Source organism: Mauremys reevesii, linkage group 4 (genome assembly GCF_016161935.1).
Source record: "Mauremys reevesii isolate NIE-2019 linkage group 4, ASM1616193v1, whole genome shotgun sequence".
NCBI lineage: Eukaryota > Metazoa > Chordata > Testudines > Geoemydidae > Mauremys > Mauremys reevesii.
In genome coordinates this window covers 113,631,781-113,920,138 of record NC_052626.1, presented here as the reverse complement: position 1 = coordinate 113,920,138, position 288,358 = coordinate 113,631,781, and the positions used below count along the sequence as shown (strand labels likewise).

Here is a 288,358-nt window from a genome sequence, read left to right as displayed (position 1 = left end):
ATGCTATCTGTATGCATGTATTATTCTTGCATTTGAAGTTATGAATATTGGCTCTATACCTGGATTTCAAATGTTTGCTCCTGGGGTAACGCCCATAAGGTAGTTAGCCAGCACATCTTGGGGGGACTATTCAAAATAAGTGGCCCATCAAAAAGACATTTGACTCATAATGGACCCTGGGAGATAATGGACTTTCCTGCTGTGACAAAGCAAAATTTTGCATGGACATGTGACTTGCCCATGTGACTCCAAACTCCTATCTTTTACCTGTAATTTTCCATTAGCTGTGCTGAGGGCTTTGTTTGAAAGAATGGGTTTCCCTCCACATGGCAGAAGCTATAAAAGGCCCTGGAAATGCCTCTGTCTTGCTCCAGCCTCTTTCCTGCTCAAACCTCTGGACTTTGAACTTCTGCTAATTGGAGCATTCTGACCAATGGGCAGAGGACCTTCCAATGATTTGGAAGCAACCAGAGACTTATCAAGCCAGCAGTTTATTCCATCACTGCTACAAGCCTGAACCAAGAACTTTGCAATTATTGTATGTATTTGATTCCTTTAACCAATTTTAACTCACCTTTTTTCTTTCTTTCTTTTCTTTTTTTTATGAATAAATGTTTATCAGCTAGATTTTTGGGTAAGATTTAAGTTATATATTGACCTGAGTGTGTGGCTTGTCCTTTGGGATCAGAAGAACCTTTTATTTGAAGAGATTGGTTTTAAAGAACCACTCATCTCTAAGTCTAGTGTTTTCGGTGGTAATATAAGGACTGGAATGCCTAAGGAAACTGCTTTCTTGACTTCTTGTTAGCCAGTGTGGTGAAACAGAAGTTTACTTTTGTTGCTGGTTTGGTATATCCTATGAGGGATTAGCCACCAGTCTTGGAGTGTATCTGCCCAATTTCTCAGCACTTTTTCCTGAATTTGGCATTCTCAGTTGTGACCCACTGAGGCATGGTTACAACGTGTTAATCACATACCTCTGGGCGGGAAGGGGAGGGATCAGCTGTGGAGGGATCTGACAGGGTGCAGTCAGGTGCAGTAACCCAAACTGCCACCAGAGGGCGGGAAGAGAAGAGGAAGTGGCTCCCATCCCGGCTACAGCAGAGAGGTAAAGATCCTGATCCTGCCGTGCCCCATGGCCTCTTGCTCTGGGGACCACCCCATTCCCCCACTGTGCCCCATTGCCCCTGGCTGGCTCTTCAGTATGGTGACTGACCACCCCTTTGCCCTCAGCCAGACCTTTGCTCCAGGAACCACCCCAGCCTCACTGCCCTAGGAGGCCCTGGCAGTAAACTCTCTGGATTCGAATCCATTAAACGATCTGTAAGTAAAATCAGACTGTATCAGCCTACAATGTCTTGGAGGGCAAAAACAATCTAAAACTCTTCATAAGGCACTGCCCACCACTCCTGGAGTGGTATCAAATCCTTCAGTACAGAAGGATCTGAAGCCCCTACCTGTGTGGAGGATGCCATTTTGCTCTATGTACAGTGCATGGGAGGTCATGCTGTGTGGAGGACACCATACTGTAGAGCAAAATGGCACTCTCCACACAAGTAGGGTACCAAAATTGAGTTTTACAAGAGGCTCCCAATGGACAGATGCCACCACTGGTGACTGGGGTCACCAAAGCCCTCTTTTTGATAGTGTTGCCCTCAGAATATTTAGCGACACTGAGAGTGGGGGAGACCAGGAACTCGTGCAAGACAGCTCAAATGGGCACTGCTATGATTAAACGTTCCAATGTCAGAGCTGTACCATTGACATATCCCAAGAGTGGGAATGTGTAGAGTCCATCTTGAAGAACTCCAGTTACAAGGGAATAAACTTCATATTTTCAATAAAATAATTATCTGTTGAAAAAATGGAATGGAACATGGTAAATTGGAAAGTCTTGAGATTTTTTCTGACCTTCTAATCATGTCTGTAAAGTAGAGCTAAGTGGGAAACAGCTTTCCTATTTCCATGAAAAAAATTGAGATTTTGAAAATTTCCCTTCCACATCAGGATGACCCTGAGACCTTTTGATATTTTTCACAAAAAAATCAGAGAAAGATACCCCAGAATAACCAATAGTCCTTTGGCTATGGCGCCACTCTACGGTGCAGGAGACATGGTAGAACCAAATTCAAGTCCTTGTTCTGCCTGATTTGGAGGAGGGATGTGAACGCAGATCTCCCACATCCTGAGTGAATGCCTTATCCTGTGGGATACAGTCAGTCTGTCACTCTTACCTATTGGAGCTGTTCCACTTTAATTATTTATATAAATATTCATTGTGCTAGAAAGAGATAGTGTCCTAGGTAGGGGGAAGGATTTCTTCCCCCCAATATTCATCTCTGAAGTGACTGGCCCATGAATAACTCAGCTGCTCCTGCTGTGTTCTGGAGCCAGAATTTAAGTCTTAAACAGTTTACATATCTGTTTCAATCTGCCTCCCTGCAGTTCCAGAAAGGTAATACTTCAAAGGTTATCTTTAAGACCAGAAGGGCTAGAAATATGTTGTTTGTTTTTTAGTTAAAGGTTTTAATTCTGCATAAATTGGTTGGTAAGACCTATGGGGAATTTTATGCACTGTTAATAGATGGATGAGTGGATTTGTCAAGCCTGGGTAGTGTTAAAAGATGCATTATAATTGTTTTCAGATTTGAGTAAAAGCTTAATATATTCTCTTGTTTTATAATGTAAATGATGTAATGAATCTAAATAAATACTTTCTTTTTAATAACAGGCTTTAGCCATGGGGAAGGCTTACATCTTTCATCATTGGAATCAGTTTGAACTAGTAATCATAATAGTTGGACTCATAGATATCATGATTATTAATATCTTTAAGCCACTTCACCCAGCATATCATATGATTAAGACTATCAGGGTATTCCGAATCATTCACCTTATTAGAGTTCTGCGTCTTTTGAAGGTAAAGATAAAAAAATTTTATAACTTTTAACAAGGAACTATAAAAGCATGCAGCTTTGTGTTTTATTTTTAGGTTCAGTAAAATAAAATGTAAACCAAATTCTTAAATGTTATTGTTTTAAATCTGTGTGGCTCCTCCTTGATGTGACATCCCCTTATGTGTTTTGCTGGTGATATCTCACAGCATGCTGCACTGAGAGCATAGGAGTATGTGGAATGCTTATAGAGCTAAGATAAAACCATGTTTCTTTCTCATAAAACTGCCTCCCCACATCCACTCTTAAATTTTGCATGGTATATCACATGATCTGTGGAACAATTGAATGCACTGTACTTTAGGAGAGGGTCATAACAGTCTACATTGAGGGTTAGGGGTGCACAACCTACCTTTTCCTCTCAAATCCTGTTTATTCTGCTATTTAAGAAAAATCAGACAATCTGAGGGTTGCTGGCCAGACATTCTTCTTCTTGTGTTTTGTTTTTTAAATTCTAATTTATGAGGAAAGTTTTCTTCATCCTTTTCCCCCACTACTAAGTCCTTATATTAATGCATAGAATTAAAGTACTTTTCTAGTTTCTGTTGCTTTCAGCCACCATGGTTAAACATGTCAGAAAGTGTAGCTTCAGTACATATGCTTCATATGCTCACAAGCTCAGGCTTTGTTCAGGACTCTTATTGTGACTGCTGGAACTGGGATGAAAGAAAAAAAAACAACATTGTGGTTCTAACATTGTGGTGTACTTTCCCCATCTAAAATCCTAAGGCGGGGGGATCGCTCTCTTTTATGGATACCCAGCCAGCCAGTTAGCTATAAAATCCCTGTTAGTAGCTGTTCTCTACTTGCTCTACATGTAAAGGGTTAAAAAAAGTCCATAGGTAAAAGGAAGGGAGTAGGTACCTGACTAAAAGAGCCAATAGGAAGGCTAGAACTTCTTAAAATTGGGAAAAAAATTCCCCTTTGTCTTCTGTGTTGTTCTCCCAGAGAGCAGGGACAGGGCTGGAACTATGCTGTAAGAGCTTGCGCCAGATATGAAAAATGATCAAATCATACCTAGAAACTACTCATTTGAAATCCCAGATATGTAAGTAGATCAGGAAATGTCTAGGAAGACGCGATTAGGTTTATCTCATTTATTTCTTTATGGCTTGTGGACTCCTCTATGCTAACCCCAAATGCTTTTGCTTTTCTTGTAACCTTTAAGCTGGACTCCAAGAAGCTATCTTGATGCTTATGCCTTGTAAATGTGTTTTTTAAAACCTAGCAAAAAGCCTAAGTTCCAGATGTATTTTCTTTTTTTGTTTTTAATAAAATTTACCTTTTTTAAGAACAGGATTGAATTTTTGTGTCCTTAAGAGATTTGTCCATATGATGTTTAATTAGCTGGTGGCAACAGCTGATTTCCTTTGTTTTCTTTCTCAACTCTTCCACGGCAGGGGGAAGTGGAAGGGCTTGAGGGTACTCACAGGAAAGAATTCCCAAGTGCGCCTTCCTAGGTTCTAAAAGGGTTTTTTTGCACTTGGGTGGTAGCAGCATCTACCTATCCAAGGTCAGAGAAAAGCTGTAACCTTGGGAGTTTAATACAAGCCTGGAATGGCAGTATTAATTTTTAGAATCCTTGCAGGCCCCCACCTCCTGTACTCGAAGTGCCAGAGTGGGGAAATCATCCTTGACAGGGGTTCACTTTATTCAGCCCCTGTTCACCATCATTATAGGGAATTTTGCCTTGAAGCTAGATAACGTAAATTTGTTATAAGTCCAACATATTTAGCTAGCCTTATAATCAGGAGTCATATAGTGCAAGTGCTCATAGATATGTCAGCTGCAATGTATTACCTGAACTACTATCATGCCCAGAGTTGTAGCTACAAGAAATTTCTGGTTTTCCCACCTGAACAAATTTTCCTGATCACGTGATTCACTTGGGTAACTCTGCTCCACAAGTTGGATCTAAAGTGAGCAGACTTATTTGCAACCAGGATGGGGCCATGGTTTTTCAAGTCATCTGGATTGTTTTGTTGCATCTGGAGAAGGGGCTGAATGGGAATCTTAATGGATCATCCTTTGTATTCAGACCTATTATTTGGAGACAGGAGTTTATGTATCTGATAGTCTCAACATCCTTTCTACTAAGACAATATAATTTTTTGTTTTTAAATTTGTATAAAGTGATCGTCCAGGTGGCAGCAGTGCATGTTGCCTTATACATGTCAGTCTTTTAAGCACATTTTGCCTGTTCTTTGGAAACTTGTGTATCATCTCCAGTGTGAGGCCGTGCTGCCCTGCCGCAGCAAATTGGTGCTCTTGGTGCTGTGGGAGTGCTATTTGCATCAATGAAGATGTTATTACCTGGGAAACATGACCAATCAGCAAATTATTTCTGGTTTCAACACAGATGTCCACAAAAATTCTTTTTCGAATGCTTGCTCCATGTCGATTCCATTTTAGTTCATTCTAGGTGTGTGTGTGCCTACATACGCGGACGTCAGAGACTTTCGCCTTAGCAGTATCCATAGGGCTGGCTGTGGAGCCCTCTGGGGTGCCGCACTCAAGCCGTGGTATTTCAGGCACAGCGGGCCCTATGCCCTCTAAGTTCCTTCTTATCACCCGCGGTGGTCAGTCAGAACGCGTTTGTCCCTTGCTTTGCAAGTGGCCAGCTGTAATTTTTTTTTCTATCTCAGCCTTGTGCTTCTAGCTGTAAATAGTTTAACCATTGTTAGTTAGTTGTTAAGTAGCTGTTAGTGTTAGATCAGGGGTTGACAACCTACAACACAAGTGCCAAAGGTGGCATGCAAGCTGATTTTTGGTGGCGCGGGCTGAGTCACCCAGCCTGCTGCCACTCTGGGGTTCCTGCTGCTGGCCCCTTGCCAGCCGGGGTCCCATCACCGGTCCCACTCAGAGCCCACTGCTGGCCTGGGTGAAGGAACCCCAGGCTGGCAGTGGGCTGAGACCCCAGCTGGCAGGAGCCAGGGGCCAAAACCCCAGAGCTGGGGCAGGCTGAGCCCTACCAACTGCCAGCTCCACTCACCTCAGCTGCCAATCTGGGGTTCCAGCCGTTGACTTCCTGCCAGCCGGGGTCTGGATCTCCAGCCTGGAGTACCAGCAGGCCACCCTCGGCTCTGCTCCTAGCCTTGTCCGATCATTTCAGCCTGCTTGGACAGACGCATTTGGATTTATTGAAAAGAAGGACCATGCTATTTGTGCTTTCTGTTATGAAAGTGGTGTTTGTCGCACATCAAGTGTTCGACATTTTGAAATGAAGCACAAGAAAACCTTTCTTGACAAAGCAGACAAGACTGAATCACAAAGGCAGGAGCAGCCTCTGAGAAGCAAAGCAGTGTTTTTAAAAGCTTAAGTGTACTAAAAATCAAGCTACAGAAGGAAGTTACAAGATTGCACAGTGCATTGCAAAAAACAGAAAGCCGTTTACAGATGGGGAATACAGAAAAGAAGTTTCTCAGCAGTTCAGAGATTTTGTTCAATGATTTGCCAAATAAAGATACCATCATATCTAGAATAAAAGAACTGCCCATCTCTGCCAGAACAGTTGAGAGATGCATAAGTGAAATGGCAGAAAACATTAAGGAAAAGCAGACAATTGCATTGAAAGACAACATTTAGTGTTGCAGTTTGAGAACGTGGATATAAATGACATTCCACATTTGGAAGTTGTTACAAGATACTGTGCTTCTGATGAAATCCAATTGAAACTGTTGCCTCAAACCCCTGCATGGCACAACAAAGGGGGAAGATACACTGGAAAGTTTTGTAAACCATTTTGAAGAACGAGGAGTTGACATCAGAAAAATATTTTGTGTGACAACAGATGGTGTTCCTGCCATGGTTGGAAAACAGAAGGGATTTGTAAAGTTACGTGAAGATCAAATTGGCCGTCCAACAGTCAAATTTCACTGTATCATCCATCAAGAAAACCTGTGTGCTAAAATTTCTAATTCAGAGCTTAATAATGTGATGAATACAGTTGTGCGAATTGTGAATTTCCTTGTTGCTCAATCTGCTTTGACTCACAATTTCAAGCACTGCTAGAAGAGATGGACAGTGCTTATAATGACATCCCACTTCACAACAACATTCGGTGGCTAAGTCATGGCAAGGTTTTGGTGCGCTTTGTAAACGGTTTTGATGCAATCAAGGCCTTTTTAATCGGAAAAAGAACAAAACTACCCTGAACTGGATGATGCCAAATGGCTGTGTAAGCTCATGTTTCTAACTGATATCACCGCTCACCTAAACAAACTCAATGTCTGTCTCCAGGGTGCAGGGCAAACAGTTCTGGATCTTTATGAAACCTGGAAAGCATTTGTTGTGAAACCAGCAGTTTTTTCCAGGGATATTCAAACTTCTACTTTCTGCTACTTCCAACTCATAAAAGAGCTACTGACACATTGCACTGTCAATGTCGATGAGATTGGAAAGTACATGCAAGAACTGGAATCAGAATTTTCTGACAGATTTCAAGATTTACAGCAATTTGGCCCAATTAAACCTGAACAGTTCAATGAAAACTATTTGGATTTGTCTGTATTTCAGTGGATGGGTGTTGAAGATTTCGAAATGCAGCTCATTCAGTTAAAAAGCTCAGAATTGTAGACATCAAAGTTTGTGGATCTGCAGAGCGCACTTGAAGCTACCGAGAGAGATCATGGGGCCTCTATTCTGACCTGCTGGATGTCCCTGCCAGTTAAATTTAACTGTTTTAAGAAAATTGCATTTGCAATGCTTTCAGCATTTGGATCCACATACCTGTGTGAACAGGTATTTTCACACATGAAATCTGTCCTCTGTCCCTCAGAAGCCTATGTGCAGCTTAAAGTATCCAAATACATGCAAGACATTGGAAAACTCAGCAAGGAAAAGCAAGGGCAAGGATCACACTAAACTGATAAGATCTGCATTTTAATTTAATTTTAAATAAAGCTTCTGAAACATTTTGAAAACCTTGTTTACTTTACATAACAGTAGTTTGGTTATATATTATAGACTTTTAGAGAGACCTTCTAAAAAACGTTAATGTATTACTGGCATGTGAAGCCTTAAATTAGAGTGTATAAATGAAGGCTTGGCACACCACTTCTGAAAGGTTGCCGACCCCTGTGTTAGATAGTGTCCCAGTGGGGACATTGCCCCAGGTGGGGCATGCCCTGGTCCCTGGATTTTAAGCCATGCTCTATGTGTAACAGACCTATGCCTGTTAGTGACCCGCACAATAGTTGTCTAAGCTGTCTCAGGGAATCTCACAAAGAAGCGCTGTCACATCCGTAAAACTGTTGATCCTCAGACTCAGAGGGAGCACAACATACATCTCAGGGCCCTCCTGATGCAGGCTGCCCTGAGCCCAGCTTTGGAGCCAGAGTGGCCCGATGTGGTACCTAGCGCTTTTACTTCGGTGTGGAGTGCACACCCAGTACCAGGTTCCTCCCGGCACCAATCCCCCTTGCTAGTGCCGAAGAAGAAAGATGGCACCAAGCAAGCCCGACCAGGGGGCTCTGGGCAAAGGACCTTGTTTGGGCCTTACGCCCACTCCAGACCTGCAAAAGGGCTCAGCCCCAGGGAGCTCCTCCCCACAAAAGGACCCATCGCCGACTCCAGGGAACAGTAAAGGGCCCAAGCTGATGGCGCAGTTGACACTCTCCCAGCTTCTGGCACCGAGAGAGCAGAGAGCGCCCCCAGTGCAGATGGCACCATGTGGAGATATGGATCTGGCTATGGCTCCCCGAGAGGTCAAGGACTTGCACAAATCAAGTGAGCACCACCGGTCTCTGGAGCCAAGACAGAGCCCTCGGTCGCCACATTCTTGGTTTCTGTGTTGGCCCAGGGCTCCGGCTTGCTGCTACAAGTCATCGGCTCCGTACGCCAGATCCCCATCCTTGCGCCGGCATCATTCTTCGTCTTGGGTTGCTATAACTTTAACTTGTGGGACTCTCTCCTCAAATTCAAGGACTCCATGACCTAGGAGATGGCCCAGAAGTTCACAACTCTGGTGGAGGAGCGTACTGCGGCAGCTTGGTGCTCCCTCCAAATGGCCTGGGATGCAGCCAATTCAGCTGCCCTAGTGGTTGTCTCGGCAGTGGTCATGCAGCAAAGTTCCTGGCTCCAGACCACAGACCAGTCCCAGGAAATGCAGGCCTCTATTCAGGACCTCCCGTTTGACAGGGTCAGCCTTTTTTCCAACAAAATGGATGCTTGTCTGCACAGCCTGAAAGACATGAGGGCGACTCTCTGCTCTCAGAGGATGCATATTCCTCAGGCGTTGAGACAGCCATTCTGCCCTCCTCTGCACCTCGACAGAGGCAGCCTTGGCAGGCACCTGCAAGGAAAAGGGATGTACGGTTTAGTCACCGTTGCCCTTTGTCGTCCCGATCTGCTGCACAGCCTGGCCCGGTGAAGCACTGAGGGAGCCAGAAGTGCTCATTTTGGGGGTGTGCTCGGGAGCGATGCACCAGCCAACTGCCTGGATCCTTCCCTCCTTTTCCTCAGCTGCCTTTTTCCCTACCTCTCGGCCTGGTCACGGATTACATCAGACCATTGGTTCCTGGACACAGTAGCTCAGGGATATACCCTGCAAGTTTTGGCAACCCCTCCCTCTGCTCCCTCCCCCCCCACCTTCCCCATCCCTCTTCAGGGACCCTTCTCACAAGCAACTTCTCGTTCAGGAGGTCGAAAAATCTCCTGGTCTTGGGGGCTGTGGAGGAGGTTCCTCAAGATATGGAAGGAAGAAGATTCTACTCCCACTACTTCCTAATCCCAAAGGCAAAGGCGGGGTCTCAGACCCATTCTGGACCTGGGTGGCCTCAACAAGTCTCTCAAGAAGTTCAAGTTCTGCATGGTCTCCATCATCCCATCCCTGGATCTGGGGGACTGGTACACCACTCTCGACTTAAAGGACCCTTGCTTTCATGTCTCCATATTTCTGTGGCACAGGCATTTCCTGCATTTCATAGTGGTTGAGTGCCACTTCCATTTCACGTTGCTACCCTGTGGCCTGTCTTCGGCCCCTAGGGTGTTCACGAAATGCATGGCGCTGAGGGGTCCCAATCTTCCTGTATCTCAATGAGTGGCTCATCAAGGGCAGGTCTATGGGGAAGGTGCACAAGAGGCAGTCCACCGGCAGCAACCCGGGTCTATTAATAAACACAAAAAAGTCCATGTTAACACCATTTCAAAGGATAGAGTTTAATCAGACTCACGTGGGCCAGGGCCTTCCTTCCGGAAGCATATTTTCAGGCCATGTCAAGCTTAATCCCTCCTATAAAGATCCATCCACTCACCCTGGCCCACATGTGCCTGCGAATGATGGGCCACATGACCACGTACACATGTGGTTAGCTATGCCTATCTTCATCTGTGGCCTTGGCAAGTGTAGCTAGCCTCGGTCTACACCCCCAGCATGCACACCCTGGACCATGTGGTCACAGTGTTGAACCATGTCCTCCTGTCTCTGGATTGGTGTCGAGGTCCCAGGTCAGTGCTGCAGGGAGTCCTCTTTGCAATCTGGTCTCAGTCGATCATCCTGGTCTTGGATGTGTCAGATCTGGGTTGGGGAGCCCATCTGGGTGTGAGCTCAGCACCCAGGGCCGCTGGCTACACAATTATATCGTCCATCATATCAATGTCAGGGAGCTCAAAGCAGTTTGCCTCGCCTGCCAGGCCTTCTTGCCCCACCTGAAAGGTAAGGTGGTGCAGGTCCTCACAGAAAATACCGCTGTGATATTACATCAACAGGCAGGGTGGTGCCAGGTCTTCAGCCCTTTGTCACAAAGTGCTCAGCCTCTGGGATTCTTGTATGCGGTATGCCATTCATCTGGTAGCTATCCACCTGCCCGGAGCCAAGAACGTCCTGGCAGATCACCTCAGCAGGACCTTCTTGTCTCACCATTAATGGTCACTCCATCCGGAGGTGGTCAGCCTAATCTTCCATAGGTGGGGGACTCCCCAGGTTGACCTGTTTGCATCCAGACAGAACACAAAGTGCCACATGTTCTGTTCTCTGCAGGGCAGGGACAAGGGCTCCCTGTCAGACACCTTCCTGATTCTATGTTCAGGAGCTCTGATGTATGCCTTCCTGCTGGTGCCATTAATCCACAGAGTCCTGCTCAAGGTGAAGGAAGACGAAGCAACGATCATCCTCATAGTCCCAGCGTGGCCTCATCAACACTAGTTCAGCGTGCTGCTGAGTCTTTCGGCCGCCACCATGCTGCACCTACCTCTTCGGCAAGATCTGCTATCCCAGAGCCACAGCAATCTGCTGCATCCGAACCTGGTGGCACTGCACTTGACAGCCTGGCTACTGCGTGGCTGGGCGCCCCCTGGAGTGGCGCTGCTATACAGTGACGCGCGGCTTAGCTGACCTCCACTTCCCTAGCTACTTGTAGTTCTCTTGTTAATTCTTGTGTATATAGTTCAGATTTATATAGTTGTAGTTAACTTTATTCGTTTGTAGTATAGTTAGTGTATGTAGTTCAGAGAGGTTCGGGGATTATCCCCTTCCCAGCACCCGGTGCCGGTGCCTAGACCCAGTTCACCGGGTTTCAAACCGTGCTCGGCCTGCCACAAGCCGATGCCAACAGGAGATCCCCACGACTCCTGTCTTAAGTGCCTCGGGGAATCTCACCTAACAGATAAGTGCCGCATTTGTAAGGCCTTTAAGCTGAGAACAAAAAAGGAGCGGGACTTTCGTCTCAAGCAGCTCCTGATAGAGGCAGCTCTTACTTCTCTGCCCTCGGCACCGAGCGCTGGACAGTCTTCAAGAAGCGCTCCCTCGGCACCGGATTGCGCTGGTACCGCCAAGGCCTCTTGGCACCGGCCATCGCCGGCACCGACGTCCGCTCGGCACCGATCTCTCTCCCCGAGGGTGAAGAGGCACACGACTCCTGCTGCGTCCGAGCCGCCTGCTCCGCAGCCCGAGCGCTATACTAAGTCGGACCGAAGTTAACTTGATGGTTTTACCCCAATAGTGCTGCTAACATAGCAAATAATCACTTATTGATTCTAAAACAGGAAGCTCAAGAAGGAAGCTGTTTATTTAGTTGGCAGGCAACAATCAAAGAACTTTTACTCACAGCAATGAGAGTCTTTAATTGATTTAGTTGGTGTTTTCCTCCTTGGAATTCACTGTAACTATAGTGGCTAAACTATTTCCTTTCTCTACTCCTACTCCACCCCAGCATAAAAAAAATAAGTATAAGATTTACAAGACACTTCATAAAGAGGATTTTTCACTAAACAGAAAAACAAGGTTGCCATTGGAGAACTAACATAGGTTATATTAAATTGTACTGCTGAACTTCTAGGTTATTTTAAGAGCACATCGAGCATCTGGATCATGGGTAGGCAAACTTTTTGGCCTGAGGGCCATATTGGGGTTCCGAAACTGTATGGAGGACTAAGTAGGGAAGGCTGTGCCTCTCCAAACAGCCTGGCCCCTGCCCCCTCTCTGCCCCCTTCCACTTCCTGTCCCCCTCAGAATCCCTGGCCCGTCCAACCCCTGCTCTTTGTCCCCTGATTGCCCCCTCCCAGGACCCCCACCCTTAATTGCCCTTCCGGGACCCCACCCCCTATCCAACCTACCCTGCTCCCTGTCCCCTGACTGCCCAGACACCTATCCACACCCCCGCCCGCCTGACAGGCCCTCCCACACCTATCCCACCCCCTCCCCGTTCCCGGTCCACAGACTGCCCCTGACCCCCCTCCCCCAAGAACCTCTGCCCCATCCTACCGTCCCCTGCTCCCTGTCCCCTGACTGACCCTGGGACCTCTTGCCCCTTATCCAACCCCCCGCTCACTTACCATGCCACTCAGAGCAGCAGAACTGGCAGCTACGCCACCCGGCCAGAGCCAGCCACATTGCTGCGCTGTGCAGCAGGAGCTCACAGCCCCATCGCCCAGAGCGCTGGCAGCACGGCGAGCTGAAGCTTCAGGAGAGGAGGGACAGCAGGGGAGGGACCCGCTGGCCATAGTTTGCCCACCTCTGATCTGGACAGACACTCTGTTGTAGTATTTATATAAATCAAAGTTAAATGAAATATAAACATACAAATGAAGTGTATTTATCTGTATAAGAATTCCTATTAGAAAAGTTGACATTTTTATTAAATAATGTCTTTTGTTTGCAGATGTGACTTATTTCATTATTATTTATTTCAGCTTGTGATACCAAGACTGATAAACCTATTGGAAAAACAAATAAACAAACAGCTAACCGTTAGATATGATATTGCTAAGGGATATGTGCAAGGTGAAGAAGATACAAAATATTTAATTGAACAGATTTCTGGTCATGACAATTTCTAAGGTGAGGGAAAATAATAGAGAGTATAGGAAATGGTTTAAAATGTGTGCTTTTAAGATTTTAATTTATATTCTTTAAAAAAGTTAGATTTAAATTGATAACAGGAAGTTAAAATAGATAAAATAAAGATGTCAGAATGATTAAAAACAAATTCTAGCAGAGCAGATACATGACGAGCTTACTGCACCTTGTCAAAGGGTGATGGAGCTGCTGCTGCATCTGGCAGACTTCCAGTATTCTTAGTCAACCAGACCTCCTCTAAGTATTCCCACAGCAGCCTGGCCCTTCTACAACATGGGTTATGGCTTAATGTCATTCTAACCATAATTCACTCACTCACTGCTAACCCCCTATATTTAATGGACTTTTGCAATATTTGTACTAAAATGTATTTAAAATATGAACTCAAAGGTGTATGCATCTTTCCTAATAGAAATTGCATTTTCCTTTATCTTATAGGAAATAAATAAAATTATGGAAAAGAATAAACAAGATGGTATGAAAGAGCTAGGTATGTAAAATGGAGATAATCTTATAGTCAGTGTGCCACCTCATATGCAGGAGGTCACCAGACAAACCCTGAAAAAGTCACTAGATGTAGCTGTTTTAAGCAAGCAAAAGGAGTCAAATGTCACTAAACAAAATTTCCAGGGAATTTCATATAGATAAATAAACCTCTCTCATAGAGCTGGAAGGGACCTTGAAAGGTCATTGGGTCCAGTCCCCTGCCTTCACTAGCAAGACCAAGTACTGTCTTGGACAGATTTTTTTTGCCCTAGATCTGTAAATGGCCCCCTCAGGGATTGAACTCATAACCCTGGGTTTAGCAGGCCAATGCTCAAATCACTGAGCTTTCACCCACCGCTGCTGCTGGATTGGCAGGTAGTGATTGATCTATCAGGGATCGATTTATCGCGTGTAGTGTAGATGCGATAACTCGATCCCTGATCGCTCTCTTATCGACTGCTGAACTCCAGCTCGGTGAGAGGCGGAAGCAAAGTTGACGGGGGAGTGGTGGCCATCGATCCCGCGCCACAAGGACGCAAAGTAAGTGATTCTAAGTCAATCTAAGATACGTCGACATCAGCTACGCTATTCTCATAGTTTAAGTTGCGTATCTTACATCGATTCCCACCCCCCAGTGTAGACCAGGCCATAGGCAGGAGTTGTAGAACAAGCATCTCAGAAAGGTAATTAAGAAAAAACAGAAAACTTACAAGGAGTGGAAGATGGGAGGGAGGGATCAGCAAGGAGAGCTACCTTATTGAGGTCAGAAAATGTAGGGATAAAGTGAGAAAGGCCAAAAGCCATGTAGAGTTGGACCTTGCAAAGGGAATTAAAACCAATAGTGTAAGGTTCTATAGCCATATAAATAAGAAGAAAACAAAGAAAGAAATAGGACCGCTAAACGCTGAGGATGGAATGGAGGTTAAGGATAATTTAGGCATGGCCCAATATCTAAACAAATACTTTGCCTCTGTCTTTAATGAGGCGCTTAGGGATAATGGCAGGGTGACAAATAGGAATGGAGGTAGATATTACCACATCTGAGATAAAAGCCAAACTCGAACAGTTTAATGGGACTAAACTGGGGGGCCCAGATAATCTTCCTCCAAGAATATTAAAGGAAATGGCACATGAAATTGCAAGCCCATTAGCAAGATTTTGTAATGAATCAGTAAACTCAGGGGTTGTACTGTATGACTGGAGAATTGCTAACATAGTTCCTATTTTTAAGAAAGGGGGGAAAAAAGGTGATCTGGGTAACTACAGGCCTGTTAGTTTGACATCTGTAGTATGCAAGGTCTTGGAAAAAAAATTGATGTAGTTAAGGACATTGAAGTCCATGGTAATTTGGACAAAATACAACATGGTTTTACAAAAGGTAAATCGTACCAAACCAACCTGATCTCCTTCTTTGAGAAGGTAACAAATTTTTTAGACAAAGGAAACACAGTGGATCTAATTTACTTCAATTTCAGTAAGGCATTTGATACATGGGGGAAGGATAGCTCAGTGGTTTGAGCATTGGCCTGCTAAACCCAGGGTTATGAGTTCAATCCTTGAGGGGGCCACTTAGGGATCTGGGGCAAAAATTGGTCCAGCTAATGAAGGCAGGGGGCTGGATTTGATGTCCTTTCAAAGTCCCTTCCAGCTCTAGGAGATTTGTATATCTCCAATTATTACCTTCCACATGGGGAATTATTAGCTAAATTGGAAAAGGTAGGGATCAATATGAAAATTGAAAGGTGGATAAAGAACTAGCTAAAGGGGAGACTACAACAGGTTGTACTGAAAGGTGAACTGTCAGGCTGGAAGGAGGTTACTAGTGGAGTTCCTCAGGGATCAGTTTTGGGACCAATCTTATTTAATCTTTTTATTACTGACCTTGGCACAAAAAGTGGGAATGTGCTAATAAATTTTGCAGATGACACGAAGCTGGGAGGTATTGCCAATACAGAGAGGGACCAGGGTATCCTACAGGAAGATCTGGATGACCTTGTAAACTGGAATAATAGTAATAGGATGAAATTTAATAGTGAAAAGTGCAAAGTCATGCATTTAGGGATTAATAACAAGAATTTTTTATATAAACTGGGGACGCATCACTTGGAAGTAACCGAGGAGGAGAAGGACCTCGGAGTATTGGTTGATCATAGGATGACTATGAGCTGCCAATGTGATATGGCTGTGAAAAAAACTAATGCAGTCTTGGGATGCATCAGGTGAGGTATTGCCAGTAGCGATAAGGAGGTGTTAGTACCATTATACAAGGCACTGGTGAGATCTCATCTGGAATATTGTGTGCAGCTCTGGTCTCCCATGTTTAAGAAGGATGAATTCAAACTGGAACAGGTACAGAGAAGGGCTACTAGGATGATCCCGAGGAATGGAAAACCTGTCATACAAAAGGAGACTCAAAGAGCTTGGCTTGTTTAGCCTAACCAAAAGAAGGCTGAGGGAAGATATGATTGCTCTCTATAAATATATCAGAGGAATAAATACCAAGGAGGGAGAAGAATTATTTAAGTGCAGTACAAATGTGGACACAAGAACAAATGGATATAAACTGGTCATCAGGAAGTTTAGACTTGAAATTAGATGAAGGTTTGTAACCATCAGAGGAGTGAAGTTCTGGAATAGCCTTCCAAGGGGAGCAGTGGGGGCAAAAGACATATTCTTTCCTGGGTGCTGGCTGGGGAGTCTTGCCCACATGCTCAGGGTTTAACTGATTGCCATATTTGGGGTCGGGAAGGAATTTTCCTCCAGGGCAGATAGGCAAAAAAAAACCAGGGCCTCTGCCATCCTCTGCAGCATGGGCCATGGGTCACTTGCTGGAGGATTCTCTGCACCTTGAAGTCTTTAAACCACAAGTTGAGGACTTCAATAGCTCAGACATATGTCAGGGGTTTGTTACAGGAGTGGGTGGGTGAGATTCTGTGGCCTGTGTTGTGCAGGAGGTCAGACTAGCAGATCATAACGGTACCTTCTGACCTTAAAGTCTATGAGTATAGTCACAAAATTGTTCACAAGCAGCTCAATAGTGTTAATAAAATCCATTCCATGCTCCTCTTGCTACATTCTGTTGCACACCAGAAGCAACTACAACAGTACAATGTGTGACAAAGTTCCTCCTCTGCCTTGGTGGGTTCTGCGCTTATTGGCAGATTTGCTCGCCAGACCATCCTTACCCATACGCAAAGTACGCAGCTGCGTAGGACACCAGGAAATTTGGGGCACCAAATTTCCTGGTGCCCTGTGCAGCTACATGCTGCTCCAGCCCATACCCTGCTTCTTCCCCATGCTGCCCCCCAGCCCCACGCCCATTCCACCCCTTCCCCAAAGCCCCCACCCCACCTCTTCCCACCCCTGCTCCGCCTCAGCCCCACCCCCACTCCCCTGAGGAGTGCAGCAGGTTTGGACCTGCACTCACCGGCGGCGGGAAGTGCAGCAGCCCAGCCCCAACTGCACTTCCGGTGAGTGCTGAGGGGTGGTTCTCCCACCCTGTCCCCGAAGCCAGCCCTGCCCCCCACCCCCATGGAGCCCTGGGGCCAGCCCCCCCCCACACCAGGAGGCCTATCCCCCCTTCCCCGTGGAGGGGCTGCATAGGGCCCCAGAATAGCTAGAGACGGCCCTGTTGCTCGCCTCAGAGATTCATGGCAGCTCTCAGTTGGCCACTTTTGCCAGTGGCTCAAACCTGCCATTCACTCAGCTCACCTCAGCACTGGCCAACATGGGTAAAAGGAGGAGAACAATCTCCACAGTCTCTGCTGACCCACCTAGTGGGTCGGAGGACAGCCCAGAGACCTTCCCCTCTGGTGGGACCCTCAGTCCAGGTCAACTCCTCTTATATTCAATAGGGAGTTAGGGGGATGGGGGGAACCCAGGCCCACCCTCTACTCCGGGTTCCAGCCCAGGGCCCTGTGGATTGCAGCTGTCTACAGTATCTTCTGTAACAGCTGCATGACAGCTACAACTCCCTGGGCTACTTCCCCATGGCTTCCTCCAACACCTTCTTTATCCTCACCAAAGGACCATCCTCCTGATGTCTGATGATGCTTGTACTCCTTAGTCCTCCAGCAGTACGCCTTCTCACTCTCAGCTCCTTGCACACCTCTTGTTCCCACCTCCTCACATACACACCACAAACTGAAGTGAGGTTCTTTTTAAACTAGGTGCCCTGATTAGCCTGCCTGTCCAAACTGATTCTAGCAGCTTCTTAATTGGCTCCAGATGTCCTAATTAGCTTGCATGCCATAATTGGTTCCAGCAACTTCTTGGTTGTTCTGGAACAGCCCATTATCTTACTCAGGGAAAGGGGATCTGCTTAATCTGAAGCTAATATATCTACCTTCTATCACTCTCCTGTAGTCATTTGGCCTGACCCTATTACAACTGTTATCATCAGGAGGGTGCAAGCTGCTCATTGGGAAGGATGTTCTGTACACTGCAGCCCAGGTTGGCTGGGGTTGGTTAACTTCAGCTGAGCCTCCCTTTCTTGCCAGCCTGGGTTTGAGCCAACAGGTGAGTGAAAGGGAGAACCCAGAATCGGGGGAAGAGGGCATTCCCCTGACCTGAGCGCTGCACTGCAGGGAACCAAGAAAGTATATTTAAAAACAAAAATCCACTAGCTGGACCCCTTCCCCAGGTTTCCAGGGTTTCATTTCTGATAACAGCTGGGCATCTAAGCCCAAGCCAAGCCAGGTGAAGGGGAGTAAAGGGGAACCAAAATCAAGCTAGCTCCACCTTTGATATCTGTAGTAAGGGCTTCATCCCTGGAGGCCTGATGCCCCCTGCTATGGCCCTGTCTCATCCCACTCCACCTTCCATCCCTGCAGCTCTTCTTGCTAACTAACCTGCCTCCCAAGGGTACCAATTAGGTAGGGCAGGGGGACTACAGCTCCCTCTGAGTTTCATACAGGAGGTAGGCTCCCAGGTAGAGCTATTAACTGCTCAGCCTAAGTGCAGAATGTGAGTTCTGCAGAGAGGTGCTTCTCCCAGCTTGTGTCCCTGGGGCCAGGAATCAGTGTTTTGTTTACAAACAGGAGCAGGGTGATTAAGATAAGAAGAGGCTGGTAATTAAATTAAGGATAGAAGTTGTTAGATGAGCCTGTAAAACAGGAATCCCTTGAGAGGCGGTGACGGTTGAAGAGAGAACACAGGGGACTCAGAAGAAATATAGTCAAGACTTCTGAGCCAACATTACATTCAGAAAAGAGGAAGATGTGAGGGGCAAAAGAAGGGGCCAAAACCCAGGGAAGGGATAGCAGTAGTATAGAGAATTTCCCACTCTACCTGTGGTACTTATGTGGCCCCATCACTGTAGTATCTGAGTGCCTCACATCACAGCCCCTCGGTGAGGTAGAGCAGTGCTGTTATCCCCATTGTACAGATACGGCATTGAGGCACAGAGAGACTAACAACCAGCTTTTCAAAGGTATTTAGGCACCTACTGGGATTTTCAAAAGCTCCTAGAAGGTTAGGTGCTTTCTAAACCTCACTAGATGCCTAGCTGCATCTTTGGGTGCCTAAAAACATTTGAAACTCTGTCCCTAAGGCACTGACCTGAGGTCATACAGGAAGTCCATGAGGAGGAGAGAGTAGAACCCAGATCTCTCAGGGCTAGCTTCCTATCCACGGGACTAGTCTTTCTCTCTGCTGCATGCTGCAAAAGAGGCCTCTGATGGATGGGAGCAAAACATAGCAGGCCAGATGTCCTGGTTGACAGTATCAAAAGCAGCACAGAGGTTAGGAAGGATGAAGAAAGAAAGAGAATGAGAGTCAATGAGAGGAGAGCACTTAACCACCAATAGATGGCAGGTTCTGCCCCAGGCTGAGTTGTACAGCAATGTCTGCTGTGCAATTTTAGATTTTAACTGAAAACCATTTTGTTTTGTCATTTTTTGTTCTGAGCTTGAGAAAAGGAAGGAATGAGAGTGTCATATGAGTATCAGATGTGATTATGCAGCAAAGAATCCTGTGGCACCTTATAGACTAACAGACGTTTTGCAGCATGAGCTTTCGTGAGTGAATACCTCACTTCGTCGGATGCAAGTTAGTCTATAAGGTGCCACAGGATTCTTTGCTGCTTTTACAGATCCAGACTAACATGGCTACCCCTCTGATACTTGACAGATGTGATTATATATCAAATTCTTAGGGTTTCAGCTGTATTCAGACCAAGAACAGAAATTGCACCCACAGAGTCCATGAAGTCAACCGTTATTGTCATTATTTGTATTATTCAGTGGGCACAATCTCTGTGCCCAGCACTGTTCAGAATATGCCAGAAAATGTAGTCCCTGAGCCAATGCATATAAGATGTGTATCTCTGGATAAGATGGCTCAGATAGAAGTTTGAAGTGTATAGTTATTGACCACACATGTTATCACATGTTCACTGTGATGTTTATATCTATGAGTGGAAATACTGATGGCAATAGACGTTTTACTTGATTAAGGACTAGAAGATTTGACCTGCCAGCTTTCTTTCAAGAGGAAGAGCTGCCCAGAGGTCCTGTGCCTGTTTATTTTCATTTCCTGCCTGCAGTGGCCCTGGTATACCTTAGAAGTCTCAATTTTACCCAACTTTAAAATCTGGAATTTTCTTGGTGTTTGATTTAAAATATTCTCCTGTGAAAACCGCAACTCAGTCTCTGTAGTGTTGTGTTTAAGAGCCTTCTGGAAAGTAACTAGCCTTTAAACAGAAGTGAAAGCCGTGTTGCCAACTCTCATGATTTTGTCATGGTAATTATTGTTTTCCTTAAAACCCCAGCTCCTGGAATCAAGTGGATATGTGATGATTTCAGCCTTCATTCTTAAAGAAAAATGAAGTTTCTAGCCCTTGTGGCTGTGGAGAAAGCTTCAAAACGTGACCCCAGTGCACCTTAAAGGCTCAAAAAGCACAATGTAAATAAAAAAACAAATCTATTATTTTTACATAATCTCATTATTTTAAAGCCAATCTCATGATTTTTGGTGAGCCTGATTCTTAATTTTTGAACATTTGGGGTTGGCAATACTATGAAAGTGACTTGTAAGTGTCAGTTTCACTCCTGTTTAAAGTTATTTTCTAGTATAAACTCATGGGGCCTTGCCCTAATAGGATGTTTCTAGAAGTTAAATAATCTATTCCAAGCTTGTTGAACTTCAAAAAAGTGATAGAAAGTAATCTAGGTTTTTCTACAATTGTTTCAATTGTTGTGTTCAAGAGTTAGTAACAAAGTAAGAATATACATAAATTTTTTTAAGCCTAACCAGCGTCCCTTATGTGAATTGACACAAGATGTCAGAACAAATATTAGAGCTGAGTGGGGTCTGATATTTATTTAATTTTCTTTCTTTCTATAGGAATTAGAAATTATTATCTGACAGGAGCACTGTATCTAAGTTATTATCTGCAAAAAAATCAAGAGTTTTCAGGTGCCCAAGTAGCCTTTGGAATCACGGTTAAAGTTGCCCCACCTACCAAAATCTGAAATGGCACCCCTGCTGCCTCCCCCTCCCAGCCTGCTTCATTAGCCAATGTTCTCTGCATCACAGGGTGTGCTACCTACTACAGAGCAGCGAGAAAGAACACATTTGGGTAAAAATTAGCCCTGACTAATGTGCTGCTCTCTCCAAATTGTGCCTGGCTTTAGCAAAGTATTTAATTAGCCTCCACAAACTTCTTTTCCTTGCCTACCCATTATAATCATCAAAGCCCTGGAATGGGATTGATTCCGAGGACATGCTCAATTGAGACATAATGACATTGATTTGGTGTGCAAAAGAATGTAGTAAGAAGAGCATGGGATGGATTTTATTAACACTATTGAGCTGCTTGTGAATAATTTTGTGACTATATATGTTGATGACTTCTTTCTCTGAATGTCACTGTAATTGGCAGTGAAAGTCGCTAGATTTGTCACTGGTCACTTTGACACTTATTTTCTTGCTAGGGAAACCAAAAAGTCACTAAATCTAGTGACAAAGTAGCTAAATTGGCCATCACGTGCTCAGTTAACCTTGAAAAAGAAAAAAAGGGTTACGGTAACAACTTCAAGATGACTATCTGCATAGATCTACATGATTCATCCTCCATCCCCATTTCTTTGCAGTCTGTGTACTGTATCTTGAAATAGCTGAAAGAACAGAGGGAGTGGATTGGAGCCAAGGCTCCTTATGTACCTTAGGATATTGTGTGTGCAGACCCAACAGCCAAAGCTTTCTAAAGGATTTTGGTGAAGAGGTGAAACAGGTAGTTGTATCTTAAGCAAACTGGTTGAGAGAATGGATTTTTAAGCCCTCTTTGTTATCATGTATTCACATCTTAGATTGAATACCTTTCATTGAGAAGTAATAGTTTATCACAAAGGCCTTGTCTATATTAATGCTGCAAGACAATGTAAGTTACGCTAGTAAAGTTATGTAAGTTACATAACTTAAGTCAATGCACCTTACATTGACTTAAAGCAGTATCTCCACCACATTATGTCAACAGGAAATGCTCTCCCATCAACATAGCTTCTGCCTCTCATTGAAAAAAATTAATCATGATTAATTGCAGTTTTAATCACACTGTTAAACAATAGAATCCCAACTGAAATGTATTAAATATTTTTGGACATGTGCAAGCACTCAAAGAAGAAAAAAAACTTAGTAACCTTTCCATAACTGTTGTTCTTCAAGATAGTTGTACATGTCCATCCCACAACTCAACCTCCTACCTAGAGGCGTGTGCAGCACATTTCATTAGGGTGTGCACCCAGGGAGCCCTGCCCCAATCCACTCCCTCCCACTTCCTGCCCCCTGACTGCCCCCCCTCAGAACCCCCAACCCCCGCCCCGCTTCTTGTCCCCTGACTGCCCCCTCCTGGGACCCTGCCCCAAACTGCCCCCCAGGACTCCACTCCCTATCTAAGCCTCCGTGCTCCTTGTCTCCTGACTGTCCCCTCCTGAGACACCCCCAGCGGGACATTTGCCTCAAGCAGCTCCTAATGGAGGCAGCTCTCACTCCTCCTGCATCAGCACCGGCCACGGCACTGGGAATGAGTACCTCCTCCGCACTGGGGAGCACCGGCACCGCGAGGACCCCTAGCCAGCAGCCGACTCACACCTGGCACTGGTCACTCTCCCTGCATGGCAAGAAGCGCAAGGCTCCTACGGCACTCGCATCTGAGAAGCAGTCTGAGCACGCACCGAGGTCGGACCGCCCGGCACCCTCAACTGCCGCGGCACCGACACCTGCCGCACTGTCGATTCCGGCTTCACAGGGGCCATCGAGTCTGGTGCCCGTCAGCTCCCCGGCTCACGCCGTGGATGAGCTTATTGTGCCCTCTGCGCCGGAGACATTTTCAATGGCGAGGGACTTGATCGCCCTAACGGACCCCGGGCCGCCTCAGCCCCCGGCACCACCGGTGCGGGCTCCTCAATCATTAGACAAGCCAGCCATGATGAGGCCTCGCTCGCAGGGCACCGTCAAGCATCGCCGCTCCGGATCCAGATCCCGCAGACGGTTGAGGTCCAGTCATCGATCCCGATCCTGGCACCGTTCGCAGTCCCGGTACCGATATCCATCAAGGCACCGGTCGTACTCACGGCACCGATCACTATCTCGTTCGCCGACGCGGTACTCCTGGCGCCGGTCCCGGCACCGTGCCTCCCGTAGCAGGTCAAGACGCAGGGACTCGAGATGTCGGTCGACCTCCCGGCACCATGCTGGTAGTAGGTCCCGATCTCCGTCCCGGTACCAGTACGACTCCCGGCACCGGTCTCCGGTACCGCATGGGACACACGGGTCATCGGTCTACAGACACCCGCCCCATTCCAGCACAGCTCCTCCATGGCCGTATCAACACGCATCGGTCTCGTCTCATGCAGACTCTGCCTCCTATGGCGACTTGGACAATAACAGCAGAGTCACGCAGAGACCTCACGGCCCAGACCACGGACCGCAACAGTGGCCCTTTTGGACACCTTGGGCATACCATCAGGCCCAAGGCGAACCTGCTGTGACACCACGTCCTGTTGCTGCAGAGCACCGCGTGCCAGAGGCAACGATTAGCCGGCCTCCACCGGCTGGTATGGAGGACGCTCCAGCACCCGCACTGGACGTCCACGTTTCTCCAGCCCCCGATGTTGCCCAGGACCAGGAGCCGCTTCCGGAACCACTCGTTCCGGGGCTGTCTTCCTCCTCTTCTCCAGACGAGGCAGTAGCGGGCACATCCACATCGGGTCCACCTCCCATTGACCTTCGGTCACATCCGGACCTCCTCCGGCGGGTGGCACAGAACATCAACCTGACCGTAGAGAAAGTCCCGGAGGTGGAATACCCTGTCATAGATATTTTGTCAGTGGAGGCACCCACCCGGGTGGCCTTCCCTTTTATTCATTCAATCCAGGCCAGAGCAGATACTATCTGGCAATCTCCGGCATCCATCCAGCTGACTGCCAGAGGGGTTGAACAGAAATACATGGTGCCCTCCAAGGGCTACGAGTACTTGTATATACACCCCCCTCCCTCTTCATTAGTTGTGCAATCTGTTAATGAGAGGGAGCGCCATGGCCAACAAGCCCCTGCCCCAAAATCTAAGGAGGCTAGGCGCATGGACCTATTAGGCCGAAAGGTCTATTCCGCGGGGGGCCTCCAGCTAAGGGTAGCGAACCAGCAGGCCCTGTTGAGCAGGTACAATTATAACACCTGGCAGTCAGTAGGCAAGTTTTCTGAGCTGCTGCCTCAGGACTCCAGACAAGAGTTCTCAGCATTGTTGGAGGAAGGCAAAAAGGTAGCGCGTACCTCGCTCCAGGCCTCCCTGGACGCGGCAGATTCAGCAGCTCATACAGTCGCCTCTGGCATAGCGATGCGACGTATTTCGTGGCTTCAGGTGTCGGGCCTGCCACCTGAGCTTCAGTATACAATCCAGGACCTACCATTTGATGGCCAGGGCCTATTTTCACAGAAGACAGACCCCAGGCTACAGAGTCTGAAGGACAACCGGGTGATCATGCGTTCACTCGGAATGCATACCCCTCAGACCCAGAGACGGTCCTTCCGCTCCCTGCCTCAGTGCCCTTACCCCCCGCCCAGGCCAAGGCAGGACTTTCGCTAGGCGTCAAGGTCACCCTAATCGTAGACGGCAGTCTGTACCTCAAGGGGACAACAATAATTCTGGTTCCGCTAAACCATCTGCGGGACCCAAACCAAACTTTTGAGGGTGCGCCTGAGAGCAGCGTACCGATGACCTCCCAGGATCCCTTTTTGTTTTGCAACCGCCTTTCTTCCTTCCTCCCTGCATGCTCCCAACTCACCTCAGATCGTTGGGTCCTTCGCACGGTGGAGTCGGGATACCACCTGCAGTTTATTTCAACCCCGCCCTCCCACCCCCCACTCCTCGTCCCTCTTCAGGGACCCCTCTCACGAGCAACTCCTCTTACAAGAGGTACTCAAACTCCGTGCCATCGGAGCTATAGAGGAGGTACCGGAGCACTCAAGGGGCAAGGGCTTTTATTCCTGATACTTCCTAATCCCCAAGGCGAAGGGGGGCCTTCGACCTATCCTGGACCTGCGAGTACTGAACAAGTTCATGAGGAAGTTCAAGTTCCGCATGGTATCCCTAGGGACCATCATCCATTCCCTGGATCCCGGAGATTGGTATGCCGCTCTCGACATGAAGGACGCATATTTCCACATTTCCATCTACCCTCCGCACAGACGGTATTTACGGTTTCTGGTGGGCCGCCAGCACTTTCAGTTCACAGTCCTCCCCTTCGGCCTCTCCACGGCCCCGCGGGTGTTTACAAAGTGCATGGCTGTAGTTGCGGCCTCCCTCCGCCATCGTCGAATTCATGTTTTCCCATACCTCGATGACTGGCTGATTCGAGGGACTTCGGAGGCACAAGTCACCACGCACATGCACATCATCAAGAACCTGTTCATGCGTCTAGGCCTGCTACTCAATCTAGAGAAATCCACTCTAGTGCCTACGCAAAGAATAGAGTTCATCAGGACGATGCTAGACTCCACTCTCGCAACAGCCAGTTTGCCTTTGCCTCGATTTCAGACAATTGTCTCCCTCATACAAACGCTCCAAGACTTCCCGACAACCTCAGCTTGCACTTGCCTCTGCCTCCTCGGCCACTTGGCAGTGTGCACATTCATAACAAAGCACGCCAGACTGCGCATGAGGCCCCTTCAAACTTGACTTGCCTTGACAAAGCGCCCAGGCAGGGACACCATGGACATGATACTTACCATCCCATCGAACATCCTAGCCTCCCTCAACTGGTGAAGGTCGCAGTCCCTGGTGTGTGCGGGCCTCCCGTTCCATTCCCTGCAACCCTCCGTGCCCTTAACAACAGATGCATCATCCCTGGGATGGGGTGCTCATCTGGGGCGCCTTCGCACGCAAGCCCTCTAGTCCCCTCAAGAGTTGGCGTTACACATAAACATCCGGGAGTTGAGAGCAGTCCGCCTGGCGTGTCAGGCGTTCCAGAATCAGTTGCAGGGTCGTTGTGTCTCGGTCTTCACAGACAACACAACGGCCAGGTATTATATAAACAAGCAGGGGGGGAACACAATCCTCCCCCCTTTGTCGGGAGGCGATTCTACTATGGAACTTTTGCATAGCCCATCCAATAGACCTGGTAGCATCCTTTCTCCCAGGAGTCTGGAACACTTCGGTGGACCAATTGAGCAGATCCTTCCTCACTCACGAGTGGTCCATCCGCCCGGACGTTCTCTATTCTGTCTTCCAAAAGTGGGGATTTCCCCTCATAGACCCTTTTGCCTCCTGGCAGAACCGGAAGTGCCAGCAGTTCTGCTCCCTACAGGGTCGCTCCCCAGGCTCCCTCTCGGATGCGTTCCTGATCCCGTGGAACGAACACCTCCTTTATGCCTTCCCTCCGTTTCCGCTTGTCCACCGACTCCTCCTCAAGCTCCGCAGGGACAGGGCTTGCCTAATACTAATTGCTCCAGCGTGGCCGAGGCAACATTGGTACACCCAGTTGCTCGACCTCTCAGTGGCGGATCCGATCCCCTTGCCACTCTACCCAGACCTCATATCCCAGGACTTCGGCAAGCTTCACCACCCGGACCTGCAGTCCCTTCATCTGCTCTCTGGTTAAGCCAATCGGAGTTGCGCTGTTCGGATGCGGTGCAACAAGTCCTATTGGGGAGTAGAAAACCTTCCACGCAAACGACATATCTCGCCAAGTGGAAGCGCTTCTCCTGTTGGTGCGCTCAGCGAGGATTCCTTCCGAGTCAGGTGTCCATCCCCACTATCCTGGACTACTTATGGTCCCTTAAGGAGCAAGACCTGTCAGTCTCGTCTATACGGGTGCATCTTGGAGCCATTTCTGCCTTCCATCCGGGCGAGGCGGGCAGTACAGTTTTCTCTCACCACATGGTTTCCAGGTTTCATAGAGGTTTGGAACGACTGTACCCTCAAGTCAGGAGGCCGACCCCCTACCTGGGACCTAAACCTGGTGTTGGCTAAGCTCCTGGGTCCCCCCTTTGAGCCTTTGGCTACCTGCTCGTTGCTGTACCTCTCCTGGAAGACAGCCTTTCTCGTCGCTATTACATCGGCTAGACAAGTTTCGGAACTTCACGCTTTCACTGCAGATCCCCCTTACACAGTCTTCCATAAGGACAAGGTACAGCTTCGACCACACTCGGCATTCCTCCCTAAAGTGGTTTCTGCATTCCACGTCAATCAAGACGTTTTCCTCCCCGTTTTCTTCCCGAAACCGCACTCATCACATCGGGAACAACAACTACACACCTTGGATGTCCGTAGGTGTGTATATTGAGAGAACCAAGCCCTTCCGGCGGTCTCCTCAGCTCTTTGTAGCCATCACTGACTGAATGAAGGGCATGCCGGTCTCCTCCCAACGAATTTCTTCTTGGGTGACATCATGTATCCGGGCATGCTATGACTTGGCACATGTTCCCGCTGGACACCTCACTGCCCACTCTACTCGGGCTCAAGCCTCCTCTGCAGCCTTCCTGGCCCATGTTCCCATCCAGGAAATTTGTAGGGCGGCTACCTGGTCTTCCATCCACATCTTTGTGTCGCATTACGCATTGGTTCAGCAATCTAGAGACGATGCTGCCTTTGGCTCAGCGGTCTTGCACTCCGCGACATCTCACTCCGACCCCACCGCCTAGGTAAGGCTTGGGAATCACCTAATTGGAATCGATATGAGCAAGCACTCGAAGAAGAAAAGACGGTTACTCACCTTTGTAACTGTTGTTCTTCGAGATATGTTGCTCATATCCATTCCAAACCCGCCCTCCTTCCCCACTGTCGGAGTAGCCGGCAAGAAGGAACTGAGGGACGGATGGGTCGGCAGGGGTATATATTCGGCGCCACTCCAGGGGGCACCCAGCCGACCCACCGAGTGTTGCTAGGGTAAAAGTCTTCCGACGAACGTGCACGTGGCGCGCGCACATCTAATTGGAATGGATATGAGCAACACATCTCGAAGAACAACAGTTACAAAGGTGAGTAACTGTCTTTTCTTCTCTCCACCTGTGTCCCTTTTCCCATCTCTCTCTGCTCCCCACTTTTCTGGTGGCTCTGTTTAGCGCCTACTCCCACCCATGCACTCAAAGCAGCTCTGTCTCCCCCAAACCCCACCCCCTGCAGCCTGCCTGGAAACTACATGCCTTGACACAGAGAGAAGTTTAATTCAACAGCCCAGCATAGAAATGGCCCATTCATTCATTCTGCTGTGTTGCTCCAGCTCTTCCCAATCCCAGGGCTGCAGCCCACCCCTGCTTTGACTCCTTCACACACTCTACAACTTTTGTGGGAGGGGAGCCCCTGGTGGGACCATGGCCAAAGGTGGGGAAGTGGGGGCCAGTTGCTTCCTCCACCAGGCTGCAGCATCCCAGCACCCTGAAGCAAGAGGAGCTCAGGTGTCCCAAGGTGAAGCAGGACAGCACCTCCTGACTTGAAGCTGATACAGGGGGATGGATGCAAAGGAAGGAATTCCCTGGGAGCTGGGGTGGGAAGGGGGATCCAGGGGAAGGGAATCAATCCTTCCTTATGCTGGGAGGAGGGGATAAACTTCCTCTCCCAGGAAAAGTCCCTCAGGCAGGCTTGATCTGGGCATGGGGGAGGGGGAGACAGCTTTGAGCTGGGCAAGCATTACTTTCCCAGGCATGAGAGAACTGTAGGGGTTGGGAAGCTCCCAGAGCCTGTGTGGGAGGGGTCTGGGCAGCATCTGGGCTTGGGGAGGCTGCTCATTTGCAGCTGGGGCTGGGGCTGCAGTGAAGCCCCTCTGGACAGGTAAAGAAGGGGAAGGGGGCGAGCTGTGGGCCCCAGCCCAATTTTACTCATCAGACACAAGAGAGAACTTTTCTTAAAGGAGCCATGTCCTTTGGTTTGTCCCCCTGCCCAGCACTATGGGGGTCTGCAGCTGGTTTCTCCTGGCTGAAGGGGGAGCACAGGTCCTGAGGGAAACACCAGGGTGGGCTGAGATTGGCTGGCTCAGTCCTTGAGAAAGCCCCCAGCCCATACTCCCCCCAGCAGCTCCCTGGAGCCAGCTGAGAAGCTGCCCGCCCATCTCCCCCAAGCTCCCTGCCAAGAGGTTGCCCACCCCTCTGCAGCTAGCCCAGAAGCTGCCATGCCCTGGCTGTTGTTCCCCCCTAGCCCAACTCCCTCTACCCTGAAAATCAGAAAGACTCACCTCTGCCTGCAGTCTGGGCGCTTCAGCAGCTGCAGGGGAAATAGTGATAGGCAGGGATTTCACGCTAAACAGCTGATTGGCTGCAGCCAGCCAAAGAGCTGATGAGGGCTGCTGCGGTATGCTAAATAGCTGATTGGCAGTTGCCAACAACTGATCTCCCCAGGGGGTGCTAAGCAGCATCCTCCTCTTCCTCCTTCCCCCTCCGAGCCTCCAGCAGGGGAGGGGGAGGAGCAGCACACCCCATGCGCATGCCTATGCTCCTACTCCTCTGTCAGAGTTGGCCGGCAAGAAGGAACTGGGGGATTCTGTGTTGTCGGGTCTCTTGATACCGGTGCCATGAGCACACAGCACCAGAGGGTAGAACTGACCTGACAGGTACCACTGTAGAAAAATTTTCTGTCAATTGTGCTTGAGGCGCGTTCACATCTAATGTGGAAAGGACATGTGCAACACATCTCAAAGAACAACAGTTATGGAAAGGTTCGTAGGGTAGGGGTTGGGTTGTTTTTGGTTTGTTTTTTTTGATAGTTTCACTGTTTTAACATTGATGGACTCACTGGCTGACTATCGGTGGGTAGCGATCGATTTATCAGGGATCGATATATCATGTCTCGTCTAGACGCAATATATCGATCCCTGAACGTGCTCCCGTCGACTCCGGAACTCCACCAGGGTGAGCAGCGGTAGCGGAGTCGACAGGGGGAACCGCGGCCATCGATCTTGCGCCGTGAAGTTGGGAGGTAAGTCGAAATAAGATACGTCGACTTCATCTACACTATTCCTGTAGCTGAAGTTGCGTATCTTACATCGACCACCCCCCTTCCCTCCCCCTCCATGTAGACCAGGCCCAAGAGTTACTTGCTTGTAGATGTCAGATCTTAGATGTTTCATGTTGCTGAGTCAGGCCATAGACATCTCAACTATATGACAAAAATCCCAATGCAACAATAGTAAAAAATCACAAAGCTAGCACAAAGTTGGAATTGAAATCATGGGAGAACACCAGTTGTGCGTGCGTGCATGCATGCATGCATACATACATACAGTCATGTAACACAGAGGAACAGTTCCCCATTTTTCAACAGTTCCTGTTCTACAGGCATATGCTTATACTTCCCTTTTATATTTTGTTACTTAGAGCAAAAAGTATTTTTCTGCCAAAATTATAATTTTGGAGTTTGATTTTCATATATAAACTCATCTGCCTCAAACATAGATGGGGAGGGAGGATGTCATAGTCTGTTTTTTTGCATCCTTCTTCACGGTAAGAGCAGATTTATAACTTTTTAGGTGAAGGATTTTTTTCTATATAAGTAACTAGGAAATGACTATGACAAATGGAATTACACCAAGTAATTTTCCTTTTATTGATTTGTCAAGCATATTTAGTATTTCCCCTCAATGTGTTACCATTGAAAGCATATTTAAGTAGAAAACTTGGAACATTTCTTATTTATTTTAGGTTTAATGCAGCGTGATTATCCAGATATTGTTACTGCTGTGAAAACCAAACAGGTAGTCCAAACTGTGCTAAACACAGCTACAGAAACTCTTAAAGTATTGATATCAAGTGGAATTGTTGATAAAAATGAAGAAGCAAAATTACAAAAGGTAATAAAAGCATTTCAGAGTGTTCATGTATATATTAACTGCTGAATGTATGCCTTTCCATCATGCCACCATTGTAAGTGCATTGTCAGTAATTTGCCTGAGACCTCTACCTCCAAGGCTTTTAGTGTGACACCTCTCAGAAGCACAAAATTGGTCTGTTTGGGTGTTGTTTTTTGGTCTAAATAACATGTTTAAAAGAGCTTTTAATGTGGAAATGACAAATATCTAAACATAATCATCCAGCAGGATTCTTGCACTTGGGTCTCTGCCTCCTTGTCCGAGTCTGGTAGAACTCCCCACAGTTCAAAGAATATTTTATTCCTGACATCAGTATTGGTAGGGTAAATGTGAACCAGTGCTCCCTACTGGCCATTGCGTGTCATGCCACATAGAGTAGAAATAATTCCAGTAATTTCCTCCTTGGCCATGGTGAGGGAAGGAGCTCTTGAATTTCTGTGACTTTAACATTGTGTCAGCTCTTCATATATCCTTGCTTTATTTTTCCCCATTGTCTGGTTGGTTCTGTGGCTGTTTAAACAGTAAGCCCTCCGTCTTCAGTGCTTCAATACAATTTTTATTTCAGGTTACTGCATTGTATTTGTCCAGCACCCTCTGTCCAGAAAATTCTGACCTGAGCACCAGCCTGTCTTTGAAAGTTTTTTTTTTTTTTTTTTGGCACTGCTTGTTTTGCTGTTCACTAAGATCCAGGCCTTCTTCCCTAAATTAGTAGGGAGTTCCAGACACTTGCATGAGACTGCATGAGAATCTGAGCAAAGAAGGCTGCAACTAGAACTCAGAAAAATAAGAAGAAATATCTGCTGCTGAGGTACTCCAGGACAGGAACTCTGTAAGAGGCAACCCTATCTTCTTTGAGTGATGGTCCCTATGTTTATTCTACACGTGGGTACGCGTGCATGCCATGCACCTGAGTTCAGAAGTTTTTCCAAGCAGCATCTGTTGACCCACACATTCACAGTGTGTCTCCTCATGCTCCCAACCAAGTATATAAGGCGTGGTGCGGATTGATACCACTCCAGTTTTGTCTTACTGCTGCATGGTCTGAGTTGGAATCCCTATTCCTTCTTTTCCATCAGTGATGCACATCAATGGTGCCTCTTGGTGAAGAGCAGCATCTCCAAATCCTTCCCACCCAGAACTAGAGAGGCCCTTGAGCTCCAACTCTGCAAGTTCCTGATGGAAGAGGCAATGAGGCTCTGGAAGCACTCTGATCCTGGCCAGGGACAGTCCCGCTGTATAGTGGCCTCTTCCAACTGGTAGTGCCCTTCCCAGCACGAGCCATGGTGTGGAGATGCCCGTGTTACCCAGGGTTTTCAGAACCCAAAGCTGTGGTAACTTAACTGTTTCACTTCACGTGGTGTCAGGAATAAATCAATGGGGACACAATGCTTCTAGCTGATAAAAGATTGATAGAAATAAGCATGCTCTCATCCAAAATTACTCTTTATTAGAGTTAAGCACACACAAACATAAGCAATAGGTTTAGAACATCCAAAATAATTACCTAAAATCTGAGATGATATCGAGTAATTATCAGCAGGTCAGCAATTGCCCGTCTTTTCCCTGCTAGGGAGTATGCTGTCCGGAAAAAGTCACTCAGGATAGCTTCAGAGAACTGTTCCAAAGTATCCTCTATTATCTTGTCTTTTTATAACTAATTTTTACAAAACACATAGCTCATAGTGACCCCTACTGGGTCATCACGTCTCCTAACTTCAATAAGTTCAACATTAGCCATCTTAGCCATAATAAGCTTTTATATCAAAGGTGCCCAAACTCTAGGTCTCTATCCACTTATTTTCTTTTGGTTTCATAATTTGTTGACTCTTTTCTCCCCTTCTCCCATTCTGATTAGCAGAAACTGCAAGCCTGCTGCTAGTATTTGACCTTGCCTCCAAAAGCCCTGCTTGTCCAAATTATCCATTAACTATGTGATGATTTATTTTATTAATTAATAGTAGCTCAATGCACACAATATGGCTGCAATTAGCTTGATCAAATTTTGGGGTAACACTCCCCTCAATTCCGGGGTAACACTGGTACCAAAGCCCAAGGGCATGCCACACCACGAGAGTAAGAAACACTCTCATCAGCATAAGAGCAGATCTCCACAGCAGACTGCTTATAAGAGAGACTTTTCCTCTCTGAACCGTGCCATGTTAGATGAAATGTCATGCGTGGACCCTGGAGGGTAAGGCAAAGAAATAGTAGGATCCGTACTGCCAGTGACTTGATACCAGGACACTTGGAGTGCCTGGCTACAAGTGTGGCTCCAGGTGCTCCATCAGTGCTGCCTCACCGGTATGCTCTGACTGCTGAACCGGTATGCTCTGACTGCTGAACCGAGACCTTCTGGAGTCTCAATGGGCACCCCACAAGCCCCAGGATGTACATAGAAGTTCATAACACTGGAGGAGGTGTTCCTGCCGTACCTACATGTCTGCTCCTCTCGGGCCTGTCCATTCTTTGGGTCGTCCCTGTACCTGAGGATGAATCATTGCTCCTGCTGCAGCAGAGGGCCCTTCCCCATCCATCAGACCAGTGACCTCTGGTAGCAATGGTCCCACCATTTCCGATGAAACCATCATCTGACTCAGAGGAGTCCCAGGACATAGCCCCAGCAAATATTGCCACGCAGGAGCCCAGACTAGCAGCCGAGGCACCCTTATCTGCCCAGCTATGACCCCCCTGGTACCACTTTCCCTGGGTTCCATCCTCTACCTTGCATAGAAGCCTCAGGAACTATTCCAGGGATAGATGCATGGGAACGATGAGGTTCCCAGTAGTGTGGTTCCCTGTGGTGTGGTCTCAAGCTCTATACACCTCTGTGCCTGTGTGGCCTTATTGGGGACCTCGGTCATCGCAAAGGAGACAGGATTGCCCACACATGCCTAAAACTCCTTCAGCCATGGCTACAGCTACGCAGGTGGCAACTAAATGTCTACCAGCTCAGGTCTCCCCCAGTCATGAGGAAGAGGAAACAGCACTTCTCCGAGTAGCACCTGCAGGATCAGCCATCTTATCACTTTCAGATGAGGCGGTGGTGCCTCCCATGGCCCCACAATTGAATGTTTTAAAGGATTTTTAAGACCTCCTGAAAAAAATAGCAGCAACTTGTGGATTTTTGCAGTCTACTTCTCTTTGTAGGTAGCCTATCTAGAGTCTGCCTCCAGTCTACCTCTAGATAGGCTAAGCTTGCCTATAAGTGATGGATCTGTTCCAATTGCTATGAGAGACTCCAGTTACAAGTATATCCATGTCTAGAAAGGTGGGCAGAAAATACCAAGTTCCACCCAGAAGTGAGACAGAAGAGAACACCACCAAAAGAAAAGAAGCTGAAGAGATGAGATTTATTCTTCAGAAAACATTATTTTTCTGCAAGCCTCCAATTTCTGCTAGCTAATTAGCAACCTCCGATGGCAAGATGTAATTTCCATATCTTTGAATAACTCTTGGTCTTCAATGACAAGTTGCTGTCAGACTCCTGCGAGGAGTTCTCATCCTTGGGTTGCTGCAGGCATTTGTTAGCTAAAACTGGCCTGCAAGCTGAATTAGATTCAGCAGATACTGCCTCTTGTTCCCTGATCGTGGCTTTGGTGATGCGCAGGTTATCATGGCTACAAGGATCCAGCTTCTCCAGAGAAGTCCTCGTGAGTTAAGGCACCCTATGTAGGCCCAAGAGGAGTTCCAGGAACTGTCCTTACAACAAGGTGGATATCTCTGCCAGTTGTAGTGACAAACCTGCCTCTCAGCTTGCTCTTGGACTTCTGACCCATGGCTGTGGCTACTGGTTCCTGACTCAGGCTCTGATCTTCAGTGCTATTCCTGGCTTCTGACCATCACTCTCTGACCACTAGGCATGACAGTCACCGCTCCAACCAGTAGGTCTGACCACTCAAGCCCCGGTCATGACACCCAACATCCTGAGGTTCTCAGCTTCCTAACCCAGGGCTCTACCTCTGGTGACAGACCTATTATCATCTGTCAAGGAGAAGATCCTACACCCAGTCCTGAATTCCCTTCATCGCACAGCCTGGCTTTTGGATGGATGTTGAGTGTAAAATGACTCTGTTCCTCTCCTGTTCAAGACCACCTAGCTAACAGCATAGGCGCCAACTTCATGGGTGCTTCGGGGCTGGAGCACTCACGGGAAAAAATTGGTGGGTGCTCTGCACCCACTGGCAGCCAAGCTCCCCGCCCCACCCACCTCATCTCACCTCCGCCTCCTCCCCTGAGCACGCCGTGTCCCCATTTCTCCTCCCAGCACTTGCTGCTGCAAAAAACATGGTGTAACAAGCTCTGGGAGGGAAGGAGGGATGGGGGGGAGGAGTGGGAATGTGGCGCACTCCGGGGAGGAGGTGGGGAAGAGGCGGGCCCGGCGTAGGGATTTGGGGAAGGGGTTGGAATAGGGGCAGGGAGGGGGTGGAGTTGGGGCATGGACTCTGGGGAAGGGTTTGGAATGGGGGTGGGGCCGGGGGCAGAGGTCAGTTGAGCACCCACTGGCGCCCGCAGAAGTCGGCACCTACGGTTAATAGTGGGAAGGACTCTGAAACAACCTTACCAGGCAAAAGGGACAAGGTTTTCTCACTAATGTCATCAGAAATCCCTGAACCCTCAGGAAGTCTCAATACTGACAATTCTAGACTACTTGTTAGAACTGAAACACTCTATCCTATCACTGAGCTAAGTAAAAGTAAACATCACAGAAAACTCAGCACGTCAACTATGCATAGAGGGTCAATATCTTTTCTCACCCAACAGTCATAACATGTCTAAAGGGCCTAATAAGAGTGTTTCCGTTTATCAAGGACCCTATCCCTCCATGCAATCTCAACCTGGTTCTCTCAGTGCTCATGGGCCATAGCTTTGAACTGATGGCTAAGAATTCTTTTCCATACTTGTCACTGAAAACATCATTCTCGGTAGCAATTATCTTAGCAAGGAAGGTAAGAGAGATGTAAGCACTGATGGCTGATCCTCCCTGTACATTTTTCTACCCAGACGATATTGTTAAGAACATACCTCAAGTTTTTATCAAAGGTCAAGGAATTCCAGCTGAATCAGCAAATCCACTTACCCGTGTTCCTCCGTAGATCTCACTCTAATAAAACAGAGGCAGCTTTTCACACTTTGGATGTCAGAAGAACTCTGGCATTCTACCTCCAAAGAACAAAGCTCCAGATCTTCACCAAAACTCTTTGAGTGCATCTACATTGCATTGTAAACCCAGGTCTGCCAGACCCAAGCTTGTGGACTCAGTATTTCCAAGCCTGCATTTGAGCATCCACTCTATATTGTAAACCTAGGTTTACAGTTGCTGGACCTGGGTCTCAGCTGTATGCATACTGCATTACACAACTACCTGACTTGAGTATGCAGCTTCAGCTGTATCCACACTGAAAAATGATAAGGCTTTCACCTGAGTCAGAGAGGGATTAGGCTCTGATGCAGTCCCCTAACAGATTTGCTGACCCAAATCTGATGGGTTTTTGTGTGGATGGAAAGAGGGCTTGGGCTCAAACAGTGTAAACATATCGTTTGTGGCTATTGTAGAGAGGATGAAAGGCAAAGCCATATCCTCCCAACATTTATTGAATTGAATCAGACTGTGTGAAGACTTGCTATGAGACTACAAAGGACTCATCTACTGTCATGAAAGCTGATTCTATTGAGAGCTCAAGCAGCCTCCATAGCTGCACTAAATAATGTATCTATCCCAGTTATATGGAAGACAGTGACCTGGAGATCTATCCATACATCCACTAAGCACTGTGTGCTTACCAAAGCCTCCAGGTCAGATGCCACATTTGGCGAGGCTGTGCTCCGGTCATTAATTTTTAACTCCAAGCTCCCATCTCCAATGTACTGGTCAACTACTTAGGAGTCACCAACACTGGAATGTTCATATGGAGAATCATTCAAAGGAGAATGAGAAATTATGTACAGTAACTGTAATTCTTTGAGATGTGTTGTCCAAATGCACACTCCATGATCTGCCCTCCATCCCTTCTGCCTCAGAGTTCTCTGGGGAGGAAAACAAACAAACCTGGGATTCTGTGTTTGAGAGGAAATTGAAGACAGTTGGCTCACTCTCCTCTTTTATGCACTTGCTGAGGAGCACAAAAAGCTGCAGGGCCCATGCATACCAAACAGACATTTCTGGCCAAAAGACTCCAAACCTTTTCAGAACTGGTGCCCTACTTTGGCCTGGGTGGTTAACAAAAGACGGTTACTCACCTTTCAGAGTAGCAGCCGTGTTAGTCTGCATCCGCAAAAAGAACAGGAGTACTTGTGGCACCTTAGAGACTAACATGCTAAAATAAATTTGTTAGTCTCTAAGGTGCCACAAGTACTCCTGTTCTTTTTACTCACTTTTGTAACTGTTGTTCTTCGAGATGTGTTGCTCATATCCATTCCAAACCTGCCCTCCTTCCCTTCTGTCGGAGTAGCCGGCAAGAAGGAACTGAAGGGCCGTTGGGTCGGCAGGGGTATATATTCGGCGCCATGGCAGCGCCACTCTAGGGGGCGACCCAGCCGACCCACCGAGTGTTGCTAGGGTAAAAATCTTCCGACAAGCGTGCATGCAGCGCACGCACACCTAATTGGAATGGATATGAGCAACACATCTCGAAGAACAACAGTTACAAAGCTGAGTAACCGTCTTTTGTTAACCACCCAGGCCAAAGTAGGGCACCAGTTCTGAAAAGACATAATTCAGTGGGACTACTCATAGTGTGGAAAGTTAAGCATGTGTGGAAATCTTTCTAGTTTTGGGGTCTAAGTATTGGTATGATAATAAAAGCTATTTAAGAAAGGGCAGAATAACATGGAGGCTTATACGGGGGGAAAAATATTTCCAAATGAAGAGGTTCAGTAAAGAATAATCCACACTTAAAGAGTTTATCTTCAGAACAAAGAGAAATTAATGCATGTAGATTATGTGTGGGTTCTTTTTCCCCTGTTTAGATGATTCTGCAAAAAAAAAAAAAAACCCTTGGCACTCTTCCATCTACTATTGCACCACCTACTGCAGAGGAGCTTTTACACAGTATCAGTTGGTTAGAAAATGAAAAGAAGCAAATTGAGTTCATCCAGGTAATGTTTAGCTTGCTGACATGGTTCCAGATCCTTTATAATGTTCTGTTTTCAAAAGGCAAATATTATGGAGGTGCTTATATTGACTGTATAGTTATGGCTGTCTTGAGTTCGGTACTTAAAGAAGGGATTCAACCTCTGTTATGTACAAAGGATGCAGCATATCCTCCCCAAATTTATCACACTTATTCTTTGAATATTAAATTAATTATATGATAATTTACAAGTAAATCTCTTAATTAGTTTGATTTAAAACATAATTTTAAAGTGGGTCCTTTTAAGAAATTTAGCATTTGTGAGACCTTTCTTTGGGCCCAAATGATATTAATAATGGAATAAAACAGACTCTTTGAACTTTTCTTATATTTAATGCCATTGCAATGTCATGTATATCTAAAGAAATTAGGTTCTAATTAAGCTAAATTATTAATAATCAGTCTATTGAATTGTTATGATTATAGACAGGGCCAGCTCAATAGTTCAGCTCATTCTTACATGGAGACATTGGGACATCAGAGATAACCAATCATAGACTATCAGGCTTGGAAGGAACCTCAGGAGGTCATCTAGTCCAACCCCCTGCTCAAAGCAGGACCAATCCCCAACTAAATCATCCCAGCCAGGGCTTTGTCAAGCCTGACCTTAAAAACCTCTAAGGAAGGAGATTCCACCACCTCCCTAGGTAACCCATTCTAGTCCTTCACCACCCTCCCAGTGAAAAAGTTTTTCCTAATATCCAACCTAAACCTCCCCCACTGCAACTTGAGACCATTACTCCTTGTTCTGTCATCTGGTACCACTGAGAACAGTCTAGATCCATCCTCTTTGGAACCCCCTTTCAGGTAGTTGAAAGCAGTTATCAAATCCCCCCTCATTCTTCTCTTTTGCAGACTAAACAATCCCATTTCTCTCAGCCTCTCCTCATAAGTCCTGTGCTCCAGCCCCTTAATCATTTTTGTTGCTCTCCACTGGACTCTTTCCAATTTTTCCACATTCTTCTTGTAGTGTGGGGCCCAAACCTGGATACAGTACTCCAGATGAGGCCACACCAATGTCGAATAGAGGGGATTGATTATGTCCCTCGATCTGCTGGCAATGCCCCTACTTATACAGCCCAAAATGCCATTAGCCTTCTTGGCAACCAGGTTCCACTGTTGACTCATATCCAGCTTCTCATCCACTGCAATCCCTAGGTCTTTTTCTGCAGAACTGCTACCTAGCCATTAGATCCATAATCTGCAGCAGTGCATGGGATTCTTCTGTCCTAAGTGCAGGAATCTGCACTTGTCCTTGTTAAACCTCATCAGATTTCTTTTGGCCCAATCCTCTAATTTGTCTAGGTCCCTTTGAGGCCTCATAACACTCCCTCTTTGGCCAATTCGCATGCTGCAGTTCTATTGGTTGAAATGAATCAGTGGCATGAGAAGAACTATGTACTTGTGTCAGGAGATCTCACTAGTAGATGACGTAGCAACTAGATTGTCTCCTGCTGTCACTGTTCTTAAAAGTTCCATACTCAAATATTAGTTCCTTTGTTTTAGCCTCTGTTGGGAAAGTTGAACACCTTCCGTGGAACATGGGGACATCATATGGGGCATATGGATGGCTCCTCCCATGCCTAGCACATCACCACTTACCCCTCCAATTTGACATACATCCCTGCTGACCTTTCCCAGCCCCTTCACATCCCTTCTCATTGCCTCTTCAAAGATATGGCTGCTTCCTTTTTCCTTTGGCTCCACATGGTGCTCCTTTCTGGTACTGGTGGTGTCAAAGGCGGATGTTAGGGAAACTGGTGCTATGTAATAATATTAGGTGAAGGTTTGGCATAGGGAGAGCCAATATCTCTACTTTGTAAGGAGTGAACCTGCACTCCTGCCTCAGTTTGTGTAAAAAAAAATTACAAAAATGTTCTTTGAGTGTCTTCTGCATATTCCCACTCTTTGAACTTGCACTAACAAGTGCAGCAGCATACTTTAGAACTATCAGATCAAAGAGGCTTAACTGACAAGACCTCTTGTAATAGAAGGACATGAAGTCCATTTTGTCTCTTTTTGTGGGCCTGAGGTGTGAATTCTACAGGTAGCACAATGTGCCGGATATGACAGGTTCGGTCACAGAAACCCCGTTGGGACTGCTACCTGATGTGCTGAGACTACCTCTGGGTCCGTTTTCTTTGGCAGCTTGGGACTTCAGTACCCTGTCTTGTTGAGCCAGACATGCTAGCCTGCTACAAACACAGACCCAGGTCTGAACCACATCCCTCAAAAGCTGCAGACTTAACTGAAGACGGCCTGTCTCTAGCACCCAGATACCCAGTTCCCAATGAGATCCAAAACCCAAATAAATCAGTTTTTACTCTGTATAAAGCTTATACAGGGTAAACTCATAAATTGTTTGCCCTCTATAACACTGATAGAGAGATATGCACAGCTGTTTTCTCCCCCAGGTATTAATTACTTGTTCTGGGGTAATTAATAAGCAAAAAGTGATTTTATTAAATATAAAAAGTAAGATTTAAGTGGTTCCAAGTAATAACAGACAGAACAAAGTAAATTACGAAGCAAAATAAAACTAAAACACACAAGTCTAAACCTAATACAGTAGGAAACTAAATGCAGGTAAATCTCACCTTCAGAGATGATCCAATAAGCTTCTTTCACAGACTAGACTCCTTCCTAGTCTGGATCCAGCAGTCACTCACACGCCCGTAGTTACTATCCTTTGTTCCAGTTTCTTTCAAGCATCTCTTTGGTGTGGAGAGGCTATCGTTTGAGCCAGCTGGGCCTTTTATATTCTCTCTCAAGTGGGCGGAAACCCCTTTGTTCTCTTGTGAAAAATCACAACAACAAGATGGAGTCTGTAGCCACCTGGGCAAGTCACATGTCTATGGATGATTCAGCTTTTTGCAAGCCGATGCCATTGTTCACATGTTAGTTTGAACATTCCCAGGAAAGCTCAGATGTGGATTGGTGTCTCCCAAAGTCCATTGTCAGTTAAGTGTTTCTTGATTGGACACTTACTGAGAATAGGCTTTTCTCAAGAAGCTGACCAAATGCTTCACTGAGGCTACTTAGAATCAAACAAGTACATAGCCAATATTCATAACTTCAAATACAAAAATGATACACACATACAGACAGTATAATCATAACCAGCAAACTACAACCTTTCCATAGTCACCCCACTTGGCCTCCTCTGTACAAGAACTGGTGCAACCATAGGACCCTGGTTGCAATAATGATTTATACAGTCACTGTTTATGTCAATAACGACACACCGGAGATTGATTCCTCCCCTAAGCACTTCAGACAATTAATATATGCATCAGATGGCAGGAAGACTTCTAGGAGACCTGGAGAGGTTCATTTTCTTTCACTGCTGTGGTTGGAAGAAACTGAGGTGACAGTAGGCATCAAGCCCTTTTTACATCCACACTAACTCTCATTTGTCCTGCTTTGCTTCACCTTTTCTTGGGAAAATTTTTCAAACATGAATGCATGGAACTTGCACCACCAGTCTATTGTATTTGCACATATAAATGAGAACTAACTTTATAAAATAGGTAGTTGTATGTTCAACTGCCTGTTATTATGGCAATTATCCAGTCTATCCAAATTGCAGGAAATTGTGGTGCGCTTGCATTTTTCCAGGCACACTTACTGCATGTATGTTTCAAAATGTGATCTCTCAAATCAGTCTTGTAGGCAGGTATATTCAATACATTGTAATGAAGATTCAAACTGATGCTGTAGAAAAAGAAACTATTATAGCCTGCCCTCAGCGGTGCATAGGAGAAATAATTATTGTTCTTAGAGTGATTGGCCACATGGACTCCACTCTTGGTACTCATACACCCCCATCTGCAAAATCAGATTATTTTGGCCAGTAGTGTCCATTGGGGCTCCGATTGCATCCTAAGTGCCTTTGTAACCAAGGACATAAAGGGGAAAGCAAGCCCAGTTGTACTTCATTTCCTTCCTACCACCCATGGCAGCAAAACTGAACCTCAGCATTGTCCATCTGCATCTTTGTGTACCGTGTGCTACAATCAGAGTTAGTTAGTCATTAGAATAGCTAGTTAGTTGCTAGTTAGATAGTAATGTATATTAGTGTTTTTACCCATTGGCACGACTGTTTTCCCCCCCACACACACAAAAAATTATAGTCAGATATTTAGATTTACACTAGACCCTACACTTTCCTTCCCCATTCAGGGGCTTTAGCAAAATGGCAGAACTGAAATCCCCTGTAGTCAAAGCCTACTCTCTTGTGAAGCTTTAATAAATGTCACTTAATGACAGACACCCTGTTGGCCCCCCTTTTTTGTCTAGGAGAGGGATAAATTCCTGAGCAATATTCCATATATTGCTCCTTCTCTAAGTGAACTCAGAAAGCTAGAGAAGCCCACCTAAAATTATTCCTCCTGGAGCACTCAATGCAAGCTTCCTCAGACACTGGAAGGAAGGACACAGCTAAAGCTCAGGCTTCTGGTCAGTCCCTCTCCATGAGCGCCCTGGTGAGCTGACATTCCACCTGAGCTCTTGAGCTATACTCACCAAGAGGCCCCAGTCATCTGCCTTCATTTTGGCATCACTTACCTCTGATAGAGATAGAAAGGAGCACTGCTCCAGCTTTGAGCAGAGGCGTAGGACACCTCCTCTGGTACCTGCCAAGTCAAGACACAAATCATCAAACATCCGACTTATCTTGGACTCCACTATCAAAGCGCCAACAGCCTAGAAAGATTTCCTCTGGTGCCCAGTACCAACTATCAAGAGAGCACCAGTGGTGCCCACTAAGTCTGCTCACCACTTTCTCTCAGCACTAACTTCAGTACCCAGCACCTCTAAGAGAACTGATACAAGGTACCAAGTCCCTTCACCCAGTATCAGGGTCATAGCCATGGACCAGGAGAAGTTGAAGTGGCAGGAACCTCCCAAATCTACACCCACGGAGAAAGACCTGAATAATGCCTATCTTTTCAGGTGGAAATTATTTTCATTTGTCAGTCTCCAAATGCACATGGCTAACTACTACAACCTTCTTTCCAAACAGAACTACCTGAATTGGTATAAACTGTCTCAATTTGTGATAATCACTCAAAGAAGAAATAATGTTTACCTACCGTATAGTAAATGTGGCTCTTTGAAATGTGTTGGTCACATGGATTCCACAACCCATCCTCTTCCTCCCCCACTACTACAAAGTCCTTCTCTTCTGGTATCCTGTATTGTTGAAGGAACTGAGTGGGGCCCATTATGCCCTTGAGTATGGGGTGAAAAGACATCTAGCAGGCATGGCCCCAGCCCAATACTACTGGCCAAAAGAATCCAATCTTGCACACACAGAGTGCATGTACACCAAGAATGGAATTCACATGGGCAACACATCTTGAAGAACTACATTTACTGTAAGGTAAAGAACCATTTTTTGCTGAACACATGCACTGAAAATAAACAGCTCTAATTTTAACCCACAGAACACTGGCATTATGTTCTCGTCTAGTTCAGCAGGTCTTAAATTTGTTGGACGCCTGTGGGAAGCTGGCAAGTCACAAGTTAGTGCTTCTCATTTCCAGCTACTCCTACAAATGTCCACATATTGCATTAAAGACAGCTAAAATACCTAAATACTGTCTTACTTTAACTTTCCATATAAACAAATGCTTTAGTTGCCACGGGGGTTCTATATGATTGTGAACAAGTAGGAAATGTGTCCATGAGACAATCCTTCTATTAAGGTGTGTCCACATTGAAAATTTTCAGAACCCCTGTCCTAGAGTGATTCTCCTCCTATTGTGCCCTGTTTCCCACTTCTGCCTATGCCTCACCTCTTCCTTGTGTTGAGAACCAATACCCGGGAAAGACATAGGATCTGGAGAAACTGATATGGTACTCAGCATCCAGGAAGGTGACAATGAGATGTGTCAGCAGCATGGGGTGGCTGGCTTACTGGAAAGGGGGAAGGATTTTCCAGTGCTCATTGTAGAGTCAGGAGAGGATGAGGAAGTTAGAAGAGACATAGTAGGGAGAGAATAGGGAAGGAATGCTCTTGCTATTAAAGGAAGGGGATGGAAACTAGTTATATTTGAGTTCTCACAATTTAGAACCCTTTCAAGGATATGGCAGTTCCCAACTTAGAACTCTCAGGACAAGATACTGCTCATGGTTAAAATGGAAACTTTCACATGACAGTTTCTTTTGGTGCACATTTTTTTATTTTTACTTGTAAAGAGTGCAGATTACAGCAACTGCTTCTGAGCTGAGTATGCCAGAGAAGTGTCAAACAAAATGTCCCTTCCCCCCCTGCATACCAACAACACACATTCAGCATTCATACGGATTGTCTAAAAATGATAAACTCTGATGAAAATGTAAAAGATAGGGTGATCATACAACCTGAGTTAACCAGGACAGCCATGAAGCCCCAGTGTCCCAAGAATTTCTTTCAGGGCACCTGAAGTGTTCCAGTTTTTAATTTCATCAAGCAAACCATTTGTTTGTTTGTTTATAAGTTCCGAATGTTCAAATGTTATACCAAATACAATTTGTTCTGTGTTTACCAGGAACTTAGTTTAGTGGAATAATGTATGTTCAGTATAAAGAACAGGTTTTGGAATGAAAAGTTGAATGAATGTAGATGCTATCAAAGCTATTTTTTGTCAGTGACATTTGTTCAATGTTTCAGAATAAACTCATTCAGAACTCTAATTTGCTTGGAAAAAAATCCTCCACTCTGAAAAATATGCACAAGTTGCTATTGCATTGGAAACTGGCAATAACAACACCATCATGCATTTTAAACAAAAATGTACTTTTTACTTTAGTATGTGTATCCTGTGACCCTAAAAAATAACCATATAAAAGTAACTTGATTTTTTACTTTGAAAATAGGGTTCTCTTAATGAGAGATCTGTTACATTTCAAGTGTTCGCCTTATGCCTTACACAATCCCGTAGCAACATAAAAACATAATTAAAAAGATGTGTTGATTTTTTTGGTGGTTTCTATGTTTAAGTTAAAATTATTTTAGAATATAACTATCATCTTCCTTTAAATAATCACGATCAATATTTGTCATGTTTTGGCCTCTGTCATTACTTTCCTGAAGGGAAGTTGCAATTTAATGACAATAAATGTTAGTGCAGTATTGGCCAGCATTGTTTGTTTTGTGATTATTTGGGGGAAAAAACTCTACTCTGAAACATTCTAATAAAATCTAAAAATCCATCATTACTATTATATTTGTTGTTTTGTCATTGAATGCTCAGAAGTGTGATAGGTGCTATACTTTCTGTACTGTTTGGTTTAAACTTACAATGAATCTACTTGTGGTTTTTAGAAAAGAGCAAGGATCCTTTGTTATGACTATGGAGACATTATATGTGAGGAACATGAAATGCCAGAAGGAATCCACCTAATTATTTCTGGGATGACAAAGGTAAGTTTTATGTTTACTGCTCAAAATGTTTTGTTAAATTTCCAGTTGGTAGTCTCAAGGGAAATAAAATGCTGGAGATATCCTTTTAAACTCTATTTGAAAAATTTCAAAGTTCACCTTAATTAAATTGTCTTCCTAGATCTTGGAATTGTGTACCCGCCACGTGAACACTGGAATAATTAATAGCAGTTTTGTCTTGTTGAGGCTGTGCATTTCAATGCATGCTCAATGATGTGGAAAGGTTATAAAAACGCAATAGGTTCTACATGCTAAATTCTTATTTTTTCCGTCTGCCAACAAATCTTACACTTGCTGGTCTTGTTATTATTCCCTTTCAGAAGTCAGGTTTTTCTGCTTACTTAGAAGTTAGTACTAACCGTTCTTGGGTAAGGAGCACTCTTCCAAGGGGTATATAGTTTGTAGCACCTTTTCAGCTGAGGGTTGAGGAGCTCCCCTACTGCTGAGGTCTTCAAATCTGACCAAATGAGCAATCTTAAAATGCTCTCTAGAATTTCCTTAGCCTCTAAACAGTGTATGTAAAAATCATAATGTGTTTTTTTAATCAATTTATAACAGTGTGTCCTTAAAATTATAGAGAAGGGCTATATCCTTTAGTATGTCATTATGATATCCTGTCATCTCCACTTCCTTTTTCAGGGAAATCTTCTCATGAGAATTTACTGAGGCAGAAGTTGCCTTCACAAGGTTTTGCAAATAAAAGAACATGTTCCATCCTTTCATAAGATCAGGGAGTTTTGTCCTAGGTATTTTCTCATGCAAAGAAATGTTGGGGACTTTTGCAGATACTTGAACTAAGACAGGGGTGGGCAAACTATGGCCTGTGGGCCAGATCAGCCCCCCAGCCATTTTAATCTGGCCCTCGAGCTCCCACTGGGGAGTGGGGTCTGGGACTTGCCCCACTCTGGTGCTCCAGCCAGACAGCAGTGTCAGGGGCTGCTCTGCATGCCTCCTGGAAGCAGCGGCATCTTCTCCCTCTGGCTCCTATGCATAGGGGCAGCCAGGGGGCTCCAGTCTGCACGCTGCCCCCACCCCAAGTGCCACCCCCTCAGCTCCCATTGGCTGGGACTGACAGCCAATGGAAGCTGCATGGGCGGTGCCTGAGGATGGGGCAGCCCACAGAAGAGCCACCTGGCCGTGCCTCCATGTAGGAGCCAGAGGGGGGTCATGCCGCTGCTTCCAGGAGCTGCTTGAGATAAGCGCTGCCCCAAGCCTGCACCCCAGGCCACCCCCAACCCCTGCCCCAACCCTGATCCCCTCCCCTCCAAACCTTCTTGCATCCCAAATCCCTCATCACCAGCCCCACCCCCAAAGTCTGCACCCCCAGCCAGAGTCCTCACCCCACCATTCCCCCCAACCCCCTGCCCCAGCCCTGATCCCCCTCCTGCCCTCTGACCCCTGGGTCCCAGCCAAGAGCACCCTCCTACACCCCAGAGTCTGCACCTCCAGCCGGAGACCTCACCCCTACCCTGCACTCTACCCCCTAACCCAGAGCATCCTCCTGCACCCTGAACTCATTTCTGGCCCCACCTCAGAACCCGCACTCCCAACTAGAACCCTGCCCCCTCCCACACCCCAACCCCAGTTTTGTGAGCATTCATGGCTCGCCATATAATTTCTATACCGAGATGTGGCCCTCGCGCCAAAAAGTTTGCCCACCCCTGATCTAAGAAGTCTCAGCAGGTTCCTTAAAAAACAAATAAATAAAAATTATTCCTATATGGTGACCCTTCGTATCAAGCCTGTAAGCTTCCTCAGAATTCATTTTCAGGATACCTTTCCTCTCACCCTAATAAAGGAATCTCACAGGAAATATTTTAAATTTTATTAGTGTAATGATCAGTGCAGTTGCTCTTTAGTTTTAGAATCATAGAAATGTAGGACTCAAAGGGACCTTGATAGATCGTGTAGTCCAGTCTCCTGCACTAAGGCGGGACTAAGTTTTATCTAGACCATCCCTAACAGGTTTTTGTTTGACCTGTTCTTAAAAACCTCTAATGACAGTGAATCCACAACATCTTTAGATAATTTGTTCCAGTACTTAGTTACCCTTATTGTGTCTAACCTAAAACTCCCTTGCTGCAACGTAAGCCTATTACCTCTTGTCCTCTTTTCAGCAGTTAAGGAGAACAATTTATCATCATCCTCTTTATAACAATTTTTTAAGTACTTGAAGACTCTTGCCATGTCCCCCTTCAGTCTTTGCTTCTTTAGATTAAACAAATCCAATTTTTTCAATCAATTTTTTTTCTCATAGTCATATTTTCCTAACCCTTTAATCATATTTGTTACTCTCCTCTGGACTTTCTGCAGTTTGTCCATATCTTTCCCAAAATGTGATGCCCAACACTGCACAGTGCTCTAGCTGAGGCCTTATCAGTGCTGAGTAGAGTGGAAGAATTACTCCTCTCGTCTTGCTTGCAACACTTCTGCTAATATATCCCATAATGATGTTCACTTTTTTGTTTGCAATAGTGTTACATTGTTGACTCTCATTTAGTTGGTGATCCACTATAACCTCCAGATCTTTTTGTGCAGTACTGCTTCCTAGGTAGTCATTTCCCATTTTGTATGTGTGCAATTGATTATTCCTTCCAGGGCCGCCCGGAGAGGGGGAGGGGAAGTGGGGCAATTTGCCCCGGGCCCCAGAGGGGTCCCCACGAGAATATAGTATTCTGTAGTATTGCAACTTTTTTTTTTATGTAAGGGGCCCCTGAAATTGCTTTGCCCAGGCCCCCTGAATCATCTGGGCAGCCCTGATTCCTTCCTAAGAGTGATACTTTGTATTTTTCCTTATTGAATTTCATCCTATTTATTTCCAGCCATTTTTCTAGTTTGTCAAGATGATTTTGAATTCTAACCCTGTCCTCCAAACTGCTTGCAATCCCTCCCAGATTGGTATCATCCTAAAACTTTAAGTATACCCTCTATACCATTATCCAAATCAATGATGAAGATACTAAATAGAGCCAGACCCTACACAGATCCCTGTGGGACCCCACTCAATATGCCCTTCCAGCTTGACTATGAACTATTGATAACTGCTCTCTGAGTATGCTTTTCCAATCAGTTGTGTTATAGTAAGTTCATCTAGACTGCATTTCCCTAGTTTGCTTATGAGAAAGTCATGTGGTTGTCACGGAGTCACCAGGGCGATGCTCTGGAACTACTCCATATGAAGCCAGTCAGGACTCGGTGGGAGCCTCCTCTCTCTGAGCATACTGTTGCCAGGGCAAGAAGCTTACACAGCTTTGACCTTCCTGGGTCTGACCTCGAATCATTTAGCATCCCCTTCCACACCATGCGCTTCCCACAGCAAGTCCACCTGGGCAGGGCTCCTGGGGAAGCCAGAGGGCTCTGCAGTCAGCAGTGACTCTCAGCCAGCATGTAGAACAGAAGAGTTTATTAGTAGACAGGAACACAGCATAGAACAGAGCTTGTTAGCATGGAAATCAGTTACTTTCAGCCAAGTCTATCTTGGGGAGTGCTGGGTCAGAAGCCCAGGATTCCCCCTCTTCCAGTCCCCCCCAAGCAGACTGCCAGCTTCCAGCAACCCGACCTCAGATACCCCCGTTGCTCCTCCTCCTTGTCTTTGTTTCACTTCCCAGGCAAAGAGTCACCTGGTCGTCACCTGGTTGCATCCCCTTTCTGGGTTTCAGGTTACGAAGGGCACCAGTCATAGCATAGGTGCAGGCAAATGGAGCAGCCTCACCTGCCCCAGGGGTCTCAGCCAAAGTCACACACCGCTATTCCCACCACCAAGGTGTTGGTGCAGCACACAGGGAAACGGAGACATACACAGTATTCATGCAAAACAGTAACCTTACTAAATTTTAGATATATCCCATCTACTGCTTCTCCCCTATCCACAAGGCTTGTTACCCTGTCAAAGAAGAATATTAGGTTGGTTTGATATAATTTGTTCTTCTTCGAGTGATTGCTCCTATGCATTCCATGTAGGTGTGCGCGCCGCGCGTGCACGGCATCTCGGAACTTTTTACCCTAGCAACTCCGGCGGGCTGGCTGGGCGCCCCCTGGAGTGGCGCCGCTATGGAGCGTGTTATATACCCCAGCCGGCCCATCCGCTCCTCAGTTCCTTCTTCCCGCCCGTGACGGCTAGCTGGAACTGTGGAGTGCTCTGTTAGTCCTCCACACCCCTAGCAGTTTTCTCCGTTTTTTGTATATAGTTAGTTAGTTTAGATCATAGTTTAGTTAGTTAAGGTAGTTAACGAATTAGGGGGGGTTTACCCTCCTTTTTCCCCAACCCGGTGTGGGCTCATGCCCCAGACACCGGGATTCAAGCCGTGTTCGGCTTGTCAGCGGTTGATGCCTGTTGGGGACGCTCACGATTCCTGCCTTCGTTGTCTGGGGGAATCTCATCGTACGGACAAGTGCCCCATTTGTGCTGCCTTTAAGCCGCGGACCAGAAAAGAGCGGGACTCTAGGCTCAAGCAGCTCCTGATGGAGTCGGCACTGCGTCCACCGGCACCGATCCCTGCGGCGCCTAAATCGTCTTCGGTACGTAGCGCACCGGCGGCACCGACCCGGCACAGCTCGGAGGCGTCCCGTCCGCCGAAACCGGCACCGGCGTCACGGCACCGCTCCCCGTCCCCGGTGCGCAAGAAGAAGGCACCAGCGGCGGCTAAAGTCTCAACTTCGGGACCGGTCGCCCAGCCACTGCCAACACCTGCGGCTCCAGCGGTGATAGTGAACTCGCAGTGCACGGGCCCGGCAGCTCCGGCACCAGAAGAGCCGTTGAGCCCGGCCACCCCCTGCTCCCCGGCACCACCCGAGGTCGAGCTTGGACTCCCGAACACGCCCGAGACATACTCGCAGGCGCGGGAGCTTATTTCTTTGACAGAGGCGCCGAGCCTCCGGCCCCCGGCACCGCCGGTGCGGGCTGTACCCTCTGCTGGGAAGCCAGCCATGATGAGACACCCAGGCGCCGAGGAACACCGCGCAAGGGACTTCAGTCGGTCCCGCTCTCGTAGCCGGTCTCCTTCTCGCCGGCCTCGATCCAGGCGCCGGTCAACGCCTCGGGACCGTTCCTCATCTCGGCGCCGGTCCCGTTCACGGTACCGCTCGGCGTCGAGGTACCGATCTCGAAGCCCCAGTCGCCGGTACCGGCGAAGGTCTGCCTCTCGAGAACGATCACGGCACCGCGGTGACCGCAGTCTTTCCCGGCGCCGGGACCGCAGCCGCTCCAGGCGCCGGGACCGTAGCGCTTCCCGGCACCGAAGCCACAGCAGGTCGCCGTCCCGGCACCGATGCGTCCGTTGGTCCCGGTCGTGCTCCCGGTACCGTGACAGTCATCGACCGACGGCACCGCCAGCGGACGCGCACCGGCCGTCAACGGGACACTCGTTGAGCGCATCGGCCCCCCAGTGGTCACGCCAGGCCTCTGTTGCGTCCCAGGGCGGCAGCGGAGCGGGCCTCAGAACGGACACCCCAGGTCAAACCTATGGCCCACAACAGTGGGGTTTCTGGGTTCCTTGGGCACAACATGAGACACAAGGCCCACCCTTGCCCACACGGCCTCTGGGTTCTGAGCGTCGCGTGCCAGAAGCGACTGTCAGTAGGCCCCCGCCATCGCCAACACCGGGAACTTCGCTGCCGCTCCCGGCGGTGCAGCCAGACTCAGATGTTCCTGCTCCACTGGTGGACGAGCCACCACCAGAGCCTGCGGGCCCGGGTCTGTCGTCGTCCTCGTCACCGGACGAGGCGGTCGCAGGTTCGTCGACGGCAGACCCACCACCAATAGACTTAAAGGCGCATCAAGACCTGCTCCGTAGGGTCGCGCAGTCCATAGACCTTCCAGTGGCAGAGGTTGTGGAAAATGACGACCCGGTTACTAACGTCATTGGGTCTGAGGCCCCCGTGCGCGTGGCCCTCCCTTTTATTCGGACAATTCAGCGTAACGCCACCACCATCTGGCAAACGCCGGCGTCCATCCCGCCCACTGCCCGAGGTGTAGAGCGCAAATACTCGGTTCCCCCCACGGGGTACGAGTATTTGTATACTCATCCGGCTCCGGACTCCCTGGTTGTCCAGTCGGTGAATGACCGGGAGCGTAACGGTCAACCGGCTGCAACCCCCAAGTCCAAGGACGCAAAACGCATGGACCTCTTGGGCCGTAAGATCTATTCGGCGGGGGGCCTGCAGCTCCGCATTGCCAATCAGTCGGCATTGCTGGCCCGGTATACCTACGAGATGCTGCTCTCGCTCTCAAAATTCACCGAGCTTGTCCCAGCGACCTCCCGCCAAGAGTACAGCGCCCTCCTCGAGGACGGTAAAAAGTCCGCGCGCTCCTCCATCCAAGCTGCGCTAGACTCGGCGGACTCTGGAGCCCGCACCCTTGCCTCTGGGGTCACTATGTGATGGATTTCCTGGCTGCAATCCTCCACCTTGGCCCCGGAGGTGCAGTACTCCCTCCAGGACCTGCCGTTTGAAATGCACGGGTTGTTCTCTGAGAAGACGGACTCCCGCATACAGACCCTTAAGGACGGTCGCGTGGCTATCTGAACACTGGGAATGCACACGCCGGCGACCCAGAGACAATCGTTCCGTAGACAGCCATCCCGGCCGTTTACTCAGGCCAGATCCCGACCCTATAATAGCCGCTGGAACAACCTGACGCACCGCCGACCATCAGGCAGCAGGCGCAACCAGTCCCAGACGTCCTCTAAGGCCCCTCAAGGGCCTAAGCAGGCGTTTTGATGGGACGCCCGGGGACGGCTCTTCAGTCTCTCCATTGGATCCTTCCCCTTTGTTTTCCAACCGCCTCTCCCATTTCCTCTCGGCATGGGCCCGCTTAACATCGGACAGCTGGGTCCTGCGTACGGTCCAATCCAGGTACCGCCTCCAGTTTGTTTCGCCCCCTCCTTCCCACCCTCCCTCCCTGTCCCTCTTCAGGGACCCCGCTCACGAGCAAGTCCTCCTACAAGAGGTCGAGACTCTGCTGAGTTTGGGTGCCATAGAGGAGGTGCCGCCCGACCGGCGGGGCAGGGGTTTTTATTCCCGTTATTTCCTCATCCCCAAAGCAAAAGGAGGTCTCCGTCCAATCCTGGACCTCCGGAAGCTCAACCGGTACCTGCTAAAACTCAAATTCCGCATGGTATCCCTGGGGACTATTATTCCCTCCCTGGATCCAGGAGACTGGTTTGCCACCCTCGACATGAGAGACGCATATTTCCATGTCGCGATCTATCCCCCTCATCGTCGATACCTCCGATTTATGGTGAACGACAGACACTACCAGTTTGCGGTGCTTCCCTTCGGCCTCTCCACCGCCCCGAGAGTCTTCACCAATGTATGGCGGTGGTTGCCGCGGCCCTCCGTCGTCGTCGGGTGCACGTGTATCCGTACCTCGACGATTGGTTGATTCGCGGCCCATCGCGTCAGCTGGTAGCAGACCAAGTGACCGATATACTGTCTCTTTTTCGAGAGCTGGGCCTGCTTGTCAACTTCGAGAAGTCCATTTTAACTCCAGCTCAAAGGGTGGAGTTCATCGGAGCGGTCCTGGACTCGCACTTGGCCAGGGCCTGCCTTCCGCTCACTCGGTACCAGACTCTGGTGGCTTGCATCAGGGATCTCCAATCCTTTCCCACGACGATGGCGCGGTCCTGCCTTCGCCTCCTCGGCCACATGGCGTCGTGCACTTTTGTGACAGCTTACGCCAGGTTGCACCTTCGTCCGTTCCAAACTTGGCTGGCCTCTGTGTACCGACCACATCGCGACCCCATGGACTCAATCGTCACAGTCCCAAGGGCCACCCTCGACACTCTCAATTGGTGGCTAGCCCCTCAGGTCGTCTGTGCAGGGGTACCATTCCGCCCGCCGTGTCCCTCCGTCACCTTGACCACGGATGCCTCGGACATGGGTTGGGGGGCACACCTGGGCGACGTTCACACGCAAGGCCTCTGGTCTCCTCCGGAGCTCTCCTTACACATCAACGTCCGGGAGCTCCGGGCGATATGGTTGGCGTGCCAGGCTTTTCAGGCCCATCTCCGCGGGCGCTGTGTCACCGTGCTGACGGACAACACGACGGCGATGTTCTATGTCAACAAGCAGGGCGGAGCACGCTCCTCCCTGCTTTGCACAAAAGCGCTTCGCCTGTGGGACTTTTGCGTAGCCCGCTCAATTCACCTGACAGCGTCGTTTCTTCCGGGCATTCAGAACACGCTAGCCGACCGCCTCAGCAGATCCTTCCTTGCCCACGAGTGGTCCCTTCGCCCAGACGTGGTGTATACGATCTTCTGAAGGTGGGGATTTCCCCAACTAGACCTCTTTGCCTCAGAGACCAACAGGAAGTGCAACCGGTTCTGCTCCTTCCAGGGACGCTCCCGCGGCTCCGTCGGACGCGTTCCTTTGCTCGTGGAAGGATCACCTCCTATACGCCTTCCCTCCGTTCCCGCTCGTTCATCGGGTGCTCCTAAAGCTTCGGAGGGACAAGGCTCGTCTCATACTGATCGCTCCGGCCTGGCCGAGACAGCATTGGTACACCCTGCTGCTCGAGCTTTCCGCCCGAGAACCCATTCCTCTTCTATTGTGGCCGGACCTTATCACACAAGACTTCGGCCAGCTTCGCCACCCGGACCTCCGCTCCCTGCATCTTACAGCCTGGTTCCTGATTGGTTGACTCACGCGGAGCGTGACTGTTCGCAGGCGGTTCAGCGAGTCCTAACTGAAAGCAGGAAGCCTTCAACGCGATCCACCTATCTCGCAAAATGGAAGCGTTTCGCTATCTGGTGCGACCAGAAAGGCCTGAACCCTTTTCTCGTCCCTATTCCGGTTATCCTGGACTACCTTTGGTCCCTTAAGGAGCAAGGCCTCGCGGTCTCCTCCTTGAGGGTACACCTAGCAGCTATATCTGCGTTTCGTCCACCGGTTGAGGGACGCTCCATCTTTTCCACCCACATGGTCTCTCGCTTCCTCAAAGGCCTGGACCGTTTGTACCCACCCTTACGGCGTCCTACGCCGGTCTGGGACTTGAACCTAGTTCTGGCCAAGCTTATGGGTCCGCCCTTTGAGCCTCTGGCGACTTGCTCCCTGCTTCACCTGTCGTGGAAGACGGCCTTCCTCGTCGCTATAACATCTGCGAGACGGGTATCCGAACTCAGTGCCTTGACTGTTGGGCCCCCGTATACTGTCTTCCACGCAGACAAGGTTCAGCTCCGGCCGCATCCTGCCTTCCTCCCGAAGGTCGTGTCGGCCTTCCATATTAACCAGGACATCTTCCTCCCGGTCTTCTACCCGAGGCCGCACGCCTCGCCTCGGGAGCAGTGGCTTCACACCCTGGACGTCCGCAGGGCCCTCGCCTTTTATATTGAGTGCACAAAGCCTTTCAGGCGTTCGACCCAGCTCTTCGTCGCAATTGCGGAGCGTATGAGGGGCGAACCGGTCTCCTCACAGAGGATTTCCTCGTGGGTGATGGCTTGTATTCGAGCGTGCTATGATCTCGCTCGGATACCACCTAGTCGCCTGACGGCCCACTCTACTAGGGCACAAGCCTCTTCGGCTGCCTTCCTGGCCCATGTTCCAATCCAGGACATCTGCAGAGCGGCCACCTGGTCCTCCGTCCACACCTTCGCGGCACACTATGCGTTGGTGCAACAATCAAGAGTCGATGCAGCCTTCGGCTCAGCAGTCTTGCACTCTGCCACGTCTCGCTCCGACCCCGCCGCCTAGGTAAGGCTTGGGAATCACCTACATGGAATGCATAGGAGCAATCACTCGAAGAAGAAAAGGTGGTTACTCACCGTAGTAACTGGTGTTCTTCGAGATGTGTTGCTCCTATCCATTCCAGACCCGCCCTCCTTCCCCACTGTCGGAGTAGCCGGCAAGAAGGAACTGAGGAGCGGACGGGCCGGCTGGGGTATATAACACGCGCCATAGCGGCGCCACTCCAGGGGGCGCCCAGCCGGCCCGCCGGAGTTGCTAGGGTAAAAAGTTCCGAGATGCCGTGCACGCACGGCGCGCACACCTACATGGAATGGATAGGAGCAACACATCTCGAAGAACACCAGTTACTACGGTGAGTAACCGCCTTTTCTTGACAAATCCATGTTGATTGTTACTTATCACCTTATTATACTGTAGGTGCTTACAATTTGATTAGTTACTCCATTAAGTTTCTGGGTACTGAAGTTAAGCTGATGGGTCTATAATTCCCTGGGTTTTCCTTATTCTCCATAGATAGGTACTATATTTGCCATTTTCCAGTCCTCTGGGATAGAATCATAGAAGATTAGAGTTGGAAGATACCTCAGGAGGTCATCTAGTTCAACCCCCTGCTCAAAGAAGTACCAACTCCAAGTAAATCTCTCCCGTTCTCCATGAGTTCTCAAAGATAATCGCTAATGGCTCAGAAATCTTTTCAGCCAGTTCTCTGAGTATTTTAGGATGTATTTTGTCAGACCCTGCCAATTTGAAGACATCTAACTTGTCTAAGGCCTTGTCTTCAAGTACAACTATAGTGGAGTAGCTGCACTGGTGCAGCTGCACCACTGTAGTACTTTAGTGAAGACACTACTACTAATCAACTTCCCTGAGAGGCAGTAGCTAAGTCAACAGGAGAAGCTCTCCCATCGACATAGCACAATCTACCTGAGGGAGTTAAGTCTGTATAACTACGTTGCTCGAGATGTTGATTTTTCACACACACACCCCCGAGCAATATAGTTATACCGATATAGGTCTGTAGTGTAGACCTGGCCTAAGTAATTCTTAACTTGTTCTTTCCCTATTTTAGCCTCAGATCCTACCACATTTACACTGATGTTCAGTATATTAGTTGTTCAATCACTGCTAACCTTTTTGGTGAAAACTGAAATAAATAAGGCATTTACCACTTCAGCCATTGCTGCATTTTTCTTATTGTGTTTCCCTTCTCATTGAGTAATGGGTCTACTCTGTCCATGGTCTCTCTCTTGCTCCTAATGTATTTGTAAAATGTTTTCTTGTTGCCCTTTATGTCCCTAGCTAATTTAATCTCATGTTGTGCCTTGGTTTAGTGGATATACTCCAGTCTTCCTCACTCGGAAAGATTGCCTTACCAGTGAGTGAAGTGATTATGGAACCAGCAAAAGAGATGTGGTAAACACCAACCATAATGACCCCAACGTCCCATAAGGTGGACAAAAATACCAAGTCCCACCTAAAAGGGCTGAATTCTTCTATACCCGTCTGGTGCCCTTCTCATTCACGGTGATGGTAGTGTGAAGGAGTGTACTACCTCTTTAAGGAACAGTCTGGAACCTACACCTGGGATAGCATGGGAGGTAACCAAGAAGACCATGTCTCACTTTAGGGCTGGGCAATATAAACAGGAAGAGGAAGCTGAGCAAGAGAGAAGGAAGTTGAAGTGATGCAGGCTGCTGTGGTTGTTGTTTTCCCTCAGGCTAAAAGAGAACAGCTTAACCAGAGGCTTTGTTTGTGAACTTTAAGTTTGGGAGCTCAACCAGGTTTCTGAGGTGAGGACTTTATGAACTGCTAATTTAAATTACTCCTCCCCTGAAGTCTTACTAAAAGAGGACATGCTGTTTTGTTAGCATGGGTGGGCTTCTCCCCCTTCTTCCTCAGGCTGTTTAAATTAACCTATTTCCACTCCATCCAGGGAAAATTAAGGTGGGGCACATCTGCAGCACCACATTGGGCCACATGGGAGCATGGAGGGATTGCCTGCACCTTAACAGGCAGCCAATACGAAATCCTGCCAGAATACATAAGCATCATGGTACAGAGATTTAAAGAGACTAGATTTATTGGGTTGAAAAGTTTACTCATCGGCAAGCCTACAATTCAGGGTCACCAATTACCAGGCCTTGACAGCCCAAAATTTTCAGGAGCTACAAGAAAATTCAGTCTTTTGTGGACAAGCTCCTGACAGACTTGAAAGAAGAGCCTGGGTCTTTGTTCTAAAGGTAGCTAAAGCAAGCCTCCAGGCAGTTCTAATGCAGCAGACACCACCACCAGATTGATGGCAACAGCAGTCATAATAAGACACTCATTGTTTCAGGGGGTCAGACTTTTCCCATGAGATATTGGTGCCAGTGAAAGACTTCCCTTTTGAAGGGGCAGAGCTGGTCTGCTTAAAGTCTGAGGAGACCCTTCATACTTTGAAAGATTCATGAGCTACCCTGCATTCTCTTGGGATCTACACACTGACCCCTAAAAGGAAGCACATGAAACAGCCATATGTGCCACAACAATTAGCTCTTCTTCCACCGACGGCCTTTTGAGCCTCCCAGAAAGAGACAATGGTTCCAGAGGTGGCAGATAACCTGCAGCCCCATCTGACTTCACGTAGCTGTTTTCTTCCTAGAATCATCCCTTTTGACAGGACCTTTGAGAGGTTGAAACTGACCCCAGACTCTCATTCCCCCCTTTTGGGGAATTGCTTAGCCCTTTTCTGCTACCCCTTTCAGTCACCACAGACAAATGGGTTTTGAACAGTGTACATTGAGATATTTTCCTTCATGTGATTGTGCACCTATATATTCCATTGTAGGCATATGTGTGCCCAATGCACTCGAGTCAGAGACTTTTGCCAGCAGTACCATTAGGCAGCTTATGCACTCCTGCTTTCCTCGTGCTCTCAGGTGTGAGCATAAAAGGAGTGCATTTGTTGCCTCCCTTTTAGTTCCTTCTCAGCGTCTGTGCCCTGAGTTGGAGTGCCCCGTAGCATTTGCTTCGGTTAGTCAGCATCTTTACTTTTTTTTTATATATATAGTGTGATGGAGCAAGGCCGGATGGCTACAGGAAAGTACTGAGGAACAGGTATGTTAGTCCCAGGCTAAGCAAATCCCTAGTACTATGGGAACCAAAATGGCAGTTGCTCCAGGGTAATCAAGGCACCTGGGGCCAATTAAGAACTTTCTAGAAGGCACCGGAGAGAGCTACATTGATTGGAGCACCTGCAGCCAATCAGGGCAGGTTAATCAAGGCACCTGGGACCAATTAAGAACTTTCTAGAAGGCACCGGAGAGAGCTACATTGATTGGAGCACCTGCAGCCAATCAGGGCAGGCTAATCAGGGCACCTGGTATAAAAAGGGGAGCTCACTCCAGTCAAGGGAGGAGGAGCTAGAGGAAGGAAGTGCGTATGAGGAGCTGGGAGTCAGAGACACAAGGAACTAAGAACTGAGAGGGTGTACTACTGGAGGATTGAGGAAACACCATACAATCAAGCAGTATCAGACACCAGGAGGATCCTATGGTGAGTATAAAGAAGGAGGCTATGGGGAAGTAGCCCAGGGAGCTGTAGCGGTCAAGCAGCGGTTACAAGTAGCACTATAGAGACTGCTGCAATTCACAGGGCCCTGGGCTGGAACCCGGGGTAGAGGGAGGGCCCGGGTTCCCCCCCAAGCCTCGCTACTCCTAATCAGACATAGGAGGAGTTGATCCAGACTGTGGGTTTCATCCAAGGGGAAGACCACTGAGGGGAGGAAATCCGCCAATAAGCGCAGGACCTACTAGAGGAGAGGAGGAACTTTGCCACAATAGTTATAGTTGTATTTAATAGTAGTCAGTAAGCTAGTTAGTTATACTTTTAGTAGTTACCTGGAGGATTTTATTATGAAAAAATGGCCAGGTTTTAAGCAGTGTGCTATGTACAGGGCAGTTATCCTGTTACAGATAGCCACAAGAGCAACTTGATTTGTCTTGGTGAGGTCCATGTGAGGGACAGATGCCATATTTGTAACTCCTTCCCTATCAGGACTAAAAACAAAGGGATTTCTGCCTCAAAGTTCACCTTATGAAAGAGGCAATTTGTCCCTCATTGGAATCAAGCCCCGACCACAAGGCAGAGGACTTGGAATCAATGAGGAGAGCTCCTCCAGTTGCTTCTGATTCAATGCATAAGTATGGAGAGAAATGTCACTCTTCACTGTCAACCTCTTTGAAGTTCTCCAGGCATTCCAATGCTGACAAGCACACAAAGTCTCGGATTTCTCCTAGAAAGTCTTCTAGTAAGTTCTCTGGTACTTGTTCGAGACATCACAAATCAAAATACTCACCATTTCCATCTGAGGCAGTATAACTCAGGCTCCTTGGCGGTTGTCAAAACCAATGCCTTCACCCTTACAAGGTCCTCCTTCCACTTTCTACCTGATCCAGACTGCCTTGGCTCCGTCGGTCCTGTCGGCACCAATACATGTACCTGTTCCAGTATATTGGTTCCTTCACAAACAGCTCAATCTCTCTGATCCATTATGTCAGCACCACCAGCACCAATCACATAATTGATGTTCTGACCACCCCGACCCTCGGTTTGATTGGAGTCCAGTGTATCTTCCAGACCACCTGGAACCCCAATGGAGACTGCTCCTCCCTTTTCTGAAGAAACCTACATTTATTCTTTGGACTCTGAAATAAAGGAACCTGTATCACCTTCAGGATCTTTTAGACCACCTTACAGTTTTGTATCAGGGTTACAGGACCTAAAAAATAGGACTGGTTTTCCTATAGGGAAGCTCCAGTGTGGTGTTCCCTACCATGGATGGTTCAGACTATGTAGTATCCTCCATGGCCTTACTGGTATTGGGTTGTCTGAGAGACTCTAGACCTCCATCATAGTCACACTCTAGGAGAAATTCTCCTCCTCCCCCAGTGTAGTAAACCTCTTTCCAGGATCCTGATGCCATCTCTGCACCCATTATATGGGATCCTCTGGATGACAGAGAATTGATGGAGGAACCCATAGATGTCTCCCCCATCTCATATTTCATCATCATCTTCAGATGTAGCTGTCACTCCAGAATCAGCATCTTCCCCCTCCCCCACTTTCAGAGGACTTCAAGCTCTTTCAGGACTCTATGGGTACGTCCATACTACCCGCCTGGGTCGGCGGGTAGCGATCGACTTCTCGGAGTTCGATATATCACGTCTCATCTAGACGCGATATATCGAACTCCGAACGCGCTCCCGTCGACTCCGGAACTCCACCACTGCGAACGGTTTCTTCCCTAGGAATACAGGCAGAAATTATGCAAGAAAACCTGCACACATTCTTTGATATTTTACAGACTCCTGCCCTGGGAAGGGTTGCCCTTCCTATCAACGAAGGTTTACTAGAACCAGTGAAAACCCTCAGGGAGATCCTGGCCTTTACCTCCTACAGCCAAGTGAGGGGACAGACAATATCAAGTCCTTCATCAAGATCTCAGCTATCCTACCCAGTTCCAGATTCCTTGGTGGTCACACCCACTAACAAGCAGTCTCATCAATCCTATCCTAAAGCCACTCCAAAGGATAAGGAATTTTAGAGACTAGACTTGCATGACCAAAAGGATTATTCCACTGCCACTCTTCAGATGCGAGTGGCTAGTTACCAAGCTCTTCTGTCTAAATATATTTTTATTAATCTTCTAGTAAGCAAAGATACTGCAGCAGCAGTGTTGAGGGTAATTAGCTGTTATAACCTCAGGAGCCACAATGATGTCATGGGCAACATGAGTTGTTTTGTGGAATTGGGAAATTAACTAATAGGTATTCGTGATGTGGAAAAGGGGGTTAAGTAATTGGATAGACTCTTGACAACATTTTCACAGCCCTTGACAGCAGTAGTATGAAAAGATATGCCCCATAACTGATCAGTGGAATTTTATCTGAGTCCCAGCCCTATTCTCTGGACAGCGCATGTGTGTGGAAGTTTGTGGGGGAGACATCATCTGAAGGAGCTGTAGTGATAGTTTTATATTGTTCTGATAAAAGGAGCTATTATGATGTTAGATAATGATGTTAGGTAAAGAGGTGGTTTGAGGATAGTCTGTATAAAAGGGGAAAGGAGAGACAACAAATAAAAATAATATAGAGCAAACCCAGGTAATTTTTTCCCCAAGGGTAGGGTTAGGAAATGGAACAGACAATACTAAACAAGTAAAAGGCAGAGTGTGGGAGGTAAGATTTGATGGAGAATTCTTAAAATGATAAGTTTATAACAGTTTAAATGATTCAGAGCCTACAAGTTGTGCTCATTGCAAGCCATTGTTGTTCACATAGAATTCTTTTCATAGTTCTTTTAGCGCATGGACCCTATTTGTTGCTACTAGTTTGGACTTTCTTGACAGAAAATAACATTATTGGCCTTACCGAAGAGCAGGTCTCCCTAATCTTTTATATAGGATCGTGTTCCAAATGGGAATAACATCAGATCTGTTGAGAACAAGTGCTCCAAATACGTCTTTTTTCCAAATATCTCTTATATAGCAGTGATGTAAGAAATGGGAATACTCAACAGTAAGGTAAAGTCAGACTGTATGTGCATTATAAGATCACTGTCATACTTAAGGATAACTGGGGGAAAAATAAATGTGTATTATTTAAAATTCCTTTCAAATACCAAAAAAAAAAAAAGCATCAACTTTAGAAAAAGAAAAATGCACTTGTCAAAGCTTTCTCCAGAAATTGGATCATGATAATATCTAAATTGCATAAAGCCAGTAAAAAATTGATTGCTACCAGTCAATTTGGGGAACTAACTGTAATCTTTCTTAGCCATCTTCATCCTTCACTTTGCATTGATTATTATTCTTTGTATTGTAGTCAATGGCTTTTATGATAAATCTCTAGTTTCAGTCAAAAATTCAGAAGGGCATTGTGACCTAAAGTAGGTTTTGTTGTATTGTACTGAATTTACTTTTTCCTACACACCATTCTAGGTTATCAGATTGATAAATAAATGATGAATTATCATTGCATACTAGGGCTGTCAAGCGATTAAAAAAATTAATCACGATTAATTGTGCAATTAAAAAAATTAATTGCAATTAATCACACTGTTAAACAATAATAGAATACCATTTATTTAAATATTTTGGATGTTTTCCACATTTTCAAATATATTGATTTCAATTACTACGCAGAATACAAGATATTTACATGCTAGATGTGCTAAAGATTCATATGTCCCTTCATGCTTCAACCACCATTCCAGGGACATGCGTCCATGCTGATGACAGGTTCTGCTCGATAACAATCCAAAGCAGTGCAGACCAATGCATGTTCATTTTCATTATCTTAGTCAGATGCCACCAGCAGAAGATTGATTTTCTTTTTTGGTGGTTCAGGTTCTGTAGTTTCCGCATCAGATGTTGCTCTTTTAAGACTTCTGAAAGCATGCTCCACACCTCGTCCTTCTCAGATTTTGGAAGGCACTTCAGATTCTTAAACCTTGAGTCGAGTGCTCTAGCTATCTTTAGAAATCTCACATTGGTACCTTCTTTGCGTTTTGTGAAATCTGCAGTAAAAGTGTTCTTAAAATGAACAACATGTGCTGGATCATCATCTAAGTTCCCGCTAAGCTGCGTGGCCATGTAGCGTGTTACCAGCTTTGCCCGTTACTTTGCAGTATGCTCATTTATTAGGGTTACTCTTCTGGGGTCGGGGAGGGGTTCTGTACTTCTGTCAATGTACTGCTTGTGTCACTTGTGTTCTCATACGGAGCTGTACTTCTCCCTGCTGCAAGTTCCCTCCCAATGGAGCTATCCTGCAGGACCTAGGTTCCCCAGGGCTGAGTTCTTCCAGCCCCAGAATCAGACGAACACGCACACACACACACTAAGGGTATGTCTACACTACCCGCCGGATCGGCGGGTAGCGATCAATCTATCGGGGATCAATTTATCACATGTAGTGTAGACGTGATAAATCGATCCCCGATCACTCTCCCATTGACTGCTGAACTCCAGCAGCGCGAGAGGTGGAAGCAAAGTTGACGGGGGAGCTGCGGCCGTCGATCCAGCGCCGTGAGGACCTGAAGTAAGTAATTTTAATTCGATCTAAGATACGTCGACTTCAGCTAAGCTATTCTCATAGCTAAAGTTGCGTATCTTAGATCAATCCATTTCCCTCTTCTTCCCCCCGTGTAGCCCAGGCCTAACAGAGTGCGTCTGAGAGGACCGGGTTAATCAGCACTCCCAAGCTGACCCCTTATATGTCATTGAACTCAGCAGGCTGGGTCGAACAGCACCTCACAGCTGTCACCCTCATATGTCTCAGGTTCAGCATGTCCCTACACCCACTTTCACATTACAATTGTTCTGGTAGTAACCCACTTCATGAGCAAACCTCACAGGATTTTGGGGCTCTGCTGGGATCTTTTAGCTTAGGTACGAGGAGCGTTGCTGCAGAGCGAATGAGGAAACCAAAACAACACCCCTGAGGGAGGAGAGATAGAGAAGCAACCAGCTTAATCATGAAAGTTATTTATTGCCAGGCAATAACCATAGGGGAGCCAAACAAACAAAACAGTTATAATATTAAATCTAACTTAAATTTAATTATAAAAGTCAGATAACTGATCACATAAGTCAGGGTCAGAAAGCTATACTGAGAAAGAGAGCTGGGTTCTCACCACTCCGTGAAGCTTGAATCGATCGGGGGTCCCAGGTGGTGGTGGTGTTAGCTGAGGGTCCGGAGTGCTGGCGACAGGCAGAGCCCCCAATATGATCAGTCAAGAGAAGATGAAGTCCCAGTGGAACTGATGCAGATTTTGGATCCAGGCATCAGAACACTTACTTGAGCATGGGTAGGGGGTTTTGTATAGAAACAACAGTGGTTCAAGGGAGAATACTAGATTTGTTTAGTGTAAACTGATGGCATAAGGGAATATACCAAAGTTGTTTTTTTCAGGCTAGACAATGGGAGCTGATCATTTCTGGCTATGGGCGGTGTTCCTTGGAGGGAGCTCAAAATGCAGTTAGGGAGCTTCACTATTTTGAATACCAATTATTACTAGAATTGGTGTGATAACTACTGAACTGGGTGCATGCAGGCGTGGGTTCATTAACATCTGGAGCAGAGATTCCCCATCAGGCAGCACTTCCCTGCTTTTCTGGTTCTAGAGTTCAGTGCGGTTCTTACCATGAAATCTCTGTTCTCCATGCTGTATGCTAATAGAGATGTCTCCTTGTCTCATCTTCCATGCAAATGGGGCTAGGGTAGTTTCCTTAATCCTGTCACCCTTATCCCAGGGGTTTAGGTGTGTCTCCCACTGCCTTTTCACTGCTTTTTGTAAATCTTTCTCCTGATCGGTTTTGGTTCAAAAACCAAAGGGGCATATGAATGTTTGGAGGGGAAAGTTGTGAGTCAGACAAGCTGGACAATGTACCCTGGTTCCCCAAGAACACAGAGCTGCTAGGTAACAAGTGGCGCAGCAGCCTATTAAGCACTGCACAGGCGCTCAGGGCTGCAGCAGAGAGAGATGCCTCACCCCCAGCCCTGGACCTGCCGAAGGGGGAAGAGGCATCTCTCCCTGCTGGCTCCAGCCCAGCCCAGCCCCGCACCTGCCACGGCCCGGGGGAGAGGTGTCCCTCCGCTGGTCCCAGCCTGGGCCCAGACCTGCCGTGTCCGGGAGAGAGGTGCCCCTCCTCCAGCCCTGACCCAGCCCCTACCTGGACCTGCAGCACCCAGGGGGAGAGGCGCCCATCCCGCAGCCCCAACTCAGCCCCACCCAGACCTGCTGCAGCCAAAAGAGAGGTGCCCCTCCCCTGGCCCTAACCCAGCCCCTGCCTGGACCTGCTGCAGCTAGGGGAGAGGCCCCTCTCCCCAGGCCCCAACCCAGTCCCAGCCCGGACTTGCCATGGACAGGGGAGAGGTGCCTATCCCGCAGCACCAGCCCTGGAGCTGCCGTGGCGGGGACAGGTGCCTCTCCCCCTCAGCCCAGGTGCTGCTGCAGAGAAGGAGAGCCGGGGGGAGTCCTCTTTCTCCTCTGTAGCCCCGGGGCAGCCTGCATCCCAAACCCCTCATACCCGGCCCCACCCCAGAGTCCGCAACCCTAGCCAGAGCTCGCAGCCCCCCTGCACACCAAATCTCTGCCCTAGCCCTGAACCCCTCATCCTCGGTCCCACCCCAGAGCCCACACCCCTAGCCGGAGTCTGCATTCCAGCCCTCCGCCCTAGCCCTGAATCCCCTCCCACACTCCAAACCCCTCAGCCCCACCCCTACCACATGAATTTTGTTATGTTCATCAATATGGAGGTGATGTGTCACAAATCACTTCCATATTGGTGCATAGAACAAAATTAATTCCTCACTTGACATCTGAGACTGCTATAACATGAAATATATGGCAGAATGTGTGTAAAACAGAGCAGGGGACTTAGAATTCTCCCCCAAGGAGTTCAGTCACAAATTTAATTAACACATTATTTTTTTAATGAGCGTCATCTGCATAGAAGCACAGCTTTTGGAATGGCGGCCGAAGCATGAAGGGGCATACGAATGTTTAGCATATCTGCCACATAACTACCCTGCAATACTGGCTACAAAAGTGCCATGCAAATGCCTGTTCTCACATTCAGGTGACATTGTAAATAAGAAGAGGGCAACATTATCTCCTGTAAATGTAAGCAAACTTGTTTGTTGTAGCAATTGGCTGAACAAGAAGTACGACTGAGTGGACTTTTAGGCTCTGAAGTTTTACATTGTTTTGTTTTTGAGTGCAGTTATGTAACAAAAAAAATCTACATGTGTAAGTTGCACTTTTACGACAAAGAAATTGCAATACAGTACTTGCATGAGGTGAACTTAAAAATACTATTTCTTTTGTTTATCATTTTTACAATGCAAATGTTTGTAATAAAAAATATACACTTTGATTTCAGTTACAATGCAGAATACAATATACACCTACCTCGGTATAACGCTGTCCTTGAGAGCCAAAAAATCTTACCGTGTTATAGGTGAAAACGTGTTATATTGAACTTGCTTTGATCCACCGGCGTGCGCAGCCCCCCCCCCCCTTCCGGAGCATTGTTTTACCGCGTTATATCAGAATTCATGTTATATTGGGTCATGTTATATCAAGGTAGAGGTGTATATGAAAATGTAGAAAAACATCCAAAAATATTCAATAAATTTCAATTGGTATTCTGTTTTACAGTGCGATTAAAACTTCAATTAATCATGATTCATTTTTTTAAGTTACTCGTGTGTATTAACTGCGATTGACAGCCCTAAATCATACTTTCTTTGTTTTAAATGTTTCTCACCCACGTTTGGAGATGGAGAGCACAGACTCTTTGTAATTGTCAGTACTTGAGTTTCCACACAGGCTATAATGCAGCCAGCTACTAGGACATGTCTACACTGCAAGCAGAGATAAGATTGCAGCTTGTGAAGGGATACACAAGCTGCACCTCTGCACAGGCTAATTATGTGAATATGTACTCAAGGGTCTGGGCAGGTTTGTACACCTTGTGCCTGGGTTCATGCCGCTGCATCTTCGATGCTATTTCTAGCCGCGTTAGATTAAAGGTAATGTGGATATGCCTACACAAGCTGCAATCACATCTCCAATTGTAGCGTAGCTGTACCTTAAGTTAACAAACTGATCTCTCAATTTTTTATTATTATATGTGATTTTTAACTATAGATTGGTCATGCATACAGTTTTAAGTACACTATAAACTGAAAAAAAGGTCATGTTTAGATAGTTTCAAAATATACAGAAACAAGAAAGTATTTTACTTTTGAATGTTCGGAATATAAAAGCCTGGGTTTCAGAAATATTTTTTTTCTCAGTTGAACTCCTTTATATTATTCCACCATATTAAGCGTCATGGTACTCTTTTGAACCAAGTCATAAAATATCTATCTGTCTATCTATCTACAGTATAAAATACAGTATTATATTTGGATTTTTTCTGATTTTTGCAGAAGGGTTGTTTTATGGAACCAAAGCGGGAATATACTTTGCTATTGTTTTTATGAAAAATGTTTGGTTATTTGCAATTATCTTTATGAGCCTTATCTCATAAGATGTTGAGTACCCTTAATTTCCATTGACTTCAGTGGGAGTTCAAGGAATGCAGCTGTTCACAGAATCCTGGCCATATGTGTGTATTATGTTCATATCTTATTTAACTGTTATCAATTTAATTCAGTGCAAAAAAATACGTGATGACATATATTTGCCGTAACATTTTAAATAGTAGGTTCAAATTATGTAGGTTTTGAACATGTTTTTAATTAAGAAGTACTGAAACATATTCATCTGCACAGCTTCCCTACTAAGTGATAACAAATGGGTAATATTGTCATGTGGAATTCAGAGGCAGTCAGTCTAGTATTGTTGCTGGAAGCTTCAGGACTAAGCCTTCACCTCAGGTTACCAGAAATTGTGCTTCCGATGACAGAACAAGTTGGCAGTTTATTTTCTCCCAGTCAATTTGTTTTATAAAGTGGCTATGCCACCGACCAAGAGGGTCACCATTAGTAATTAATTTCCGCTCTCTCTCAGTATTCCCTTCTGTAAAATGGGGATAATGATACTTATCTCCTTTTTAAAGGGTCTATGGCTGAAGAGCACCGTGTAAGACCTAGGTATTATTGTATAATAACTTTAATTTTTATTCATTTTTGTGCAGTAGTAACTCCATTTAAACTTCTAGCTCCACTCTCCCTCTCTTGCTGTGGAATTACCAGAATACTAAGATATGTTCTATTAATTTAGATGGAAAATATAGCCAAAGGTGTTGTTATAATCCAGTCATTGTCCAACATTAAACAGTGTTAAACAAAGTCCAGGATTTTGTATACGGAGACAGCATGCTTAGTACCATGGCATATGCAACATTAACAATCTTTTTAACCTTTTATTAAAGGTACAGAAAAGGAGGAAAAGCAGTTAAAAAATTTGAAATATAAAGTATTAAATAAGGCTTTCATTTGATCAACATCCTGGGTTCCCTTTCCCTTTAGCTGGAGAGGGTTTTAGAAGGAAAAACCCCTTTGACAGTCTCTTAGATGATATTAAAGATGGTAATAATTGTCATTTTGGGAAAAGAAGTTAGTTGAGATGAGCTGGAGCTGCTGTTCTTGCTGCAGTTGTTAAAGTCCTTTAATTCCAGGTAGTGTTTGGGATTCAGCTGGAGCTGATAGGGTTGGCAGTGTCATCTGGCTCCCTCTCTCTGGCCCAATCTGGTCAGGATATTTCTCAGGATCCGAATAATGAAGGCTGGGGGTCCCAGGAAATGTTGCAGGTGGCAGCCATGATGTTGACGCTTGCTTCAGTATCCTCCATCTGTTCTTCCCCTTTGTTCTTCTTTTTATTCTTTTGAAAATGTGTCCTAGAAAAGGATGCAAAAAGGGAGTAGCCTATCTTCTCATTATTTTGTCCGCCAACTTGGCCTAATCTCCGACACACCAATTTTGGTTCATTAATTTCTGGTTCCACATCTTCTGTTTTTAACAAGCATAATTTCAACAGTCCTTAAATTATATCAATGTGGCTTTTTGGTTTAGATTAATCCAGTTTATCTGTCTGGTTTTCTTGCACCTGTTCCCATCCAAATTTTTTGTTATACGTTATTGCGAGACTCCCTTTTTACAGTTAAACTCACATGTAGAGTAAATTTATAGGCCCAATTGTCACAACATTTGTTAATCCACTGGCTCCTCCCATGCATCATTGCTCTAGCTGGCTCATTCTGCCCCCGACAACAGCATCAGAGAAGTCCTGCAAACATAAAGCCAAATGCAAGAGGTGTTATAGGTAGGTTTTTTCGGAGTCTGAAAGGGCAAACTAAATGCTGCTGCCACAAGCCATCATCCCTCACTCAACCAGGACATGGGGCTCTCAGTCTGACTGGCATAGCCCAATGACCTAATTCTGCCATGGGAAGGATCAATTTGGAACATAGATGTTTCCAAGGAGATGAGAACCTCTTGCAGCCCACCTGGGGGGAGTCTTGAAGACTCCAGAAGCTCAGGATCCAAAGATAACAACAACAAAAAATCAAAAGTAAGTTTCTCCTTCAGAAGAAAGTAACTTATATAATTAATCAGCAAGCATTGTAAATCTCAGCATTTAAACCTTTTCCCCATTGCATCCTCAGAGAGTATTTATTGGATCTTTTCTCCTATACAGGGATTATATCACAGTGCTCTGTATCAGGTTCACTGCCCCTCCTCCACCTTGCAGTATGTCTGGACATGCAGAGGAGCCTCTTATTCCTGTGAAGCCCGACTCCAGAAGCAGCGTAATGGGAATTCTGCCTGTATGGTTTCTGTTCATGGACCCCCTCACTTTGCCAGGGAAATAGACTCAGCATCTGAAAGTTGGAAGAAGTTTCTTTCTGCTACACCCCACCACTCCATATCCTGGCTCCACATTAGAAAGTAAGGAATACTTCAAGCAGTCTGTGTCCAGAACAGAGGCACATAAGGACTCCATTCACCACGAAGCTGCACCACCATGAGATTACAGGGGTGAAAATAAGAAATCCCTGTCCATGTTCTAATTTTCTCCTGATTTAGTGAGCAGAGCCTTGAGTGGTGATAAGTCTCTCTTAAAGTACACAAATATGGTGGTTCTTCGAGTGCTGTCCCTGTGGATGCTCCACTCCAGGTGACGGTGCATCCCGGTGCCATTGATTGGAGATCTTTGGTAGCAATGCCTGGTTGGGACACGCATGCTCAGCTGCTGTCTTGCGGTCTCATTAGAGTCTGCCTGAGTGCACATGTCCCACGCCCCCCCTCAGTTCCTTCTCAACCATCCTTGGCTGAAAACAGGACTCGGGGCAGTGCTAACACTCTACCCTGGTCTCTGAAGGAAACAATCACAAAAAATATAGAAATAGTTAGTTAGTAACATCCCAGTTGTTTCCCTTCCTTTAGAATAGTTACTTAGTTTAAAAAAAAATTTTTTTTTCCTCAAGCTTGTCTCCCATGGAGACACTCTCCTCCGAGACTCCAAGTTCAATAATGCCAGGGGCTTCAGGATTTAAGAAATGTGTCTCCTGTCAGGACTCTATACCAAAGTCCAATAGACATTCATGCTGCGTGAAGTGCCTAGGTGAGACACACATCCCTGCTAAGTGCCTCCATTGCACAAGCCTCAAAACCAGGGCTCATTGTGAAAGGGACCTGCAGCTGAAAATGATTCTTATGCAGAAATCCCTGCAGCCACCTCTGGAGAAGGGCACTGTTAAACCCTCTCCCTCATGCTCCCTGGCCAGGTCCGAACCTATTGGAGGCACGCCTTCACCCTCTCAGGCAGAGAGGCAAGAAGCCCAACAGTCTTCAAGTGGAGACTTTCACAAGGGTAAAGGGTCTCCTGCGAGATCCTTACCCTCAGTGCTGTTAGCGCTGAAGGCAGGAGCCTCTGACCGTCCCAGCACTTCAGCGGCTTTCATGGAGCACAGAGGCAGGGATCCGACTTCCCATGCAGGGAAGATCTCCTTGGCACCAGTCCCTTCGGCACCAAAAATAGACCCGGTGCCAACAGCACGCTCTACCCTGGTGCCGACAAGAACGTTGGCAACGAGTCTCCCCACCGCTCATGCGGCAGCAGTGGACCTCCCGCAGGGTGCACACAAAAGATCCGCGGAACTGGGGAAAGCTAAACAAAAATCTGCGTGCCTCTGAGCACAGACCACGTGCAGCACACTCAGACCCTAGGGAAGAGCAACAACAGTTCCTGAGTCAAGACGACCTTTCACTGGCACCTGAGCCTAATGCTCCGCTCCTGGACACACAGTACTCACTTTTTGACCAGCCGCTCTCCCCACCTGACCTGACCACCTTTACTGACAGCGAGCCTGATGTGCAACAACAGCAGGAGTTCTCCCCACCTGCCTCTCCTCCTGCACTGGAACCTTTTACACCTCAGACCATGGTGAACAACCACCAGCCTCAGTTTCCCTACTTTGCCCCCCCCCGTGGGCTGCACCTAACTTCTCTTATCCAATGCCTTGGCCTCACTGGTACACTTGGCCAGCTCCTACTGCTACTTGCCCTCATGCTTCTTCCACCAGACCACAAGCTCCTTCTGCTCCTCCAGCTCCAGCTCCATCTACTTCTAGAGCGCCTGAACCCCTCTCTGAAGACGTGGGCCAGGGACCATACCCTGATTCACTGAACCCCAACTCTCCATCAGCTCCAGATGGAGCCCTCATGCCTCCGCCTTCACAGAATGTGGACGACCTGAAACAGTTCCAGGAATTTTTCAAGACGGTGGCACTCAGCCAAGACATTCCTTTAGAAGACGTGCAGGAGACACAACACAAACTCCTCAAAATCCTTCAACCCTCTGCACCCTCAAAGATTGCACTTCCCATAAATGATGCACTCCTAGAACCAACTGACCCTCTCTGGCAGACTCCAGCCTCTATCTTACCAACTTGCAAAAAGGCTGAACACAAATATTACGTTCCTGCTAAGGATGGAGACTTTTTATTCTCTCACCCACAATTGAATTCTCTTGTGGTGAATGCAGCAACTAACAGGACAAAACAGCCACACTACCCATCCACCCCACAAGACAAGGACCTCAAACATCTTGACACCTTGGGCCGCAAGGTTTATACCTCCTCCACTCTTCAATTGAGAATTGCAAACTACTCCGCCCTACTTGCAAGCTATGACTTTGATAACTACAATAAACTCTTTGACTTTACCTCCCATATTCCAGAGGACAGGAGAGCAGACTTTAAGTCAGTCCTTGTCGAAGACCAATTTGTTTCCAGAATGGCCCTACAAGCATCTCTAGACATGGTGGATGCAGCTGCCTGTACTACCGCAACTGCTGTGGTTATGCGCAGAGCTTCCTGGCTATCTGCATCAGGTATCCCCAAAGACCTGCAGACCAAAGTGGAGGACCTCCCCTTTGATAAAGACAATTTTTTTTTCCAAAAAAACGGACGAGGTCCTTCACACCATGAAAGACTCTAGAGCAACCCTACGCACCCTAAGCATCTACCCATCAATTCCCAGGAGACAATGGTATCAATCTTACCAGAAGCCACATACACAACAGACTCGCCGGTCTCAGAACAGACCCTACTATGTGCCTAGGAATCGCCCTAGACCTCCTAGCTGCAGACAAAACCAAGTGCAAACAGCTACTTCCCACCCACCAGGAAATAAACAACAAATTTGAAGCGTTGGTCGAGGATCTGCAGGACCACTCCTTGACTCCACCGCTTACTTGCCCATTTGTCCATTGCCTCCAGGCTTTCCACCATGCCTGGCAGCAGATTACACAGGACCATTGGGTCCTAGAAATAGTTCAGTCCAGCTACTCCATTCCTTTTATATCCCACCCTCCTACCGTTCCCCCTTCCCCGTCCCTCTTCAGGGACCCCTCTCATGAGCATCTACTTTGCATAGAAGTGGATTACCTTCTATAGATAGGTGCAGGGGAACCTGTGCCGACATGACATTGAGGAAAAGGGTTCTACTCCCACTACTTTCTGACCCAGAAAAAGACAAGGGGATGGAGGCCTATACTAGACCTACACCAACTTAACAAATTTGTAAGAGTACAAAAATTCAAGATGGTCTCATTGGGAACAATAATGCCTGCGCTGGAACAAGGTGACTAGTTCACAGCCCTTGACCTACAGGATGCCTATTTTCACATATCCATTCATCCGGCCCACAGACGCTTCCTACACTTCACAATCGGACATGACCATTTCCAATACAGGGTACTCCCTTTTGGACTCTCCACAGTATTCTCCAAAACCCTAGCCGTAGTCGTGGCCCACCTCCACAGACACGGGATCATACTTTTCCCCTACCTAGATGATTGCCTCATCAAGGGCAACTCATATGACGAGATGCTTAAAGTTACTCATTTCACCATCTCACTCTTCCACAGCTTGGGCCTACAAATAAATGTCCAAAAATCCACCCTGACACCTACACAGCAGATCAAATTCAATGGAGCTCACCTGGACTCAGTTCGAACAACAGATTCCTCACTATCTTACACCTCATACATACGCTCTCTGTTCGTCCCAGGATACAGGCAAGAATTTGCCTACAGCTCCTTGGACACATGGCAGCCACCACTTTCGTGGTCAAGTACGCCAGGCTGCACATGACATGTCTTCAGGGTTGGCTCAACTCAAATTACAAACCCAGCAGGCACAGCCTCTGCACACTGCTGACTCCTCCAGCGAATGTACTAGTTTCCCTCCAATGGTGGACAAGACCAGAGAACCTTTGCATAGGCATTCCCTTTCAACAACAATCCCTCATGCTCATGCTCACCATGGACGCTTCCCTGATTGGTTGGGGGGACACATGGCGCAAGGCCGCTGGTCTGCGCCAGAGACGCATCTACCCATAAACCTCCTAGAGCTCAGAGCTGTGAGACAAGCCTGCCTCCACTTTCTTCCCCTCATAAAGAACAAATCTATCCGGGTCCTAACAGACAATATAGCATGTATGTTTTACATCAACAGACAAGGGGGAGCACAATTGCATTCCCTACGCATGGAAGCCATCAGATTATGGAATTGGTGCATACAGCACCACATACAAATTGTTGCGTCATACCTACCCGCTGTCACAATACTACCGCCCATACACTCAGCAGACACTTCTCCAAAGACCACAAGTGGGAATTGCACCCCACGATACTACAACAGCTCTTCTCCCAATGGGGCACCCCCTCAATAGACCTCTTTGCCACAACCCAGAATCGCAAATGCCATCTCTTTTGCTCCAGAGTGGGATTCAGGACTGCATCCCTAGAAGACGCATTCCTCATCCCGTGGAACAACTCTGTCCTGTATGCCTTTCCACCAATCCCTCTGATACACAGGGTCCTACACAAGATCTGAGATGACAAAGCCAGGTCATACCCAGGTCATACTCATTGCCCCAGCCTGGCCGAGACAGAAATGGTATCCTTACCTGCTCCACATATCCGCCCGTCCTCCACGGACTCTCCCCAACAGATCAGATCTCCTTTCCCAGGACAACAGACAAATTCTTCACCCCCAGGTCCAGAAACTCCACCTGACAGCATGGTTCCTTCATGGTTCCAGGCCCACGAATTAGCCTGTTCTGAGCACGTCCAATATGTCATCCTACATAGTAGAAAAGACTCCACTCGTAAAACTTACCTGCAGAAGTGGAAGCGGTTTTCCCTGCGTGTTCAAACAAACATTTATCACCCCATATCGTGACCCTTCCTGACATCCTAGGCTACCTCCTGAAACTAAAACAGGACAGACTCTCGCTCAGCTCCATTAGGGGTACACCTAGTGGCCCTTGCTACATTCCATGATTCGTTAGATGGATATTCACTCTTTGCCCACCTCACCATAAAATGCATCCTGCATGGAATCTCAATCTCATTCTTCGTTGTCTTATGAAACCTCCATTCGAGTCCTTAGGTACTTCATCTCTTCTTCATATGTCCATGAAGGTAGCCTTCTTAGCTGCCATAGCATCAGCAAGGAGGGTAGAAGAAATCAGCGCCCTTATGGCCTACCCTCCCTACACAACCTTCTCCAAAGACAAAGTTACCCTGTGACCCAACCCTAAATTTCTCCTTAAGGTGGTATCAAACTTCCACCTTAACCAACCAATGTAGTTACCTACATTCTATCCCAAACCTCACAAGACTTCACACGAGGCAACGCTGCACACCCTTGATGTCAGATGAGCACTGGCCTTCTATTTAGACAGAAATAAACTATTTCGTAAGTACTCCCACTTATTTGTCTCCACTAACGAGCCATCAAAGGGTGCAGCACTTTCTAAACAACGACATTCCAAGTGGATCTCTGACTGCATGAGATCCTGTTATTGCATTCAAAATGCTCAACCGCCCGAAGGCATCAGAACTCATTCTACTCAAGCCATGTCAACATCCATTGCTTTCCTCCATAATGTACTCATTCTTGATATCTGTAAGGTGGCCACATGGTCATCTGAACACACATTTACTAAACACTATGCTATCACACAGGATACCACAACAGACGCAATAGTAGGCCATACAGTACTGTCTACAGCAGGGGAAGGCAACCTATGGCATGCGTGCCAAAGGCGGCACACAAGCTGATTTTCAGCGGCACTCACACTGCCTGGGTCCTGGCCACCAGTCTGGGGGGCTCTGCATTTTAATTTAATTTTAAGTGAAGCTTCTTAAACATTTTAAAAACCATATTTACTTTACAGACATCAATAGTTTAGTTGTATATTATAGACTTATAGAAAGAGACCTTCTAAAAACATTAAAATGTATTACTGGCACGTGAAACCTTAACTTAGAGTGAATAAATGAAGACTTGGCACACCGCTTCTGAAAGGTTGCCAACCCTGGTCTACAGTACTCACTGCCACAACTCCAAAGTCCCACCAGCCTTAGCGAGTACTGCTTCACATTCACCTGGAGTGGAGCACCCACAGGGACAGCACTCGAAGAAGAAGAGAAAGTTACTCACCTTGCAGTAACTGTAACTGAGGTTCTTCGAGATGTGTGTCCTTGTGGGTTTTCTACTCCTTGCCCTCCTCCCTTCTACTTTGGAGTTCTATACTGACTTCTCCTTGGTAGAGAAAGAACTGAGCGGGGCACGGGATGCGTGCACTAAGGCCTGGTCTACACTAGGCGTTTAAATCGGTTTTAGGAGCGTAAAACCGATTTAACGCCACAACCGTCCACACTAGGAGGCACCTTATATAGATTTTAATGGCTCTTTAAATCGGTTTCTGTACTCCTGCCCGACGAGAGGAGTAGCGCTAATATCGGTATTAACATATCGGAATAGGGTTAGTGTGGCCGCAATCGACGGTATTGGCCTCCGGGAGCTATCCCACAGTGCACCACTGACCGCTCTGGACAGCATTCTCAACTCGGATGCACTGGCCAGGTAGACAGGAAAAGCCCCGCGAACTTTTGAAATTCATTTCCTGCTTCGACAGCGTGGAGAGCTCATCATCACAGGTGACCACGCACAGCTCATCAGCACAGTTAACAATGCTGTCTCCTGAGAATCGAAAAAGAGCCCCAGCATGGACCGCTCGGGAGGTAATGGATCTGATCGCTATATGGGGAGAGGATTCAGTGCTAACAGAACTGCGTTCCAAAAGACGAAATGAAAAAGTATTTGAAAGAATTTCTAAGGCTATGACGGCTAAAGGCCACAGCAGGGACTCCGTGCAGTGCAGAGTGAAAGTTAAGGAGCTCAGACAAGCCTACCAGAAAACCAAAGAAGCAAACGGAAGGTCCAGGGCAGGTCGAAAAACATGCCGCTTCTATGATGAGCTGCATGGAATTTTAGGGGGCTGCGCCACAAGTACCCCACCCCTGACCGTGGATTCCGAGGTGGGGGTTGTAATCTCTGCCATGTCTGAGGATTATGCAGACGGGGAAGATGAAGAGGAAGAAGAAGAGGAAGACCTCGCAGAGAGCACACAGCAATCAGTGACCCCCAGCAGCCAGGAGCTTTTTATCACCCTGACGGAATTACCCTGCTCCCAGCCCTCACAAGCAACTATTCCAGAGAATGACGCCCTGGAAGGGAGCTCTGGTGAGTGTACCTTTGCAAATAGCAAACAGTGTTTTTTAAGCAAGCCTTTTTTAATGATTGATTTGCCCAGAGGACTTGGGATGCATTCGCAGACAGTATAGTTACTTAGAAAAGTTTGTTAACATGTCCGGGGATTGAGAGGAAATCCTCCAGGGACATCTCGATGAAGCGCTCCTGTAGGTACTCCAGAAGCCTTTGCAGAAGGTTTCTGGGCAAGGCATCCTTGTTCCGCCCACCATGGTAGGACACTTTACCATGCCATGCATGTAGCAAGTAATCAGGTATCATTGCGTGGCAAAGCATAGCGGCGTATGGTCCCGGTGACTGCTGGCATTCAAGAAGCATCCGCTCTTTATCTTGTTCTGTTATCCTCAGCAAAGTGATATCATTCAGGATAACCTGGTTAAAAATCAGGAATTTAAGTAAGGGGGGTGGCCATTTCTCTACTGGGTTCGTGGAATGCAGCAGCTTAAAAAAAACACTTTCCTGCACGTAGCGAAGCGGGGGGAGGGGAGGAGTGAAATGCCGATGATCTTTTCTGTTTGGTCACCGGCGGCGATCTTCCCAAGCTACCGGACAAGCCGGGGGTGGGGGGGAAGGTTGTTGATTAGCAGGAGCTAGCGTGGTATTAGCCATGCGTTGGGGGAGGGTAAATCACTGAGACAGTGGCTTACCATGGCCGCATGCAAGCTGAATCCTGATGCCTGGACCTGTGTCTGAGATCTGTAACCCCAGAGATGCAAGCAGTCACTATTAAGATGAAAAATGCGACCTTGTAGGGAAATCACATGTGCTATGTAAGGTGAATAGTGCTTTTCACTGTGAAAGAGTATAACCATTGTTCTGTAAAATGTATCTTTCTAAATATTTATCTCCCTCATGCAGCTGCAAATTTTTCAAGCGTCCTCCTCCATCCCAAAGGCTAGCACAGATAAGGCGGAGGAAAAGAAGACGCGAGATGAGATGTTCTCGGATATTATGGAAGTTACACGCAATGAAAGAGCTCATCTGAATGAGTGGAAGGACGTGGTTTCAAATTACAGGAAAGAGGCCAGTGAACGTGAGGACAGGAGGGATGAACGTGAGGACAGGAGGGACAACCGAGATGAGAGGTGGCGGCAGGAAGACCGGCAGGAAAATCAGCGGTGGCGGCAGGAAGATCAGCGGTGGCGGGATGCAACTCTGGGGCTGCTGCGTGATCAAACTGACATGCTCCGGCGTCTTGTGGAGCTTCAGGAACGGCAGCAGGATCACAGAGTGCCGCTGCAGCCCCTGTATAACCACCCTCCCCCCTCACCATGTTCCTTAGCCTCCTCACCCAGACGTGTAAGAACGCGTGGGGGGAGGCTCCGTGCACCCGCCCACTCCACCCCCATGGACAGCCCAACCAGAAGGATGCCGTTACTCTGAATTTTTTTTAATGGCCTTCTCCATCCCTCCTTTCCTCCTCCCAAAGCACACCCTTATTTCTCTCCCTCTTTTTATAATGAATCAATAAAGAATTCATGCTTTTTAAATGAGTGACTTTATTTGCATAAGTAAGCTGTACTCGAAGGGGGAGGGGGAGTTGCTTACAGGGACTGAGTCAATCAAAGGGTTGGGTGTTCATCAACAAACACAGCAGTCACACTGTACCCTGGCCATTGATGAAGCTCGTTTTCAAAGCTTCTCTGATGCGCACCGCTTCCTGGTGTGCTCTTCTAATCTCCCTGGTGTCTGGCTGCGCGTAATCAGCGGCCAGGTGATTTGCCTCAGCCTCCCACCCCGCCATAAAGGTCTCCCCCTTACTCTCACAGAGATTGTGGAGAATACAGCAAGCAGCAATAACATAGGGGACATTGGTTTGGCTGAGGTCTGAGCGAGTCAGTAATGTGCCCCAGCGAGCCTTTAAACGGCCAAATGCACATTCCACCACCATTCTGCACTTGCTCAGCCTGTAATTGAACAGATCCTGACCACTGTCCAGGCTGCCTGTGTATGGCTTCATGAGCCATGGCATCAAGGGGTAGGCTGGGTCCCCCAGGATAACGACAGGCATTTCAACATCCCCAACTGTTATTTTCTGGTCTGGGAAGTAAGTCCCTTGCTGCAGCCGTTTAAACAGAGTAGTGCTTCTGAATACGCGAGCGTCATGAACCCTCCCTGGCCATCCCGCGTGTATGTTTGTGAAACATCCCTTGTGATCCACCAGTGCTTGCAGCACCATTGAAAAGTACCCCTTCTGGTTTACGTACTGGGTGCCCTGGTGCTGCGGTGCCAAGATAGGGATATGGGTTCCATCTATCGCCCCCCCACAGTTAGGGAATCCCATTGCAGCAAAGCCATCCACTATGGCCTGCACGTTTCCCAGAGTCACAACCTTTCGTAGCAGCAGCTTAGTGATTGCTTTGGCTACTTGCATCACAGCAGCCCCCACAGTAGATTTTCCAACTCCAAATTGATTCCCGACTGACCGGTAGCTGTCTGGCGTTGCAAGCTTCCACAGGGCTATCGCCACTCGCTTCTCTACTGTGAGGGCTGCTCTCATCTTGGTATTATGGCGTTTCAGGGCAGGGGCAAGCAAGTCACAAAGTTCCATGAAAGTGCCCTTACGCATGCGAAAGTTTCGCAGCCACTGGGAATCGTCCCACACCTGCAACACAATGCGGTCCCACCAGTCAGTGCTTGTTTCCCGGGCCCAAAATCGGCGTTCAATGGATAGAATCTGCCCCATTACCATCAGGATCTCCAAAGCGCCGGGGCCCGCGGTTTGAGATAATTCTGTGTCCACGTCCTCATCACTGTCATCGCCGCGCTGCCGTATCCGCCTCTTACTCGCCTCGGTTCGAAGGTCCTGGTTCAGCATATACTGCACGAGAGTGCGCGAGGTGTTTAAAACATCCACGATTGCGGTATGGAGCTGAGCAGGGTCCATGCTTGCTGTGCTATGGCGTCTGCACGGTTCACCAAGCAAAAAAGGCGTGAAACGGTTGTCTGCCGCTGTCAGGGAGGGAGGGGTGAGGCTGTACCCAGAACCACCCGCGAAAATGATTTTTGCCCCATCAGGCACTGGGATCTCAACCCGGAAATGCCAAGGGGCGGGGGAGGCTGCGGGAACTATGGGATAGCTACGGGATAGCTACCCACAGTGCAACGCTCCAGAAATCGACGCTAGCCTCGGACCATGGACGCACACCACCGATTTAATGTGTTTAGTGTGGCCGCGCGCACTCGATTTTATAAAATCTGTTTTACAAAACCGGTTTATGCAAATTCGGAATAGTCCCGTAGTGTAGACGTACCCTCAGGCAGACTCTAATGAGACTGCGAGACAGCAGCTGAGTGCGTGCATCCTGACCAGGCATTGCTATCGAGGATCTCCAATCAACGGCACTGGGATGCACTGTCACCTGGAGTGGAGCACCCACAGGGACACACATCTCAAAGAACCTCAGTTACTGCAAGGTGAGTAACTTTCTCTTCTAACTAGCCTGGACCAGAATGGCAGACAGGAGTTCTTTCAAGCTCTTGGGGCTTTCAAGCTATTCTCACAGTCAGGGTATTTGTCCCAGTATCCTACTTCAGTTGAATGGTCCCCAGATTAGGATGAGTAGCATGTTACCTCCTTTAAGGGACCACAAGGTACACACCACCAAAAAACCCCAAAACCTGCACAACTCTCCTATGACAAGAAGCCAGTGGATTGCATGGAACTCATTAACCATAATAATGATTAATTTGTCTCCCCTTCAAGTAAAAAGAAATATTAGATTTCCCATATTCTTCAGCTTTTGAAGCCTTCATAAGTTCTGAATCAAAACTTCTGGTTAAAACTCCATTGTTAAACTAAAATGTTATAACTAAAACTATAAGGGAATGTCATAAGTTTTGGAAACCTAAAGTTCATGCAGTAGTAGCTAAATTTGTGAAAGACATAGTCACGCCTTTAAAAGGGGATTTTATAGCAAAAGATCCTAGAGAGCATAAGAATGAAGAAACTTTTTTTAGAAATTTCAAAGCCTCAACTGTGGCCACTCAGATCAAAAACATTCCCTAAACTTAGAAAGAAAACCTACTTGGTGGCAAGCAAATGGTGCATAATCTAGGGGTATGATTCTCACATTGATTTCACTCAGCTCTGATCTCAGGCATACGGTGTACACATGCCAGTTGCATCCTGTTCATCTCGTTCACTTCAAAATGCAAGAGCCTTAGGGCCTCAAAGTTGCTGCAGGCAAGATGTTAAAATCCAGCACCAGTTGGCGTGCTAGGCATCTGGGAAACCATTCATCGATGGAAACAAGGCTCTCAGGTTCCTAGTGACATTGTGGGAAGAAAGTCTCAGAGCTTTGTCTGAGGAAGATTTGAAAAATAGATTTCCATTCCTCTACAGAGGCATACTTTGGTAAGAAGATGTTACTGTGTTGGTTCCCAAATTATTCCTTATGTTACAAAGCTTTTGTTTGCTGGGTTGGGGGACTAGTACTTCTGCCTATTCTAGTGTAAAAATAATAATTTAAAATTATGCTTATCCCTTCCCCCTTACATCTGTGATTCATTGCTCACTACTTCTCATTTATTATAAATTAGGGAGAGATCCTGTGCAGCAGAATGTGAAATTTCGTACCTAATAATTTTCGTTCTGCTAGCAGCTTCTCTCCTCATTCAACCCACATTAGTAGTTTGGTAAATGACTGGAATACTATTTGGAACAAATATAAATTTTTCTCTAAAGGGAACTTAGACACATAATAGACTCAAGATTAATTAATATAATTTCACCGTGTTGTCTTAAGGCTGATTTATTGGATGCTGCAATGTTTCTGCAGCTTTGAAAGAATGCTTCTGGTGTCCTGAGGTAAAGGGCATGGGCTTAGTCCTTTTTCGAGTGATTGCTCATGTGTATTCCACAACAGATGTGTGTGCTTGCCACGTGCACCTGTGCTGGAAGTTTTTTCCCTAGCAGTACCCGTAGCGGGGAGCGCCCCCCACCTGGCACGGTATAAGGGAATCTGCGCGCTCCCCCGACCCTCAGTTCCTTCTTGCCGCTAGTGAAGGTGCGTCAGAACTGCTCTGCTCCAGCTTTGCTGTAGCTTGTCCCCAGAACTGTTCGTTCATTCAACATTCATACCTGTAGTTAATTAGCTGTTTAGTTAGTCAGTTAGCCCGGGCCTGGGCATGCCTCACACCCCGGGGTTTAAGTCGTACAGCTCTTGCAAGCGCTCTATGCCAAGAAGCGACCTGCACGCAGACTGTTTGTGCTGCTTGGGAGAAACCCATATCAGCGAAAGGTGCAAGATTTGCAAGTCGTTTAAGACACAGACCAAAAGAGAAAGGGACATTAGGCTCCGGGCCATCCTGATGGAGTTGGAGCTGAACACACTGCTCTGAACCGATACCTGGCACCATGGCGTTGGTATGTGGTGACCCTCCGGTACCATCAACCAGTTGACACCGCTTCCCGTCCACAGGGCACACCAAGAGGGCCAAGACGACTCCCTCTTCGCAGCAGCACTGAGGGAAATCTGGAACGGAGGCTAGGCCCATGTTGGAGAGTCCTGGATCCCCACCAGGCCCCAGGCCTCCGACTCAAGCTGAGCGGAGTAGCCCGGCCCCTTCAGAACAGGCCTCTCCAGATGTCCAGATGCCTTCCACGCCTGTAGCCATCCAAGTGGCCTGGGACATCATGTCCATACTGGTGCCTGGAATGCCGCCGATGTTGGCCCCACGCTCCAGAGGCAAGCCACTGCTGGGATCCCCGCAGCCACCTCCGGCCCCGTACCAGTCTCTGTCGAGGGAACGTTCCCAATGCCAAACACTGCCCAGCGACCACTCGGGGCAGAGTACAGTTGGATTGCCCTCAACGTCAACCGGACTGGCTGGCTGGATTCTGGCTGGCCGGGACTCGCGGCACCGCTCGATCTCAAGGAGTGAATATTGACCAGACTGTGGCGGGTGTTGCTGTCGGTCCTTGTCTTGGTGAGGGTACCACAGTCGGTCGTGACATGATCTTCGACGCAGTTCCCACTCAGACTCCCACTCCGAGTCTCTGCCAAGACATTGCAGCCCTGGGCGTTGATTGCTGGTGTCTCGCCGTCATGGGTCTGCCTGTCAAAGCCGTTCACAGAGCAGCTATTACCGTCGGTACCAGTCCTCCACGTCGAGATCGTGGTCCCATGGCCGTCTTAGATCCTGGCACTGCTGTTCCTCCTGGTCCAGGGACAGCAACGGATCTTATGCCAGCCCGGTCTCCATCCGTAGCCGTCCCTCGATGGGCCAGGCCAGACAGCCAGTCCCGCCAGTGCCACAGCAGGTGCAGTGGCACCGAGCATCATGGCCGGCTGAATGGTACCACTGGGCACTGTGGCCTCCAGTGCAGCCCCCAGTGCGCCTCTCTTTCCAGATCCCCGAGGAAGGATTTGGTAGGATGTACGTCCTCGGCACCGTGCCCATAGTCCGACCAGGTGGTGGATCCTCCAGTGCCGGCCGACACCCAGAGCACCACACCGGCCTCTTCGCCCCGCCCGGAGGAGGCGATTGCAGCCCCGCCCCCGTATGTCCCACAGGAGGACTCTAGGGCCCACCAAGAACTCTTAAAGAGGGTGGCAGAGAGCCAATACCTCCAGGCAGAGGAGATGGAGGAGCCCTCAGACTCCGTTTAACATGTTGTCACCATCGGCACTGTATAGGGTGGCCTTGCCTCTCCATTAAGGAGTGGCTAAGATTTCACATGCCATGTGGCAAACACCAGCCTCATTGGCCCCCATTTCTAAAAAGGCGGAACGTAAGTACTTTGTACCCACTAAAGGGCACGAGTACTTGTATACCCTCCTGGTGCCCAACTCCCTGGTGGCCGAGTCGGTCAACCATAGGGAACGGCAGGGTCAGCCAGCCCCTACCACAAAGAACAAAGACTCTCTGTGACTGGACTCTTTCAAAAATAAAATTTATTCATATTTGAGCTTCCAGTTATGAGTGGTGAACCATCAGGCTCTCCTGGGCCAGTATGAATTCAATCTGTGGGACTCCCTGCCTAGGTTTGAGGACTCCTTCCAGAGTGCGATAGGAAGGAGTTTAAGGCACCAGTGGAGGAAGGGACAGCGGCTGCAAGGGTGTCCCTGCAGGCAGCCTCAGATGCCGCAGACACGGCTGCACAATCAATGGCCTCTGCGGTGTCCAAGAGATGGGTGTCATGGTTCCTACCCTCTGGGCTGTCCAGCGAGGCACAGTCTTCCATGCAGGATCTCCCATTTGATGGAAAAGCTCTGTTTGCAGAGGAAACAGATACAAGACTGCATGGCATGAAAGATTCCCGCACAACCCTCCAGACTCTGGGCCTCTTTGTCCTGGCTCCAGCACAACCTAAATTCAAGCCACAGCAGACTCCCGCCCAGGCCGCCCTCCCAAAGTACGAGGCTGCCCATAAGAAGTAGCGGAACTATAGAGACGCCCTCAGAGGCAGTCTCAGCCTGCCCCCCCAGCCTGGGTCCTCCAAGGGCAAGCAGGTGAGGAAAAGGCGTTTTTGATGGGACATTCGGGGGCACCCTCCCAGTCCTCATCAATGATCCACCCCCAATAAAGCTTCCCTTTTCCAACTGGTTGTGTGCTTTCCTCCTGGAATGGTCACAGCTAATCTTGGACCAATGGGTCCTCAACACAATTTCTCAGGGTTACACCCTCCACTTTACTTCCTCCCCGCCCAACCACCCCCTGCCCCCGTTCTTCTTAGGGATCTCTCACACAAAGCTCTGCTTGAGCAGGAGGTAGGGCAGCTCCTAAGACTAGGAGCGATAGAGGTGGTGCCTGAGGAGTTCATGGGCAAGGGGTATTACTCCCGTTATTTCCTAATCTCAAAGGCGGGCTCAAGCCCATCCTGAACCTCCAAGGTCTGAACCAGTACATGGTGAAGCTCAAGTTCCGCATGGTCTCCTTGGCCTCCATCATCCCCTCCATAGATCCTGGGGACTGGTATGCTGCCCTCGATCTACAGGATGTGTACTTCCACACTCACATATTTGACGCTTCCTCTGTTTCGTGGTGGGACAGAATCATTACCAATTCATGGTCCTTCCGTTTGTTCTGTCCACGGCCTCCAGGGCATTTACAAAATGCATGTTGGTGGTAGCGGCCTACCTCAGATGGTGGGGGGTCCAGATATTCCCCTACCTGGATGATTGGCTTGTCAAGGGCACCTCCCGGTTGTGGGTGAGGGATCACATGGCACTCCTCCTGTCCACGTGCGCCGCCTTGGGCCTGTTGGTAAACAACACCAAGTCCACATTAATCCTGGTCCAATGCATAGAGTTTATCTGGGCGCTCCTGGATGCAGAATCGGCCAGGGCCTCTCTCCCGCCAGACAGGTTCGAGACCCTGAAAGGTTCTCATAAACACAGTCACAAGATTCCCAGTGACAACAGCCAGGGTTTGCCTGCAACTCTTGGGTCATATCTTAGCGTGCATGTACGTGGTCCGTCACACCAGACTCAGGATGTGGCCCCTCCAGCTTTGGTTGGCCTCGAAGTTCTCCCGGGCATGGACAGGATGGACAAGGTCCTCACCGTCCCAGACTCTGTGATGGCCTCCCTACGGTGGTGGTCCGCCCCAAATAACATGCTCCAAGGGGTCCTGTTCAGGGACAGGGCCCCGTCATTGGAGCTGGTGTCCAATGTGTCGGACATGGGTTGGGGGGCCCACGTGGGGATCTTTCAGACTCAAGGTCTGTGGTCGGCTCAAGACCTGACCCTACATATAAATGTCAAGGAGCTCAGGGTGGTGTGGCTGGCATGTATGGCCTTCCGCTCGCACCTACAGGGCAAGGTAGTCAGAGTCCTCACGGACAACACGGCCTCAATATTCTATATCAACAGGCAAAGCGGGGCCCGATCCTCTGCCATGAAGCCCTCAGGCTGTGGGACTTCTGGATAGCCCGTGACACCCACCTAAAGGCCTTCCACCTACCAGGCGCTCAGAAGGAGAGGGCGGATCACTTGAGCAGGGACTTTTCCTCGCAACACAAGTGGTCCCTCCACCCCGAAGTGGCCCACCAGCTCTTCCGAAGGTGGGGAACTCCCCAGGTGATGTCCCTGGTTCTGCTCCGGGGGGGCCTGGGAAGGGGCACTATCTCCAATGCCTTTCTCCTGTCCTGGTCAGGCCGGCTTCTCTATGCCTTTCCCCCTAATCAGCAGGGTCCTGGAGAAGATAAAGTCAGACAAGGCCCGGGTCCTCCTGATTGCCCCGGCGTGGCCCAGGCAGCATTGGTACGGGACCCTCATGGGTCTGGCAGTAGCTCCGCCGTGGCTGTTGCTGCTCCTCCCAGACATGCTCTCTCAGGACCAGGACCTCCTCCTCCACCCCAACCTAGCAGCTCTTCACCTCACAGCGTGGCTGTTCAGTAGTTAGGTGGAGAGGAACGGACATGCTTGGACCAGGTTCAGCGCGTCCTCCTCGAAAGTAGACAGCCCTCCACTCGCCGCACTTATTTGGCAAAGTAGTTCCGATTTTCTAGGTGGATGGCAGACCAGGGCGTCTCCCTGGTGACTGGCCCGATCCAGCTTATCCACCTGAGGACCCAGGGCCTGCTGCCCTCGTCAGTCAGGGTGCACCTGGCAGCCATATCGCCCTTCCATCTGCCGGTGCATGGGCACACAGTATTTTCCAATGCTATGACTGGCCGGTTCCTTAAGGGTTTGGACCGTCTTTTTCTGTTTTCTAGCCCTCCAATCCCACAGTGGGACCTAAACCTGGTGTTGGCTTGTCTGCCAGGGCCCCCATTTTAACCACTTGCCACATGCTCCTGGTCTCACCTCTTATTGAAGGTGGCCTTTCTGGTTGCAATCACAACGGCCAGGCGGGTCTCGGAGCTCAGGGCCCTGACTTCCGAGCCGCCATACACGGTCTTTCATAAGGACAAGTTCCAGCTCCATCCACACCTCACGTTCCTCCCTACAGTGGTCTCCACCTACCACTTGGGTCAGGACATTTTTCTACCAGTCCTCTGCCCCAAGTCTCACGCGTCCAGTGAGGAGCGCCGTCTCCACACACTCAATATGCGGCGGGCTCTGGCTTTCTACCTCTACTGGACTAAGCTGTTCAGAAAGTCCTTGAAATTGTTCGTTGCCTTGGCTGAGCACATGAGGGGCCAGCCGATTTCCACTTAGAGGCTGTCCAATTGGATCACTTCGTGCATCCATTCCTGATATGAACTGGCGGGTGTTCCCCCGCTGCCCATTGTTAGAGCACACTCGACTCGGGCGCAGGCCTTGTCGGCTGCCTTCGTGGCCCACATCCCCATCCAGGATATTTGTAGAGCCGCCACGTGGCCTTCGGTTCACATGTTCACCTCGCACTATTCGATCGTCCCCCAGACCAGGGATGACGCCGGGTTTGGCAGGGCTGTCCTCCTTCCTGGGAACTTGTGAACTCCTACCTACCTCCAACAGATATAGTTTGGAATCACCTACTGTGGAATACACATGAGCAATCACTTGCAGAAGAAAAGACAGTTACCTTTTCCGTAACTGGTGTTCTTTGAGATGTGTTGCTCATGTCTATTCCACCCTCCTTCCCCTCTGTTGGAGTTGTCTGTCAAGAAGGAACTGAGGGTGGGGGGAGCGCGCAGCTCCCCTTATACCACGCCAGGCAGGCGCCACTCCAGGGGATGCAGGAGGTGCTCCCCCCTATGAGTACTGCTAGGGGAAAAACTTCTGGCACTGATGCACGTGGCGAGCATGCACACCTATTGTGGAATAGACATGAGCAACACATCTCGAAGAACACCAGTTACGGAAAAAGTAACTGTCTTTTCTGGAACCTGCAGAAATAACAATGCTGAATGGCCTCTGAATTCCAAAGCTGAGAAGTATTAGCCATTTGTTATGAATGAGATGAGAAACTGCTAATGGAAGGGGAAATTATCAGTAAAAAAATGTCTTAAGTCTTATTCTATCTAGCATAACTTTTGCTGTGATTATGTTAATATACCTGTTTTCTTCCACTATGCAGCACCTGAGAATCTTCAGCCAAATGGTTTATTTGTGGGGAGTGTTTTTGTTTGTGTGTTTTGTTTTGTTTGTTGTTTGGGGACAGGATATGTAACTGGAGAGTTTAGAACTACTAGTCTAGCGGATACTTTTATCAGCCTTTGTTAATCTGTTTACTAGTACAGTAGAAATGCCATCAGCGGGTTTGCAGAAGTCATACATTTCTGCTTGTCTTGATCTAGAACTATAGCTTTGAATTTCTTAGCTGTCAAACAAAAAAAGTACTATTTTGCTAATAACCACCACACAATTCCATGCTATGACCAGCCTTTTCCTTTCTTTCATTTTTTTTTTTGACTGGCAATAAAATAGTTACCAATCTTGGCATTTAAAATTATAATCATGAGGTTTCAGAACTGACAGGGCTAAGATTGGTTCATACCTCAGAGCTATTGTTTCAGGCTGCTTGCAGATTCAGAAAGTCATTACTACACTGATTTACATGTGGCTTATATTTTGATGACTATCTTAACAATCATTGGGATGGAGATTTAGTGAAAAAAAAATTAAGTGCCTACGTGACATAGGAGTCTAAATTCCATTGACTTTCACCCTTAAGCCAGTATTGTCTGACCTCTGAGCGTCGGACTCCTTAATTTCAACATTGTTTTAATTCTTGCTTTAGCCTGGAATTTATAAAGTACATTCATTCTTCAGCAAAAGCTATAAACACTCTAAAAATGTTAAAAGGAGGAATAAAGCAAATTGAATGTTCTATTTTTCAGTGTGATTGATCCTGTTGTTTGTATACTCATCCTGGGGTGTTTTGTTTATTTTCTTCTAATTTCATGAGAGCTTAACAGTTCAGTTATTACTGAAAATTTGCAGGCTCCATTTACCCTAAATAATTTAATAAGGCAAATTAAATAAACTAGAAAAAAGCAGAAATATGCCTGGCAGACAGCTAGCTTACTAGTTTTCTTTTATAATTGAATAACAATTATCAAATGAACCTTGTATGTACTGAAAAAGCAAGAAACATTATGGAGTATTAAAATACTTATATCTGTTGTGTATTAGATATCTTCTGTCTTGAAGAGGTAAACGGTGTATATTAGCACTTTAAGAGCAAAAGATTCTATTAGAATAGTGCATTTGTTGTATAGTGCTCTTAGAAGAATTCAGATTTCTAATCAGTATTCTCTAATTTAAAATAACCACTTCTGTAAATGTCTCAGTAGTAATGACATGATGTTAACACTTGTCTCAATTATGTATTTGGATAACACTGGGAAAAATTAGGAATAATTATTTTTATTTTATTCCCAACCCATTTTTTATCTATATCTCCTCAGATTTTTGTTTTATTTTTATTATTTTCATTGTCAATTGCTATAGCATCTGCCACCATAGACTACTTAAAATTAAATAAATACATAAAGTACTTAATGTGGATGGTCAAAATGTCGGCCACCTCTTACTGAGAAAAACAGAGCCTTGCATTCATGTCAGTAGTCAGCTATGCTGACGCCATTCCCTGAAAGTTATGAAATTTAGGTTCTGGTGGATAGTTAGAGGAAGGGAGCTCCATAATCAGGGATACAGAGAGCACACTGCTGCTGATTCTAGAAATTTCTATTCTGAGAACTGATAGCAAAAATGTCCTAAATGATCTCTCATTTAGGGCTTTAAAGGTCATATCTGATGTCTTGAATTATACTTAGAAGTAATTGGGTATCTGAGCACAGATAATTGCAGTAAAAAGTTTTTGCCTTCATAGTTATAGACACCGCTGTAGACTCAAGAAAAAATATCTATGAAATTCACACACCCCCTCCAAAGAATATGAAAAAAAACTATGGGTTTTTTTGTTTTGTTTTGTTTTTTGTATAAAGAAAATGACATCAAACCTCAGTATGCTAAAATGCCTCATATTCTGATTTCCTGCAGGAAAAAACTCTCAGAGTACAGGTTGCAAACCCCCTGCAAAGAAATACATAAAGCAACTACTTGATCAAACATTCACACTTTCACAAAATAATACAAAATTGACTTCATGGTGTTCTGTGACATTGCCTTCACGAGTAGGATTTTCCCAGTCATTAATAGCTCCCCACTCACCCATTCAAATTTGCTCTGTAAAGTTATTCCTGAAGATTTTATGTTCCCAGTCTGAGAGAGAGAGTGTGTATGTATTTTTATTAAATGCTTGCAAAAACCCAGTTGTGAGGATTAGCAGACCAGACTGTCTGAGAATAGCAGATAAATCAAAACACAAATTTCCAATTACCATGCTCATAAATGTCCCAATCTCTGGTCTGGGGAAAGCATTAAAACTTATTCCTGATCATGACAACAGTGTTTAATCTTTGGGAAAAGAGTCAAGTTTGGCAAAAATGGTTCATTTTTTTTATATTCAATTTAAGGTTTAGTTAAGTATTTCTGCAGCTCTGGGAAAAATCATTCTGTTAGGACTCTGGACATGGGATTGATTTAGGCCCTACAGGGCTCAGTCAGAGGACTGCAGCTGTTTCCACTATGTTACAGAAAGAAGACCCTGTATGTGAGGACCATCAAATGAGACTGTTACTAGGAAGGAAACTTAGGAAGTAACCTGAAAGTTAATTTGTGGACCACAAGAGTTAGAGAAAAGGCTGGAAAAGCTTAAATTGCTATCAACTCCCATCTGCCTGCTATGACACTTTTTTCATCATAAAATATAACATTCTTCAATGTTCTACTTGATTGGTTTTTTAATCATATCTAAAGTGTGTGTGTGTGTGTGTGTGTGTGTGTGTGTGTGTGTGTGTGTGTGTGTGTGTGTGTGTGTGTGAGAGAGAGAGAGAGAGAGAGAGAGAGAGAGAGAGAGACATGAATAGTGCTTAAAAGAGAAGTGCAAAGATTTGGATTCTCCCTATTGGATGCTCTGAAGAACTCCCTGGTGTGGGGGGGGCCCACCAGCAATTACGCTGTACAGTTTTGCTTGTGGGGAAGACAAATCAGCAGTAGCTCCTCTAAAAGATCCTTGTAGTTTTTACATGGAAAATGGCCTTTTTCAAAGGTCTTGTCTAAACTGGTGGTGATGTGTAAGGTACATGTAGCTATATGCCACAGTTTAAAAAAAAAAAAAAAAAAAAAAAAGCAGGCTTGTCCACACTGTGGTGTATAGCTACCCATGACAGTGAAAGGTTCTGGCAGGGGGGAGACGGCGGGGACTGCCAGAGCCTTTCCTTGCTGCCTTTCCTTGCTGGAGTCTTTCCCTGTGGCATAGAGAGGCTCCAGTGGCAGGGATGCAGTGGTACACTACTCTGCTAAAAACAGTAGTGGGAACAATAGTAGTGGGAATATCAATAGTGTGAACATTGGTTGTGTAGAGAACTATGTAGGGTATATATCCTAAGGTTCTAATGTGTCTTTACTCTACCTGCCTAAGTAGTGCCTCATTGTTTATGCTGTTGTTTATACCCATGCTAGGTTGGCATGCAGTGTATGTACTCTACATGCCACCATAAATGTAGACATAGCCCTAAAGTCCATCCTAGTAGTGGAAGAATTAGTCTGCAGCTGTTCATCTAGGAAATATTCTGTTGCTGTTGGGGCCCATAGATAAGCAGAAATAAGAGTAGAGTAGCAGATAGTACAATTCATCAGGAAGGCAAGAACAAGAAGGATCTTGGGGCAGGGGGAGTTGTTCATCTGTGAGTGGGGCTATGATTGGCTAACCCACGATGGGACCAAACAAATGATGGGATGTCCTTGTCCTTGCATAGAAGTTCAGGACTGAGGTGAAGTTGGGATACAGAGAGACCTGAGAAGCAGGGTGAATTGTGAGAGAAAAAAATGCAAAAAATTGTTACAAATTAGTTTATATTGCTTCAAGTTTAGTGAGCTGGAAATGAAATAAGTTGAGATATCTGCAATGTTTGTAAATTGGCTAGGAATGGTTTGCTGATTATTATTTTAAAATTATTTTAAGTTGTTTTTCAGTTCTCTAATCCTCTTAGGATCTTTGCTTGACTAGGAGAGTGTGATACTTAACAGAGACTCTCCAGGACCTGTTCAAAGATAGCTAAATCATTTCCCAGCACGGTAGGGGAAGGAGGTTCAGAAGTAACTTTAGTACTTTTGCTCCATTATTCTGCAGGAGCTGTGAACATCACAAAGATAATTCTTTTGGTTTCCAAGGCAATGTGAGAGTATGTTCTTTTCTCAAAGCCTGATCCCAAACCCAGTGAAGTCAATGGAAAGACTCCTATTAACTAAATTAGGGTTTGGATCAAGTCTTCAGAGCACTGCCTGGCAATCGCTGGAACCATGCTGTAGCTATACGTAAGGCAATGGAGTGAAGGACAATATTAGGGCTTTTATAGAAAAAATGGCAACTCTGTAGAATGATCAGGGTTGAAAAACTGAGGACTCCATTTGGCTGATAATTTTCTGCGCTGATGACTGTTTTGAGGAAGTTGTACAGTTATATCTTATGATTAAAATGTATTTCATACGTGTGACCAGGGCCGGCTCCAGGCAGCAGCCAAGGAAGCAGGTGCTTGGAGTGGCCAATAGGAAGGGGCGGCATGTCCGGGTCTTCGGCGGCAATTCGATGACGGGTCCCTCAGTCCCTCTTGGAGCGAAGAACCCACTGCCGAATGGCAGAGCTGCTGCTGAACTGCTGCTGATTGCAGCTTTATCTTTTCTTTTCTTTTTTTATTTTCGCTTTGCTGCTTGGGGTGGCAAAGAAGCTGGAGCTGGCCCTGCGTGTGACAAATTAATCTCTTTAATGTTTGAGTTTTTAAATCAAAATTATACCTGGATCTACTAAAAAATATCAGGTGACTTTATAGTGTTTTTAGGGGGGCTATATTTGTATGACTACTAATATTAAGATTTTTTTTAAAGCTATGTTAGGAATAAGTACATTAAAAAACCTGTACTAATGGTGAAACTGACCAGATCAAACCACTTCTCTTTTGTCTAATAATATATGTAAATTGTTTTTGATTAACTACTTCATAGAGCTTTATAGAACATCCATATTCATGTTAAATTTTTTAGTAATTTTAGCACATTGCAACCCATAACAGTCATTACTGTTGTTTTTGAACACCGAATAAAAATTTGCTCTTTGAAGTGGCATTTTTGCTTTTTTCTGATATTCAGCTTAAATGCTAGAAATAGCCAGATCATTTTCTTTTCCATGATTTGTGTGTCAGAAATCTTTCAGAAATTTTTAATGTATCCTACAAGAGCATTTATTTTTCTGTCATTTATCTATTTAGCACACAGTTAGAAAATGACATTCATAGTTATAAAAATGAAATTTACTCATTTTATGTATATTTATGGTTAGCTTGCTTATTTTATTTGCATTTTTATTTCCTTGTTAGTTCCTATTTGAAGAATGTATGTGATATGTAGGGAAATTTTCATGAGATCCAAACCATTTAAATATTTAGAGGTATTTAAAATATATTTGTATTATACTTCTGTAAATTGAAACCTTTAAGAAATGTGGTTTGTGCCAACTAAGAAGTTTTGTGGGCTGCATGAGGGTATCCATAAACACATGGATCCTTTTTCAAAACAGTATTTGTTAAATGAAGTATTCATTCATGGAATATTTGAAACCACTAAATACCGAAATGTTTCATTTGTCTGCAAGCTTGTTCTTCTATAGGCAATGTGAGGAGGGTTCATCTCTGTACTTTTCTGTTTATCTTGAATACATTTTGAATACTGCCTGCAGATGTGGTTGCCCCATCTCAAAAAAAACGTACTGGAGTTGGAAAAGGTTCAGAAAAGGGCAACAAAACTTATTAGAGGTATGGACAGCTTCCATATGAGGAGAGATTAATAAGATTGGGACTTTTCAGCTTGGACAAGAGACAACTAAGGGGGGATATGACAGAGATCTATAGAATCATGACGGGTGTGGAGAAAGTAAATAAAGAAGTGTTATTTACTCCTCATAATGCAAGAACTAGGGGTCACCAAATTAAATTAATAGGCAGCAGGTTTAAAACAAACAAAAGGAAGCATTTCTTCACACAACGCACAATCAACCTGTGGAACTCTTTACCAGAGGATGTTGTGAAGGCCAAGACTATAACAGGGTTCAAAAAAGAACTAGATAAATTCATTGAGAACAGGTCCATCAATTTATATTAGTCAGGATGGGCAGGGCTGGTGTCCCTAGCCTCTGTTACCTGTTCTGTTCATTCCCTCTGGGGCACCTGGCATTGACGACTATCGGAAGACAGGATACTTGCCTAAATGGACCTTTGGTCTGACCCAGTATGGCCATTCTTATGTTCTTTTCCTTTTCTGTAAAGAGCCATTTTCCAGGTACAGTATTTTATTTATTGTTCTATTTTGATTGAATTTATGTAGATGTTCAAGTCCAGCATGTTAGTCTAAATGTCTTAACCACTCACTAGCTGAGGGAAGGGCGCTGTGCAAGTCTATGAGGGAACCATGCAGCCCTTGCCGATGGATGCAGACTTGGAAGTATATGCTGTACTTCTTCTAACTGCCACAATGGCAAAGGCCCTACTTACAGTCATTTGCAGCATATCTGATCAGTCTACATCTGAAACAACCGAGCTTTGTCTATAGATGGTGATGGTGTGGAAGATTAAAATCAGAGGGCTGGACTGTTGCATTGGTCACAAGATTGGCATTGGCTATTTGAAGCTTGTTCTTGCCAGCTGCAGGTGACATATGGTGTATGGAAAGCTGAGGGCCGGTTGGGAGGGGTCAAGGAACTGCCAAAAGAGAAGGGGGCCACCCAGACCCACAGGACTTGAAGGCTCCCCTAGAAGAGACTGTTCAGCTAGGATCCCCTCAGGACTGATTGGGCCTCGAGCAGTGGTCACTGTGAGGATCAAAGGTGACACTGGATCACAGGGGACTATTATATTGCAGCCATTCTACCAACTGATGTGTAGGCACCTGCTATTACTCCTGGGGGAATTCTGCACCAAAAAATCACCAAATCCCCTCTGTCTAATAGTAATGTAGCTAGTATTGACCCTTTACTTCTAGTTCTTCTTCGAGTGCTGTCCCTGTGGGTACTCCAATTCAGCGCCATTGATCAGAGATTTTCTGTAGAAGTGACTGGTCGGGCCATGCATGTGCCATAGCTGTCTTGCGGCGCCGTTGGAGTCTTGTTCAGCGTGCGCACAGCCTGACCCCCTCAGTTTCTTCTCAGCCATCCTCAACTGAAGACGGAGCTCAGGGCAGTGCAACAGCTTCTCCCTCAGAGATAACAAAAAATAGAATCATAGGACTGGAAGGGACCTTGAGAGGTCTTCTAGTCCAGTCCTCTGCACTCATGGCAGGACTAAGTATTATCTAGACCATCCCTGACAGGTGTTTGTCTAACCTGCTCTTAAAAATCTCCAATGATGGAGATTCCACAACCTCTCTAGGCAATTTATTCCAGTGCTTAACCACCCTGACAATTAGGAAGTTTTTCTTAATGTCCAATCTAAACCTCCCTTGCTGCAATTTAAGCTTCTTGCCCCAGAGGTTAAGAAAAACAATTTTTCTCCCTCCTCCTTGTAACAACCTTTTACGTACTTGAAAACTGTTATGTCCCCTCTCAGTCTTCTCTTTTCCAGACTAAACAAACCCAATTTTTTCAATCTTCCCTCATAGGTCATGTTTTCGAGACCTTTTAAATAGATTTTTTTCCTTAGCTAAATAGTTAATTAGTTTGTGGTGTTTAAAAAAAATTAACTTTTCTTCCTTCCCTGTTTCCCAGCTTCCTTCAAAGCATGGACTGCAAAAGTTCTCAGTACACCTGAGACACTAGTTTGATCATGCCAGGCTTTAAAAGATGTGGCTCCTGCAGGGAGGCCATGCCTCAGTCTTACGGACACTTTCTCTGTGTGAGATGCCTCAGTGAGATGCACATACCATTCAAATGCACCCATTGCAACAACTTGAAGGCAAGAGCCTGGCGTGACCAGTATTTCCACCTCAGAATGATCCTTATGGAAAAATTGCTCCAACCAGGATCAGAAAAGGACACCCTGAAGCCTTCGCCCAAGTGCCCACCTACTCGGTCTGAACCGACCAAGAGCACAGCCCCATCAGCTGAAGGAAAGAGGAAGTGAGCCTCGACCTCTCCGCAGAGGGAACTGCACAGAAGGAAACTGTCTCCTGCGAGATCATTACCATCGGTGCTAATGACCCCGACAGTCAGTGCGTATGACTTCCCCAGCACCTCCAGCACCAGCCACACCATACATAAGAGCAAGGAGTCGAGACATGAACCATGCCACATCTCCTCCTCTGCACCGACCATATCAACAACCACATTGGAGTTGGCACCGACCATGCAACCTCAGCCAGAGCCGACTATGACCATGTCTTGCTCAGCGCCACTACCTTGCCTGGCACTGCAATGGGCCCACCTGCCCCGACAAAGGCAAAACAGAAGACACCTAAACACCTGACTGCCACAGATAAAACATTGGCACCACATCCACTGGCACCACAACCATTTTTAACTCAGAAAGACATAATTGTTGCATGAGTGCCCCAATCATCTCTCCTTGACACAGAAGGACCACCAGTCCTCTCATAACTGAGTCACCTATGGCACCATCGATGTTGAGTGATAGTGACAATGAGGACCAAAAGGATGGAGTCTTTTCACCACAATGCTCCCCCACACCTCAACATAAATCTGCTGTGGGGGACACAGCAACCTAAAGACCATCGGGCACAACCTCACTACCCATCATACGGCCCACCATGGATGGATCCTCCCATGGCATTCCCCATGCAGTGGCCACCTTGGGACCCATGGGCAGCATACAAAACCTGTTACAATCGAACCTCCTCACCACCTACAGGAGTACTCCAATTCCCTCCTATATCTTCATGGCTATCATGATGTGCAGAGCCTCATGGCTTCTGTCATCCGGTATACCAGAAGAACTCCACGTAAATGTAGAGGACCTACCTTTCAACGAGAACAAACTATTCTCCTCAAAAACCGATGAAATTCTTCATACCATGAAGGACTCTCATGTGACTTTTCGCACGCTTAGCATCTATACACCACCCCCAAGAGGAAACAATACCAACCCCACCACCGAGACAAAGATACTCAATACACCTGCCCTCATATGAGGTTGGCAGACAAAGAAACAGACCACCTCAACACCAACAGGCACAATCACAAGTGGCATCTCAACCCGCAGGAAACAAACCACAGTTTTGAATGCTTGGTTGAGGGCCTGAACAACCTCCCCTTTACACCAGCACCTACTGTGACGGGTTACCCCCCCTCCGGGGTGCCACCTGATGTACTGGAGTCCTACTGAGCCCACCTGTTCCACCAGCCTGGGCTCCCTCACCCTGTCTTGCTGTGCCATGCCCTCAGGTCTCTTCTAGCAGACACACAGGTAGGAACACGCCCAGCTGCAGAAAGCCACAAACACTGAGATCAACTCTGCATGGGAAGGGTCAGCTTGGGGATTGCCCAGCACTCAAGTGCACACCCCCTCTGGGGTGCAATCCCAAAATTGTATTGTCTTGCACTGCACAGAAAACTGTACAGTGTAAGCTCATGAAATTCGCTCCCTCGCTCAATGTGGAGGAAGATATGCACAGCTTTTTGCCCTTCCACCCCCAGTTATAAATTGCACAAACTGGGTTTATAGGAAACAAAACAAGTTTATTAACTACAAAGAATAGATTTTAAGTGACTATAAGTGATAGCAAATAGATCAAAGCTGATTACCTTAGTAATAAACAAAAACTGCAAACTGATCTTAACACACTAGATAGGTAGGATATAAATTAGCAAATTCTCACCCTGAATGATAAACAGGCTGGCAGACTCTTAAGGCACAAGTTGCCTTGGCTTTCCCAGGTTTTCATACACCGGCTAAAGATCCTTCTAGCCTGGGACCATCACTTCCCAGTGTGTTGTTGCAGGGAGAGTGAAGTACCATCATGATATCATTGTCCCCCTTTTATATCTTCTTCCTACTTGCTGGAAAGCGCTTTTGCTGTGACCTGGGTCAAACAGTTCCCATTGTGTAGTGCTATCTCTGAGAGGTTTCTATTGTACACAGTTCCTGGGGTTATCCTTGTGATTGTGTGCATTCCTCAATAAACCATTAACATTGTTTGTCCTTTTTACTGTTGTACCTGAAAGGCTGTTTGTGAGTGCTTTCAACCGCACATGTTTCAGTAACACAACCAAACTTCATAACTTTACATACGATGATAACAAATACAATCCAACGAGATATTAATGTCTAGCAGATGGAGAATTTTAAAATGATGCCTCATAGGACATACTTTATACAAAACATATACTAGCTACCTGACAGTGGTGAATATTGGGCTGTCAGGGTGTCACACCTACCTGCCCATTTGGTCAAGGTCTTCTCACTGCATGAGTGGGATGTGCAAAAGGAGTAGAACATAACATCAGACCCTTCACGGAGAGATCTAGGAAGATTGCTCTCTCAGAGATGGATGACGTGTGTCATCATCTTCAGGAGCTGATTGCAAATGGCATCATTACAGAGTCCCACAGCCCATATGCTTCACCCATTGTGGTGGTCTGTAAAAGGAATGGGACAATCCAGATGTGTATCAACTACTGCACCCTAAAGAGCTATACTGTTGTTGACCAGTATGCCATGACTCGAGTACAAGATGCCTTAAACTGTTTGCTGGGAAGCAAGTGATTCACAGTATTGGATCTTCAAAGTGGATACTACCAAATCCCCCTGGGAGCAGAAGATAAGGAGAAGCTAGCCTTCATCTGCCCTCAAGGGATTTCTGGGGCACCTGCCACATTTCAACGTCTTATGGAGAAAGCTGTGGGAGACATGAACTTACTGCAAGTCTTAGTTTTATTTGGATGACCTGATTGTATTTGGAAGAACATTTGGAGGAGCATGAAGAAAGACTTCTTAAAGTGCTTGACAGGTTGGAGGCCTATGGACTGAAGCTTTCCATTGATAAATGCCAATTCTGCAGAACATCAGTGAAGTACATGGGTCACATCGTGTCTCAAGAGGGTGTAAGTACTGATCCAGATAAAATAGAAGCACTCACTACATGGCCGCACCCAAGTAATTACAGAGAGCTTAAGACCTTTCGCAGAGTTAGTGGTTACTATTGCAAGTTTGTGAAGTATTATGCTACCATCATAAAGCCTCTGAAGGATCTTACCAGGGGATGCCCATCCAGCAAGAAAAAATCTAAGACCAAGAGTAAGGGGAGGTCCCCAAGGCCACCTGAGCAGAAACACTATGGCCCCTTAGAGCCTTTTGGACCACGATGAGATGAGAGATGTGAAAGGGCTTTATGAGAAATCATTAACTGCCTAACTCATGCTCCCGTCCTAGTCTTTGCTGACCCAAGCAAGCCATTTATCCTACATACAGATGCCAGTTTAGAGGGTTTAGGAGTGGTCCTATACCAGGAAGTTGAAGACAAACATAAAGCTGTGACCTTTGCCAGCCGAGGGCTGTCAGATAGTGAAACTCGCTACCCCATCCACAAGCTGGAGTTCTTGGCCTTGAAATGGGCCATCACTGAGAAGTTTTGTGATTACTTGTATTGTGCTAGGTTTCAAATATGGACAGACAACAATCCACTGACTTACGTGTTAACAAGTGCTAAGCTGGATGCCATAGGGCAGAGATGGGTGGCTAGCTATGAGTTCAGCATTCAGTACCGATCAGAGAGAAGCAATGTAGATGGGGATGCATTGTCCCAGCGTCCGCAGCCATGGAAATTGCTGTGATTCCTATGGAGGGAGTGAGAGCTGTTTGCAATGGGAGTTGTCAAGAGTCAGAGGCCCATGAGAGTCTTCATGGTTGTGTTGCAGAAACTCTGGGCCTGCCCCCTGCAAGATACTGACATTCACAACACTCTGCTTGCAAAAACGAGAAGAATGAAACCTTGTTGCAATTATTTCATCTGCCCTGAGGGTAAATTACTATTATGTGAATGGAAGCAAATTAAAACTGATACAGGGAGTTCTGCACTAGATCACAGTAGATCCTTTACAAAAATCAACAAACACAAAATGTACAGAGCCCTGGCCATGAGGGCCCTGCATGATGACTTTGGACATTTGGAAATGGAGAGAATCCTGGAACTTATTTATAGTAGGTTCTACTGGCCGCGGATGGTTGAGGATGTACACAAGAAATGTGAGACGTGCTCAGTGTGTTCAAAGGAAAACTCTGGCCACTAGAGCAGCATAGCTGAAGAATATCACCAGCAGCAAACCAGCAGCAACAATGAGACTAGCCTGGGACAATGAATAATGAACTTGTCCCACCAACCTTTCCAGACCTCCTGGAAGAAAAACAGGCTTGTGATGACACACCGAAGTTGTTGGACAGAGGGGACGTGCAAATGGAAGGTGTCCCTGGTGCCCTGGACATGCCAGTACCAGAGCAATAGATGCAGGAGCCTTTGCCAGTACCCTCAAGGGACCCCTCACTATCCCTAGGCTAAGAAGAAGTCCACCCTGCCCCTGCCATGCCCACTCTCAATAGGCGTTACAGGATTATAAGGCCAGTAAACATGCTAACTTATGATGCACCTGGAATAGTTAATGAAGAAGTGATACACTTAGCCCACGGGCTTGTGGCAGCCAGAGTGGGTTTCCTTAGACCATTTGAGGAGACCTCATGCAGTTGGTATAATTTGGAGCGTGATTTGCGAGGATGACACATTCTTGGCTGGGGGGAGGATGTAAGCAGGGTCTGAATGCATTCTCCCCTGACAGCTATGTGGGAGCGGGAGAGATTTCAGGAGCAAACTGTATTTACATGACCACACCTATTCTGCTTAGATATCCAGCAGATAGAGCAGTGTTGCGAAACATAATCAGCTTTGGCTGGTGTTGGGTTACAACTCACTTTAGTACTGAATGCAGAGGTAATGAAATGCTGTTATCAATATTATTGGCTTTATTTTATGAATAAAGGGGAGCAGAACTGTGCTTAACCTATCCCAAATGAGGGGGTCACCCTCAGCTGAAAGGACCTCGTTAAGCCAGGGACTTGAATGCCAGAGCCCTGTGAAAGTAAGATAGAAGGACAGATGTCCTAGCCAGGAAGTGTGGCCTTTTCCCAAGGGTCCCTGGTTTGGTTTAACCTGTGCCTCCCCATTGTTCAAAAAAAAAAAAAGAGCCAAATAGGCTTTATTAGGAGCCTCTTTGTTATATTAAATACTCAATCAACGCTGAAATCACTTGTGGTGAGACTATGTTTCTGCCCAACCTGCTAAGAACTAAGAGTCTGACCTGCAGAGGTCACAGTAGAGGGCCAGGTTGCAGCAGAAGATGACTGCTGGATGGCCAGCAGGATCTGAGCAGGCGGCTGGTGGGAGCCCAGACAATGGGAGCAATGAGCAGGTGGCTGGCAGGAGCGCTCAGCCAGAGCAAGCACTCAGATGGTGGAGCAAGCAAGGTGCCTTCTTCCCTGGGTGGGCAGTGAACTCACACAGATGCACTTCTGAACCCTGAGTCCTCACTAACCAAGGACAACCACTATGAGTAGGGTGTGGTGAGGGAGCAGAGGGGGGCACAGTAAAGGAACTTTTGGTTGTAGAACTCAAGAACATGAGGCAGAAGGCACTGCCCCACACACTCTGGGGTGAGTGTCCTACTCACAGTTTTATGTTTATGAATCCTGCTTGTGGCATTTTCTCTAATTAATATCGGGTGACATCTCTCCTTTCATTAGAAGTTTATTTTCTAGACTCAGACTCTGTGCTTGCGAGTAGGGAAGTATTGCCTCTCAGAGGCGCCCAGGGGGTGGCATGTAATTTTCCCAGGTAACCAGGTGGGACCTTGAGTCGGTTTGGTGTTGTATTGTTGAAAAGGACCCCCCCCATAGATCTTGAACCTGGCCCTCATAGGTGCTGACCTCCTCTCTGCGCTGTGGGTGTTCAACTCTTCCCCCACCCTCAGCCCCATGCACACCCCTCACCCTGCCCCAATTCCACCCCCTTCCCCCAAGTCCCTGCCCCCTCCCTCCCAGAAAGTCCTAAGTACTGCCAAACAGCTGTTAGGCGGTGGTTGGGAAGTGCTGGGAGGGGAAGGAGTGGGAACATAGTGCACTCGGGGGGAGGAGGTGGAGGTGGGGGCAGGGCAGCTTGGCTGCTGGTGGGTGCTAATTTTTCCCCATGGGTTCTGCAGCCCTGCAGCACCCATGGAGTAGGCACCTATGCCCGCCCTGATTTGCTGCTGGCTCCATGTGACAGAAGGATTACAAAAGGAATTGTTCAAATGGGCTGCCATGAGCAGGGCTAGCCTTAGGAAAAACGGTGCCCTGGGAGGAGTGACGCAGTTCCCCCCCCCCCCTTTGCAGGAGAAGAGCTTGGAACAGTGATGCCCCTGGTACCCTGGGCAGTGCGGGGTTCGGAGCTGGGCACAAGAGCACAGCATACAAACTGACCCACACACTAAAGCAACCTACAGCATCCAGGTGAGGGGCTCTGGCATTGCCCCAGGCTGCAAGTTCAACACCCCACCAGCGCCTCCCCGCTGAGCCCCAACCATCTCGCTAGAGACCCCAAGAGGAAGCAACGGCAGGTGGAAAAAGCCCGAAGGTAGGGGACCTGTGGTGGCAGGCTCCCAGGGATACTCATTCCATGTCTCAGCACTTGTCCACTGCAGCACCCACAGCCTGCTACCCCAATTCTTGCCTCTATCCCCAGCAGGTGTGGGGCAAGTCCTGACTTCGCACATGTGGCTCCTAGGTGCTTGTGCTCTCAGCACTTGTGCATCCCAGGCCAGCCGCGCCAGCGACTGCTGCAGCAAGTCTGAGAGCTGGGTGGGAGGTGGCAGCAGCTTCTCCTTGTCTCTGCATGGCTGTGGCAACCATTGTGCTCTTCCTTCTCCCCCTACATAAATTCCTCTCCCAGTAGTGATGGCAGCGACCAGACTCCTGCAGACACCACACCGGATAAGGAGGTGACAGATCAAATGTGTATTTTGGTGCTCTTTCTCCAGGTAGGGCAGGTGGGCAAAGCAAGCCCAGGGGCCTGCTCCCTGCCTGGGCTCCCTGAGCAGCAGGTGGCTGCTCAGCAGGAAGAGCAGCAACAGGTGAAGTGGCAGCAGTGCTGCAGATGTCATGCTGCCAGGAGAGTGGAAAGGGGCCAGTGCCTCCCCCGACCATGGTGTCCTGCGTGGTCACGCACCTGTAAGGCCGGCCCTGGCCTTGAGCTAAAATGGTAGATCTGTGGATTAGACATATCTTTTACTTTCACGAGAAAGTATGGTGGGGCACACCTGCAGTGCCACAACAGGCTGCAAGGGGGCATCTAGGGACTGCACTCCACCCTCACATAGACTTTCTTTTTAAATATATGTTGGCTTATTTTGATTTGAAATGTTTTACATTGAAAAGGACAAGATTTTTTTTAAATGGGTGCCTAAATTTTGGCTCCTAACTCCATATTTAAGTACCAATATCAGTGTCCTGATAATGAAAAGTGTAGAATACCCATCAGCTCTGGTTAAACTCCTTGTTCACTGACTTGTAATTCTATCCGAAATAAAAAGCAATCAAGGATGGTTGGCAAGATTTTTCTTTATAAACTCATGCTGTGTATTATTTGTGGTTCTATAGCCAAGTAGGGACCCAACTGAAGAAAACATGTAAACATAAGTTTAAGTCCATCCCTATTCATGAAACTACTCAAATACTTTGACTTTAAATTAACATTGACTTCAATGGCACTTAAGTACATGCTCAAAGTTAAACACATGGTAAAGTTTTTTTCCTCAATAGGGATACTGTCCTGAGGCCTAGATAATTAGTGATTTTCTATTTTTCTCTTAACATTTGTTCCATTATTTTACTGCAAGTGCAAGTTAGACTTACAGGACAATTGCCAGGCTCACTCTCCTCTCTGCTTTTGAAAATTGGTAATTCCTTCAGTCTTCCAGTACTTCACCTTTTGTTGATGATTTTTTTAAAATAGATAGCAGTGGTTCAGTAAGTTTGGTTAAAAAAATTAGCTCTTGGCCTAAGAGGCAAGTCATCCTTACTGGCTAATTTATATATATTAAATGTATGTATTATTTATACAGCACCCAAAAGTGAGGGTGGTGATTTATAGATATGTAGTGAAGCAGAGTTGTACCCTGAAGAGCACTCTGTATATAACATGACATAATGAGAAAAGACAAAAACAAAGGAAATAGTTAGATGATAAGGGCGAGAACTTAAGAGCATCCATAATGGGTCAGACCAGTGGTCCCTCTAGCCCCGTGTCGTGTCTTCTGACAGTGGCAAGTGCCAGATACTTCAGAGGGAATGAACAGAACAGGTACTCGTCAAGTGATCCATCCCCTGTCATCCAGCCCCAGTTTATTAGTATTGGCGATCTTGGGACAGCTGCAGCATGGGGTTATATCTCTAGCCATTATGGCTAATACTATGAACTTAACTAATTCTTTCTTGAATCCAATTATGCTTTTGGCCTTCACAACGTCCCATGGCAATGAGTTGCATAGGTTGACTGTGCATTGTATGAAGTAGTACTTTCTTTTGTTTGTTTTAAACTTGCTGCCTATTTTTTTCATTAGGTGAGCCCTAGTTTGTCTGTAAAGTGAAGGGACAAATAACATTTCTGGCAACTGCGATAATGTGGGAATAGGAGAAGATTAGAACTAACTACTAATCAGCAACTGTAAAGAATGTCCAAAGTTCAAGTAAAAAGTTGGGAGAATACAATGATCTTAGGAGGCAAGTGTGGGTATGAAAGCAGCTTGTACTATGTGAAGTGCTCCAAGAGTAAGGACCTTTTATGACTGCCCAAAAACTCTTTTCTCTCTTCCTCTGATTCAATGGGGAGCAGAGGGGTGAGCTAGAAGAGGCTGCTGGGGCCTGGTTTCATCACATAACTCCTGCTTGGTCCAGTGGAGGGGGCTGTCAAAAGTTCAGTCTCACCCCTGCTCTGGCTTCTGGCTGGGGCTGCTGCTGGACAGTGGTAAATGAGGAACTCTGAGGACCAGGGGCTTTTAAGATCACCCCTGAACATTCTCATACTGTAGCTAAGCCACCACATGGCGTCTTTATTTATTTGTATTATTGTAGCACCGACTAGCACCTCATCATGGACTAGCACCTCATTGTGTGCAAACACAAAACCAAAAGAGAGTCCCCGCCCCAAGGAACTCACAAGCTAAGAATAAAACTAGAGGTGACAAATGGGGGAGTACAGAAAAACAATGAGACATACTGATGATAGGCAGCGATCACATCATACCAGCAGACTAACCATTGTCAAGTTTTTTTTATAGGTATCACTGCCAAGGAGAATTTTGAATAGGGATTTGAAGGTGGATAATTAGGCAGCTTTCCAGAAGTTTACAGGTAGAACCTTTCAAGCATGAGAGGCGGCATGACAGAAAGCACAAAGGTCCTTGTTTGAAAACGTTCACAAGTGGGTGATGGAGACTGGCATCCTGGGTTGATCAGAGGTGAGCATTGACTGCTCAATATTGAATATGAGATGATAGAGTGGGGATTGATTGTGAAGGGCCTTGAGAGTGAAAACAAGCAGCTTATGTTTGACGCACTAGAGAAAGGAGAGGCAGTGGAAAAAGAGGGGTGATGTAGCCAAAGTAACAGATTAGGAAAATTATCTTAGCACCAGCATTCTGAATGGATATGAGCAGAACAAGATTGCATTTGTCAAGACCAGAGAGAAGAAAGTTGTTGTAACTGAGACATGAGATATGGGGAATTTGGATGAAAGTTTTAGCTATGTGAAGGGATAAGAAAGGTCATGTGTTAGAAATGTTATGCACAAAGAATCAGCAAGCTTTAGACATAGCCTGTACATGAGGACTTACAGAGAGGTCCAAATTGAAGATGATGCCCTGTTATGGGCCTGAGACACAGGGAGGAGGGTGATGGTGTCCACAGATTGAAAAGGGAAGTAGAAGGGAGGGCTTTAGGGGGAAGATTAGAAGCTTTCTTTCAGCTAGGTTGAGCTTGAGCTGATGGTTAGACACTCAAGAATAGATGTCAGAGTGACAGACCACGATTTTAGTTTGGGCAGAGGGAACTGGTCTGGAGTAGATGCGTAGATCTGTGAGTTGTCAGAACAGAAATGGTACTTGAATTTGAGTTTATGGATGAGATTACCCAGATCTGAAATGTAGACTGAAGAAAAAAGTGACCAAGGACTGAGTCCTGTGGAACCCACACAGAAAACTGGAGAGCCAGTGAGGCAGAGTCTCTGAAGGACATGCTGAAAGAACAATTAGAGAGGCAGGAGCAGAATCAGGATAGGACAGTATCACAGAAGCCAAGTGAGGACAAGATTTCAAGAAGAGCTTGGTCAGTGGTATCAAAGGCAGCTGACAGGTCAAGAAAGATGAGGATGGGTTACCGTTTCTGAGCTCTAGCTAGGAAAAGATCAATAGAGACTGATGAGAGCAGTTTCAGCAGAGCACAAGAGGTGCAAGGTGGGTTGGGAAGGGTGTAAGATGTAATTGAGGGAAGGAACCTCAGACAGCGATTGTAAACAATGTGTTCAATGACCTTAAAGATAAACAGGAGAAAGGAGATGGGACAATAGTTGAAGAGGCAAGTGGGGTTAAGGGTGTTTTTGTGCAAGATGGGAGACACTAATGCATGCTTTTCTTGTGAGGGGAAAGAGACAGATGAAAATGAGAGGCAGGGGGCCATGGCCTCCCACTTTTTAACAAAAGAAATCTGTCTTAGGGTGGGCGAGAGTGGGGAGCAACGCACTTGTTCCACTCCACAGAGGCACCACGTCATCAACCCATATCGGCCCCTGCTTAACCGGGGTCCATTCCTACCTGCATGTCATTGGCAGGCTCTGTGTTCAGGCTGCAGCTCCCAACCCTGGCTCCACAGGCAGCAGGTGAGTCCCATTCCAAGCAGAGGGATCCTGGCTCAGGGGGACTGCAGTGTCGGGAGACTGGAAGGAGATGCACTTGTACAACAGAGGCCCTTTAGTCAGCATTTAAATCCATGGCTCATCTGAGCCCCACTCCCGTTGCAGCAGGCTCTGGTGCACCCAGGTCTCCTGGGAGCTCACACTGTAGTGCTGCTGGAGGGAAGCTGCTCCTGGACACCCACCAACAGTGCCAGAACCAGGAGGGTCCATGAGGCCATGGTTTCCCCCCCCCCCCCGTTTTTTTTAAGTAAACAAAACAAACATATGCATTTGGCCCCCCAGAGATGACCTGTACTTGCCCATAGTGGGGGGGGGGCAGAATGAGGGCAGTGGCTTCAGCTGATGTTACTGAGCATGCTCAGTCCTTCTGCGCTTGCTCAATCCAAGGTAAGCATCAAATTGGGGGGAACGTGACCCCACACTTCCCCCACATGTCACCTCAGCCCTCCCCCCACTTCTAAAAAGGTTCCAGTGTCCCTGATGAGAGGTTAAAGAGAATGATGAGAGGGAAGGAAAAGGATCTCAAGGGAGCTCAGGAGATGGGATAGTGGGTCTCTGGGACAAGTGGAGGAGTTAGAAGAGTAGAGCAGACAAGCAACCTTTGTGTCTGATGGGAAAAAGAGGCGAGAGCTGTAGCAAGGGAGTCAGGAAGGCCCCTTTGTATTTTGTTCATTTTCTCTTTGAAGAAATAGTCGAGATCCTTTGTAGAAAAAGAAGTGGAGGCAGCAGGAGGGGAGGATTTGAGGAGTAAGTCAAAGATGTTAAAAAGGCAGCTGGGATTGAAGGCATTGTAGTCAGTTAAGTTGTAGAAGTTTTTTTTTTTTTAGCAAGAACAATGGCAGAATTTAAGGAGACTATCAAATGAATTGATAGAGGAGGAAGTCAGCCAAGTATCTTCCAAGTATTCCCTTACCTTCCCTTTTATCAATAAAGATACCACCTTAATATTTTTCACTTGTCACATATTTGTTTAAAAAAAAACACACACACACACACACACCTTATTCTGCTTTACCCTTTTGAGTTTAAAGAAATTGAAAATCTCTATTTTCCAAAATCTTTAATACTAAAAATACTTTGTCCATTTAAAATAAACCTTTCCAAAAAAACGTTTCCCCCACAAAAAAAAAAAACTTATTCTCTTCTAAAAAGAATACATTTGAAATTTCAGCTAGGAAGGTGGGGTTTTATTGTTTCTCAGTTTAAGGAAGTTGTGGGGAAGGAAGGTTGCAAAACTGGCTTATAATGAAAGTTTGAAATGTTTTTTCTACAGAGTATCTATTGTGGCTGTATTACCCCCAGAGTGAAATAAGAGCTCCCCAAATTTACCACTATAATTACGGTGTAGAAAAAAATCACTAAGAATAACTAATATTAACTTCTTGCATCTGACGAAGTGGGTATTCACCCACGAAACCTCATGCTGCAAAACGTCTGTTAGTCTATAAGGTGCCACAAGATTCTTTGCTAATATTAGCTTCAAAACTCTGTTGTCTTTACCACTCAATGAGAACAGATGGAACATTTACAGATATAATCGTTTGCCTTGTATAAAAGCGATTTGTTAGAATGGAGAGACACAAAACATTCAGTAGCTTTCATAAGTAATGTAATAGAATTTGTGTGCAAACCTGTGAAGTATACCTAAAAAGTAAGCATTTTTTCCTCAATGTGCTTTTGTGCTATTTATATAATTGTACTATAACAAAAAAAAATAAAATTAAATAATCCAGGATCATTTTTAGGTTGAATAGTTATTCAAATGTGCACATTTGTAAATGGTTGATTGATCGACGTGATTGTCTTTGTTTTCATCTGGATTCCTCATCAAATTATTTTAAAAATCTTTTTAAAAGTTATTTGTTCTCTTGTATGAAAAAACAAAACTCTCTGCAGCTGAAGAGAAAACCATTGTAATGTTAAATAGAGCTATGGTCTTTCTACATCCTTTTCAATTCCTTTTAGTTAGGCCACGGCCTCTAAAAAGGATCATTCTTTTGGTTTTTGATTGCTATAGCAGCTAACAGCATTGTCATCCTTCTGGTCCATATTCATGTGAGACTTGGATTAAGAGTTTCAGAAATGTTGCTATCCAGTATTAGCTTCTTTCTGACAAAATAGATGTGTAGATTTACGGATGTTATGTATGAATGGGACATTTTTCATGAGGTGGAGAACTTTCCATTGTTTAGTCTAGCTACCTATCAATGGAGGAGGGAAGAAGAACAATGGAGTAGGAATTTGGATTGGGGGGTGGGGGAGGAATGGAATAACCTTCCATAGCTTCCTGCTTTTAAAATATTCAGTAAATACTGTGTGGAAGAGTAATTTTATTACTATCTGCATGCAACGAAATGTGTATTAATACTAAAAATCTTACATTATATAGCTCCTTTAATCCAAATAACTTTGTTAACACTCAGATTACTTTTTCCACTACTGAAATTCAGCCACTGATGGTTTGAAACACGGCAACTGTCTAAAACCACATGATGACATATAACAGTTTATGAGGAAGCACAGAATACCATATACAATGGAAACTGAAAGGGGAATTTAAGAAGGCAGAATGTAATTATTCAAGTTGGAATTTGAATATGATGCAAAGATTCACATCCCACTCTTGCAAAAAAGATCATGGTACCTTAATGACCACAAGTCATGAGGACATTTCATCCAAGAATAGAATCTATTAAAGTCAGCTAATACCAGTTCATTGTTTTTAGCCATACTATTCTTTTAAGCTGTTTCTTTGGATTGGAAAAGAAATAGTAAGTTACAAGCTTTATTAATTCCAAATTTACTTAGACATATTGGGTGAAATCTTGGCTCCATTGAAGTAAGTGGAGTTTTGCCAATGACTTCACTCGGGCCAGGTTTTCCCCCCAATATACACAATCACACTGCAGCCCTTTTCACAGGTTCACTGGTTCCAATGATCTGTAAACCTGACAGATCCAATCAGCTGGGAATTCCCTGGTCCTGTGTTATTCACACACACAGCTCCTGGCATAGTGATGTGGCCAGTGTGCTCTGCTCATCTGTTGGCTTCCAAAAAAGGACCTGAAGGCTACTGGTAGGCAGGGTATGCTAAAGAAGTACAGAAGCAGCCCCAGGATCAAGTTATGGCAAATGGCTCCTGATCCTTCTGAGCTATTCCCAGCATTTATTGGGTGCCAGTCAGAATTTGTCTACTTTTTGTATCTAGATATCATCAGCTATTGTACTTGCTATTGACAACATATCTGCCTTCTCAGTTGTATCTGTGACCGTGCCTGGGTTTTTTCTACCTCTCTATACTCATTTTTTAAAGGATTAGGGCCCTTTTAATAAACCACATGAAGTTACTCCAAAAAATTATTCAGTACATCTTTACATCCTCCATTGCATTAAGTTAATTTATATATATATATATATATATATTGATTTATGTGTAAAGGGAAAACATAAAAAAGGGAGGATCAGTAGTTGAAGTATTTTATTCCTTCGTCTGCAAGGATGTTGAATTGCTTAAGGTTCAGAAGATTTTGAGGTATACAGGAACCAAGAAATCAAAATCTAATTATCACTGAACAACAAATACTCATTTTACATGAGGCTTTTACCCTTATAGAGCAAGTCATCGAACCTCCCTTCACTTTTTCATCCCTAGGAGTTCTTTATTCCAAACCACCCCTCGCAAGCGGACCTCACTCACAAACCCTAACAACCATTCAGGATCTGAGACTGCACAAAGGAGTGGGGAGATTCTTCCAAGAATAAGGGGAGGTGTATTGCAAATGTAGCTTCTTCTTTGAGTAGTGTCCATATGAGTGCGCCACTATGGGTGTCTGGGTCCCTGGGCTGCTGACCAGAGAACTTTGGTAGCTGTGTCCTTTGTGCCCACATATGTGCTGTCTCTCCTCATGCTGTACCATGAGTCTAGCTAGCGCGTGCAGGCTAACCATCCTCAGTTCCTTCTCAACTGCCCGTGGCTAGAGATGGAGCTTTAGCTGTCCATTGATGTATTGTTAATTTTTTTTTTACAATTGCTAATTTTTAGCTTCTTTTTAAGTCTCTTTTCTTCGGCCATTGCCAAAAAAAAAAAAAGACTATTCTTTTTGTCTCTCAACAAGGGTATGCCTGGCTCCCCAGGCTTCAAGAAACGTCACACTTGCAGCGAGGCAATCCCAGTCGCAGACAAGCACTCTCAGTGCAACCTCTGCCTCAGTGAGGGCCACATCCAACAAAAGTGTACTCTGCCAGCAGCTCCAGCTGAGATCCTGCAAGGACAGAGAGCTTTGCCAAAAAATTATCTTCATGAAGGCAGCTCTTCATCCTTAACCTTCAACTTCGAAAGACAATGGGTCAAAGAAATGGTCTGGGGACTCCTCATAAATCAAAAAAAGAGAGCAGGAAGTCCCCTCAGCGCACCTAGGGATAGCTGTAAGTGATCACCATCTCGCCCGGTATCCTCATCACCACTGGCACCGAGACTACAATCCAGCACTCACAGCGACTGTCAATCTTTGGTACCACTGACAGGCGCACGGACCCTTTGGGCATGGGCACCAAATCATTGGTACTGAAAGATAAGGGAAGACACCCTAGGAAGACACTCCTGGTATGCGAGTCGACCTTGGTACCGCCAGCAACAGTAGCCCACTTGGCATTTGAGAGACTGGTACAGACAAGGTCTCCATCTCCCCTGATACCACCACTGCAACGATCGGTATCAGAATTCAACCAAACCAGGGACCTCTGCATAACAGAGGCACCCGAGTCTCTGCCTCTTGGTACCAACTTCAGGGCATTGAGCCTTTGCTGGGCATGGGGGATATCCCCACAACGATGCCATGCCCCTGCACTGTCTACTGAGGGGTCAGAAAGTGAGCCAGAGGAAGTCTCATAGTACTCCCAAGCTCCATATGAGACCTGCTATCAACAGGGTCTGGAAATCTACCCACAGATGGCACCATCATCACCATCTTAGTATGGCCACCCCTGGGTATCTCCACTAGGCCCTATGCCACCACAATGGCCAAACTTGGACCCTTGGGTGGCACACTGACAGGCTGCCTTGTGAGCTTCAAGCCTCACCTGACAACCTTCCCGACACGCTCTTTCAGCCAAGGCATCTGGGGTCACAGGGCTACAGGAAATGGAGGAACAAAAGGCTGACATGGAGGAGGATGCAACACCTAAAGCCATATCCTCCTTTTACCCAGATGAAGTGGTCGTGCCTTCACCCCCATCCATAGCGTATGATTTCTGTGTGTTCCAGGAGCTGGCAAAAAGAGTTGAAAATACCCTCAATATACCACTGGATATCCTCCACTTTTCATCCTTCTTGAAGATCGCTCTCCCAGTTAATGAAATCACCTTCTACCTGGCTAGAACAGTGTCGCAAACCCCCAACATCGATAGCCCTGATGTAGAAGCATCTGGACAAGTATTATATCCCCGCAAAGGAATCAGAGTGCCGTTTCTCCCACCCGCCACCCAACTTGATCTTGGTGGATGCTGTGAATTCCTGTGACCAACACCACCATTCCAGGGCAATGTCCTCTGACAGAGATTGGAAGTGCCCTGATCTCTTTGGCAGGAAGGCATATTCCTCAGCCACCTTACAATTCCACATTGACAATTATCATATGCCCATGGCAAAATACGATTACATGAACTACAATAAGCTGAATGACTTTGTTGATTAACTGCCAAAGAGTCATTGGGAATCCTTCAAGGCCGTAATTCAGGAGGGACAACTAGTTGCAAAAATATTGCTACAGTTGACCTTTGATGCTACTGACATGACAGCTAGATCCATCACCATGACTGTGGTGATGAGGTGAGCATCCTGGCTCCACTTGTCAGGATTCCTGAAGGAGGTGCAGACCACAGTAGAAGACCTCTCCTTCAAAGGTTCAAATCTCTTTGCTGAGAAGACAAATGCCTCCCTCCATACCTTGAAGGATTCCAGGGCCATCCGCAGGTCTCTGGGAATCTATACACCAGGGCAAAAGAGACACTTTAGCCCTCAATCCCAACACAGGCCATGTACGACTCAATTCCCATCACAGCATCATTATGAGTGGCAAAAAAAAGAGGGGGGGGGAATTAAGTGTAAGCCAACGGGGTCACGATCTTTGACCCAGCCCCCTGCCTCTAAGCCAGTGGTTCTTAACCTTTACTGCAGCCTGCACCCCTTTGGTTCTCAAAATACATTCTCGCACCCCTTATCAAAAATCAAAATATATTCTCGTTCATATATTACAATGATTGTTAAAAAAATGTATAATGTTAATAAATACATAGGTTTGATGAAACAAAGTAGTTGTACTTAAATTAAGCACAGGCATGTGTGTTTTCAATTTACCTTCTAAAAAAATCTGGCATGGCTCGCACCCCCAGAAAGGGCATCTCGCACCCCCAGGGGGTGCGTGCACCCAGGTTAAGTCTAAGCATTACTTTGACAAGCAGGTTGAGGCGCCACAAGACCACTCCTCACAACTGACTATGATTATACACGGTTTGACCACTATTTGGCAGCTTTCCGCAGTGCCTGGGAATGCATAACATCAGACAGATGGATCCTAGAGATTGTCCAATCTGGATACTCCATCCATCTCACCTACCCACGCCCTCCACAACACTCTTCCCTGCCCCTCTTCAGGGACCCTTCTCATGAGAGTCAACTATGACAGGAGATAGCTCAATTCCTCCAATTAGGAGCCATAGAGCAAGTACCTCAACATCTCTGAGGCAAGGGGTTCTACTCTTGTTATTTCCTAGTACCCAAAAGAAAGGGAGGTTGGAGATCCATACTGGACCTCAGAGCTCTCAACAAGTTTGTCAAAGCTCAGAAGTTCAAGATGGTCAACTTACAGAAGATTGTTCCTGTGACGGGATTGGTCACAGAGACCCCCTTGGGACTGTCACCTGATGTGCTGAGACTACTTCTGAGCCCATTTTCTCTGCCATTTTGGACCTTCAGAACCTGCCTTGTTGAGCCAGACATGCAAGCCTCCTGCAACACAGACCCAGGATCTGAACCACACCCCCAAAGCTGACAACTTAAACTGAAAACAGTGCTCCTGTCTCCAGCACCCAGACACCCAGCTCTCAATGGGATCCAAACCCCAAATAAATCCATTTTACTCTATTTAATGCTTACAAAGGAAGTTACCAAGCAAAATAAAACAAGACAAACAAGGCTAACTTAATACACTAAGGATCTAGTTACAAATACTAACTTCTCACCCTAGATGTTATCTCAGGTACAGTCCTTTTCAGACCAACATCGTAGTTTATGGCCTGGGTCCAGCAATCACTCACACCCCCATAGTTAAAGTCCTTTGTTCCAATTTCTTTCAGGCTTCTCTTTGGGGTGGAGAGACCATCTCTTGAGCCAGATGAAGACCAAATGGAGAGACTTCCAGGGCTTTTTATATTCTCTCTCTTGTGAGCAGAAACCCCTTTGTTCTTCTGTGCAAAATCACAGCAAGAAGATGGGGTTTGTAGCCACCTGGGCAAGTCACATGCCCATGAACGATTCAGCTTTTTGCAGTCCGACGCCATTGTTTACATGTTAGTTTGAACATTCCCAGGAAAGCTCAGATGTGGATTGGCATCTCCAAAAGTCCATTGTTAGTTAAGTACTCCCAATTACTTGAATAGCCCCTTCACAATATGTTGGCCAAACCTTCCTTATATATTTCCTACAACAAACACTTCAAATACAAGCATAGAGCCAACGCTCATAACTTCAGATATAAAAATGGTACATGCATACAAATAGGATGAATATATTCAGTAGATCATAACCTTTGCAATGATATGTTACATGGCATATCTAGCATAAAGCATATTCCAGTTATGTCATATTTACATTTATAAGCATATTTTCATAAATATAGAATGCAAAATGTCACTCTCCTCCTGAACTTACTGCTGAAGTCTTGGACATTGTTCGTGGCAGAGGCAGTACATGTAAAATTCCTGTTTGTCTCTGGTTACATACCCTTCCAGTACCTTTAAACCTTCTGATGTCATTCATAGGTGTTCTAGCAAAGTTCTGGATTCCTGGTCCCTGGAAACATGTTGGGGTGTAGTTAACAGAATGCAGATAGTAATATCCGTTAAAGTGTAAGTGTCTTGGCATTTACCACCAATGCCATGAGGTGGTATGCCTCAGTTTTCCCTTTCACACAGCAATGTAGGCCTGTTATGCTTTTGCTGCTGTGCCAAGCTGCCCTCCTGTTTACAGATATAAGCTGAAAAGCAGCATGCTTGTGGAACTGTTTTGTCACCATCCCTAGCACATATAAGTTTTTGCCACAAATCAGGTATGTCACACATAGTCAAAGGGTTTACCATTAGTATAAACTCCTTTGTTTTTACCCCTAGATGAAGTAGCAAAAGATACAAAATTAACAGCCAACTTATGACGGACAGACTCCGTTCACACAGCCTGGCTGGCCCAGTGTCCACTGTATTTCCCGATCCCTTAATGTATTATCATGGTAGGTGGTCAGACACAGATTCTTCTGTCTTTTTGAGACAGGCTCTTAATTCAGGTATGGGTTTGGGGTTCTGTCAAGGCAAGAGTGCACTGCAGCCATGCCTGCCCTCAGCCTCTCCCTCTGGAATTTCTTTGGGTTGGACGCCACCCCCTTGTAAAGCTTCCCAAATGCAAAGTTTTTCTTCCCCCCAGCCTTGAAGAGACAGTGTTATCTTTTACTAGGGTAGCAGGAACAACATTCTTTAATGGAGTACTTTGGATTGGTAAGATCGCCTCGGTCACCCCACTCTGTTCCCAACAGATAAGCTGGGTCGACTCGCCTCTCCAGGAGATCTGACCTCCAGTCTTCCCTTAAAACCTGATCCATAGGTGAAGGGTCTGGCGTTTTAGATGCCAATCCTTCTTCTGGGGAAAAGCCTTCCTACAAAAGGTGGGCAGACCCTCCTGTCCCCCCTCATCTTCCATTTGGACTTCCCTCTCTGGGCTCCCCTCTGAGGCAGACACTCCTGTGTCCCCTAAAATGGACAGACCTTTCACTGGCCAGCAAAATTCCACTTCCCCCACCCCCACACACACACACTTCACTCAGGTTGGGCTTCCTTTCAGCTACAGAGCCCTTGGGATCTGTTCCCACCGCAGCAGTCACCAGTACCCTAACTTCCATCTCTGGGATACATGTCTCTGTGCACCCCAGGGCAGGACCTGTCCCCTGCTGACCTGCAACTTCCTGGCAGTCAGCAGTTGGGAAGGCCTCCCTGTTACAAGATGGAACATCCCCCTCCCTCCAGGGAGATGATCACAGGACAGGAGCTGGCTCTATCCAGCCCTTCGTGCAGGGACCTGCCTTGAGCCCAGGGGCTGCAGTAACTGGTTTCGACCACCCCTGCCCCCAGGGCCAGCTCCAGACGGCAGCGCACCAAGCGCGTGCTTGGGGCAGCGTCCCATGGGAGGGCGGCAGGCGGCTCCGGTGGACCTCCCGCCAGAGCCGCGGGACCAGCAGACCCTCCGCAGGCATATCTGCGGGAGGTCCACCGGAGCCGCAGGACCAGCGACCGCCAGAGCGCCCCCCACGGCGTGCTGCCCTGCTTGGGGCAGCGCAAATCCTAGAGCCGGCCCTGCCTGCCCCCAAAGCTGCATTCTCCATTGCTACAGAGGAATTAGAGAGACACTCTCGTATTCCCCCAGCAGCACATGTGACTTCAGCCTCCCCCCTGGGACTTTTAGCACAAGATTCCTTCTTGCTGCTAACAAATCCTGGGACAGATACTGACACATCAAAAAAATCATTCCCCAGTAGAAACGGTGCAAAATTGTGTGTAACCACTGCAACAGTCAGTTTAGCCTGCAAATCACCAGTTTCTATGTGTACCTTAGCTAAAGGTGCAAGGACTTTATAACCTCCCATCAATTCTAATTCTGCCATTTTTCCTGGTAACAAATCCTTCTCCTGGATCAGGTCCCTCCTGACCACAGAAATTTCTGCACTGGTGTCTCTCCATCCTTGGAGCACTTTGCCATTAAGCTTAACAGCATGCACATGCTCACTGCTGGGTTGTGTAGAAGCAACCTTTACAAATCCTGTGTGGAAAGAGACAGCAGCCTGGGATATCCTTGTGCTCTGAGAAACAGCACCTTCATATGTTACCTGCTGCCTGTTTCCACTCAGCCAAGGACAATTATTCCTCAGATGCTCAGTGGACTTAAAATGATAGCACCTTCTGGGCTCCTCTGCTTGTACAGGATACTTGGGATGAGTAACAGGGGAATGGGGGCCTCCTTTTTCACAGGGGTAAAACGGTGATTCTGCTTTCCACCAACCCTGTATCCCTCTGCCCAGTGATGAGCTGCCAAAATATTAACAACCGGTTCCCTCCTCGTGCCCCATCCATCCCCTCATGTTCCTTGACACACACCCCCCGGGACCCCGGACCCATCCCCCCCTTCCCTGTCCCCTGACTGCCCCTGGCCGCCCCACCCAACCCCTCCTCTCATTCTCGATGGCCCCCCAGGACCCATACCCCATCCAGGCTCTATCCAACACGCCCTCCCTACTGCCTGGAGATGGGGGCCCAGCTGGGCTGGAGCTGGGCCAGGCCGCGCCGCCCGGGGCAGGAGCCGAGCCAGGCCGCGCCGCCCGGGGCAGGAGCCGAGCCAGGCCGCGCCGCCCGGGGCAGGAGCCGAGCCAGGCCGCGCTGCGGAGCCGCACTTCCCCTCCCCAGCTTACCTGCCTGCCTGCCTGCTGCTTGTTCAGGCTTCCCGCGAACATCTGATTCGCGGGAAGCAGGGCAGGGGGAGGAGAAAGGGGGCGGAGCAGGAGAGCTTGGGCCAGAGCTTTTGTTAAATTTAGCAGCCCTTATAGAACTGGTTGTCCTGGAACAATCGGTTCTAAAATGGCTGCTAAATTTAACAACCGGATCGCACGAACCGGCTCAAGCTCACCACTGCCTCTGCCAGTGGTGGTGTTTATTTGCAGCTTGTGACTGCTCGTAAGAGTCTGCAAACCCAGTTAATTCCCCCACTGCATCCACCTTTTTGTCCCACAAATACTGTTTTACATCATCGCTGCACATATTCAGGAACTGTTCCTGAGTAACCAAATCACACATTTCTTCCAAGCTTGTAATGTCTTTTCCCCTCATCCACTTGTCTAACAGATCTCTCATTTCATTTACGTAAGTCACATTACTCAATCCAAATCCCCCTCTGTAGACTCCTGAATTTAACCCTGTAGATTTCAGATGTAATCTGAAACTGTTTCAAAACCAGTTCCTTAAATTTACCAGAGTTTAAAGCATCATCAGTGGCATCTTATTGAATATGTCCAGAGCTCTCCCAGTCAATTATGCAACTAAAGTGGTCATTTTTTGATCTTCAGGATTTGCATGGAGAGTGCACAGTCTCTCAAAAGGTGATGAAATATTCGGCAGTATCACTGGATTCATCATACTGCGGGCATAATCATTCCCATTTGTGGATTTTTGGGGAAGTGGAGCCAGCTGCTGAAGGGTTTTGACTCTTCCACTCCATTACAGCCTGTTCATGCTTCTGTGTCTCAATTTGGGCCTGTATTTCTCAGTCTTAATTCCAGGACAGCTTTTTGTGCCTCCATTTCATTGTCTTTTAACTCCATGGCTCTTTTGTGAGCAGCTTCCTCCCTGGCTACCTCTGCTTCTTTGAGCCTCATTTGAAACTTGCGGTCCTTTGTCTTCTCTTCTGCTTCCAGTCTGGCCAGCTCTAGTTATTACTACAGTTAGTAGTTCCACAATTTCACATTTGAGTTCCTTCGGAACTCTTGGGTTAATACTATCTGGTCCTGGTGACTTATTGCTGTTTATCAATTTGTTCCAAAACCACCTGTAATGATACCTCAATCTGGGATAGTTCTTCAGATCTGTCACCTAAAAAGAATGGCTCAGGTTTGGGAATCTCCCTCACATCCTCAGCCGTGAAGACCGATGCAAAGAATTCATTTGGTTTCTCCGCAATGGCCTTATCATCCTTGAGTACTCCTTTAGCACCTCAATCATCCAGTGACCCCACTGGTTGTTTAGCAGTTCCATCACCAGAACAGGGCAACTGTTTTTTGGCCCTCGACCTACAGGATGCCTCCTTTCACATTTAAATCCTACTGGCTTACAGACGATTTCTCAGATTCACTCTGGGACATGACCATTACCAGTACAGAGTCCTCCTCTTTGGACTCTCATCAGCCTCAAGAGTATTTTCCAAAGTTCTCTCAATAGTAGCTGCTCATTTACGCTCGCAAGGGATAATGACCTACCCATACCTGGTCGATTGTCTCCTCAGAGCCCGATCACTCCAAGGAGCTTGTTGAGCCATCAACACCACGATACACATGTTCATAGAACTGGGCTTACAGATCAACACCCAGAGGTGCAGTGCAGTGCCTGGAATTCATAGGGGCTGACTGGACGCTTTACAGGCCAAAGCCTTCCTACCTCAACACAGGTTCCTCGCCGTGGTTTCACTCATTGACGCGACTCAACATAGTCCACAAATACCAGCCAAACCGTGCCTCCAACTGTTGGGGTATATAGAGGTGGGCACAGCAGTAACACCACATGCCAGACTCCCCATGCAATACCTACAGTTATGGTTTAGTTTGGTTTACAGACCAAACAAGGACAGGCTGGACAAACCTGTCACTCCTTACTAGGATCAAAAACTCCTTCGTCTGGTGGAAGGATCCAGCCAATGTGCACAAAGGATCCCCTTTGTGCAGACGTCACCATTGTTGCTCCTTACCACCGATGCATCATTCATACAGTGGGGCACACATTTCAACAGCCTCACAATGCAAAGCAAATGGTTACCTTTGGAGATATCTCTACACTTCGAGTGCTGTCCCTGTGGGAGCTCCACTTCAGGTGACGGTGCGTCCCAGTACCATCGATTGGAAATTTTCTGTAGCAGTGTCTGGTCGGGTGCACGTGCACAGCAGTAGTCTTGCGACATTGCTGGTGCCTCATCTAGCACACGCAGCCCCCCACCCCTTCAGTTCCTTCTCAACCGTCCTTGGCTTGAGACCGAGTCCATTAGCAGTGTCATTAAAAACCTTCACAAAATTAGATTGTTAGATAGCCTAGTTATTACCTTTGTTTATTAGTAATATGTTACTTTAATTAGTATAGTTATAGTTAGCATTATTTAAACTTTGTTAGCTGTTTAAAATAAACCTTTCATTTTCCCCATCCCTCATTTTTTACAAAAAAGGAATGCCTTAAATTAAAGCTTGGGGAGCCAGGCGTAAAGAAGTACTTTGTGTAAGGCTTAGGTGAGTCACGCATACTGCAGAAGTGCACTTACTGCAACAATCTCATAGCTAGAGCAAGGAGAGAGAGAGATTCACCTTAAACTTATTCTAATGGAGAAATCTCTCACTCCTACATTAGACCCCTGACAGCCTGCGACAAGGAACTCCCCGGGTGCATCCTCCATGGACAGACTAAGTGCCAACTCCTCTATAAAACTGAGGAAAAGGGCCATGTCTCCACCAAGCCAAGAAACAAAAAACAAATGGTCTCTGGAGAGCTCATTGCCTGCGGTGCTGGCCTCTTCTAGAGTGAGCACCTTTGACACACCAGACACCGCCAACACCGTCCGCTCTGGGACCTCTACTGGCAGGAGAAAGGAATCGAGTAGCAGGTATAAAGTGGCCTCCTCCTCCATGGCACTGACTACCCCTACGAAGGGTACAGTACTGCAGCCTCAACCTCCTGTGATGGCTCCCCCTACAGCCCTGAGCTCATCGGCGCCAACCGTGGAACCACTAAAACCGGTGTCCACGGCACCAAAGAAGGCAACGCACAAAGGGTCAACACCAGCCTCACTTCCACCCAAGGTGCCGGCGCAGAAGGATACAGCGCCACATACAATGGCACCAATCCCCCTTATGCACTCATCAGATATAGAAGCGTCCTCCAGTCCTGGATCTCCACTGCTTGGCACCTCCTGCTTGCTGGTACTGATGGCACCAGACAAACCAGAATCTCCCAATGCTCCACCTTTTTTGAGTGATGAGGCGAGGATGACATGGAGGAGGCAGTTTTCTCATCTGGACACTCCTCCCCAGCAGGCACAGAACCTCATTACAGACCATGGGACCTACCCCCATGGCTCGCTAACCCATAGATGTGCCCTCCCATGCCATTTCCCATTCAATGGCCACAGTGGGACCCATGGGCAGCCTACAGGTCTCAATTCCACAGACCTCCCACTTCTCACAGTAAACCTATATGCTCTGCAAAGACATCAGTACACAAGCCCTCTGAGGTGACAGAGGAGGTGGAGAAAGACAGGGATGAGACCACAGAACACAAAATATCCTCTGATCACAAATCCCTCTTTTTCCCCTGATGAGGCAGTAATGCCCCTGCCTCCCTCTACTACAGATGACTTTCAGGAGTTATTCCAGCAGGTTGCACAGAGTAAGAATATCTTGAGGAGGTACCAGAGACAACACCAACTCCTCAAGATCCTACACACTTCGTCTATGACAAAAATAGCTTTGCCCATAAATGATGCTCTAATGGAACCTGCAGAAACGGTGTGGCAACAACTGCCACCATCCCTCCAATCAATAAACATACGGACAGGAAATACTATGTGCCAAATAAAGGCATGGACTTCCTTTTTTCACACCCACAACCTAACTCCTTAGTGGTGGATGCGGTCAACCAATGGGGTAAACATCCTCAATTCAAATCCATACCACAAGACAAATATTGGAAGAGACTAGACCCTCTTGGGGTGAAAAGTTTACTCTTCTGCGACTCTTCAATTCCTCACAGCCAATTACACAGTGTTACTCACTAACTACAATCATGACAATGATACAAAACTGAATGATTTTGTCCAGGAAATTCTGGAGGAAAAAAGAGACCAATTCCATGCCATGGGACAATGCTCCAGGCATCCCTCGATGTGGCAGACACAGTGGCACACATGACGGCAACAACCATAGTCATGCACAGAGCATCCTGATTGCACTCATCTGGTATCCCAAGGGAACTCCAGACCAAGATAGAGACCTTCCCTCAATAGGAACAAGCTCTTCTCTGATAAGATGGATGAGGTCCTCCATTCCATAAAGACTTTAGAGCCACACTAAGGACCCTGAGGATCTACACACCCCCTACCAGGAGACACAGATACCAGCCTTACAATTGTAACAGAGACAGCATGTCTCAATGCCAGCAGAGACCATACAGCAATCAAAGTCAAAGGCACAGACCACAGAGACATTGCCTTACCCAATTTCAGGCTGTGACATCCCAAGCATCACCAAACAAGACGCAATTTTGAAATGTTGGTCGGGGGTCTGACCAACCTCCCCCAACCACCAGTGCCAATTGAACACACAATCCAAATCTTGGGTCATTGGCTTCAACCATTTTACCATATGTGGACCTCTATCACCACAGACCACTGGGTTTTAGAAATCCTTTGAATGGGTTATGCCATCCTCTTTATCTCCATACCCCACCCCTCTTCTCCGTTCCTCTTTAGGGACCCTTCTCACAAGCACCTATTAAGACAAGAAGTACATCACTTTCTACAATTAGAGGCCATGGAACAAGTTCCACAACACAGAGGGAAGGGATTTTATTCCCATTATTTCCTGACTCAAAAGAAAAATGGAGGTTGGTGACCCATACTAGATCTCAGAAAACTCAAATTTGTCAGTATCCACAGATTCAAAATGGTCACATTGAACTGTATCATCCCTGCACTGGAAGAGGGTGACTGGTTCTCAGTCCTCAACCTACAAGATGTGTATTTTCACATTACCATCCATCTCGCTCACAGACAATTCCTACGATTCACAGTGGGACAAGATCACTTCCAATACAGAGTATTGCCATTCAGACTGTTGACAGCTCCACAAGTCTTTACCAAAACCCAGCGGTAGTAGCGGCTCATTTGCACAGACAGGGAATTGATAGTCTCATACTTAAACAATTGCCTGCTAAAAAACCCTACCCTGACAGAAACATTACGCATTACTCAACAAACCATCTCTCTTTTTCACTCCCTAAGACTACAAATCAACACAAAGAAATCTACTCTAACTCCAGTACAACAATCGGACTTCATAGGAGCGCACCTGGACTCAATGGAGGCCAAAGCATCACTGCCGATGCCCATAGGTGGCGTGTGTCATAGGCTGGGGGAAGCTATACCTCCCCAAACAGCCTGGCATGACCCCACCCGTGCTCTGCCCTGAAGGCCCCCTACTGCTTGCCCTTCCCCTTTGTCCCCAGCCCAGGCAAACTGTTTCCTCATTTTCAGGAAAGAGGGCTAGGGATAGGGGGGACTTGGGGTGGCTGGGGCTGCTCAGCGCTGGAGGCTGTGCTGCCTGGTGCTCAGGAAGGGGCTGCTGGTGCTGGAGTGTCCGCCCTGTGCTTGGGGGAACTGGGAGCCGCATGCTGCCCACCTGTTCAGCACTCTGGGGCTGGGGGCCTGCACCGCCTGCCCTCCCGGCATGCTGCGGGGGAGGCTGGTGGTTGCAGGGAGAGGGGGCTCTGGCAGGGCCTTGGGTAGGAGGGGCAGCACCTTGGTCTGGGGCTAGCCTCCTTGAGCTGGCGAGTCACCCGCAGTCTGCAAAGAAGCAGTTCTGGCTGACAGGGGTCTGCAAGGAGAAGAGATAGAGACATGAGCTTTAGTCATTGCTCCCTTCTTCCTCCCACTCATCCATGCAGTCCAGTTTGGCAAAGCATCCAGGATCCAGAAGCGCTCATTTTGAGGATGCACTCAAGAATCACACCCCAGTCTTCTCCCTGGATCCACCCGGTTCTTTCCTCAACCATCTCCATCCATACTGTTCAACCTGGTCACGGGTCACCTTGGACTGCTGGGTGCTAGAGATAATATCTCGGGGCTATACCCTGCAATGCTATCAAATTTGCAGCGTGGCGCCTCCAGACTTAATCCATACAAATTCCACAAGATCGCTCTCCTCATCTGTTGCCTTCTTCAAGGATGGCCATATCTCAGAGATCCGTAGAGTGACGACATGGGCATCAGTCCACACTTTCGCAGAGCACTATGATCACCAGAGACTCTGCCTCCGATGTCATCTTTGGCTCCACAGTACTGTCATCTTAAGTGACCCAACTCTGAAATCCAAGCCCTCCAAAAGGGATACTGCTTGGGAGTCATCTACAGTGGAGCACCCATAGGAACACTACTCAAAGAAGAAGTAGTTACTCACCTTGTGTAGTAATGATGGTTCTTCAAGATGTGTCCTCCCATGGGTGCTCCACAATCCACCCTCCTCCCCTCTACTTTGGAGTTCTCATTATGACTCTGTGGTAGAGAAGGATCTGAGGACGGTTAGTCTGTGCGTGCTGGCTAGCCTCCTGGTGCAGAATGAGGAGAGACAGTGCATGTATGGGCCCAAACTCCGATCAGCAGTGCAGGGACACAGACAACCTATAGTGGAGCACCCCTAGGGACACGCATCTTGAAGAACCATCGTTGCTGCACAAGATGAGTAACTTCTTCTTTTCTTCCAGTTTTACCCAAATTTCAGCTCATAAAAAGTGTACACTAACTGCCAGCAACCGTATGCATATCTTCAGCAATTATTAAACTAATAAAATACGTATATGAAGTTCTAGTAAGATATAATCTTCAAACTAAAATGGTTATTTAAACTGCAGCCTGCAAAAGCAGCTAATAACCTCAAAAGTACTATTTATACCTTTGTGAAGAACCAAATGACTCTAAAAATAATCAAGCTTCTCTTTCAAAATAACAACTCTTTTCCCAGCAGATATGCACTACACGAAAAGCAGAGGAACAATAAAGCAGATAGCTATGGGACTTATTCCCCTTCGCAGGAGTAGCAGCTGGAGTACTATTAATCTCTCATCTAACCCATTTGAAACTTACTAATAGAAAATTTCATATTATTTTAAAATGTCATCTTCAGTGCCACTAAGTTTGTGATTAATATACAAACATCTATGTACTGTGAATTTAAGTCTTGCCCTTGATAGCTTTCTGAGAATGTATCTTGGGCGCATTAGTTCTCTCTTCCTGCTTCTGCAGGGGCTCCTTCTGGAAGTTTTGTCATGAGAACAAAACTTCTGGTTTAAGAGTTGATATTTCAAAGTGCTCTCAAAACTATATGCATACTCAAATTTTACTTTAGAAGTTATCAAGGAAAATAGCATTAATTAAATAGAGGGAAGATTCAGAATTAAGGTAATATGATCGTGCTGTGTGAGTGAGGAAACCAAGTAGCTGTGATCATCCATGTAAGCATAATGGGTGACTGAATGTAATGCTGACAGAACCCGCTCGTTGGTGGGCAGGATCTTAGTACATGAGCCTCTACAGCAGGGGTAGGCAACCTATGGCACGCATGCTGAAGGTGGCACTCACACTGCCTGGGTCCTGGCCACCAGTCCGGGGGACTCTGCATTTTAATTTAATTTTAAATGAAGCTTCTTAAACATTTTAAAAACCTTATTTACTTTACATACAACAATAGTTTAGTTATATATTATAGACTTATAGAAAGAGACCTTCTAAAAATATTAAAATATATTACTGGCACACGAAACCTTAAATTAGAGCGAGTAACTGAAGACTCGGCACACCACTTCCGAAAGGTTGCCGACCCCTGCTCTACAGCATGAGCTAAAAGCCACCTGGCTGTTAGCTAAGGCTGTAGAGCAGACTCATTTTCTCTCTCTCTCTAAATGGTCTCAATGCCGCTAGATGGGACAGAACACCACACCCAGGAGGTGTGTGGGTTACATCAGCATCAGGAAAAACTGACATTATAGAGAGACCTATTCAAAGGACTGGCATTAGTTTGACATTGACTAATGTAGTGCCAGGATACTGTTGTCAGTCAAAACAGTAACATATTCATCATGAAAATAAACACAGAAAACAAATTTTAGTCTACACAAACCAAGCGATCATGCCTTTCAATTTCACCTCTGTAGATCCTCAAGAGCCACAATTTTAGTCGGTGGATGTTCCTGGCAACAGAAGGCTTACAAGAAAATTCTGCAGAGTTATGATTGTGCAATCTGGGAATAACCTGAATAGGGTAGAATGGGGCCTCTATCATTATTCTTAAATTACCACCAGGTTTAACCAGGGGTGGGGAAAAGCTAGGTTCAGGGTGTTTTTCCCTTCATTTTAGTATTTCTAAAATTCCTCATGTAAAACAAACAGTTGGTGGCAAACACAGTCAAATTAAGACCCACTCTTTTTAAAAAAAATGTTTAAAGGATTTCTGAAATTTAAAAATTAATTTTAACACTCATGTAGCAATTTGATTGCGTCAATGTGATGGTGATCATCAAGCTGCCTCAAAACATCAGCTCTTTTTCATGTGCTGTCATATTTTTGAGTAATTACAATTGAACAATGACTTTTTGCACTTTGGAAATTAATTTACGAATAGTCTTTGAAAGTCATGTGGCTGTGTTCAGAAATGTCCTCCCCCTTCTCATGTGCAAATTTATGTTAAAAATGAATACCTAGGACATAAACAAACAGATCTGTACTTCATGAGAGAGCATCAGATAAGTTCTAACTGCTTTTATATTTTTGCTCTAGAGACCCTTAGTCTCATTTTTGCTGTACATCTTCACAGGATTTTTTTTGCATTGCTACCCCCTAATGGTCATAATGTCTTGGCTTTAACTCTAATGCTGGTAATTTTGTCTCCCACTCTATACAGCTTTCAGATAAAAAGCACACAATAGCTTTTGTTCACTTTAGTAGAGAAAATAAAATAGTAGTAAAATAATACTAAAATTGCTGTCAGACTTTCATCACCTAAATTTTCTTTTAGCTTGCTGAAGTCTTTTTTCCCCCCTCAGTTTTTCTGAATTCTAATAATAAAGAGGGTTATGATTAATTTGCAGATAGAGTAACCTTTTTCCAAATGCATCCTACTCAATAAATGAACAAGCTGCTTACGGTAATTAAAGTAATGTCATCCTGTGCTCAAATTGCTTGTGCTAATAACGCTAATTGACAACAGCAAGCATTAACTGTGATTAGTCATATGCATCTAATATCATCACCAGTGCCTATAATTTTCTACATAGAGGGAATTTCACATCTGTTTAAAATCATTTGTCTGCTGTCTGCATTGGTGTTCTTATATTTTTCTATAAAAGATTCTTCTAATCATCTACTGTACATAAAAGTTGGTCTTTTTCAAACATGTGAAGTGCTAGATGTTGGAGAATAGCATACCACCTACTTTATTCTTAAGCATATGTATTTATATTTAATTAATAAATTTGAGTTTCCACTATATTGCATTAATCAAAATCTCTTTATGCCAGTTCCCTATTCTACAGGATGTAGTTTGCTTACAACAGAACGTTCCACTGATGGAAATCAATCAACAGCAGGTATTTCATGGTAAAAAAGATGGGCCAAAAAGTTCAGTTTTGTAGGAATTTAATCGGTATTTCTTTTTGATATCCAGAAAGAAATACTTATCGGGGGATATATGTTCCAAGGTTTTACATGATTCCCAGTGTTAGTAAACTTTTTTTTCTGTAAGTGATACAATATTTATTTTAGAGTAGAAGCAAATGTCAGAAAAATAATATACAAAAATAGGTAACAATTAACTTTTAATCTGATAGATTTTATAAAATGATTTTTCACGAGAATAAAAAAATCTGTATATAAAATATAACAGCACATTTAAAAGAATAAAGAAGAACGTAACTAGTGAAAAATGTTAAATTTTTTAAAATTGAGACAATGTTTCCATAACTCAAACCTCTAGCGAGAGAGAATGCAAAGTATTAGACCCTTCTACTTCAATCCGGTCTGCACAGGAAGACCCCGACACGCACATGGAGCCCCATGAACTGAAAACAGCCTACATAGGGGTGCAGAGGTCTGCATTAGCAGATCTGATCAGGACCCAAAAATATGGAGTCAAAACAGAGAATGCACAAGTTATGAATAGCTATCCATATAGGAATGAAACCACATAGAATCGTAGGCCTGGAAGGAACCTCGAGAGGTCATCTAGTTCAGTCCCCTGCACTTGTGGCAGGACTAAGTATTATCTAGACCATCCCTGACAGGTGTTTGTCTAACCTGCTCTTAAAAATCTCTAATGATGGAGATTCCACAAGCCCCCTAGGCAATTTATTCCAGTGCTTAACCACCCTGACAGGAAGTTTTTCCTAATGTCCAACCTAAACCTCCCTTGCTGCAGTTTTAGCCCATTGCTTCTTGTCCTATCAGAGGTTAAGGAGAACAATTTTTCTCCCTCCTCCTTGTAACATCCTTTTATGTACTTGAAAACTGTTATGTCCCCTCTCAGATTTCTCTTTTCCAGACTAAACAAACCCATTTTTTTCAATCTTTCCTCATAGGTCATGTTCTCTAAACCTTTAATCATTTTTGTTGCTCTTCTCTGGACTTGCTTCAATTTGTCCACGTCTTTCCTGAAATGTGGTGCCCAGAACTGGACACAATACTCCAGCTGAGGCCTAATCAGCACAGAGTAGAGCAGAGGGATTACTTCTCATGTCTTGCTTACAACACTTCTGCTATTACATCCCAGAATTATGTTCACTTTTTTTTGCAACAATGTTACACTGTTGACTCATATTTAGCTTGTGGTCCAGTATGACCCCCCCAGATCCCTTGCCACAGTACTCCTTCCTAGGCAGTCATTTCCCATTTTGTATGTGTGCAAGTGATTGTTCCTTCCTAAATGGAGTACTTTGCAGTTGTCCTTATTGAATTTCATCTTATTTACTTCAGACCATTTCTCCAGTTTATCCAGATCATTTTGAATTTTAATCCTATCCTCGAAAGCACTTGCAACCCCTCCCAGCTTGGTATCGTCCGCAAACTTTATGAGTATACTCTCTATGCTATTATCTAAATCATTGATGAAGATATTGAATAGAACTGGACCCAGAACTGACCCCTGCGGGGCCCCACTCGATATGCCCTTCCAGCATGACTGTGAACCACTGATGATTACTCTCTGGGAACGGTTTTCCCATGAGTTACACACCCACCTTATAGTAGCTCCATCTAGATTTGATTTCCCTAGTGTGTTTATGATGAAAACACATAACTTGTCTAAAGAATGAGGAGTACTTGTGGCACCTTAGAGACTAACAAATCTATTTGGGCATAAGCTTTTGTGGGCTAAAACCCACTTCATCGGATGCATGCAGTGGAAAAATACAGTAGGAAGATATATGTACATAGAGAACATGAAAAATGGGTGTTGTCATACCAACTATAATGAGACTAAGGTGGGCTATTATGAGCAGGAGGAAAAAAAACTTTTGTAGTGATAATCAGGAGGGCCCATTTCCAACAGTTGACAAGAAGGTGTCAGTAACAGTAGGGGGGAAATTAGCATGGGGAAATAGTTTTCACTTTGTGTAATGACCCATCCACTCCCAGTCTTTAGTCAAGCCTAATTTAATGGTGTCCAGTTTGCAAATTAATTCCAATTCTGCAGTTTCTCATTGGAGTCTGTTTTTGGAGTTTTTTTGTTGGAGAATTGCGACTTTTAGTTCTGTAATTGGCTGAGGGGCATTGCTGGCACATGATGGCATATATCATATTGGTAGATGTGCAAGTGAACGAACCTCTGATGGTGTGGCTGATGTGATTAGGTTCTATGATGATGTCCCTTGAATAGATTTGTGGGCAGAGTTGGCAACGGGGTTTGTTGCAAGGATAGGTTCCTAACCCAGAAAATCTGTTTAAGGAGAAACTCAAGGACATTAGATCAACAGCCAGGTCTTTGTAGATGTCACAGTTTCCCCGAAGGAGCTACAGTGTTTCATCCTTCAGGTTTGACACACAACAATACTCAACCCACTTACACAGGCGGCAAGTTCTATTGGCCCATGGTGCCTGGGCACCAGGAATATTCCTGGCCCGGGGTCCAGTTCCAGCACTGTTTGAGGCTGGGTCTCTCCCCTGGCCCCGCCTTCCACCCCCAGGCGCTCCCCCTCATGCGTCCAGCAGGTGACTTAGATGGCCCTGGGGCCCCTGCCCACCACTGGCTGTGCAGCGGAGCTGAGCAGCTTCTGCCTGCTCGCTCCACATGGCTGCCGGCCCCTCCCTGTGGCCCCTGAGCAGGGTGAGTCAGGTCTGTGTCTACACATACTGCTTTCTCCCCAAGTGCCCCTGGGGCCAATAGGAAGCTGTGGGGACAGTGCCTGGGGGTAGCAGCATGCGGGGGCCCCCAGCCCATCCTGCCTAGGAGCCCCAGATAAGCACCACACCTCCCCACACACCCTATCCCAGAGCCCGCACCCCCCACTCCTTTCCCACATACTCCCTCCTGCCCCCAAACTTCCTCCCAGAGCCTGCACCCCTTCTCACACACACCCTCCCACCCCTAAACTTCCTCCACAAGCCTGCACCCCCTCCTCCTTCCCCAGCCCAGAGCCTGCACCCTCCCCATCCTGCACTCCCAGCCTGGAGCCTGCACCCAGAACCCAAACTCCATCCCAGAGTCTGCACCCCAGACTCTCTCCCCCACTCAGACTCCCTCCTAGAGACCAACCTCTCACCCCTACTGCACCCAAACTCTCTCCCAGAGACTGCACCCCTCCTGCACTCCAATCCCCTGCCCTAGCGCAGGTCCTGCACCCCAGACCTCCTCTCCCCCACCCAAACTCCCTCCTAGAGCCTTAGGCAGGTGCAGGGGGAAGAGCTCTGGGTGTTCTGGGCACCACCAAAATTTTTACAAACCTGTTGCGCCTGCCCACTTACCCTTCACAGAATAGGCAATTTCAATAACAGCCACAAACCAACAGAAGAGAAAGGCTTTTAGGCCGTAGTCCACACACCAACCACTTGAAGCCACAGATTTGTTGGGATGTTCAGGAGTCCACATCCAGTTGTGCCTACTGTATACCCTTCCCTTAAGATTGGAGATGACTTAGCAAATATTGGAGATCAGATGTTATTCTGATCCATCTATCTGTGGTTCTTAGAGATAATTTCTCTAGACTATGTACCATTTAATTTTCTTCACACTCTCTACTCAACTCACCTGCCTCCTTCCCTTTTCAGGGACTTTTCTCATGAGAATCTGTTAAGAGTTGAAGTTCAATCACTCCTCCAGCTGGGAGGGAAAAGGAAAAAGCTGCTGTGGAATTTTAGGGAAAATGTTTCTAGATATTTGCTCATTTCTCACCCACCCCCAAAATAGAGGGTTTTGTCCAGTTCTGAATCTCAGGAAGTTCATCTCATTCAGCAGAAAATTCAAATTCTGCATGAGCACCACACTACCATCTGTTGTGCCTTACCTTTCCTTTCATGACTGGTTTGGGGCACTTGAGCTAAGGGATACTTATTGGCATCACATGTTCATTTGCAGTTAATGATTGGACAAGATCACTCCCAATACAAAGTTCTCCCATTAGGCTTTTCCATGGCATCTTGAGTATGCAAAATGCCTCTCTGAAGAAGCAGAGCATCCATGTCTACCTGTACTTAGACAATCACCTGAAAAGAGCATTGTTAAAGGCAACTCTCTCAGAGGCCAAGAAAGTAACATGTAGGCTATTCCAAAGCTGGGGACTGAGCAACTGAGAAGTTTCACTCCACCTCCCCCAAAATATAAAACTTATTTAGGTAGTTCTGAAATCAAGGAATTAAGGAAAGGTTTTCCTAGTAGAAGAGAATACTTGTCTCAGCAAGTTCTATTCTTCCTCAGTCTGATGGGACACACCCCCATCAACAACCTATGTAACCCTGATTTACAATGTTAAGAATGAGACCATTACAGCATTGGTTGGCAAGCCATTACAAACCCAATGTGGACAGCATATACATGAGATTCTACTGCCTAAAATGGTACTCATTCCTTTTACTGGTGGGCAACAAGAAGAAAATGTCATTCAAACCATCCAGCTCTATCTGCTATGGTAACCTCAGACACTTCCAGCCTTGGCTGGGGAGCACGATGTCAGGGGCTCAGGATTTATAGCCATTGAAACTTCTGGGAACAGAAGCTTCATGTAAATTATTTGGAACTGAGAGTAGTGAGATGGGCCATTGAGGTTTTTCTTCTTCTAAAATATTGAGTAGAGCAGGTGCTGACAGCAATGTTTTATTTGAACAAACAGAGGATATCCACTCAAGCCAATTCTACAAGAAAACCATGAAACATTTCAAGAGGTGCAAACCTCACAAAATCTATCCCATAGCTATTCACCTAGAGAAAAAAGACCCACTGAGCAGAAATCAGTACGACCAACATGAGTAGTCTCTGAAATTCATTAGTAGATGGGATTTTCTTCCCATAAGGTCATCCAAAGCTAGACCTGTTTGCCATGAAGCACATCACCAAATGCTAAAGGTATTTCTTAAGAGCAGGGATGGACAGTACATCTATATCAAACACATTTCTTCTTGAATAGGTTAAAAAAAAAAAGAGACTTGATACTTCCCCCCACCAGTTCATCTAAATTCCAGAGTTCTAAAGAAGATTCAACAGGCCCAAGCCATAAGTAATATTAATAGCCTATAGATGAACCTAGAAACAATGATCTTCAGATCTACTTCAAATGTCACAGGGAACTTATGTGACTGTCCTGATCACTTAGAACTCCTCACACAAAAAAAAGTCTCATCCAGCACCCAGACTCACATTTGTTCCATCTCACAGCCTGGCCCTTCAGACCTTGTCTTCAATAGAGTTGGATTGTTCAAAAGGTGTGCAAAAATACTCCTGAACTCCAGGAGACAGTCCACATATTTCTGTTATACACGTAAAAGGAGAAGGTTCTCCTCATGAGCAGATGACAACATTACTCTGTCTACAATTGAGTATATAATATATCTAAAATCCCAAGGGTTCTCTCTCTCTTCAGTTGGAGTACATCTGGCAGCAATTTCTGCCCATCATGTTCCAGTAGACCAAAAGACTATTTAGCCACTCTGTGGTTAAAAGAATTTTAAAGGATCACATCAATACTTGACCTTCCATCAGAGAACAGATTCCTATTTGAGATCGTACTCTGGTACTCGCCTAATTAATAGGGACTCTTTTCAAGCCCATTGGGAAATATTCTGTATGTTCTCTATCCATCAAAACAGTTTTTATTATAGCCATAATGTCAGCTAAGGCCTGGTCTACACTAGGGGGTGGGAGAAAAAAATCGATTTAAGATACACAACTTCAGCTACAAGAATAGCGTAGCTGAAGTCAACGTATCTTAGATCAACTTAGGTTGACTTACTTCGTGTCCTTGTGGTGCGGGATCGACGGCCGCCACTCTCCCATCGACTCTGCTTCCGCCTCTTGCCCTGGTGGAGTTCCGGAGTCAACTGGGAGTCTAGACGAGACGCAATACATTGATCCCCGATAGATTGATCACTACCCGCCGGATTGGGTAGTATGTGAGAGCTACGGGCCATGACCTTCCTTCACAGTCTTTCACAAAGATAAAGTTGTTTTTATGCCCTCAATCTAAGTTTTTGCCTAAAGCAATAACTGACTTCCATGCGAACCAATCAGTTAATCTGTTGGTATTCTTGCTTCGAGTTCTCTCTTATCTAGGTTAGGCTAGACTGCACACACAAGAGGAGAAGAGCTTTTGCCTTCTGTTATCTCTAAAAAGGTCAAAAGAACACAGGAAAGATTCTAACTTGTTTGTAACATACAAATGCTAGGTTACCATGCACAGCAACTTTTAAAATGGATCAGACTCTTCATGGAAGAATCTAGCAAAGACATGTTGGTTTTCTTATCAGAGGGTCTTGGACCAAGACAACATTTATGGGTTGTCTTGGACACATTCTGTTATAGAAATATATAGCCACTCTGAGTTCTCCATATACATTCACAAAACGTTATGCCCTTGACCTGGCCTCAAAGTCTGATGTGGAGGTTGGCAAAGCAGTACTGGAATCACTGTGTAACTACATGCATCCGACGAAGTGGGTATTCACCCATGAAAACTCATGCTCCAATACGTCTGTTAGTCTATAAGGTGCCACGGGACTTTTTGCTGCTTTTACTATTTAACTGTTCCTCATCTCATCTTTCTAGGAGAGAGTACTTCTTGCTAAACTTCTATGCGTGGGAATGTGCAGAGGCAACTTGAAGGAATGGAGATTTACCAGTAACTGGAGTTCTTTGAGGTGGACTTTGCACAGTCACACTCCCCCGCTTACTTTCTCTTCTTCCTTGGAAGCCTAGTAACTTAACTGATTTTATGGAGGCAGTGGAAGGAACTTAGGAGGTTGGTGTGCTCCACCCATTTTTATACCTTCGTTTTCTGAGCAATTGGAGCCTTGGGGGAGTGGAGCTGAGTGCTCCTGTCAGTGTTCCCTCCCCACTCTGAACTCTGGGATACAGATGTGGGGACCTGAATGAAAGACCCCCAAGCTTATATTTCACAAGCTTGTGTTAAAAACTTCCCCAAGGCACAAATTCTTCCTTGTCCTTGGACAGTATGCTGCCACCGCCAAGTGAGTTAGACAAAGATTCAGGAAAAGGACCACTTGGAGTTCTTGTTTCCCCAAAATATCCTCCCAAGCCCCTTCACCCCCTTTCCTGGGGAGGCTTGAGAATAATATACCAGCCAAATAGGTAACCAAGGTGAGCACAGACCAGACCCTTGGGTTTTTTAGGACACTAAAAACCCAATCAGATTCTTAAAAACAGAACTTTATTCTAAAGAAAAAAGTAAAAGAAGGACCTCTGTAAAATCAGGATGGAAGGTAATTTTACAGGGTAATAAGATTTATAACAGAGGATCCCCCTCTAGGCAAAACTTTAAAGTTACAAAAAAAAAAACAGGAATAAGCCTCCCTCTTAGCAGAAGGAAAATTCACAAGCTAAAATAAAAGATTAACACATTTCCTTCCTATTACTTACAATTTGTAATCCTAGATGCTTAGTTCAGGTATGGCTTTGGGAGATGTATTTTCTCTGCCCTGGTTCCTTGCTGACCTGGAGAGAACAACAAAGAGAGACAAAACAAAAACCTTCCCCCACAGATTTATGGACCAATGTAGGGGCCAGTCATATTCACTTATGTTTGGATTTCACCATTGGTGAAAGGCTATAATTAATATTTAATTTCTGGTTGATATCTTCATTTTGTTTAAATTGTATTACTTTTTTTGTTTTGAGCTATGTATTTTTCCTTTTTCTTTTTAATTATGTAACAGCTTTGTGGTTCCAGTCCCAGCTATGGAGTTGCTAATGATGTATATGAACTGAGAAATCCTAAATGGGTGCCATATACTGACTACCTGGTCAGTGGAGCAATAATAGGAGAATTGAATTGCCTAACTAAGCAAGAAATGGAATATACTGTTACCTGTGAAACTGCTGTTCAGGTCAGTGAATGCGACTTTAAGCTTTATCTGTATCAGAATGCTCTTCTATCTAATAGAACAGAAATTTTTACATTGCTATTTATAATAAAATGATTTAGACCAAAATAGCCCATAGCTCCTATTGACTTCCAAGTTGGAAAGTTTTGGCCCTAAATTTAAGAGTTAAAGGCCAAAATGTTCTAACTTGGTTGCTTAAAATTAGTCTCTTAAACAAAAGTGGCCCAATTTTCAGAAGCGCTGAACCAGTGGTGTTGAAAAAAGAGATGTCTTGCAGACTTGTTAACGTACTCAGGAGAGGTGGTCTCTCCTCCTATGGACCTTGTGGGGTATGTAGAATTAGACAATCTCATAGTGTCTAGCCAAGAAATTCCATATAATGGAATTTCCTTTTTCTCTCTCTTCTTACAAAACAACCTAGGAAATTAACTTTAATATATTAAGAGAAGTTCAAAATTAAACAAATAAGCATTCAGCATTTTGTACATACAACCTTAACTCTGCTTTATTTCTCAAATACTACTACTTTTTATAACTTTAGATACATACATACATGTAGCATCTTGCAGTACTGTGAACCAAGCTGCCTATGAGAGTAATTTATATGACCATTTAAGTTATTAAACCATTTTTAAATCACTGTACATACATCTGACGAACTGGGTATTCACCCACGAAAGCTTATACTCCAATACTTCTGTTAGTCTATAAGGTGCCACAGGACTCTGTCGCTTTTTACAGATCCAGACTAACATGGCTACCCCTTTGATACTGTACAGATCAGTGATAGTGAAAATTGCTGGCATGGATAGGTCAAAGTTAGGGGAAAGTTTCAGAAAGGGCCCTGTGAAATCTTGTCCACAGAATGGTTTCTATGGAGGATACCATAATTTCCATCATAGACATGGTCATAAATATAAAGGGAAGGGTAACAACCTTTATGTATGCAGTAACATAAAATCCTTTCTGGCCAGAGGTACAGAATCCCTTTAACTGTTAGGGGTTAAGAAGCTCAAATAACCTAGTTGACACCTGACCAAAAGAAGATACTTTCAAATCTGGGGTGGGTGGGTTGTTTATGCTCTGTTTGTTCCCTTTCTGGATAAAGAGAGAGACACCAAGCATGTAAACCATCTCTTGAAAAGATACCCCAAAGAATACATCTAAAATTACAGAAATTGTAAGTAAAGGCAAGGAAATGCATTAGAGTCTCTTTTGTTTTGGCTTGTGAATTTTCCCTATGCTAAGAGGGAGTTCTATTGCTGTTTTTTGTAACTTTGAAACTAAGCCTAGAGGGGAATCCTGTTTTTTAAGTCTTTTTATTTATCCTGTAAAAAGTTACCTTCCATCCTGATTTTGCAGGTGTGATTCTTCTATTTATTTTTAATAACATTCTTCTAAGAACCTGATTGATTTTCAGTGTCCTAAAAACCCAGGGGTTTGGTCTGTGCTCACTTTATAACCAATTGGTTAATATATTATTCTCAAGCCTCCGCAGGAAAGGGAGTGAAGGGACTTGGGGGCTTATTTTTGGGAAACAGGGACTCCAAATGGCCTTGTTCCCTGGATTTTTTTTGTCTAAATCACTTGGTGGTGGCACCAATACCATCCAAAGACAAGGAAAGGACTTGTGCCTTGGGGAAGTTTTAACCTAAGCTGGTAGAAATAAGTTTAGGGGGGTCTTTCATGTAGGTCCCCACATCTGTACCCCAGAGTGGGGAGGGAACCCTGGCAGACCTCTAAGGCTTTATCTGGGGTCTTTTGGAGTTGCTGATTTTGTGTTCCTTCCTGTCTGAGGTAATCTACAGTAGTTAACAGTTTGTGAATACCCCCAAATGGACACCAGGTCAAAGTGTATTGACTTGTACTGGAAGTAGTATCCATTGTAGGCAAAATGAACCCATTTCCTATGTGCAGATACTAGTGGTATACCTTCTTGAGGTGGATTAATGATATGAAGTGCCCTTGTGAGATAACTGCTAGGGTAAACTACATTGTTATGATTTCACAATTCCTATATTGTCTACGGAATGAGTGAAATAAGTCAGCATAGTGATATATACTAGCAGTGCCCCCAGACTGTACCATTTTCTGATTGGAAGGGTTATTTCAGATAAAGAGGCAATTTTGGTTGTCATTGCTCAAGTGAAAGAGATAACAGCTGCTGAAGCCTGTAAAGCCTCTGAGATAGCCTCATTGTTCTTGATAAAGAAAAGAGTATGCCTTCCTCTAGGTTAGTCATTTAGCAATAAGTCTTCCTCTATCAGGATGGCTATAGTCTTGGCAAATTATGAGCCATGAAAAAGGAGTCCAGGTCTCATCTGATTAATGTTGTAGAATTCCTTAGCCAGCCCTTCCAGCCACTAAAGTACAATTGTTCTAGGCACTATACAAAAACTGGTAGCTAATAAACTAAATGTCTTTGCAAAATTTAAAGTAAGCTTAACATTAAAAAGGTCTTTGGAACCTAAGTGATTGAAAAAAAGAACAGGAGTACTTGTGGCACCTTAGAGATTAACAAATTTATTTGAGCATAAGCTTTCATGGACTACAGCCCACTTCATTGGATGCAGTGATTGAAAACATTTATGACCTCATCTATAGCTAACAGCAATAAAAATGGTGTGGTGTCACTTTTGTTGACATTTCTCATCATCATCCATCAAAGTAAACCAGGAACTGTCAAAGTTCTTATCTGAAAAGGTTCCTCTCTTTGTTATTATCCATTTGTAAGGCATCCATTGCTGTAATGCCATATATAATAATGAAAAAGCATAATTTTTGTTCCCATGGACTGCATTAACCTATTTACATGATTTTATTAACTTATAATTATGTAAATTATTCATTAGTTTTATAGCACTACCAGTATACTAGTGCTCTAAAGACACATACAGATCACAAGGAACCTGCCTTAAAAAAAGTGCATAGTTTGAATAATTAAAAATATGTCTTTGTTCAAACATTTTAAAAGGGGAGGGGAAGAGATGTGCTGTTGTAGAAATTAATTTTATTGCGGTTTTACTTCAGACATGTTTTATTTCTATGAACGACTTGTTTGAAGCTTTTGATATGTTTTTAGAATGCCCATCTTTGGAATATAAAATATGGTTAAAAACTTGCCCTTGATATCACTATCAAAACTTTCAAGGAAAACCTTGCTTACCAGGTAAATAATCTACTGTAGCTGTAATAATGACAAATTATATTCATTTGGAGTCCAATCCTGCTACACAGAGCATTCTGCAGGAAGGATCTTCTGCATGTCAGCCTGCCCACTTATGCACAGAAAGGGAGCTCCCCCATCTCACCAGACCCAGTGGAGGATTCTCTGGTGGTCCAGGGATCCATACAAAGAGAGTTTGTGGGCTTGACATTTTTCAGGGTTAGCCGAGCTGTCTGGGGTGAATTGCTATGACCTGCTCACAGCAGGAGGGAATTTTGTCCGTGCTTGCCAGCGGAAACCCTTGCCCACTACCAGCTACTTGGCAAAACAAGTTTTGCTTGAGGCTCTACAAGCCCCAACTCTTTCCCAATACAGGCTAGCAATTTACACATCCCAGTTTGTTACACTCAAGTGCTTAGTACTTATATGCTAGAGATCCACCATGTGCACCAATCCACTGACTCAGAGGAGCAGTGCTCCCCACCCAGTTCACAAATTTCATCTCAGTCTACAAAAAGATCAGTTTGATTTTTATTAACAGAACTTGATAGAAATTCAAATAAAAGCAAGTATAAGGGTTTAGAAACATAAGGTTACAGGTAAAATAAAAGACATTAATAAATATACACTATAGATTGCATTTTATAAGAAAACTGAGGAAATTCCAAAGGACTGCCAGCATAGTTCCAATATTTAAATAGGTAAATGAGATGATCTGGGGAACTATAGGCATATGTCAACCCTGCGTAAAAATAATGGAATGGTTAATTTGGGACTGTATCAACAAAGAATTATATTTTTAGCCTCTAATTAAGGCCAGTCAGCATAGTTTCATGGAAGATTACTTCCTGCCATAGGCATCTACTCTGGAGTCCTGGAGCACCCATGGGGGGAAAAAGTGGGTGCTCAGCACCCACTGGTAGCCCTGTGGATCAGCTTCTCCCCATTCCCCCCAGTGCCTCCCAATCACTGGCAAGCACCACCAATCAGCTCCTCCCCTCCCTCCCCAATCAGCTGTTCAGTAGCATGCAGGAGGCACTGGGGAGGAAGGTGAAGAGTGGGGGCAGGAAGAGGCAGGCTGGGGGGAAGGGGCAGGGCCTCAGGCAGAGCAGGGGGATCAAGCACTCCCTGGGAACTCAAGAAGTCAGTGCCTATGTTTCCCACCCTCTACTCAGATTACAAAGGCACTGTGTTGACAAGGATTTCTCCAAGGCATTTGAGTTAGAGGGAATGATTAAAGGATTATAAAACATGCCTTATATTGATAAATTACTGTGAGGTCTTTGAGTCTAACATACAGAAGGTTAAGGAGTGACTTGATTAAAGTATCCACAGAGGGAACAAATGTCTAATAATGGGCTCTTCAATCTAGCAGAGGAAGATAACACAAGTCAATGGTTGGAAGTTAAAGCTAAACAAATTCAGATCGAAAAGAAGATACTTTTTAAGGGTGACTTATTAACCATTGGAACAATTTTCCAAGGCTCATGGTGGATTCTTCATCACTGACCATTTTTAAATCAAGATTAGAGATTTTCCAGAAGGTATGTTGAATTATTTTGAGAAAGGTCTGTGGCCTGTGTTATACAGGAAGTCTGACTAGTTGATTACAATGGTCCCTTCTGGCCTCAATATCTATGAAGCTCTGACTTAATACAATGTGACATTTTGTTTAAAAAGACTTGCATTATGTGGCATTAACAGGATACACATTAGATCAGTGGTTCTCAAACTTTTGTACTGGTGACCCCTTTCACATAGCAAGCCTCTGAGTGCAACCCACCCTATAGCACAGCATAGACTCACCTCTGCAGCACCTCCTGTTGATCATCCTCAGGAATTAGCTCTTTGACCCAGGAGTGCCCTCTGCAGGCCCAGTGATCTGCTTGCTATTGGCCCCCTGTGTCCCTCCCAGGACCCCAGTGCCCTTATCTCAGGATTCTGCCTCCTGCAGTACCCCACAGTCTTATTCTGGGTTTCCTCACCCCAGGGGAACCCCCACCCCCTGTCATGGGTACTGCCAGTCTCTGTTTAACCCCCACACCCTGGAGCAGGCTACAGTCTATCAGCCAATCATCACAAGCAACAAGGGGTTTGGACTAGCTGCCTTTACCCACCTTCTGGCTGCCCTCTGCAAGCCCACTACCTAGGAGGCCTAGAACAAGGCCCTACAGCCTATGGAGTTGCTAGCCTAGAGCTTCCAAGCTCCTATAGCCTTTCCACAGCCCTGCCTCCCTCTCAGTCCCCTGGATGAGTTCCCCAGCAGCCAGGCCTATATCCCTCTCAAGTCAGAGAGAGACTGCTCCCTCTGGCTTCCCTGGCCTTCTTATAAGGCCCAGTTGCTTAGTTTAGGGCATGGCCCCAGCTGCAGCCACTTCCCCCAATCAGCCAGAGGTCTATTCCCTTGCCCAGCCCTAGCCCTCTGCAGGGCTTTTCCAACCCCTTCCGGGCTGGAGCGGGTGTTCACCCTGATACACCCCTTACAAATTAAAAACACTTTTGATTTAGTTGGGGATTGGTCCTGCTTTGAGCAGGGGGTTGGACTAGATGACCTCCTGAGGTCCCTTCCAACCCTGATATTCTATGATTTAATATATTTAACACCATTATAAATGCTGGAGGCAAAGCAGGGTTTGGGGTGGAGGCTGACAGCTTGTGACCCCCGCCCCATGTTATAACCTCACAACCCCCTGAGGGGTCCCAAGCCCCTCCCCCCCGTTTGAGAACCCTTACATTAGATAGATTGAAAAGTGGCTCAGATCTCAGTTGCAAATGGGGAGATATCAGTAGGGTTCCCTCCAGGGATCAGTTCTTGGTTGAATGATATTTAATGTTTGTATCAACCATGATAATGATATAAACATCTTGCTGGTAAAGTTTGTGGATAAACAGATTGGTGGGGTAGTAAAGGGAAGACAGGTTTCTGTTTCAGATCATTTTGTATCACCTGGTTAAATGGTCACAGTCCAACCAAATGCATTTTAATACAGCCAGTTATAAGGTAATACATCTGGGAGCCAAGAACACAAATTATTCCTATAGAACAGGAAAGCAGTGACCCTGAGAAGAATTTAGGGATGATTATAGGTAATTGCATCAATGAGCGCTTTCAGAGCATTGCTGTGGCAAGGAGGGCCAATGTGATTGTTGGATGCATATGAGGGGAATATCCAGTAGAAGGATATGAGCTTGCCTTTGTGCACAGCATTGGTAAAACCACTACTAGAATACTGCATCCAGTTCCGGTGTCCACACTTCAAGAAGGATGTGGAAATACTGGACAGAGTTTAAAAAAGAATGAGAAATAGGATCTAGGGAAAAAAACCTTATAATGTGAGGTTTAGGGAGCTCAACTTATCAAAGAGTAGGTTGAGAGTGAGACTACTTGATCATTGTATATAGATACTTACACATGGAAAAGCTATCTGATAGTGAGGGGCTCTTCAACCTGGCTGACAAAGGCATAACACAAGATTCAAAAGTTGGAAGGTGAACAAATTCAGCCTTGAAATAAGATGCAGTTTCCTAGCTGTGAAGGTAATTAACTATTGGACTAGCTTACCGGAGAGGTGATGGGCTCACTATTGCTTGAAGTCTTTAAGACAATATTAGATATCCTTTTAAAATATGTGCTTTAATTCAGCTGCTGGGAGAAATTTTATGCAAGGTGTGGGAGCTGGAAGGGAGGGGAGTATGAGGAGGTTGGGGTGGATGGTAATAGTCATCCTGTCTTGCCTTGGAATCTGTGAATCTGAGAGTCTCCTTGTTCATTCATGTTCTTTGTGGACCACAGGGAGAATGGGTTTGCCCTCAATATGCTCATAATGATTGCAGGTCTGTAATAAGGTAATGAATATGTTAAAATCTTGTTCTTCAGCTGTTGCCTACAGAAGTCAGGAAGAAATTATATTGCAGAACAGGGAGTCGGGGTAGGTAGGCTATTTTCCACCTTCCTCTGAAACATCAGAGATTGGCTACAGCTGAAGATGGGACACCAGATAAGGGTGGACCTGTCCTATGAGGTGATAGAGAATCCTTTTTCTAGATGCCTGGCTAGTGTGTCTCCTTCATATGCTCAGTCAGTCATATTGCTAGCTAGATTTGGGGCTGTGGCAGAATTTCCCTTAGTCAGAACATGTGATTTGGTTCACCTCCTGGGAGTAGCTGGGTTCATCCTGCCTAATCAATTCCCTGCTGTTGCACAAGCTTTTGGCATTGGTGACAGCTTGGTCTCTCTGCCTGTGGACACAATTTAATCTCCTGAGGACTGAAATGTTTTAGTCTAATTAAAAGTCTTTGGGCATACTATGAGGGCTCTGAGTGAAAATCTATCGTGTTATACAGAAGGTTGGATGAGATGATCTAATGGTTTCTTCTGGCATTAAACTCTTTGAAATTATGATTTCCTACTTTTCTGCACTGTTCGTAGAATGAATGGAATAAGCCTTCTAGCATCTAGCTAGAAGGTTATGGTTTTTTGGGGTGTGTGCATGCACCTGCACAGAGGCCTCAGCAGGTTAGAAAACCAGTGGACCTTCCCTCCAAAAAAAAGACACCACCAGATAGATTTGAAAGGGGAGTTACCAAGGGAAGCTATTTCCTGGCTTTTCTGTAAGAAGGGGATTGGACTAAGAGGAGGATTGGACTATGTAGGGATGGAGAACAATGAAGGTTGGTGGGATTGCCCTAAATTTGGATAGTTCAGATAGAAATGTGAACTTCTGGATATTTATCCAGCTATGTTGGGACCATTTTTGCTATGCGGGGGATCAGTACACTATCTGCTTGTATAAAAATGTGCAGGGAGAGGCTAGCTTCCTCTGCATGCTGCTGTGTGCATTTTTTGGAGAACCCTACTCCCACTGCATCTGGTAAAGCTAGCACTGATGCCCAGATGGAAATTAGGAGCCTAAATACCTTTGAGGTTCTGTGCCTGATAGCCTGCAACAAGACTGGGTTGAATCAAAATTTTTAGCTCTTGGTAAACATTATGTACTCCTTCCAGATCAAGTTTTAGATGCGGAGTAAAAGAAAAAGTAAAACTTTCAAACTGAAAGGTAGGCAAATTATTGTGGCGCTGGTGCCAGCTCTTCCTTAGGTTATAGGAGAATCGCTATTTGTGTGTACTGACACAAACTGATTATCTGATAAGATTCCTTTCTCAAAAAATATATCTACATAGCTAAAATACATTACATATTGATTTTCCTCTTATGGAATATAATTTATTTTGGACAAATCCAGTGTTTCAAAAATGTACAGTACAAGGCTTTTTGTTATGTTCTTATGTATGGAAAAAATAATACATCTTACATGGCTTCTAATTGCAGGATTGGTCATATAAGATGTGTACAAAGTTACCTAATGTTTATGTGATGGATGTACCAACCCACAGCAAATGGGATATTTATGATGGAACCATGGATGATGTTATTCTTGTACATGGAAGTGTACAAGATTGTCAAATACAGCAACCTTACTTTGCACCCTGTATTTTACCTAAAACTTGCCATCAGGTAAGAAGAATTATTGTTATAAAAAGTCTACAATATGGAGGGAAAAAAAGTGACATCCTCAGAAATCTCTCTCCTCTACCAACTAATCATCAGAGCACCAAACACAACAGGAGTGTTACACGATGCTTTCAGATTCTTAGAAAATAAATGAGAGACTCTCCTCCTTTCAGGTAGAGAACATAATGTAAAGCATAGATATTTAATCAGGATCTTATTTGAATGTCTTGTATTGCCATAGCTGAGCTTTTGTTTGGGTTCGTTCAAACTCTGTTTGGAGACCAACTCTTTATATGAGCGATTTACAAACTTAAATTTCAAATTAATCTGGCAAATCAAAACACAAAATTGAGGAAACTAATGCCCATGCTACAATGAAAACACTAATGCAACTTTAACTCCAGTGCTCCTGCTCTACCATACTTACTTAATAATTGCGATGCCATATGTAAAATTCCAAACAAAAACACTAAATTTTGTAACAGTTAAGATAGCTGGCAGATGCAACCAACCCAAACATAAAAAACCCTATGAAATCCAGAGTGATATCAAACACACTATACAGCAAGTGCAGGTCTTCATCTGGTCTCATGCAGTATTCATGTATATCATCCACAGCAAATGGTCAACCAAAATGTCATTAACTCTGGCTCTAGAATGATGTTATCTTACAATTTTAAATTTTACCCCTTTATCTAAAGCCACAACCTTGTTTTAAAAAACATTGATTCACACAATTAAGGATTTTCATGATCACATCTCTACTTTTAATGTTATTTTTTATATCTAATAAAAGTTCTAAGGGATATATTATACTATTGCTGAAGTTATCTTTAATTTTGGCTTTTAATGTCTTTCAACATGATATTTATTCATTAATTAAAGTTTGTCGTTTTGCAAGGCTAGAATTTGCAGAATGTCTGAACAACCAAGAGTAAAATATTCCCATGTGCTTGGTTACTGATAATTTCAAACTTGTTGCTGCAAATGAAGAAAATTGTTCGGCTTTTCATGTCTTACTCTTGCTGACTACAGGGGGCAGTAGTTAAAATAGTTTTGGTTGGGTGCTTGTTTATACATGTAATCGATTATGAACGTGAAGATTGTGCTTTTTATAAATTAATTCGCTATGTAGTCTGTGATAGTATTTGTTGTATTTGAGCACAATACAAGTATTGTACTGGGATCCCACTGGATTTTTTTAAGTGCTACACTATGCAATTATGAATATAAAGATGCATCCATCAAGTTACATTAGTTTAATTTAAAAATTCACTTAGAAAATATTTATTTCAAGTTTATAAAAATATTTTAAACTATACAACATATATATTTACTATTTAAATACTTGCCTTTAAATGCTAATATTTAGATATCACAAGTATCAACACTGAATTTTGTTTCTAAAATGGATACTATACAATGGTCCAGGAAATGTTCTAGGATTGTTTGTTCTGATTAATTCTTTCACTGTGTTTTTAACCATCATAATATTTAACACCAGTGGTTTGTTTTCTTCTCATTTGAATATTTTGTTTTTTTAAACACAGATTGTGATATAAAATCTGCCACATTTTTATTTTGAACATTTTAAAATCTTGTTCCTATTTTGGTTTTATTGTCAATTTAATTGTTCCTCAAGATTTCTTCCCTGCCCTTAGCTCAGCATGCCTGCTGAGCTCCTAAATTCTGCAAGTTTTCCTAGGTTCCACCACATCCTGCAGCCCTCCTGGGCATACAGTTTTCTTGCCTGAGTCACCTGCCACATACTTTGTAGCTCTTCTAGGTTCCATACCTCAATCCTTCCTCCTAGTTCCATTTTTTTAGTCCATGTAGACTTTAAAGACTGTAGGAGCCGGTGTAGTTCCTGCTGACTCACTAAGGTCTGCCAATAGGTCCTGTGGACATTAAAAGTCCAGAAGGAGTAGTAATCAAGGCATGGCGTGTGAGGAAGAAAGGAAGGCTGGGGAGAAGGGGGAAGCTGACATGGAAAGGTTTCCTGGCTGGGGAGCCAAGCATCCAGTGTTATGCAGAGCTCTTCAGTGCCACAATGCTCCTCGGGTCTCAGTGCCCTGCAAAGTGTTTTGGCTCATGTGCCCACCTCTAAAGATTTGAGTTCTACAGTGTGTCCTACTGTGCATGCAATCAGTTTTTCGTATGGGATTTTTTTTCTCTCTCTCTAAATGAAGTTAAGATTGAGAGCACATACCAAAGAAATATGAGCCACAATATACAACTTTCTATACCTGTTGTATTACATGAAGTTTACAAGCTTAAATGTCAAGTATCAGAGGGGTAGCTGTGTTCTTGCATCTGAAGAAGTGGGTATTCACCCACGAAAGCTCATGCTGCAAAACATCTGTTAGTCTATAAGGTGCCACAGGATTCTTTGAAGCTTAAATGTATAGCTCTGGGTTTGAAGCTGCTGGAGGAATCAGTGTTTAACAGTTAACTGTACTTTGAGACTGTGTGCATGAGATGTTTAATGGTTATACTATAGTTTATGGTTTAAAACTAGATCTGACAAAGGGACAGAAGAAGGGGTGAATTTCAGATGGTTTCAAACATGGATTGGGTCACTAGTAAAAATAAATCAGGTAGTCTTGAGTCTAGCTCTTTATGCCTCAGACATGTGAAGTCCAATATATAATCTGACAAAATGCAGTATGATAAGCAGTATGTACTACAGAAAGGATGAGAACAGGTTGCTGCAAGACAGAAGTGAGGTGTATTGAATGGGTTTTGGAAGGAGGATTGTAGTGGTGTGGTTTCCTATGCTAAGTTTTGGTTCTGGCAATATTTTAGGTACAAGGAACTGCTGCAGTAACAAAACTGCTAATTGTACGAACTACTACCACTATGAAGAGGAAGAGTAGAAGAAGATGCAGTAATACGTGTCCATGTCATTCATGTGGTCGGAGACAGGGTGAGGAAGAATATGTTTCTCATATGCATGTAATTCTTAAAAAATGTGTAAAAAATGCATGGTATTTAGCACTTAATTATCTAGAATAGTTGAAGCTACATTAAGTAACATACCAAAACAAACCATTTTCAAGAGGCATCTAGATGGAAAAAGAATTAAGTAACTAACTCCCTCTCTCCCCACCTGCTTCAGTCAAACAAGTTATTGGTCTGAATACAGAGGTAACTGAGGGCAGATCTACATTACTGCTTAAGTCAATCTAACCTCACTCAGGGGTGTGAAAAATCCTCTCCCTCCACTCCCATCTCACCAAGGTGGAGTAATTATGCCAATAAGAAAGCGCTCTCCCATTGGCATAGCATCTTCACCAGACGCACTGCAGTGGCACAGTTGTGCTGATATACCACTGTAGTGTTGACTTACCCTGAGCAAAATTCTATGGCCTGCATTGAATGGGGGACAGACTGATGATCTAATGGTCTCTTCTGGCATTAAGCTATGCATCTGCCTCCTAGCCACCCTTCCGCCATTATATTTCTGCCATCCATGAAGAGGGAATCTGTATTCTGGCAATTCTTAACTTTTGAGTGAATGATCTTCCAATCTTAATTGTACCTTTTTTAAATTGTAATGTTCTAGGTTTTTAAAAAAACACCACACAAATTCTACTATGTGCATCTTTAACAAACCCCTCCCTCCATGTGTCATCAGCAGACTTCTTCTCTGGGAAGTAGCCAATAGAACAGGAAGTGTAATACTCAAATAGTAGGTATATGTGTAGGAGTAGCCCCATTTTAGACAATCTAACCAAGGACAAAAAATTGTCAGTGTGGTTAAGTAGCCTAGACTTGTCTGCCATATTGGATCTGTGTTCCATTCCCAGTTTGCATAATCTCTCAATGGGGGGCAGGGGGAGTGAGCCCTTATTCATTCTCTTGCTTGTCTCTGTGCTACCCTGAGTTAGAGCTCCAGTGACGTGCTGAAGTGACACATCAGGGACCAGTGCATGTGCAGTGTACTACAATGTTGAGGGGTTTGGCAGGAAGTAAAAAACAAATTACTATACAAACCACACATGGAAAACGTGAAAAAGACAATCACAAGGGACTCATGCCCATGCTAGGCTAGTCCCTTGGTATAGACTCATAACTATGTACCATCTTTTGCCAGCAAGGGGCACACTGCCCTCTATAAACAGCCTCCTCTCCCAATTTTACAATTGAATTTGAATAGATGGTTTGTATAGTATAGCTAATACGGTATTTTTTGTACATACAGCTACCATTGGAAATACTGTAGAAACAGATGGTAGCAGTTAGCATTCACTACACTCAGATTCTGTAAGTTTGAAACATACCGAATATAAATCTGTTTTGAAGTGAGCACCTTCAATTTAACCTTAAGAATACTGTACAACACAAAAGACAAGAATGTTCACTGTAAGGGGATTCTACTTATTTTTACATTTCCAAAAAGCAGTCATCACAAATATCTGAGTGAATTTAGAGGAATAAGACAACATAGTGACTAAGAAAACAAAAAGATTGTTGCCCTCTAATATTTAACTATATAGTGTAATAGCCACATCCCTCCATTCCTTCATCCAGGCAAAAGGCTGAGAAAATAGATCAGCTTTGCATCATGCCCTGAGTCAATAGACTCTGGCTCTGTTAGTAAATATCCAAACTGAGGGACCTCTAGTAGGAATTCCTCAGCTCCAGAGATTCCAGATGTAGAGTTTTTTTTAACCAGTGTCTAAGTTGTCTTCATCTGCCATTGTATATATATGGACAGATGAAGAGAGAATTAACACTAATTCTGTAGTAAAAAAATTGAATTATACCTACACACAACCCTTTATTATTCCTTTAGTGAGTCTTAAAAGTTACAGGATGGCACATACTTTCTCTGTTACCACATGTTGGAGTTCACGATATTCTGCTTATTTATCTAAATATACTATTTCTTCCCCCCCCCCAAAAAAAAACCCTGGTTTCTATTTAAAAATAGGACTAAACTATATTTTAATATAAAGTCCAATTATAACACCTCATGCAATAACTGTCAAAATGCCATAACCTGCAAATTTTCCACTTCTGTCCCTCAGTTTATTCTGGAAGAGCCATCATATTTTGATAAGAATAGACAAAGCAGCACTGTTATCAACAGCCACAACAAAGAAGAAAATACAGATTAAAGCGGTTGGTGAAATCAACCCTTCTCTTCCAATTGTCCCTGATGATCCTAATCATTCCAGAGTGCCTATATGATTCTGGTAGTGTCAGCCTCTTACCCACCCAGACCTTCAGGGGGTCCTTACTCTGCCCCAGTCTTGCAGTGCTTGGCTCATGACAGGAACCTCCTTTAAAAAAGGGAGGAAAAAGACATTTGTGACAGTGAGCCTTACACTCTAACACTCTAGTACTTAATAAAGCAGCAGCGCCAACATAAATTACTATGGAAGATGTGACAGCTTCTAAATGTTATGTAGGTCACAGGAGATATTGGCTAAGAAGGTACCCCTACAGCCATCTAAGATTCACGAGTCCAACATATGCCTACCACAACGGATGGTGTACCTCACCCAGTTTCACTCATAATAATGTCTCCGTTCCCTGGCACATAAATCACAGTGCCATAACTAGTAATTTGAAGGGCATCAGAATCTCTTGTGTTCCTGAAAAAACACATTTCTTCAATTTGCTAGGTTCTCCACTTCAGGCTATGACAACTGAATATCATTCCTCCTAAATAAAACTTTCAGACTAAAGAATTGCATTGTTTGATGATCTTCCAAACATGGTTCAAAACACAATTTTTTTGGTAGGGGGCAGATGCTAGGAATTGATCTGTGATAAGTGTAGGGTGGGATTGGTTTTGCAGTCTTTCAATTAGGCAGACTGCACTTTTTTTTGGCAACACCTAAAGCACTGGATGAAGCGCTACCAGTTAAATTTTTGTTTCAAAGTACAGAAATGTCATATAGTTCATATCAATTAACTTAAATTCATGTGAAATGTATTTTTAAAATGTTTCCCTCTTCAAACAGAACACGTCTTTGGCAGCTCAAGGACAATACAGTGGTGAGTCAGTCTTATGAAGGGTTAAAGTGCTCCAGCACCATCAGCTACCACACAAAATCCAGGCAGAAGTCTTTGAAGGAGAAGAAGTTAGTCTACTATACCCAAATACCCTAATGGATTTTTTTTTGGGGGGGGGGGATAATTGATTTCCCTTTTTACTGTGAAATCTAGTGTTGTTCTACACAAATATTGTTACAGAACTGAATTTCCCTTAGAATAGAGTAGCATTAGCAGTACAGAGTTTACAAAGCAGTATTTGTATTTTTCTATTAGACATTTAGACAATTAAATTTCTATTAGACAATTAAAATGTTTGTCTCATATGTTTGTCTATACAATAATACATAAGTAAACTGACAACATATACTGTTATTAAAAATTTTATGAAACAAATTTGAGCACTGCACCTCATTTGCACAGAGCGCTTATTTACAGTCACCCAAACCCATACCATGACTTAGTGGCAATTAGTAATAGAAAACAATCCTTTTACCATCAAGAAGCCTTTTCTATGGCAAGGACAAAACTATGTGATTAGATAGTAGAAGGAGAACCAAGGGAGGACAGCATCACTGAAGACAAGATTTCAGAAAAGACAGGAGAGACTAAAGAATGCTTGTGTTTGAGGGGAAAGAGTCAGAAGAGAAGGGTAAGGGGGGGGATGTGAGAGACAGGAGATGAGATGAGGTAGGGTCTTTGGGGCAAATAGAGGGGTTACAGGAGAGAAGATGAGAAAAGTTATCTTTTCCATAACTAGTGTTCTTCAAGATGTTGCTTATGTCTAGTCCACAATAGGTGTGCGTGCTTGCCACGTTTCCCCTAGCAGTACCCGTAGGGGAGCGCCTCAGCGACCCCTGGAGTGGTGCCTCTATGGTGCGGTGTAAGGGGTGCTGCGCGCTTCCCCCCACCCTCAGTTCCTTCTTGCCAGACAACTCTGAAAGAGGGGAAGGAGGGCGGGATGTGGAATAGACATGAGCAACACATCTTGAACACCAGTTACGGAAAAGGTAACTGTCTTTTCTTCTTCAAGTGATTGCTCATGTGTATTCCACAGTAGGTGATTCCAAGCTATATCTGTTGGAGGTGGGTAGTTCACAAATTCTCAGGATGGAGCACAGCCCTGCCAAACCTGGCATCATCCCTAATGCAAGGTGAACGTGTGAACTGAAGACGACCACGTGGCAGCCCTACAAATGTCCTGAATGGGGACATGGGCCAAAAAGGCAGCCAGTGAGGCCTGTGCCAGAGTTGAGTGCGCCTTCACAATTTGTGGCAGAGGGATTTCCGCCAGGTCATAACAGGTACAGATGCATGAGGTGATCCAGTTGAAGAGCCACTGAGAGGAGATCAGCCGACCTTTCGTGCTCTCGGCCGAGGCAACGAACAGTTGCGAGGACTTTCTGAACAGCTTAGTCCGTTCCAGGTAGAAAGCCAGAGCCCGTCTCTCATCCAGCATGTGGAAGCGGCGCTCCTCACTGGATGAATGGGGCTTGGGGCAGAGGACCGGAAGAAAAATGTCCTGACCAATGTGACAGGCGGAGACCACCTTTGGGAGGAATGAGGGGTGTGGGTGGAGCTGGACCTTATCCTTATGAAACACCATGTACGGGGGCTCGGAGGTCAGGGCCCTGAGCTCCAAGACCCACCTAGCTGAAGTGATCGCGACCAGGAGCACATGACTAGCAGCTCCAACAGGGGCCCCATGAGATGGGCCAACATCAAGTTTAGGTCCCACTGCGGGACTGGGGGCCTAACATACGGGAGGAGACGATCCAAACCCTTAAGGAATCCGCCAGTCATAGCATGGGAGAATACCTTGTGGCCCTGCACCAGTGGATGGAAGGCCAATATGGCCACCAGGTACACCTTGACGGACGAGGGTGCCAGGCCCTGGGTTTTAAGGTGAAGGAGGTAGTCCAGGATAAGCTGGATTGGGGCGGCCACCAGGGAAATGCCCTACTCATCCGCCCATCTGGAAAACCAAGACCACTTTGCTAAATAGGCTTGGTGCATGGTGGGCTGCCTGCTTTCTAAGAGGATGCCCTGAACCCTTTCTGAGCACGTCCTTTCCTCCCTACCTAACCATTGAGCAGCCACACCGTGAGGTGGAGTGCCACTAGGTTGGGGGTGGAGGCGGCGGCCCTGATCCTGGGAGAGCAGGTTCAGGCAGGACAGCAACGGCCATGGCAGGGCAACCGCCAGGCCCACGAGGGTCCTGTACCAATGCTGTCTGGTACATGACGGGGAAATCAGAAGGATCTGGGCCTTGTCCGTCTATCTTTTCCAAGACCTTACTGATCAGCGGGAAAAGGGGAAAGGCATAGAGAAACTGGCCTGACCAGGACAGGAGGGAGGCATTGGAGATAGTGCTCTGTCCCAGCCCCCACCGGCGCAGAACCAAAAACAGCGACGATTCTGCCAAGTTGCAAACAGGTCCACCTGGGGAGTTCCCCACACTTGGAAAAGTCTGTGCACTACCTCTGGGTGGAGAGACCACTCATGCTGAGAAGAGAAGTCCCTACTCAAGTGATCCACCAGCGCGTTCTGGGGACCCGGCTGATGGAAGGCCTGTAGGCAGAAGTCGTGGGTTATACAGAAGTCTCACAGCCTGAGGGCTTCGTGGCAGAGGATCTGGCCCCGCCTTGCCTGTTGATGTAGAACACTAAGGCCGTGTTCTCTGTGAGGACCCTGACCACTCAGCCCTCCAGGTGAGAGCGGAAGGCCATGCACGCCAGTCGTACTGCCCTGAGCTCCTTGACGTTTATGTGGAGGGTCAGATCCCAAGTGGACCACAGACTTTAGGTCTGAATGTCCCCACATGAGCCCCCCATCCCAGGTCTGACACATCTGACACCAGCTCCGGGCCCTGTCCCTGAACAGGACCCCTTGGAGCATGTTTCTCAGGAAGGACTACCACTCTAGGAAGGTGATCACTGGTTCAGGTATCGTGAGGACTTTGTCCATCCTGTCCCTGGCCTGGGAGAACTCCGAGGCCAACCAGAGCTGGAGGGGCCTCATCCTGAGTCTGGCGTGATGGACCACATACGTGCACACCGACATATGACCCAAGAACTGGAGGCACACTTTGGCTGTTGTCACCAGAAACCTTGCGACCGTGTCAATGAGCACCTTCAGGGTGTCGAACCTGTCTGGTGGGAGGGAGGCTCTGGCCAACAAGGCATTCAGGGCCACGCCGATAAACTCTATGCCTTGAACCAGGACTAGTGTGCATTTGATGTTTACCAACAGGCCCAAAATGGTGCACGTGGACAGGAGCACCACATGATCCCCCACCTGCGACCGGGAGGTGCTCTTGACCAACCAATTGTCCAGATAGGGGAAGAGCTGGACCCCCCAGAGCCTGAGGTAGGCCGCCACCACAGACATACATTTCATGAATACCCTGGGGGCAGTGGACAGGCCAAATGGGAGGACTGTAAATTGGTAGCTCTCCTACCCCTGAGGTCAGCCGTGGCCACTCCGGGAGGAAAGCACACAACCGACTGGAGAAGGCAAGCTTTATTGGGGGTGGATCCCTGATGAGAACTGTCAGGGTGCCCCCAGGCGTCCCATCAAAACCGCCTTTTCCCCACCTGCTTGCCCTTGGAGGACCCAAGCTAGGAGGCAGGGCAAGACTACCTCTGTGGGCGCGTCTTATAGTCCCACAACTTCTTAGAAGCAGTCTTATATTTTGGGTTGGTGGCCTGAGCGGGAGTCTGCTGCGGCTTGACTCTGGAGACCTAGAGTCGGGAGAGTCGTGTGGGAGTCTGTCAGGCCATGCAGCTTTGTATCCATTTGTTCTGCAAATGGAGCTTTGCTGTCAAACGGGAGGTCCTCGCTGGACAGTCCAGAGGGCTAGAGCCACGACGCCCTTCTCATGGACACTGCTGAGGCCATGGACCACGAGGCTGTGACCGCTGCATCCAAAGCTGCCTGCAAGGTTGCCCTGGCAGCTGCTGTACCCTCCTCCACCAGCGCTTTGAACTCCTTCCTGTCACGCTCTTGGAGGGAGTCCTCAAACTTGGACAGGGGACCCCACAGATTGAACTCATACCGGCACAGGAGAGCCTAGTGGTTCACCACCCATAACAAAGCTTGAGGATAAATAAAATTTTCCTTCCAAAAGAGTACAGCCGCCACGAATCTTTATTTTTCAAGGTAGGGGCTGGTTGGCCCTGTCACTGTAGTTGACCGACTCAACCACCAGGGAGTTAGGAGCAGGGTGGGTGTATAATTATTCATACCCATTGGTGGGTACAAAATACTTGCATTCCGCTCTTGGAGATGGGGGCCAATGAATCCGGTGTTTGCCACAGGGAATTTGAAATTTTTGCCACCCGTTCATGAAGAGGCAAGTCCACCCTGCCCAGTGCCAAGGAGGACAGCACAATAAACAGGGAACCCCAGGGCTCTTCCATCTCCTCTGCTTGGAGGTAGAGGCTTGATGCCACCCTTTTTAAGAGTTCTTGGTGGGGCCTAAAGTGCTCCTGGGGGATGAAGGGAGGAGGGGCTGTAATCACCTCATCTGGGGAGGGCAAGGAGGCTGCGCAGTACTTTGGGTGTCCACCGGCACCGGAAGGTCCACCTCCTGGTCAGTCTCTGGCACGGTGCCGAAGATGTACGTCCCACCCACTCACTCCTTCCTCAGAGGTCTGGAGAGGGAGGCCGATGGATCTTCTGAGGCTCCGGCCATTGAGCAAGCCCCCACCAGTGGCTGCGTCAGAGGCCACGGTGCCCACTGGGCCACCCATGGCTCCCAGTGCCACTGCATCTGCTGTGGCACCAGTAGGCCTCATCCATCAGTGGACAACTACGAAGGGAGGCCGGGTTGACATATGACCTGCCGCTGTCCCCGGACCGGGAGCCGTGGCGGTGCCAGGAGCCGTGCCGACCACAGGACCGCAATCCCAACATGGAGGACCAGTACCACCCTTAACAGCTGCTCCGCGATCAGCTCCGGTGGGCGGACCTGCGACAGCAAGATGCCAGCCATCAACGCCCAGGGCTGTTGAGGCAGTGCCATGGCAGCGTCCTGGATCAGGAGGCCAAACAGGAACGACGTTGACGTCCATGCCATGACCGGCTACGATAACCCCTCTGAGACGAGGACCTTTGGCGACATCTGCCTTGGTCCCATCGGTGTTTGCTCCTTGAGGCAGAGTGGTGCCAAGAGTCTTGGTCAGATGGAACTCAACCAGCCTGGTGAGCATCGAGGGCGATCCACGTGGACTTTGCCCTGAACCATCACTGGGCACCGAACGGCATCAGGAACGTTCCCTCAACTGAGACCGGTACCAAGCTGGGGGTGACTGCGGAGATTCCAGCGGTGGCTTGCCTCTGGAGCGTGGGGCTGACATCTGCAGTGCTCCTCGTACTGGCATGGACATAACATCCTGGGCTCCTGCAGGGCCTCCAGCGGGAAGGGCATCTGGACATCGGGGGAGGCCTTCTCCGACTGGGCTGGGCTACTCTGCTCGATTTGAGTTTGAGACCTAGTGGCTGGTGGGGATTGAGGACTGCCCGATATGGGTCTAGCCTCTGTCCCGGGTTTACTCTGGTGCAACGGCAAAGACGACTTCTTTCAAGCCTTCTTGGTGTGTCCCGCGGATGGGGAGCAGTGCCAACTAGTCGATGGTGCCAAAGGGTGACCACACACTGACACTATGGTGCCCGGTGCCAACTTGGAGCGACGCACGGAGCTAGGTTCAGCACCAATTCCATCAGAATAGCCCGGAGCCTAATGTCCCTTTCTCTCTTGGTCCAAGGCTTAAACGACTTGCAAATCTTGCAGTGATTGCTGAGATGTGTTTCCCCCAAACAGCACAGTCTGTGTGCGGCTAACTCAGGGGCACAGAACGCCTACAAGTGTCGCACAACTTAAAACCTGGGGCACAGGGCATACCCCGGCCTGGGTGCTCTAACTAAACTAAAACTAACGAACTACAGGTACCATACACTAAATGAACAAGCAGTTTTGGGGATGAGCTACAGCAAAGCTGGAGCATAGCACTTCCAAAGCACCTTCACTGGTGGCAAGAAGAAACTGAGGGTGGGGGGAGCGCGCAGCACCCTTTATACCATGCCATCGAGGGGTCGCTGAGGCCCTCCCCTATGGATACTGCTAGGGGAAAAACTTCCAGGACTGGTGCATGTGGCGAGCGCACACACCTATTGTGGAATAAACATAAGCAATCACTCAAAGAAGAAACATGTCAGAGGAGAGGCCCTTAGTGTAGCCACACTGGGAGCAGCCCAAGGAACAAAAGTGTAAGCTGTTACAACAGGGGCTGTTCAGTCTCAATCGATCTATTTGCAGAGGCCACACTTCTGAGAGGGCAGAAAAGAACTGCATGGCTTTGCTTACCCTCCTTATTCTGGCCCATCATACACATATATTGAAGGATGGGCTGCACTGGTTCTAACTGTGCTGAGACTGCTCTGAACACTACAGAAGATCCACTGTGGAAGATCTAGAGATACCCGGGTTTTAACCTATATTTGAAAGAGAGATTCTGACCAAGTAATAAGAGAGGCACTTACTTCCTGCTATGTGTATCTCAGTGGAAAACAAGGAGAAAAATGGAAAGAGAAAATGACAGGAAATTTGGTAATTGTAGTAAAATAAAAAACATGCAAAATAAAAAATTATACAGGTTAAAAAAGGGTACTCCCTTGCTGCTCTGCACTGTCAGGGAGACAATGTTCTAGGGCAGGAATGCAGTGGGGTACTTTTCCAGCAATTTACAGCTATAACTACCTCCTACAATGTAAGAAGGGAAAGATCTACCCATCTGTGGTGGAACAGACATCTCCAGAGAGAATCTGAATGATCTGATCTTTAAGACCCTAATTCAGCAAGGTACTTTAGCATGCTATTTAGTTCCACTGAAGTAAGGGCATATGGTTTGATCCTGCAACCAAGGCTAAGAACACTTAATTGGACCAGAAAGCTTTCAAATAGTAGTTCTGGACCAGGAATCAGAAATACAGTATGATCCCAGGTATCTATGTGAGCTTAAAAGTCTTACCCCTACAGTTGTTATACAAATTAATTATATGGCTCAGGTTTATAAATTGAGTTTTGGAAGGCTGCAGCCTGCCAAGAGGATGGGCTTGTCCTCATTGCTAGATAACTATGAGTTGAAGCTCTGAACCTGCATCTGGAATTCAAAGAGACACAACTAAGGAAATTTTCTGTTGGAGTAAATACCTTATACCAGAGAAAGACCACAGTTTTTAATTATACTCAACATCACTATTGTCCTTCACAGTGTACACTACCAATTGTTGAACCTTTGGAACTCTCTCATAAAAGAAGCACTGTTGGACAATATTCTGCTGTAACTGGGTGATAGCGGCTAAGACCTAATACAGCTGATACAGAAAAAAATTGAAAAGGGGCATATTTACAAATTTTGACCATAAAAAGTTAAAATCTCAATCAGTACATATAGGGTGATTTCAAATCTCACAAAAGGGCAGTGGGACTCTCCAACTATACCTTTAAACCCCACTATCTTCTAATACAAGAGGCAGGGAGGGAACACAAGAAAAACACTTCTGGAAACTTAGCACAATCTGGGTATTATAAGTTTACTTATTTTCTATAACTTCCATTTCATGATTCAACATTTCTGGTGTAGGTAATATACATCAGAAAATTAGAACTATCACCTTTTGTGATTTGAATGCAACACAGAAATGGTTCAAACCTCATCAGATCTTCGTAATCCCTGTAAACACTCCCATCTTACTGCAAAACTCTTCAGCAGGTATCTGCATGCATTTCTCCTTGCTTGCTAGGGAACAGGAGGTCACTAGAGGAAACAAGCAGTGTTACTGCCACCAAGGACCATATCTGGAACCCAGACATGTGGAGCCAAAGTTGGTATTTTTGGTACTGAGATAACTGGTTCAGTAACAACCACAAAAATACAACAAAGGATATCCTCAAGATAGCAGATAAAGTTAGCAGTAGTGCATTAAAAATATTCTGAAACCAACATGTGAAATATATTCAGGAGTCCTCACTTGGAAGTAAGACAGTAGGAATAGTCCATTCTTAAAAAAATAAATAAAAAAATAAAAAAGTGTCCCTTTTTAAAGTGAGTGGGTTCCTGCATCATTTATACACAAACAAGTAACACTAGTTGTCCTTTTTCACCCTGAAGATCGTTGTGGTTCTGTTTTCACCAGATGGATCAAGTAATTTATTGGAGTTTACCACTTGGAATCTCTCTGTGGAGATATTCTAGCATTACATTGTATGAAATGCAAGACAGGAAGAATTAAAAGAAATACCATTATACATTTGTTTTTTTATTTCTGTATGCAATGTAATGTTTAGGCACGTTGCTTGGGACACTTTCTAAAATAAATCATTGGCCATTGTTTAGAGTATCCTTTTGGCTTTAAATACTGGTCAGGAAAACAAACAATGTAAAAATAAATGACTAACTTCCTATTACAGAAATAAAAATGGATTTGCATCTAAAAGTGCAAGAGGTGAAGTACTTTAACCCTTTCACCAATGTGGCAATATACAGTATATTGCTTCTGTTTGTTTGAGAAGGCTGTTGGAATTTCATACTGACATAGAAAATTATAAATTACGCAGAATTAGTTTCCATAATCACTATATATATACAAACCAGCTGTGAAAAAAATGGTTTAGAACTTACAAATGAAAGCCTCACACAGATCAATACAGTGAAAGTAACAATCAACATGCTCAGGTGCCAAATTTTGATTTGTACTTTTAAAATACTATATTTTTAAAATGCATGTACTGTAATTACATTAGCCAGCACAGGCATTTCACTTAGTTGACTTGTCTAACAGGATTATGGTGTTTTAAATATGTAAATTGTTCTAAAATGTTCAATTGTATAATGCTTGTATTAAAGTAAATCTCGGTGAATGGGTTCAAAGGTAGGTGAATCACTTTAAAAAACACAACAAGCCATGTGCACTTCAAATATTCTAGTGTTTCACCTGTAAGGTATTGTTTCAAGCAAACAAGACTAACAGAACATATGGCTTTACAGTAACATCAATTTGTCACCTAAGTTGTAGTAATAAATACTTAAAATCTCTACCAATAGACTTACATTTCTGATCTGATTTAAACAATACAGAAAACAATTACCAATTAAAAACCTGTTGTAAAATGCTGAACACCAAAAATTCTTATTTAAATCACTTTTGTAAGCTAAAACAACCAAAATAACATTTATAGGGCATTTCAGTTCTACAATTCTTCGCCAACCTGGAAGAAACATGAATTTTTTAATTTTATTTTTACAAGGTGAAAAAATGTATGAAAACTGCTAAATACTTTGGTCACACTAATTGTCAAATAGTTGTCTCAAATACATTAGATTTGTGTATTCACTTTTTTATAAAACTATTCTTACAGCCATTTTAACTATAGTATCACTACTATCATTACCTGGGTGGCAAGATCTTATTTCACAGGCCACCCATTATTTAGAACAATACAATATAAACATACGCAAAAAGTATTGGTATTTCTCAATGTGCAATATTTTTTACACTTATGAATTTCTGTACAATGTCTTAAAATCTAGAATATAAATGTTGCTGGTCCTGATCCCTTGCGAAATTAGTGCAGCAGTGACTGGCTTTGACAGGCTCTAGATGAAATCCTTGAGAAACACTAAAACCCCTGGATATCAGTTCGTGTTCTTCAGCCAACAGCAGCAGACACCACATATCATACAGGGCCATTAACAGCTGCCTCTCCTAAAAGGGTTTGTTGATCAGTCCTAAGAAGACAAAAGGAGGATGGTAAGTGTATAAGAAACCAATGCACCCTTATAATAAATCACTACTATCAAGTTTGGGGGTCAAAGCAAGAACATGAACTTCCAAAGACTTGTCAAAATATGCTAATTCAGAATTGGGGTCATGGAAAAGAGACAATGCATCCATAACACTGAAACAAAATAAAACACACCCTGCTATGTCCTATTTTCATTTTCTTGTTAGTTAATCACAGAAGTAGATTGGCAGCTCTACTCTAGTTAAGGTTAAGACCAGCTTTCTGTTTAAAGGTTCATTTTCTAACTGCTCTGAAATCTACATGGTTACTGGGATTGCCTTGAAATTTGGTATGTCTAAGTGGGGCTGTAGGGTTCTGTTAATGATCCAAATTTGGGGCCATCTGATCAAGGGGGCTCCCAAGATAGAACACCTGGAAGAAAACAGCTTTACTTGAAATTGACAGATTCTGGCAACCTAGTTTTGGTCATAGATAGAGCTCAAGCCAGGGCCTAGATCATTGCCTGAGGGTGTTAAATGTGTGAGGGTTACCCCCCCCCCCAAAGAGTATGTGACACCCACCACCCCTTTGGGGAAATCAAATTAAAACATTACTACAAAAAACTCTGGTTATGTACACGAGAAGGCCTGCACACCTATTTGTGTGCCTAGTGGATTACACTGAGCATGTGCAGCGTGAGGGGCTAACTGTCTGGAAAACTACCTCTACAACATAAGACCCGGGTGGCTCTGGTGATGTGTTACGGTCATAAAATCTGAACACCAATCCAAAAATAAAAACAGGTACATTGTTCCAATCTACCTCTATCACAGGGCAAATTTTATTTTAGGGGAATGTAATCTGAGCACAGCAGATCATTCAGGAGGTGTTGAAGTTAGTTTCTGAAAAGAAACCACACAAGCTAATGCTCACCAGGAGGGGAAGTGATTAGGGATTGGAGAATAGGTGGGAACAGGGATAGGAGAGGATGTGAGAGGAGATAAGAGAGACACTGGGAAAGGAGACTGGGAGTGACAGAAAGACAGGGGGAGAGGAGAATGGGGCAGGGGCATGTATGTTCACCACACTCTGGAGACTCCCCCCTTCCCTAGCCCCCTCAAGTGTTCCAGGTTTGGGATGCTTGCTCTTCTGGGGGTTTGAGCCCTGCCCGCCATCAGCTGGGATTCAGGATCTGTTCTGGTAATGTCCGAGCCCCAATCACTGTGCCTCCAGGTGTGTGGCAGAATCTGGGGGCTCCTGCCCACCAATGGGGTTCTCACCCTCATCCCTGTCCCCCCACCTCAATGTGAGCCAGAATCTGCGGAAGCCCCTCCCCCCTCTGGCTAGGAAGCTAAGAACAGGCATGCCATGAGCATGCACCTAGAACATACTGTTGACACTGGGGTGAGCCGCTAAGAACAGGTAAGACCAACACATCAGAAATTCTCCACACCTACAGCACTGCAGCAACGCAGTTGTACCAATGCAGCTGCGCCACCACAGCACGTCTGGTGAAGAAGCAGAATAAAATCACCTCCGCGAACAACCGAAGCTATGTTGTCGGGAGAAGCTCTCCTGCCAACACAGCACTGTGCACGAGTGCTTATGTCGGTGTAACTTAAGTCACTCAGCGGGGTGGTTTATTCACACCCAAGCAAAGTAAGTTATGCTGACAAACTGTAGTGTAGGCTTAGCCTTAGGCTTTGTTTAACGTTCTGGTAGGCACAGGCTATCACTGAGCAACCTTAAATCCCCATTAACAAAGTTTTTGCCATTTAATTACTCCCACTGACTAATTATATTTAGCACTTTAATGAAGATGACTAATGAAGTAAGCACAGCTAACAGAAGTTGCATTTGGTCTTTAATAAAATGCAACTGGCTTTAGTCATTGATGGAATGCACATAATAGTGATATTGTAAGGTACAGTGTCTCCTCACAAAGTATGTTTCTATTTCCTTTAGAGAGTTCCTCTGCTTCTTATTCTGTACTAGGGCTTCAGCTTGCCAAAATATTATTTAAGTACACCTCATATCAATTATTGTTCATATATAAGCAATATCTGCAGAGTCAAAAATACAAAGTAAATAAATGCAATGTTTTTAAAAATTGTGCTGTGTGCTAATCTGACCTAGGAGCTGCTGTTTCAGGAGCATTCTGAATTTTGTTCACTCCACTACGGTGAAAGGATCAGGAACAGTTTAGGGGCAAGGGAAGAAAGTAAAAAGCAAGAGCCCTATTATGGCAAGAACAGTTTTAGTGTAAACACTCTCCCTAATAATTCAGGCAATACAAATTATATGGAATGCCTCATGTGGTTCCAACCAGCACCACTTGTTTCTAGGGTGAACATGTACTTTGAATAAATAAAAAAAAAAAATCCAACCCACTTTCATCCAGTGCGATAACTAATCCACTGAAAACATGTCAAGATTTTATTTTAAAGGAAAAAAAAGACCATTCTGTACTGCACACAAAGAAAAATTACCTGTAACGCTTGTTCTCTGGTGGTGTACAATCACAGAGAAGCCACACTCTTGGGTCCGTGCTCTACATGCACATGACCAGCAGGAGTCCCCTAGCTAAGTCTTTGGCTGCCAATCACTAAAAACACTTTTTAAAAAAATATATACATTAGAGAAGAGACAGACCGCACTAGACAGAAAATTATCAACTTTTCAGGAAAAATCTGGGAGGCAAAATAGAAAGAAACTAAATGGGCAAGAGTCTGTTCTATACAATCAAGCTGTAGCAGTGACCTTCACTAATTGATTGAAATAAACTAACCACTGGGATATTCTGGGACTCCTAGCACAGACCTATTATTGACTTGGGGGGGGGGGGGAGGCAGGCACGACTTACCTAGGGGACTGCCACCAACCATATATGCATGGAGCCCCAAAAGCAGGGATAGGCCTATCTACATATTTATATTGCACTTGTGATGACTCATGAAATCTACTGTGACAGCCACCTTTAGAGAGAGTATTTTAAAATACCTTGTCCATTCCAAAATTTGTCATTAGAGGCCAAAAAGGGATTTAGAAACAAGGATATCTAAAACAAAACATTTACTGAAATCAGGAACGATGCAAAGAATTGCTAGCTTTGAGAGCCCTCTTCTGGTGTATGCTGGTAATTCTTTATTCACAGGCTAATACCGGGTGTCTTAGCAAACATTTGACAAGTTTTGCAAAGCTATTTTTAAAATGCTGCAGTATTGCAGCATTTCAGTTTTTACATTTCAGATAAACAGTTGGAAATCAAAAAAAATAGTGAATTTAAAGCTCTGAACAAGAGTGCATGTAAAGGTCAAATAGTTGAGGGTGTTTTTAAAACACCGATAGTGGAGTGTAAAAGAGACCCCTACATGTGTTACTCTTCTTATATATAAAATATTTATAAAAAGCAGAAAATCACAACTCAATAAATAACACGGTTACCCACCTTTCGTAACTGCTGCTGTTTGAGAGGTGTTGCTCATGTCCATTACATTCATCAGAGATCTTTACCTTAGTGGTATCTATAGGGCCGGCTGTGTAGTCCCCTTAAGAGCTGCACTCATGCGCTGGTATATCAAGCGCTGCCGGCCCTATGCCCTCTCTGTTCCTTCTTGCCAACAATCCAACAGAGGGGCAGGAGGGGGGATAATGGAATGGACAAGAGCAACACATCTCGAAGAACAGTTACAAAAGGTGGGTAACCGTTTTTTTTCCCTTCAAGTGCTTGCTCATATCAACTCCATTGTAGGTGACTCACAAGCAGAATCTTTGGAGGTGAGCTTGGAGTTCACAGCCTTGCAGATTGCAGCACAGCTCTACCAAAGCCAGTGTCATCCCGAGCTTCCTGGGTCAACGCACAATGCGACGCAAACATGTGGACGGACGACCAGGTTGCGGCCCGACAGATTTCTTGGATCAGCACCTGCGCCAGGAAGGCTGCTGCTGACGCTTGTGCCCGAGTTGAGTGAGCCATTAAAATTGCCGGTGGGGATATCTTTGCCAGCTCATAGCAGTAACGGATGTAGGCTGTGATCCAAGACGAGACTATCTGTGCGGACACACTGTGACCTATCATCCTATCCGCCACTGCAATGACATACGGAACGGCTTCATTCTGACTATGTAGAAAGCCAGAGCCTGCTTGATGTCCAGGGTGTGACGCCTCCCTTCCTCATCCAATGCATGCAGCTTCGGGCAGAGGACCGGTAAAAATATATTCTGACCAGTATGAAACTAGGACACCAGCTTGGGCGGGAATGACGGGAGAGGTCGCAGCTGCACCTTGTCCTTGAAGAAAGCCGTATAGGGCGGCTCCGAAGTGAGCGCCCTGATCTCCAACACCCTATGGGCCGACATTATAGCAATCAAAAAGGAGACCTTCCAGAACAGGAGGAGGAGGGAGCAAGAAGCCAAGGGTTCAAAAGGAGGACCCATGCATCTTTACAGCATTATGTTCAGGTCCCAAGGGGCGACCGGCTGCCAGATCTGCGGCTAGAGGTGCTCCAGCCCTTTAAGGAACGCACTGTCATAGGATGGACGAAGAGGGACCCACCCTGGACTGGGGGTTGCAGCGCCGAGATAGCCGCCAGGTGGACCTTTATGGAGGAAAAGGACAACCCCTGAAGTCTCAGATGCAACAAGTAATCTAGGACGTCCTGCAGCAAGGCTTGCTTGGCCCGAAGACGTCTCTCTGCAGCCCAGCACTCAAACCTTTTCCACTTTGCCAGGTAGGTCGCCCTGGTCGAGGGTTTCTGCTGCCAAGCAACACGTGCTGAACATGGTACGAATATGCTCTTTCATCTACATTCAGCCACGCCATCAAATGCAGCGCCGCCAGGTTTGGGTGCAGCAGGTTGCCATGGTTCTGCGACAGTAGATCCCGAAGAGGCAGCGCGAGGGGGCTGGCTGACGATAGGTCCAACTGCATGCTGAATCAGTGCTGACGGGGCCATGCCAGAGCCACAAGGATGACTTTCGCTCTGTCCTGGTTGACCTTCACAGGGACTCGGTGGATCGATGACACTGGTGGAAAGGCATACATAAGCACCCCATCCACAGAATGAGGAAGGTGTGCGAGAGGGAACCCCTTTCCAGACTCTGGATAGAGCAGAACTGGTGGTACTTACTGTTCTGCCTGGATGCCATCAGGTCGACCTGGGGAGTTCCCCACCATTGGAAAATTATGCTAACCACCTCCAGATGGAGGGACCACTCGTGGCAAGACAGGAAGATCCTGCTGAGGCGATCTGCAAAGACATTCCTGGAGCCATGCAGACGGGTGGCAATCAGATGAATGGCGTGCTGCACACAGATGTCCTATAGGCTGAGCATCTGGCTCCTCCCTGTCTCTTGATATAGTACATCGCTGCAGAATTATCTGTCAGGACCTGCATCACCTTGCCTTTCAAGAATGCCTAGCAGGCCAGGCAAACTGCTCTGAGTTCCCCGACACTGATCTGGAGGGCCGGGTTGTCCCACATCCAGCGGCCCTGGATGTTGAACTCATCCAGGTGAGCTCCCCAGCCCAAATCTGAGGTATTGGAGACCAGGATCAACGACGGGGATGGGGCCGTGAAGGGAACCCCCTGCAGCATTGACCTGAGGTCCAACCACCAGCTCAGGGTCAAAAGGATGTGGTTTGGTACTGTGACCAATCTGTCCAGGGAATGTCTGTTGGGGATATAAACCGAGACCAGCAACGTCTGCAGTGGCCACAGATGAAGATGAGCATGGCTGACAATGTATGTGCATGCGGCTATGTGCCCCACCAGACGTAGACAGGTGTGGGCTGTAGTGAGCACGTGCCTTCTTAAATGGCAAATCAGGTCCATGATAGCCTGAAACCATGTTTCTGGGAGGAAGGCTCTGGCCCACGTGGAGTTGAAAACAGTCCCGATGAACTCTGTGTGTTGAGCTGCTGTTAATGTGGACTTTTCTGGGTTTACTAACAGGCCCAGGTCACAGCAGATGGAATGCACCAAGTCGAGACTTCTCTGCACCTGCTCCAAAGAGCTGCCCTTGATGAGCCAGTCATCGAAGTACAGAACAGATTGACCCCCCCATCCCCCGAGGTAAGCGTCAACCAGCGCCATGCACTTTGTAAGCACCCTGGGGACCAAGAGAGGCCAAAGGGTAGTGCCGTGACTTGGAAATGGCACCCTCCCACTACAAAATGGAGGAAGCGCCTGTGGCCCAGGAATATAAAAATGCGGAAATAAGAGTCTTTCAAGTCAAAGGCAGCGTATCAGTCTCCCGAATCCAGGGAGGGGATGAGGAGGACCAGGGAGACCATGCAAAACTTCAACTTCATGAGAGATTTGTTGAGGCGGTGCACATCCAGGATGGGTCTGAGGCAGGGGTGGGCAAACATTTTGGCCTGAGGGCCACATCTGGGTACAGAAATTGTACAGCAGGCCATTAATGCTCATGAAATTGGAGTCTGGGGTGTGGGCTCCAGCTGGGGAGGCAGGTAGGCTCTGGGGTGGGGCTGGAAATGAAGGATTTGGGGTGCAGGAGGGTGCCCCGGGCTGGGATAGATGGGCTCAGAGGACGGGAGGGGAATCAGGGCTGGGGGTTGGGGCACAGGGGGGTGGGGGCTCAGGGGGTGCAGGGTCTAGGCAGAGCTTACCTCGAGCAGCTCCTGGAAGCAGCAGCATACCCCTCTCCGGCTCCTGTGCGGTGCTTCCCCTGCAGCTCCCACTGATGGAGCGGCGCAGCAGGGGAACACGTCACTGCTTCCAGGAGCCATGTGGTACGTCCCCCGACCCTGCTCCCTGGCGGGAGCTCAAGGGCCAGATTAAAAATTCTGACGGGTCGGACGCAGCCCCATGGCCATAGTTTGCCCACCCCTGATCTGCGGCCTCCTTTCACTTTCGAGATTAGGAAGAACCAGGAGTAGAACCCCTTTCCTGTCACATCCTGAGGAACCTCCACCACAGCCCCTAGACGCAGGAGGTTCTTGACCTCCTGAACGAGGAATTGCTCGTGAGAAGAGTCCCTGAAGAGGGACAGGGAAGTGGGGGGCAGCAGCAGCCAAAAATTTCAGGGTACAGCCCCATGATGATATATCCAGAACCCAGCGATCTGACATAACCTGCAACCAGGCTGAGTGGTAGGGGAACAGGCGGTTGAGGAAAAGTAGCAGTGGATCTGGAGAACTGACTGGGGTGTCACTCTCAACCATGCCATCAAAATGAGTGTTTCTGCCCCACAGAATGGTTGGTCTGGCCGGTTTGCGCAGGTGAGCGGGAGGTAGAAGGGCAGTGACAACTAAAAGTAGTGTCCCTGTCCTTTCTTTTTGCAGGTCCAGGGTGAGACTGCCATGACCTCAACGGAGGGGGCGGCCAGAATGGTTTACGCACCGACTGCAGTGTGTGGATAGCCAGGGTGTCCTTCATCCCATGCAGCCTCACATCAGCCTGCTCAGAAAACAGACCACTTCTGTCAAAGGAAGGTCTTGTATAGACATCTGCATCTCCTGGTAGAAACCTGCGATCCAAAGCCAAGAGCTGCGCCTCAGCCACTGAAGATACCATCACCCTGGCTGCCGAGTCCGCCATGTCCCTGGCCATCTGAAGGGCACAGCAGGCTGCCGAAGTACCCTCCTGCACCAATGCAACAAACTCCTTGTCCTGGTCCTGTGGGGAGTCAGTCCTTGAATTTATGGAGTCTCATAAATTGAAGTACAGAGGCCCAGGAGGGCTTGGCGGTTTGCCACACGAAACTGTAGACTTGCAGCGGAATAAATTTTCCTTCCAAACAAGTAGAGTCTTTTGGACTTATTTTGTGGTGTGGCGCTGGTGTGTCCCTGCTTCTCCTTTTCATTGGCAGCAGAGATCACCAGCGAGCCTGGAAAAGTGTGGATATAAAGGCATTCAAAGTTTTTGACCGGCGCAAAGTGTTTTTTCTCAGCCTGCTTTGAGGCAGGAGGGATGTAGGAGGGCATCTGCCAGATACCCTTGGCAATTTTCAGGACCCCTTCGTGAATGGGTAGTGCAATACATGTAGAAGTGGAGGCTGACAGGATGTTGAAGAACGTGTCCTCCTGCTCGGCCATCTCCACCTGCAAGCCCAGGTTGTCCGCCCCCCATCAAAGCAAGCCTCAGGGTCCTTAAAGTCATCAGGTGGGCTGGCACTGGAGGGCCCCATGACCATCCCATTAGGTGATGAGAAGGAGGACTGAACCAATGGAGGGGGAGGTTGGTGGTCCTCCTCTGCTGGGGAGAATGGCTTAGGCATCGGTGTAGCCTCCTGAGCCTTGGTCACTGGGTGTGCCTCCGGCGCTGGGGCTGGTACTGATGGTGCCAGCGGTCGCTGCTCCGAGGCTGCTGCAGGCGATTGAGCTGATGGGGGCAATACCATGACCAGAACCTCCCAGGTGTTCCAACATGGCCACTGAACAGGCCGCTGTCCTGATTGCCACTGCCCCAATGTCGCCACTGGCTCAGATGCCCAGTCTCACCGCTGAGGTTGAGGTGATGGGCTCAAATGTCCCTCTGTTCCGGAGGAGCCCCCTTCCAGGGACCACAGAGGGGCTGTCAAGGCCTGAGTTTGCCTTGAGATCACCGACACCAGGACCCTCCCAAGGTGACTGGTATTGCTGGTGCAGGGAGCGGGTGCGGGGCTGGGGCAGGAGGGAGATCATTCCCATGGCATCGGCAACTGGGATTGATGTGGATAACAGTGGACTGTTGCCTCTCTCTTGACGAATCATGTCAAGAAGGCGGCAACCGCGAATGTGGAGCTGGAGACCGACAGTAGGTTATTGATGATTTAAGGAGACTATGCTTCAAGACACAAATGATTTGTACACGTTTTGAACAGTTTTGTCCAGGGAAGCAATATATTCAAAATCATCATTTATAAAGATGGGAGTTACCAGCATAAATTGATAAATTACAATAAAGTAAGGTGGGATGCTGGATTACTGGCACTTTCACCAATACAAGAGAACTGAAACAGCAAGATTTCTAATGTGCTATTTTCCTTTCTCCATGTTTGCAGCATTTGTGAGCTCATGCTTATTGTGCTAAAGTGTCAAATATAGTGTATTGGGCAGGATAGGACAGAGGAGCTAAGAGTAAAATTAACTGTCATTTTCTAAATGACTGTTTTACATTTTATGCCGCCATATCAACTCATGATTCAAAATATAATCCTGAAAAGGCTATTATAACACAAAATGGGGATAGATCTCTTAAGCACCTCACCAAATGAACAAAAGGTGAATAAAGTGGATTTAAATATAGATTAAATTGCTGTATATCACATTTTAAATGGAGAGTCTTAAGTCAAGAGATAAAACTGCTTTCTGTGATAAATACAAGGTTTCCCAGTATCTCTCTGCTTCTAGACTCCAGGATATTCCACAGTAAGTCAAAAGGCAGTAGTCACAAAGACTTATTCATCACTTAATGTCATGTTATGCCCTCAAAATAAGCCGTGCATAAAGCCTTGTGCTGCCTCTTAGGGGTTAATTCCACCCAAACTCCATTTTAAACATTATCATCCCCCTCCTCAAATCAGGTTAGATGAAGTCACGTCAGTTTCTTGCATTATTCAGTGTCAGTCACCACTTCAGTACCTACAAATATGTTAGGTACTTCAGTTTCCAACTAACAGAGTCTGAATATTAATTTCATTTGGGAAGACTAAGGTTTTCCCCATCTTTTGGAAATTATTTGACCATTAAAGCCTTTTATATTTTCAACCCAATAAACTGCCTGCAAAACAATGTTCTTTGTAGTGTTGTTATAGCCATGTTGGTCCCAGGGTATTAGAAAGACAAGGTGGGTGAGGCAGTATCTTTTACTGGACCAACTTCTGCTGGTGTAAGAGGAAAGCTTTCAAGCTACACAGAATTGTTCTATAGGTCTCCGGTTGAAGAGCTCTGTGTAGTTCAAAAGCTTGTCTTACACCAACGGAAGATTGTCCAGTAAAAGACTACCTTACCCACCTTTTCTCGCAAAATAATGGAAACAATTAATTTTAGCTACAGTATACTGAGCACAACACACACAGTACTAGGATTAAAGGGATTTGGATGAAATACTTCAGAGGAAATAATGTCTGGACTTCTGAAAAAAACTAACAGAAAAATACAACTCGTAAGAATGCAAATAAAACAGGTACAAACAATAGATTAAAGTGTGCAGAAAAGACCTTTAATGCCAAGAGCTGATAAATGGATTCTGGAACCAGACATTGTAGATATATGGATCAGTTCTATTAGAAAAAACATGCTATAAACAGCTGGTAATAGGCTTGAAAGCAGCCTGTAATAAGGTTACCTCTGTTCTGGACTGCTGCTATCAGGCTGTGGAGTAGCAGGATTTTCTTCTACAGCTTCTGTGTTCTCCTCCACCACATATTTACAAGAAACATCTTGCGAGGTAGACAATTTTCCTTCCTCACTAAATAAAAAGCAGGTTACAATTTAACTTCAGTTATGGATGTAGGGAATTTCATGCAATAGCGGAAGACTGAGGGAAGGGTCCAGACTACATGCAAATGGTTTTTGAATTATGATTGAAGCATGGAAATCAAGCACGGGAATCTGGACTCTGTAGACAACCATTAACACATCAGTGTTCTGCCCACTTAAACTGGATTGAAAAAATGCTTGAAATACAATGATTACATACAAGTGCAAGGAGGGAATAAAGAATGTGCTTGGTGCCTGAAGTGAGAACAATCACAGCCTTTACTGTACATACCGATAGGATTTCAACACTCTGAAGCCAAAAGTATGCAAAAAATAGAAGGAGAAAAGTATAAAAGACTTGAGGTTCCTTTCAAAATTAGCACTTTGACTAAATTTGTCCATGGAAAAGCACATCAGCAAAACCAGCCTTATATTTCTCTTTTTATAAAGCCACTTATTTGTATTACACTCTACTCATTCAAAATTCCTAAAGAAGCCATCTTTTCATTTGGAGGCTAAAGTACAACTGGCATATGTTGCATATCACTAAAACAGACAATGAACAGCACACATTTGAGAAAAAATGTGTCATTTATGTAGTTGGTTAGTGTTTTTATTCAGCTAGAACTACACATGAAACATGTGTGAATTCCCTTACAGTTGTGAAGCCTACGGGGGGAAGAGGGTGGAGAGGAAACACGTATCTGTATTTATTAAAACAAGTTTTCACCCTTCCCATTTGCACTCCAATGCTACATGTTCTTTTTTTCTAGCTACTCTGTTATGGGTATGTTCATACCCAGAGGATGTCAGCCAACCACCTTTCATTGATTTCAAGTGCAAACCTTACACCACACCTCTCAAACTGTAAACCTGCCACCATATGACGTTAAGTCACCTGACAAAGTCCTTTTTCTCCCTTAAGATTTGAGAGACTCTCCTCTCAGTTGTCCTACTACTTTGGTTGTTCTTTCAGTGGCTCCTCCTGCTTTCATATCTCATTTTACCCAGGTATCCCATCCCACAAGGCTCTGTCCTTGGCCCACTTTTCTTCCTGAAGATCCCATCTACAGATGGCCTCACTGACAGCTACCACCTCTGTGCCAATCATACTGACATCTCTCTACCACTGACCCATCTCCCTCCATTATTTGTTTGCATTACAGCAGCACCTAAGAGGTCATCCATCCAAACTGACATCTCCTTTTAGATGTTTCGCCATTAACTTAAATGTAATAACCAAAACTTAACTCAGTCTGTCTCCTCCAAAGCCTTCCCCACTCCACCCATTCTCCATCACACCTGACACCTGCTATCTTTCCTGTCACTCTGGTCCGTAATATGGCTGTCAGCTTTGACTCCACCTTTGTTCAAGACCTGCACAACATCCAGGCCATGTCCAAATCTTCCTAATATTGACTCCCTAACATAGCTAACCCCTTTTCTCTTCATACCACTAAAATTCTGGTCTGGATCTTGTCCTCTCAGATAGGTTGTGACATGGCCAGAATTTTCTCCCACTTCTGGGTCTCTCCACTTGCTCTCCTTTCTTCACTGCTTGAAATTCAAACTTCTGGTCTTTACAGACCGTCACAACTTAAGTATCTCTACTCTGTCAGCTTTCATTACCCATTAATCAGTTTCTTCCATAAGCACTGCCATAAAGAGCAACACTAAAGAGTGCATGAAACACCCTTCCTAACTAGTCCATAAATCTATTTCTCTGGTCTCCTTTAAATCCTTCCTCAAGAGCAACTTTTCTCAAGATCCTACCAAAAAACAAAAAAGAAAACCAAAAAACAAAAAAAACAACCCCAACTGATGACAGATGCCCAGAGGGACTTCTGGTATTTGTTTTGTCTTTGCAAATAAACATGCCTGTAACTATTTTCCCCCATCTTCTCCCGCAAATGTTTTTGATACCTCCTTTAAAATTAAAATTCTTTGAGGCAGGAACTATGTGTACCTCCAAGTTTGTAATTTAGCACAAAGGGGGCGCAATTTTGATTACAGCCTCCAAGTGCTACCTCAATTCAAACAACAGTTGGTAATAATAAATTAGCTGACCTAAAGTAAGCCCTAAATACATTTACTGAAAACCCCTTGTGCAATCTCAAGTTTCACTCCCATGGTTCAGGGAAAAAGAGGGAGACTGATCTGAACACCCAAGTGTCTCTGGGACCCTGTCAGTTTCATTATACCAATTTTCTATCAGCAGCAGCCTAAATAAATTCAAATGAGAGAATATAGTAAGAATTTGTATACAGTGCCTAACTCAAGGAGGAACAAGCCAGAAGGACTGATGCAAATTTCTATATCCTCACTACTTCTGGACATCCTCACATCCCAAAGCTTTCCAAAGCAGCAAATGGGGTTTTAGCCACACAAATATTGACTCTAATGGGAGTTCTACTGCTCCCACAAAATTCTGTGCACTGCTTTGAAACATTTACAGATTAGGATTACAAGGAATGAAAAGACGCATGATTACAATGCTCAGAGAGCTGATTTGATCAAAGCTTACCATACTGCATTCTGGAACATTCCCCCAGTATGTGGGATTGCAAGTTACATGTTTTCCTATTCCAAGCTACTCCCCCATCTTTCACATTGACCTGATCTCTGTCTTACTAGGCATGCTATTAGTCTAGGGGACTTTCCTTTCAAATTAAAGGTATTTTGGGACTTTCATCTGAAGCTCAGGTCTAACTATATAGTCTCCTTCAGAGGGTTAGAAGTCAAAATATCTTTCTACAATTATTTTTTCACTCTTCTATGGCTCTTACAATGCCAATTCTATAGCAAAGTACTTGTGAATGGAAGCAGCTTAGGCAGGAGGTAAAAGAACCATAATAGTAGTAATTGACTTCACACTGCATGGATCAAAAAAATAAGGACCAGTCAAACTAAAAATGGACTATAAAATTCAAAGAGACAGGGATAGACTAGGAGAATAGTTAGATGTGTGATTTACTCAAACACTGGCCAAAAAGAGTCATTGCAATTTTTTTTATATATACAGAAGCATCACCATCATGTAGCAGTAAGGGGATATACGCTCTAAACAGTTCTGCTGCTATTGCACAAGTAATTTTGGATTCAGTTTTAGACACCTCATGACCAGAAATTCTTTTAATTTGATAATGTAACTCAGAAGAGCAGCAACAATTATAGTGCTGGAAGGGATTGGGGGAAATCTCCTGAGGTAGGAAATCTAACTAGAAAACTCTGCTAAAAAGCTATAAAACTCTTACAAAAACTAACTATAAAGGCAGTGGCAAGGCCAAAAGAGAGCACTTGATTGAGCTCCAAACACTGGACATTCTGATCCAGGCCATATGGCAGTAAGAAGGAACTGGAGCAGCAGTCCAGTCCTCTCTGCTCCACCCTTTAATTCCTTTGGTTGAAAGCAGACAGATGGCATGGGTGCATATATGGACCAAAGGGCACTGTTGAAAGAATTCGCCTACACTGGAAGACACGTAGGGACCAATACTCGAAGTAGCAGCTCACTCACCCAAAAGCCCTGGTCACACAAAACCTTCCCTAATTGAAAAAAACAAGTCTCAATCCAAAAACTGACATCTCAACACAATTTGGTTAACAGTTCAAAAGGTTTTGTTTTTGTTCCAATGCAGAACAAAACCTAGCTCCATAACCTCTATTGAAATGTACATATGAATGAAAGCTCAGATAATGGAAAACTGGAGTCAGATTGTACAGATGTCTAATTAGTGTCTTGGAAATCATTAGTTCTATGAAATACTCCCAAAAGGACTGAATAAAATGCTCAGTCAACATATTTAAAACATTTTTAAAGGAGGAACAAAAAAAAAAATGTGTACACCCCGAGTGAATAAGAGAAATGAACTAGGTTTCCTCACCTTTTGAAGACAGCTGTTTCAGTTTTAGCATCTACAGTAAGGCTCAGTGTTTCCTTCATGCTGCCATTCATTACTGTCTCAGTTACCTTGTCTGCATTTTCCACATCATCTTCTCCATCTGAGCTGGCCTCCATAGCAACACTTCCTTGGGCTGACACAGAGAAACAAATTAGGATATTGCTAATGATTTTTATAGTTAATGAGCAAATACAAATCAGTGAGGATGTGTAGGAGGTTAACGTCTACTATAATCATATATAATCTTCCTGCAGTTTTGTTTACTTTGCAAATCCCACACAGCAGGTAAAAATTAGGGCTTGTCCACACAGGGAAATTTACTGATATAACTCATTTTAACACTTATTCTGGAACAAGAGTATTCACACAGGGAGTTATACTGGTATTATCATACTGGTACAGGTCTCCTGGTAAGTTACCTACGTAGACAAGCCCATAGTTAGGTCTGAAGATCCTGGAATTCTAGCACTTATGTTCATTAACAATGCAATTGGGAAGTGGGATAACATGGGTTTGAGCTGGTAATTTTTAATCCACTTTGAGCATATGTTGGAAAAGCTAGATGACAGGAAGGGCACACAGACTGTTCACTGCTGCATCCAAAGACTCAAGAGGCTAAAGGCCATCTTAACTAACTAAAAGCTCTGCCCAAGTCTCACTGACTAATAAAAAGTAAAGTTACTATTAACACTAATAGCTTGCTTTTATACAGTGCTTTTCTTCCGTGGATCTCAAAACTCATTTCAGAAGAGGTCAGTATCCTTACCCTCCATTTACCAATGGGGAAACAGAGGTGCTAAGAGGAGAAATGACTTGCCCAAGATCTCCCTGGAAGCCCATGGTAGAACCGGGAAGTCCAATGCTCTACTCATTTAAGCCACTCTGCTTCGGTTATTCATTTGCACATAATTTGAATAATTTCAGTGCACTTACCCTCTGGCTGTGTTGCAAGTGGAGATACATTTGCACTCAGGGGATCCATTGGTTCTGTGTTTGTTTCCATTTCCACAGGAGAATTACTTCTTAAAGACTCTTTAGAACTTAAATACAAATGAAAGTGAATTACATTTTGGAAAAATATTTCTAAACATTAAAATGCAATTTGCTCACATGCAACCAGAACCTTTAAAAATAATGTTTCTATCAACTCCAGAATCCTACTGAAATCATCTATACTAAAACTCATCCAAGAATATGAAAAGAATTTTAAGGATGCAAAGTCAAACACTAAAAAGTTAGGAAACGCCAGAATTAAGATTTCCTGGTTTACTATCATGAAGCGCATGCATGTGTGTGAGAGAGGGGGGCATTGGATAAAAAGGACATGGGTAATTTTTTTTGCCCCTTGCAATTTCCATTTCAATATATTTTCAGCTATATATTGTCCCTTTCAAGGAAATGGTATCTGGGCAAGAGGGTTGCTCAATCTCTATATCCAAATCAAATCAATGCCATCTCTGCCAATGAGGTTGATCAACCACCACCAACCAGAAAGGTGGTCTTTATAACATGGATGCTTGTCCACTGGTATCTGGATTAAGATCTCAAAATTTATACATCCCACAGAACCCCAGACAGCACATTTCTGCCACTTCCAATCTGAAATAATTGTAAATGATTTCTTGCCCTGATTCAGCAAAAATATCCCTATTCATGAAAGCATGCGTTTAAGTCCCATAAATGCTCCGTACAGGATAGCAGTCCACCCACATGCTATCAACTGCAGAATTAGGGTCTCATTTTGAAGTGAATTTGAAACAGTGGGTTTGTTCCTTTACTATTCCAAGGGCACAAGATGCAATTTACACAGTAGGGACTGGGACCCCAAAACTGCAGCAGAAACCTTGAAATTATGCAGCTCTGTTCACCTTTACTTCCAAGCAGTCCAGCCCAATCAATATCCCTTGTGTTATTTAAATTTGATATTAAATTCAATTTATTGTACAATGCCCCCAAATTTTCAATTTTGAAATGTGCTGTAGATTTTGGTACTGTCAATGTTTAATTGCATTGCAGAAGCTACAGGAAAAAAATACAGATATTGGCAGGTAGATAGGTAACAAACCCCAAACTGTTCCTTATTAAATAGTTGGATGCTTGTTACAGAGAGGGAATACATCACTTTCCCATCATCTATGAGCAGAGGTCATTTTAAGCTTGGGAGGGCAGTTTGAATTACTTGGTCCTCACACTAGTAATTCTTGACAAGCTAGCTGCCAATTGCACCCTGCCCCCATTTTGGGCATTGAATTGAAGAGCTGTAATGGTGACATTTGAAATGATATGAGACTTCATTATAACAACCCAGCAGAGATGAATGGTGCAGTTCACATCTCTTGGACCAGCTGCTTCAGGGCAGCTGCAGACTCAGGCAGACATCACTGCATCTGTTTAACTGATTTATATTCTGAATATTATCTTCACCAACCATGCAGGCAAGAGACTAAGGCAAAGTTAGGTCAACCCAGCTAACCCTGAGCAACGCAGTTAAGCTGACCTAACCCCCAGTGTAGCTAACAATCTGTCAATGGAAAAATTCTTCAGTCGACCTAGCTGCCGCCTCTCAGGGATTACCTATGCAGACAGGAGAACCCCTCCAATTGCTGTTGCTGTAGGCAGTGTCTACGCTGAAGTGCTACAGCGGGGCAGCTGTTGCGCTGCAGCTGTGCTGCTGTAGTGTTTCAAGTGTAGACCAGCCCTAAATGAAAAAGTACATTCCGGAGCACAATAATTTGGCAATTTTTTGAAGATTCACATTTATGGGGATATTTACATGGCTACAATCTCATTATACCTAGGTCTCTGACTATTTCTGATGTAAATCAATACACAGCAAAAAAGTGCCAAGCACTTCAAAGTACTACGGGACTGTCTAAGCAAGTCACTCTGGGCTTCATGGAGTGGATGAATTTTCAGTCATATACAAAACTATTTTCTTTACATCACAAAACAGAGCCATCATAGACTCTTTCAATTTATTCCACATTAAACAGCTGCATGTGTCACTTAGGCCCAATCTACAGCCATAGTCCATTTATATCTAAAAAAAAGAAAAAAAAAAGTGTGGCTAGGACCCAAACATCCTAGCAATCAACCAAATTAATTAGCAAGATATGATTAGATACCATCTACACCAGAAATGGACTGTATCTGGGTCTCCTGAGTAGATTATAGTTAGAATAATAGAATATCAGGGTTGGAAGGGACCTCAGGAGGTCATCTAGTCCAACCCCCTGCTCAAAAGCAGGACCAATTCCCAACTAAATCATCCCAGTCAGGGCTTTGTCAAGCCTGACCTTAAAAACCTCTAAGGCAGGAGATGTCCGCCACCTCCCTAGGTAACCCATTCCAGTGCTTCACCACTCTCTGAATGAAAAAGTTTTTCCTAATATCCAACCTAAACCTCTCCCACTGCAACTTGAGACCATTACTCCTTGTTCTGTCATCAGGTACCACTGAGAACAGTCTAGATCCATCCTCTTTGGAACCCCCATTCAGGCAGTTGAAAGCAGCTATCAAATCCCCCCTCATTCTTCTCTTCTGCAGACTAAACAATCCCAATTCCCTCAGCCTCTCCTCATAAGTCATGCGTTCCAGCCACCTAATCATTTTTGTTGCCCTCCACTGGACTCTCTCCAGTTTTTCCACATCCTTCTTGTAGTGTGGGGCAGTTGTAGAGTAGATGACATCCTTACGCACAATATCCCTCTTAACTCCACAAAAAATCCTCAACATGGTACAGCAAACTACAAGTAACACTAATTATGTTTAAAGCAGAACTCCATAATGTATTATGCAAACACTTCTGCAAAAGACATGCATATGCCCACTGAAAGGGACTAGTGCCAGCTTCCATTATCATTGGCAGCTGGTAGCCTGGGCTCAAGAATAATAAAATTCTCTTACCTTAGAGAAGATGTAAACTCTGAAAAAGAAGCCCAGCCAGTTTCTTTTCCTGGCATAGGTTCTTCTGTGCTCCATACATCAGACCCAACAGAATCCAAATTGGCACCATGTGCAGTTTCCATGGGTACGTCAAAGTTAGCCGACCAATTTGGTGCTAGAAACAGTGACAATTTCAATGGTAAGGTATTTAGAAATTGATATAATTCACTTTTCTTAATATGTTATGAGTCTATACATGCACATATAGCTAACCTGAAACACTGCAAAGTCCCTAATTATAATAGAAGCTTACATAATGTACATATAGAAGAGCATACACTATGCAAACCGAATGCAATTCACAAATACAAAATTAATTTGGTCTCTGAAGCTAGAGCAAAATACCACTATAACTCATGGCATTCTGCAATCAAGACAAACTACCAAATGATACTTAAAATTAAAAATAATTTAACGGAGTTATACCAGGGATGAATATAGTCCAACATTTTACAGAAAAATATGTATTTGTTACTGTCAATACCTGTTTCTAAAATTGGAAAGTTTTTTAAAACTAAGTGTTCTTCTCACTGTTTAGCTTCTGTTTACTATGTATGTTTTTCTTAGCTTCAACAAAGAAAATAAATTAATCAGTTCACTAGCACAGTGCTGCAAAGTTTGTTGCAAAAAACAAATGAGGACTTAACATTTTAAAATTTTTCCCATTAGGATTTTAAATTTTGGAGGAAGTTTATTTTGAAAATAGGTCTCTAACTTAGAGTATTCATTCAAAATACTTTATCTTCCCATAAGCAAATATTTGTTTTCATTATCATTTACATTCATAAAACAGTCTGAAAAGGAAGGTCTGTGACTAACTAAAATGTTAATAGGAAATCCCAATCTAGACAGATATGGGAGAATATCCACAATGATCAAAACTTGTTGGACACAGAAGCCAGGGACACCAATCTGACAAAAGGGGAAAAAAAGAAAAAACCTCATTTTGTTTTGTTTTTATAATTCCTTATAATCAATATGAAAAATCCTAAGCATTTTTTTTTTTACACACAGAAGTTGCACTGGTTTAATTTAAATCAGTTATTAAATAAGTGCAACTTGTATGTGTGGACTCAATTTAAAAGAGGTTATATCAGTTTAGCTTGCACCTGTGAATTTACTGATGCGACCCAAACTGACCTAATCCAAGTTTAAATTGATAAGAATTATCTACAAACAAAACTGCACCACTTTTACTAAATCAGTAAAAAATAAAGTCGTGCCTTTAGTAAAACAGGTACAACTGTGTGTTCAAACCAGGCTTAAGAGCCCCTAGAAGTCTAATGACTTAAAACATGAGCTGTAGATCCAGACATTTAAAGTCACTTGTTGGCACCTGTGTAAAACTACTAAAAAAGAACCAGCATGGAGTAAAAGTCTGTCTGAAACGGGTACATATTTTCTGCTCACAGCCAAATTTTTACTTTCACTAGTTTCAGTAAAGATATCAAATGGTTTAGACTGATGGTCTCCAAAGCTTTTATCAGTTTTAAACAAATTCAAACTTGTTTAAACTACACATCCCTTTTGGTAAAAACACTTTCTTTTAAAAAAACCCAAACCCATTTTATAAATAGAATACTACACTACCACATGTCTGACTCAGCCAGGCACCTGAGGTGCTCATACTTGACAACACTCACATCCTGCTACTAGGACTTTGCTCAGAAAACCTCATGTTGCAAAGGTGAGATATTAAACTGCAGGGACCTCAATAAAGTGGCAAGGAAGACAAAATTGAACTATGTGCTACCACTTAAATGAATGACCATTACATTTTCCCACACTGATAACTTGCAATCTAATTCCTCCATCAGATAATCTATGCAGATGGAGGCGGTAAGATAAAAACCACCTACGTTCATTTAAGTCCACTTCCATTTTGTCTTCTGTATTGGTATTTGATTCAAACAAGTCTTGTTTTGTTCCATCCTCTTCTTCAGAGTCTGTACTTTCTTCACTGTCCGTACTGCCCGAGCTTCACAAAATAAAGGGATTGTTTACATTCATTACTGAGAAGGAATTCCCTGGGGTGCATTAGGCTAGTGGAGTTTTCCCAAGATTAAAACAGAACTGCAAATCAAGTTAGCATGTAGGAATGAGGCAAGTCTGACCATAAACACTGAGGGATCAACTGGAACTACACTGCAGCATTAGCTATTAAACTTATTCTTCAGCACTGCCAGAAAGAATGAAGATTTTAGGGTGTTTTTTGACTTGACAAAGTTAACTGACCCATCTCCTCTCCCACAGCAACAAGGGAAAGGAAAGATGGTTGCCACTGCCCTCATGCAAGGGCAAATAGGAAAGTGGAGGGAGTATAGCTATAGGCCAGGCCAAACAACAGGCAAAAAAGCAGAGATGGATTTCTTAATTTGTTCCACATGGGGCGCTGCAAATGCCAGAGGAAGCCCAGAAATAGTCCTAAGGAGAGCAGGGCAACAGCTTCCCCACACCTCTTCCCTTCCAGACTGACATCCAGGTTGTTCCTTCACTTCTGCATGGACATCAGAGCACTGGTAACCTGGCCCTATACACATTCCTAAATATAGCAGCAACATAATGGCCTGGCACAAATTCCTGGTCACAGGTATTTGCAAGTGGAGGGAGAACAGACAATAGGGCATATGGTGCTACTGTGCAAAGGTCAGAGGAGACATTCCAAAGAGACCCCTGAACGGAAACACTGGATGACTGAGTAGAAAGCTGAAGGGGCAGTGGAAGCACTGGGGAAAACAGATTCCCCATAATCTGCTCTTTGAAAAAAAATCTCCATTACTGCAGCACAAGGAGGTGGTCCTTGGCACTACAGAGCCTGAGTACACTGGCCTCCTGCTGGTGTAGCATGCTGAAGGGAAGGCAGGCTCCTTGGGCTGGACAGCTCAGTGCCTCTGAAAATCATAACCAGGAGGATGACTGCAGAGGTTTGGACCAAGTGGCAGTGGAGGAAAGGAGCAAGGATGGAAGAAAAAAGGAAAGCTGAAGAAGTGCTGAGTAGCAAAGAGGATTTATGCCTAAACCTCTTACAGAGGCAAAAGATGGAAGGGACAGGTGCGCTGGGCCCATCCTCTAATAAGTTATTTAAGAACAGCAGCAACTACTCAATTTGTGTCTGAATTTTCTTTGTTAGGCAGGCCTTGCAAGCGGTCAAGAATCTGTACCAACAGATGTACTCAGTGAGAACAGTGAGGTTCTTCTGTACTACAAATTGGATGGAAAACAAACACTATTCACCTGGATCGTCTCTGGGATTCTGGTGTAAACGCAATGTGTTTTTCTTCCCATATATCTTCTTCATCAGAACCACCATCATCAAACTGCTGTATTCTCTCCTTACAGCATGCCTCAAACAATGCAATATTCCCCTACAGCAGAACACAACGCAAAAATATGAACAGTAGTAAAGACCATTCACAAACTGTACATTACTCCATCTTATTTCTATGGTTAAACAATTTTAATATAGTCTCAGAAAAGGATAAAGGTGCATATAAAGAGCCGACACTATATCCCATGAATAAGATATGCACTCAGATTTGGATTAAGCAGCTTTGACTAAGTTTTCTATGAGGGCAGTTCAGGAAACTATGCCCTACAAGGGTGCCTGTTTTACCATTTCCTGCTCACTCCCCTGGACATAGCTAAAGAACATGAAGTTTTGGTGACATTTTTCCCATTGTGGATTCTCTCTCAGCTCACTGCACCAAAGAATGCTCCATATTTTTGGAGGGAGTGGGGGGAGGTTGAAGGGAGAGGCACACACAGTCAAGGAGGGAGAGGTTAGCACACCAGAGAAACATTTTCTGGGGAAAGATCTTTACACTTCTGTCCCCTTATTCCTTTTACCTTGCTGGCTAAGACCATACTTTGCATTTTGGTGGAAGATTGAGCAGCTACTACCCACACACTATAAACTGAATAAGCAAACAGCACAGACCCAGAGTCTATTCCTGAATCTGAGGGCTTGTCTACCCAGTGCAGCAATATGCACTAAAGCAGTGTAATTTCTAAAATACACCAACATGTTGTGCAATAACTGTCTCACACAGATGCTGCTGGCATGTTCCCTAGGGTGTACTAACTTAGTACTGTCAACAAATACAACAGTACCGTGAGCTAGAGAACTCCTAAAGCAGTGGTTCTCAAAGTGTGGGGCACGTCTCCTTAGAGGGGCACAGAAAGGATGACAGGACCATCCCCCATAGGGGATGGGAAGGGAATGCCATGCCATGCTTCCAGCCCTGCTACACCCCCAGATCAGCTCAGTCTCCAACCCCATTCAGACCACAGTCCAGCTCCACCTCCAGGCCCAGCTCTGCTCTCACCCACAGCTCCACTTCACACTCCATCCTCAGCCCAGATCTGCCCTCATTCCTTCTCCGTCCCCAGACCAGCTCGCCTCTAGCCCCAGCTCCTCCCCCAGCTCTGCCTTCAGTCCAAGGTCTGCTCCTGAGGAAGCCTTGACTGGGCAGTAATGGTTGGGGGCGGGAACGGCAGCAGCAGACAGGGCAGCACATCTGGAAAAGTTTGAGCAGCACTGTCCTAGAGCATGCCAGCATGGGTCTACAAGGGCCAGTTAGCACATAACACATTGACACACATCCCTCTAGTATGCTATGCTGCACTGTGCAGACAAGCTCTGAGGCACCTCTACCACAGCAAACAAGCAGCTTTTTACTGCCTTTCCTTTTAGAGCCGGCTAACAGAAGCACTTGTATCTGGTCATACCTTAAAGTGAAAATGGCTCTGCTCAGACGCTGATATAGAAAGCAGTGATCAAGTTTCCCAATGACACAGAGGCTTTACATCATTACAAGAAAGTGGGTGGATGAGCTACTCGTCAAAGATAATAGTGAAAAGAATCATTTGACCCACCACCATCCTACATGCTGAAGACAAGTTTTAAAGTTTTATTATTTGTTTAGCAGTCCACTCTCAAGCACAAAAAAGTCATGATAGCAGCAGGAACGTATACTCACACTTTCATTTGTATTGAGGGTAAAGTTGATATCTGACACTCGATCAAAAGAGACACTGCAAAAAAAAGTACAGATTTATGTACTAAAAGCAAAAAAGACGCTGAAATGTACACAACATATACAGAGACATTTTCATACTCAACTCTTTACTGCGCAAGAATATTAAGAGGACTTAAAACTATAAAACTTAAAAGCGGCAAAGAGTTCTGTGGCACCTTATAGACTAACAAACGTATTGGAGCATGAGCTTTCGTGGGTGAATACCCACTTCATCGGATGCATGTAGTGGAAATTTCCAGAGGCAGGTATAAAAATGCAAGCAAGAATCAGGCTAGAGATAATGAGGTTAGTTCAATCAGGGAGGGTGAGGCCCTCTTCTAGCAGTTGAGGTGTGAACACCAAAGGAGGAGAAACTGCTTTTGTAGTTGGCTAGCCATTCGCAGTCTTTGTTTAATCCTGAGCTGATGGTGTCAAATTTGCAGATGAACTGAAGCTCAGCAGTTTCTCTTTGAAGTCTGGACACAAATCAGATGTTAGGGATGGCAATATACAAAAACCTGTAGGAGAACACTTCAGTCTCCCTGAACGCACAATAGCAGATTTAAAGGTAGCCAGTCTGGTCTTGAAGTTTTTTTGCTGAAGGATGGCTACCTTTAAATCTGCTATTGTGCGTTCAGGGAGACTGAAGTGTTCTCCTACAGGTTTTTGTATATTGCCATCCCTAACATCTGATTTGTGTCCAGACTTCAAAGAAACTGCTGAGCTTCAGTTCATCTGCAAATTTGACACCATCAGCTCAGGATTAAACAAAGACTGCGAATTTTTATACCTACTGCATTTTTATACCTGCCTCTGGAAATTTCCACTACATGCATCCAATGAAGTGGGTATTCACCCACGAAAGCTCATGCTCCAATACGTTTGTTAAAGTGCCACAGAACTCTTTGCCACTTTTACAGATCCAGACTAACACGGCTACCCCTCTGATACTATAAAACTTTAGTAGCAATTTCCCATGCAGCAAGAAAGTGTGTGTTTAGGAGAAACATGCCTCCTACTATCATTCAGTTAAACAATTTATCAAATCATGGGATGTTTCCCATGCACAAAATCTTACAAGGCAATTAAGTCAATAATATAAAAAATGGCTACCTTTTATCAGATACACGGACAAAATAAATCCAAATAAAATAACTGAATGCATGTAATGTGGTCAAACACCACACATGTCAATTTCTTTATCTATTTTTAAAATAGAAAAATAGTGAATACACAGTTCCAAGGAATGTCTACAAACTGACAGAATAAATTTAAAAAAATGAGTTGTCAACTAAGGCCCTAAGTCCATCAAAGAGATCCATGCAGGCAGATTTTACACCTGCCCACGGACTTCAGGGAGACTCTGAAGACATAATGGTCCACCAAGGCAGATTCTTTTAGAAGACTGGACCCTAAATGTAAAGTGTCAACATTAATTGTAAACTTATTTCCTGCGCAAAGAAACCTGATGACCCTTTTCTTACTGACTAGTGAACAGAAAGGAAAACAATTTCACATGTGAAATACTAAGTTCAAAAACTAACATTTATTGTCCCTTTAGGCCTAAAAACTGACCTCTCCACAGTGAGCCCACCTGCAGAGTTTCATCTTAAGGACTGCAAACATTCAGTACTCCTCATGTCTAAAATACCCTTCCTGCAGGTGTGAAATAGGGGGGAAAGTCTGCCAGCCTTTCAGGACAATTCACAGGTATTCTCTCTTTAAGCACATATATGAGTGAGTTTAAAGTTAGCTGTGCATTTGTTAATCTTCCCCTAAATCCTCACTGCATTAAAGATCTGTTGGAGGAGGGGGTAGAAGAGAAACAGCATTTACAGTTCGTTAGATATGACCTTCAAAGTCAAAGCAGATCAATTTTTAGGCCCAACAATTTTAACAATATTCCTTTCACATAAAAGGACTAGAATCACATAATTGAACCACCATGCAAGTTACTAAAGAATAGCCAGCATTTACAGCTAGAAAGTAGGTAAGATTACAAGCAATGAAGTAACTCATATATATGATTTTTTTTTTTATGAGAGTCATGTGGTTTCTGATGGGCGATATCAGGGATCAAATTCACAGAGGTAGCTAGAGGCACAACATCTAGGCAGAGTGCACACCTCAAGGGGTCTGCATTATATTTATATAAGCATCTTGTTAATTATGTGTCATCTTCTTGACAGACTCACCCAAGCAGTATAGTGTGCTAGCTCCTATGGCAGGTGTATACCAAAAATACTGCTATCCAAGTATATTTAACTAACTTAAATTGACCTCTTTTCTACAGACTTCCACCTCCTGACAGTGAATCTTCATCTCTGCACTCAGAGGTTTCATATACAATTCCCTTTCCTGTTGAGAAGGCAGGAGTCAACCTCAATTAGTTTCCCATACTGTTTTGTAGGACAAGCTACAGTAAGGTATCAATAATCAGTATGACAACACTAATCTGCCTTAAATATTTAACTGCTGTCTTGGATTTGTTTTAAAACGGATACTTTGTGCCATGCACACTTAATTCAATTTAATAAAATATGGGGATTAGATAGAAACTAAAACTTATCACCAGCTCCAATTCACTCCTTTTCCAAGAGGGATTCTCAAAAGCATGGTCCTTTTTTCTTTTTTTCTAAGAAATAGGGATCATCCTAAAGATTCTTGGGTTGTATTTTACCTAGACTAAAACTGTTCCCATTTTTAAGTTCTTCACTTACCTTAACTGTAGAAGTGTATGTCTGAACTGCTTTGCTCTCGAACAGATAGATTTATGAAGCCTTTCCTTACTGTCCCCTACAGAAAACACTCATGGATGTGTTGCTCCTGCCAACTTTGCTAGGAAAAGTTAATTTCTGCTATGCACCATGGTGTAGAATATACCCCATGTCTATCTACTATGCCTAAAAACTATCCCACCTATGAATTCTGCCCACACCAGAGCCATGTGCCAAGGGTCTTGTGAATAAGAGAACAGATCCATAGGTTAAGTATGATATTAAGAAGTCTAGTTATATAGTCACAAGCAATGTGTTCTCTTATATAGCTACTGTGGGTTGGGGGGACGAAAGAAATAATAGTGTTGCTCTGAAAAATTGCTCAGGGAAGCTAATCTGCTCTTCCTGAAGCACCCAGTATACGAACTGACCATGTTAGTGCTGATAAACAAGGCCAAATGCAGACAGCTCATCATCAGTCAAGGCTGCAATTAATTACTGGGACACAGTCAAATGTGAAATGATGCAATAAAGAAGAAAATCCCAAGTTAAAACCAGCATAAAGTCATACTCACTTCCCGATGTCATCTTGATCAGCAAACTTCTCATCGTTGAAGCCAAACTGGTCAATAAAATTGGACGTCATTTGTTGCATCTGATAATCAGAAAAGGCCTGGCAATCCCAGGACCAACGACAGTGATATAAAGATTCTAATAATACTCTGAACACTATTTGCCCATTTTGCTCCAGAAATAAATAAATTGTGTTAATCTAAACACAGGGGGTTATAAATTAATTTGTTTTAAATCTATAAATTATCTCAGCCACTGAATATACACTGACCCACATTTGATGGCTTTGATGCCAGCTTGGTAGCAGCTCTAATAGGAAAGTTAATCTTCACTCTACATGTGGTCTTAAATACCACCTTTCCAAATGCATTTCCCAGGACACACTGTGACAGGACAGCTTATTAGGTACTGGAGAAAAACTGCCTTCAACCTTGTCAACATGAAACTTTTAAACCACATGACTCAGGGAAGAGGGGAGAGCAGGGCATTGTTATAAATAGAAAAAAATGTGTGGGTAAGAAGTTATCAATTTCAACTATAAGATCTAACAGTATCTCTCCATTACCCCCAAAAAAACACAAGTGGAAACCAGAAGAGTTAAAGCAGACATACCACACATCTAAATTTAATGTTGCCAACTCTCACAATTTTGTCACAAATTTCATGAGATTTGGGGGGTTTAAGGTTCTTTTTGTTTTTTAAATAAAGTCTCAACAGACCTCAGATTACTGGCTTTAAAACTTGTGAAATTTCCCTTATGTAAAATAACTTATTTTCAGTGGGGCTGAAGCCAAACTGCTCTCTGCCAAAACAGTCACCACTCTCTACAGACTTCGCATGTTGAAGGGAGACTGCAACCTCATTGTTTTCAATGAAACTTAACCCAGGTTACCCTCAGGGAAGATAGCCACTCTCTGGACTGTATGGTTAGTCAGCTAGACAGGACGTGGGAATATGAGAAGCCAGAGATGGCCTGAAAAGGAGGTACTGAGAAGGCAAGGTATAGAGGAATAGGTGATGGCAGAGGGGAAAAAAAAAACAGGGTTGGGTTGGGGACAGGAAATTATGGAGGAAGATAAAACAGGGCAGTGATGAGGAAGGAGAGGGATACAATGGCAACTTTCTACACTCCTGGGATTAGGAGTGAATAAGGGGAACCTCCATCCAAGCAGCCACTGGAGAAGCCTGCCTTTTTGCATGTGTTTCAGGTAGAATTTTGACCTGAAACATTCACAAGTGCCAATCAATCCCTCAGGTCTTTTATAGTAGATAGCACTACATTGGGCAAAACATATGGCTGGCCTAGTAATATTAGACCTTTGTTCTTCCTGCGCTGACTGTCCATATAAAGCATTACTAGGTCTTAGAAAGGCACTAAACACTTCTTCTGTAAAGTACTTTGATAGCTATGGATGAAGAGAACTTATTACTGAATGCATGTGGATGAGAAGACATTCATAAGGGTGTTGTTAATGATAAATGGAATGATGAAAGAAACTAAGTTAATGGTGAAAAGTCAATTAGATTTTTAAAATTCTATCAGTTTTCAAGTGAAATAAGTGTAGGCAGCAACTTCTGTTTTATCAAATATGTAAGTCATCCTAGTGACAGTATCTTTTAAAGCGTAATAGTGGGAAAGAGCACGCTAGAGAAGCATTCCAAGACATAGCCAAGAGTCAGAACCTGCTGACATTTTGACAGGCCAAAAGGCAGATACAAGCTTTACAAAGTGAAAAATGAATGGAAACGCTGATATACTTCTGCTTGTTGCCCTTAAAATAGAGGGATCAGCAGAAAGATTTACAGCATGAGACCCTTCTTGGTGGTACCATCTCTAGGGTTTGTCATGAACTTCCCTAAACAAAGCTCATCAAGCAATGGGGGGGGATCAATTTTACCTTTAAAAATCCTAAAAAAAAAAAAAGGTAGCAGAGCAGGCCTAACGTCTTTATGGCATCATAAATTAAGTTAGAAGTCAGGTGTCAAAAGTTATGAAAAACATGTCTGAAGATTTACTTTATAAAAAGGAATGATTTCTCCATCTAATAAAGAAAAACATTTTGCCTGCGAAAAGATCCCTTTTGCCTGAGTCATCAGGATCAAATCTACTTTAGGTGTTCTCATCTAGGGCAGCCTGAGATTTTACTTAGGTCTTTGAAGATAAATTTGGAGAGATTTTCATGAAAAGGAAAACACCACTTTTCATATTCAGTTATGCAGACTTGTATTTATTCCTTAACTATGCCTATATCACCAACTTTCTGGAAATCTCATGATGCTGCACAAGCATCAGCACAGCTCCGCTGGTGCTAGCAATTGTAGGAGCATTAGTGTACACTGGTTGGTTGTCAGAATTTTTAACCACTAAGTCATCTAACTTTGCTCACAGCAGGTCCAGACAACACAGTAGTAAAAATGCCAGCAGATGGTCTACAATATCACTACCACTCTTACCAGCACTAGATTTGATGGAGTCTTAAATTTTGCCCACAGAGCTCAATGTTTGGGATTACTTATGTGTGCATTATAAATTCTTTCCTGACGTGCGCTTTGCAAATTGGGAGAACAAATTTCCAGTCATGAGGCAGCAGACTCTCCCCCTAATATTTAAAGTAAGGAAGGTCTTTAAAAAAAAAAACTGTCCTGAGAATGAATTAATGAACGTTTCTTTCAAAATGATAGAGTTTTAAAATTATTTCTGATGACAGAACTGACTGAGGCATTCCACTGATCAGAGAGACAGAATTAAGACACTTCTGGACTGAGGATTCTTCATTAGAGAGAAATCGAACATTAGAATGAGACTTGGTCAGGAAGCTGAAGAAAAGAAAGCTGGAGGCTGCCTGTTTTAGTCTGGGCCTCAGTAAATCTGGCAAACAAAGTAAACCCACCTAAAAAAGGTTAATAGGTTCCCAGAAGTTCAGAAGAGTAGAAGGAAAAAGACTACCAGTGCACTAGACATTACAGTGCCTCCACTTATTCTGGAAAACTGATCTGCTCTTCCTTACAATACAGCAAAGAATCCTGTGGCACCTTATAGACTAACAGACGTTTTGCTTTTACAGATCCAGACTAACACGGCTACCCCTCTGATACTTCCTTACAATGGTGTCTCCCGTCTACTGTCTTTCACGTCATACTCAGTTTTCTACAGAAGACACTATATCAAGGTACAGTTCTCTATTCTAGGCTTAAAAAGGACAAGAAGCCTCATGACAAACTCTTCTAAGACACTAAAAAGACTGTGTTACACCATTATCCCATATAGCATGCAACAGCAATGGTCCATCTGCATTTCTGTTAGATTAACTACCTAAACACATGCAGTTTCTGTGACAGACTAGGCAGAGCTCACACTGAAGTACACAGTTAGAAGATGGTGCTTGAAGACTATGAAGGGTTTCTAAAAGATTCCACATTCCTACAGAAGCTGCTACCTTGCTGAAGACACCAACCCCATCAAATCTAGAATGGTGCAACTAAGATGCAATAAATCACTGAAATATCAGACATGAAAAAGTTAATTATTTCTAAAATTAACAAAAACCTCAAGCAAACTTTTGGAACAACTGCACTTTATATAAATGATAAAGGTATATAAACTTTAAGAACTACAGACTGTAGTACTTGGGTTGAGGCAGTTACAAACAGCTAATGGTACAAGCAGCAATTTAAATAACTTTTGTTTAGTAACTTGAATCTATAGCACCTTCAGGATTGGAGATCTAAATCAATGTACACTGTATTCAGATTTTGATAGCTTTCACTTTCCTCCAGTGCCAGAGGAATAAAGAAGATGTACATTACAAATGGAATGATGCTAGTACAGAATAGCTGTCACCCTTCACCCATCAAAAATGGCAAAGTACCAGAAGTGCTTCCAAAAACTATTTTCTAAATGAAAGTGCTAACTCAAGTAGACTGCTATACAGTTAGCTGGTGCTTTCAAAAACACCACTCACTTGTGTGGCATTACCATATTAAATCCTGTAACATTGTCAATTAGCAAACTATAAATATGTATAGAACTTTAAACTGCACTCTGCCTACATTTTTTATACACTTTCCTGTTTCACCACTGAATTCTCCAAATGGTGTTTTGCATCAAATGCAGCCACCCATCCCCAAAGACAAAAATCCCACAGAAAAGCTACTTTTACAAAGAAGGCACACCTGTGAACAACACTGTTAAATGAATTTAACTCACTTGCTGCAAAGAAGAATCTTGTGAAAAACCAGTTTCTTTAAAGTCAATTTCATCATCGCTGGATGAATGAATGTGGCAGGTAGTAACCTAGACAAAAAAGTTTAGACAGCTATTTAATTAAACAAAAGGCTTTGTGTAGATTAGAATTATTATGCGAGGTCATTACTTTCATTTTTAGACCAGCAAACACACTATTCCATCTGTAAATGCATATATTTCATCCACTAACATTATATTTGCATGTCACCAGTCATTACATTAGTGTTTGACACCTTTAGTGAATAATTCCATCTTTAACATCTAGCAAAACTAACTCTAGAGTTCCTTCAGTGGATGCTACTTAATAGGTCCAAACTGGCCAAACAGGACAGGAGCAAAACTGTATCTTACCATTTAGATACAATATGAAATTATTCCAGTTAATAAGGAAGTTCTTCCATGAAGGTGTGCTTATTAACAATTCTACCAATTAAGTGTAGCATTCATCCACTGTGAATCAAAACATCTTTTACCCAGTTACAGCACTACACAGTTGAAGAACACCACTGTTTTTGAGGGTGGAAGCTGAATTTGCTTTCCACTGAAGCACTGGCCACTGCTGGAGTCAGCCGCTGTCTTGCCTCACCAGTGTCCAATATAGCAATTGCTATGTGCCCATAAATCTGGAGACGATTTAACAAGGGGGAAAAAACAGATTTTAAAAACCCCCAAATTAAAACAAAAACAAAAACAAAAAACCCCACATTTTTACAGTTACACATCAGGGTCTTGATCCTCAGAAGTGCTGAGTGCCTACAACTCCTAATTAATTCTCAGAACCCGGTAACTTTGTTAAGATCAGGCTTAGTAATGCTTCTACGAAAAATAAAACACTGCATAGTGCAGTTGTTTTCAACCTGTGGTCTGCGGACCCACAGAGCCAAAACTAGGCATTTTAGTGTCCACTGTGAGCAAGCACATTTGCACCCCTTGCCACTTTTCATTATTTTCCCACCCCCATGATTTTGCACCCTGAGCAGCTATCCCACTCTGGTTAAGGCCCTGCTAAGGGGTCCGCAAAAGGTGACTATGAAAATAAAGTTTCAGATCCAAGAAAAGGTGTTCCGTTTAGCTGATTAAAGGTATGTGAATATCCCCACCTACAGGTCAAACCCCAGAAGTGTTGTCATTACTGTAGAAGCCCACAGTTTAGTGCCCTCTCTCACACAGTGTGAAATGCCGTGCCGAGAACAAGCAATGTTTATAGCTGAATTTTGTTCAATCAGTTTTTAGTCTATGATTTTTACAGCAGGAGCCAACAGACCACAGGTTGAACTTCCAAAGGGGTCCAGCTCCATTCAAACTTTAAGGGTCAGCAAATGAAAAAAGGTTGAAAACCACTGGCATAGAGAAAAGGGACCAATTCTTTTATTTGCTATTTTGAAACAAATTATCCACTTTCTGAAACAAATATGACAGCCTAAAAAATAATACCTTTAATGTTCAATTCACGCATAACAACAAATCAGTTTCACCCCCTAAAAACTACCCATAAGCTGAGATCAAAGAAAGAATTATAAAAGTGTAAAAACAAAATAGCAAGATTTTTCTATGCAATGTTTTTTAATTCATGGCCCCACAGGGGAATGGAATACTACTTGTTTTAAACAACTTAAGTAACCAAATGAATCCTTGGAACAATTCAACAGTAAACTGCAAATTACTTATAAATTATAGTGTGGATTGTGCATACGGTATATTTTTCACTTGAAAATTTGTTTTAGGCCTCAATTAGGCATTATAATATAGAACGGAATAAATCATGTCATCGGATCTTGCTTTCTAGTCTACCAAAACCATCTGTTCAGGATTAAACACAATCCCAATCACTTTTGTTTCAACTTCAAGTTTCTTAAATTTTAACTAGTAAATCTGTAAACAGGTAACTAAAACACAAATAAAATCAAACCAAAGTAAACACTTAAACCCTCAAGTCAAAATTCCAGCTAACTGAATGGGCTTGAAACCAAATTTAGGCATATCTGCAAGAAAAACATTTCAGGATTCTTATCAAGCTCTTCATTTAAACACAGTCAGTAGGCTCAAGCAAGTACTAGATTAAAAGACCAGTATCTGAACTCTTGCTCTAGTAGTTACCAAAGACAATAGCGAAACAGTTTTTACAGTTTGAGAAGAAAAATTAGAAGCTAGTGTTGTTTACAAGTACCCATTATGTATTCACTATCAGTTCTAATGTCTCTCTTCTTGAGATTTTTCATGTCTCATGAATGGAGCAATTTACCATTAGGATACACAAATTAATCTTTAAATGCATACCTTTTCTCCATAGAAATCACTTTCCTTAGCTATTTAAGATTTTCAAAATAAGAATTGTGTTAAAGGCCCCAAAGTAATAATGTAAGAAAGGCTTTTTATTTTTGATGGAAGAGATACCATAATTATGAAAAATTGGAGATCTTTACGATGATTAGTTATTTCAATGAACTTCCAACAGCAAACTTGCTTAAAAGTGCTATTTTAATTAGAGCGTACGTCAGACCAGTTAGTGTACCTGGAGAAATCAGACCCCCATTTGTGAGAGACTTGCAGTTATCAGACTCAAGGGGATCTACTACGGAAGAGCTAAGAGTCTTGCAGTTAATTCAAGAAACTTAAACTGAACATGAGACAATTCAGCATCAAACTCTGTTGGCCCCACTTCGTCTGGAATTCTGTTAGATATACAGTTTTAAAAGGAATGGGTCATATCTATATCAAAGAAAGTTAATAATCCAATATTCTACCTGGCTTAAAAATTTAGACTGACCTAGAGAAAACTTGTAAGAAAACCTGCTGGAGACTCTGACCGCACAACACTAGTAATCTATATTTTGGATTAATGTTTCTCAGATTAGGTTATTATTTATCGTGGCAAGTTGTTTTACCCCAGGATCAAGAAAAAGCTTTTCCTCAAACAAAGAAATGTAATGGTTCCACACATTTACCTAAACCACGCTACATTTCTAAATGTCAGGAGGCTATGAAGATTATAAATTGGACCAGAATCACACTGCAAACCTGTGGGCCATTTCCAATAAGGCTATAGATCAAAAAAATTCATAGGATGCATTGTTTTCTTGAATAAATATCCAATGCAGTTCTGACTAGTATCCACTACAGATATCAGAAAACCCCATGAATTCATTGTTTTTATGCCTGTATTAGGCAACTCTAGGGTACTGAATTATTTTTATTTCACACATGGCCTTCTGCTGTGAATCTTGCATTGTTGTACTCTCACATGAAAATTTTAATAAATTAAGAACAGATTTAACAATCTTTATTCATTTTTTGGTCCAAATTAGTGATGTATAATTGCCACTTAGTGAAACCATAAAGAAACCAGTGATCCTTGGAGAAATAAAAAAAAAAAACAATTATAATGAGGCCCAAGTAGGCAACCACCTCAGTTTATAAATAAATAATCAAGTTTGTCCTATTTTGAGTTGAGGGACCTGACTGCTGTTACACTGACACTGACTTTAAATACAAACAAACAGAAAATGCTGTCTCTGTTTAAGACTATTTCTGCACCTCACAATTAGATGTGTTTAGCCTTTAAAAGGCCAATGTAAACTCTGAACCACTCAGTGCAGAAAGAATAGTCGTGACAGGACTTTAATCAAGGCAAAATTATATTTCTTCATTAAAAGTGAGGTAGGTATTTGTGTGCATCATTCAATGATACAGGAAACAGTTTCACTTTAACTGTATGTATGTAGGCTTGCTTACATACTGTATATGAAAAACCCCAGCTTCAGCAATTTGAGTCTCAATTCTTCAAGCAGTTTTGGATTTACAAAGACCCCAAAGTGACCTCTTCCTGTTGGGTGGTACTTTAAGAGTGAGGTGCAATACAATATGAGCCCAACTCCAAACACCCTTGCAAAACCATATTAAAATTACCGATAAGGCAGCCATATTTGCAAAGGAAACCAAGGAGGTGCCGATGCCACAGTGCAGCTACTGGAGAGGTTTGATGGCATTCTGTCTGAGAAGCATGATGGCTGAAAAAGCCGAAGTGCAACCGTATCCCTGACACATGGGAAGGGAAAAGGATGCCCTTATAACAGCAAAAAAACCAGGAATACTTGTGGCACCTAAAAGACTAACAAATTTATTTAAGCATGAGCTTTCGTGAGCTCATGCTTAAATAAATTTGTTAGTCTTTCAGGTTCCACAAGTACTCCTGTTTTTTTTGCGGATACAGACTAACACGGTTATTACTCTGAAACTTCTAACAGCAGTAACTTTTCAAACTTCATCTTACAAAACCTACTAGATCCACGGTGTTCCTTTTGTTAGTTTCTCCTAAGGAGTTTGTACAGAAGGTCTCCCATCGCTCCCGGACATCATCTGGAAGCTCTAGAGTAAAACGGAGGAAAAAAGTTTTAGTACCAGTATCACTCAAGGCAGTTAGTTTTCACTCTCTTCTCAGCTCCCAAAGTTAAACTTGCAAAAATCACTGCAGAACATGTTATGCTATACATAAAATTGCAAATTCTCAGGCACTGTTTATTCTAACAAGGTGTGGTTTTCAGGCAGACATTTCCAGTCTATTAGATGACAATCTCAATGGCTCACTGGTGCAGTAAGCCTGTAACTGTACATGAGTATAAGGAATGTGGGAGTAACCTCGAGCACGTGAGGACTTGGGAAAAATTAACACTGCAAGAAGGAACACATGGGATATCTGAGACTGAGAAGGCCTATGCTGGAGAGATTAATTATTCTAGAAGTACCTGTGTAAATAAGCCATTCTCCAGAAGAAGATACTTGACTCAGTATAGTTTTCATTAGGGCAGGCCACCAGTGTTCCCTCTATTTTTTCCCCACACACGTGAAGAATGAATTTTGTTATGTGTACCAACATGGAGGAGATGTGTGACACATCACCTTCGTATTGGTGCACATAACAAAATTCATGTGGTGGGGGTGGGCCCAAGGGGTTTGGAGTATGGGAGGGGACTCAGGGCTGGGACAGAGGGTTGAAGTACAGGGGTGTGAGGGTTCCAGCTGGGGGTGCGGGCTCTGGGGTGGGATTGGAGATGAAGGGCTCAGCGCTGGGGCAGGATTGGGGTTGGGATGGGGGTGGGGGGGTGCAGGCTCCGGGGTGGAGCTGGGGATGAGGAGTTTGAGGTGCAGGCTGCCCCGGGGCTATGGCAGGAAGTGAGGATTCCCCCCAGCTCTCTATACAGCAGCATCTGGGCTAGGAAGGGAGAGGCACCTCTCCCCACCGCAGCAGCTCCAGGACTGGGGCTGTGGGATAGGTCCCTCTCCCCGACCCACAGCAGGTCGAGGGGTGGGCTGGGAAATGGGCACCTATCCTCTGGCCATGGCAGATTGGGGGGAGGGGGGAGAGGCAGGCTAGGTGGGGGCCGGGAGAGGGGCACCTGTCCCCCGGCCATGGCAGGTCGGGGGGCCAGGCTAGGTGGGGTCCGGGCACCTCTCCCCCGGCCGTGGCACGTCCAGGCCAGAGCTGGGTTCAGGTCCGGGAAGGAGCACCTGTCCCCCGGCTGCAGCAGGTTCACCAGGGCTAGGTTTCCTAAGCCCCTGCGCAGTGCTTAATAAGCTGCTGTGTGGCCACGCTGCTCAGAGGGAATTTAGCAGGCAACCCCCGCTCACATTTATTTGAAGAAGCCATGGCACTGCTTCCCTAAGTTTGGGGAGAGCAAGTCATATAATTTAATAGGTTACTTGGACTTACACAAACAGTAAGAAGTCTGCTTCTTTCCCTGGGACAAACAACTTTTGGCAAGAAAGCCCCTATTAAAAGCTGCCTTTTACATTCCTAGCATGATTTAATTCTACAAATCCAACTAACAGAATGGTGCAACAAACCTGCTGAAGTTTAATGTTACCTTTAATAAGCTGTTGTACTAGTGCGCTGTTTGGCCCCTTATCAGTACTGTGCACAATACAGTTAGCTATCCTTGTTAAATGACCCATATAACCATGCCGCCTTCCTCCTTCAGCCCTGAAAAAGAGAAGTTCAAATGTTCATCTTCCCAAATAGCTGGCTGTTGAAGTATTTTGTAGTTATGGAACGTTAAGCCTATAAATCCAAGGAAGCAACACAAAAAGTTAGACCAGACAAGCGAGGAAACAAAGTACTTTAAATACTCGTAAGGAGAATGAGTAACGTATACTTCAAACCAAAACTTTTTTTGGGCTGCTAAAACACATATTTTGGGCACCCTCTCTGAACTGTTTTTAAAATACATAAAGCTATCCATATAGAAAGAGAAGCATGTTTAGTCATCAAGTTATTCTCCTGCTTCTACATAGTTTTGAGGGAAGTTAGTATGGTCAGAATAAGAGCAAAAATCCATTTAATATTAGATCCAATTTGCTAACAGGTTTGGAGAACCTACCTCACATAAGACGTTCAGACACCTTTCCTGAAAACTAATACTTTTCACTTAATACTTCAAAATATTCCAAAAAGGGAGTTTTGAGCCTCTAACAGTGCTAAAATAATTCATTAATTCAGGCTACAATAAAACATTCCCAGATTTTGTAAAGTCTGTCTCAGGGCTAGCCTAACACAAGGGCTAACAAACTTCTACGTACCAGATTAATTGGGACTGTAGTTTGAGAATGGCATTCAGGACATTACTAGAAATTCCTAGATCTTTGTCCAAAGTGTTCCGCTGCCAAAGCTAACATGCCTGACAAGGAACTGGAAATAGCAGCTCCCAGAATGACACCTTGCAGGGCTGAAGGACAACAGTTAAGACTAGCCGGAGGTGGCCTAGCCTTGAGAAACTGAAAATTAGAGTATCAGAGGGGTAGCTGTGTTAGTCTGGATCTGTAAAAGCAACAAAGAATCCTGTGGCACCTTATAGACTAACAGACGTTTTGCAGCATGAGCTTTCGTGGGTGAATACACAGGATTCTTTGTTGCTTTTGAAAATTAGAGAAACATCTAGATCTGAGCTTCACTGCCAAATACCAGCAGCTGGTTGCAGGACAGGGATATCTGTCCTCAGCCTGGACATACTGGCTGCATTTGAGGAAAAGCAAGATTGCGTTAAGGAACCACTTGCCCGGTTGGACAGGCAGGCATCCAGTCCGCTGTTCAAATGAGCTTCTCAGTTATAAAAGCAACTAGATGGACAGCTCAAGATAAAGAAAACTTAGAAGCCACATCTTGCACAAAAAGTTTGTCTACACAGGAACACTAAGGAAAATTAATCCAAATTAACTAAAGGTGTTAAAGTGGATTAGTTAAAATGCATTAAACCTGTGTGGAAACTCACGCAGAATTAAAGTGACCTTAATTAGGTTTTGTTTAACGAATTAAGGACGGGTCTATGCTGTGCCAAAATGCACACTGTGGAGGTGTGAAAAGCAGAGTACACCAAAATGTTATGCTCTAACTGCCCCACATGGATGCTGCTGGCACAAACTAAAAGATGCGTAGTTCACATTAACATAGCCCTGTTTGAAAGACTACATTAAGCCTCTGTGTAGAGACATTCAGAAATGAAGTGGTCTTAATTCAATATAGCTTAATGCAGGGGTTCTCAAACGGTGGGTTGCGATCCCAAAGTGGGTCTCAACCCCATTTTAATATCAGACACCTTATTAAGAGTTACACTTTTATCAAAGTCTCTTAACTGATGCCCTTTCTTGATGACATGAATCAAGCCTGATTATAGTGAATATTTCACCACCCCAACCCACAATAAGAACCAAGACAAGATGTTCTCATGAGTCTTCTAGCTACAATTCAATCCAATTTAAAACTCATTTGGTCTTGCTTTTAAAGTTAATTGATTAAAGCACTAAGATCCACATGGAGTGTTGTCAGTTACTGTATGTAGAGAGGCAAGACAAGCCCAAATGGAGAAACACAGCCATCAAGCAGAACCTCCTTGAGCATTGTGAAAGCAAAGAAGTTATTTAAGCATGGCAAGCTTAAGCACTGACATACACTGTGTGCACACTTACAACCAAGTGTGGTGTTCTTCCAGACTTAATCTGTACAACATTTACTCTTGGGGGAATACTACACATGCAAAGAATTTATGTCCCCCCCAGATTTCTTTGCTTCCCTGCAGAAAAATGACTTTCTGATGGGGAAGCAAAGGGAAGCCACAGGAGCAGTCAATAACCCTTCCTAGCAGTATGTTTCGGGTGCCCAGGGCAGCCGGCAGAGAGGTAAATCATTGTGGGGCAGGAGGAGGAGGAACTGAGGAAGACCCAGCAGGTGGCTCCTAATGTGTGCAGGCTCAGCTGCTAATCTGGGCTGGGCTAGGGAGGACGGACTTCCTCTTCCCCTGCATGGCATTCGTGGTCAGGACAGACCCACCCAGGAGATTTCTCCCCCAGCTGCAGAAAGCTCTGCAAACTCGTGCACCCTCTCCCCCTGCTTCCTGCACCCATTGCTCCTCAGCTGCAGGGGGAAGGATCTCTGTACAAGGAGCTGCTCCCTCATCTGCTCAACCCCTGTGCATCCAGACGCCCTCATACCAAGACCCTCCTGCCAAGCCTCACCCCCAACCCCCTGCACTCAAATCCCTGCCGATGAGCCCCAAGCCATGCACACTCAGATCTCCACCCTACCAAGCCCCAACCAGTCGCACCTCAATATCCACCCCCACTTAGCCCTACTCTCCCAGCATCTGGACCCCCTCCACCCCACTGAGCCTCCCACACCCAAACCCCACTGAGCCTCAACCACCTTCACCTGGACCCCCTACAGAGTCCCATTACTACTGCACCAAGAACCCCCCAACAAGCCCCTCTGTATCCAGATCCCCTCCGCACCCAGATACCCAACTAAGCTCAGAGGGGCAGGGCTCTGGGGTGTTTCTGGGGCAGGCCCTGTCTTTGCACTGTCAGGACTGGGTGCAGCCTCACTGCTGAGTCTGTGTCTGGGATGGGGGTGGAGGAAGCTGCACAGTGATCTCTCACCTCTGTGCGGCCAGTGCCCTGTGCTCCCCAGTGCCATGCTGGAGCCTCCACATTTATTTGACAAATTAAATTTAAAGAATTTTGTAGCATTTTAAAATACAGTATACAGAATTTTAATTTTTTTTGGTGCAGAATTTAATATTTTGGCACAGAATGCCCTCAGGCATTTTGCCCTCAGAATGCCCTTTGGTTCATTGTTTTACCTCTCCCTTTCTATCTGGTGCTCTATAAATCCTACATGAGTGATGATGGCTCAGGGTTTAGGTTTTGGGGGGGGGGGGGGAAGGGGGGAATTAAGGAGACTGAAGGCCTGAAGTGAGTGACTGCTTTTGTGTTTATTTAATTACCATTTCCTCCCTCTCCCTCATTCCTACAGTACATCTATCAGCCTAAAACATGTATAAATTAGCATAACAGATGATTTGTTATCCTTATAACTGTCCATATATGAGGCAGAGAAATGACCGGCAGTTTCTCTCCAAATTTAAATCATGGTCTATTTTGGTGGTTGGAGGTACTACTTCCTATTGTAGGTTTGGAAGTATTTGGATATCACGGAAATGGGCATGGTATGAAAACCTATGTAATAGCTGGTCTCTTTCATTTCTGTCTATACCAAGACGAGAAACAGACTCCACAAGACCAGAGCATTTGGCCAGGAATAAAAACAGCGAAATAAGGAAGAATATGGATTCAACATCAGAAAATGAGAGACTATGTTCTATTATAAAGACAAAAAGATTGTAGAAGTTAAAGAACCAAGCCAAGAACAGCCCCTCAGTAATTTTGCTTTATACTGCATCCCCTCCCACAAAGCAACTCATGTGACGTTTAGATTGTAAGCACTTGAAGTCCTTGTCTAAAGCGTCAGGCATAATTTTTGGTGCTATATAAATAGTGTGTAGTATAAATTAATTGGTGTCCTGTCACAGGAATGTAAGTCTCACATTAGGCTCCCAAATTTTAATAATCCTTGGGGGGGGGGACCAAAAAAAACTTACTGAAGAACAAAACAACTGGGATTTCTTTAGTTATATTTACTACAGTGTGCAATAAGAGTTAAAGGTGGGCTTGCATATTTCTTACACAAGTCACTTCCATGCGTTCGCAATACATTCTCAGTTCTTTACTGTAGTAGGTTACCAGCCACAGCTATTAAGCTGCTTTATATGAAAAAGTCAGAGAACTGGCCTGTGGCCTGGTTCATCTTTGAGAAAGTCTGCACATCTTTTAATGGGAGCTTGAGGTTAGTAGATCTGTAGGGAGTCATTTTCCATACTTCTTCCTCATGAGAGTTCAGTGTCAACAACACTATCCAACAAAGCACACCAAGATCTTTGCAGAATAAAAAGTTACTATATAAGCGAAGTAACTGAGTTCTTCAAAATATGGGTCGCTACTGGTATTCCACTGCTGGTATGCATGCGCTCCATGAGCCAAACACCAGAAGATTCTTGCCAGCTGTGTCCATTGGTCTGTGCCTGTGCCCTTTTCCTCCTCATGTGGTGAACTGAGGGCATAAGGGGTGGTGCAGACCAACAACTTCTACCACAAATAGCCCTAAGACCAGAGGGGGGGGGGCAGTCACAGAACAGAGATAGGAACCGCACACCTTGAAGAACTCCAATTACTATACAAGATTGGAAACATTCCCTCAAGTAATGGTCTATATGCATAATTCCTGTGGATGATGAACAAGCAGTACTGATTGAGGAGGGGGATGCAAGGACATATGCTGCACCACCAATCAGAGGACTGCTCTGCTGAAGGAAGCATCAGATGAAGGATCTTGCACCAGGCTGTAATGTCTTATAAAGGTGCGAACAGAGACCCACATTGTCACTTTACAGATTTTGAGGAGAGGGATGTCTTGAAGTGAACCTACAGATGCAGCCTCAGCTTTAGTTGAGTGAGTCCTCACACGATGGTGGAGAAGGGGCATCATTAACTCAAAGCAGGATGCAGCCCAAAATCCATCTGGAAAGGGTCAGAGGAGATTACTTCCCCTCCCTTACATTCCATAAAGGATTTAAATAGCACTTTGCTCTTTGTAGGTAGAAAACTATGGTCCAACAGATGCCCAGAGTGAAGTATCCTATCCTTCACTGGGTGCCATGAAGCTTTGGAAAGAAAACAGATAAGTGAATATTCTGATTTAGATAGAACTCAGAGATTACATCAAAAATTCACCTCCAAAGTAGTCTCAGTGAAATTTTGTCTGTGGAAGAAAGTGTAAGGCAGATCAGCCAGGAGGGCCCCCAGCTTATCTACTCCTCTGGCTGAGGTGATATCAACCAGAAAGGCAACCTTCAACAGATGAACATGATGCCAAGGGTTCACACAGTCTTTGTTAATTCTGACAGGACTAGACTGAGGTCCCCGTCCAGGTAGGTTTTGTTATCAGAGGTTCTAACACCAACACTATCTTTTAAAAAACATCCTTCACCCCTCTGCTTGTTCTCCAGAGGGTGACAGGTCTTGATAAGCGCTAAGTGCATCCATATAGGGCTAAGAGATACTTCCAAAGTCTTTCAGGAGAAAAGGTAGTTCAAAATGACAGGGATGTTGTCATCTTCTGGGGTTATTAGACAATGTTGGTGCCAAGCCAAAAACTCCTTCCCACTTTTCTGTGTAGCACTTGTATGGAATCCTTCCTACTGTTAAGAACAGATTGTACTGCTTCTGAACATGCCTTTTCTAGGTTTGTTGCCCATACAAATATCAGGCTATCAGGTGGAGGAATGCTGGAGTGGGATGTCTGATCTTGCCTCTGTCCTTGTTCAACAGGTCTGGGAAGAGCTGAATATGGATGCATGGGCATGCTGATATCTGGTGAATGCTGGGAAACCAGAATTGCCTGGGCCATCTGGGAGCAAATCAACATCATTGATACTCCCTGTTGCTTCATATTCCTCAGAACCTGAGGTAAAAGTGGAACATGTGGAAAAGTCTGTCAGTTGTCCTCCTCAGTTGGTGTTTAAATTACCTGTAGTCATCACGTGGTAATGATGAGGTCGGTGTAACCACCTCTCCTGCACTTGAAGATTCCAACCCCATTTGAGCTGGTGATTCCTCCTCTTCCCTCCATTAGTTTTTGTGGTTCAGGATCTTCTCTGCAAAGGGAAGGCTGTCTGGATTCCCTGAGGTACTGTAAGAACTGTCACATGTATGGATCCCATGGACCCCAGTAAGGCTAATGTGAGGAGACAAAAGGTGGGGTGGTGTCCATGGGGTAGGGTACAACTGATTCTGGGGTGCACAATCTCTCTTATGAGATACAGACCCCTTGTCTCAGTGATGGGACTCGCCTCTTAACACTCAACTCATCAGATGAGGTAGCAGGTTCAAAATCCATGGGCGGTGCTGTTGATCCTGGGATCCTTACACCCCATCTGGTAGATGGTATCAGTGAGCGACACTCCCTTTCCTGCATGTCTTGGACGAATGGTGTGGAGATGTCCCTGCTCAGGATCTGTTCTGACAGGAGCAGGGATTCCAGGTGAGTGAAGATGGCCATGTCCTCTAGCCCTAGACTCAAAGGGGTGGGATGGGCTCCCTTTTCATGGCGCCGCCAGCAGTAGTCTCATTGCAGTCTTTGGTACCAATGACTCATTACAATTGCGTGACGGTACTGTCTGTGTAGGAGGTACCCATTTTTGTTTTTATCTTGCCTGTACCAGGGATTGCCCCACTCCTACACATAGTGCTGGTTTCAGGGTGCTTTTGCCCATCAGAGCTGGGAGAATGGTAGCATTCTCCTTGTGTGATCCTAACACTCCTGTATCAGGGCATAGCCCCTCACTCAACTTGGAAGTGGTTGGAGAAAAGGCCCTCTTTTTGGATGAGAGCCTGGAGGAATCCTTCGCTCTACTCCTATGAGCCCCAGACCTGGAGGTCACAGTGCCAGGAATGGCACTTCTCAGTACCTCTTCCTGATGTACAGGAGGGTCTGATGGACCAGAGTTGGATCAAGGGCTCACACCAGGATCCATTAGCAATTTCCAAACCCTACACTTATTGGACCAACAGGTTCAGTCTGGGAAGGATCAACATTGCCAGGGGAAGAAAAGTGTAAGGAATTGAAATCAGAAAATTAAAAGGCCAACAGACGCTTTAGTCCAAGTGTCAGTGTGCTTCCTTGCCCAAGTTATTTTACTAGCTTAACTTGTATTTTTATTCATGTACAAAAGATAATTACACCTCACACCTACTGACAAAAGGAGAAAAGCATGTTCAACATATTCCATGTTTGTTTATGCCTCCTGTAAAATTTGTTTTAAGGTGGGGGGAGGGAAGGAGGAAGAACAGATTAACATTAAAAGCTGTATTATCCAGCACTTTACCAGCCGGAAAGCTCTATAAACCAGCATTTCTGATCTTCACTGAAAGTCCGATTTATCGTCCGGTTGGCACGAGGCCAGCAAGCTCCCTACCTGACTCCGTGTGGCTCCTCGGAAGGGGCGACATGTCCCTGCTGCTCCTAGGTGGAGGAACAGCCACGAGGGGCTCGGGGTGTGGGAGCGGTTGTGGGGCTCGGGCTCTGGGAGGGAGTCTGGGTGCGGGAGGGGCCTCAGGGTAAGGGGTTGGGGAGTGGGAGGGTGGTGCTCACTTTGAGCGGCTCCCTGCAAGCGGCAACGTGTCCCTGTTGCTCCTAGACAGAGACTAGGCTAGGCGGCTCTGTGCACTGCCTGTGCCCCACCCCGAGGACTGGCTCGGCAGCTCCCATTGTTCGGGAAATGCAGCCAATTGCAGCTATGGGGGTAGCGCCTGCAGGCGGAGGCACACCTCTGCCTAGGAGTGGAAGGGACGTCACCACTTGTGGGGAACCACCAGAGGTGAGTGCCACCCAGATCCAGCAGCCCACACCCCCTCCCACCCCCCAACCTCCAGCTCTGAGCCCCCTCCCGCACCGAAACTCCCTCCCTCTTAATTAACTGGAATTTTTGACTTACCAATACCCCCTCCCCATTCCCCCAACATGCTGGATAACAAAGCTTTTACTGTAGTAGACTCAATTCTAAAGTGATCACACATTCATATGTTACATCAAATCTAATGTAGCACTTCAATTTCTGGGAAAGGAGTAAAGGCTTTGTTACTCACTGTTTCTTCTCATTCATTTCCCATGCTTCAAGTATTTGTTCCACTAATTGGCACTTAAGAAAAAGCTATTAAAAAAAAGTGTTTGCTTAGTATTTCTATAAGCTTAAGTACAAAGTATCATATATTAAGATAATTTCAAATAAAAGTAGCAATTAGTTTCAGGCAGAAAACTATTAGATCACATAACGTATTTTTAAGTTCACACAACAAAACTCAAAGTGCACTAAGCCCTTTTCACTATATTAAAGACCAAAATTCTTGAGATCGGCACCCTACAACTCCTATTTATGCATCTAAGTAAGTGTTCAGGTCCCTTTGTTCTCAACACAATCTGCTGAGTACTGAACATTTTTGAAAATCTGGCCCTAAGTGAACTATGAGCTATATTCAGAAAATCTATTTTCACGAATGACAAAATTAATAGACTAGAACGTCCAGATTACCCTAACTTTGGGTCCCAAATCATACACTGTTTGCAAGCCTCATACAATGTTTACAGGCCTCCCAGCAAACCAGAAAGGATTCTCTTCAGAGCTAGTCAAATCTACTCTTAAGTTAAAGGGATTCCTCTTCAGACAGACCCAAGACACTAGTTGTCTCCCACAACAGTTTCATCCTAGGGATGGATGAGCTACTGCTGCAGCCCTCCAGCCCCTAGCAGACTGGAGAGCAATCTACCATGCATCAACAAAACCATACCTTCAACATGGGTAGTGAACTGTCACTAAATCTTTTTTTTTTTTTTAATATTACATGCCTCTAATAAGACATGGTTTTATTTCCACTAGAAAGAGAAACAGCTACAATAGTTAAGAACAAGGCTTACAATGTCAGAATGTCCACAAAAGCACAACTTACATGTTTCAGTAAGAGATTGTCCCCAATGGAGTCCTGATCTGTAATTGTGCCATTTTCTGTACTCTCAAGGGGACTTGCAAGAATCAATGCAATACAGATTTCTACTTGAGTATGCAAGAAGTTATTCCATGTGTATTTAAAGAACATATCCTGCAAGACAAATTCAAAAGGATTTGATTAGACACACTGGGGTCTTTTCACTGAACAAAACAAGCAGCAGTGTAGTTCTAGAAAGTCAGACAGTAACCAGCAATCTCTTAAATACTTTAAAATCTTGTACATGGCTTAGATAGCAATTTATTGTTTTAGAACAGGGGCTGGCAACCTTTCAGCACTGTTGTGCCGAGTTTTCATGTATACACTTTAATTTAAGGCTTCGCATGCGGTAATACATTTTAACGTTTTTTAGAAGGTCTCTCTATAAGTCTATAATATATAACCAAACTACTGTTATATGTAAAGTAAACAAGGTTTTCAAAATGTTTCAGAAGCTTTATTTAAAATTAAATTAATATGCAGCTCTTATTAGTTTAGTGTGATCCTTGCCCTTGCTTTTCCTTGCTGAGTTTTCCAATGTCTGGTGGCACCTATTTAGATACTTTAAGCTGCACACAGGCTTCTGAGTAATCAGTTGATAACCGACTGGCAGGAGATCAGTGGCTGGAACCCCAGATCGGCAGCTGAGGTGAGTGGAGCTGGTAGGGCTGAGCAGGGCCGGAAGCCTGGACCCTGTCTGGCAGGAGGCCTACGCTGGAACTCCAACTGGAAGCAAGGCGAGTGGAGCTGCAGCTGGCAAAGGGCCAGCAGCCAGAACCCCAGAGTGGCAGCGGTTTGAGGTCAGCCGGCCCATCTCTGGTGGTTCGGGAGTGGACTGAGCATCTCTGCCCGCCCCTGCTCTGCGTTTTCAGCTGCTGGCTCCTGCCAGCCGGGGTCTCAGCCCACTGCCAGCCTGGGGTTCCTTCCCCCAGGCCAGCAGCGGGTGCTGAGTGGGACCCCAGCTGGCAGGAGCTGGCGATGGAAACCCCAGAGCGGTGGCAGGCTGAATGGCTCAGCCCACCGCTGCTCTGGGGTTTCGGCTGCCCGCTGCCAGCTCCTGCCAGCCAAGGTCTCAGCCTGATGCCAGTCTGGGGTTCCTTCATCCAGGCAAGCAGCGGGTGCTGAGTGGGACCAGTGGCAGGACCTCGGCTGGCAAGGGGCCAGCAGCGGGAACCCCAGAGCGGCGACGGGCTGAGCGGCTCAGCCTGGCCCACGTGCCATCAAAAAAATCGGCTCGCGTGCCACCTTTGGTACGCGTGCCATAGGTTGCCAACCCGTTTTAGAAAGACAAAAATCTACGCACATTTGGCACCTAAATAGCAATTTTACAACCCATAGTTGCCATATGATGTAGATCAGTACTGGTCAATTTATAGATAGGGAAATAGAGGGACAAAAGTTGAGTCAGAAAGACAACCCAGATGTCCATACTTCCAATCCTACCCTTCATTCCCTACAATACTTAATATTTTTAGGTTAAAGTACTGGGTACAGAAAGGCATATAGTAAAAAAATATGACTTTAAATGTTAATTTTTCTGTCTCTCTGATTTAGATCAATTATGTTTCTCGTATGGAAACAAGAAATTGGCAGCTGTCACTGGCAACATTCAGAATTATGAGAGAGTTCTTAGAAATACTCAATGATCTGAGATTTTTTTAAATAAAATTTAGCAATGCCATTATGTGTGACAGACATGGCAACTTCCTGTAATATACTTGAAAAACACTATTTAATTAAAATTAAGTTACTTGGAGTCCAAAGGTACTCAGACTTTACGGCCAGAAGGGACCATCATGATCATCTAGTCTGACCTCCGGCATACTGCAGAACACAGAACCTCACCCACCCGCTTCCGTAATAGTCCCCTACCTCTGGCTGAGTTACTGAAGTCTTCAAATCATGATTTAAAGACTTGAAGTTGCAGAGAATGCACCATTTACATTATTTTAAACCTACAAGCAACCTGTGCCCCATGACGCAGAGGAAGACAAAACACCCCCAGGGTCTACCAATCTGACCCAGGGCAAAATTCCTTCTCGACCCCAAATATGGCAATCAGTTAGACCCTGAGTAGGTGGGTAAGACCCACCAGACACCCACCTAGGAAAGAAGTCTCTATAGTAACTCAGAGACCTCCCCGTCTAGTATCCCATCACTAGCCATTGGAGATGTTTGTTACTAGCAGTCACAGATCAGCTACATGCCATTGTAGGCAGTCTCATCATACTATCACCTCCATAAATGTATCAAGCTCAGTCTGGACAGTCAGTCAGTTTTTTTGCCCCCACTGCTCCCCTTGGAAGGCTGCTCCAGAATTTTACTTCTCTGACAGTTAGAAACCTTGGTCTAATTTCAAGCCTAAACTTGTTTATATCCATTTCTGTCAGGTCCACACTGGCGCTTAGCTTAAATAACTCCTCTCTCTCCCTGGTGTTTATCCCTCTGAAGTATATTATATAGAGAGAGCAATCATATCTCCCCTCAGCCAAGCTCTTTGAGTCTCCTCTCATGAGGTAGGTTTTCCATTCCTCAGATCATCCTAGTAGCCCTTCTCTCTGCACTTGTTTTAGTTTGAATTAATCTTTCTTAAACATGGGAGACCAAAATTGCACACAGTATTCCAGATGAGGTCTCACCAATGCCCTGTATAATGGTACTAACACTTCCCTGTGTCTACTGGAAATACCTCGCCTGATGGATCCTAGGACTGCATTACATTTTTAACGGCTGCAACTCATCGGTGGCTCACAGTCATTGTAAGAACACAAAAGCAGCCACATTGGATCAGAGCAATGGTCTATCTAGCTCAGTATCCTGTCTTCTAACAGTGGTCAATGCCAGATGCTTCAGAGGGAATGAACAGAGAGAGGTAATCAAATGATCCATCCCATCACCCATTCCCAACTTCTGGCAAACAAAGGATAGGAACACCATCCCTGCTTATAGTGGCTAGTAGTCATTGATAGACATAGCCTCCATGAATTTACATAGTTCTTTTTTGAACCCTGTTATAGTCTTGGCCTTCACAACAGGCCTCTGGCAAAGAGTTCCACAGGCTGACACTGCATTGTGTGAAGAAATACTTCCTTTTGTTTTAAACCTACTGCCTATTAATTTCATTTGGTGACCCCTAGTTCTTGTCTTATGAGAAGGAGTAAATAACACTTCATTATTTACTTTCTCCACACCAGTCATGATTTCATAGACCTCTATCATATTCCCCGCCCCCCCCCCAAGTCATCTCTCTTCCAAGCTGAAAAGTCCCAGTCTTATTCATCTCTCCTCATATGGAAGCTGTTCCATATCCCTTATCATTTTTATTGCCCTTTTCTGTACCTTTTCCAATTGCAATGTATCTTTGAGATGGAGCAACCAATCTACATGCAGTATTCAAGAAGTGGGTGTACCATGGATTTATATGGAGGCAATATGATATTTTCTGTCTTATCTATCCCTTTCCTAATGATTCCCAACATTCTTTTAGCTTTTTTTGACTGCCACTGCACACTGAATAGATGTTTTCAGTGAAGTATCCACAATGACTCCAAGATCTCTTCCTTGAGTGGTAACAGCTAATTTAGATCCCATAATTTTATATGTATAGTTGGGATTATGTTTTCCAATGTGCATTACTTTGCATTTATCAACATTGAATTTCATCTGCCATTTTGTTGCCCAGTCACCCAGTTTTGTGAGATCCTTTTGTAACTCTTCACAGTCTGCTTTGGACTTACCCAACTATTCAAAATAGTTATCTGCAAATTTTGCCACATAACTGTTTACTCCTTTTTCCAGATCATTTATGAATATGTTGAACAGGACTGGGCCCAGTACAGACCCCTGGGGAACACCGCTATTTACCTCTCTCCACTATGAAAACTGACCATTTATTCCTACCATTTATTTCCTATCTTTTAACCAGTTACTGATCCGTAGAGGACTTTCCCTCTTATCCCATGACACCTTACTTTGCTTAAGAGCCTTTGAAAATCTAAGTACACTATATTCACTGGATCACCCGTGTCCGCATGCTTGTTGACCCCCTCAAAGAATTCTAGTAGATGGGTGAAGCATGATTTCCCTTTACAAAAAACATGTTGACTCTTCCCCAACAAAATCGTATTCATCTAGGTGTCTGATAATTCTGTTCTGTACTACAGTTTCAACCAATTAGGCTTACCAGCCTTATCCTGTGATCAAGGTATACATCCAGGTCTTTCTCCGTTGCCACTTCAACTGATAAGTCCCCAGCTTAGAGCAAAAACTGTTCTTGTTAGTCCCTAAGTGCATGACCTTGCACTTTGCACTATTAAATTTCATCCCATTTCTATTAGTCCAGCTTTAAAGGAAATCCAGATCATTTTGTAGGATATTCCAGTCGTCCTCTGTACTGGCAATACCTCCCAACTTTGTCTCATCTGCAAATTTTATTAGCACACTCCCACTTTTTGTGCCAAGGTCATTAATAAAAATGTTAAATAAGATTGGTCCCAAGACTGATCCCTGAGGAACACCACTGGTAACCTCCCTCCAGCCTAACAGTTCACCTTCCAATATGACCCATTGTAGTCTCCCCAATATGTATTGTTTATAGCCTGGGGCTGGGGGAGAGGGGAAAGAGAATGTTATGTGAATCTTGGCAAGTGTTATGAACGTCAAATGACCGTATTAAACTATGTGCCAGATAAGAATGGACTTTTAGGACATACAGTGTTAAGTGGTTCTCCTGGGAATCTCTAGGGGGACATGAATGTAAATTTCCCACAACCACTTATGCAAAAACCCGGAGTTTTGAAGCTACCCCCGAAGGGACAATATTGTTGATTACCTGTTCCTAGAACCTGAAGATCAAAGACCCAAGCTGAATAAAGGAAAGACCAAACTATTCATGGTGGTTCTGAATCTGAGATAGTTCTGACCTTGTAACCATGGGGAAAAACTCAGTCATGGGTTTTGAAAAACTGACACCTATCCAAGCCCAAGGTTAGTTGGGGTGATCTCTGGTAAGCTTATTAGCATGCATGTAGGTTTTTATTGTTTAATTTTTTTTCTGTAATACTTTCACCTTAAGAATAAGTGTGCTTGCTTAGATAGGGTTGTGTGGGCACTTAGCTGTTTAAATCATTAGCTGTTTAAATTATGGAGCACTTAGCTCCATAATTTCCAAGTTCACATTGTTTGTGTTATGTCCAGTGCAGACGCTGCTTGCCGGGAATATCACACAGTGTAAGAAGGGGACTGTGCAGCCTGGAAAAACCCTAATTAGGAGGGAGTGGAGACCTGGGTCTCTGCCCAAGAGATGTGACTGCTGAGGAAGCCTAGAATGGGTGTCCTCAAGGGACCATAGAAAGGGAATACAGGTGCAGTTGCCCTGAACTGTGACGTAATGTATCATTCAAAATGTCTTTAGGAAATAGCAACAGTCTTCTTTAAGAAAGTGCTATTAAAACTGGATGGTTACTACTCACAGTAATTAAGCCTACCATGAGATTTATAGTATTTCCCATTCCAAGTATAGGGAATACCATAGTAAACTTTGCATTGCGGTAAAATCATTTTAAAATGGCATCCACTGCAGAATATGAAGAACGTTTATATGGCTTAGGCCTAGTTTTATTTTACACCCTACACTAATACAATGTATTATACAAACAGCATACCAAATTAAGATTATATAAAACGGAGGTGTTATGCAAAACCAAAGACAAAAATAATGGCAACTAATAAAAAGGTTAAAACATAAGTAGGAAATAAAAGTCAACCTGGAAAAAATGCATGCTAGAACATAAGGCAAAAATATACATTCAGTGGGAGAATCTATGTGGTAAGAAGATTGCCAACTAGATACAGGTTTTCAAGTGCAATACAGTGGCGAAACCACCACAGGTTTGGCAGCATACAGAGAGGTACCACTTCAGACGAGGAAGATAAAGGACTGGTTATGTACAGATGGGACTGTACTTAATGCACTATATACAGTTGACACATTTAAAAGGAATTAAAAGAACAAAAAAATTAAGGTCAGGACGGAATGACTCAGGAAGAAAGAATAAAAGCAAAGTAAGTTTAGGTAGGTTGGCTGAAAGAATTTGAGCATGGGGAGATAGCAAAGATAAGGTAGCAATCTAGATCTGTCTGTAGAGTGTAAACAACAAGGAGTAAGAAAAACTACGTACTGTATAGAGGTCTAAAGAGTAAACTATTAAGCAGAGCTGAGGAAAATTTTTGGTTACCATCGGGAAGAGAGTTTAACAAAATCCGGATGGTGGAATAGTCTCACAATGAAAGTGGTGAAAGCCTCATTACATACATGGCTTCTTGTAAAACACTCTAGGGCACAATCTGCACTGACAAAACGAATAGACATTGTGATATCTTAACAGGACTTTACCATCTACTTTCTGTGATTTTATAAAAATGAAGAGCTCTTAACAGTGTAAGTAAATTATTCTTACCAATACAACTCCTATACTGTTCAACTCCATAATTTCCAAGTTCACATTGTTTGTGTTAGTCTGTAGAAGGCTGGATATCAACCTAATCACATTTAAACGAGTGTTTCCCACAGGCGGATCCAATACGCCCCATGTTGTCTTCATAACACTTTTCTAGACAAAAAAGAGTCCATGGGAACAATTTTTTTTAAAGTACACATTTCTTTCAAGTCAGTTCGGTGTTATTTATCCACAAACAGAGAATGTGGTAAGAATCTTGTATGGCCAATTTGGCAGCAGTAGCATGACATTTTGTTGTGGGACAGTTGTTTTAGTTCCATACGTTAACACTTATTTTCTAGCACTATGGATTGGGAACAATGAGAAGACAATTAGGCTGGGGGAAAACAACAAGATATGGTGTATACAAACTTAGTGGCATTATGGACACCTAAAGGAGCTGCATTCAGCCCCATGATGGACATTTACCAGAGAGAACTGTGATTCAGAACACACTTCATCAAGCTTTAACTATTCAAGTCCAGTGTGTCTAGTTAAGCAGTTTTTGTATTTATCCAGGAAAGAAAATTAGTAATTATTGTAGTAAATTTTCTAAAGTCAGAAGAGAGAAATAAACCTTAGCTGCAGACTTCAGAATAATTATGTTTGTTTTAATGAAGATAATGTTGTAAATACTTAATGGTCCCTACTGCTGCCTTATAAATGCCAGCATACTTGCACAGGAATTTAGGAATTGAGATACCAGATCAGAACAATGGTTTGTGTACTCAGATAAACTGTCTGACAGTGGTCAATACCAGCTGCTTCCAAGGAGGGCCAAAAGCTCATAACGGACAGTTATGCAATAAACAGCAAACAGGGATTAGAAAGAAGTGTCCCCGTCATTTAGTGGTTCAGTTGTGCCCTGAATGGAGATTTTATCTCCTTTCTAAGAAAGCATCCTATCTACCTACTACAAATATGGATATTCTCATTATCCTTCAAATTCTATGCTCTTGACTACAATTATCTTAGAACAATGAGTTCTGCAGGTTTCCTTAAAAAAAGTGCATTTTTCATTTTTATATCTGTAGCCTTTCAATTTCACCAGATGTCCCTGGTGATCTACAAATGATCTACCATCTCTCCTGTCTTTTAATTGACCTCGTATCTTCTTATGCATCTCTCTAAAGTGAGCTTTCCCAATCTTTTCCACAGTGTATATGGAAGCTTTGTCTCGCCCCCCATGATACAGCCGTCTTCTGGACCACTTATTTCTGCTTTATTTTGGTATGTCATACAAAAGCACGCTCCTTTCCAAAGAAAGGAAAGGATATTTTGTTGCATTTTAGTACAATTGCTTTTTCTCTATTTTGCTCAATTAAACAAAGACAAACAGTTGAAAATATGAACGCCAATACATTACAGGGGTAGTTGATCACTAATGAATAGCCAAACGATAAGTGGCTCAGAAAAAGGCTTATTGTCTGTCTGTTAAAAAGGCTAAAATGTACTTTTTAGCTTTCATTAAACTGGTTTCTGAATTAAAAAACAGTTACTAACCTTTCTGTAACCACTGTTCTTCAAGATATGTGGCTCATGTCCATTCCACATTAGGTGTACGCACACCACGTTCACCATTGCTGAAGATTTTTCCCTCAGTGGTATCTATCAAGGCAACTAGCACCCGCTGGTGCTGTGAGCTCATGCGCCAGCATAAAGGGGCCTGGACAGTCCCACACCCTCTCAATTCCTTCTTGCCAGCTAACTCCGACAGAGAGGCAGGAGGTTGTGGAACGGACATGAAGAACATCTTGAAGAACAAAAGTTACGGAAAGGTTAATAATCATTTTTTCTTCTTCGAGTGCTTGCTCATGTCCATTTCACATTAGGTGACAAGCGGTACCTGAGGAGATGGGCTCAGAGTTCATGGACATGCAGACTGCAACACTGCTCTGCAAAACTTGGCATCATCTCTGGCCTGCTGGGTGATATGGTAGTGGGTGTAGAAGATGAACTGATGACCAGGTCGCTGATCTGCAGAGGTCTTGGACCAGGACATGGGCCAGAAATGCTGCTGATGAAGCCTGAGCCCTGGTCAAATGGACAGTCAAGATGGCAAGAGGTTGGACTGCCCACCTGCTTGTAGCATGTGCACATACAGGGAGTGATCCAGGATTAAATTCTCTGGGTTGAAACTGATAGGCCTTTCTTCTTGTCTTCTACTGAAGAAATTCCACGTGGTTTGGTCCTCTCCATGTAGAAGGCCAGGGTGAGTCTAACATCCAGCTAGTGGAGACACCACTTCTCTGCATTTCTGTGCGGTTTCAGCCCAATTACTATGAAACTATGAGACCACCTTTGGAAGGAACACTGGGTGGGGACGCAGTTGAACCTTGTCCTTAAAGAACACCATATACGGAGGTTCTGATGTAAGGGCCCTGATTTCTGATATCATCCTGGCCAAAGTAATTGCTATCAGGAAGCCAACCTTCCAGGAGAGATACAAGAAAGGGAACGATGCCAGTGGCTCAAAGGGAAGGCCCATGAGTCTTGATAAGACCAGGTTTAGGTGGAATCAGTTTGAAAATCTGAGGATAAAATCTTTCTAATCCCTTGAGGAAGAGGATGGCCATTTCATGAGAGAAGACCGACGTACTGTCTATCAGAGGGTGGAAGGCTGAGATTGCTCTTAGATGCACTGTGATCGATGAAAAAGCTAGTCCCTGTTGTTTCAGATGGAGCAGGTAATTCCAGCACAGACTGGAGGGGCAACCAAGTCGGAGAGACACCTCGTTGGGAAGACCACACAGAAATGCTTCTACTTGGCTAGGTAAGTCGCTTTACTAGACAGTTTCCCATTACCTAGCAAGACCTGGTGGACTTGATCTGAACAGGCCTGTTCTGCTGGGATCAACCATGGCAAACTCACGTGGTCAGGTGGAGGGCCCTGAGGTTCGAGAGGAGTAAACGGTTGTGATCTTGCAAGATCAGGTCAGGGCAGGGCAAAAGTGGAAGTGTGGGTGCTACTGCCAGGTCTAGCAGCATACCAAACAAATGTTGTCATGGCCAAGCAGTGGCTGCAAGGATGACCCTTGCTTTGTCTCACTTGACTTTCAGAAGGACCCTGTGTATCACAGGAATAGGAAGAAACACATAGAACAGGAGCTCTGCCCATGGAAGTAGGAAGGCATCTGAAAGAGAACCCAGGCTGTGATCATGTAGTAAGCAAAACTGCTGACATTTCCTCCACCTCTGACTTTGAGAAACAGGACTCTTCAGGAGACCATGGGGGAGCATACCCTTTGTTTCCATCGACCAGTGCCGTAACAAAGATATCTTTGCCGATACCAGAAGGGCCAGTTTTCCTCTGGTCAGTACCGACGGGCCTGGTGCTGGATATGAGCTCGGGGCAACATGCTCCATTCTGTTCAACATGCTCATCGGAGCCAACAGTTGTCCCATCAGGGCCCTGGCCGCTGCAAAGGTCTCAAGGTTGGAATGCACTGCAATCCCGCTGGATGTTCCCTGGCATTGGCAAATGGCCCCGGACCGGACCCAATGGCACCTGCAAGCAGGGTGGAGTCGATGGTGCTGCTAGCAGAACAGGAGTGGACGTGTGGTCTGACACAGGTCGCACTTCCCATGTTTGTCCTTCCTCAATATTGGGCAGTGTCCTCTCTTGGACCAGCTTCTTGTGCTTCTCTCTCAGTACTGGACGGGTGCTGAGAAACATGCAGTGCCAGAGAGTGCTTTACATCAAAGCCGAGGCGCTGAGTCCAACTTGCTTGGCTCTGATGCAGGTCTAAGCGTGGCTTCCATTAGGACAGCTCTTAGTCTAGCCTCCCTGTCCCTTTTTGTACAAGACTTGAAGTTGCGGCAGATTTGGCAACACTCTTATGTGAGCTTCTTCCAGACATTTCAGAGTGTGGGTTGCCCACCAGCACAGGCTTGCCACAGGAGGCGCATGCCCAGCCCCAGGGGCAAAATAAGAGATGGGGGGGATCTCACTATATACAGTAATATTATCTACACTACTACTAGAAATTAAAATGGAAGGTAACTAAACAGAAAACCCCCTGAACGAATCCCTTGCCGAAGCAAGAGAAGGTGTTCCAGTGACAATCATGGGTGTTAAGAAGAAACTGAGATGGTGTGGGGGACTGGGCCCTTTATAGTGGTCCATGAGCGCATGGCACCAGAGGGCACTAGAGCCAGCCCGATGGATACCACTGAGGGGGAAAAAAAAATCTCTGGCGATGGTGCATGCAGTGCACACACCCCTAACATGGAATGGACATGAGCAAGCTCTCGAAGAAAAATTATTATTTTTAAAGCCTTTTATTACTAAATGACAGCCTGTAATCTGTCTCCATTTTCATTTGGATGAGTTACAGATTCCACTTACTTTCGGGGGCTCAAGTAGTAGCTCATGGAAGGATGCAAGTCGTGCTTTTATGGCTTCTAAAACACTTTTGTTGACTGAATATGTTGAATGGCTCATGCCCGGAGGACAGATCTCTATATGACCTTCAAATCTAAATATATAAAGAAGAGTTTGATGAGTATATTGCAGGATTAGTTACAATATTAACTCAAGTTAGAAACAATCTTAACACAGGTTTACAGAGCTGGTGCTATAACTAGAAAGACTATAAACAAAGGCTAAATCTAGAGCAGTGTTTCTCAAACTGTGGGTCAGGACCTCAAAGTGAGTCATGGACCCGTTTTAATGGGGTTGCCAGAGCAGGCTTAGACGTGCTGGAGCCAAAGCTGAAGCCCAAGCCCTGCTACCCAGGGCTGAAGCCAAAGCCAGAGAGCTTCAGCCTTGGGTGGTGGGGCTTAGGTTACAGGCCCCCTGCCTGCAGCTGAAGCTCTTGGGCTTCAGCTTCCCCACCTGGAGTAGTGGGGTTCAGGAAGGCTCAGTCTTCGGTCCCCTCTCCTCAGGGTTTGTCTGGTCATTTCCTCCTGTATGGAGTTGGCAACACTGATTAATAGCAAGTCATCGTTAATCCCTAGGAAATGCTTTATGCCAAACAGTACAAGTTTTAAAAGCATGTAAGGCCTGGCCTACACTTAAAAATTAGATCAACCTAGCGGCATAGCTCAGGGATGTGAACATTTTCATGCCCTGTGTGACACAGTTAGGTCAATCTAACTTCTGGCATAGATATGGATAAGTCAGGGGTGGGCAAACATTTTGGTCTGAGGGCCCCATCTGGATATGGAAATTGTATGGTGGGCCAGGAATGCTCATGAAATTGGAGGTTGGGGTGCGGGAGAGGTTGAGGGCTCTGGTGGGGGTGCAGGCTCTGCGGTGGGTCCAGAAATGAGGAGTTCAGGGTGTGGGAGGAGGGTGAGGGCTCCAGCTGGAAGTGCGGGCTCTGGAGCAGGGCTGGGGATGAGGGGTTTGGTGTGCAGGAGGGTGCTCTGGGCTGGGACTGAGGGGTTTGGGGGTGGGAGGGGATCAGGGCTGGGGGGGAACTTGGGTGTGGGAGGTGGTCAGGGGTGCAGGCTCCCAGCTGCGCTTACCTCAAGCAGCTCCTGGAAGCAGTGGCTTGCCCCCTCCACTCCGCCCTTCCGGCTCCTACACACAGTCTGCACTTCGGGCAGGGGCAGCATGTGTAGCCCCCAGCTATCCCTACATGTAGGAGCCAGAGGGGGGACATGCCACTGCTTCCAGTAGCCGCGCAGAGCCACATGCAGAGCAGGACAAGCCCCTGACCCCACTCCCCGGCAGGAGCTCGAGGGGTGGATTAAAGGGTCTGACCGGCCAGATGCAGCCCGTGGGCCGTAGTTTGCCAACCCCGGGCTAGGTTGACGAGGAGTTAGAATACTTAACTTAGGGCATATCTACACTACAATCTTAAATTGGCCTAAGTCCCCAATAACTTTCACTGACAGTCACTTATGCTCCTATGTCACTTTTAAAATTTTTCATCAAGATGACTAAAAATATTTAGAAGCATTTGTGTTCCTTCACAGCTAAGTTTTGAGACACAATGTCGAGCACGACAGCTGTAAATTGTAATGTCATGAGCCCAATTCAACGTAGATCTGCTGCCAACGTAAACCCTGTGCCTCTGGCAGAGGAATCAACTTAAACAAGTAAAAAATTCAAACATTAAAGAGGCAAGTATGAGCAAACAGACAGGGAAGTGATCAAGGAGTGCGCATCATCTTCCCCCTGTTTCGGTTCTAGAAAAAGGAAAAGACCGATGCAAGGGAAAAAAAAGTTCCAATCTGCTGAAGACTAGGTTGCAGATGCTTTGGGGTCAAAATAGGCCCATGAACTGGACCCAACCACAACAGATATTAAGGACTGCACCTGTTAGCATCAGCTAAGAGCAGAAGCTGAAACACAAGGAAAGCAAGACCAGACAGAAATGGCTTGTGGTCAACAGTCATAAGGGACACTCAGATGGGAGACATCAGCTATCAAAACAAGGCTGTGAAATGTAGGAACACGTCAAACATTTCATACCATGCTTTTCATAGAATCTGAGAATCTTGGGACCAGGCCACAAATGAGAATACTGATGTGCTCAACACTTATAATTCTATCACTGTAGTATCTAAACATAAGCTGATACGAAGGCCAGCATAAAGGATTTCAAAACCTGAGAAATAAAGCTGGTATTTTAGGATGCAATCTAAAAGTTTATATGGCTATGTTTTTACATTAGATCAAGAGGACCCTTCCAGGTGGGAAGCTGGCAGATACCTGTTGGGGGGTGGGGGAAGTGTATAATACATCCTGCAGTTCATGGAAGGATGCAAGTCATGCCACCTCTACAAAAGGTAAATTCAGCAGCAGCACAAATCTCACAAAGGATGTGATCACAGACTGGGGGCGGGGGGAGAGGGGAGTGTCTTACGTTGGTCGTCTTGTCTCAAGTAAGGTCAGTAATATTTGGATTGCACTGACTATTGCAGACTCATTTTTCTCTTTATGAAAAATATTTGATAGTAGCTGTTCTATAATTTCTTGCCTAGAGAGAAAACATCAATAAAAGTTAGACATACAACTTTTTAAAATACAAATAACTGTTTATACGGAGACAAGCAATAAAGAGTCCTGTGGCACCTTATAGACTAACAGACATATTGGAAAATGAGCTTTCATGGGTGAATACCCACTTTGTCAGAGGCATCCAATAAGCCTCTTAGTCTATAAGGTGCCACGGGACTCTGTTGCTTTTTACAGATCCAGACTAACACAGCTACCCCTCTGATACTATACAGAGACAAGCAGCTACAGTGTTTCTTTGTAAAACTGCTGGCCAAGACTGAATGGAGGTTCAGAGCCATTTTCACATTTTTTCCCTCCTCCCACAATATTAAACTGGTTTCCTTCACCATTTTTCTGGCAGTTATTAGCCCACAGCAGCAGATCTAAGTGTTTTAAATCCAGGCTTCTGTTAAGTGCCAACATAATGCACAACTATCAGACAGACCTACCATGCATAAAACTGTGTGATATGAAATTAAATTCAGCTTTGCTCACTTTCATAAATTTAGTTACTTCAGGAAACATCCATACATTTTGTTAGCTGCATGTAATGGGAAAGTAATTATTGTTATTTCCAAAAGGCTTCAAATAACTAAAAATAAATGCCACCATTCTCAGAGGTACAAGGCAAATAAATAAGAAGTTAAACTGTCCAACATACTTTTCTAGAGTTGCAAGCAGCGGGTCTGGTTCTGAACTGTTCTGTACTTGTAACATCTGGTCTCTGCTCAGGCGAATAATTTCACAGAGCGACTGTGATGCATTTGAATGCCTCTGAAAAAAAGATTTTTTGTTGTTGTTTTAAGAGCAGTATAGGACTACACACTATCTAAAGAACACTTCTCATCCCAGAAATTATGAAGCTGTGCACAAAAAACATGACCATATGCCAAGCAATTTGTGTTATTTTACAGGGGAAGGTAAAGTTTTTTTCAATACATTTCTAAACATCAAATGCCTTTAGACAGGACTCCATTCCACTGCCACCAAGATGGCAGAATAGCACTGCTTGGAGACTCCTGCCATCCTACCTCACCCCCTCAAGAATTTCAGGGGCCAGGTCTGATAATAGGTACTAATTCCATAAATAAGCAAAGTCAATACTGACATTAGAGTCCTATTTCTGATTACAGTATTGCTTTAAGATTTTCTGTCAGCTAAGACAGGCCTACTAGAATCATAACTGCTTTTAACAGCAATAATTAATAAGCTAAACAGCTGGATCTTGACAAGCACAAAATAATACTTACATCTTCATCTTGAGATGGATGTACAATTTCTACAAGCCGCTGGATAATTCTCTCCTCATTTAACCACTGTAAAAAAATTTAATGATATTGAATAAAAATGCAGTATTTTTCCTTTAAATCAGAAAAATATACAAAGCATAACCTGAGCATGTTGAGGGTCATCTATCAAAATTTCTTCAGTAGCATTCTTATTCTTCAAATTAATATTTTTGTATAATAATAAATTCAAAGTTTTCAGACTAGATACCAAGAGAAGAACAGAAATGTGTAGTGCCAGTAACTACTGCTGGCCTACTATAATCTTTTGTGGAAAGTAATTAAATAGAATGCCTTTTTCATAAATTGTATTTGCTTGATGATAGTGGCATCACACTTGACATGTTGCATTATAACTAGACTCTGAACAATAAATGTTGAGAGGTACTGGGCTCCATATCTTCCAAGCTTTCTTCCTTATTTTCTCAACTTATAGGTAAAGAACTCTTCTCTATGAGAAAAACAGATTACCGTACTGGACCTGAAGAAAAAGGCAATATCATTTACAGGTCTTGGGACCCCAGAAGACTCATCTTCACATACTAGATGTGCACACATACCCCAAACTCCCATGTATTAGTGCAAGTAGCTAAAATTGTCAGTGTAGCCCTCTGAGGAACACGTTACCAAACTGTTATTAAACAGCATTAAAAAAATAAAAAAGCTCAGTTAGCAAGTATCCGTGCGCATAAAGAAATAAAATTAAACTTTTTGAATGGACTCCTGAGGCACTCGATAGATGGCTCAGAGGCTTTTACAAACGTGAGTACACAAAATGTAATATAAAAGTGGGTTTCTTTCACCTAAACAGATTCATCAGCAAATATATTAAAAACAATAACTCTCAAGCCAACCCCCTCCCCTAAAGCCTGGGGAGAGACTTCAAACTGCATTTACGACATGCTGAAGTGGTAAATGCATCTAGGTGCTGGCAAACCAAGGCAGGATTCATCTCAAGAAATCCTCCTCAAGTACATTCTGCCAAAACTCCCTGCCATTGATAATAAGGGAGCTCTAACTCAAATACCTCTGCTGATCTCATACCATACTTGCCGCATTTGCAAAGGGCAGTATCTCAGTTACCCACATCCAAACTATTCAGAGCTTCATAAGTGATAAATTCAGGAAAAAAAATGCAGTGTCATTAAATACCAGATCTGCAATAATTCTCTACGCTTATTTTCCTTTATGTGGATTGCATTATCTCCAGTGAAGACAATATTAATTGAGAAGGAAGATGCTATCAGTGATGAGCTTTTCAAATCTTATTACGTTAAAGTAGTTTAAAGTTTTGTTCATAACTACAAAAAGGCTTTTTTATTAAAAAAAATTATAAATAAAAATCCAATGTAACTCAAGTGCAAAGTATCTGATGTGCATCTGAAGGAAGCTACCCTTGGAAGCCTACCTTTATATAGAGTATCCCTAATCTAAAGTGATTAGTTTATTAAAACTGGTTACCTACCTTCCGTAACTGCTATTCGAGATATGTTGCTCATGTCCATTCCAAGTAGGTGTTGGTGCAGCACATGCACGACTGTCAAAAGGTTTTTCCCCTAGTGGTACCCATTGGGTTGGCTCTGGAGCACCCTGGGGTGGCACCTTCATGGCAGCGTACATAAGTCCCTGCCGACCCGCCGCCTCTTCCAGTTCCTTCTTGCCAGATACTCCAGAGGGGAGGCATGTTGGTTGTGGAATGACCATGAGCAACACATCTCGAAGAACAGTTACGAAAGGTAGGTAACCGTTTTTTCTTCGAGTGATTGTTCATGCCAAACCCAAGTAGGTGACTCCCAAGAAGTTTCCCTGAGGAGGGGTCAGAATTCATCAAGTTGCAGACCCTATCAAATATGGCATCAACCCTAGCCTGTTGTGTAATGGCACAGTAAGACGAAAAGGTATGGACAGACAACCACGTTCCTGCCCTGCACATATCCTGAATGGGGACCTGCACCAGGAATGCTGCAGATAAAGCCTCTGCTCTAGTGGAGTGCGCCATCAATGCCGGGGCTGGAATCTTTGCCAGGTCATAGCACATTCTGATGCAGGCCATGATCCAAGAAGAAATTTGTTGGGATGAGAGAGGAAGCCCTTTCATCCTTTCAGCGACAGCGTTGAAGAGTTGCATCGACTTTCTAAACGGCTTTGTACAGGAACGTTGCCTGCACCAGTTTCATGTGTTCCTCCACCTGGTCTTGAGATCTACCCTTGATGAACCAGTCATCCAGGTATGAGAAGATCTGCACCTGGTGCCTGCAAAGAAAGGCCACCACGACCACCATCCATGTGGTGAACACCCAAGTGGTCGCCGATAGTCCGAATGACAGGATCATGAACTGATAGTGCTGGCCTCTGACCACAAATTGCAGAAAACGTCTGTGGGATCGGATTATGGAGATGTGGAAGTATGCTTCTTTCAAGTCGAGGGTGGCTCCAGATCCAAGGAGGGAATGATGGAAGCCAGGGAGACCATGCCGAACTTCAATTTCTTCATAAATCTGCTGAGATTTTGCAGGTCTAGAATAGACCTGAGCCCACCCTTGGCCCTGGGGATTAGAAAATAACATGAGTAGAACCCCCTGCCCCTGAACTCCAGAGGAACCTCCTCTATCATCCTGAGTAGAAGGAGCAATTGCACCTCCTGCATAGGGAGTTGCTTGTGAGAAGGGTCCCTGAAGAGGGACAGGGAAGGTGGGTGGGTGGGAGGGAACTCTCTCCAATTCTGTATCCCAGTTCCACCTTGCTCAGGACCCAGCTGTCTGAAGTAATTTGAGACAAGTCATGGTAAAAATGTGACAGACTGTTCACAGAGGAAGGGAAAAGATCTGGGGATTGAGCTGGTGCTCTGTCCTCGAGCGTACCTTCAGAAGTCTGGCTTTGTGCCTGACTGCTGTTTCGCCAAGCCCTGGCCAGAGAAGGATTGTGATGGCCGCCTCCTGTTACTCCTGCCCCACTTTCTACTAAAATCCCATCTAGGAAGGGCAGAGTAGAATCACAGGACAGTCTAGGAGTTTAAACGGCTTTCTTTGAGTGGTCTGTGTGTGAATCCCCAGGGATTTAAGGGTCACTCACGAGTCCTTAAGGCTATGCAGCCTTGAGTATATCCACTCTGCAAACAGGCCCAAGCAGTTGAAGGGCAGGTCCTGGATTGTATTTGGACCTCTTGCGGGAGCCCAGAAACCTGGAGCCAAGAGCTGCGCCTCAGTCATTGCCATGGCAATAGTGCGGGTAGCCAAGTCAGTGGGGTACTGGCCGGCCTGGAGAGAGGTCCTGGCCACCACCTTGCCCTCGTCCAGGATCGCTGTGAATTCAGAGCACGAGCCCTCCGGGTGCAATTCCTGGAACTTCGCCGAAGGAATTCTAAGCATGGCAGCTTAGGACCGTATGCTAGTTAGCTATTCAAAGCTAGAGACCCCCGGGAGTATACTTTTCGACTGAAGAGATCCAGCTTCTAGGCTTCCTTTGATTTAGACGTGGGTCCCGGTTGCCCCTGCCGCTTCTTATGGTTAACCGCCTCCACCACCAGGGTCCCAGGCTGGGGGTGGGTAAAGAGGTGCTTATGTCCTTTGGACAGCACCAAGTATCTCCGCTCTACCCCCTTGGCTGTTGGTGGGATAGAAGCAAAAGTGTGCGATAATACCTTGGTAGTGTTTTGGATAGTTTTAATGAGGGGTAAAGCTACCCTCAATGCCCCTGGGTCCAAAATATCCAGCACTGGGTCCGTGACCTCCTCTACCTGCAGATTAAGGTTTTGGGTGGGCCACCTAAGAAGGTTCTGATAGGCCCCAATGTCCATAGCAGGCAATGTGGTGGACTGAGAAAGAGGAAGACCCCTTTGGTGGCACAGGGTCTGCCTGACCCTCCGGCTCAGGGGGGGCTGCCTGGGTGTCGGCCCCTTGTGTTACCCAGGTGGCTGCTGTGGTACTCAGTGCTATGGCGGCTACACTGCCAGCACTCATGCCAGTGCCCTGTGTTGCCAGTTCACCGGCCTGAGCCTATGCGTCCCGACCACAAGGGGGTTCTCAGGTGACCAAGGAGGCTGATGGAGGTGCACAGACCTCTGATGCCACAAACATGGCCCCATACCCCGGCACTTGGCCCTGGTGATAGGTTTATGGTGTCCAAAAGGGCCACTGAGTCGGACCCTGCCACTGAGGGGGGTCAGGACATTATGGGCACCGGTTGCCCTTCATCCCGCCTGGGGCAGCACTGGGAGTGGTACTGGCTCCGGCGAGACACACAGGAGCCCACCACTGAATCCAAAGAAATGTCCAAGTCCAACCATGGCGGAGTGGACCCAAATGGTGCTGGGGAATGATGCCATATTGTAGTGGGCTTGCCCCTGTGGCAGACAAGCAGCAGTGCCACTGTTGGTGCTGGTACACGGGCCAATGGGATAGGAGACTGTGCAATCATATCCCTTGCTGCCTCAAACATGTCCTGCATGGAAGCCCCTGATCCTCCTCCAGTTCCTCCCGCACCAGAGTCCACCAGGACCAAACTGATGGACCTCCCTGCGAGGCTGGAGTCGATGGTGCCAGCATAGGTAGGCCCAAGGCTGAGTGTCCTGATGTGGGACGCACCCAATTAGTGCCAGCATTCTCTGAATGCTTGGTATGGGAGTGCCCTCATCAGCCCTTTTGTTCTTTTGCGGCATCGGTGACTGCGAGCAGTGCCGCACACTGGAGCTGGTTATCAGTGTCGGAATGGCAGTGCCGGGGCTCCTTAGATAAGTCCTTCCTCAGTACTGAAGCCTCCTGAACAGAGGCCAAGGCACTGCATACTGAAGTTCCCAGTGCTGGATCCAACACCGCCTTGGGGCGAAGGGCTGACTCCATGAGGAGGACTTTCAGCTGAGAGTACCACTCCTTTTTAGTTCTGGAGGTAAAGCCCCTGCAGATTTTGCGCCTATCGGACTGGTGACTTTCACCCACGCACTTGAGACAGGAATTGTGTGGGTCCCCTTTGGCCATGGCTTTAAGGCATGACCCGCATGACTCAAAGCCTTGAGACCGAGGCATGCCCCGGTCCCGTGAAAAGGGTTATGGGGGGAAACCCCAAATGTAGTTTAGTATATGTTAGTTTTACAACTAAAGCTATATAACTATTTACTGATAGACAAGAAAGAAGACTACTAGGGAAACACTTGCAAACTCAAGAGAGCTCTTCACTGGCGGTCAGAAGGAACTGAAGAGACGACAGTTCAGCAGGGACCTATAAACACAGTCATGAAGGCGTCACTCCAGGGGGCTCCACAGCCGACCCGACCAATACTACTAGGGGAAAAACCTTCCGACAATCATGCACATGACGTGCACACACCCACTTGGAATTGATATGAGCAATCACTCGAAGAAGCTCTTTTATAACAGTAATAATTTTCTAGATATTAAAGATATTTTCTCCATGAACACGTAAGACCATACAGCAAGTTAGAAAGGTTACTGGCAGCAGGTTACATCTAGGACTTAAGTTCACTTAGGGACAGAACAAAAATGCCTAACTTCTCACTTAACATCGTCCCAGTTAACGTTATGTTGTTACGTCCCTGATCTATTAGAGAACATACTCATTTAAAGTTGCACAACATTTCCTTATAATGTTTGGTCGTGGGGACTTAGAACCAGGGTGGGCCGGCAGCCCCACCCCCGCCGCCCCATCAGCTCCCCTCCAGCCGCCCCCGTGCCTCCTACCCCTCAGTGGCCCTGCGGATCAGCAACTCCCCGCTCCTTCCCGCCCACAGCAACCAGCTGTTTCACGGGTATTGAAGAGGCTCTTGGGCAGAAGGGGGGAGGAGCAAGGATGCGATGTGCAGCCTCCCACCCAGAGCCTCCTGAACAGCCACAAAACAGCTGATTGGTGCGGGCGGGCAGGAGAGGGGAGGCTGCCCACCATGTCCTCACTCCTTCCCCCTACCCTCCACAGAGCCCCCTGACCACAAACCAGCTGACTGCAGTGGGTGGGAGGCGTGCAGCCTCCCCCCTGCAGCAATCATCTCTTTCATGGTATTTAGGAGGCTGGGGGGGGGGGGGTGTGAAGCGAGGATGCGCTCAGGGTAGGGGGACAGGCCTGGGGCAGAGGCGGGGCTTGAGCACCCTCCCCACCCCCCTGGCACTTTGTAAAGTCGGCGCCTGTGCAACCGTGCATGCAGAAATCATTTCTTGTCAGTACTGCACTCATGGGAGTGACACCGGGGGGGGGGGGGGGGGGACACATGACCTCCCCACATGACCCTCCATGTGACTCCTCCCCATGCTGCCCCACCTGCCAAGTGAAGGGAAATCTGTTTTCACTGTGAAAGATGGTGTTTGGAGTCATATGGGCAAGTTACTTGTCCATCAACCCCACCCATATTCTAGTTAGAACGTTCACAGGAAAAGTCCATTAAGTGTAGACAGGCGTTTTCGACGGTCCACTGTGAGCTAAGTGTTCCTTAATGGGCCATTCAACTTGACTTGTCTCTTCACGTGCTGGTTAAATACCTTACGGGCATTACCACAGGAGCAAACATGTAGTAAACATAGCTAATATTCCTAAGTTTAGATATCAAAATGATATATGCATAGAAATAGCATAATCATAAGTACCAGCTATTTCACATACATGACTATTTTTTTTTTCAGAATCTCTTTTGGGAAAATATATCACACCACATACCTGAGATCCTATGTGCCAGCACCATGCCACACTGGAGTTTTGTTATCTGTTATGTAAGAACAGAGATGGAGCCAGTGACATGACTCTGTTTGGCCTAAAAAGGCAAGGTTCATTTTTATCTGTTCAGGTGTGACTGAGCCTTTAGTCAGTGAGGGCATATGGACACACATTCAGGTTCATGGGCTTCAGTGTTCCTTTGCAGTTAACTTTTTAATGTTCAGAAACCTGGTATGTACGGAGGTGGTTTAAAGCACAGCACAGTTCTTTAGGTTTCCAAATCTGCGAACCTCTGCCTCTGAGATTTTATTTTAAATTTTTTTTTTTTGGTGTGTTGGGGGGGGAGGCGCGCACTGGTCATAATGTGGGAGGGTATCCTCTCCACCCTCTGCTCATGAGGTTATGCATGTGCCTTGTAGCACTCTTCTGAACACCAGCTGGAAGGAATGTGTTTTCAGTAAATGTGGACTGATTCTTTTCTCTTAGAAGGCATGTAATTTTTTCAGGTACACACTGATTAATACAGAAAACAATTGGGGCTGTTAATTTTCTATGGAATTTGAAGAAAGTTTAAGTTCAATTATATTTTCCAGTATAGTGATGAAATGGGTGTTTGTATATACAAACATCAACATGCTTAACTACTCACTTTCCCCCATAATATGTAGTATTTCAGTCTGTTTATATAGAATATGTGAGTTGGGTGAAGAGTCATTTCAGCATACATATGACTTATTAAAAGATATTTTAAGTAGAACTATATCCTAAACTGCATTATGGTATTGTACCAAAACACTGCATTCAATGGGAGAGTCAACTTCCTTTATAGGAACAGAGCAGACTCCTGAAACTCTTACTACAAAAGTGGTCCATAGTCATGCAAACAGTCCCATTGTCTTCAATGGGACTGATCAAATGATTAAGGGTTTACAGGATTAGGTTCCAAGTTAGTAAATTGTTCTGAATGCAACAGACAATGCTGGAGCTGTCAGATCAGAAGGAGCTTCATTCGAATAAAGGTGGGCAGATGTGATACGTCTTAGTTCCGTTGCTAAGATCAGGACCATATTTTCTGAAAAGTTCTTTACAGATTCCTGAGGCAGCTGCTTTAAGGCCATCAGTGTCCGGTATTATAATCTTCACTTGTAGTTCTCTCACCCACAAAGCTGGGAAATGAGGCATTTGTTTTCTTTGTTTTGCTACTCCAGTTCCACTTAACAAAATGCATGTTAGACTAGTTTGGCTCCAAAGAAGAATTCTATGTACACTGGGGACAACACCCGATTCCCATCAAGCTGCAGAACTAGGCTGACATGAGAATCCAAACATCCTCTGGTCAGTGCAAGCAGAGGCATTCCTCTAATGATTTGGACTTGACGTGATGCAGTATGAATGTCATGGATAATTCGGACCAATGGGGAGAAACAGAATAAAAAACACTGTTTAAACACCTTCTGTATCCCCCCCACCCCTCCCCTCCTGAAGACTCCTGACAAACTTAAAAGCACAATACATATGCTAGCAAACTCTTTGTTTAAGTTTGTTAGCATATATATTGTGCTTTTAAAGCCATATAAAGAATGAATGCCCTCCCTAGCTGCAAGAACAGCCTCACCCCACCCCTCCAGAGGTGGGGACTAGCCCCAAGTCTTTCCGGTACCCTGTATCTGCTAAAAACCTCTTGCCAGTATTGCATACTGGGGGGTACCACCCTACTTGCATTACTGTGTGCGCTCCAGAGGGATAGCATGGGTTCATCATCATGTCGAGTTTCCCCAGGAAAGTGTTTGCAGCCTCTGCCATGTGTCTATTGGGTCTCCTCCCTCAGTGCTGCCTTGCAGAGTGTGAGGCTACACTAACAACAACGTGTTTACCCTTGAGGGCTAAGCAGAGTGCTAGTTCATCGTTTAGCAGCAAGGCATTTGCTGGGAAATATCCCACCTGATATCAACACGGTTGCTTTAGGAGAAGCCCAGGGAGCTTGTGAGCAGGACCCCAGACAATCCTCTGATTAGTGACTGCAGGAAGATTTGGGGAAAGGGGAGCTGATAACGTGCGTGAGCAAGAAACAGAAAGGGCTGAAGGAGCTGAGATAGGACATTGCTCCAGTGGCCCTGTGCAAGTCTGTTTTAAATGTAATAGTGGAGGGCTATGCATCGCTCTTCATGCGGATCGGGCGGAAACTACTATAGCAACAGACATTATACTAGGCTATAGTAAACGCCCATTGTTGTTTACATTGTGTCTGTACAAGTAGAATATTCCCTGAACATTTCTAGCTCGTTGTGATTGTACAGTATCACCCAGCATCATGAGTCAAAAACGCTCAGCAAGTGATAGTGGAGTGCCTAGCAGGAGCAGTACCACTAGCAATAAGAAAACCATGAAAACCATTTGTTTGTGTACTAAATCAGACATTTTAAGGCATTTTGATGCAGGCAAGCATGTGGTAGACATTAGCATCGCTCTGGTCTTACTCCGACCACCGTGAGAACAATTCAGAGTAATGCCGACAAGTGCTAGTGCTCGGCGTCTACTCTAAGTGTGGATAGAGGACCAAAACTACCAGAACTTGCCTCTAAGTTTGCTAGTGATACAAGCTAAGGCAAAAAGTTTGTATGAAAATTTGAAGAGACCACGGTGAAGGATCACAGCCAGAGACGTTCACAGCAAGTCGAGGATGGTTTGATCGGTTCAAGAGGCACTTCCCACCTCCATAACATCAAGATGTCTGGTGAAGTGGCTAATGCAGATACTGCAGCAGCTAAAAATTCCCCATTTATCACAAGAAAATAATTGAGTAAGGTGGCTATTCACCTAAGCAAGTCTTCAATGTTGATGAAATGGGCCTCTACTGGAAGAGGATGCCTAAACGGACTTTACATTTCCCAAGAGAAGACAGTGACTGGATTTAAAGCAGCTAAAGACTGCCTAACCTTGCTTTTAGATAGTAATGCTACCAGAGACATGAGGATGAAACCGCTGACAGTGTACCAATCCGAAACACCATGAGCTCTCAAGGGATTTTCAAAGGAAAATCTTCTGGTTATTTGGACATCCAATAAGAAGGCACGGATAACTGTAGCTAATTTTTTTCAGAATGGCTGACTATGCCGTCCCTATATGGAAGGAATACTGTGCCAAGGAAAACCTTGATTTCAAGATTTTATTACTTACTGATAATGCACTGGCTCATCCAATCAACCTGGATGACCTGTGTGAAAACACTGAAGTTGTCTTTCTGCCACCTAACACCACATCACTCATCCAACCAATGAATCAAGGCGCCATTGATGCATTTACAGGGTATTACTTAGGCTGTACTTTTGACCAGCTCATCAGAGGCACCGATGGGGAAGGCAAGCCTACAATTTGGGAATTTTGGCATGACTACAACATCCACAAGTGCATCAATAACACTGGTGAGTCCTGGGCTGAAGTTATTCAGGCATGCATGAGTGGTGCGTGGGGAAAGCTGTGGCCTGAATGTGTCAGTGACTTTAAAGGATTTAAAGATGTTGTCCCCGCGATGAAGAAAGATAAACTCGGCTTGGCCATGAAAGCGGGTTTTGATGAGGTGGAAGAAGCTGACATTATACAGCTTATGCAATCACATGGAGAAGAGCTAACCAATGAAGATCTGATGAAACTAGAGGTGATGAGAGCAATGGAAGAAGAGGTCCAAGTAGTAAAAGAACCACCAACCCATTGAAATTTGACTGCGAAATGTCTTTCTGAAGCTTTCCAAATGATTGAAGCTGCTGGCTTGCAAATCCTTAGTGATGATGATCCTAATAGGGAATGCAGCTCCAAAGTGGTTAGGGGAGTTGGTCATGTAAAGAATTGCTATAAAGAAATTTACCGGGGGGAGGGAGGGAGGGAAAGCAGAACAACACTCTCTAGATGTGCTTTTTCAAGTTGGAAAAGTTCAACAAGAACAGCAAGAGGAGCAGCCGGACGATCCACCCTCTTCCACCCTCTGACAACACCTCAACCAAGTTTCACAATCATCATTGCTGAGTACGGTATTAAATTGTTTGTTTAAAACTGTTTTAAAATTATACTGTATATGTCTTTTGTCTGGCAAAAAAAATTTCCCTGGAACCTAACCCCCACATTTACATTAATTCTTATGGAGATATTGGATTCACTTAACATCGTTTCACTTAAAGTCACATTTTTCAAGAACATAGCTACAAAGTTAAGCGAGGAGTTACTGTACAATCAATTTGCAGTCACTTAAAAAAACCACAACTTAGTTGTAGGAGTACTACAGTACCCAGAAACATAGTACAGTATCTTGCCTATACAGTACCTGACTCAGGTCATGTTGTTAGTACCTCTTTCAAGCACTAGCATCACACAAGTTTTGTTTGTTTCTAAAAATGCCACACTTGTGGCAACCTGCCAAATATACACAGCAATTCAAATACAAGACTCTAAAATGAACAGCTGTAAACTACTCAGCATAATATTAAAAAAAGTTCACAGTATTCCTGAATTGCTAGTTTTACAGATTATGGAACTACATCTAGGTACCATGTATTTAATTGAGGCCTTAAACAGGTCACGCTGCATCTCACAGTTGTGCAATCCTAACTCGTGCACATGTTTGAAACATTAGGCTTCCTAATACAAGAAGCTATAGTTCCAGTTACAGTGGAGATCAGAACTATATTTTACAAAAGGCCCAAAGCTGAACTTTAAAGATGCAAATAAACAAACAATTACGTCATAAAGAAATCACCACCACCAATATATGAGGCTTTCAAAAAAAGGCCTTCTTTACATTAATAACTTTCAGGAAAAAAAGCATAGATAGTTTCTCAGAGCTAGCAAAGTAACATTAATAAAGGGTTGTACATTTTGTTGCTTCTGTAGGAACAATGCTTTGCACACACGAGAGGCTCCCAGAATCCCTCCATTCTCCCATACAAGTTCCCCTTGTTATTGTTACACATCCAAAACAGAGGCCAGGTCTCAGAAGTGCTTTGCTGGTACTGGTATATCAGTATATAATAGTGGCAAACTGTTGCTAGTGTAGATATACCAGGTCAGAAAAACCACACCTCACCACACTCCTGAGCAAGGTCAAATGTATGCCAGCATAGCAGTTTAGTGCAGACCTGACCAAGCAGAAAAATGCCATCAAGGGTAGAGCCTTGCTTAGCGTGGCCACCAAGAGAGAAAAAAGGAGAACCTGACCAATTTACAGTGCAAGTTTGAAGACTGACCAATTAGTTAGGGAAGTCTGAAGACTGACTTAATGAAACTGGTGCAAACTCATACAAGTTTAAAACTGACAAGCTAAACCAGTAACAGTTTTAAAACTGATATAAGTGTGACCACACTTGGGATTTGCACAAGTTTAACCATGACCTGGTCTAACACTATTTTACCAGCATAACTATACTGTGTGATACAGCATGGCCAGAGGGCAGCAGGAGAGGGTTAGAAGGGAGCCTTATTCCCTGTAGAGGGAAGAAAGTTTGCTATAGATTAATTAGAACACCTGAAGCCAGTCACCTGATAAAAACTCCTGCTTCAATCAGACAGGGGAGGAGTTGGAGTAGAGAACAGTTTGAAGGGAAGCAGAGGAAAGTTTGGAGAAGTGCTGTGGTGGGCTAAGAAGTCCAAGACCCTAGGTAAAGGGGCACCTGGCTTGTGCAGAGAGAGGGCAGGAAGCCCCCCCACAAGCTGAAGGGCAGGAGAGGGAAGTAGACCAGGGGAAGGAACTGTCAGTTCAAGTGGTTCACCACTATCCTCAGGGCTCCTGGGCTGGGACCTGGAGTAGAGGGCCGGCCCAGGTCCCTCCCTCTCCACTCCCCTCCTCTAGGATACTAGTGGGGCAATTAATATTCCAATTCAGGGGCAAGAAATGGTGCCCTGACGCACCCCCCCAGAAGAGAAAGCGCGAGACCCATCATAATAGTGCTGGCTATTTGCCACAATTGGTAGTGGTTTTTTTTTTTTTTAATTAATTTAATTTTACACCAGCAGAACTCCCCTAATGTAGATGTAATTAATACTGACCTATCTTATTTCCGTTTAATAAAGTGAAATAAGCTATACCAACTTAACTTCATCTACACTAGCTATACTAGTAGAACTGCATCTACAACAGGGTTTTTGCTGCTTTAACCATATTGGCATAGTTAAACCAGCAGAATTTAAGTGTAGACAAGGCCTAATTGGTTTATAAACAATTAAAATGACTACAAACTGTTTAGGCCAACCTTTTTAGAAGGCAGTTTAAAACACAAGGGTCTGAGTTAAACAGATGTTAAAAACAAACTGGGAGAAGAGAGGTCTTGTGAGAGGTTAGTCACTCTTGAAATTTCTATTTAAACACAGGAGTTTACACCAGTGCCACCATATACGTTTAAACCACATGAAGTTAAACTAGACTAGCATAACCGACAGGTCCTAAGAGTTCACCCATGCCAACCACTATAACAAGTCATAGTTTTACTTACATTTAATACTTCTTGCCTGGGCTGTGGAGGTTCTATACAAGTCAGCAGCCTGAGCAATAAGTCCATAATAGCAGAAGTCCCTATGTGCTTTATAATGAGGTCTACAAAATCATGTTTTTTCTTTAAGAAATCCACAATCTAGAATAAAAAAAAAATAAGTTTACATTTTGCTGCAAGTACGTTTTCTTTATTCCCCTAGCAGTTTAGTATTTCAAATATGTTCTCTTTCACAAGTTTTGAGAGTGGTGAAGGCAGGAGAAGAGATTTCTGAACAAAATGTTCCGCCATCTAGAGTGGGCAATCCAAAATTAGGCAGACTTTAAAACACTGTCCTTTTAAACTGAATAAGAACAGTTTAAGGCACTTCAAGTAGATCTTTAGTTATATTAACAACACCTTATTTCTCCTTTTTTTATTTAGTCATTTACTTGTTGCATTTCATTTAGCTTGGACAATGAAAACCAAGCCTATTCCACTTTCAGATTCTTAGTGCTGCATTATTTGGATTTTAAAAACTACAGGGGATTATCTAAAATCTTTTCATTGGAACTGCAAAGTGTGAAAACATTTATTTTTATTTGGCTTATCTACAAAATTTAAGAAGTTATATATGACAAATAGAAATGTGGGCCAAAGAGATTTTTTTTGGTGGTGCGAGTCAAATAAGTAGATTTCTTTAGAGTCTTCCCAGAGCAATAATTTGAATAAGAAGAATACTGTAAATCTCACTTGGCACACTCAGTGGACACACACAAATTAAGTTATCATGACTGTTAGAAGATTATGGGAATCCTTTATGCTGAGGATAGTTTCTAAAGCAATTCATAAAATTAAAGCAAGCATTGAAACAAAGCATTTAAAACATTAAGAGAAGCAGCATGAACAGAACTGCATTGTGAGAGTACTTTGTAACAGACTAGTTCACACCTGTTAACAGGTAACCAGATACCACTGTGCCTGCTATCTGGCCACTGAAATCCAATGCATTATATCAGTATCATAGAAGTCATTCAATTTGTCTGGCATTTACTTCAGCTAAGTCCCAAAATTTGCCCTTTCCCAAAACTTAAGTTCTTGAAAATTGCTTCACAAAATATGGTTCCACTAGCTACAGCAAAATTTTTATAACAGTTGTGGAAACCCACAGAGATTTAACAGGCTGTTTTGTTTGTTTTTATAAGGAAGATGCTCCTTCACCCATAAGGCCAACAATCAAATAGTTTTACCCAAAACTGTTCTTGAAGAGGATCAGGAAAGAGCAAGTTTTCCTAGGGAGATGTGGTATGTGTTGGGGGAGCAGACAGTACTGAACCACAAGGGGAAGGAGGATAGAACCCCAGTGGAACAGGATATTGTCCTGGCATCACAGGAGAAAGAGGACACTTATTCTTGATAGCTTCTCTATGATATTTAAGGAGTCAGAGGTGGAGGATCCCAGCTGCTGGGACCAGTTACAGGTCTGTGGTCTGCTCCACTTTAGACCAAGTTCTTGCTTGCGCACAGACCTCTTCACGCAAAGAGCTTTAAAAGAAAAAAAAGATATGGAGGGGAGAAGGAGATGAGTAAGAAGGAAGGCCCCTATAAGAGCTGCCGTGCCCATCTTACCTCTGCAAAGCAATGATAAGCTAAACAAATGGGGATAGCAATAGTGAGCTGTAAGGTGGTACTGCAGCCCTCACATTTCCTGCAGCAACTCTCTTCTTTCTCCGCCACCACTCCTGACTTTAACATACTATTGGAACCACAAACATCCACGCTGAAAAGCTACACTGTGGCTGTGTCTACACAGACACAAATTTAATTGCATAATTCATCACTGCTCCAACTCCACTGGTAATAGCAACAAAGGAAGCGGTAGTGCAGACTGAGCTCAGGCACAATTAGATGACCTGGTGGGAAAACCCTGATCCCTGTCTATACATTACAGCTTCCACCAGTCAAGCTTCGCTGGTGGTGAATTACATCCCCAAATTTTGCCCAGAAAGAAGGCAAAAGGCACATCTATTCTACAACTAGAACCTTACAGGGATTTTTACGATAGGGTTCCATTATTTAGTGTAGGCCAAATCATTTAGCATGAACCATGCTGGAGTCATGGATCGTCTACAGGTTTAGTTTTAAAATACGGTCCACACTACTAAAAAAGAACTACTTTATCTACACATCAGGGACAACTTTTCCTGTATCCTGTACAATGAAAAATGCTTTGTGCACTCTGCGAACAGCTAGCTACAGTTATCAGAATCATGCAAAAATTTAAGTAGGCTCTATCTGTGGCCTGTGAATAGGCGTAAACAGACTACTAGTGATACTGATATGAGGATAGCAGCAGTGTAAGCACAAGAGACTAGTAACAAGACACAGAATGGGTGATTTCTAGCAGTGCTAATGGCATTGGAGAGGCATATTGGAGGCATATTTGAGAGGATGGATTTCAATATACAGAAAAGGAATCTTACTGAACTGAGAGAAACTGAAGATATTATTTTCAAATATTTTATAAAGGTTGCACTATACAAGAATTTTATAAAGGAGAAGGGTTTCCTCAAAAGAGGATTAGATGATCATGACAGTCCCTTCTGGCCTTAAAAAAAAAAAAACCTATTAAACCTCTTTAAGGGATGGTGACAGCAAGCAGTCAATTCAGGAGTGGGCGGAAGAAAATACTTCCCCTAACACATTTCCGACCAGACAGCTGTTCTGATAAAGTCAGGACAAGATAAGTCAGTGTGAGTTACCCAGATTTTGTTAATATTCTTAAAGTGTTCATCTCTACTAGAAAACTTTCAATTGTCATGGGAAAAGTGAATCCGGTTGCTTGCTTCAGCTACAACCTTTTAAAATGGTAGCCCTATAGAGGAGTGCATCTCAATATTGCAGTTATTGAAGCACATGCTACAAACCAAGAGCTATTAAATATTTACCTGTTCCGGTTTTCTGCTAATAAGAATACTTAGCACCTTGCTGAAGAAACTGGCCAATAAAGGGTTGAGAGGGGATTCGTTTAATAGGAAGCTGTACAGTTTCATAAGTAAGGACTCCTCTTCTCCCAGTCTATCGTTGATCTGTGAGACATCTGACGTAAGAAGCTCACAAGATATGTTCGGATACCTGGAAAAAAGGGACACCTTCCATCACTCATGCTTATAAAACAAATATCACACAGTAAAAATATGGAATCAAAATGAAGCAGTTTGGTGGGCTTGTTGGACAGATATGGAAAACCATAAGGCTGCTGATTTGCAGAGAGTTGGGTAAATTAGTCTAAATATAAATATACTTGTCTGTAAAAAGGTTTTATGCTTTTATTGAGATCAGGCTTCTCCAGTCTCCCACTGTACTGCAGCAGTACAGATATCACACAAGTTGAGTATCAGAAGCAATACATATAGTATATGGTGGGCTTTTAGCTTAATATCTACTGGTTAGCCCTCCTGTCTGAGCACTAACCTCCCCATTTCAGAAACCATTTCCCATTTTGTCTTGGGGGGGGGGGAAAAGGGATTGATTTACGTGTCAGCAAGCGAAGAACAGATAGTCCTGATACTCTGTTTTATTCCCAGAGTTCATATTAAGACCACAAAGTCAGCATGATGATTTCTGGATCAATAATATTTCTAATGTTTTTAATATGTTTGTTAAAAGTCTCCCTAATTCAGGCAGTAGCATCTCTCACAAAACCCTATCAAGTTGACTAGATTGCCTCATGCCAAGTTAGAAACAAATGCACTGGGACAGTTTTTGGATAGTTTAATCTAAAATACAACAACATACACAATATCTACATGCAAAACATCATAAGGCTTTATCCACTTTACACTGGGTAGCTATATAGCAAAAAACAATTTTCCAGTATTTTAGTAGCAAAGCTATGGAGACCCACAGTCCTGTGCATTTATTCACTTAAGTTTATTTCTTTAACAAATGCCTTTAAGTGCATTAAAAACAAATTTAAAGAAAACAATAGTTAGCATATGGACTTATTTTAACTGCATGGATATCACACAGTAAGGGCTGTGGGGCAGCATCTCAGTTACTTTAGTTGAACCTTAATCTCTACCCAAAACTTAACTAGAAGCCACAGCAAACTTGGAGGCCTGACGTAACACACTCTGCCTGAAATACTGCTTATTAAGATGGCAGCCACATTATGCCTTTAGTTTTCAAGTGATCATCAGGTGCAGCTCCATGTAGAGTGCACTGAAATAGCCTAAGCCAGATGGGAGAAGTGCTTGTATAATTGTAGCAAGGTATATAAATAGAAGTCTGAACCCTTTTTTGCCAAACTCATGAAAAACGGTTCTTAGCCACATCTGCAGTTCGAGCCAACGATCATACTATCTCCACACTAAAGGTTCATAATTAGAGATTAAGCACATTCCCTCTACCATTCATCCCCAATGATCTTCACTAGCCATTAACGACATGGGTACAAGTGTTTGATTGGGTGGTATATTCCCCACAAATCCCTATTAGTATCACTATTTCTAATGATACAACAAGGAGTGAGGCTTTCTAGACAGTCACTTGAGATATTCCCTTCAATGCACCCTTTCACCTTCTGGACACCAAATCAATCTAGGGGGAGTTTTCAGAGGAAGAGGGGGGCTTAACCATACTAAATGTATAAGAATTAATGGGAGTCATGATGTTAAGTAGCACAAAACACCTCTGAAAATGCAAGACTTACTATAAAGCAGAAGACAGAACTTTTAAGTGCATACCAGTGCCACTACAGACTGGCCTACAGGAATTAAATACAGATTTCTCCTCTCTCCACCCCTTCCCAATCTCACATATAAGTAGTGTTTTCCTACTTGTATCTGATCTTTTCATCCATGTCTTGAGGTGGTTCTTCTATAATAAATGAAACTAAATCTTCCAGACATTCTGATTTCAACAGAAACTCTATAAGTTTGCGATTCTGAGCTTTGCATTCCTGCAAAACATCCTCCTCGTCCATCAATTCCTTCAGCGTTACATCTTCTCTTTCTAGAAGTGTGTCTATGTGGGATGATGAATGGAGATCAAATTTCCAAAACATGCTGGTCTGGACAAGAAAAGCATATGCAGAGTGTTAATTTACTCATTTATTTTAACAGTTAACGTAGTTCTCCCCGACAAAAAGCCATGAATTCCATTATATCCATTTCATAACCTCTAAACCCCAAAGGAACCTGCATAAAAAAGACACCTCTAAAGCTTGAACAAGACACACATTATCAGATGCTGAAAGATTCTGCATGGACTATAGCTGGGGAATTTTACTGTAATTCACGAGTGCTGAATGATAAGCCAATGTTTTAACTCTTCAAAAAAAATTAGCTAGATCCAGAATTTGAAGATTCTACAAGGACATGACATGTTAATGCTGTGTGAAAGAAAAAGTTAACTCTGTTCCTAATTTTTTGATTTCTCTTATACTCTGTTAGGTATATTTGTATAAAAACAGGGGTTTTTGTTCATTTGTCCAGTTGCTTATGCCCCATTTCAATCACAATCTTCAGTAAGGATCAGATTCAGACCACCTGCTGAGCAGCTGACAGGGCTCTTTTTGGACAGAGAAGGTGCCAGAAGCTTCCCCCAATACTACCTAAGACTGGCAGAGCTAATGCTCTGGCACACACATGCGCTCCCTAGGAGGCTACAGAAGGAATTCTTGTTGAAAGAAAGAATTTTTCATAGGCACTTCAGCCAGAACTCAGGCTTGTTGCACAGATATTGCCCTTGGTACCCTCATGCTCATACTCTCACCCTAAGTGATATTGCACACAAATGCTGTTAAGGCAATTGTGATAATCAAAGAAGGAATTACAACTTCAGATGGATTGGATAAAAAACTCCTGCTTTTATGCATATATCCTTAGTAAACCACTACAAACACACCATCCCCAACAAGTTATGACTGTAGGATCTGAAACTACTACTAGAGTTATTTCCATAAGACGTCGTCATCTGGTCTTAAAGGAAATCCTTTTTCATTCACATACGATGAAGGAAGTAGACTTAAGGGGACTTTAAAGCTAGAACCAGTAATTAAAAGAAAGGGTTTTTTTCCCAGCAAAGTTGAGTCTGTAATAGCATGGTTTTAAACAACAGGCAGTCTATAGAGAACAGTATGAAATGTTAAAATTTTGTAACAGGTACCTTTACAATTAGAGGCCTTAGCACCAAATTTTCACTACTGCAGTACATTAGCGGCAACCGTATTAGCTTTTTTAAGGGATGAGGAATACACAGAGACAAACAATGAGTCTTCTTTATCGTAGCCGTGTTAGTCTGGATCTGTAAAAGCAGCAAAGAATCCTGTGGCACCTTACAGACTAACAGACGTTTTGCAGCATGAGCTTTCGTGGGTGAATACACACTTCGTCGGATGCAAGTAGTGGAAATTTCCAGGGGCAGGTATATATATGCAAGCAAGAAGCAAGCTAGAGATAATGAGGTTAGTTCAATCAGGGAGGATGAGGCCCTGTTCTAGCAGTTGAGGTGTGAAAACCAAGGAGAAACTGGTTCTGTAGTTGGCAAGCCATTCACAGTCTTTGTTTAATCCTGAGCTGATGGTGTCAAATTTGCAGATGAACTGGAGCTCGGCAGTTTCTCTTTGAAGTCTGGTCCTGAAGTTTTTTTTTGCTGCAGGATGGCCACCTTAAGATCTGCTATTTTGTGGCCAGGGAGGCTGAAGTGTTCTCCTACAGGTTTTTGAAGTTTTTGTTGAAGAATTGCCACTTTTAGGTCAGACCAACAAAAAAACCTCAAAAACAGACTCCAACGTGAAACTGCAGAACAGGAATTAATTTGCAAACTGGACACCATCAGATTAGGCCTGAATAAAGACTGGGAGTGGTTGGGTCATTACAAAACCTAAACCTCATTTCCCCCCCACTGTTACTCACACCTTCTTGTCAACTGTCTGAAACGACCACTCTCATTACCACTTCAAAAGTTATTTTTCCTCCCTTGGTATCCTGCTGTCAATTGAGCTGTCTTGTTAGACTAACCTCACACTTGGTAAGACAATTCACATCTTTTCATGTATTTATACCTGCTCCTGTATTTCCACTCCATGCATCTGATGAAGTGGGTTCTAGCCCACGAAAGCTAATGCCCAAATAAATCTGTTAGTCTCTACGGTGCCACAAGGACTCATTGTTTTTGCTGATACAGACTAACACGGCTACCACTCTGAAACCATACAGAGACATGTATACTTTAGCAGAAGTGTCCTGTGAGCTGTACTTTTTGGTATTCAAAATCAGTTTTAGAGTGCACAGGCAACAAACCCAAACTGTATATTATGCATTTGTCAGACATGCACCTAATAGAGCCTACAAAAAAATTTAAACATTTCATCCACAATACTTAGAATGCAGTCAATTTACTTACAAATAAAATCTGTATATATAGTAATTTCTGGAAAAAGGTTAAGGATTTAGCATGTAAATCAAGTCTAGCTGACAAAGTGTCAGAGTTCAACATCACAGTCTCTCTCTCAGCAAATATTTTTCACAACACCTAGAATAACAGGGTCGTTAGGTGTTGTTACTACTAAATTACCTTACAATAAGGTTTTGTGTGTATACCATGCCTATTTTAAATATATTTGGCCAGGACAATATTGTTTTCCAGTGTAACATGCAAATCTCTCTTAAACACCCATATTAATCTTAAGAATATTTACAGTATCCAACAAACAAATTAAACTTTTGTTTCCTGGTTTAAAAAAAAAAAAAACTTACTAGGGTCACTCCAACTGATACGCGAAAGCAGTAATGAAAGTTTTAATTTAACATATACTATCATTTTGAATCATCTGAGATCCCATGCAAGAATTAAAAAAGCAAGTACAGAAAAGATGTTAAGAATCAATGAGACAGAAGAACAAACTTACTTACCAGTTAAATTAGTAAATTTACAATAGTAGTCAGAATCCATACATTTGATTTTATTTACAGTAGATATGTTAGCTTGTAATTTGACTTAAGTTTATTATATAATTGTTTTAAAAAACATTGGCTTATTTGTTGTTACAGCTGTGCAACCATTTACTATAGACAAATATAACAGGTGTATTTTTGACCCAGCAGCAAATGTATATTTCAATCCCATTACACAGGATCAGCTACCCATGCCGCCCCTGACACCCCCATAATTAATACAAGTTGGAGCTTTGCAAGTAGCAGCTATTAGTATTAAGAATGCCAGACATAAATCCCTGTGCAATGACTGAGGAAGAGACACTCACCCAAGCCAAGCCTCCTTTCAAAATCTGTTTCAATAATTTCATTCAAAATAAATTTAACAATGGATAATAAGAGAAAAGGCATACTACTGCAAACATGTTACTGCGTTATTTCACAAACTGTCTCCCAGGCAAGCTGTGTTAGGGGTGCTCCCTCAACATGGCAGGTGCCGAGCAGAGATTATTCCATCAGTTTCCAACAGGAGCCCAGGTCCCTTGGAATAAGGAAAAATAAACACCGTAAAATATGCCAAAGGGGAAGTCCAGGAACCCTGAAGAGAAGAGAACTTTCTTAAAAGTATGATTGGCAGTTACCTAGAGGACTTAGAGCAGTTCCAAATGAGCACAGCAACTTTGAGAATCAGTAGAGATGGACTTGTCACTTGCCTGTTAGTTTTCTTCTACCTCCTCCTCCCCCAAAGATTCCTATTCTTTAAAGGGGAACTTTCATGTATGGTTACACAATCCTACTCCCATTGACCATAACAGGAGTAGAATTAGGCCCAATACATCCACAGCCCAGAAAGAGCCATTCATTATAGCTTGCTCTTTAGATTTTCAACCATCTCCAAAGCCCAATTTGGACTCAAAGTTGCTCTCAGTATCAGTGTGAGCGCCTGAAAACATGTTTGTTGCTTTCAATTGAAGATGCAAAATTTGAGACTTTAAACATGAAGCATGCTCAAAAGTAAGTATCAACACAAGCAACTGCTTCAGGATAACTTTATAAGAGTCACTCTTAGAGTTGAGAAGGTTTTTTTTAAAACACAAATACCATGGGAGTCAACAGCTGGCAAAATAGCTCTAACAGCATGATTAACATCGCCTATAACATTTCACTAGTTAGATTGTTTGTTGTCTCTTTTCAGACAGACGACACAAGCCCAATAAGAGGCCTATGTGTCACGACAAACTTGTAGTGATTGTTTTTCAGAAGTTCTCTTAACTCACTTAAAAAAAAAAACACAGACCAAGTTAGTGCAAAATAACGTAGTTTAAAATCCCAAAAGAATTGGAATCAAATGTTTGGAGAAGCTACAGCTTCTCTACTAGTAAAGGTTTCAACCAACTTAAACTTCCAAAATTGGTTTGGCCAGGAAATTGCCCAATTTACTCTGCAAGGAGAAGAGACAGTACTTACAAACTGTGAAGAAAGTGTCACAATCTGAATTGTAGATCATTAAGAAGTTAGGCTGATTTGAAATTTTAACTTGATGTTTATTTGCTTCCCTTTAGCAAAGCAATTATCCCTTCAAAAATTCCATACAGCAGAGTCTCCTTGAAAATTCACATGCCTGTTGTAGCTGAAGAAAGCGTATTGCAATCAGGCAAAGTTAATAATTTTTACTGAGTGGTTTGCGGCTCTGTCTTGCTCCCTGTGTGGTCAATGAGAGTTTGCCATGGTCTTCAGTGGGAGCAAGATTGGTAACTACGTGCACCAGTATGTTACCTTCCATTGGGTGGTAGAAGCTTAGAAAGGACATGAGAGCCAAAGATTTTCTTTCACTTCAAGACATAGCCACCCATGTTTTGGAGTTATAGGACCAGGTGTGGCAGATGTGTGCAGTTTATTAATGTTAGATGGAAGCCTTCCCTTAGTTGGCTGATTTTGATCCTCTAAAAAATAGAATATCCTCATACTTGCAAATGTTTAAGATTCAGAACACATTCGTTTTCAACAGAAGCTTTGAATAAGCTGAACATTTTAAGACAAAAATGGCTCCTCTCAAGTTTTGCAGTGTCTTGATAAAGGTAGTAAGTCTGTGGCAGAATCGGGAACAGAACCCCAATCTCAAGTAGTAGACCCATGACTTAAGTATTAGACTGGTGCCTCTCAGGCAATTTTATTCAAATCTCTAATTAGGTCAGCTGAGAAGTCAGTAATGCTTACCTAAATTTGAAAGCGCATTGAAATGTCCTATACAAGTGCAAAGCATGATTAGCCACTCCATTTTTATGAATAACTAAAGGTCAGAGAGAGAGACAGACAGACACACACTTGAATAAGAAACACTGAAGCCTAAAAGGGTTTCACAGAGATTACTCTATGTCCTGCATCTGCTAACCTGACAGGATCTCTTTTTAAAAATCTGCATTTAACATGGAGATAAGATGTGCATGTTAACTACACAGCCTATCACATGAGGACTGAACAAGATAGGTCTCCACAGAAGGCCCCATCTCAGATCAACCAAGGTGAGAAGGGAACTATTTCACCTGTCTAGCCAGAAATCCCATAATCTGGAATTTTTAGAACAGTAGGACTGACCATACAGAAAGCTGTATTAAAAAGTTTATGGCTACACATTCACGAGTCAGGAAGTGTGAAAACTATGGTTGCACATTCAACAATAAGACATATGCATTACAGTGGTCTCGTATGATCACACAACTACTTATCTTTTGGCACAAGATATCATACAAATTCCTCCCTGCCCCCTACACACATGCAGGTGTGTATGAAACAACCTGTCACGCTAGACACTGGACCTTACTACTAATATATGGAGATATACCTATCTCATAGAACTATGAGACCCTGAAAGGTCATGCAGTCCAGCCCCCTGCCTTCACTAGCAGGACCAAGTACTGATTTTTGCCCCAGATCCCTAAGTGGCCCCCTCAAGAACTGAGCTCACAACACTGGGTTTAGCAGGCTAATGCTCAAACCACTGAGCTATCCCTCCCCCGTAATGACAGACCCTAACCCATGGACTAAAGAATCACTCTCTTGCTGAGGGCAGCAGGTTCTTACCCTCCTTGCAGACCAACTAGTTGAGGAAAACATGACTGCTAGCTTAGCAGAGTGCGGGTAACTTTCAAACAGCCCACAGGAGGGACCGAAGAGGCCACGGAAGTTAAGAGAAGAGGAACTCCACTACTGCATACCTAAAGAAAGTTGCATGATATTATGGAGATGCAGTAGCTTTTACAGGGTTAAAGTTACAATCTGTGTCCTACTGTAAAGAAAGTTCTCCCCCTCTCCCATTACCTCCCACTCCCCAAAAAATCCTCATGGGTTTTCATCAACTAGAATTTGAACTGACATTTCTGAATATACTAAGTTAGAAAGATGTATAAAGTAGCTCCTTTTCGAAGTTTTAAATGTTTATGTCCCTTTGCCCGCCCAATGGTACAACACTTCAAGATTCTCCACAAGTAGATTTTACTCACTAATGGTGGCAGCCTCACTGTATTTAAAATCCATTAACAGTAATTAGATACACAGTGATAAATGCTTTATACATGCTTATTAAGCAGATATGTTTTGAACTGGCTTGTGAATTTTTAAAAGCAAGCACAATCAGATTTTTAATGGATATTATTTGAAAATTAAATACTTATTAGTAAAGATGACTGAAAGGAAAAAGCCAGATAATACATTCTACAACTGCCACTAATTACCAATTTTTTTTCCAGTAAGTACATTGGGGTAATGCTGTCCATAAGCAGTATATTTTAACTGACAGATTCCCCACTCCCCTATAGCAATTTTGAAATCGCTGGGTAATATGGCTACTGGTTTCCAGCATTTATTGTATTTTGGCCAGTACCCATCACACCTTTAAACTAAGTATGGGTCAATGAAGATGCAAAAAAAGTTCTATGCAAAGGCTACCAGAAGCTTCCAAAAAATCCAATGAAACTTCATTTGAATAACCAGTTACGGCCATTAGATGACATATGTACTTACTTACCATACTCAAACACAAACAAAAAGTGAATTGTTGATTATGAGTTACAACTCCCACAAACATTAACAATGCATTTAGAAATGCCTACTCTGTCAAGTCACCACTAATTAAACTATGACCCAAAAATAAATGCTACTCTTTTATGAATGTCAACTGACTACAAAACTCAAAACTCCATAACTTTAAATCCATACATACAGATTATTTTACACTCAAGAAACAGCAATGATTTCTTTACCAAAAATTCTATCTTAAGTAACTGAATTTCACAGTTCACTATCCTTAAATGGAAATACTGACAACCAAAATCCAAGTAAAAACAATACACCTACAAATCCATCACAACACAATTCTGACCCCCTGAAGTATGCACTTCTTTATACTTGATGGGTGTAGCACAGAAGTGGGCAAACTTTTTGGCCCGAAGGCCACATCTGGGAATAGAAATTGTATAGCAGTTCATGCATGCTCACAAAATGGGGTTGGGGTGCGGGAGGGGGGTGAGTGGCCTGGTTGGGGGTACGGGCTCTGGGGTGGGGCCAGACATGAGGAGTTCAGGGTGCGGGAGGGGGGCTCTGGACTGGGGTGTGGGGGGTGAGGGCTCTGGGCTGGGGATGAGGAGTTTGGGGTACAGGAGGGTGCTCCGAGCTTAGACCGAGGGGTTCGGAGGGCAGGAGGGGGATCAGGACTGGGGCAGGGGGCTGGGGCACAGGGGTGGCTCAGGGGTGCAAGCTCTGGGCAGCACTTATCTCAAGCAACTCCCAAAAGCAGTAGCATGTCCCTTCTCCGGCTCCTATGCAGAGGCACAGCCAGGCAGCTCTGCATGCTGCCCTGTCCACAGGCGCCACCCCTGCAGTTCCCATTGGCTGTGGTTCCTGGCCAATGGGAGCTCTGGGTGCAGCGCCTGGGGTGGAGGCAGCATGCAGAGCAGAGCCCCCTGGCTGCCCCTACGCATAGGAGCTGGAGTGGGACCATGTCTGCTGCTTCCGGGTGCCGTGTGGAGCAGCCACCAACCATGCTCCCCAGCTGGAGCACCGGAGTGGGGCAAGCCCCAGACCCCATTCCCCAGCGGAAGCTTGAGGGCTGGATTAAAACGGATGGCAGGCCAGATCTGGCCCACAGGCCACAGTTTGCCCACCCCGGTATAGCATGTTTAATGAAGCTATTCATTTCCTTACTTTTAGTCCAAATTTCTTAAGTAATTGAAAAATTACTTACCCAGAAAACTTAGTATGATTTTTTAAAACAAATTTTCCTTGTTTACATAAAAAAGCAATGCTATGGTCAATTTTTATATTATGCTTCTTAAATTAAAATGATTACATTTTTCACCTCTGTTACATTCTACAGAACAGGAAAAGAAAATAGTGAGGATCCTAGAGTAAGGCTTCTAAAGTATTATTCAATATTAAAACCATAGCTATTGTTTCAAATTCAAGATACAGCTGTACTGATTTACAATGTGTTCATGAGTCCTTCATTCTTAGCAAATAAATGTAACTTGTACCTTAAGAAAAACAGTCATATATAGTGGAGTTTTTATAGTTCAATCTTTTTGGGTACACAGAAGTGAGGTGATAAAAAGAACATGCTATTCTCTCTTACTACGATGAAAAAGTTCAAGCTCTTTGCATTCTAGGAAACCACAGAATATGTTCTGCTTCACACAAAGTGGTTAATACATATTCAAGTGTACTGCTCTGGTTGCAGTGTTAAAATATTGGATATATCAAGTCAAAGTACTGCATCTTTCTTCCAGCGGAGTCCAAAATCCTTATGATTCCAGAGCTACCTTTGGTTATGTAGGCAAAGTGTTTTCTAGTCCCACATTGTGAAGCTTTTATTAGTTTTGTTGACTGAACTGTGTCTTAAGTTTGAACTTTAATCACAATTTCTCATACATCTCACCCTTGTTAACTGCATAATTTCTGCACTCAAAAGTTTTCCCCTTAAAAAGTACCTAGCTACTCTTAAGCAAACTGAGAATGAAAGACTCCTATTTGGTTCCATTGTTCAGACTGAAAATATGCGTCTATTAAAAATGCTAAAAAAACAGAACAGGCACATTCCACAGATATAAGGTTGAATACCATTCTCTTAAAAGAAGACACTCTTGCTCTGTCCTGCTATGTTCGTGGAATATTCAACAGGTTGCTTAGAAAGAACGTGGTTACTTCCTAATGTGAGTGAATATGTATTTTCCCAGTTGAATGGCAGCTGATCTTCTAGCTAGATCACAACTTTGCATACATGTATACAGACCCTCATTAAGACTTATTGCTGAAGCCCCCAAATATACACTGCTCTAACCTAATAAGTATACACACACAGTCCAAACTAGTTAATATTTACTAACAAAGGGATTGGATACCTAGATTACATTACTACAACTCATTATCTAGTTTGTCTTCACTATTACTACATTATCAATGAAATTACAATACGAGTTTTGAGACAAAAGAATCAATTGTCTCTGTTAATTCCCCCACTCCACCCCAGTATCTTCAAAGCTACTGGCAAAGATGCTGGATTAGTTAGGATTCTTAATTTAAACACAAATGTAAATAAAAACTGAATTTTTAAACCCACTCCAGATTTGAACATGGCTGGTTCACTAGTAGCAACAAAAAACTATGAGAAATGCTATGAGAAATTAAGAAATGCTATTTGCTAGGTTTAGAACATTTTTGCTTTCCTACCACCCAATACAATAATATAGTCTACTAATGGGAATAAAGTATCACAGTGCCTTCTGCTAAGCACTGTTCATTTATGTTTTAGAGGTGTGCAAGGTGCTTAGCTATGCAGTCTAAGTAATCTTACAATTTGTCAGTCTCAGTTTAGTGTGTACAGGTTGCTGCAAAAAGTGAATTCAGATGCAGAAGTAGACTGGAATATCACTATTGTTTCAAATGTTGAGAGCAAGACCCTCTGATGGAAGAGTCTGTTGTCCACAAAAGTGTGCATCAATTCATGAACACATTTGTTCAGAAACAATTTCTTCCAGCACACAGAGAATGGATACTGTGAATGCTGGATAGCTACCATTTTTTCTGTGATAGAACCAATAGCAAAAGAACTAGTAAAGGATTTGATTACACATTACTGAAATGTGGGCCTTGTGTTCTCAAATGAAGTCAAAGAACAACTGACTCTTTAAAATGAGATGTTTAAAAATACAGATTTACTGGCACTCCCTACACTACTGGACCAAAAGATGGTAAAATTCCTTCCCTCCCCCCCATCCCCACTGTTTTGAAAGAGATTCGAATGACCTTCCTGAAGTCCCCAAATTTCCCCAAAACGTGAGCACTATGCCTGGCTTAGTTTAAAACAAATACCTCGCAATTTGGGGGGGGGGGGTACCAAAACAGAACAAACTGAATCTGCATTAATAGTCTTGGTACCCCATGCCAGATACCAGTGGCAGCTCTGAAACTTCCTAGCACAAACCCTAATAGTTTAAAATGTCCATTGTAAAACCAATAGTAAGGTCATCACAATGCTACATTTGCGACGTGGGTAGGGGTCATCCAGATGTGGTAGTGGCGACAGTGGTATAGGATACAAAGGAAAACAGCCAGCTAGGAAGAAAAAGAGAAAAATGACTTGAAGAAAGCTGCAAAGGAACGAAGGAAGGGCTTGGCTACTGAAGAGAAACTGCAAAAAGGGAAAAACAGCTAAAGGAAAACAGTTGAGTCCTACAAAAATAAGTAAGCCTTTCTGAAAGGGAGAGGTATCAGGGAGAAAGAAAAGATGACAGACTAAAGCACTTAGGAACCACCAAATGTTTAAACCGATGCCTTATGGTGGCAGGAGGGGAGAGAAGGGGAGGAGGGAGAGAAGTTGTCCCTATAGATGAAATGTAATAGGAATGTTTCTTACCTGTTAACAAAAGTTTTAAAAAGGTTAAGAAAACAAAACGATTTGTATTCTCTGTGGCTCCTTGCCCATTACAGGATATCCTGGCAACAGCAAAATCTTTCAATCTACAATATTAGCAGATTAGCAGGACTGAATTAGGTTAAGATGAAGTAGATTTCTTCCTATAAGAAAAAAACAAGACATTTTATAATTTCATAATGTTAACAGGTTTCCATTAAACAGCTCAAATAGCAGTAATAACATGAAGGTGCTGAGTTCCAAGCTACTGGGGATTGAGAATATGAAGGAAGAGAGGGAGGGAGGACACTGGTTTGGAAGAAATTGATCCTGATCCCTTAAGTCATATTTTTTACATAGATGGTCTTTTGAACAATTCTAGAAGAAAGCTGTTGTGGCTGTTTCTAGTCTGTTCAATATTCCCCCTTTTCTCTGCCATCTCCTGTTTTGAACAAGATTTGGGTATTCTTCACATTGTTGTGGGTATCTGAAACTATCTTGAACAGTTTTGACCCTCCATGATTGAAGACTATGTATTTAAGACACTGCTTTTTACCTTCAAAAAGGAAAAATCTGGTCAATACCTGTAGTGTGTCTTTGAGGATCTGATTTGACTGAATTTATACTCACCTGCCTGCATTCCCTCAGATTTAGGGAGCAGAGCAAGATTTTCTACTTTTTTTTTTATGGTCTTGCTCTATCATAACTATGTTTGAGAATCTATTATACTAAGTGCTGATCTACACAAGCTTGTATGAAAATAAAGAGATGCACATTAAAAAGAGATTTAGTTATTTTGGCACAAGTCTGTGTGGGCACTTCAGAATAAAATAAAAGTGGCTAAAGTTAGTTCACTTAAGGTTGGACAAATCAATTTTAGCCACTTATGAAGTAAGGGTGGCCACACAGATTTGCACTAAACAAAAACCATGTTTTAAAACAGATTGTTAAATTGGTGTAAGCCAAGTCTCCTAAGTGACCAGTCCTTAGAATTGGGAGAGTTCTTAGTTTGTCACTCAAAGGAATACAGATACTGAGGCACCAGCAGTTGGTCTCAGAACAAGGCTCACCTGCTTGTGTCTCAAAGTGACAAATGGAAAATTTCTTACAAATAATCTCTTTTGTTAGCAGCATCGCCCACAGTTCTTGATATCTGGGCTGCTTTCCTCTCTCTGCAACTCCTGCAGGCGGATCAGCATTTTGGAGCTGCATGGTCTGGCCATATCCCCTCAACTCCTGCTTGCTTCCAGGACAGTTATTCTCACACTGTAAAACCTGCCTATTAACAAATATTCTAGAGATAAAGTAACGTACACTAGACCAAGGAAGATGATCTCACGGTAACAATTTCACTTAATACTCAACCCTTGACTCATGAGCCATCCAGGGGTGGGTAGAATTGTGGGAGAGACTGCTAGCAGAAAGGAAATCAGTAAGAAATTTTCCATTCTGCAGCCCAGCATCTCCCACAATACTTGACCACTGGGAAGTAGCAAGCAGATGTAGAGAAGGTTATAGAAAAGATCAGAAAGGACAGGGAAAACAGTATCCCTCCCCATCAAGAATATTTGCTCCAAAGGCAAAACAATTTCCAGGTCACTACATGTATCCTTTTGGCAGGAAGGTACTGCCTCTGCAGAGCACAGGAAGTCCACCTTGCAGTGTTTTGACAAAAAATGGTAGCATTTGACCAGGTGGCTGCCTTACAAAATTTCCACAGTGGATGCATTAGCTCTTTCTGCTCGAGAGATCTCCAGGGATCACATGGAGTGTGCCCTGACACATTCTGGAACTCGAATTTCCAACGCCTTGTACTCTTTCACAGTGCATTGTCTAATCGATCTCGCAGTAGAGGATTTGGAAGTTGATTCCTTGGCATTTTGAATGGAAGGATACAAACAGGGCCCCAATTTCCTTGTGGAGTCTGAGGTAAATTTTCAGAGCCCTTCTGGCATCAGAGGTGTTCCACCTCTCCTCAGTGGAATGCTGTGGCCTTGGACAGAAGGAAGGTAGAACCATCTCTTGGAAACTGTGGAAAGAAGAGTTCATCTTCAGGTTAAATGATTCTAGAGTTCTGAACACCACTTTATTCTTATGAAAGATACACTAAAGGTTCCTGCATCGAGCATGTTGCCAGCTCTGACACTCACGTGGAGGATGTGATGGCTATCAGAAAGCAAGTTTGGATGAACAAAAAATGCAGACACTTGACATCCAATGGTGCTGGGCTGGAGATCTCTGCTGAAGCCTTATTAGAGAAAAATCCAAGATAGATGGAATTCCTGGATTTCTAAGATTTGCTTTGTGCTCCTGTCACCATTTGCAAAACTTGGACCAGATGAAGAGTATCTGCCTTGAAAGCGTACTCCTTTTAGAAGAAAGACGTGTTCTAATGACTTTGGAGGACAGACCCAACAATACTGCACTTCCCTTTTGTTAGGCAGGCTATTATATGCAGCCAGTTCACATATAGATGAAGCAGAAGACCTTTGAGATGTCCTGAATCTTTGGGAGATGTAATGGCAGTCCCAATTTCAGCTCTATTAAGTCCAAAAATCAGAGTCTCCTCAGGCAACGCAATGTCATCCATGTTACTGAAGTCTGTTCTAGTTTTATTTTCTGGACCACCTTCCCTAATACCAGGAAGGATGGAAAAAAACAGACAGATTGCCTTGTGCCCATCTGTGGGATAGGGCATCTGTTTGCCTGGATTGGGGGTCCACTTCCTTAGTGAAGTACTTTGGTCTCTAATAGTTATGTTGTTTGCAAATAGGTCAGTTGAGGACAGGCCAAATGATTGGATGATTAACTCAAAGACTTCTTGAGTCAGGCACCCCTCAGAGTTGCTCACCTTGTGCCTGCTGAGCCCTTCCTGCTTCTTGTTCAAGTCTCCCTTTATGTGAAGGTGAGGAGAGAATGCTTCACCCATCATATAATTTCCATTACTTCATGGTGTAGTGCTGAGGTTCTTGTTTACATATGCAACCATGCTCATGTTATCTGACTGAATCAGAATGTGGTTCCCCTCCAGGCTGGACTGGAGCCTTTACAGTACAAACCTGACTAATCTTGGTTCTAGGCGGTTTCTGCTGTGGATCCTTTTCTCCAGGTTCCAGATGCTTTGAGCTGTGTGGGACCCCAGGTGTGCTCTCCAGCCTTCCAGACTGGTGTCAGCTGTGAGGATCAAAAGTTCTGGAACACATATGGGCATGCCCTTGAGGACAAATGCCATGGCTGACCACCATTTTAAGGAATTGATCACCTGGGCCAGAACCCTCACTTATCTTTCACACATTCCAAACAGTAGTTCCATACCTTTAAGATGGAGCCTCAAAAGTATCTGATATATGGGTGCATCCATGGAACCATCTGTATGCATGAAACTAGGAGGCCTAGCAGTTGAAGATCAGTGCAATAGTGGGCCTCTTGCAGTTCCAAAATGGCAAGATGAGATCTTTAATCTTCTGGAACCTCATTAGAACTGGATTTATCCATACAACTGAGGGGTCTATGTCCACTCCCAAGAGAGTTATTTGGGTGGATAATAAAGCCGTGCACCTACAGGAGATTCAACGTTGGGGACATAGCTCTGCGTGCCATTTTTGGGGATGACCTCTGATTAAGAGGTCATCAGGAAGCAGTACAGATGTGACCTGAGTCTTGGTATTATTATCAACATCATCTTTGTAAGGAGCCTCATGGCCAAGGACAAGCTGAATGGAAGCATCTGATATTGCTATCCAAACCTTAGGAACCAGTGATGGCACAGTCTGATAGAGATGTGGAGCTATGCATCCAGTAAAGTCACAAAATCCTCCTGGGTCAGGGATGACACAATAGAGGTTAGGGTTCCCATCCAGAACTGTCTTTTCTTCATTTGAGTCTTTTGAGATCTAGAATAGTTCTAATTCCTCCTGTATGAGTCTGAACAATAAAGAAGATTGAGTAGAACCAAGGATTTCTCTTCAGAGGGAATATTATTCCCATATCCAGCAGGTGAGAAATCTTTCTGTATTAGATTGCGCTTTATAGGGTCATTCAAGATACGGGACTGGAGGAAAAATGGATGGGCTGGTACCTGTAACTGAAGGGAGTATAACAGATTAACTGCCTCCCTGACCCACTGGTCCATGGTCAAAGCAACCCATTACTCCAAGAAATGGGAAATCCTACCCCCAAGCTTCAGCTCTAGGTGGAGACAACTGTGGTCTTTTTCATAAAGAGGCTTGGGAGCAGCAGTTTCCTTGGGTGTTTCCTTCCAAGCCAAAATTCCATGTTTTTTCTCTGGAAAACATGCTAGCCCTTCACTGGTATTTGTGCGATGATGAAGGCTGAAAGGAACACTTTTGTCTAAAGACTGGTTTGCACTCTCTCAAATGCATGGTGTGGAAGGGACTGTCTAGATTTTGCAGCATTGGCTAGCTTCTCTCCAAAAAAGCAAGGCTCCCTTGAATTGGGCAGAGCACAGCTCCTGCTGGAATGGCTATTCACCTTCCAGAGACAGAGACACAGGTGGCACTGATCACTGAGCTAGAAGTCATGGCTTTGGCTGAGAATTTCATCACACCCACTGAAGCATCACAACAAATGATGTTGGCAGGGAAACTTTCTTTAAAACAGAGCCAAAGTCAGTGTGATCCTTGAGGACTCAGATTTCCAGCCAGGAGAGAGATGTCCTTGGCAAAGCAAGTAGCTGCGAGGAATGCCCTGATGGAGGCTGAGGAGACCTCAAAGTCTTTTTTGAAATTGGCCTCTTTTCCTATTTGTGGGGTTCTTAGCACGGAACTCCCCTTTTGAGGAGAGAACCCTATATTTAGCCAGGAAACCTATGACTGCGTTATCCCTGGGTATCTCAGTAATTGGGACTTTGAGGTCCTGGATCCTACAGAAGCTAGGATCATTTTTGTGAACCTGCTTGCCTTTGTTTGGCTTATCCCATTCATCCCTAATTACTTCCTCAATGGAGGAGTGTAAGGGAATTGTTACCTCAGGGGAGGATTTTGAGGGGAGACGTTTACTCAGGCTTACTCTTGGGATTTTTTTCAGGTTAGTGATGAATCTGAACAGTGGAGCCAACCTTGTTGCACACAGCCTTGAACTTCTCAGCAGGTGGGGGGGGGGGGGCGGAGGGTTAGAGGGGATGGAACCTTTGCTGAGTCTTTCCACAGTCCTGACTGGAGTCAGAGCCTGACAATTCACCATCCTCTGTGCAGGATACAAGGGAGTCAGAGGACTCGTACCTCCTAGATCTTTTACGCTTTCTTCCCTTTTTTTGCTCTCTGATTTTTTAGCTTTTTTTTAAGCTCTCTCCCAGCTTGGGTGAGGTTTTTTGCGGTTAGACTTTCTGAGAGCCTGAAATCCTCTTATGAGATCACTTTGGAGCCTCACCTCCTAGTCCCATTCCCCTAGGGAGGGAGACTGGGAAAATGCTTTCAGAGCTCTCCTGACCAAACTGGAAAGGAGAAGCAGAATTCATAAGAATGCGCACTTATCCCAGGACCCATTTTAGGACTGGGCAGTGGGGAATTTGTGACTTCACAAGTCTGCTCTGTGTTCTCAAGGGGTCCAAGGGAACTCCTATGTCAGCTGACTGGAGTCCCCCTTTTCCTTGGAGTCTCTCCCTGCTCTGCCCAGACTCCTTGTCCATTTTTCCCCAAATGGGTGTTGCAACTGTTATGGATACTGGGTGCAGGCTGGGCAAAACTTACTGTCTGTCGAGCCTGGGAGGGCAGTCTCCCAGTTGCAGCACCATTTGGATTTCTTTCAGTGCTTTTTCTGCTGCTCTACCATACCTGGAAGTTGCAGAGGAGCCAGCAGGGAGGCATGACAGCTGATACTCCAGGGTTTTTCCAACGTCCAGGTAAAAAACTAACCAGGGGAAGGAAGGGCTGGGAAGGAGAACATTTTTGTCCAAAATTTTGACACCCCCCCCAAAAAAAAAACAGACAAATGTCAAGGCGAGATCTGTAAGAACTGCTGCCCACATGCTACCACAGAGGCAGAGAAACTGGAAGCAAGAAGCAGAAGCTTGAAGGGGCATGGGCAGAGCATGGAGCTCCAAGACTTTGATCTGTCTCTGAGCTGCAGGGAACAGAGAGCAAGCCAGATATCAAGAACTGTGGGAAGCTGCTATCATTTTTGCTTTTAGCAATCTTGAAAAGACGTGAAGGAATGTCAAAATTGACATGCCACAGAGGAAAGTATTACCTTGTCCACTTTTATGACATATAATAGCAGTCTCAAAGATGTTTCCCCTGTTTTGTTTTGTTTTAATTTAAGACTCTACCAGGTTAGAGAAGACCTGATTTCTGTGGTAACTAGGGAAGTAGTGCAATTACAACAAAGAAAAGCTAAAAACTCACCAAGCAGAGGGGAAAGGAAGGTTTTAAAACAGAAGCAAATTTGTGGTCTTGAAAACTGATGTCCATGCCTAACACTTTGTTAAAGGGGGCACTGCTGAAGTTTTAACCACTTCTGTCCCTTTCATTAAAATGAAATAACTCACACAAGAGCCCTAAGTAGTCCTCCTGCAAAGACATATGTTCTGACCTTACAATCTTGATGTTCTATGGTCAAGTATGAGCAGGATTTTTTGGAATTTTCATTATGAAAAAAACTTTAAATCTTTTGTAGGTCCCCTTTAATAATGCCAACAACAGGAATATCAGCCTAGAGAAAGATAGTACAAAACAAATAACCCATTAAGCATTTTAATAGTTCTGTCTTCTGAACTTGCTGAGCAAGCAGGGACTTTTAAATATATTTAGAAGTTAATGTGTACAAGAGGTTATATCAAAATTCTAGCAGAAAAGGTAGCCAGTTCCAATACCAAGATATTTTGTAGCTTACACATGAGGTTTTAGAACTAAAACCCACTATTTCCAATTTGTTTAGACTATGCTACATTTCTTAAAGACCCAAGGCTTCGCAGTATGCAAACACTTACATATCTTCTTCAAGACTAATTTTAGTAAGTAACAGGCACTTATACTGAAGGCAGTCAAAAAATTACTGTCAAAATATTATACTAATGTCAAGTATCTGTTCCTCCCTCTTTAAACCTTTATTTCTGAGTGTCATATACGTCTTCCAATCACTTAGTCAAATGATGACCAAGAGAAGGAAAATAAACTATGTGGTAACCACATCTGAATTCAGTAGTTTCTCCTAGAGTCAAAGACATTGTCTACAACAGGTTTTATCCATCAGAATAGCTACACTAATGCAAATGACTAGCCTAGATAGAATGCAAATCATGACTCTTTCCCCCCACCACCCGCCCGCAGCATATATCCAGTGTGAGAAAGTTCCTCCTCTACCTTGGTGGGTCCTGCACTTATTGGCGGATTTGCTCGCCTCACAGATTCACCCTGTGGGTCGGGAATCAGCCCAGAGACCTTCCCGTCTGGTAGAAGCCACAGCCCAGGTCAATTCCTCCTATGTTTGATCAGGAGTTGGAGGTTTGGGGGGAACCCAGGCCCGTCCTCTACTCTGGGTTCCAGCACAGGGCCCTGTGGACTGCAGCTGTCTAGAGTGCCTCCTGGTACAGTTGCATGACAGCTACAACTCCCTGGGCTACTTCCCCATGGCCTCCTCCCAACACCTTCTTTGTCCTCACCACTGGACCTTCCTCCTAATGTCTGATGATACTTGTATTTCTCAGTCCTCCAGCATTATGCCCACTCACTCTCAGCTTCTTGCATGCCTCTTCCTCCCAGTTCCTCGCACGCACTTCCTCTCCTCTGGCTCCCCTTAGCCTGACTAGAGTGAGCCCTTTTATAGCATCAGAGGGGCCTTAATTAGAGTCAGGTGCTTAACAGCCTCACCTGACTCTTAACAGGTTAATTGGAGCCAGATGTTCTCATTAGCTTGGAGCAGCCCCTGCTCTGGTCACTCAGGGAACAGAAAATTGCTTATCCAGTGGCCAGTATATCTCCCTTCGACTACTCTGCTGTTCCCAACTGGCCTGGGTCTATCACACCAGGTAAAAACCACACAGTGCAGACAAGGCTTAAAACCAGATCTTGTGTAGGTCAAGTTCAAAGGTGAAGATAGCCTTAGTTACTAATGGTGTGCACAGTCAGAATCATCTCCATGCATGTTAAGAACGGCCATGCTGTGTCAGAACAATGGTTCCTCTAGCCCAATACTGAGTCTTCCAACAGCAGCCAATGCCACATGCTTCAGAGGGAAAGAACAGAATAGAGCAATTTAGCAAGTAATAATTGGAGATATACCAATCTCCTAGAACTGGAATGGACCTCGGAAGGTCATCGAGTCCAGCCCCCTGCCTACACTAGCAGGACCAATTTTTTTTTGCCCCAGATCCCTAAGTGGCCCCCTCAAGGACTGAACTCTCAACCCTGGGTTTAGCAGGCCAATGCTCAAACCACTGAGCTATCCCTCCCCCCAGAAGTGATCCATTCTGTTATCCAGTCCCAACTTCTGACAGACAGAGGTTTAGGGACACAGAGCATGGGGTTGTTCCTGATCATCTTGGCTAATAAGCATCTAATTATTTTCTGGACACATCTGTAGTTTTGGCTTTAACAACAACCCCTGGCAACAAGTTCCACAGGTTGGTTATACTGTGTGAAGTAAAACTTTGTTTGTTTTAAACATGCTGCCTAATAGTTTCATTGGGTGAGACCCCTGGTTCTGTGTGTTATGTGAAGGGATAACACTTCCCTATTCACTTTCTCTATGCCATTCATATTATAGACCGCTACCATATCCTCCCTTGCCCATCTCTTTTCCAAGCTGAGTAGTCCCTGTCTTTCTAGCCTCTCCTCATATGAAAGTTGTTCCATTCCCCTAATCATGCTTGTTGCCCTTCTGTGTACTTTTCCAATTCTACTATATCTTTTTTTGAGATGGGGTGACCAGAACTGCACGCAGTATTCAAGTTGCAGTCATACTATGGCTTTATATATAGTGGCATTATGATATTTTCTGTCTTCTTATCTATTCCTTTTTTTCTTGGACTACTGTTGCAAATTGAGCAGATGTTTTCAGAGAACTTTCCACCATGTCTCCAAGATCTCTTTCTTGAGTGGTAATAGCTCTTTTAGACCCCATCATTTTGTATGTATAGTTGGGATTGTGTTTTCCAATGTGCATTACTTTGCATTTATCAACACTGAATGTCATCTTTCATTTTGTTGCCTACCCACACAGTTTCGTGAGATCCATTTGCAACTCTTCGCAAACAGCTTTGGACTTACCATGGGTAATTTTGTATCATCTGCAAACTTTGCCATCTCTATTTACCTCTCTCCATTGTGAAAACTGACCATTTATTTCTACCCTTTGTTTCCTATCTTTTAACCACATACTGATCCATGAGAGGACCCTCCCTCTTACCTCATGACTGCTTAATTTTGCTCAAGAGCCTTTGGTGAGGGACTTAGTCAAAGGCTTTCTAAAAGTCCAAGTATACTACATCCACTGGTCCACCCTTGTCTACATGTTTGTTAACACCCCTCAAAGAATCATAATATTGCCCTCTAATGAGAGAAAACGGAAGGAGAGGAAAGACAGTAGGGTTTTTTGTTTATTTTTAAAACACTTGCTTTAAACGGATATTTAAAGGGATATTTAGTTTCAAGAGGAAGTATCCATTTGTTACTTATTTGGAGATAAATGTTTAAGTTGAGCCTTGTACTACAGGTATCCTGCATTGTTTAAAAACTCCCACAACGACTGATTTTATAAATCAGAAGAGTGAAGTGTTTGGAACCTATTCTATTCCCTAATAGGTCACTTTCTTGTGGCCTAGCAGAAGCAAAGAGTGAAACTGACTAGTCCATTTCAAATTGATGCACAAGCAGCAGAGCAGGGAAGGGAAAAGCAAGTATAAGGATGGAAAAGGAATAAAGAGATATTGAAGAAAAATGACATACAGAGAGTGCAAGAAAGTATCAGAAGGTGATGTAAGGAAAGTGCAGGAGAAAAAAATCAAAAGCAAACTGATCAAAATTAAGGTGGCAACTGTGTGACTTGCAATTACTTTGTCACGAATCTAAACAAGAATAGTGATAATTGGATTTGTTGCCAAATGAAGTTCAGAGAATTTGCTAACCCTCTCCCCCCTTTTTTATTTTAAAACCACACACACAAAATATGTAAAATGTTACTTTATGGACCTGACTTTGGAAGCTATTGACTGCCACCTGCAAAAGCGATAAGCACCCTCCACTGTCATGGAAATCTAGGGTGTTCAGCAGGTCATAGGGCTAGTGATGTACTTTTAATAGTAGTACTTCTACTCTCGAGGTCACATGCACAGGCACAAGCCTGTAATTTTGGGGCTTCAAGCACTGCAGTGAAATATCTGTTAGATGGTATCCAGAAGCATGTTTAAAAAAAAAAAAAGAGAGTCTTCTGGATCTAAGTCTAAAAGCTCTCTAAAACAGGATTTATAATAAGGTGCCATCTGAACTAATTGTCCCCCTTTTGAAAACACACTCCTTACCAGAAATTTGGCACTGGGGCATGGTTGCAGTGTGCATATTGTTGTGTATTAATTCAGATGCCTTCAATCAGACCAGGAGATACTTTTACAAATACTCTTATCAAAAAAAATTTCATCCAACCGATAGTGGTCCAACTAATGCAGTGAGAAAGTGGAAAACCTAAAAAGCTTATTCTGAAGGTAATCTAATAAAAAAGGAACTGGATTTGTAGCATTTATTGCTTACAAATTAAGTTTTACAAAGCCCCAAAAGAAGTTTTTCTACTTTATTTTACATCAGAAATTCAAGTCTTCTCTATCCTAGAAAACTATAGGTGACTAGAGAACTAGTCATTTTTGAGTTTGGTTATGTTTTAATTTTATTTATTTTTTTAAAATATAACAAGGAAGTGAGACCTGACTGAGAGAAGCGATTTTTACTCTGACAGTCTTAAATAGTTTTAGACAATTGTTGGGAGAAAAGTTCTTTGTGAATGGTTCTAACACCCCTACCCGTTAACCTAAAAGCTATGAAAGCTTCCAGTCAATGATTCATCCAAGAAATCCAAGAGGTAAGGAAACAAGGATCCAAACACCATTCAGGTTTTTATAACCCATGAAGCAGCAAAGAAGGCACAAGCCAAATGTTCTTTTCAGGTCACCTTTAAAGGAACCAACAACACTTTAAGAGTAAGGCTTGGTCTACACTACCAACTTATGTCAGTATAATTATGCTGCTCAAGGGTGTGGAAAATTCACACCCTTCAGACGTGCAGTTATACCAACCTAACTCCTCATGTAGACTTCGGTGCTATGTTGAGGGAAGGGCTTCTCCCACTGACATAGCTACTGCCTCTCAGGGAGGTGGAATACCTATGCCACTGGGAGAAGCTCTCCCATCAGCATAGGTAGCATCTTCACTAAGTGCTGCAGCTGCACCACTGTAAGCTTAGACAAGCCCTCAGTAGGAACACTACGAGCTTTTCCATGCATGGAGACAATCAGAAACAGCTACTTCACTTTCAACGCACACCCTACCTTAATCAGAGTTAACTTTCATGTGTAGATAAGCCTAAGAATGGCCTTTAATATCTAAGCTAAAACACACAACTCTATATTGCTGGAAATACAACAGTCACAATGCTGAAGCGCCTCTCAAAAAGACCCAACATCTCCTTGCAACTTATTTAACAGCAAGCTTTATTCTTGGTCCATTTTGGCCAATTTCAGGCTCACAGGAATTTAAAAATACACCTCTACCCCAATATAACGCTGTCCTTGGGAGCCAAAAAAGTCTTACCGCATTATAGGTGAAAACGCCTTATAGCGAACTTGCTTTGATCTGCTGGAGTGCGCAGCCCCGCCCCCCTGGAGTGCTGCTTTACCACATTATATCCGAATTCGTGTTATATCGGGTCACATTATATCGGGGTAGAGGTGCAGTAAATTTCATTTCAGATATTTAAATATGAAATTTCACAGCGTTGTAACTGTAGGGGTCCTGACCCAACTCTGAAGGCAGCAGGGCAGAAGTAAGGACGGCACAGTATGGTATTGCTGCACTGCTATTGGTGGGGCACCGCCTTCAGAGCTGGGAGCCTGGCCAGCTGCCACCGCTCTCAAGGCAGTGCAGAAGGGTGGTAATACCGCAACCTCCTACAATAACTATGCGACCCTCCCCTGCAAAAAAAATCCTTTTTTGGGTCAGGACCCCAGTTTGAGAAATGCTAGTCTCTCCTGACAGACCAGTTTCTGGCTCCATTTTAATGTTCAATAATACAGGAATGGGAAGGATCTCCTTTCTATGAACCACTGCAAAAGATATTACTAGCCCCAGATAGCAGTGTGTTTCCACTAATGGCAGATTACATGCCAGCACTGTGGCATCCCTTCATCACTGTCCACTCTCTCCCTGTGGCATTCAAAATGGCAACTGGGAAATGCAGACAGTGGGGAAAAAAGCCTCCTTGAAAAGTGAATTTTCACAAGAAAGGCACATTTTTGCTAGGACTTTTTTTTTTTTTTTATTAAACAAACAGCAACCTTACATTGCCATCCCCATAAGCATGCCAGTTTGTAATCACTCAACTGTGCAATGAGCCACCTGAAAACAGTGAACTCGGGTGGACGTGTGGAAATGGGTTCCCTTTACAAATCTAGTCCATAGGTCATTAAATTTCTCCTAAATACAACTGGTGGCTTGAATTTTGTCCAGATACATGCTGAGGAGGGGGGACTAAGCAGGATGACAGCAGAACTGTGTGTCTGCATGCAGTAACAACAGGCTAAGGTATATGGAACTAACACAGCATCTAGTTGATTGCATCAAATTCTGACCCAATCCTGTGGGGTGATAGCTTTAAGCTTTTCCTGTGACAGGAACTCCAGAGAGGTAGCCACATTTCTGAAAAAAGGCATATTTTCCAGGGCTGCCTCAGTAACTAGCCACCCCACTCCATTTACAGATGTGCTGTTCACTCTCTATACATTTGAATACTTTGTGGCATGCACTGCTGTTTTCCCACCAGCAGCTTGGAATAACTTCTCTGCCAACTACAAGAACTTATGTCCTCCAAAATGTGGAATGCCTGTAATGATAGAGAAGCCTATTGTAGCATGTATGGAAAAAAGCAGTTGTAATTTTTAACTTGCCATTTTTTGCTGTGATTAATCTGACTGTGTCCAGGAAGCTTCTGTGGTCTGAAACACCACTCAATATTCTGAAGTCCAGTTTTAAAAAGTAATATTTAATGCTCTTGAAATTCCACAAGTATTTTTTCTGTGCTCCTGCACTGAGCTATTGGAGACAATGACCCTCTGTGTCTTGTCCTATTCCAGCCCCTTGACCTCTAAAGGTTGCAGTAACTCCACAGCATGCCCACAGTGCAGCAGAAGCCTGGGTCAACGTACCTTCACAGACTATTCCTAGAGAAGAATCTGTGATTAACTTATGGTTGAAGTCCTGGAAAGGGCCAACAAGCAGCTCCAATACCAAAGACAGAGGGACTTTTGGCTAGAGAACAGGCATGGCGAGAGGCAAGAAGAAATCCTCAAGCTGTGCAGTCTAGGATTGCAGCATGGGAGCAGACATTTGCTTCACAGTTCCTAGAACAGGAAAAGCAGCTACAGGAGGATGACAAATCTCAGCAGAAAGCTGTCTGAGCGGCTGCTATCATTAACGGCTGCAAGAGTACCGAGTGCTGCTGCACCTGCACCATGGCGTAAGTCTCTACTGCAGTACCCTCTGCTGCAGCCCAGGAACAGCTTGGACAACTCTGTGGATGGATGGCCCATGCAATCAGGTCCCTCACCAGCTGGGCAAGGCAACTGTGCCCCTTGCAGTCCTCCATACTGACCCCCTCCCCTGTGAACATCTCTACCCGCCCCCAACCCTGGTGCCAAGTGCACAGCAAAGGAAAAGAAGAATGGGAGAATGGCCAGGGACATGCAATAGTAGGTGGTTTCTGTCTTGTTCAAACAGTGAAACCATGTACTTTTTTTTTTTTTAAAGAACAAAGATTGTTTGTTACTGGTGTTTTGGTGAGGTAATGGCAGCTGGCCTGCCTGGCAATGGGTTAATGTGTTTTTCTAATAAGTGTTGGTTGGTTATAAACCTTCTTAAAATAAAAAGCTTAACCACCACATCACATCATACAAAGTATTTCACAGAAAGGTAAACACACAATCTGGGAATTTGTATGCAAACATTTTCTCAATACACAGCTGCATCAATCCATACATTCCTTACAGCAATCTATACTGTGATTCAGCTCCCTTCCCCATTTGATAAGTCAGGTCATCCATAAGAACACTGCATGGCAATCAACCCCTTCCCAACACAAGCACATTCATAAAGGTGCTATTCTCCTTCTTCCATTGGCCTACGTAAGTCCATATTGTGGGAGCACAAAGCATCCCTGACTTTTGTTGCCCAGGTACATCCAGCTCTAGCTGTGGGAGATGCACCTTCCAGCTTAGTGTACTGGTTCAGCAGTCCATCATGTCACAGGTCCGTTCAGGGGGAAACGGCTCATATTTGGCTTCACAGAGATTGAGAAGAGCGCAGCAAGCCACAGTAATGCGCACAGCACTGACAACACTGGAATACGAACACATCTGTAGACATCTCCAGCAGAATTTCAATCTGCCAAAAGAACATTCATCTACCATTCCATAACCTGCTGAGAAGGTAAAAGACAGTTACTCACCTTTGTAACTGTTGTTCTTCGAGATGTGTTGCTCATATCCATTCCAATTAGGTGTCGCGCACTGCATGCACTATCATCAGATGATTTTTACCCTAGCAACACTCGGTGGGTCAGCTGAGGCGCCCCCCTGGAGTGGGGGCTTTACAGCGCCAAATATATACCCCAGCCGACCCAGAGCCCCTCAGTTCCTTCTTGCCAGCTACTCCGACAGAGGGGAAGGAAGGCAGGTTTGGAATGGATATAAGCAACATCTCGAGGAACAACAGTTACAAAGGTGAGTAACCATCTTTTCTTTGAGTGCTTGCTCATATCGATTCCAATTACGTGACTCCCAAGCCTTGCCTAGGCGGTGGGGTCGGAGTGAGACGTCGCAGAGTGGAGAACCGCTGAGCCAAATGCTGTGTTACCCCTTAACTACTGGACAATTGCATAGTGGGAAACAAAGGTATACACCAATGACCAGGTTGCTGCCCTACATATCTCCTGTACGGGTACATGAGCCAGGAAGGCAGAGGACAAAACTTGAGCCCAAGTGGAGTGGGCATTAAGGTGCGTAGTTGGCACACCAGCCAAGCCATAGCACGCATGGATGCAAGATGTGATCCAGGATAAGATGCACTGGGTGGAGACCAGGAGGCCCTTCATCCAGCCTCCCACAGCTACGAACAGCTGTGGCAGACCTCCTAGAAAGGTTTAGTTTGTTCGATGTAAAAGGCAAGGGCGCTGCGAATGTCTAGGGAATGCAGCTCTTGTTCTTGTCGAGAAGCGTGTCTTTGGATAGAAGACCAGGAAGAAGATGTCTTGGTTGACATGGAAGGCAGACACTACCTTAGGAAGGAAGGCAGGGTGTGGTCACAGCTGTACCTTGTCCTTATGAAACACCATATACGGTCCGATGTAAGGGCTCTAAGCTCTGACACACATCTAGCCGAGGTGATAGCGACAAGGAAAGCTGTTTTCCAGGAAAGGTAAAGGAGCAAGCAACTGGCCATCGGCTCAAACGGGGCACCCATGAGTCTGGATAGGACCAGGTTGAGGTCCCACGTAGGGGCCGGATGCTGAATTGGAGAAGACCAAGCGCCCATTTTCACCCAGGTGGAAGGCCGAAATTGCTGCTAGGTGTACTCTGATGGATGAAACTGCTAGGCCCTGCCGTTTCAAGGACAAGAGATAGTCTAAGATGGTAGGTACTGGCGCCTCCAGAGGGGCAATATTGCTCAGAGCACACCAGCAGGAAAAACGCTTCCACTTGGCCAAATACGTTGACCTAGTAGATGGCTTTCTGCTACCCAAAAGTACGTGCTGCACTGAGCAGTAGCTATGTAGCTCAGATTGAGTTAGCCATGCAGCATCTATGCTGTGAGGTGGAGGGATTGCAGGTCCGGATGACAGAGTCAGCCGTGTTCCTGAGAAATCAGGTCCGGCCACAATGGAAGTGGAATTGGAGTGGTCACCGACAGATCGAGGAGAGTGGTATATCAATGCTGCCTGGGCCACACCGGGGTGATCAAGATTAAGCAGGCCCTGTCTCTGCGCAAGTTGAGAAGGACCGTGTGAACTAACGGGAATGGAGGAAAGGCATAGTACAGGCGGTCTTTCCACGGTATCAGGAAGGCCTCCTATAGGGAACCCGGGGAGCACCCCTGGAGAGAGCGGAACACCTGGCACTTCCAATTCTCACGAGAGGCGAAAAGGTCTATATGGGGAAACCCCCACTTCTGGAAAACAGAATGGATAACGTCCAGGCGAATCGACCACTCGTGAGCCAGAAAGGATCTGCTGAGGCAATCTGCCAAGGTGTTTTGGACTCCTGGGAGAAACAATGCCACCAGGTCGATTGAGTGGGCTATGCAGAATTCCCACAGGCGAAAGGCTTCCTGACAGAGGGGCACGATCGTGTCCCCCTTGCTTGTTGATGTAAAACATGGCCGTTGTGTTGCAGTTTTCACAACACAACGGCCCTGAAGGTGCTTGCGCAACACCTGACACGCCAGGCATACTGCTCTCAGTTCCCGTACATTGGTGCACAAGAGAGATCCCTGCACATCAAAGGCCCTGTGTGCGAAGGTCCGCGAAGTGAGCGCCCCAACCCAAAGATGATGTGTCCGTGGTTAGGACCAGGGAGGGCTGCGGGGCAAGGAATGTCACCCCTTCACATACCAAGTTGGGGTTCAGCCACCAGACCAAGGAGGTTAAGACTGCCGTCGGTACCGTGACTACTGTGTCCCTATTGTCCCAGTCTGGGTGGTACATGGTTGAGAGCCAGGCTAGAAGAGGACAGAGGTGCAATCTGGCGTGTCTGGTCACAAAGGTACAAGATGACATGTGTCCCAGGAGACCAAGGCATGTCTTTGCCGTCGAGGTCGGGAAGCTTTGGAGGCAATGGATAATAGTTGCCATGGCCAGAAAGCGGGCGTGCAGTAGGCACGCATGGGCGACTCTCGAATCTAGGACTGCTCCAATGAAGTCTATTCTTTGGGTTGGCTCCAAAGTGGGCTTTTCGACATTGAACAGCAGGCCCAGCTGTCTGAACAAGCTCATGGTGAACTGCACATGAGATTGCACTTGGTTCCTGGAGCGACCCTGAATAAGCCAGTCGTTGAGGTACGGAAACACTTGGATCTGATGTTGACGGAGTGAGGCAGGTTGGGGGGGAGGGGCGCGCCCTGGTTCTGGCCCACCTGAGGACTAGACTGTCTCTTCCTACGACCCCAGATGCATCTTCTAGAGAAGTCCTGTCTCGGCCAGGGATTAGGGTAGGTGCACTGTGGTTGGGGTCCGAAGGGCCTACGTTGTGTCACCGGGGTATGCATGCCCAATGAACGCATGATGGCCCAGTTATCCTTCAGCCACTACAGTCTGGAGTCAGTCTTGTCCAAAAACAGACCATAGCCATCAAAGGGCAGGTCCTGAATAGTCTGCTGGAGGTCCCATGGGAGACCGGAGACCTGCATCCACGAGATGCGGCGCATAGCTACGCCTGAGGTTAGAGTCCTAGCCGCTGAGTCTGCCGCATCTATTGAGGCCTGCAAAGATGTCTTGGCTACTTTCTTGCCCTCCCCCAGTAAGGCCCTGAACTCCTCCCTGGACTCCTGAGGAATAAGCTCTTTGAACTTTCCCATCAAGTTCCAGGTATTATAATTGTAGTGACTCAAGAGGGCCTGCTGGTTAGCCACTCTGAGTTGTAAGCCGCCAGTAGGATAAATCTTGCGCCCGAATAAATCCAGGCATCTAGCGTCCTTGGATTTAGGAGCGGGAGCTTGTTCACCACGTCTTTCCCTCTCATTAATGGACTGTACAACGAGGGAGCATGGTTGGGGGTGAATATACAAGTATTTGTAGTCTTTGGAGAGGACCAAGAACTTCCTCTCCACCCCCTTGGCAGTGGAAGGAACAGAGGCCGAAGATTGCCAGATCGTATTGGCATTAGCCTGGATGGTCCAAATAAACAGCAAGGCTATACATGTCAGGGTATTGGCAGATAGAACGTCCACTACCGGATCCTCGACCTCCACCACGTTTTGTGCCACCCTGCGAAGCAACTCTTGGTGTGCACGGAGGTCTATAGGTGGGGAGCCAGAGGAGGACATACCTGCCACCGCCTCGTCAGGCAAAGACAAGGAGAATACTCCAGGGAGACGGGTCCTGGGGCAAGTCTTGCTGGGGAGGGTCCAGCTGCCCTAGGTCCACCATGTTAGGGGCATGGGCCTGAGCTGAGGGCAGGGCAGTTGCCTCCGAACCCCCCCGGGGAAGGGCAACTCACAGTGGCCTCTGGTACCCGGGGTTCCGAGTGGGCAGAGCGAGAAGCCCCCAGGGGACATCTTGGAACTGATGGTATGCCCAAGGGGTCCAAAAGGACCATTGCGGAAGTCCCTGACCAGGATCCTGCCCCTCGTCATGTCATTGGCTAGCACCGTCCACATCCTGGTCCTGGATATGGTAGCCACTTTCTGCCTGGGACGACCTCAAGTTGGGATGGGACGGCCAAGGTGGAGTCGATCGTGTATGCTGGGTTGCCCTGTCTTGGGTTGCCGCACCACGGAGATGGAGATGGGCGCCGTGGTCTCAAGTGATACCACTACCTGGATCAGGACCGGTGGTCATATCGGTGCCGGGAGGCAGATCTGGACCTCGACGAAGATCTATGGGCGGAACGGTGCCGGATCGGTGCCAGCAGCTGGACCAGTACCGACCATACTGGGAAGAAGATCTTCGCGAGGCAGAGTGATGCCGCAAGTTTGACCGGTGCCGGGACTGCAAGCAGTGCCCTGGACGAGACCAGCATCTGGATCGGGACCGTGACCAGGATTGGGACCAGGATCGGTGCCATTCTGTCTCACTCTGCGACGGAGGGCGCATCATGGAGGGCTTTCCTTTTGAGGGAACAGCCCATACCGGCAGTAACCGAAGGTTGCAACGGTCTTGGTTCAGTGAGCGCAATCAGGTCGCGTGCTGTGGAGAAAGTCTCCGGGGTGGAAGGCAGGCCGAGCTCGACCGCGGTAAGCACTGGTGAGCTTACATGCACTGGACTCAACGGTGCCGGAGTTGGAGCCTTTGTGGGGCGGTCCAGCACGGGACGCAGCTCCAAGGGAGGAACAGGCGGTGCCGGCAACTGCAAAGGACCAGCAGATTGTTTGTGCTGCTTCTTGGGTCCCGGAGACAGTGAGTGGTGCTGCGCTGTAGAGGTGCCAGAGACGTCTGGTGCCAGGAATCTGTGCCGGTGCCGGGACATGAAGCCATTCCTTCCGGTGCCAGAGACATGCTTCAGACTGATGGGGTCAGCGCTGGGTCTTGACGCAGAGCCAAGGACATCGGGCTAAGTACCACTTCCATAAGAAGCTGCTTCAAGCGAAAGTCCCGCTCCTTTTTAGTCGAGGCTTGAATGCCTTACAAATGCGACACTTATCTGATTGATGGGAGCCCCCAGGCACTTCAAACAGGAGTCATGGGAGTCTCCTGTAGGCTTAAGGCAGGCTGAGCACAGTTTGAAACCCGGAGACTTAGGCATGAGCCCGGGTACCGGGAGGGAGGAAAGGGGAAAAGGCCTTTACCTCCAATTACTATTTACCTAACAACAACAACTATTAACTACACTAGAAAGCTAGTAACAACTACTCTTTAAAAACTATTTACAACTATAAACGAGCTAGAAGCTAGGGGAGTGGATATCAGCTAAGCCACGCTCCACAGCTCCAACGACCATCACGGGCAGTAAGAAAGAACTGAAGGAGCGCTGGGTCAGCTGGGGTATATATCCAGCGCCGTAAAGGCATCACTCCAGGAGGCGCCTCAACCGACCCACCAAGTGTCGCTAGGGTAAAAATCTTCCGACAATCGTGCACGTAGCACACGCACACCTAATTGGAATCATATGAGCAAGCACTCAAAGAAGAATTAAACCCTTTACCAAGTTCGCGGATATCAGAGGTACAGTTTCACAAGCCTGTACGTGGGGGTCTCCAGAATAATGGTTGGTGGACAGTACTGTTGGGGTATTAGAAAGTGTTTCCCTAGGTGGAAACAGTCTGATCACATCTCTGAAGTTAAGCACACCCCCCTTTTTGGGATACAAATCTATATATGCAATTAACGGATATTTAAGACAGCACATAATCCCCCAGGAGATCTGATAATCTGCTGACTGCCTGATATACAGAGACTTCTTACAGCAGTCTGAATCAATATGAACATTACAACCCACACAAAGCTATACTTGAAACCCAATCCAAACAGGCAGGTTATTAAATAATGCCTACTATCTCTAGAAGAGAAAACAGGTTCCATGAATATACAAAAAAGTATATATATATAGTTTTTAAAGAGTGTGTGTGTATATATATATATGTCTAAAGTACTATTCCACAAGTTAGTGGTCTACAAACAGGACTTTGCAAGAGTTTCATTTAAAAGGATCCTCATTCCCTTCTGTTCCTCTATCAAATAGTGTTTGTGTGCTACAGTTTAAGATTATAACACAATGGCAGATGGTAAGATGTACTGAACATCCTGCTACAGATGGCAGAATTTTGCTCACAAATCCTGGAGTAGTTTAGTTTGGATTTTACAGCAAAATGGATCTGTCATTGCTTAAACATTCAATATCTTTATAATGAAGTTAAACTTTGGTTCACAAAAAATTCCACTTGGTAATAAATAGTATGCACATACATCCCTTTGTACACAGTACAAAGTTTCCAGAAGAAAACCATTCTGAAGGAATCATTGGAGCAACAATTTTTGTATAGGCTCAGTGAATACAAGCCATTCACAAGACAGAACCTAGGAGTTTCTCTTTTTAAGTTAGGGCCACTATGTCCTCCAAAAAGCCACGGGAAGATTCACCTTAACTAGTCCTAGTGACCTACAACTCCTCACAAGCCTCATCAAGACAGGGCTTTCTAACCCTATCTTATGCCCCTCCCTACAGTCTTTCCACCTTACTTGTAGCCAGCATTCTTCAGTCACTGGAAACAGGACTGAACCGCCTTCAGAAAGAGGTGGTGTTACTCCTAGATCACATGAGATTATTACCAGCCCAAAAGCAAGAGGAATAGTCACTGGGTATCACACTGGTACTTCCAAGCCACCTGACTAGTCCAGGATTTGGAAGAGGGTTGCAGCTTTAAAGGAAAACCTGTGCTGTATATTGAGTAGACCGTTTAGAACTCTGATTTGTTTTATCAATTTCAAGTCATGGGCCTTGTGAGTCGACTGTCTTAAAAAGCAAATGCTTTCTAGGCAGATGGCTGCCAGTAGCAGAATTCAAAGCTTTCACAGAATTGATTCCCCCCGAGAAGTTTAGGAAATATTAACTATTCTTTCCCTACACCATTTACATTGGTTTTAAAAATGTATGGCTCATAGCCATCTAGTAAGGTTGCCACACCACTAACTGTAGTTAGAGCCATTGGTGACAGAGTTAACCATACACTATGGGCAAGTCTACACTATCACGCCACTTCAGTGCAGCTGCACTGCTGTAGCACATCTGGTGAAGACGCACTATGCTGACAGGACAGCACTCTTCTGTCGGCATAATTACTATACCTCAACAATAGGCAGAAGCTATGCTGGTGGGAGAGTGGACACCACTTTTAAGTCAATGTAACTTATGTCGCTCGGAGGGGTGGATTTTCACACCCGAGTGACAAGTTACATCGACTTAAATGGTAGGGTAGACAAGCCCTATGTATCGTTTACAAAATTTACGAGACACCTAGAAACCCATAAATAGAACCACCACAGGGAGTGTCCCCAGCAAGAGCTAATAGCCATAGCCTACTGAATGGGCCCAAAACTCCATTGTCACAAGCTGCCAACAATGGGGCAGGTTACTAGGATTTCTACCAAGAGTCTGTTTTTAGGATTTGTTCAGGAGTTCACTCTTTTGTATCAGACTTTGGCTTAAAGGTTTGAAACTCTTCCTATAGCTGCAGGAAGGGGAAGCTTTGTATCTCTTTTCTACTATTCCCTCAGCAATTTTGCTTTGTTATCCACGAGGGCTAGCATACACTACAAAGTCTTTGCTTGTATAGCTATGCCAGCAATGACCCCTAATGCAGCTGCAGCAAAAGGAGTTTGCGCTGGCATAGTTAGCCACCTCCACAAACCTCATAAGCTCTACTCTCAAAAGGATTCTTGCCAGTGTAAGCTGCATCTACACAGGGATTTCACTGGCATAGTTATATCAGTTAGTGATGTGATCCTTCCACAATCCTGACCAAGATAGCTATGCTGACAAATATTTGTCGAGTACAACTTGCCTCTGTAAAATGCTCACTTTTGCTACTGTTCAGTTTTCCCAGAGCAGCAGCACAAAAGTGATCAGTCTTGATTTTTGCTTTCTGTCACCAGCTCTAAATAGCAACAATAAAATTGATCAGTCTTGTTAGATTTTTTTTAAAGCAGTGGCATGAAACTATGAGCTGTCAAAAACACGGGAGTTGTCTGAAGTGACCCAAGTCTCAGACCTCATTGTTTATATTTGGATATTATCCTTATAACCGAGAACTATGGAGCTGTTTGCTTTTAAACTCAAGTTATGCAGACACTGATAGTATAAATCCCATAACTAGCTGTGGCAAGTTTCTTGCTGAAAATATTTAACAGATTCCAAGGCCAAAAGAGACTGTTGTGATCGTCTACTGAGACCTCCTGTACAAAGCAGGATGCAGAACTTCCCTGGAATAATTTCCTGTTGGAATTAGAGCACATCTTTAATTTTAAAAAAGAGAACACCTTGTTTTAAAAAATTGCCAGTCACTGAGAATCCACTTCAGCCCTTGGTAAGTTTTTCCAGTGGTTAATTACTCTCACTGTTAAAAGTTTACTCCCTTATTTCCAGTCTGAATTTGTCAAACTTCCAGCCACTGCACTGCGTTATACTCTTCTCTGCTAGATTGAAGAGCCAATCATCATATATAAGTTGGTAGGTAAGATCCCATGGGAAGCAAGTGTAAGGGGAAAAAACAGTCAAGAGCTGGCAGTTTTTCAGAGAGACATTATTAAGGGCACAAGAGCAAACTATCCCGCTTCATAGGAAAGATAGGAAGTATGGCAAGAGACCATCCTGACATAACCAGGAGATCTTCAATGATTTGAAACTCAAGAGAGTCAAACCAAAAGCAGAAACTAGGTCAAATTACAAAGGATGAATATAAACAAAAGTCAAAATGCAAAAGGCCAAGGCACAAAATGACACTGAACTAGCTACAGACAAAAAGGGTAACAAGTAAACATTCTACAAATACATTAGCAGCAAGAGGAAGACCAAGGCCAGGTGAGACTGTTACTCAAGGGGGAGGGGGGACAAAGGAGGGGGGGGGAAGAGAGAGAGAGAACAACAACAGAAAATGTGAAAATGGCAGAAGTGCTAAATGACTTTCAGTTTTCACCAAAAAGGTTAGCAGCCAATTGGATGTCTAACATAGTGAATGCCAGTGAAAATGAATTAGGATCAGATGCTAAAATAGGGAAAGAACGAGTTAATTACTTAGACATGTTAGAGGTCTTCAAGTCACCAGGGCCTGATGAAATGCATCCTAGAATACTCAAGGAGCCAACTGAGGAGATATCTGAGCCATTAGCCATTATCTATGAAAAGTCGTGGAAGACCAGGGACATTCCAAATGACTGGAAAAGGGAAACTATAGTGCCAATCTATAAAAAGGGAAATAAGGACAAACCGGGGAACTACAGACCAGTCAGCTTAACTTCAAATAATTAAGCAATCAGTTTGAAAACTAGAATATAATAAGGTGATAAGTAACAGTCAGCATGGATGTATCAAACCAATCTAAAAGCTTTCTTTGACAGGATAACAAGCTTTGTGGATAGGGAGGAAGTGGTAGATGTGGTATATCTTGACTTTAGTAAGGCTTCTGATACGGTCTCAACTTCATAAACAAACTAGGGAAATACAACCTAGATGGAGCTACTATAAGACAGGTGCCTAATCAGTTGGAAAACTGTTCCCAGAGACTAGTTATCAGTGGTTCACACTCATGTTGGAAGGGCATATCAAGTGGGGTCCTACAGGGATCAGTTCTGGGTTTGGTTCTGTTCAACATTTTCATCAATGATTTAGATAATAGCATAGAAGGCACACTTATAAAGTCTGTGGATGATATCACTCTGGGAGGGGTTGCAAGTGCTTTGGAGGATAGCATTAATATTCTAAATATGCACAAACTGGAGAAATGATCTGAAGAAAATAGGATGAAATTGAATGACAAATGCAAAGTACTCTACTTAGGAAAGAACAATCAGTTGCACACATACAAAATAGGAAGTGATTGCCTAGGAAGTAGTACTGCAGAAATGGATTGGAGGGTCATAGTGGCTCACAAGCTAAATATGAGTCAGTGTAACAATGTTACAAAAAAGACAAACATGTTCTGGGATGTATTTGCAGGAGTGTTGTAAGCAAGACACAGGAAGAAATTCTTCTGTTCTACTCCACGTGGATACAGCCTCAACTGGAGTATGGTGTCCAGTTCTGGTCACCACATTTCAGGAAATATGTGGACAAATTGAAGAAAGTCTAGAGCAGAACAACAAAAATGATTAAAGGTCTAGAAAACATGACCTATGAGGGAAGACTGAAAAAACTGGGTTTGTTTAGTCTGGAGAAGAGAAGACCGAGAGGGGATATTCCACAATCTCCCGGGAATAAACTGCCTGGGGAGGTTGTGGAATCTTCTTCATCGGAGATCTTTAAGAGCAGGTTAGACAAACACCTGTCAGGTATGGTCTAGATAATAGTTAGTCCTGCCATGAGTGCAGGGGACTGGACTAGATGACCTCCTGAGGTCCCGTCCAGTCCCTATGATTGTTCCCCATGCAGGTACTTACAGACTGATCAAGTCACCCCTAAACTTTGTCTCTGTTAAGCTAAGTAAATTGAGTTCCTTCCCTCTATCACTATAGACAAGTTTTCTAATCCTTTAATCATTTTCATGGCTCTTCTCTAAAGCTCTCCAATTATCAACATCCGTCTGGAATTGTGGACATTAGAACTGGATGAAGTATTCTAGCAGTGGCTGCCCAGTGTCAAATACAAAGGTAAAATAACTTCTACTCCTACTTGAGATTCCCGTTTATGGATCTGGATCACATTACTCCTTCTGGTTACAGTGTAGTACTGGGAGCTCATGTTCAGTTGATTATCCATCAGATCCCCAAACTGTGGGGGAGGGAAGAGAAGGAAGTATTTTTTACCTCTCAGTGTATTCCTAGTGGTAAACAATGGCATTTTCTATCCCAAAGCATGAGTGCACTTCACTAATCATTGGCATAATCCACAGTAGACAATATAAAGAAAAACTTTAGGTGGGGAAGACAACAACTTGCTTTGTAGATTTGTAAAACATTAAATCTCTCCCAGCCAATAGGAAGTGAGGGGAATCACCTTCTCTTCAAAACAAGGAACTGAAACTTGTCACTACAAAAGAAGATTATTACAGTCTGGAGTATAATGGAGAACAAAAAAAGATAACATTTATGCCTTCTACGAGAGAGTAATAGGCAGCTCAGAACCAAGCTGTGCCACAGCCACAGAGAAATAAAAGTTATCAAATGTTTATATGGACAGAGTAAAAAGGCAAATTCCATCGCTGATTGTATGGCACTGATGTTACAAGACAAGAAGATGTAGGTATATAAATAAGGACTCTAGAATTTTGTCTTGTTCCTGCAAGGACAGTCAAAGCTCTATACTTGCAACAACGTAGCTTTTACAGTCTTGGATAAACTGCCTTCCTCACTCAAAGGATTCTCATACCACCATATATAAGGAGACAGGAAGGGCTCCAGATGGCAGGGGAAGCTGTAAAGTTTTACTTAGTTGACATTTGAGAGACCCTGAAGAAAACTTAAGTGCTAAATTTTACTATTATTGCCATGAGTTTAATGATACTACTAAAATGGTAGAGCCAAACCAATTAATGCAGCTCTCCCAAAAAGGCAGTAGCTTTATACAGTACCCCTCAATCCTCAGCTAAATTTTGTTTTTCGCTTCTTCCTCTGTTTCCTACCTTGAAATACATTAGTTACAATGGAAACAATGAAGTAACTGGTATAGGCTGAGCCAAGCAAAAGTACAGCTTAAGAGTAGTTTTATACCATGGTTCAGGAAACATATGCATTTGCATTTATTCTCATGCCAAGTTTCTTGACCAGCTTCTTTTACTCAGAAGCAGACAAATCTTGACCACCAGCAATTAGCTTACTAGACAGTTCTTATTTAATGCAGCAGCCCCCTGAGGCACCAACCAAGATCAGGTCCCCATAACACTTCACGTTCTACATATGGTGAAGGACAATCATGCTACTGCTTGCTATGGATGACAGCAAGAATGAAGCTGACTGTAGAGTGAGACTACCTAGAATTAGTATGATTTCTGCTGCTGCTTCCCATAGGAAGCAGGGATAGACACTGATAATTCAGTCATTTGTTGGAGAAAGATTACAGGAAGTAAAGGGAGCTCCCCTCCCAGCATCCAGGAAGGAACTTCAGGAGAGGATGACACAAAAAAGCAGCTGCAGAAGGAAAGAATCAATAGAAGATTTGTCACTTCGCAGAAACTGACAGGACTCCAATTTCTGACATGCACTAACTAAAGCTAACCTGAAAGACAGGAGCTCCTCTGTAGAGTACAAACATAGCACCACAGTGAGAAGCCCAGCACACGTGCATGCACGCCTGCAGACACTTCTAGCAGCTGGAGGAGGCATGCTGTCTTCTCACCTAGATGGATGCCCCAGAATTCAGCAGACATCTAGTATCTGCTCTTGGGTTAGAAACGTAATCTAATCTGAACCCTTCCCACACTATCTAGTGTTTCTTAGGGCACAAACAATTCTGTGCCATCCCTATCTATCCTAGGCTGCTCTTTGCACAACCTCAATGTTAAAGGGAAAACTCATGAGCTTAAGTTTGTCAATGAAGAGATTCTTTTGGTCAGCTTCTTTGACATAATCTTACAGCTGCCCAATGGGATGCCTGCCATAGCAGATGGTCTGGCTTTATTTTAACATGTCCCAGATATGTCCATGTTTCCTGATAATTTTAGAGATAAGTTGAACATTGACGAATCTTGGCATTTGTTATATACTCTTTCCATTAAATACCTACTATTTTTCTGAGGCATTTGCTTCTGAACGCATGTAGATATATCCAACAAGCTTGTCAAGCCATTAATACAAGTGAATTATAGTCCAAGACAAAGATTCCAAGTTAACTGGACAATTAAATTTTAAAGCAGTACAGCAGTGAGAAACCTAATAAAGCTGAGAAATGCATAAGAAGATTAAAGAGATCCTTCTTAGACCATAAGATTTAAAACTGCAATGCAGCAATTTAACTAAGTTTTGGTACTGGTATAAATATTTTGGTTAAAAAAAGCATACCCCTAACTAAAATAGTTGTATCAGTACATCCCCCAGTGTGGACCAGGTTATACCACTATAAAGGTGCTTTAATACTAGTATAGCTTATTCCTCTTCCCTTATGGGAAAACTATAGTGGTATAAGAACTTTTATACTGGGACAACACACTAGGGGAAGTTGTGCTATTTTTACGGTAATTGTCTTATACTGGTATAGTGACATTTGGCCAGCTGATACTAGTACAGTGACTTAAGATCAACAGTCTCTTCAGATGTGTAACATGCATTATTTACTTGGGATTGGAAGGTACTGTATTCTCCCCCATCCCCTTCTGTAGAGTCATAAGGCGCAATGTGACTCATTTTGTTATAGGTGGGAGAGAGGTGTTCCTATTAAGTTTTTATTTAAACCCAATTGCATGCAACATAATTTTTATCCACTCTGAAATAAGTATTTAAAAATTATTTAAATTTTTTAAAAAATAAACCTAAATATGAAATTATTACAACCTATATTAAGGCATAAGATTACCATAAGCTATTAAAATAATGTAAATTAAATTAAAATGAAAAATATTTTAAAACAGTACATGTTGAGTACATGTATACTGCTTAAATTGTAAAGAAAGCCAAGCCCTAAACCAATGGAAGTCACTGACTAAGCACCTGGAACCAGAGTTTTTTGAAGCGCTAATCCAACTTTTCACAGCAGTAACATCTTCTGCAGGTAAAGAGAGAATATATTCTTCATTTGTTTATTCAATGATTCAGTTCAGTGACTAGTTCATTCAAAGTTGAAAATGCAGGAATGCTTTCCTGTTCCAATCTATGAATAAAAATGGTGACAGAGAACAAGGTCTACTAGTTCTAAAATCTTGAAGGATGCAGTTACTAGAAATAATCAGTTCAATGCACTAACTACAGATAATACTTTTATTTAATAAGTCAGTTAAATTTGCTGGATACATAATATGTAAAATTAAGGTAGTTTTATTTAACTAAAAGTTTGAACATGCTGTTTGGGCATTTTCAATTGAATTCCAGTTTCCATCCAAATGCAGCGTGACAAGTCAAAAAATTAGTAAATAAGAAACGTGTATTTCACCATGTGCTACCATAATGTGAAGATTAAGAATCCGAATAAATGTATGTTGAGCTATATAGAATTGCTCAAATAAGTGTGTATACAGTGTATCCTCCTGGTTAACATAAAGTACCAATTTAACAGTAACGGCTGTATTTAGATGCAAATCAACAAGCTTTAATGGTTACCAATCAAAGAAAATAACTAAAAAAGTCCTATTGCAAAACAAGATTAAAATAAATTTAAATCAATGCTTCCTGATTGCTGATTCAAGCCACAACTGGGGGGGGGGGGGGATTTCAATTTTTTATTTAAAATCTACCCACCTAATATATTTAAAGGAAAAAAAGAGGCCCTTCATTTTGAAGATATTTAAATTGCAACATAATCACAAGTTTCATAAGGACTAATAAAACTTTAAAAGCTCCAGGTCAGCCCCAAGGTGTTCAAAAATGGAACAGCTGATCTAGTACTAATTCATAAGTTGCAAAGTATCCATCTGTATAGATCTGTATCCAACTTTTTAAGAATAATAAAATTTACGCCAAACTCTATGCAGAAAATTCAACTGAACTCAAAGGAAAACTTGCTCCTTCATACCTCATGGATGTTTTACATATCGCTGAAAAAGCAGTATGTGAGGACCAGAGATGGGATACTGTATTAGTACCCTACAAAAAGGAGGAAGATCAGTAAACCTTACCATTAGCAAAATTCTTCTAAGATATATCTTTGAGTTATAATGTCTCATCATGGAATGGGAATTATAAATTCTAATTCTATCATATGAGAATATATTCATGTAATGTTTAAGAAAAGTTTTGTAAATGAGTTCCAACAGTTCATGGATCTAGAGACTTCTCTGAATATACAGAGTTACTAACTCAAATAGAACAAATGTAGGAAAAGGTAAAGGTTCTGAAGCCTAACAGCACATTAATTGCTATATTCTGATACGAGAAAAGACAGCCAGGTTCTACAAGACTGCCTTAGGACACTTTCCTTTATTAATTAAGCTGAGAGTGTTACAGAAGTCCAGTCCTTCAACCCAATGGGATTTTCCACAGCAGACAGCCAACTGTTGGTCCTTACTATCATCACTTTTACTACCCCAAACTCAATAACTGCTTGTTCTTCAAAAAACAATTAACTATTTCAGAATATTCTTGGTCACAACAAAAGAAATTTACAGCAGTCACAATAAACACCACTGCACTGCGGTCATGCAGAGTACCACTGTCCATAAAAATCAGAATCATGACAAATCAAAGATCATTAGGTCATCTATTACATCTTCCTGCTAATACATGATTGTTTTAGATACTGTCCAAGTGCTTTGGAAAGTCTAATTTTAACTGACTCAAGCAACAGTGTTTCCAATACTTTCTTTGGAGAGTAATCCCCACTTCAGTAAACCTTACCATTAGCAAATTCTTCCTGCCATTAGGATATATTTTCATTACATCTTAGTCTGTTTTATTTCCCCTTGGACCATCTTAAATAAGTCTTCTCATTCTTTAGTGCTAACACACTTCAAGTTTTCATAGATTACAGTCATTTTGCCAATTTACATTTTTAAACTCTAAAGGTCTCAAACACACAGCCTGCAGGCCGCATGCAGCCCGCCATAGGCGCCAACTCCACCAGCAGCCAAGGTTCCCTTCCCCCTCACACCCCTTCCTCCCGCCCCCCGAGCATGCCGCACCCTGCTCCTCCGCCAACCTCCCAGCACTTCCTGATGCCAAACAGCTGTTTGGCGGCACTCAGAACTTTCCAGGGGGGAGGGAGGAGGAGCAGGGACACGGTGCGCTCAGGGAAGGCGGAGAAGAGGCAGGGCTGGGGCGGGGATTTGGGGAAGGGGTTGGAAGAGGGGCAGGAAAGGGGTGGGAAGAGGCGGGGCAGGGGTGGGGCCTCATGAACTAGACGAGCAGTCTGAAATATGAAGTTCAGCATGTATGATTCTTTGCTGTGAGTAGCTGGGAAGAATGTTCGTTAAAAGTGGCAACGTATTTTGTATCAATAGTTACTTTAAAAAGTTCCTGCCATTACAGCTATGTTGATAGACTGTTAGCGTAGATCATCATCAATGTTACTGACCACATAAGGAATAGTTACAGGTGTTTATATTTTATTAAAACCCCTCTTCGCATTACAGTTTAAAAAAGGTAATACATTGACTTTTAATAGCATATTATATACTCTTTCATTTTTTTACTATACTTTGGTATCGTTGTATGAAAAGGTTTCAGTGATGCGGCCCTTGGGCCAATGTACTAGTCCTCATGTGGCCCTCATGCTGATTTGAGTTTGAGATCCCTGATCTAGAGAAACTATAATTAAATCAATGAGGATTGTTTCTCTCTCCTTAATAACTGTTTAACATAGTTTTCTAGTACTGAACTGCCCTCAGATGAAGAATTTCAGTCTCCTTGGTGCTGACTTGTCTGCATTTTGGTACCGCTGAATGTACTCAAAATAGCACTGCCATTTTGCCAACAGATTGCACTGCAACTCCTTAGTTTTGTCCAGTTTCATCCCTAGGTCTTTTTCAGCCTCATATTTCCCAAGTACAGTAAAAGCTTTGTTATCCTGCATACTGGGGGGAATGTGGGGTGCTGGTAAGTCAATTATGGTTAACTTAAAGGGAGGTAGCTTGGGTGCGGAAGTAGGCTTGGGGTGGAGATGCAGGCTGGGGTGTGGTGCACGGGCTATGGGAGGGAGTTTGGGGGCAGGAGGTGGCTCAGGGCACTGAAGGGCCTTCAGGGTGCTAGATCCAGGGGATGCTCACCTCAGGCAGCTCCCCGCAAACGGCAACATGTCCCTTCTACTCCTAGGCAGAAGTGCTGCCAGGCGTCTCCGTGCAGTGCCTCCGCCCACAGGCGCTGCTCCCACAGCTCCCATTGGCCGTGGTTTCCAGTCAATGTTAGCTGCGGAGCCAGAGCTTGGGGCAGTGGCAGCACACAGAGCCCCTGTGGCTGTTCCTCTGCCTAGGAGCATCAGGGACATGTAACCGCTTCCAGGGAGCCACATAGGGAGCCTGCTGGTCCCATGCCAACTGGACTTTTAATGGCCCAGTCAGTAGCGCTGGCCGGAGCCACCAGAGTCCCTTTTTGACCAGGTGTTCCAGTCAAAAACTGGACATATGGCAACCCTACTGAAGATGAGAAATGCCAGTTTTAGAGCTTTCTGGTTGGTAAAGTGCCAGATAACACAGCTTTTACTGTATCTCCCTTCCATTGAGTAAACCTCTTCCTGCTATCGCTAGTGTGCAACAGCGCAATTCAGACAGCACTCACGGCATTAGTTTTTGCATTCAAAAGGAAGAGGCAGGGGAAAGACTGAGGAACAGATGGGAAGGCAATTTAAAGAGACAGGGAGGCTGACAGGTTAGGAACTCATCCTTCCAGACGACAGGTATATTTTCAAATCTGCTTTCAAGCCACAGCAGAAGCCTATCAATTTTGAATGTGCTTTCAGAAATATACTAGAAAGCAAGGCAACAAGACCTGGTAATTTATGAGAACCAACAATTTCTTCAATCCAACATGAAATACACCAGAGTTAAACGGCAAACTGTCATGGACAGAGACCAGCACCCCTCCCCCCGCCATCAACAACCAAGACAGTAGAACAACATGCTCACCAATACATTCTACTTCATTGCCCTGCTCTCTGACAGCAAACTTCCCAGCCCATTGCAACTTTATTCCTCCAGGTGTTCTGTTCTGGACCATGATAGTAAAAGCCTGAACCTACCTGAGTGTTAGGTACCCTATGGCTTTCCTGGCAGGGGCAGAGAGGACATTCATATCTGCAACAAAAATTTCTATTTTAAATATGATCTGCAGAGCACTTAAAAATTGTGCTTGTATACTTTAAGGTTCTTTTTGATGTAGAGAGGTCTGAACGGTTCTCTCACATTAGAAATAACAGGAATATCAAGCAAGATTGAGTGATTTCAAGAGTCTTCGGTTTTCTCCATCCCTTGCTAAAGGAGGCTCTGTTTGGGTTACAAGTGGGGTTTCCTTTGTTTCTTTCCCCTCCTAATCTTGTGATTGTGGAAAAACCATCCTTCTGACAAAGCTTTCCATCATGCCCTTACGGTGGTCTGACTAGATAAGTCTGGCCTCCGCTGAAAGCTCATTCCACAGCCTAACATTCAAGAACAATTTATCTCTGGCTTTCATACACTTTATCCTAGGTTTTGCAAATCACATTGTTCCAGAGGAGCACACTAATCTGGGGGGTGGGGGGAAAGAGGAGAGAAGAGAATCACAGATGAAGATAGAACTACTGATGGACCTGGATCCTGATCTACTGATGGCCTTAAAGATCAGAAGCAGACTAGTAGCAAGTGAAGAAAACAGGTCACAGGGGATACATTAAGGAAGCCCATCCAATTAAAGCGATGGACTCCTGCATACTGCTGCTTTTATTGCTTCCACCTTCCCTTCCAGATACAGAGTGGATTCAATCTGCATATGGCCCAATCCTCATCTAGGAAGAATAGTAAAGTTTCCTGGAAAGATGGAGTTAGAAGATGATGTTTTTCAGAACTGATGCTACCCAGTACTCTAGGTTAACTGCAGAGTTAAACAGGGCCCCAATGCTTTTCACCACTTTGATGAAAGAGGGCAGATTCAATTAGGGAAAGAGTGACCCAGGTAGTTCTTCAAAGCATTTCCCAATTATGATTAACATTTCAATGTTTTACAGGTTGAGTTTGAGCCAGTTACTCATTGTATATTGTGAGCTCTCAAATTAATTGAAGAGGTAAAAATGTTGAACCTTTAACAAAGAAATCATCTTGCCAAAGCATTAATTTGGTTTAACATTTCTGACTTTAATGACCAAAGCATTTTAAATGGTTAGACTAAAGGGACAATCCCTTCTCTTTTCAGTTGCTCAGGTTTCAGTGTTTTGAGATGTTACTTGAGTCCTTCTCTAGTCACCACACGGCCTTCCAACAAAGCATCGTTTTTAGTATAAAACATAAGCAGAAAATGTTCTGAATGAGCCCAGGCCTCTACAAGCTGTTTTTCTCCTTTGGAGGTCATTTTAAGCGCTGCACAGTTTTCAGATAACGTTCTCAGTTCTCAAAAAAAAAAAAAAAAAAGAGAGATTAACATGTCTAGTTACACTTCAGAAAATAATCTGCCAAGTGTTCAATTTGTCTTGCACTGAATTTATGAATGATAGCCTAAATTACAGTATAACATATGCTAGCCTTAATTTATGCTTAAACCTAACATGTTTGCACATAAACTACAATACATTATGCATGCTCAGTTCTAACTAGTCTTCCTAAATACATCAGCATTTGAGACTAAAAAGCTCTTTCACCAAATTCCTGATCTCACATGTTTTAGCTTAACTGGATGTTTTCCTGTAGTTTAAGGATCTCTGTAACCTAAACTCTACAGTGACTGTCATTTTTAGCTAAAATAAAATTTTACTGTAGTATTACAAGCAAAAGTGACTTTAACCACCCTGGTAGCACAAGAGTCATTATTCATAGGGTAGATGAAAAACAATTACTTTTTAAAATAAAATAAAGAATCCGATTTCTTTTATTTAAATCATTTTTTTTTATAAAATGCTTTTTGAGGAAAAAAAGCTATCTAAATATAGTTTTAATTAAGATATATCTTTGAGTTATAATGTCTCATCATGGAATGGGGATTATAAATTCTAATTCTATCATATGAGAATATATTCATGTAATGTTTAAGAAAAGTTCTGTAAGTGAGTTTCAACAGTTCATGGATTAGAGACCCAATCTTATGGGGTTCCAGGAGCTTCTGTATAGATTATTTAGGTTAATCTTTCTATCTACCGAAGGGGACTCTGTGCTCAGTCTAGAACAGGGGTCGGCAACCTCTAATTTAAAGGATTCATGTGCCAGTAACACATTTTAACTTTTTTAGAAAGTCTCTTTCTATAAGTTTATAATATATAACTAAACTATTGTTGTATGTAAAGCAAATAAAGTTTTTAAAATGTTTAAGAAGCTTCATTTAAAATTAAATTAAAATGCAGAGCCCCCTGGACCAGCGGCCAGGACCCAGGCAGTGTGAGTGCCACTGAAAATCAGCTCGCGTGCCGCCTTCAGCACGCGTGCCATAGGTTGCTTACCCCTTGTCTAGAAGATACCATCAGAGATGCTTAGTTTTGCAGTTCTCAAACTGTGGATTTGTGACTCCAGAGATAACATGCTTGTTAACAGCAAAAATGTTGAAATAAATAATATACAGAGGTGAGAAATAACAGACTCAAATCCTATTGTCCCTCTGCAAATTTGTGTACACAGAGTCAATCCCTTACCTCTCTCTAAAAGTGCAAAGTTTCAAAAAGTTCAATGATTGTTGGGGCGGAATAGATCTGGACAAGGAGAAGAACTCTGGAGATAAATGTGAGAAGGGAGGGACAGGGAGTAGAAACAAAAGTGAAACTGTTTGAGCGACATATTCCAGAAGTCTTGAGGTCTCTGAGTGTAGCCTTCATTGATTTGAGATCTACTATACCATTCTCTCACTAGAAGGGAAAACCTATAATGGCAGCAGGCCACAAAAGAGACCTAGTTTGGGAATAAGAACCGTTCAAGAAATATATGTTTGCTGATGTTTAAAAGAAAGTCACCCCAGTGAACTGGAGGAAGTCACTTAAGCACTTGGATTCAGAGACTGTTGAAGTGATGATTTCACTTCTAACAGCAGTAGCTTCTTCTGTGGGTGTAGGAAGAATATTTTCTTCCTTTGGACTAATTCATTCCAAATTGAGAAATCGTTAGGGACCTGAAAATGCAGGAAAGCTTGTTTTTCCTTTCCAGATTACGAACAAACAGGAAAATGAAGGTGAAAAGGACTGAGTTAGCTGCAGAAGCCAATATTTTAAGTTTATCATGTTGATCAGGCTGACAGTCGAATTTTATTTTTTTTAATATTTAACTATTTTAGTTAAAAATAATTTTAACAAAAACAAACCTGATTTTAAAAAAACTTAATGTTTAACTAAATTTAAAAATTCATATGCTTGTTTTGTTAAAATATTAGATGTTTGCTGTTGAAGAAAAATCCAGAATACATAATGTTGTTTTAGTTAACTAAAACAATTTAAAGGTCTGTCTGGTGATAGTCTCCTCCTAATACAGCATGGCAAGAAAATCCTCCAAATATTAATGATTAACCTGTTGAATTGGAGATATTTATGAAGTCATTGGGAGGTGAACTATCTGCTTCAATTACCTTTAGTAAATGAGAGAACCAAACAATCATTCATTTTCTGATATAGACGTAAAACTAATCTGAAAAGTTTTCAAAATAAATCACTTTAAAAATGTATAGTGTGAACCTTCTAAAAATGAAACCTACATCTACCTCTGAGTTCTGAAGAATATGTATTAAGGTTGTAACAACCAACAAGAATGCACTTATGTAGAAATCCATGATTAAATCGAGTCTTCCTGACTTGTGATTTAAATCATGTCCTCCCTGTTATTTCATACACAAATGATTTTTATTTTTTTGGCAAAATGAACATACAAGTTCAAGGAGCCTTACAGTTTCAAAAAAGAAATCACTAGTTTAAAGAGATTCCTTATTTTTCCTTGAATTTCTAAAGATATGTTTGTGATTTACACCCCAATCCTACAATGCATAACACGCAGGTGGCCTACTGTGCCTGAGCAGAGCCCCCCCGTGAAGTTATTCTGGACACTATGTATTGAAGGATCTGGCATTTATGAGTAAAGAATTAGACACCAATGAACTATTTTAAGATTCCCTTCAGTTTTAAAACTGCAGCTCTAATCCAAATCTTATTCAGTGGAAAATAAATTATGTACAGCCAAATCATCATGCGCGCGCGCGCACACACACACTATAAAGTATGTTTTTTAATGAAAAAAAAATCAATTGATCAGTGGTTTGAGCATTGGCCTGCTAAACCCAGGGTTGTGAGTTCAATCCTTGAGGGAGCCACTTAGGGATCTGGGGCAAAAATTGGTCCTGCTAGTGAAGGCAGGGGGCTGGACTCGATGACCTTTCAAGGTTCCTTCCAGTTCTAGGAGATTGGTATATCTCCAATTATTACCTTTACCTTTATTACCTTTCCCTAGCTTTAACATTCCAGTAGAAACAAGCACTCATGCAGTGTTTGCAATTCAAACACAGCAGAGAACTTGAAAGTTAAACTTTATTTACTTGTAGTTTTTATCAATGAAAAATTAGAGCATAAATAGTAAAGAATAATCAGAATTCCTTCCATTCAAGATTCAACACATTAGTAACACAGTTAAAGGTTTTAACCTCTGATTTTTAAGCTAACAGCATCCAGAAACTTTTCAGTAACTAATAAGGTCCAAGAGTAGAGGCATGTTTCCTCTACCCAGTTAACATCTACTCAGAAGAGAGCTAAGTGTTCTATAACAGCTTTCACTGGTTACACATCCCAAACAGTTCCAACATAATACCAAAGAATCAGGTATTTTGAAAACGTTTATTTCTTACATTTTATACCCATCTATACTGATCTCCTGGAACATCATGGGACAGCCTTGGCACTCCAATTCACTTTTCTACTTAGAAAGCATTCTGGGGCAATAAAGAAAAGGTCAGAATTAAAAGGGAAACACTGTCATATTCAGTACAGCCTAAAATTCACTTTTTGTAAGAGAACTAAAAACCCCAAGGGTTTTGGGTTTTTTTAAGTTAGAACTAGGCAAAACACTACCATGATTTTAAGAATGAGCACACGAACCACTGAGGTACTAATTTAAAACACAAAGAACAAAATTAAGTGTGAACAAGACCAATAAGTAGTCTGTTTTCACTGTCCAAACTGAGGAGCATAACAGCAAAGAGGAAACCAAGTTTCAATGTAAGGCGCATAAGTTTCTGGTGGTGCTGCTGCTTTTGCTGGATGCTTTTAGAAAGAACACTTTAACCTGACAGCATCCCTCTGATAATTCATCTAGTTTCCCAACAATTACTAAGAACCAAGACAATAAGAAATCAAAAGTTTCTTATTTTCAGAGGTTTAAAAGAATGTTTATGGGGCCATTGAAAAACAGCATTACTCAGGGATTCTGCTAGTTGAATAATAAAGTCTTGCCATTTGTACTAAGGATAATAGATGTTTAAATCCTACATGACGCCCCAAAAGACGTAAGACAGTTATAATTTACCCAACTTCAATATCTATCTTGTGCAGCTATCCCTGACCCAGAGATGAAATCCACACCTGACCTGTGCAACTCAGCGAGGAAACACATGCGTCTGCAGGCTTGGGACACAGACAGACTCAGGGAGCTGGGCTACGCTGTGGAGACAGACCTTCACGCACCTTCCTCGAGACAAAGCTCAAAGGTTGTTTAGGTGTTCGCAGAAAGACCGCAATTCAAACTAACACGCCCAGTTCTAACTAGTAATTTGAGAGAAGAGCTGTAGTGAGAAGACAAGCAGAGAGAACACAGCTGGATCCCTTTAACTGAGGCAACAGGCGGTAAAAGTAACACCGGGTCCCTAGTGATTCAGTACCTCCCGCTGAGTACGGCTGGAAAGCAGGTGCGGGGGGCTTCGCACATGCAGCCATATGGGGGTAAAGTCAGTGCCCCTCCAGCGGGGCATCTGAGGGACCCAGAGGAAAAGGAACCCTAGGAAGCCCGCACCCCACGCTCAGTGACGGGGAGGGGAGACAAGGGATAACTTGGGGGGAGGGGGTCGACACAGCCCTATTCTACAGGAAGCAAAACAACTCAGCCAGGCCGCTGCTAGGGGCGGGGAGCGAGCAAACAAGGCCGCCCCCCGCCTCGGGCGCAAACCGGGGAGACGGGCGGGAAACGGCCCCCAATCGCGGGAGGAGGACTCCAAGACCAGCCCGCAGACTCCGGGGAACAGGAAGACGCGCCCCCCTTAGCCCCTGCGCAGGGCTGGGGGAGGAGAGCGCTCACCGGGCCCGTGCATTGGGGCAGAGCGTCAGGGAGGGGGAATAACCCCCGGGGGTAGTTGACTCAGGCCGGAGCCCCCCGGACCTCCCTACCTTGGCGAGCGCGTCTCCCCGTCACGGGTCCCGGTCTGCCTCGGCTCAGACGGGAAAGCGAGCGCTCGCCACCATCACCGACACTTCAAGATGGCGGACATATCAGACCCTATGAGCTCTCCTTCGCTCCCCCTCCTCGCCTGCCAATCACACTTCCCTGACACGCCCAAGTCCCCACCGAGCACACTCCCATTGGACAATAGCATAAATTCCGACTCCCATTGGCTTTACTTTGGCCGCCAATAACATATGAACGACAACGCCAGTGGACTACATGGGGATCGAGGGCGGGCTGAACGGGATCCTGAAGGCCAATCAGAGCGTCCGGGTGGGCCCCTGTGATTTCCCACCTTCCCGCCTTAGCAACAGCTTAACGTCACGGTGACAGGCGTGTTTTTTACCCAATCATAGTCGCGAGTACAGTTTAAAAATAAACCGGGTTAGACCAATCAGCTGGTAAAAGACTCAGACCGGTTTGCGACCAATGAAGGTATACAGAGGGCGGGATGGAAGCCGAGGGCCGCAAACACAAAACTAGCCTCGCCCATCACCCCTTCCATTGGCCAACGGAAAAAACCACGCCCACAGCAAGGAAGGGAGGTAGCGAAACTGCCTGACAACAACTTGCCGCTCCTGGAATCCGGGAGAAAGGAGCAGGTCAC

General features: G+C 44.5%; 2 protein-coding genes and 1 long non-coding RNA gene across 17 annotated transcripts; 1 reads left to right on the top strand and 2 right to left on the bottom strand.

Moving 5' to 3' along the window:
- The first annotated feature begins 13,716 nt into the window (after positions 1-13,716).
- LOC120403974 (sodium/hydrogen exchanger 11-like) lies at positions 13,717-140,439 on the top strand. The gene is made up of 7 exons (XM_039535995.1): positions 13,717-13,738; positions 30,862-31,010; positions 37,995-38,123; positions 45,468-45,566; positions 127,104-127,172; positions 134,956-135,155; positions 140,280-140,439. Exons 1-7 carry the CDS (start codon positions 13,726-13,728, stop codon positions 140,437-140,439), a joined length of 819 nt encoding a protein of 272 aa, XP_039391929.1. The 5' UTR covers positions 13,717-13,725.
- LOC120403109 lies at positions 131,869-133,076 on the bottom strand. The gene is made up of 2 exons (XR_005597476.1): positions 133,017-133,076; positions 131,869-132,714 (listed from the first exon to the last, which is right to left on the bottom strand). It is a non-coding gene; the product is annotated as an uncharacterized LOC120403109 (long non-coding RNA).
- Positions 140,440-158,109: 17,670 nt separating the features above from the next.
- On the bottom strand, positions 158,110-288,052 carry PPP6R3 (protein phosphatase 6 regulatory subunit 3). Of its 15 annotated transcripts, none has more exons than XM_039534888.1 (28): positions 287,697-288,051; positions 286,899-287,098; positions 286,166-286,249; positions 281,415-281,469; positions 249,029-249,189; positions 241,536-241,663; positions 238,024-238,256; positions 236,131-236,317; positions 233,207-233,344; positions 220,041-220,106; positions 219,452-219,564; positions 218,657-218,770; positions 216,187-216,316; positions 211,800-211,952; positions 205,306-205,455; positions 204,448-204,512; positions 196,284-196,399; positions 194,702-194,787; positions 190,384-190,470; positions 186,179-186,276; positions 182,848-182,902; positions 181,103-181,233; positions 179,728-179,846; positions 177,830-177,983; positions 174,857-174,963; positions 173,906-174,056; positions 169,888-170,010; positions 158,110-159,599 (listed from the first exon to the last, which is right to left on the bottom strand). In XM_039534888.1, exons 6-28 carry the CDS (start codon positions 241,545-241,547, stop codon positions 159,548-159,550), a joined length of 2,640 nt encoding a protein of 879 aa, XP_039390822.1. In that variant the 5' UTR covers positions 241,548-241,663; positions 249,029-249,189; positions 281,415-281,469; positions 286,166-286,249; positions 286,899-287,098; positions 287,697-288,051; the 3' UTR covers positions 158,110-159,547. The 15 variants fall into 15 exon arrangements, with proteins under 15 accessions (XP_039390822.1, XP_039390821.1, XP_039390826.1 ...); XM_039534887.1 differs by having other exon boundaries at positions 286,904-287,098; XM_039534892.1 differs by having other exon boundaries at positions 287,001-287,098.
- Positions 288,053-288,358: the final 306 nt, after the last annotated feature.

What these genes read in the sequence shown, in the direction of transcription:
- PPP6R3 (XM_039534888.1), bottom strand. An exon ending in TTAGCAGAAAACCGGAACAG is followed by an intron (nt 233,345 to 236,130) that starts GTAAATATTTAA and finishes TTTTTATTCTAG; the next exon opens with ATTGTGGATTTCTTAAAGAA. An exon ending in TACTACTTGAGCCCCCGAAA is followed by an intron (nt 211,953 to 216,186) that starts GTAAGTGGAATC and finishes TTTTTTGTCTAG; the next exon opens with AAAAGTGTTATGAAGACAAC.
- LOC120403974 (XM_039535995.1), top strand. An exon ending in AGCAAATTGAGTTCATCCAG is followed by an intron (nt 38,124 to 45,467) that starts GTAATGTTTAGC and finishes TGTGGTTTTTAG; the next exon opens with AAAAGAGCAAGGATCCTTTG. An exon ending in TGGAAATCAATCAACAGCAG is followed by an intron (nt 127,173 to 134,955) that starts GTATTTCATGGT and finishes ATTATGTAACAG; the next exon opens with CTTTGTGGTTCCAGTCCCAG.